Source organism: Nilaparvata lugens, chromosome 5 (genome assembly GCF_014356525.2).
Source record: "Nilaparvata lugens isolate BPH chromosome 5, ASM1435652v1, whole genome shotgun sequence".
Lineage (NCBI taxonomy): Eukaryota > Metazoa > Arthropoda > Insecta > Hemiptera > Delphacidae > Nilaparvata > Nilaparvata lugens.
Window position 1 is genome coordinate 52,258,257 of NC_052508.1, and position 265,998 is coordinate 52,524,254.

General features: G+C 33.6%; 13 protein-coding genes and 4 long non-coding RNA genes across 26 annotated transcripts; 5 read left to right on the plus strand and 12 right to left on the minus strand.

Annotated features, from left to right (window-relative positions):
• Positions 1-3,361: 3,361 nt before the first annotated feature.
• LOC120351413 lies at positions 3,362-6,326 on the minus strand. Its single transcript, XM_039428680.1, has 2 exons — positions 5,790-6,326; positions 3,362-4,174 (listed from the first exon to the last, which is right to left on the minus strand). The coding sequence occupies exons 1-2, from the start codon at positions 5,851-5,853 to the stop codon at positions 3,885-3,887; spliced, it is 354 nt and encodes a 117-aa protein (XP_039284614.1). The 5' UTR covers positions 5,854-6,326; the 3' UTR covers positions 3,362-3,884.
• A 5,811-nt stretch (positions 6,327-12,137) lies between these two features.
• LOC120351410 (zinc finger protein 335-like) lies at positions 12,138-18,638 on the minus strand. The gene is made up of 2 exons (XM_039428671.1): positions 17,163-18,638; positions 12,138-16,084 (listed from the first exon to the last, which is right to left on the minus strand). Exons 1-2 carry the CDS (start codon positions 17,673-17,675, stop codon positions 15,356-15,358), a joined length of 1,242 nt encoding a protein of 413 aa, XP_039284605.1. The 5' UTR covers positions 17,676-18,638; the 3' UTR covers positions 12,138-15,355.
• Positions 18,639-19,755: 1,117 nt separating this feature from the next.
• Positions 19,756-25,439, minus strand: LOC111045276 (zinc finger protein 790). Its single transcript, XM_039429534.1, has 3 exons — positions 25,418-25,439; positions 24,520-24,729; positions 19,756-22,350 (listed from the first exon to the last, which is right to left on the minus strand). Exons 1-3 carry the CDS (start codon positions 25,437-25,439, stop codon positions 22,022-22,024), a joined length of 561 nt encoding a protein of 186 aa, XP_039285468.1. The 3' UTR covers positions 19,756-22,021.
• A 355-nt stretch (positions 25,440-25,794) lies between these two features.
• Positions 25,795-29,123, minus strand: LOC111045287 (transcriptional repressor CTCFL-like). Its single transcript, XM_022330658.2, has 2 exons — positions 28,985-29,123; positions 25,795-27,836 (listed from the first exon to the last, which is right to left on the minus strand). Exons 1-2 carry the CDS (start codon positions 29,052-29,054, stop codon positions 27,460-27,462), a joined length of 447 nt encoding a protein of 148 aa, XP_022186350.2. The 5' UTR covers positions 29,055-29,123; the 3' UTR covers positions 25,795-27,459.
• A 22,969-nt stretch (positions 29,124-52,092) lies between these two features.
• LOC111045279 (zinc finger protein 2-like) lies at positions 52,093-68,531 on the minus strand. 2 transcript variants are annotated; one of them, XM_039428673.1, is made up of 4 exons: positions 66,030-68,531; positions 60,012-60,384; positions 58,509-58,754; positions 52,093-57,303 (listed from the first exon to the last, which is right to left on the minus strand). In XM_039428673.1, the coding sequence occupies exons 3-4, from the start codon at positions 58,744-58,746 to the stop codon at positions 56,552-56,554; spliced, it is 990 nt and encodes a 329-aa protein (XP_039284607.1). In that variant the 5' UTR covers positions 58,747-58,754; positions 60,012-60,384; positions 66,030-68,531; the 3' UTR covers positions 52,093-56,551. The 2 variants fall into 2 exon arrangements, with proteins under 2 accessions (XP_039284607.1, XP_039284608.1); XM_039428674.1 differs by lacking the exon at positions 66,030-68,531 and having other exon boundaries at positions 60,012-61,714.
• A 461-nt stretch (positions 68,532-68,992) lies between these two features.
• On the minus strand, positions 68,993-180,946 carry LOC111045285 (longitudinals lacking protein, isoforms A/B/D/L). 5 transcript variants are annotated; one of them, XM_039428658.1, is made up of 5 exons: positions 180,519-180,946; positions 178,251-179,022; positions 169,004-169,045; positions 90,972-91,424; positions 68,993-69,676 (listed from the first exon to the last, which is right to left on the minus strand). In XM_039428658.1, the coding sequence occupies exons 1-5, from the start codon at positions 180,687-180,689 to the stop codon at positions 69,384-69,386; spliced, it is 1,731 nt and encodes a 576-aa protein (XP_039284592.1). In that variant the 5' UTR covers positions 180,690-180,946; the 3' UTR covers positions 68,993-69,383. The 5 variants fall into 5 exon arrangements, with proteins under 5 accessions (XP_039284592.1, XP_022186348.2, XP_039284594.1 ...); XM_022330656.2 differs by lacking the exon at positions 68,993-69,676 and adding an exon at positions 85,095-88,573; XM_022330657.2 differs by lacking the exons at positions 68,993-69,676; positions 90,972-91,424 and adding exons at positions 95,245-95,939; positions 97,017-97,442.
• LOC120351421 lies at positions 80,084-84,364 on the plus strand. Its single transcript, XR_005571388.1, has 2 exons — positions 80,084-80,179; positions 83,798-84,364. It is a non-coding gene; the product is annotated as an uncharacterized LOC120351421 (long non-coding RNA).
• On the minus strand, positions 127,899-131,041 carry LOC120351419. Its single transcript, XR_005571386.1, has 2 exons — positions 129,377-131,041; positions 127,899-128,556 (listed from the first exon to the last, which is right to left on the minus strand). It is a non-coding gene; the product is annotated as an uncharacterized LOC120351419 (long non-coding RNA).
• Positions 133,196-136,982, minus strand: LOC120351418. The gene is made up of 2 exons (XR_005571385.1): positions 135,434-136,982; positions 133,196-133,416 (listed from the first exon to the last, which is right to left on the minus strand). It is a non-coding gene; the product is annotated as an uncharacterized LOC120351418 (long non-coding RNA).
• On the minus strand, positions 154,348-154,791 carry LOC120351412 (40S ribosomal protein S17). The gene has a single exon (XM_039428679.1). The coding sequence runs from the start codon at positions 154,751-154,753 to the stop codon at positions 154,367-154,369; it is 387 nt and encodes a 128-aa protein (XP_039284613.1). The 5' UTR covers positions 154,754-154,791; the 3' UTR covers positions 154,348-154,366.
• Positions 157,354-163,972, minus strand: LOC120351417. The gene is made up of 2 exons (XR_005571384.1): positions 163,848-163,972; positions 157,354-160,932 (listed from the first exon to the last, which is right to left on the minus strand). It is a non-coding gene; the product is annotated as an uncharacterized LOC120351417 (long non-coding RNA).
• Positions 180,947-183,588: 2,642 nt separating the features above from the next.
• LOC111045282 lies at positions 183,589-202,468 on the minus strand. Of its 4 annotated transcripts, none has more exons than XM_039428695.1 (2): positions 202,335-202,468; positions 183,589-184,833 (listed from the first exon to the last, which is right to left on the minus strand). In XM_039428695.1, the coding sequence occupies exon 2, from the start codon at positions 184,831-184,833 to the stop codon at positions 184,192-184,194; it is 642 nt and encodes a 213-aa protein (XP_039284629.1). In that variant the 5' UTR covers positions 202,335-202,468; the 3' UTR covers positions 183,589-184,191. The 4 variants fall into 4 exon arrangements, with proteins under 4 accessions (XP_039284629.1, XP_039284628.1, XP_022186345.2 ...); XM_039428694.1 differs by lacking the exon at positions 202,335-202,468 and adding an exon at positions 201,272-201,362 and having other exon boundaries at positions 183,589-184,836; XM_022330653.2 differs by lacking the exon at positions 202,335-202,468 and adding an exon at positions 192,967-193,127.
• LOC111045283 (39S ribosomal protein L36, mitochondrial) lies at positions 201,464-207,003 on the plus strand. Of its 2 annotated transcripts, none has more exons than XM_039428696.1 (2): positions 201,464-201,679; positions 206,571-207,003. In XM_039428696.1, exon 2 carries the CDS (start codon positions 206,575-206,577, stop codon positions 206,941-206,943), a length of 369 nt encoding a protein of 122 aa, XP_039284630.1. In that variant the 5' UTR covers positions 201,464-201,679; positions 206,571-206,574; the 3' UTR covers positions 206,944-207,003. The 2 variants fall into 2 exon arrangements, with proteins under 2 accessions (XP_039284630.1, XP_022186346.2); XM_022330654.2 differs by having other exon boundaries at positions 201,518-201,592.
• A 4,061-nt stretch (positions 207,004-211,064) lies between these two features.
• Positions 211,065-212,690, minus strand: LOC111045293 (poly(A) RNA polymerase, mitochondrial). Its single transcript, XM_022330669.2, has one exon. The coding sequence runs from the start codon at positions 212,538-212,540 to the stop codon at positions 211,374-211,376; it is 1,167 nt and encodes a 388-aa protein (XP_022186361.2). The 5' UTR covers positions 212,541-212,690; the 3' UTR covers positions 211,065-211,373.
• Positions 212,691-221,156: 8,466 nt separating this feature from the next.
• Positions 221,157-230,423, plus strand: LOC111045281 (transmembrane protein 170A). Its single transcript, XM_039428697.1, has 4 exons — positions 221,157-221,481; positions 221,694-221,898; positions 222,785-222,890; positions 225,810-230,423. Exons 2-4 carry the CDS (start codon positions 221,811-221,813, stop codon positions 226,003-226,005), a joined length of 390 nt encoding a protein of 129 aa, XP_039284631.1. The 5' UTR covers positions 221,157-221,481; positions 221,694-221,810; the 3' UTR covers positions 226,006-230,423.
• Positions 230,424-236,524: 6,101 nt separating this feature from the next.
• On the plus strand, positions 236,525-262,408 carry LOC111045294 (probable 2-oxoglutarate dehydrogenase E1 component DHKTD1 homolog, mitochondrial). The gene is made up of 19 exons (XM_022330670.2): positions 236,525-236,867; positions 238,156-238,276; positions 238,889-239,060; positions 240,079-240,298; positions 241,396-241,557; positions 242,606-242,679; positions 243,116-243,220; positions 243,669-243,890; positions 247,745-247,902; positions 248,959-249,094; positions 250,166-250,297; positions 252,346-252,466; positions 253,047-253,186; positions 255,122-255,278; positions 256,019-256,221; positions 258,633-258,753; positions 259,391-259,585; positions 261,320-261,405; positions 262,202-262,408. Exons 1-19 carry the CDS (start codon positions 236,744-236,746, stop codon positions 262,304-262,306), a joined length of 2,754 nt encoding a protein of 917 aa, XP_022186362.2. The 5' UTR covers positions 236,525-236,743; the 3' UTR covers positions 262,307-262,408.
• Positions 245,038-247,883, plus strand: LOC111045295 (phosphatidylinositol 4-phosphate 5-kinase type-1 alpha-like). Its single transcript, XM_039428698.1, has 2 exons — positions 245,038-247,210; positions 247,745-247,883. Exon 1 carries the CDS (start codon positions 245,471-245,473, stop codon positions 246,950-246,952), a length of 1,482 nt encoding a protein of 493 aa, XP_039284632.1. The 5' UTR covers positions 245,038-245,470; the 3' UTR covers positions 246,953-247,210; positions 247,745-247,883.
• Positions 262,409-265,998: the final 3,590 nt, after the last annotated feature.

Consider the following 265,998-nt stretch of genomic DNA (forward strand, 5'->3'; position numbering starts at 1 on the left):
CACTTCCTTCTTTGGAGGATACCTGATACCGGTTTATTTGATGCAACATTAACTGATAATTTTTGTTCAGAAGCATATCTTGTATGTTGAGAGGGGAGGTATTAATGCCAACTAAATGTGTTTTGTAAATCATTATTTGTTGCATTCGTTGTATTTGGCAATAAAACGTTCTATCAAATATTGTTTATAATTTTTTCGAGTCTGATTTTCTCAGAGCTGGAGCAAATAATATTTTTCAAAGAGTTTATGTGGAATACAATATTTTTTGCGATTTATTATTCAGTCAGCTGGAGAATTCATTGCATGCAATTACTACAGTTTTTCCACTCATAACATCAGCTGAGGCTATTTGGGAACTATCACACAGACAGTCTGCGCTGACACGTGATTCCAGCTGGTTAATATACAACATAATTTACAGCTTTTACATTAATAAACTGATACGGGTTGAGATAGCAATGTGCGGATTTCGTCATTCATTTTCTATGTATCGAAATCATGTATCACATGATCACCTCCTCATTTGCAAAAAGAATTTGGATTCATGTGAGGGTTAAAGATGTTGAAGCGATAGAGTAATTTTTCATTTCAAATAGGAACCCCAATAAATCCTACTTGAATTCAAGTCAAATTATTCTTGTAAAAAAATATTTAGCTCTTCCCATAATTTTCTCCAACTCTGTATAATTAAAAGTTGTGGGTTTCAAAGATTACAATACAACAACAGTTCATGAGCGAGTTCTACAACCCAGGGGTCACTAGTTTAAAGTTTATTTCAATAAATAATGAAGTTTATCATAATGGTGAGAAATCTTTTACGACGTAAGAGTATTGTGTTTCATTCCAATTATATTGGCTGCCTTCGCAGACAACATTTCAACTTACTTCAGACTGTAAAAAGAGTCATGAAACGAAAGAATATAGCATAATTATGAAGGCCTAGCAGCCGCTTTTTTCTTCTGCGCATTGAGGTACTCCCACTTGAACTTGGCCCAATCGGGTGGATGGTTGTGTTGAGCATCTTTGATGACCAACTGACCAGCAGTCTCCACATTGGCCGAGCAGTTGAACTTCAAAAACCTGTTGCACCTCCATACTGTGACGTCACCCCTGATACGACGCAAGTTGAAGGCGTAGCCTTTCAACATCAACTTCAAACTGCCGCGGTTTGACTCACAGAAAAGCGGTTTGTTGCGTTCACTTTCGGGGATTTTAGACAAATCTATCTGAATCTGATTCACGATTTGTGGTTGATGGTTCCAGCGACGTGTGCTGGGCATGGGCATTCCTGTTTCATTCGATCGATGGTTTCCTAGTTGAACGTTCATGAAGTCGCTCCTCAATAACGCATAATCTGCAATGCAATCCGAACGCAATTAAATCAACGCTCAAAATTTAATTGAAACTACATTACTCTGAAGGGAAGAGAACAGTAAATATTTTTTTTTCATTTCATTTTTAGTAACAGTCACAAATCATAATATACTAGATGATCGGACCACAGGCAAATGATATGAAATACGTCGATTGACACACAATACATAGATGTATATACAATAGATGAGACAAACATAGTTGACAAGGAAGAGCTAATAGCATAGTTGTATTATCATCACGATTAATAAAAAATACTTAGATTAGTGGTAGGTAATTTATATGGGAGGAAAGAAGACAAGTTTCATATAGGAATCCGTTATTATTGTTTAGCCTATAATTACTATTGTTAGATTATAAATGATCATGTAAGTTTTACATATTTCAGTCCAAGATGTTTAAATATATTATTTTCACATAGTTTTGAGAGCTGAACCAATATAAACCATTTAGTTTAACATCGTGATATTATTTGCTGATAAATTCCTGTATGTATTAAATTGATATTGATTTGAAAAAAATATTTTATATGCATTATATTTTAGAGTACAATAATAAATTAGCTACAGTATAAATTAATAAAGAAATGTGAACTTTGCTTTGCTTGTATGCATAACTTTACATTGAATATATATCTCTATAATTTAAAAAGATTTCAAATTATTGGTTTACGTTAAGCTGAAGATGTATATTCGGCCATTATTCAGCCTTCAACTGAAATAATAGTTGAATGATAATAGTTGAACGTTTAATAAGTAAATAATGAATAATGAGGTGAATGATAGAAAATAAAGTGAATAAAAGTAAATAATAATATTAAAGTAAATAAAATTGAATGGGTGAGTAATAAGTGATAATAAGAAAAATAAAGTTGCTCAATGGATGAATAGTTTAGTTTAACGTATAATGAGTAAAGTACTTATTATTAAACTTGGAAAGTTTCTACTTGTGCAAGTTGTAATCTTGATTGAGAATGTCCCAGTTTGGTTCATGTGTGTGCATACCAATCTCTTTCTCAAGTTCTCGGCCAGCATTGGTCACCACTTGAGCAGGACAGCTGTTCTTACCAAACTTGTCACATCTCCACACAATGCTCCCGTTTTCCCTGGTTCTACGTAGATTAAAGCCAAAACCTTTCAAAAACAGCTTGAGGCTTCCTCTGCTTGACGTGCAGAACTGTGGCCGATCTTGAGCGCTAACTGCTATTGAGCCTGTACGAACAATTCACAATGATTAGTTGGAAACGTTGTCCTAACGTCAGATTTTTTATCAGTACTTATTTTATTCGAATTCTTTATAGAAATAGCTCAAAATTCGCTTTTCCCCCTATTTCTCTCTATCTTTTCTCTCAGATTTTTTATCAATACTCAGTTTATTCGAATTCGTTATAGAAATAGCTCAAAATTCGCTTTTCCCCCTATTTCTCTATCTTTTAATACATTTTTCTCCCTATTCTCCATCCCTATTTCTCATTAATCACATTAATCATTAATCACAATCATAAGAGTCTGTACAATTATTAAGAATACATACAACAACTTCAAGGTTTACTGGAAAGTCTTTGCAGTTTTCCAAAAAATGTTTGTCTTTTCATTCCTATCAATAATTTATTATATTTGTCGATGACACTATAATGACGAAATTGTTCGTAAATTGGAGTTCACCTTGGGTTGACTAGTAGACGTTGAAACTTTGATCGTTGACACGTTGAATTAAAGCTTACAAGAATGTTAGTGTTAAGAAGAGGAGTTTGTTTAGGGTTAAATGGAGTTGAAATATTTTGAATTAAGAGAACAGAAAAAACAATGTTCCTTATTCACGTCTGTGATATAGAAATAACTGATAAATGAATTTCAAAATGATTGCATACACTTTCCAGAATTATTGAGAAATAACATTTTTTTAAGAAGCTTTCTAAATTAATTGTTGCCTCCATATTTCCATGAATATTTTTACACCTGGAGGAAGTGAATGAAGAGATTGTTCATTTTTTCAAGAACCAAAATACATGTATTTTTATTTACTTCAACTATGTTTGAAAATGATGTCATAATTTATTTATATTTGAGCAATCAATGCTCAATTTATGATTAATCAAGATTCTATTTCTTTGTACTAATACACTCAATATTTGTCAACAGAATAACATGGATCGGATAGAATAAGTATAAGACAGCAAATTGTAAATAATCTAAATTGAAGAATTACTTGGAATAGCTTTGTAAGCACGTTTGTAAAATTGAAATCGATACAACAGAACATTATTTACAATCGACCAAGTTCAAGGCAGATATTATATTCTTACATTCGACTGTTCACATTAATTCAATTTTCTATTGAGAATATCACAAAATTTTTCAAAATACAGTTGAATTTGATCACAAACACCTATTCATTCATGAATGAATTACATGAACTGAATATCTAGCTACTGAATAATTGCTTATTTAGAGACAAATAACCAAGAAATTTGTGACAAGAAACTCATTTAGGCCTATCCTAGATAACGCCTACACAAGTTGATTAGAATTCTGGAACTCGTACTCCCGAAGGAAACACTCCCAGTCCGGTGCATGATTGTGATAACCCACTTCTTCACTGACTTTCTTCTGAGCGGTTGTCACCAGTTTAGCATAGCAGTTTCGCAGGGCAAACTTGTCACATCTCCAAACCGAGGTCACATCGTTCTTGCGGGTGCTACGCAACACATATCCGAAGCCTTTGAACATCACTTTCATGCAATTTCGTTTCGAGAGACAGAAAATCGGCTGGTTAGCAGCGCTTTCAGGGATGGAGCCCACTGAAAAATACGAGAACATTAGAAAGCCAAATTCACCTAAATAGCAAAACTGTTGAGCAACATCATAGAATAAGAATGAAGAATTGGTACCTGAAGGGTCTGTGAAAAAGATTGAGGATAAGAAATGTATTAATCATAAAGCAGAATAAAGCAATATCCACAAATTAGAACCACGAAATAAGAATACAAGATGTTCATTACTCCGTGGTAAGACCCTTGGGCATCCATTCGGCGTTGACAGCGATTTTTGCATTGTTCAAAGGCTCTGAGCGGAATGCTGTTGAGGGTGCTCATCAACACCTTCTGTCTACTTTAATTGAGTCGAATCGCTTCCCCTTAAGGTGTCTCTTTGCTTGGGGGAAAATAAAAAAGTTGGAAGGAGCCAAGTCAGGGTTGTAAGGTGGATGCGGCAGCATTGCCATGTTCAACTTGGCCAAATTGTCAGTGGCAACGTGCAACGTGTGAACGGGCGCTTTTCGTGTTCAAATTTTCAATCACAATCCTGAACATTGTCATGTGATCGAGTCCCAGTTTATCGCCAATTAACATTTTTGTCCATTTGACTGATTGATGGTTTCCCAGAATGGTCTTCATCTTTAACGTTGTGGCAGCAATCTTTAAACCGTTTGTGATAATTGAAAACCGCTGCACGTGACATGGCTTCATCCTTGAATCACAAGCAACGTCCCCGAGGTGGTTTTTTTCAGTGTTCAGTCTCAAAAAGAACGATTGCGACCGAATCCATTTCGATTCTCCACTCGCTCGCTCTGCTAACTCCAGAGTCTGCCTCAGCTGTCGTATGTTAGTTGAACTAAATAAACGAAAAACACAAAACAGTAACAATAATTTATCTGAAATAAAGAATAACATCAATCAGCGAGTCTAGAACATAAATAAATAAGTTGATGGTTAAAAAATAATCCAATGGTACCCTTTAAATTTTTTTAAATAATAATATATAAATACAAAAACTACTGGTTTTGAATGTTCAATCCATTCTCAAGTTTTCTTATAGTAAACTATCATAACTAAAATAAACTAAAAAAGGGTAGGCTACTATGGAATTAGTTTTTAACTATCAAATCAAGTAGCTCTAAAGAAATACGTTATTAGAAAATAAGTTGATATTCGATAATAAATTAAACTTGAGGTCAAGTTTTACAACAAAAGAATTTATCTATGGATAATATATAAGGTCTAGAATAAAAATACCGTATTCTGTATAATAAATTGAGTAGGCTCGATTTTTCAACTGAATTGTTCAAAGAACATTTTTTATTTTATGATGGTGGTTCTCACCCAAGACATAGAACAAACAATCTAGTATAGAAGTTTTCTCTGCCCAAGGCTAGTAAACAAATAGCCCATAAAAATATCCTTGGTTCTCACCAAAATTATGATGGGGATTGATTGTGATAGTACTTGTATTCGACCGAAAACCTTCCCCAATCCGGTTCATGGTTATGTTTGGTACATTTTGTCACATTACTGGCGATAGTTTGAGTCCTTGCCATACATTTCAACTTGGTGAACTTGTCACACCGCCAATATGTAGACGTTCTACCCTGCCTCAACATATTATAACCATATCCCCTGTAGGCCATTTTGCACTTGCCCCGTCTTGAGAGAGTGTAGAAAGGCGAACGGAGAGCCCCCTCTGGTACATCGAATTTCTCCATTATCTCACGCTCATCAAGGTTGCATTCGAACTCGTCTATAAGACGTCCAATGTTTGATTCCTGGTTGTTCCCTGGTCAATATACAAGTCAAGCAGTTAGACGAGAACTGAACAGCGATCAAGTTTCTACTCCATACTCTTGTGTGGTAGTGAAGATGATATTGTGTTTATAGAAAAAGCCCAGGTCACACTTATGCCACTCCGATCCGATCATAAATGATCAGTGATATCAACGGTCTGGAATGGTGCATGCCACACGTGCCCGTCATGTGATCTGTCCCACCACCATCCCTCCACCCAACGCAAATATCGGCCATGATTAGGATGGAACGCAGCATGATAAGTGTGAACTGGGCTTCAGCTAAAATTGTTGTGTAGTAGTAGCCTACCACAACATATTTATCTGTGACAGTTATCTATATTGAATTGAAATTATTCCAAGTATGGGAGAGAAATATTGAAGGATTCTCCTGTTTTCCTCATCCCAATATCATTTAATAAATTGATGTTGTGCAAAGAAATAAAAGAAAAGTCTTGAGAATTACGAGGTTCAAGTTTCGGTTGTTACACCATTGTCAGTTTAATAAACTAAAACTCAAGTACAGAGAGGCAGAATGTGTAAGAAATGAGCAAGATATATTATTGGTTATTCATCTACCAATCTCATCGCTGCTCATCAATACAGGCATTATTATTATGCTGCTCTGTACATTGGTTTCAGTTCAATTCTTCCAACTATGCATTATTCTGTTATTCTTATGATAGTTGATTTTCAAAAAATTCGTCATGTTTTATTTTAAAAATCCGAGATTTCTTATTATATTTAAATTGGCAAGATTTGTAAGCTAGTTGTGAATATGTAGAAAATTGTTACTCCAACCACCTTGTTATAAATATACAATAATTTACAAACTAGGACAACAATATAGCTATTTCAAACAATATTTTCTAATGGGAACTGTATTACAGAATAATGAAAATTGATTTATTAAACATAAATTAATAAACGTTTTATTGCACTCTTCAATCAAAACAAAAGACAACAATGATTATGAGAACTTACAGTCTTCTTAGATAAAAACACAATTATTGATATTTGAAGGCACTAAATGGTTATTAGCTATACTAACTAGTACAAAATATACTTTGGTAGAAGTTACATTTGTAGAGTTTCCTATCGGTTAGCGAAGACTAGAAATATTTTCAAAAATATTTTGATACATCACAATTATTTTATTTTATTTATCAATAGTATATAAAAAAAGTTGAATAGATTCTAATCTAATAAATTTGGATGTGACAAAAATAAAACTATGCTTTAAAATAATAGTATATCAACTATGAGTAATCAAACTCAAATTAGTGTGATAATTCTATTTGGCTATTCAAATTCAGATGATGACCAAAGATATATCACCTAGAGAATCAATCAATTATTGATGGATTATATTAAACATTTTTCCCTGACAAGTCGGGAATATCAGTTATTCCAATATCTTTCGAAAAACAAAATAAACAATAGCACCTATGAATTCATATTCAATTTCAAAATCATCAATTGATTAAGAATTTCCAAGTTAAATGGAAAATAGTGGTCCTTTGTTATTCATTCTGTAATTTCCTATTATTAAGTGACTCCAAAACAATTATGTGACTAGAAAATGTTTGACACAGCAAAACTTCTACAAATAATGTAGAAGTAACTGAAAAACTAGCCTATGTAGTAGTACCTGAGAGGAACATTCCGAGTGAGTAGAAATATTTGGCACTTTGATAACGTTCTTTGAATCAATATCAATATAAATTGAGAGATATATGGATGACAATATTTCTTTCCCAATTTTTCCTTTAGTCTTCTTGACTCCAAAAAATAACGAATCCATAACATGAACATTTATTCTGCACTATTACTAAACATTAAGTACGGTACCTATATAACTTCAAGTAGTATAACAAAACCTTACTTCTAAAATTGATAAAAATATATTAGAGAGAACTCACTCTTATAATGGCACAATTTATGATTCATTGGCACAGACAAATAATACCTCTGAACGAATTATAACAGAGAATATTAGTAGTAACATTATTTTCTTAATCGATTTGGAGAATTGAAAATTTCACTTTCTTCTCAATCAAAATAATCTAGCTTCAAGTGAAAAAACTAAATGATTCTTTTTGTTGATCAAAATTTCCATTTAAGGGAAATTATATCAATATGATTGCTTTATACAGCATGAACAAAATGCAGACTAAATTGCTATAACAGAAATGAACAATCTCATTGGCAATAACCATTAGGAATGAAATAAAAACACATAGATGTTGTCAGTTTTCTACACTTTAATTTGGTACACGACCATGGTTTCGTGACCACACAGGTCACATTTTCAAGCTGACTAAAACTAAAACGGACATATTGGGCTGTTCAAAATAATACATGGTAGCCAACTTAACCTAAAGAAATAAAATAGCCTACTAAATAATTTGATGCATTGAGACAATAATAAATGGTGAGTTTCATAATCTAATAATGTTTAAAAATTCCAAAATATATTTTAGTAGAATTGAATAAATATATTAATCTATGAAACTAATCAAAAAGAAAGAATAATCATGTAGCCTAAGTAAGTTTGAAAGTTGGGAAACAGCTGAGAGGAGTGAATGTAGTCTGTTTACCATTCCAATCAAAATTGTAAATATAACCTATTTCTATGAATTTAGGATCGAAGTTAAAGAATTCCCACAGTTAGATTAATGGAAAACACAAAGAACTTGAAAATTAAAAGAACTAACCCTATAAATAATTAAGTAGAATTGAATAAATATATAATCTATGAAACTAATCAGAAAGAATAATCATGTAGCCTAAGTAAGTTGGAAGTTAGGGAACAGCTGAGAGGGGTGAATGTTGTCTGTAGTCTGAATGTAGTCTGTTTAGGTAAACAGACTACATTCACCCCTCTCAGCTGTTCCCTAACTTCCAACTTACTTAGGCTACATGATTATTCTTTCTGATTAGTTTCATAGATTAATATATTTATTCAATTCTACTTAATTATTTATAGGGTTAGTTCTTTTAATTTTCAAGTTCTTTGTGTTTTCCATTAATCTAACTGTGGGAATTCTTTAACTTCGATCCTAAATTCATAGAAATAGGTTATATTTACAATTTTGATTGGAATGGTAAACAGACTACATTCACTCCTCTCAGCTGTTTCCCAACTTTCAAACTTACTTAGGCTACATGATTATTCTTTCTTTTTGATTAGTTTCATAGATTAATATATTTATTCAATTCTACTAAAATATATTTTGGAATTTTTAAACATTATTAGATTATGAAACTCACCATTTATTATTGTCTCAATGCATCAAATTATTTAGTAGGCTATTTTATTTCTTTAGGTTAAGTTGGCTACCATGTATTATTTTGAACAGCCCAATATGTCCGTTTTAGTTTTAGTCAGCTTGAAAATGTGACCTGTGTGGTCACGAAACCATGGTCGTGTACCAAATTAAAGTGTAGAAAACTGACAACATCTATGTGTTTTTATTTCATCATGGAACGTTTCTACAACATCGACCACAACTCAGTTGAACCATTAGGAACTTGAAAACAAATGAAAAAACCGGGAATCAAAAAATAGAACTTACAATCTTCTAGTTGGCCATAAATGAACAGTTGATGGAATCTATTCTCATAATTCTCTGCTTCAAAGCAAAGAACCCTAAACATATTGTTCCAACATCCTCTTTGGGGCTAGAGAACGTTCTCAGCCAAGCACGCTCTGGTTGCCTGGTAATCAATGGATGTAATGTGGAATGTGGCAAATTATTTGTCATAATAATTTTCACAATCTGAAAGAGCCTTATCGTGTAAAACATAGGAAAATGTTGTCAACGGTTGAAACTCCTGACAAATATAGAACTGGACTGACAAAATGTGTGCCTCATATGGCAGTCGGCTACTAGGATGGAACATAGAGACATCTACTGCAGTTGAAAGGCCGGGCTCAACCCCACTGTGTTGAGGCTAAATTTCACAGAACATTCTGTCCAATGAGTAATGGAAAACAATTCTACAGCGAGAATCATTTGCAACTATCAGCATTCCTGCTATACTACATAATACATTCCCATCCAACCAAAGCCAACAGTTTCAAGTGAAACTGTATTAGGTATATAAACTGTATTATAAAAACTATATTAAGGCTGTGCGGAGGCTAAAAATAAACTTCCTACTGGTGATATTTTTCGATTTGTATATCATCAAGCTATCAAAATGAAACAGTTTTCTCATGAAAACTTTTTTTTTTTTTGTTCTTTACTTTTTGAGATATGAGCGCCTAAAGTTTAGTTTTTGGGACAAAACATTTCAAATTCGGTAAGAGATAAATCCATGAGATTTAGAGGATAAATTCTTCATGGTATTGTTGATTAAATAAATCATAAGTCTATTAAAAATATCAATTTTTTAGAAAGTTATTTAATTTACCAAGAATGGCCAGAGATAACTCAACTAAAAGTTATTTTTAGAAGATTGAACAACTTTCTCAAAAAATGGACATTTTTGAAAGATTTTTGTTTTGTTTAATCAACAATACCATGAAGAATTAATCCTCTAAATTTCATGGATTTATCTCTTACCGAATTTATGTTCTGTCGCAAAAATTTAAACTTTAGGCGCTCATATCTCAAAAATTAATGATCAGAAAAAATTGTTTTCCTGAAAAAACTTTTTCATTTTGATAGCTTGATGATATACAAATCGAAAAAGTTTGAAAAATAAATCGAAAAAGTTTGAAAAATATCACCAGTAGAAAGTTTATTTTTAGCCTTTGCACAGCCTTCACTGGTTGCTAGACAATCAAAGCATCCTTGGTTGAAATCATTCTTATGATAAGAGGATGTTGAAATACGGTACCGTATACATTTTCGGCTACATTTTTAATTTATGTTGAAATAGTTGTGATAGATACGGCACTTGTATAGTGAGATTCTAAACTGCCAACACTTCTTAAATATAATATCAACACTTCCTATTCCAATGTTGACAGTTTGAAGTTGATCTTGCTATAGGATTATTGAAACACGTCAACAAAAATATCAACGATGCGTAAAAATGAACAAAATCGTGAATAAACACGATTTAGAATTATTGATATGTTGGACTAATAATATCAACGTTTATGCTTCAACAAATGTACTTTCAAGTTATCCTTCCTCTTGCTTTTGAAATGGCATTCGGGGCATTTGAACTGGGGCAGCTTGCCGCACTCGTATTTGCGATGCTTCCACAGGCTGGTCTGGTGCCTGTACAGTCTGAGACACTCGGTGCACTGGTACTTGGTTTGCTGGTGGGGAGGGGGACTGTCCAACATTGAGTATTCGTCTTCTAGCAGCAGTGAAGCCAGCATCGATTGCTTATCATCCGGGTCTGTTGGATGGCAAAAGCAAGCTAAATCAGTGACAAAGTTGCTTGTAAATGTGGAAAATGAAGATAGCTTGTAATAAAAATGTAAAACAAAAGAGCTTGAATAAATTGAGAGAGAAAATAAGAAACTTAAATGCGCATAAGAAACTCCACAAGAATTTAATGGGGGCTGTTTGATAACATTGAAACCATTAAGTAGCATTGATGTAATTTATTACAGTATTGTGTTTGAACTTTTGATGTAACTGTAATGAAAATGTAAAACAAAAGGACTTGAATAAATTAAGTGAAAATTTAAAAACTTGAATGCGCATGAAAAACTCCACAACAATTTACTGATGACGGTTTAGTAGCATTGAATTCTTAAAGTAGAATCGATGTAATTTATTACATTTATCTATTTGGACTTTTGATGTGTAAGAAGTTTGGAACAGGTCGTTTTGTAGTTTTTGTGAGTTTGATATAGCAAGATTTAATGAATTTTGAAAGCTCTGATACATAAGTAAACGATTTTTTCTAAAAAAACCGTCCAAACTTTCTGGGCGATTTTTATATAAATTAAATTTTTACAATACTTTGAAAACCCTATCACTTCCCTTTAGAAATCACTATATACATATCATAGTTTGAGCTAAATTTTAGTGTTTTGACTATTGTTGCAGCTGAATCTCGAACTATCATGAATTTTGTACTCACTTTTCTCATTATTCCAATAGAGGTTCAAGATTTATTTGAATGAGTATATGAAACGTTGGAATTGGTACTCCACGATGTAAGTGGTAGCTTTTGATCTCATGCAATTTATTGGTTTTATAATTTTTGGAAAATAAGAAAAAAACGAGCCCAAATCTTATATCTTTATTTTATTTTCTGAAACAAACCAACAATGTATCTTTTCAAAGTAAGATGGATTTTTATAAAACGTAAATAATTTTATACACTTGCATATTATGGGAAGCTATCCAATTGAAGCTTGATATCCCCATAGATATTTCAATAAGAAAGTTGTCGAATCACCCTCAAGTCCAAAACTCACACACATAGTTTATAAAAAAAATTCATATACTTTCTGTGTTTCATTTATTTGAGAATCATAGTAACTTTACATGATAAATAGTAAAGGTCATAAAAAAACTTTGGTGGTAGCCTATACATAGTAAGACACATTCTCAATCAATGATAATTCTAATAATTACTTTTAATTTTTCTACTTGTTTTAGTGATCGTCAATCATGTATTAAAAAAACTACTATTCCTTATACAACTTCAAACAAACATTCAATTGCTATAATTTTTTGTGTAAAAATAAGAATGAAGAAGTGCTTGTAAAAAACTATTGATCATAATTTGCTATTAACGAAATATCAATAGTTGGACCCTATATGGGACAGAGATTGAGTAGACAAGTTTGAAAATATAAAATTTAACAATATTCTCATTGTAAACTGAAATCAAGTTATTCAAAAAAGCAGCAGTTGTCTGGAAATAATCTCCAAATCTATTAGGAATGAGCGAATCATTCTTCACATGAAACATTTTTAACGGATTTCCGAATTATATTTTAGTAGAATAATTTTATAAATCTTCTAAATATTTTGAAATGAAGTCGAAACTGTATAACGGAATGGACCATACAACAGACTACTTTCAAAGGCAGTCTATATTATCCGAGATCATTCATTAAAAATAACACTTCTAATCTATTCCCAAAATATGAACACACTTGTATCTAATAATTTCAAACTAAATCTAGAACTAAAAATGACAGAAATTCAAAACTGAGAATAATGAAACCTAGAAATGAAAAACTTATTTAGGGAGAACTGGGTGGTGATTATTTAGATATAATATGTAATTCATCTAAAATTCAGAGTTTCACACTGAACTCTGACTTCAATGGAGCATGAATTATGGACATTGTTGAAATATTTTCAAGAAATACTGTTTACTTCTACTAAAACTCATTTAATTATTTTCAGAGATCCAGTGAAATATTGAATACTACGATACAGCATCACATTCAACGTGAATTACAATATCCTTAAAATAGTATCTTTCAAATATTCCATTAAAATTATAGATTTATCAAAGATGGTAACCTAACAAAGCCGGGTTTAGTAAAAAGCTACGAAATCTAAATAAAATTGAAATAAATGAAACAAATATCATTCAACAATAATAAAATATCCATAGCATTATTAAAAATGGTTTATAGATGGAATAACCATGCACACCCTTACAATAATGGCAATGAATAACAAATGCATTATTCAATATTCTAAAGATATCTTATTTAATATAGTAATAATAAGGCAGCTTTTTGTTAGGTTTGAAAGCCACACTAGATAAGCCACATAATTGAATACATGGTTTTAACTATAATCTCATCTTCATCTGAAGGCACTTGCAAGCTATCATCCTTTTTCAACTTTGTCAAACATCCTTGGGGAATACAAACATATTATTACTAATATAACTCCTTACATTACATTTCCAATATAACTCCTTACATTTCCAATATAACTCCTTACATTACATTTCCAATATAACTCCTTACATTACATTTCAAAAACTACACTATGGCTACCTACTGACACATTTTCAAGGCTTATGTCTCGAAGCTCAGCTTACATTCTCTTTTACAACAGTATCGTGAGAATCACATATGTACTTCAAAATGATTATAAATTTTCCATTATTAAATGATTAATCAGTATTTTTAATAAAACTTCTTGAACTAAATTATTTGAAGATAATGTGGAGAGATATTTGTACTACTTTATCACACTGTGTTTTACATAAGAAAACAGAAGAATGTCTGTGAAAGTATATAATACAATAAATTATTTCTTATAATCCATCAGAAGCATTATATATATTATGCTTCTGATGAATTATGTATAATGTTTGAAATTATATTCTATAATATTTTAAAAACAAAACTGTGATAGTAGGCTAGTAATTGGAATGAGTAATTGACCTTTGCAGGCACTTGTATGACTCAGAGAGACACTGAATGGTATTTTTACTAATGACAGTAATATGGAACGACCAGTAAATTTTATATTTCATGCAGTGGAGTTGAAAAATTATAAAACATTTAATTATGTATACTCATTTAGATTTTACAGAAGTAAATTATACTTTTATAAATAATGTGTTTTAAACATAATCAATCAATTTAATTAGTAGTTTCAGATTTTTTTTATTCGAATGATTTTTTAATTATTTACCTGTTTATAAATTCTATTCTACACCCTACATATAGCTATCAATTGAAAATTTATCAAGTTCATATTATTAAATAATTGGTATTCAACAATAAATAATTATTCATACACATATTACTTTTTTTGATATCCCTATCTATAAAAATGTGTATTTCAATTCATTTTATGCTCATAATATTTATTTTCATATTAATGATGCTGATTTATGATGAAACATTATTAAAACGACTAGTTTATGAAAGTTTATAAAATTCACATTACGGTAATTAATACTTTTCCATCATTCTGTCAATAAGTATAAAAGTACCCTGTAATAGCAATCTATATTTTGTGACAGCAAGACACCAGTTATTGGGTTCAAACTATTCATGTTTTCTTCTGAATTTACTCATTGCTGCTTGACAAATGTAATCAAATCGAATGATATCCTTATTAGAAAATTGATACACAATAGCTATTATCTTCTACAAGCTTCCCAAATCATTACCCTATGTTTCACTATAGGCTACTCAATCATGAAATTGTCCTTCAATCTTCCTGAATCATTCTCCAATAGTTTTTCATATTCAATCATCAATCCAAGATAGTTCTACAATCTTCCTAAATCGTCATCCAATAATAATTTTGCAAATTCAATAATAATTGCACATCATTTATTCTACAATCGTCATAATCATCCCCCAACAGTTTTCCAAATTCACTGAAGATTCAACATTACTTGTAGAATCAACACAAGTCGTATGAAATAATTTTTCATAAACAATAAAATTAATCCCCAAAACCTTTTGACTACAAATTTATATAATCCACAACTTTTTCAACCATCACATCAATATTCATTCAGAGCCCGGACCTGCCATTGTCTGACATGTTGAAGCCTTATTATTATTATTATTGTTGATAGTATCTACTTCTCCGGTACACTTTGGTGGTGTGGTCACCATTCCAACCGGCGAAAGCTGCTGCGTTACTTGACTTTCAGCCGCAGCAGCATCAACAGAAGACCTATCAGCAGTTGTAGCAACTGCAATAGATGATAGTTGACTTCCAGCCATAACTGCAACAGTAGCTGCATCAGCAGTTGTAACAACCATATTAGGTGCTACCAGACTTCCAGCCATAACTGCAACAGTAGCAGCGTCAACAGTAGACATATCAGCAATTGTAGCAACCGCTGTAGGTGTTGCTGGGCTTTCAGCCGAAACTGCAGCAGTAGTCATATCAGCAGCTGTACCAACTGCAGTAGATGTTACTGGCCTTTCAGCTGTCACAGCAGACTGCAGCGTTGTTTGACTTCTAGCTGCAGCGGCGGCGGTTGCAGCAATGAAAGCAGGCCGCTGCAGCTGTACGAACGAGGCAGACAGCTGGTTGTGCACTTTCTCCTCGTGCATGCGCATCTGAGCCTTCTGATTGGTGCGGTATGTGCACAGCGCACACACGAATCGCGGCGGTCGGCCGCACTCTCTTCGCAGATGGTAGTCGAGCTGTCGGGCCTCTTTGAACGTGCGTCGGCACTGCCCACACGGCAGGCGAACTTGGTCCGTTTTCGGCTTTCTGCCTCGTGGCTGCAACACAATTACCACAGGTTATAGTTTTCTCTTGAAAACTTACACATTTTTGTATAGTAGTGGAGGTGATATAAATTGTGGTTATCCAAATTCGGTTTTTTACCTGTTTGTCTCCACATGTTGCTGTATGTAAATGACTGGATAAATAAATTGTTTACCAGAGATCGACAATGGTAACCGAAACCAGTATCTCATTACCTTAATGGACTTGTGGTTGAAAAATTTCGAATCTTTTTAATCAATATTTTGTTTAACTGGGTACCACACTACCAAACTATCACCTTCACTAAAACTAAACAGAAGTTAATAATAATGTAATGGAACGGATAACAATCTATGAAAAGTAAATCAAAAATACAATCTAAATACTGTACAATTGATGAGGAAAACAAGCTATTGTTGTTTCTTGTTTCCAATTTGGTTAATCCAAATTTCCAACACAGATTTTGTAACTCTCCTTTTCATTCTCAGAAGTATGCACATAGATCCACTGATTTCTTCAACAGGTTTTATTCTTCAGATTGATCTTTTTTCAGAACATGCAAGTATTGCATGTTAATGTCTGTACAACATTGTTACTTCTGGAGTTTTCATTCACATAGTTGGGCTACAAATGCCATAGCATGTAAAAGAATAATTGCTGTCATAAGAAGTGTTAGCATAAGTTAATTAAAAAGTGTTGTCATACGTGAAAGCATTGCATTTAAATGTGACACATCAACTCTTGTAAACCTATATATTTATCCAGTTCTGTATTCTTGTTACACTTTTTTCTGTTCCTTTTTCTTCATTTAATGAGTGAATTCTTAAAAAAAAAACTATGAGTTCAATAAATATATACGGTAAATGAGTTGTTAATTTACATTATTATTCATAAAAAAATAAATTCACTTGGAAACTAAAATTATTATATTTTTTAATAATAAATATGAACAACAAAACAAGTAATTTTGTGACCTATCACATTTATTTGGGAAAACCTATATAAAATTATATAGGTGAATGAAATTCAACAAAAAAACTGTAGGAAACTAGGAATCTATTATTATATAATAATGAATAAAGCAATAAATACCTTTACAGTCTTTTGGACAGCCTTGACAACATGCTCCTCTTCATGATGTCTCTCCAGCACCTCCTTGTCTCTAGTCTTGAACTCGCACTGGCAACACTTGAGAGCAGCGGCGCCTGCGCACACGTACAAATGCATCACATACTCCGTCTGCGTGCCGAATATATGCTTGCACCTGAAGCACTGCGTCCACGTTTCGCTGACGTCAGCACTGGGCAACGGCACGCCGCCATCTTCCACGCTAAAGCCGTCAAACTCCGACTCTGACGAGTTCAGTGAACTCAGTGACGTCACTGACGACTCCTCGTCATCCAGCTCTTCCTCGGAGCTCGAACAAGGCTCCGACTTAACAGCAAAATTGTTGCAAACGTCGCTGAAGTTCTCTGGCACATCGCTACAGGTTTCTGGTACATATCTACAGATTTCTGGTTTATTGTCGAAGTGTTGAGCGCCTGTAAACCAACCAATGTTGTTAATATGCAATAAAATAGAACAGTATTTATTTTCACACTGCATTAAATAGTTTAAAAACGTTACTACAAATACTATGAAATATTGATAATAACAAATGAATGAATCACTATCATGATCTCTGCATATTGGGAAATGTTAGCATCAGAGTTGTATAGTGTAGGTAACAAAATTTGAACAGTGTAACGTCTTAACAGATGTGAATATAATAAATTACAGACTAAATAAACACCATCGCTATCTCTCAATATTGAGAAATGTATACAGCGTGAAACAATAATAGTAAGAGTACATTCAAAAACATGCCAAGAAATTAGGATCCACAAAAAGATGAATTTAGTGATGTTGTACAACAAACTAGTAAGCTATGCATATTAATATTGACAAGAGACATGAAGCATCATCCACTTATTCTACCATGTTTTATTGGAAGAGTGTTAACTTATGGTTAAAAAGACAAGACATACATTTTCAAATTAAATATGTGTTGTAACACATTCTTCAATTATCATCTACTGAGAAGTGTTAACAGATTAACTCCGTTCTATTCTTTTTTTATGATGGGAAATGGAACAACGTTTGGGTCTCTCCACCAAAAGAAGAATACAATGAATTAACTCTCCATTCTTCACAACTTAACAGGAGAGCAGAATATCTGAATGATTTATCATAGGCAATGTAACTGGTCTACTGTAGCATGAAGTTGAAAGAAACTTGACTTACAAAAACTATCACTACATGATAACCTTCTTCTGATCAACTTTAAACTGCGTTTCATGATCCAAATCCTTGAAAGTCGGAAATAGATTCATAGTAAGCTATTAGAAGATGGTATGCTTGTTAGGAATTACAACAATACTACTGATTGAATTGTTGTGTGTATTTGATACAACTAATGAATTAATGTTCTTGAACATCACATACAGTGCATACAATTGAACAATACGAGTTTTACTCTTTAAAACTACAAATTTACATTTAGATTCCTAGTATGTGGGTTAAGTGGAAGAGGGGGCTCTTATTGCCGCAATTCCACCCACATCACTTTTTATATTGTAAAGTTTAAAAAAAAGGCATTAATCTATCTAATACATTTTAATAGATATCTATTGGAGAGCTGGAATACAGTAGTATAGTAAGTAGTGTATAGTATTGAGTATTAGCTAAAACCTGAAGCAAGTTTGAAAAGGTTAATTAAAGCAAAATTATAAAAAATATGCTATGGATATTGTGCTGAAGCGAAGCAAATATTCACGCACATGAGAAAATAGGTGAAATTCAAAGATATGAACAACTGGTATTTGTGATATCTGTAGACAGAAAATTATTAAATGTATTATCTTCAATAGAATATAATAAAAATTATAGAAATATGAAAACCTAATATTTTTAAATGATATTAATTTGAGGAAATATAGTGATTTTTGTGATGCTTTACTGTGCATCTAATTCATTGAGTTCAATTTTTCCACAAATTAGCTAGTGTTGTGTTAGATAGAAAACATAACTAAGTCTTTATTCAGGGAATAAAAACATATTATGAGCCTAATCATAAAGCAGAATCGACAACAGAAGCACATATAAGATGCAAGAAATATTGAAAGTGCATAGTGCAAAGTACAACCCGTGTTACAATTCGGCTACTAGGCAATGGAAAACTATTATTATCATTATTTGATAGATATACTTATGTACAATATTGAAATAATTAAAGACAAATGAAAATACTTAATTACTCTTTCACACTATTCAAGCAAACATTTAGAAAGAATGAATTATACATACATACCTGTAATTGTATAAGGATTTACTAAAATCACGTTGGTTAAACCATATTAAGCAACATAATCTATATAAAACAGTATTTAGCCCACTTTCAAACAATAAACATAGAGTTTCCACATAAACTTATGGAAAATACACTTAAATCCAGAATTAAAATCCTATTTCAAAAATCTAGTTTTTTAATTCAAGATTATTAAAAGAAGTAATCTTTCTCATGTTGAGAATTGGAATCATATTTCATTTTCAGCTAGAAGAAATGAGATTTTTCGTTTCTGCCAATATTATGAGATTACAAGTTTGTGTATTGACTATATACTGGGTGAAATAAGTAAACGTATTATTCGGTTGATTCGTTTATTGAGACACATCTTGTTTTTTCATTTCCAACATATTTTTAGCTTATGAGAACTGAGTGTAAACGTAAGCCTACCTCAAAAATGTCATGTGTGGGTCTTTGGGTTGCTTTTTACATTCGAATTCAAATTTATTCACTAGAAAATACATGGAATGTATGATATATTCAAAATGATGTTGAACAAAGCATCTGAGAGTGGTTGGTATACAAACACAAAATAAATTTATTTCATTTTTTATCATCTTAAATAAGTTTCAATATTAATTTTCCTATTGGAACAATAACTCCTCTTATTAATCAACATAATCATTTATTGTTTTGTAGAAATACAAGAATCGACAATTTTTAATCAACCTTATAGTACATGGGCCTCTTAAAATTCAATACATCTCAAGAGCTGAGAATGTTCTCAATTACTCAGTTGCGCCCGATTGGTGACTGCAATAAATGGTATAATAAACTATCTATTAAATACGTTCATGAATTACTGTCATTGGGCATAAGCGCCTCAAAACCAACTATTAAACTAACGAAATCTGAGAGTGTTTATTGATGACATGCAGTTTCAGACTGTGTTTGCTGGAGGAGCTATAAGCACAGTAGGCACATTGGCGAGTGATGCCACATTCGTGTCGCTTGTGATAGTTCAGATATTTGCGCTTTTTGAATTTTTTGTTACATCCATCGCAATATAAAAATCCGTCTTGAAGACTATCACTACCCTGCTGAATGCGAGGAAGTCTCTCAACAAGATTGTAAAGTTCAGTATCTGCAAATAAATATGTTTCATTAGAAGATTTTAGCTAGTGGCAAGTTTTACAAAAGTCAAGTCTTAGATAACATGTAAAATCATTGCTACGGTATATTCCAAGATTTTTGGAAATTAGGGCCCCATGTGATCATTGAATGAGAAGTTCATTTCAAAAATGATCCAATCAATCAAATTTTCATTTTCAATCGACCAATTAAAACCTCATGCAAATGAATTGAATCCAGGTAGTCTTCTTCTTTCCCATTTTAAGAGCTTCGAATTGGAAGGAATTTTAAAATTATTTTAAAACAATGTTGTCTTTGGATTTTCCATCGTCTGCAGGCACACCTCTAAAAGCAAACGCACACAGCAGCAGATAGACAGAGAAATAATAAAACTGTGTACATGTAGACGTTAAAATTTTTCTCCGTCTGTCTGTATACTTCTGTTTGCTGCTGTGTACTTTCGCCTGTACTACTGTTTTCTCAATCACCTCAGCTTGAAAAGAGTTTAAAATGAGTTGTACACTCTTTCATACATGTATGAAACATACAATAGTGTAATTGTAGTAGTATAGATGAAACTTGTGTAACTTGAGGTATATATTCCAGAATTTTGATTGTTAATTTCAGTTATAGTCTTTCAGTTCAATCCATCAGAGTTGGCTAATAAGATTGATGATTCAATATATGGATCAATTTACTGTGTTTACAGTGCCAACTGAGACTGCTTAGCGATCGAGCGATAGCAACGCAACAGAAACTGTAGTAACCCCTTATTAGTTTCCACGTCTTTCGTTAGTGCGAATCGATATTCCACCAAGAACTACAACATTCAACAGTACTAGTTTTGAGAGAGCAACCCAGAACTCAAATTCCATAGCGTAGCTATCACTTAACTGTATAAGTACGCAGTATAAGATACAACAACAAAAAATTGATACTATATTGTAAATTTTTTACTAGTCACAATACTATCACCTCACTATAAACAGCACAAACTCAACATGCTTCACTAAAGTTTCTATCGCATCGCTATCACCCAGTTTCACTCTGTAAAAGTGAGAGTCAGCAGACTAAGGTACAACAAGAAAATGAAGTTAGATGTACGCAATCTTCCAGAATCATCTTTTATTAAAAAAGAAACGTTTTGAGATTTAGTCCCTACTATAGTATGGATATGGATTGACATCGAACTTCCAGTATCACCCCCCTCCCTTATAGAAATGAAATGCATGCTCCCTATGCAACCAATGCTGGCAGTATTGAGGAAATCTCACTACACTTGTTATGCACACTTTCAGTATAATTTCATTGAAAAATACAATCTGACAAATGAAAATTCGAGATTTATCTTCACATCAAACTGACAGAGTTTCATTCCTTATACCAATGCTGAGCGATTCTCACTACAGTTGTGCACACTTTCAGAACATTGGAAAATGCATTCTTAAAAATGTAAATTTGAGATTTGTTGTACTTGAATTTGGGGTTGATTGTACTAATTGCGTTGCCTGTTGTAATTGGTAGCGCCATGGCCATGTTTGAGGAACATGTGCACCTTCATGTTGCTTCCGTGATGCGAGCGGTGTGGACACAGCGGACATTTGAAACGTGGCTCGATGCCGCACTCGTATTGGATGTGTCGCATCAGGTGGCCTCTGTTCTTGTAGGATCGCGAACACCGTTCGCATGCGAATCGTTCCTCCCCATCCACATCTCCTCCTCCTCCTCCTCCTTCTCCTACTCTTCCACCTTCTCCACCCCCTCTTGCCCGGCGACTTTTACCAGCGGACAGAAGACCCAATTTTCCCAAATATGAGACGAAACCTGACAAACATGACACAAACAATCATTTTCTAATAGAATATTATTGCAGTTAACTATACTTGAAACAAAATGTAAACTGTTGATTAGTTCGTGGTAGTTGTATTAGAGAAAAAAAAGTGAAATTTCAAAGTGCGATTGTTGAGAAAAGAGTACAAGTAATGATATTAGCATCATATTATAGCATTGTCGAACAAACGATAACTGTGTTGAAATGGGTTATAATCTGTTAATAAATCCGTTGTACTGGTATCAGAAGAGTAAACTACTGGTATGAATACAGAACAAAAATTTAAGTGTAATGAAGAAAAAATTAATGATATTAGCATCATATAGCAAACCAGCCTTCCCCACTACACTCATATAAAAATATTCTTGTACGGGGATTCCAATAATGCTGTAATGCGTTTCTAATGATAATAATAAAATTATTGTGTAGGATTGATTGTTTTTTTTTTTTTTTTTTGAGAAAAATAAATAATTTAGATTACTAGTTAAACAGAAAATAACATGAGTAGGTGTTGAAATAGGTTAATTAACGTTGAATTATCTACGTTGAATTCCTGGTTTAAGAAGAATAGAAAAACGGAAAAAGTAATGGAGTGAGACCAATGATTTTGAAAAAATATATAGTAATCAACTGCTAATAAGCAACTGAAATATTTTAGTAAGATAAAATTAAAAAAAAGTGTGTTATAATTTCATCATTCAGGTTTTGTATTGATTGGCCTAAATTTCATATGTCTTCTAAAGAGATTAAACTATTTATATTAAGTTGTGATATCAAGAAAATAGGAGCTAGTGAACTTAGACACTTTTCTGAGAAAAACTATCAAAATAAAATTCGTAGGTGCAGGCCATTTGTATTCAAAAACTTGTTGAGAGAATAGTGGGTTTGGATGTTAACATTTCAAAAACATTTATCTCTTGATCAATTTCTTAGACTACTTTGATTAACTTGAGTATTATTCTAATCTTACAATAGACGTAGTGTAGTTGGACTATTCAGAGGTATTTATTCATCCAACAGTATCGTTGTACAACTTGGCAATCAATTGTCTCATTCTCCCAAACTACGGAGTGATTAGGAAAATATCAATCGTTCCACATGCGAATGACCAACCTTATTCAGAAAATACGTTTAATTAAATAAATAATAACAACCATAAAACTCTATTATAAATAGGCACATTTCAACAAGCAGAAAATAAAATTTTCTTATTAAATCACACAAGAAGAATAATTATTTTCTTTCAATCTCTTAAAAATGATTCTGCTATTCCATGATAGTTCAGTCTTTTGTAACACATCAAAAAAATTAGCGTTGATACTATACATTCCGAAGTTTCTAAATTTAGACCTTAATGAAATTATACCAAAGTTCTCAAGACACATGACTTTGATGGCAACAGACCGAGTTGCACATCAAAATTGGTCAGAACCGTAGATTTTCAATATTCCAGACAGATAAGATAGCTTCAGATACATAATTATTTATAACAATTCAAGTTACATATTAATTTATATAAAATTTTACACTATATCAAACAACCACATAATCAGAACCCAACATACAGAGTACCCACCCGGTACTTGTATCAATAATGGTCATTGAGCTTTGAGATAAAATGTTCCAAGTTTTGTTTCGATTAATATCTTAGAATTTCGATAATATCTTTAGCCAGTACATCGATTTATGGACGTCCGATTTTACAGCGTCCTTATGAAATCTACCAGATTAAACGGAACTTGACAAACATATGAATACATCATATGCCAAGTTATGTTAAATCTGAAAGAATTTATAAGGACGGCAGAAAATTGTACATGCAAAAATCGACGTGTGTGTAACTTACTAGACTTGAGTTTTGATAAAGGGGTTTCAACTTAGATTACTTTCCAAGATCCTACATGTCAACTGGTCTACAGTACAGATATGTAAAAGATACGGATGCAAGTATAAAATACAGTTCATTTCGATACCTGGCAACGATCAGCATAACGTATTAGGACACGCAACACCCTGCTTCAGTATCTTTATCACATCATGCTCTGCATTCTGTATTTGACAACGCTCTGAGCTCAGATTCGCACCACGCATCACCCTGCGTCTCCTGTATCACGCCGAATTAAAGTGCTTGAGATACATGTGCGTTTTGAGCGTGGACTTGCGCTTCGTGCGAAAATCGCAGCGTTGGCAGCGGAACTGCGGCGCGACTCCGCACTCGCTCTTCAGATGACGCGTCAAGTCCGACCGATACTTGTAGCTCTTGAAGCAGCGGTTACACTTGAACCGGATGACGTCACCGTGGGCCGACGTCGTGATCAGCGACAGGAACTCCTCCTCCAGACCTTCGTCATCCAGAACACTCGCTGCGAAATCTGTCCAACCAGACAAATGATACGTCAGTGTCAGCAATGTCCGAAAAAGCTCCAAATAAGATAGCTACACTTATTATAGTCAGAGAGTAGAGAGTGTAATAATAATGTTATTACATTCTATACTCCCCTGAATATAGTATTTGGGAAAAAAGGTTTATACCCGAGATCTACAATAAAAACAAATCAGTTCCAAGCAAACAAATCAGACAGAAAATTTTCTATATGCTGAATTAAGTTACGTAGCATTATTGAATATCACTAATTTCCGGCATGGCAGTTTCCCCAGAAGGACAAATACTATGCGATTTATGTCTATGAAGGTATAAATAAAGCTATAGTGGGTGCTCTTGTGTAGTTCAGTTAATTTACCTACATGCGTTGTTAGACATAGGTTGTCCTGAGCAAGAGAAGAAAGATTTGTGGAGTTAAATTTTGTTTAATTTGTTTTGTCAGTACCGTACCCAAATTTGGCATTTGGAATACTAGACGTGACTTTCTCACTCACACTCATTCATTGTCTTCCCTAACTCTATCATTGTTCAACAGGTGTTAAGCGTGTAGCCTACTCACGCCTTGAATCAAATACTGTAATTTATATTCCAATCCATTGCATTTTACTCACTTCAGAAGAGTAATTACCCTGATATTAAAAGCAGTGAAGAATATTGATCAAAAAATTATGACTCACCCTTTAAAAATGTATTTTCCATTACGAAATTCTTGAAGCATCCTGCATATGTATAACTTTGTATGAGCTGTGGCTGATGGAAAAACTTCATTCTCCAATCTTCGACCAGCCGAGAATTTAACAAGCATAATTTATAACTTATAGAATTTATAATTTAAGAATTTTATCTTAAATGTATAATTTAAGAATTTATAGCGAGTAGAATACTTCTATGGCGAAAATTTATAATTTTACCAGCTATAATAAAACACTTGTAATCATAAAATAATATCGATAAGGCTGAATGAACTGAATAGCCTATTGTTGAAATCATTTTTTTTCCTAAAAAAATGTCAATAAGGAAAAAGGATAAAAAATATGAAAACAAAAGTATCAACTTATTTAAAAAATATAATTCTGAATATATGATTATCAATAATAATGAAAATCAATACAATAATTATCTTTCAATACTCAATAATTGAATATTGTTTCTCAAACAAGAAGAATCAAATCAGTCAATGTCTTTAAATAGGAACAATATAATATCTCATGAGTATACATTGAAATAGTCATTTAGTTGAAGATTTGCTGGGATACTCACTATACATGCTTTTATATTGGACCATTCAAAAGGTTTTTGAAAGCTTCAGATGAATTAAAATGGCTCTACAAGACATGGTTATTATGGTTATTAATTACATGCCTCAAGTGTAATGAAACATTGTATGAAATAAATAAATACATAAAACACGTAAAACATAAATGATAAGAAAAGTGATATCAGCCAATAAAAATCACAAAACTATAAATTTACAATAGATCATATAAAATATTTTAGTATTGTAAACAAAACTTTCAATTCAAAATTTAACAGAAATTCTCACAAATTGAAAATTTAAAAATGAACTAATTCAGGGTTAGAAATTTGGAGGAAGAAATACTGTCACAGGCAACTCACAATGTCATATTACTTACAATCCTCAATTTTTGTGGAGAGTTCTTGATAATTTTAGAAAATATTTGCTGAAGCATTCTGATAAATTATTACAAGTGTCACATGAGGAATTAGAAGAATTTCATAATACACTCTGACTCTGGTATTAGAAATATATTTTAAGAAATAGTAATAGTAGTTAGCATCAATAGTTAAGAGTTGTTTTGATTATATTATTGCACGATTATTCTACGTAATTAGAGTTGAAACATTTTGATGAGTTTATTGGAAAATAATATTTAATCCGTATCAATACTAAAGGTATATTCGATTTGAAAGTGTTTAGTTTGTTTTGTAAGCTTCTATGAAGTTGAAACAAACAAACAATAATTCAGTATTGCCTTCAATAGACTAATTTAATAGTTAATTTTAAAATCTAATTTTCTTAAAAATGAATTGGGAGAAATGTCTAACTGAAAAGAATGAGTAAGAAGAAAAGTCGACATTTAAAGATTCATTAACCAAAGAATAGTTTTCTATTGATCACAATACTTGGATATAATCTATCGATCTGAGACACCAATAATATTGAATACAATCCTCTAATTTTAAATAATATTTCAGTTTTTCTTTCAAACTATATATTGAGCTCCTTCAAACAACTTTAATTCCGTTTCTCAATTAACTAAATGCCCTAGCACCTTAAATATGTGAAAACAATCCAACAATACTATAGTTTTGAGAACAATAATTGAAATTCCTTCAATTAAAAATAATACACAAAGTGTTTATAGAATTTAAAAAATAGAAAAGTATATCACAATGAGAAAGTGAATCATTTAGTCTAGTTACACATATTTCGATCTTTTGAACGTACAATTTTCTCTGTCCTTATGAATTCTATTATATTAAACATGACTTGGGGAAGAGAAGATGTGTTCACGTGTTTACTGAATTCCGTTAAATCTGGTAGATTCCATAGGGACGGTATAAAATCGAACAATCAAGAATCGAGTAACTGGCTTAAAGTTGTTACGGCCTTTGCAAACCAAATATTTATCAATAACAAATAATGTTCTAGTAATGATAGTTATCGATGTGGGAGTCATGATATTCGCAATTTAGTTTATAAATTAGAAATAAATAGATCGGAATTGGGAGAGTCGCTCTGTAGAGCTGCCACAGCCTTAGCATGAACACCGAAAATGTGAATCTTGAGGTTGCTCTTGCGTTTGGCCTTGTAGTTGCACAGCGGACAGCTGAAGCTCTCGACTCCCTCGGTGTGCATGTCGAGGATGTGCCTCTTCAGGTGCGTCTTCTGCTTGCAGCGCTTGCCGCAGATGCGACACTGGAACTGGGGGTCGATGCCGCATTCATAGTTGACGTGTCTCTTCAGAGATGACAGCGCCTTATAGCTTTTGGCGCATTTGGGGCAGCTGAACACCTGGTCTGCAGATGAGATAGGAGGGGCGCTTGATTGGGTGTCGTCCTGGAAGATGTAATCTGTAAAGTGCAAGTAATAATGATGTGTCAGACAAAGATATAATACAATAGAAGTGTAGTACAGAGATATATTATAATAGTGTTAAACGAAAATACAAATTTGCATTTTCTTTACATCTATATCCTATCCAATGAATTATTTCTAATTCACTGGGCAGAAAGAGAACACCATTGATTCATCGGGGAGAATACAAAAATGTTAAATCTGCCAATGTGTGTAAACTCATTTAATCAATAGTATTCTTAAACCATACAATTGGGTGTGATTGGAGTAACCACACATTCAGAGTCTTCCAATGTGCAAACACTCCCTTGATAATAATGCAGTAATGATAATAATAATAGGACTCTCATTGATACCAATGGAATTCTTTCTTCGCCCAGAAGAGCAGAAATTCATTAAAGTGATGGGCTTGGAAAACATAAATGTAATTAGAGCTTGAAGATATCTTCTTATTGACTATTGTATTTTACAAAAAAAAATTGATATAATAATATACAGATGGTTATTGATTTTTGTAACTTTTTATAGTAATAGTCAATGAAGCTTTTTCCCCATTGAAACTATCCTACGACAAAACTCTAATTATCCTAATCAATTCGGATCGGACCCCATTTGGTTGATCACATATTCAGATAATTTAAATTTTTGCAAAATAAAAATTTGAAATGTAAAAAAATGCAGCCATTAAATAATAAATTATCCGGTGCTATAATTTACTTTAATTGTAACCGGTTAAATACTCTACTGAATAAGATAAACTTTGCTAAAATAGTGTTAATGCTTTTTGTAAATATCTTAAATTCGCGGAGATTTCTTCTATAAAAATGATTCAGATAATCAGAGTTTGGATAATTGGTGTTCTACTGTAGTATAGGAAAGAATATCTCCTCCATAAAAGAACATGCTCAATACCATATCCAGTATTTTCATAAACACAATACCAGTAATGTCATTCAATTTGATATATGATTAAATTACAAAAGAGGAAGGAAAATTAACTTTTTTCAAATAGATAGCTTGGAAGAGAATTTTTCATGCAACCAGAATATTGATTCAAACAGGACAACTTCCCCAAAGTATATCGACATATTTATATGATTATTTAATAAAAGAAAAGTAATAGAGTACGGTATGGTTTACCTACCAGTTGGAAGAAGACAAATGAAGGTGATAGCCAAATCACAGCTAAGAAGACATGCTAGGCAAACAAGCATGGTCTGATCTCTTATCTGTTAACATATTTGTTATGCTTCAGCAAAGCATGTCTTCTGACCGAGTCTTGGCGAGAGAAACATGAGTGACAATCGGCACACTGGTAAGGCAGCTGTTTCAGTCCACAAGAGGTCCTAGAATGCCTCAGAAGGTTGCGTCGATGTTTGAAACATTTTTGACAATATTCGCAAACATAGTCATCTTTCGTGCCATATGTTAGGTCATCCAGATTCCCATCAAGTTCTGAAAAATAGTTTAGGCTATGCTCAACTCTCATATCTTATAATCATCCGTCTCATTGCACACGAACAAGCTTGTGCATCATCCTAAGTAAAAAATATAAGAAGCCCAACATGAGAATGTAGCAGAAGCGAGTGAATAAATTAATAAGATCTACTGTACTTGTGATAAAAATTGAAAGTTGTGAAAAGTGAACACTACAGAAAGATCAAAAATATATTACGATAGAATGAAGTACAACTCTTCTTGTGATACAATATTGACTACAATACATGAAAATTCAATGTAATAAATGGAATAAGAGAAGTTAAGCTTACAAAAGAATTGCTTGATCTATGTCAAGAAAGAACTTTCCTGTTTAAATGGTGTAATTTGGTAAACTGTTTGATTAGTTTAAAATGAACTCATTAGAAATCTTACATGAAATGCATCTATTCTGCAGATCAGTACTGAGTTCCTTGTGCTAAGTATTTTGGGGCATTGTTGATTAACGACATGAAATACTGGTTAAAACACTGGTCACTGGTAGGCCTACAGAGCAGTAGTATTTTACAAAACTGAGGTTAATGTAGCCTACAAATCGTGATACACATTTTTATGAGAAAATTTATACTCATCTTGAGTATAGGTTTGATTGATCTAATTTTGCCATTGATTGAGCTATTTTGCCATATCGTATTATCAATAGAATATATTGGAAAAAACAAATTTAATAATAAGGATCTACTTTCATCAACATTATCCATGTCGATAGTTTAATATCAATAACAATCAATAGTATAAATAACATAATTATCACTCATTTCAACAACAAATAACATTTAGCCTACACATAAGATATCATAACTACAAATCATATTTCTTATCAAACAAGGGTTGTAAAATAATCAATTATCTAAATGTGTCTAGAAGCATATGATAAGCCTTGTATAGACTTAAGATGTACGGTTGAGTGTAAGAAACAGGTAGATAAATTGAGTAGTTTGAACAACATAATCGTAAGTCGTGATCCGAGAATCACACATTTTCTGAGTTAGTGACATTTATCATCAAGTTAATATTTGTTCTCACTTTTTCAATCTGAAAGCTGGATTCTCACATTAGAGTTTAAGTCTAGTTCAGTGAAAATATACTTCCCATTAGGTTTTAATGGGAACTTTCTTATGTAGTTATGATACTCGCTCGGGCGGGATGAGCGGGAATATTCTCATTAGAGCTCATGGGAATAATAACACCACTGTAGCCTACCAGACAGGGACAATATAACTATTTACCAACCAACTCTTATTTCTATAATTATAAAGTAACAGGTTCATACTAACAATTATGTTTTGAATGATTGAATGGATTTCTTGCATTTTGCACCAAATATTCGTCTTACGATTCATACAATTGAAGACGACAATGTTTACGAGTTCCGTAGTTCTCAATGCATTACCAGAGTACGGTATTATGAATGTTCAAGATAATTGAATTTTTAACTTAAAAATAACTTTTATTACCTTAATGATGAAGTTGTAGACCAATATATATTACAGTAACATATGTACCGTACTATCAACAATATTCAAGACAAACAGCACATTTTACAAATTAAAATAGACATAATTTATTGTCTGTATACCTGTGACAACATAATCACAATCTATGAAGTTGAAGATAATTTTTAAGAAATTAAAAAATATATATACATACAATAATAATTTTCTGGATTCCTGTAATCAGTCACTTATAATATTTTCAACTTCGTTTTCATGTTGCTGACTCATGTTGCTGGCCGTGTTTAAGTGAGATATGCAAGCGCAGATTGGACTTTCGTTTGGTCTTGTGTTGGCAGTGCGGACAATTGAAGAATCGGCCGAAACTGCACTCAAATCGCGAATGATAGCTGAGATTACGCTGATGCTTGTAACATCGCCCACAAGCTTTGCACGGAAATGCGCCCTGGCTATTGGCTGACGCTTCACCAAGAGAAGGCGTGGCCTCGTCCGGAGTATCCTCGGCCAATAGCTCAAATGGCGATGGCAGATTGGCCTGTGAAAGCCACGATGCAGACAACAGGCATTCCACTTCTGAAAACAATACATTTTTGATAAAAAGGAAGATCCAAGTGGATCGCCAATACCACCGCAGTGATCAATTTGATCCTTTTGGTCTGTTTCACTCGACCAGGTCGAGTGGTGGTGGGGTGGGGACGTCCACCAGTATTATTCCATTCTGGTACCTAAGATGGCAAAAACTGTTCTCAGTTACGATTATTTTAACATTCGCTTTGAACTATATCATGGTTTTCTGTAGTCTATTCTGTCCACTTCTGCTTAAGGCTGAGTAAAGGCTAAAAATAAACTTTCTGCTGATGATATTTTTCTGAGTTTTTCGATTTGTATATCATCAAACTATCAAAATAAAAAAGTTGATCATTACTTTTCGAGATATGAGCGCCTAAAGTTTAAATTTTTGGGAAAGAAAATTTAAAATTCGGTAAGAGATAAATACATGAGATTTATTTTTCGTGGTATTGTTGAACGAATAAAACAAAAACTATCTGAAAATATCAATTTTTAAGAAAGTTATTCAATTTACTAAAAATGACAAAAAAAACTTTTAGTTGAGTTATTTTTGGTAAATTGAATAACTTTCTCAAAAATTGATATTTTTGTTTTGTTTAATCAACAATACCATGAAGAATTAATCCTCTAAATTTCATGGATTTATCTCCTACCGAATTTTAAATGTTCTGTCCCAAAAATTTAAACTGAAGGAGCTCATATCTCACAAAGTAATGATCGGGAAAAAATGTTTTTCTGAGAAAACTTTTTATTTTGATTGCTTGATGATATACAAATCGAAAAACTTGGAAAAATATCACCAGTAGAAAGTTTATTTCTAGCCTTTGCACAGCCTTAATGTCAGTGCATCATTCAATCCAAACCATGACGAAAGAAACGCCAATCTATCATTCAAAATCTATTTCTTCAGGTTTCCTTGTTTATTAAGCAAGGTATGTCTAGTTCAATTGGCCAACTCTATTTATTTCAATTCCAAATCGTGTTAAATAGTGTACCCTATCTTATACGTGTTACACAAATTCAAAAGTTACAAGAATTGGATTGGAGTATTGTAGGCCTACTAGACATACCGTGACGCTCGTTCAATAAACAAGGAAATATGAAGAAATCGATTGGGGTTTCTTTCGCTATATGGTTTTGATTGATTGATGCAATGACATGAAGCAAAAGAGGACAAAGTAGGCTAGATTATGTAGTTGTTGGGGAAGCGCGAATGCCGGAACATTACAGGTATCAGGTAGATCGTTTAAATAGAGCTATTGCTTTGAAGTTTTATGAGGCCTGTCATCAGCTTGTACAAGTTTTTAGTACAAGTTAATATCTATTACTTATTTACAAGTAATTTTAATTGGGAAATAATAATATTTGAATTAATGTTCAATTACCTGGAATAAATCATACCTAGATCCTAGATCCCCATCAAGATCAGTAAGTACCGTAAGGTTATACTGGTTGGAACAAAACGAAATAATTTTTAAAATACAAAAGATTTCATAAAATAATTATATTGACACACAAAATAAATTAACATTATACAAAATAAAAACTAATATTTTGTAACAACAAACTATAACAATATTCTCAGAGTGTAAAGTACATATTTTTGAACATTCTATTCCATAAAAATTCATAGATATCAACAGTCATTGGATTTCTTGATCGTTCGTGAGCTCTTCGGAGTGTTTGAGCATGTAATGCGTTTTCAGGTAGCATTTCTGCTTGAACCTTTGATGGCAAATATCGCAAGCAAACTGAGCGGGCTTGTTGCATTCATACTGCACGTGTCTGTGCAAATGCGTCCTGCGTTTGTAGCTTTTCGGGCAGGTGGCACACTTGAACCGAAATCCATCTGTAACCACACAACACTCAACCGTTAAAACAAATTCATGTATCCCTAGGTTTCCGAGAGAATAAAATTCAAGTAGCGTTAGTATTACTTCTTCAAATCAAGTGATGTGAACTTGAGCTCTAATTAAAATAAGTTGAGACTAGAGCTACCAGTTGACCTAATATTCATAAAAATTAATACCAAGCCTTGAATAATATTAAGAAGTCAGAATGTGAGCAGTTGCTACTTTCTCATGGATGAACATGAGACTGAATTTAGTCAACGTGGCAATGCTGCATCGGCTATCATCAGCAATGTTAGCACATTGAATTCACATTGGAAACTCATTGTGAAACTCATTCACATGGCCTTGCATGGGAGTCTCAATTCGGCAACGTCGCCGATTATTGGTTTAAGCTACTAATGTAGTCTCAACTTATTTTATTCAGTTCATAGTAGAAGTGTGTTAGAATAAATTAGTATTGTTGTGAGAGTGCGAAATTAGTTGAAAAATATTATTTCAGGCTACCTAGATGATTTCAGATACTGCATGAATAATGATGTCATTTATAACTGTAACTGGAATAGTTCACGGTGTAACTATTGGTAACTGAAATGTTCAAATAACTCTATTATAAATATGATTATACGAAATAAACAAGATTATTCTAAAATAACACAATATTCACAACAATGTATTTAAGCTGGATTCACAATGTTTATCCAAGGCGATAACAGAGAAATTAAGAAGATTTTTAAAATCATTAATGACTGATTTCTAATATTTCAGTCATTATTGACTGAGATATTCTCATTATATTTGGCAATTGAAACAGAAATTTATTCCAGAGTTACATTCAATTAGTATAACTTTGGCGAGTTTTCTCTGAAGAATAGAATAATATTAACAACAACAAAAATAATAAGAATATCTACTGCGTAACGATTAATATTTTACTAATAATGGACAGCAATAATTCCTACTCGGAATTATTAGATAACTTGCTATAAAAGTTAGGACTATTAAATTTTTTATAATGTTGGTCAATTGACAATTTGAAAATAGAAAGAGTAATGAGAGATTTCGTTGGTTCCTTCGTTTAACTTTCAGGTTATAAACTAAGGGAACAGCAGGATAGACGGCATAATATTATGTAATTGATTATGATTGTGATGTTCTTGAAACATTCCCAATAATATATTATATTTGACGACTGTATTGTTTACTCTATCCAAAAAATAAATAAATATTATACATAATGAAAAACGTATGTTTCATTGTTTAGTTCAATGTAAAAAACAAGATTGATTGATTCTATGATAACTTTTCAACTAAGCGTTAGAAGAGGAATGATAGCAGGAAACAGAAAATAACAAATACAAAGCTGCTGCGTTAAATGTTCGTTTTATTTCATCAAAAAACTCGTCATGATTGATGAAATTATTACCACGATTCATAAATGATTTGGAACAAAGCGAGTTCTTGAGATCATTATAAATTGAAGAAAGATATCAGACCGATGAATAATATAACAGACACAGTTTTGTAGCATATCTGCAGTACAATATAATATGAGGATATCAGTTCAAAATTCACTTTCTTCATTGTGGTAATAGTTGAGAATGTTTTATGAGAATATGTGTCTTGAGGTTGCTGTTGCGGTGGGACCTGTAAGCACAGTGAGGACAACCATATCTGGGAAGGTGTTCACACTCATGACGTAGATGGGAAGTTAGGTGCTGTTTGTGCTTGTAGGACTTGGAGCACTGATGACAAATAAAGTTTCTTCTCTCGAATCTCACTGCAATTTTTCAAATCAAATCAAGTTTTTAAAATGATAAAACATCGAATTACAAAATATTATACAATATCATTGTTTATAAAATTCCAATTTGTTGACCCATAACAAGAATATATGAGCTACTAATGAAATGAAAAAACCTGATTGTTTCCATACTTTGAAAAATAGATGAAAAACGAATGGATGAACAAATAGATACAAAATTTATAAATGAATAAAAAAAAATAATTCAATGAATAATTACTGAGGTCGATTCTAGATTCAAGATGGGAAACATGACATTATCTTCTTCGGGAGATAGGTTTTTTCTATTTTAATGCCTAATTCTCTTCACATTTTGAATATTTTTGTAATTTTCCCCTTCTTTTTTTGTGCTGAATGATGCTTACAAGCTCATTTGAGAAAAAAAATCTATAATTCAAATTAGTACGGTATATCTTGTTGAATGAGCATAATGTACATTGAAATGTTCAAAAAGCCTTCAATCGCAAAATTTTTAATACACCCTACTTGATAAATTTTATTTCATTCTATATCTAATTTAATTGTATCTCTGGTAACATTAGCAGAGAGAAAATAAAAACTAACATTGAAGAAAAACAGGAATGTTTACGACAGTAATATTTGTTAAGTTTATTAATGATTATTATTGACTTCAATAATAAAGAATTTGATATTCAATAGATGTGGATTTGTCACAGCCTTAATGCCGGACACATAAAATAGAAGGAAAAAATTAGAATTCTTTACTCAAACTTTTTCATGACCTAGATCATTAAGTACAACATTAATTTGATAAAGGTTCTGTATAGATTATCATATCAAGTTTGTGATATACTCATACTGTGCATCTATCTGTTTTTTGTTCTGTACAGTAGGCTATGCATATATTTTAAAAATAAATGACATTTCATGAGTTCAAGTAACTAGATTTTCAAAAGAATGTGACTTTTTGTGAGGAGTTGTACTATATGAGAAATACTATACTATTTATTATCTCCATAGCTTCAATAAAAAATACTTCTACTATATGATCTTCATAGCCTCAATAAAGAAAACAATTTTAAAATGATCATTGCACTTCACACTTGAAGAGATAGAGTTGGATATTGAGGATTCAAGTCTGTGAGATAAAAGTAATTGGAAAGAATATGTATAGCTATGTAGAGAAATTTGCATATGATTATTAAATCTGTTCAACAATATTTCAGAGTCCACATATTTTTAGCCATGAATCTTAAATTGAATCAATATAATTAATTTCAACCCTGAAGTTGAAGTGTGAAGTGTGCCTATGAGTGAAATCACCAACGCCCCAACTGGTCTTTATGCTTCATGAGAATGTGCACCCTGAGATCGCGCTTGCGCTTAGATCGATGCTGACAGTGTGGGCAGGGGAACTTGGGCTCGACTCCACACTCATAGCGAAGGTGTTCGACCAGATGGTTCTTGTGCTTGTAGCACTTGGTGCATCGCAGACATTGGTACCTGCCGTCCTCCAGGCCTATGCCGGCCGACTCCAGCAGTGTGTGCACATCAATCGCCTCCTCACAGCCTGTCAAATACAAGCACATTCACTCAATCAGATAAACAACTAGCTGAAGGTGGCACTGATTGCAGAAGCAGCGGTCCGGCTCAAATTTTACTCGAACTGATATTTTTTTGAAGCTGAACTCCCACTGAATCAGTAGCGTTCAGAATTTATTCATTTCATTCCACCATCACAATATCAAATTGACGATTGGGAGAGAATCAACAGGATGAACCCAAAACTGTTTCTCTCCCAAATTTTGATAAAAATGGTCCAAATGAGGTTATCTAAACACTATAGAATGTTCTGAAGAATGCTTTTAGAATGCTTAAGAAGGTTATCTAAACGATTATTCAATTGTTCAGGTATACACCTTCCAGAAAAGTATCACAGGCATAAGTCCAAAACGGTTCCAATTCTAATTTATACAACAGTCCAAAATGTATTCATGTATCAGTGAACGTATTGGTACGGTGACAGTGAAAATATTATTCCTATGAGTTCTAATGAAACTATTGCCACTCAGCTCAGCCAAATCAGTATGAATTCCATTAGATCTAACGGAAATAATATTTTCACGGTATTGTACCAATATATGTTCACTGATACATCTCAATAGGACCTCATCTCATCTCTCATCATAGCAGCTTTAGGCTGTTCGGTACACTTTTTTTTAATTGGATAATCTTTCTCAATATCATTGTTAAGATCACTAGAGTGAGAAAAAGTGGTAACTCAAATTTTTAAGTGGTCTAACAAGCGAGTTATGGGTTGTTGAAAGTGCTAACTCCGTTTTCTAGAATTTTACATTGGAGTTTTTTTTAATACATTCAGTAAATCATTGACTTTGTTCTAATATGCGTTTTTTCGCGATTTATGCCAAAATAAACAAGTTATCGAATTTACAAAAAATGTTACTTTTTTATTTATGAACGATATGTGGAATAAAATGTTTTAGTTTGGAAAGATACAATTTTTGAATTTTCAAGAGAAGTTTTGTTAATATAGTCGAAACCGTTTATGATCTGGAAAGAAAACGGAATCTGAAAAATTGACACTTCAACAAACCATAACTCGCTTATGAGACCACTTAAAAATTTCAGTAGCCACTTTTTCTCACTCTTATAATGATCTTAACAATTATTTTGAAAAAGATTATCCAATTTGAATAAAAAAATGTATACTGAACAGCCTTAAAAGCGGATTCCCACATATCAATATCAGAGTCAGTGAACGAGTCCAGTTCAGTGAGTATATAATTCCCATTAATTCAAATTGGAATATTCCCACTCATCCCATCCAGCGAGCGTTAGCTATGTATGATTAGTAGCATTGGAACTTATGGGAATAATATTCTCACTGAAACTGATATGTGGGGATCCACCTTTATGTAGCACAGGCTTGGACTGTTATCACAACCATCTCTTGTTGAGAATCATATACAATGAGCTTTCAACTCAATAAAAGGCCTGCTGTGTAGATTCATCTGAATTGATTTATGACCAAAATTAATTGATTTCTTTCAAGTTTAGATTGCTTTCACTACTTAGGCCACAATTCACCAAAAACGAAAACTAGGTTTGAGTGGCAGTTGGTTCTAAGTCAGATGATTTTGAATTGGTTTTGTAATATGATTTTTTGTTCATTTAGAATCAACTGACGCTCAAACCAAGTTTTCGTTCTGGTGAATTCGGTCCTTAAGATGACCAGTTTACTGAACCTAATTATGTCACTTAGCCATTCTACCTTCACTTTATTTTAGTGAGACAATGTTGTTGGAACCGTAAAATGTGAAATTAATCACATAAAAGGGCGATAAGCTGAAAAAATCAATGGTTTTTGAGAAAAGTATCGAATTTCGATGACTACTCATATCGATACTTTTCTCTCGATACTCAGGCGTTATCGATAATTTTGTTTCGATCCTACACAAGTACTGGTATCGATACTTTTGTGGCATCGGAACAGCCTTACCTGGGCCGGGCCTTCCAACTAGAGAAGGCTGTAGGTCTACCTCAACCCTTACCTCATAACCAACCTGATAAAATTAGAAAGAAACTAATATGGTGGTAGTCTTGACTAATAACTTCTACACTGTATTTTCTTTTTTAGTACCAGTTACCGCCACTGCTTCCTACTATAATTCTATAGTCTGAATCAAGTTAGCTGATTAGGATCAAAGTTTAATTTATTGTAACATTTTTCGGATTGGCAAAAAGTTTTTGGATAGTTATAACATTGTCATGACATTTTTTTAAATTCAACATAATAATTTACTGGACTTTGAATTTCATTACTGATTGACAGTGGAAACACCATTAATAAAATGATTATGACCAAATAATATTAAGTTAATAGTTCCATTTTTATTACACATCTTACTCACCAAGCTGAATCCCAAGGTAACTGAGCTAGCCATGGGTAAAATATGATTTTACTTAAAGCAATACCTGCATTAGTGTTTCTTCCAATGGTAATGATAAAATGATGAATCCATGATAATGATAAAACCATATTATTGTGATGTATTTCATGATTATTTCTATAGGTGCGTACAGATATACGCGCCTCGCACTCGCTCCGCAATCGCTCTGATCATGAATGTTACGGGAGATGTTAGCTCTTCTCGCGTTCCACTCTTGCTCTCGAACATCAATCGATCTGCTCGAGTGACGTTCGATTGCTGAGCAGAGCGAAAGTGTGTACGCACTTTAATAGTGCTGGATAATATTTTCTAACCATAATATGAAAAACTAGGTAGCCTACTAATAATATTGAAATTGCAGTTCAATGCTCAAGTAGAAACTAATTTGAGCAATGTTTTCATCAATAAACATTATCATCATCCTATTTCCGTGAAGTATAAGAAGTGAGCTTGTCGTAAAACCTCTATAGTGTGGTATCTCTATAGTGTGGAAACTATTTTCGAATTTTTCAATCCGGTGTCTCATGGTAATCTCAGCCTAGTATCGCTGCACGTGATCGTGGGTCGAATCCAGCCAACATTATGGTTGTTTCAATACCCACGCACAAGCAAAAACTAATGTGTGCATCATTAATACAGTTGCTACACCAGTATACATCTCTAGTAGATGTATTCACTAGGATTTCGTTTGCATTATACAAAACAAGCGGTTTTGACGATTTCAATTATTTTTATTTGATACGGTACCACTACTGCGCTAAAATGCATTAAACACTACAATCAAATTGAGTAATTTTAAATTATAAATTGATTTATTCTATGTGCCATGACTTCTAAATCTAATAGCTATTGAGTATTCAATTATTGAGTTTCATTTCAAGTTTTGAGAACTTGAGATAATATTATGAAAAAAAATTTTGGCATATTGCTCTTCTCTTATCAGAAATTTGAAAAATTCTCTTTCAGATTGAAGTTGCTTCTCTTCAAGCTACATGTTTTCAAGTTTTAGAAAACATTACATAGCAAACGTGAATTAAGGATAACGAACAGGATAAATATATGTAGGAAGGATACAAATAGACCTTTTATTGTCCATCAAGTAAATTTTACAAAATGTATATCAAACACGGTAGGTTCTAGTATCACTCTAGATACTCTAGATACTCTAGTATCTGAATGAAATACAGATAACCTACATGAATCGAATATGAGCTAATGAATTTAAATTCCATCAATATAATTTCAGTCAATACAACATAAAAAATAAGATACAGAATGACTAAATCATTTCATTTTAAATTTCCAACATGGAAAGAGCTACATAGTATATTACATCTAATAAACAGCACATACAGCACATAGTATATTACATTGATTACTGAGAATTACATACACTCCAACAATTATTGTTATATGCTTTTCACGATTATTCAGACAAACAGTACAAAAAACACTCATTTGGTAAAATAGATTTTTTTAATAATTCATTAAGAAAATTACTGCATTACCTACAGTAGAAGCTATTAATAGCTACTAGTAATAGTAATAGCTATTTTGTGTTTCCTACTTAATAGGAACCAAGATTGCAACCTTGCAGTCATCCGATAATTTGAATAATTATATTTTAAATCATGCAAAATCACTTACATAAGCGGTACTAGGCCTAATGATGGTAGAGTAAAGCATTAACTTAAATATTTCAACTGTAAAACGTATTCCATTTTTGTCCACTTCTATTTAATTGAAAAACAATTATTATTACTGTTAATAAATGGATAAGTGAAAATCACAAAAAAAGTGTTTTCTCAATTATGGAGAAGTTTCACAACATCAAAACATAATTAGTAAATTTCAACTGTTATTGGTTATATTATTAATATAACGCATATAAATCAAGATTGCAGTCTTGCATTTTACCAATAACAGTAATTGGAATAATTTTATATCAAATCGTGCAAAATATTTACAAACGGTAATGAGCCCACTACTGATGGTATGGAACTAAAAATTACAAAAAAATGAATTCAGATTGGTTACAGTAATTAAAATAACGCATATGAACCGTGATTGCAACTTTGCATTTCTCCAATAATAATAATAATTGGAATAATTCTATTTTCAACCCTGAATAACTCGCGGGAATTTACATTTATTATTATTCCCGCGGGGTCAATATACGATTCTGAGTACATTTTAGCATTTCTGAAATATTTCTTTTCGCATATAAGTTTATAATAGTTTATTATAGGATGGATTTGCAAAATATAATACAGTGTTATTATTGTAATACAATTATTCCAATCCAGAATAAATGTATCTCTCTGGGGTACATGAGTAATAATAATAAGAAATTATTGAAACACTTGAAAATTCAAACTAGCAAAATTAGTCGAAACACTACCTTCTCAATAAGTAGTTCCTTCAGATATAGACCTACTGTATCTTAATGTTTCAACTACAGAAGCAGTACACTACTAAATTTGCCCACTATATTTACCCCGAGCGAGTAATGCAGGGTTAATTATGCAAAATGATACATAAACGGAAATAGGCATATTGTTTGAATATTCAAGAATTAATATATATATATATATTATATATATATATATATATATATATATATATATATATATATATATATAGGTATTAGAAGAATTATTGGATACAATGGAAAAATTCTTGATACATAAGGTCCTTGCAACGAGACATTCCAAGCTCTTGTCCCAAATAGGAAACCAAAGCCAAAGAAAACAACATTCTATTGTGATTGCTTACAACTATAATTGACTGATACAATAATTAACCGAGGTAGCTATGTTCCTTTTTGAATTGCGCGTCGAGGTATATATATATCCCTATACTGTATACATAAGGTTTTAAGAAATTTTGCATTTTAAGGAAAATGTAAAAGGAAATGAATTTCTTCCATAGTCCAATATCACTGTGAAAAACAGACTATGTATGAAATTCATGATTAATCAGCTGTCGAGTGGATTATTAATTGCATGCAATTTTAATAACAGCTCAAAGTAACAACGTATTTTCTCTCAACTTTTCTCTGCTTCCAATGGCTGACCAGTTGACAGTATATCTTTTAGGAAATTAGCTTTCGTGATATTACAGTTGTTTACAACAAATGATTAGCTTTGTCTATACGCCAACCCGATGCACATTGTCGATCAGCCATTGCATGTTTTACCACCGGTTTTCACACCGATATCTCGCCGACACAGCAAGACTGAATTTATTCTGATGGACAAGGAGACACTGGTTTTTAACTGCACAAGGTCTACTGTTCACAGAACTACTAGTTAATGAAACAGGATCAAATTCTTGACACATAACTCCTAGCAAAAAACCAACCCAAACATTTGTATTGAATGAAGAACCTGATCTCGTAATAGAATGTAATTAGCCTAGAGATGAATTAAGAAAAAAATTATGTGCATTCCTAAGGCTATGCAACAGGCTAAAAAGCTTTTAACTGGTGATATTTTCTCAAGTTTTTAGATTCATACTATCAAGTTATCAATATAAAAACACATTTCTAAGGCAATTTTTTCCCAATTTTTACTCTTGAGAAATAAGAACCTGAAGTTAAAATAAACAGATCAAATCAGATTCGATAAGAGGTCAATTTTGAAGATTTTGCCGACCGGGTTGGTTTAGTGGTAAAGAAAGTTACAAATTTCGGTCTGTAGCACCGCCTGGTTCATGGTTCGATTCACAAATGACATGGATATTTGATCATCTCATCAATTCACCCACGCAAAAGCAAAAAATCTCATGTCTTCAAAATCCACGATTAAAAAAAGATTCATTCTTCATGGTATTGTTGATGAGATAGAGAATTTGTTTCTGATCATACATTTTTGAGTAAGATTTTAAGGATTAAAATTATTATTTTGCTCAAATTTATATTATGTATTATTATTTTCATTATGGCGGAATAAAATTTGATTTGATTTTTCAATTTTCAAAAATTACTCAAAAAAAACTTAATTTCAGTTGTTTTTGAAAGTTGAATAACTTTCTCTTACTTACTATATTTTGGGGTTGATTTTCTAATTAATAATACCGTGAATACTGTTGATAATCTTATGAAATTTGACATGATCTGTTCCAAAAATTTTAACTTTGGGCGCACTTATCTCAAAAAGTAGTAATCAGAAAAAAAATTCATGAAAAAATGTTCCAAATAGAAAACTCAGAAAATATCACAAGTAGAAAGTTAGCCAGTTAGGCTTGTTTCACACATATAAGGTTTCGTTCGGTTTGGTTTGTTTTCTGTTCGTTGCTAAAAACGAATAAGACTTTCACGCATACAAGGTTGTCACACGGTTCTTATTTGGTTTGTATTTTCTTTTCTAATACAAGCTGTGTTGAGATTTTCATAAATTCTTGCTAGTATTCAAATATAACAGCTGGTGTTCAAATAATAAGATGTGATTTTTGGAATCCAAGATTTCCAAGTTGATTCAAAATTGTGAACTTTTTAAATAGTTTTTTTTTTATTATGTTAATTTTGGACATTCAGAAAGATTATTTTTTTTAATTGAAAATTTGTATCTTGTTTTGTTTTGGACTTTGAAAATATGACACCTAGTACATAACCTTCATATCTTCTTTCCATTCATTCTAAATGAAGACGATTGAAATTCATCCCCTCACCTAAGCATAAAATACTTTGCCTAGAAATTTGCCTTTGTAAATAAAGAATGCTACCTGAATTTTGATGTATCCTTATAGGATTTTTCCACGGCACTTATCCTCAAGTTTCAATTACAGCACTTATTGCACTGCAGAAATAAGTCGATCCATATAATATAATCTGGCAAACTATTCACTGGAAAAAATGCTTCAGTAAACGAACTGAAATGAACTGAACATATGATTGGAAAATTTTGAAAGAGATCACTCACTATCAGGTTAAAATAGGAACCAAACACCGAGCGTTTGTGAAAGACTTTGTTTTTGTTTGCTGTTCCCGAGCATTCGAAAATGATGAAATCGGTTCGTGTCGAGTGATATGTGGTTTCTATTTCACCAAAATCAAACCAAATCATGGTTTCACACTTATCGGATTCGTCCGAATACGAACCGAACCGAGCAGAACCGTATGTGTGTGAAACTAGCCTTACGCAGCCTTCATATACAAAAAGTACGGGCAGGTCACAGATTAGCTTTCAGTTTCGATCGATGGCACTAATCAGCTGGCAAAGATGAAACATTTGGATGAAAAGCGACCAAGACTTGACAGTTCTGTTCGCTCCCATCTTCCATGCTTTACAACGTGTTTGTGTGAAGCTGCGTACATACTTTTGCGCCCCAAACACGCGCATTTCGCTTTTCATCAGCTGTTTATAACTGCATTTGTACAGAAACGGAAAGGTACAGATATGATAAGCTTAGCAGCAGCTGATGAGAAGTGAAATGCTCTTCTGCAGATGGAAATTAGACTTCTAGCAGAAGTCTTCTATTTAAGCTCTGTGATTCCATTGGAATTCAAATTTGAAAAGCAAGTATCTTCAATTAATCAGTTTTAACACTTGTTTCATCATTGCTATCATTTGATTTGCATTCTTTCATTAGTATATGACGATTGAGGACCCACCGGGCGGTGAATGTCGATTTGCACTTAGCACAAGTATGTCTGAATCGCCTATTTTTACTACTTGTCTGCAATGTTTCATTTTCATTTTTCCTTAAGCTGCTGCTAGGTTCTGATGCAATGCCTTGATCGACCACAACATTGTCTTCAGCATTTGTTTCTTGCTCGTTGGCTTCTTCATTTTTCACGGAAATGTGAGGTTCCACTTGATTGGACTTTGGTTGCTTGGGGCATTGTGAACGTTTGAGGTGACGCAGGGCAGTATAGATTGTTGAAAATCGCCTATGACAATATTTACATACATTCTTACCAGATCGGGGGCGTTTAATATTAGTATGGTTGGATGAACTTCCAGAGTTTAAATCTACCTTCAAGGGTTCTTTATCGTTGGTTTGAGGCTTCAAACTATTTGAGCCTTCAACTTGCTCTAGTTTCAAACTATTCTCATCTTTATTTTGCTTTCCTACAGATTCAAGGGGCCGAAGTATGCCAATTTTCTTTTCACATGTTGCTCGCTGAATATGGCGTCTGTAACTCCTTCTCGTAGCATACCTTGATTTACATTTCGTACAATAGAAAACTCTATCTGAGCCACTTCCATGCACAATCAATGGCCCCACCAGTTTCCTAGGCCTACCCCTTTTTCGCGGAGGAATCCCATTCACCATAACAGGCTTACTCACACTCTTTACAACTACTTTTTCAACCGGTTTTTCTTCCACACTTTCTTTGAGACACTTGTGGCTTCCCAAGATGCGTCTTGATTGGAAGCGTTGATTGCACTTGACACATTTGAACAGACTTTTATTAGAATTATCAGACAGTATTTCTACTTCACATTCAACACCAACTACATGATTTGACTCATCATTCGTATCCGATGACAATTCAAGTTTAACATGGCTTGCTTTGGGTGATGGGCAATAATTGCTGGGGAAATTCATTGAATTTTGTGGACTATCATCATCATCATGATCTATGTTGATGTTTGAAGCGCGGCGTCGGAGATTTCTTGATGGACGAGAATTATTGGGATTCGCAAGACCCTGGAGTTGAGGTGAGTGACGGTGATTCAAGAATCCAAATGAACTATGCTGACTATCATAATCATCATCATCGTCATCCATATCTATAATGATGTTTGAAGCACGGCGTTTATGTCTTCTCGATGAACGAGAATTTCCAACACGCCATGAATCGGGCATTCCAACATGCTGTGTTTGAGGCGGTTGGCGATATCTGAAGATTTCCATTGAGCCGTGCCGACTATGATCATCATATGTGGGAATGTTTGAACGCGGGCGCATGCGATTACTCCTAGACCGAATATTATTAGTTGGAAAATAGTTAACTGTGTGTGGATCCTCATGCATTGGTGTTGAAAATGTGCCAATCTTTCGCAAGCGTTTCAGAGCTGCTTCAACATCTACGGAGTCTGTGTTGTGAGGTCTCTGGATGTTTTGAGATCGATATTTGGAGGAATAAAAGTCACATTGTGGATAGTATTCATCCAAAGATTCGTCGCCATTTTCTAGTATGGGATGGGAGACCACTTCATTCTGTCTCAACCATTCTAGAGCTGCTTCTACATCAAAAGGTAACTGTGAACAAAGAATACGTACAAATTTAAAAAAAAATACTTTCTTGAACTTTTTTCATATTATTGGAGAATATAAATACCAACTCCCATATGTACAGAAAATCCAAACCATGATTCCATCCAAAAAATATTATTATATAATTTTCATACATGGAGATTATAAAGTTTGGAAATGATATGCAGTTCTTATATTTTATCAATTTCTTTATTATTTTTAAGTGTGGCAGTAGCAGTCAACCATATTGAAATGAAGTCCCATAAGATAGATGTAAAAAATCTGGTGTGGCGCACTCACACAACTTTCCTTGCCGTTATGAAAATTGATTAACTGACGCTAGTGTACACGCGCATATCAAGTCTACTATCCTAAGATCTGAGCCAGCTGGTGACAGGACAATAACGCTGGAGACACATGAAGTCTGCTATATCTTCATAGTGAATAAAAATAATAATAATATTATTATTATAGTGAATGATTTAATAGAATCAAGACTTGCCAACAGTTTGCAAATTGAATAATCTTATTTTCTCGAACTTCGAGCTTATTTTCAATTTTAGGTGGAAATGATACTGAACATTAATTGTAGAGATTTTTATGCTCAATCTTTTCCACTTGAAATTTTTTGTTTAAATTGTATCTGAAGCCTGATAATTGGGAATCTATAATCAAACTTTGCATAGATGGGGCGGAGCTCCTGAAATTTTTACAGATATGGGACTTGTAGCAGTTGATAGAGCTTATCAATGACTTTTTAGGCATGAATTTGATCAAAATCATTGGAGCCGTTTTTTGAGAAAATCGCGAAAAACCCTGTTTTTGACAACATTTTCGCCATTTTAGCCGCCATCTTGAATTGCATTTGATCGAAATTGTTCGTGTCGGATCCTTATAGGGGAAGGACCTTAAGTTCCAAATTTCAAGTAATTCCGTTAATTGGGAGATGAGATATCGTGTACACAGACACTCATACACACAGACCAATACCCAAAACCACTTTTTTGGACTCGAGGGACCTTGAAACGTATAGAAATTTGGAAATTGGGGTAACTTAATTTTTTTCGGAAAGCAATACTTTCCTTACCTATTGTAATAGGGCAAGGAAAGTAAAAAGTCAAATCATGGATAGGTACTTATTGGAACACATCACACCTACAGTTTACATCGGATCTTTAAGAAAAATCATTGCATTGTAAAGGAAATATGCATTGTAGCAGGGCAATAACTTTCTCAAAATTGAAAATTCCCTTCAAAAAAACGTTTAAAAAATGTTTGAGCTCGAAGTAGTTTATTTTTGCTTCAATTATTACTTTTTGCTTCAATTATTATTTTTTTTAATAAGAAAATTAAAAGACAAATGCCTTGAAGAATTTAAATATATTTACAACTGCACATAGAACTTGAATTTCTGTCCGTAAATGAGAACGCTGTGTTTCAAAAGACTACAGTGATCTTATAGGACGACTGCTACCGCCCACTCTTAATCACGCCACCGCGACGTAACTTTTGTAAGGGGATCAGTAGTGACAATTTCCCCAATAGAGAAAGAATACTTTACACCCCTGATGCACACAACTTTTCTATTAGGAGATCTGTGAATCGAAATATTGATTTCATTAATCCGATATTTATCAAAATTACAATATGAGAAGATCAGTGCAAAAACAATAGATCATGAGAACCAATTCATACTATTTGATAAATATCAAGTTATTATTTGTTGATAATCTCAATTACCTTTTTGTTTGGAGGATCGTAACCAACAAAATTTCCATTTTCCACCCCATTCAGTGAAAATACATCGCTTATGACAATTCCACAGCCTAGAAAAATAGAAACAATTGTTAGTGAGGAATAGCATCATCACCACAGAATAGAATTTCATCTGTAAAAATCAAGTAAAAATATTCATCTAGCTGTAAAAAAATTAAGCTCAGTATGATTTTAGATATCAAGCAAAAAGCAGGCCACAAGCATTCACAAATAACGTAATGTAGTGATAGATAACACATAAAAAGGTTCCTATTGACCTAGTACTACTGGTATCCTGCAACTTATTTTGAAGAATGAAAGTTAGGACACTTCAAACAGCACAAAACACATGAAATTCAGGTATTAACACATTCAACATGAGGCTTGGCAAGAAAATTGAGTTTAATGAATGCATATCATATACCGAATATCAATGACCCGCTTTGATTCATAAAAAACTTATAAAAAAAGAAAACTCTTGTTACTGTAACCAATGTATACATTAATCAGAGAAGTACATTTTTGTAATAAAATATATAGCTAACTGGCAACGATAATAATGATATATTAAAAAGCAGGTGCAAAACAATCTTTCAATCGATAATAAATGAGAACTCACATAACTTAGGAAACCTTCTGGTAAAAATGAACTTTAGGAAACTTTCTGGTGAAAATAAACTAATACTAAATAAACTAATACTAATACTAGTGAAACAATCGTGAAAATTATAAACAAATAGAACTAAACACTGCTTGCAAGAAGAATGAAACTGTGATGATGGTAGTACATGTAGGCCTACTATTGAAGTAAGGAGTTTCTTTGATTTATATTGTCAATTGTTTTCCTTAATCTATCAGAAACATTTTTCTCATGTGAAAAACAAACTTCCACTATTCTAAAGGCGGTTCTGAAGGCACAAAAACCCTTGAAGATTCTTTCATGAAACGTTGAGGTTTGCCTTGAGGCAGGCCTTCGGTTGTGTGTGAAGCCGACCAATAGGCCTACTATTCACGCTACCTCACTATTCAAGTGAGCTTTTTCAAGTAAGCTTCTACGAGCTTAGCTCTCAAAATCCTTCTCTCACACGTTTGCTGTATAATGTGACGTTGATAAGCATCCATTGATGGGTAGTTGATTTGACACCTTTTGCAAAAATACTTTCCGCATTTTACATCTTCATTTTTATCGACTAATGATTCCGGTTCCTTCACTCTCTGCTGATTTTTGGTGGAATTAACTAACTGAATGTATCTAGCATTCTTGTTCGGCTTCTCATAAATGTTCAGTCGGTTTTCCGTAGTCGATTGTCGCTTGTCGACTTCGTTATGAACCACAATCAACCTTCTGTAGTTTGGCTGTTCTGGTTTAGCTCGAGAATGTTCCGTGTCTCTAAGTGAAACCACATCGCCTATCACAAATCCAAAACCTAGAAAACCAAAAGATTATTTTAACAATAATGAATAAGTTGATTAGGAATAGAAAATAATACACGAAAGGAAATAATACATGAAAATAATCTTGAAAGGAAAGCGAAAAAACCAAATTGATTAAGAATGGATAAAGAATAAATTGAGAAGTTGATTGATTATGAAAAATAATGCTTTCAATCTTGGAAAGAAAATTAAGGAACCAAATGGATTGAGAACGGATTAACAATAATGAATAACTTGATTAATAATAGAAACATAATAATTGAAATCGCTGGGGAAAAAATAAATTGAGTAAAGCCAGTTACACACACATCGATTTTTGGACGTACGATTTTTTGCCGTCCTTATGATTTCCATCAGATTAAACGGAACTTGATAAACATCATCTGTTTAATTTGATAGAATTTAGAACTGGAGAACCTACTTTTGAGACATAATTATATGGATTTTATTATTTCAGTGATGATTTTTGGAATCACAAGGAAAACATTTACCAGAACCAGAATTAACATTATTTTAAGAAAATTTCAAAAGAGGAATCAAACAATATTTTTATCTATTCATGTTATATAAAAATAATTATCTAATATTAAGTGAAAGCTCCTAAAGTTTAGTATTAATTTTGGTTAGGGTATTATATTGGTTAGGTATTAATTTTTTGTTAAATCAAACAATATTCTTATCTATTCATGTTATATAAAAAATATTATAAAAAGTAATATTAAGTGAAAGCTCCTAAAGTTTAGTATTAATTTTGGTTAGGGGGTTTACTCTTGTGAAATTTTCCTATTACCTAGAGAAATTTAGTCACGTCATTAGTTATTTTATAATTGGTTGTAAACTCAAATAATCTTTTCGGTGAACTTCAAAATCAATAACCAGGAAGTATAAACTATTGATTTGAGAACAAAAACTCATAGACTGTAATGGTCTATGAATAAATCTAGGAATTTATTTGATATGCTCATGATTCTCGAACGAATAATCTTCTACTTGTTTTTGGTTTATATATTACTAGCCGTCAGGCTCGCTTTGCTCGCCATATCCGTCTAGCCAGGGGGCTCCGCCCCCTGGACCCCCGACTGGATCATCCAAAAATGAGATCAGCGGGCTCGCTTCGCTCACCTGCATGTAGACCTCAGCGGAACCTCTGTACCGAATTCTAGACCCCCGACTGGATTGTCCAAAAATAAGATCAGCGGGCTCGCTTCGCTCGCCTGCATGTAGACCTCAGCGGAGCCTCTGTACCGAATTTGAACGTATTATGTCAATTTTGATCTCGAAAAACACCTGTTACTATATTGGCGTATCTTTGGCGAACAAAATTCTTCCACCTCAGCTAAACCTGTGTACTGAATTTTTAAATAAATAATTGAAAAAGGTGAGTAAACGCAGAAAAGCTGAGAAAACGCTAATTTTGGGCGTATCTTTGGCGTTATTTCAAATTCCTTCTAACACAACATTATTGCACCCCAGCTGAGCTTCTGTAGTAAATTTGAACATTTTCTGTTTATTTGTTCTCAAAAAAGCTGAGAAAACGCTAAAAACGCAGATTTTGGGTGTATCTTTGGAAATTTTTCCAAATCCGTTCTTATTGCGCCTCTAAAGGGCCAACTGAACACACCTACCAAATTTGAAATGTTACGTCATATTTTTATCATATGTTAGGACGATCCAGTCGGGGGTCCAGACTAAACGTCTGTCTGAACGGATATGGCGAGCGATGCGAGCCTGACTGCTAGTAATATAATATTCCCAGGAATAGCTCTGATTGAAGTAGCAGTACCCAATCAATTTTCCCGCGATGAATCAGGACCTCCTAAATAGGTATTTAGTAGGTACTGGATAAATTGGTATTTAGGAGGTCCTGAATAAATGTATTTCAATCTTCAACTTGGTGCCAACCTAACAAAGTCAACTCAACTTAATGCCAACCTGACAAAATTTTTAATTTAGTTACCAGAACAACTGTTTCGAAGAGGTACTCTCTCTAGATTATAGTTCTATATTAACATATGGTATGGACATTTCAATTATAATTTTAAGATATTGGAATAAGAAGAATATACATGCTAGAAGACGAACTTTAAACCCTTAAAAACCACCCTTAGAGTTAAAATATCGCCAAAAGATTTCTTAGTGCGCCTCTAAAGGGCCAACTGAACATACCTACCAAATTTGAACGTTTTTGGTCCGGTAGATTTTTAGTTCTGCGAGTGAGTGAGTGAGTGAGTCAGTCAGTGAGTGCCATTTCGCTTTTATACATATAGATTACCATGGTATTATGTAAAAGACCTTGCACCAAAACAAAAAATATTAAAATTATTCCGAATAGAATTTTAAATAACGTCGATTCTATCACAGCTGGACATGTATTTTTGCATTTTCAAATTCATGAAAAGTGAAATCACTTCGCTTATATGAGCTACTTGATTCAAATAAAAACAATATAAAACTTTTAGTACCCTTTTATTAAAAAGTTTAAAATATTTTAACGACTAGTTTCGACCATAGGTCATTTTCAAGTTAACATTTGAAATAAATTTTTAATTTGAAAAAGACCTATATGGTCGTTAAAATATTTAAAAGTTTTTAATAGAAGGGTACCCACTAAAAGTTTTCATATTTTTTTTATTCCTGAAAAGTACTATGTCAAATGCTTCATGATATCTCAAAAGCACAGAAATCAGCAAATAAAATAATTAAATAGCATAAGAGAATCAAATAATCAAAAACAATTAAAGAGCCACAGATAGATTGAAAAAATCCGAAATAATATTTATTGACTGAGTTTTTCATATGCATTTAATGTTTAACAATACATACTGCATATTACATTATTTTATCGTCTTTTATCTTTAGAGCTACTTTTTAAAAGTAAAATAATTTTAAAAAGTACTCAGATTTATATTTGTATTCATACATTTTTTTTAGTAGCATCAAAAATCACGCTTAATTTGAATTTTTAAACAGAATGTGAATGGTTCACTTGATAGAGGACTATAACAACATCTTTACACAAATAACAATAATACTATTGAATACTAGACTATATTTATGACTAGAAAAAATATTCCTACAATAAATTTATAATTTCAGTGATTTAATAATATTTAGTTGTAAAAAGCTTACCATCGAACATTCATATGATATTTATTTACATAATACATTTTTATGAACCATGTATTTTATGTTTTCTATTGTGATTATTATTCATACTTGTACACAAAGATAGAAAAGCATTGTTAAAACCTGGTTAAATTCATCAGTGAATTCATATCAAGTTATTTATTTGGTAAACTTGTTGGTCTGGTACGGAACATTGATGATTTCTTTCTGCAAGTTTGAACAATATCCTAAACTTGAAACTTGAAATCGCCAATTTCACTGTTGAGAAGCCAAATCCGTCCTCAAATTGCTCAAGTCCTATTTGAACAAACTGTAAATTATTCCCAATGTAAAGGCCCCAAATAGAAACATGCTCCATCAAGGTCCTGTGGAAATGTATCTCTATAGACATTATGCTCCATCAACAGTAAAATAATTTCATTGGCTACTTTCATTGGAAGTTGAGTTTTCAATGAAGTTATCAACTGATTTAATAGGAAGTTTTTGCTTATTTCAATAGAGTTCTCAGCTAATTTCAGTCGAGTTGTTAGATGACTACAGTTGGGTTTCTGCCGATTTCAGTTAATCTTGCCACCGCTAACCATCATTTCGGCAGCTGGTACCTCAGCTAAAGTGAGAATCACTTTATAATGACAGTGGAGAGATATGGGAGAACAGGGATGCCGAATCTCTGCCTTCTATGAAGTATAGCTGATAATGGTGAATATGATGTAATATGAACTGTACATTCTTGTTTAAAATGATCAATCAAGTTTGATTCATTAATAAAATATATATTGTTCAATGATTTAGGGCCATTTGCACAGTCAAAGCATTAACTGAATTTGATCAGCTGGTGACTTTAACTCAAAATGAGCCACATTAAATGGAACGATTCGTGGTATGGTTTTAATCCTGTTGAAAATGAAATTTAGTTTAAACTGCCACTGTGCAAACGGCACTCAATAAATTTTCATGATTGAGTTTGAATATTTTGTTAATTAATTATGTATCTAAATTGTTGAGAAACGATTCGACAACGTTGCGGAGCTAGAAAAGGATATTACTGTCAGCCTAGCAACACCAATATTGATCCATTATAAGGTGGAGCTCACTATAGCATCCCTCCGGGGTCACGCGAATCCGTGGCGCACCGCCTGATGCACGAGCAGGCGGTCGTGACGCTTGGCGCGGTAGGTGCACTGCGAGCACTTGAACTGGGGCGCCACGCCGCACTCGAGTCGCATGTGCCGCGACAGCGTCTTCTTGTAGCGGTAGACGCGCAGGCAGCGGGCGCACCAGTAACCCAGCACCTTGCCTGCAACCAGACCAGTGTTAGTAGGCCACACCCACCCAAGCCCGACCGCTCAAATAATTAGTAGCTGGAAGGTGTGATCAGTGGCAATAAGTAGTTATCAACTTGATTGGATTTGTTTTTGATCAAGTGAACAAAATTAAAAGTCGATAGGCAAGATTGATAGAACACATGTCTAAAATTATAAACGGAGTTATCAAGGGAAATACGTAGTTGAGAGGTTTTCAGAAACCTAGAGATAGGAAGGAACGCGTAGAAAATTAAATATGAAGTTATCCAGTGAAATAGTTAGTTATTGAAAGGTAGGATCGTGAAAGTATAAAGAAAACTGGATGAATAAATAAAATGAATTGTACAAATTTGATGAGATTATTTCAATATAATTCATTTTTTATTTATGCATTGTTTGTTTTTCAATGTGTGAAATAAATGAGTTGTTTGACATTGGGATCGAAAGAAGGTATAAAAACTAGATCAGCATATCAAGTGAATAAAATACAACTGTTAAAATTAGTTGGTAGCTTTCGACGTGCACAGAATACATAATAACTAGATAGGCTTGCCAATATAAGATTCAACTGGTAAAATTAGTTATTGACAATAAAATTAGTTATTAGTTATTGACAGGTCTGATTGACAAGTAATGAATGGTGAAAGAACTAAATGAAAACATCAAGTGAATTGAAAATAAATCTGTAATAAAGCTCCTATATTTGTAAATAGTAATATAGCTTCTAATAAGCTCCTTATTTGTAATGAGTTGTTGGGAATATTTTTAATCAACATGGAATGCTTAGAAACTACATAAACATATTAAGATATATAACTAAGTCTGATCAGAGTCAGACACTACCTCAAAGATCGAGCAGTAGTGTCAGCCATCTATTCCTTGATAGTGTTACTATACTTCATTGTGTCAGTTCTTTCCGTTTCAATTCGAGAATTTATGACATGAAGGACCTAGAATACACTCAAACAATAAATCATTATCATTCGATTCAGAAAATAAGGTATTTGAAGAGGTAGGCTACAATGATAGAAAAACATTAAAACATTCAAATTTATTATCAACCACATTAAATAAATAACAAATAACATAAGAAAAGAAATCACCCCTGAAAACCCCGAAGATCCCACAATAATTTATTTAGACATCGATAGAAACAATTCTAGTTCACCATGATCGATATGAGAGGTTGGCATTCATTTCAAACAATAAATCAATAATTGAACAAACACTAAACTAACCATGAAAATAAACTTAAAATCATTTTTGATCATCTTGAAGAAGGTATAATAGATAAAATGTATGAGTTTTCTTGATAATTTTAGAAAAAGTTTCATTTTTAAATGCCACAAACTAATAAAAAACTAATCAGAAATGATAGAAATAGTATTTTATGAATCACTTGAAGCACTTTTACAACGACATAGCACTCATGGGAACTAGTTGTGTTTTCATTGTAAAAGTGATTTGAGTGCAGTTCTTCAACTAGCAGTCTGTTCTGAATTTTTATTGATATTGTAGAAAATATTCTATTCTAATAAAATATCAAATATTCAATAACGTTATCAACATTATTCTAATAGGTATTATGAGGAATAAACTTCATTGATAAGTTGCAACATTTTCAAATAGAGATAGTCAAAAAACTAAGAAGCATTTTAACAATTCCAATGATCAGATAAAATATTACTAAATAGGTAATTTGACATCAAATGCAACACAAATTTGGCACATGCATAGGTAACTCTCATTTGAGTTGAGCAGAAATAATTTCTTAATTCATATAAATTCAACAAAATATATAATGTATACAATAAATTATCATGTTAATACATAGAATAAATTATGACTGATTTGGAACTAATATGTCCAATATTTTCATATCGTTCGTACACAGTACAATTATTGTCATAGTTATTAAAAGCATCAGAAAGATAAATATAGGATTTTATAAGTCAACTTGGTAGCTTTAATATCCGATTTTAGAAAGTGATAATCAATATTCATAAAAGATAGAATGAATTCTTATTTTGTCAGTGAAAATATCGGTTAGTTGGAGAATCACATCAAATAATTTTTCGTATTTAACAATGATTCTCTAATTTCAATAAGAATAAATTATAATGAATATCAGACTAGATTGTTGACCAGGGGTGAATGAGATTCATTGGATTCCATGGCAATTGAGTATCATTTTTTATCTACTGTCAGAGGCTGAGAATGAGGAATACATAGTGCAGAGCAAACAATAAAATAGAATATTGAGAATCATACATCACTATCAGTACCAATTTCATTCGAGTTGGTTAGAAATTATATTTTCTACAGGAAAAGTATAATAGAATAGAAAAATATAACAAGCTTCATTAGATGAAATTATTCTAAGAACAATGTAGCGTGTAGCCTACAAATGAAATACATTATATTTATATCCCAATATGGATGATCCCAGTTTACTATTTTAAAACCCCTTTATAAACAATCAAAATTTCAATCGAATCACATAAAAGAAAATTGATATTGAATCACAAAAATGCCAATCTGTCAAAAATTGAAATTCTTCAAACAACCTATCACACAATTTTTGAAGAGATTTAGGACTCTGATAACCGAAAGATTTACAAACTATTTTACCATGGAATTGATGATAATTGAATTTCAAATAAACTGTAATTATAAAATAAGAATGAGAGAAAGCTCTTCAAAATAGGTCAAGAGAGAAAAATTCAGTTTCATCAGATAGTACGGTACATTCAATTCAGTTTATTGAAATAACAATCCATCAATCCTGTTGTTGACCAGATATTTTCTTGTTTATTAAATCATTCGTGCCATGTTCACCAGGATCAATACAGTTCAACCTTCCATCAGACGTGTTTTCCTGACCAGCGCCTCCCAGCTGATTCCTACTATTTATGTTATCGCAGCTTGATGTTTGCTCAGCCTCGCTTCGCTGACTGGCAATCGCCACCCGGTTTCCACTGTTATTGTTGCCATCATTGCTCCTCGGTTGCTGCACGATGATCTGCGGCTGCGTGCTAAGGCAGGCCGCATGGAAAGACAGAAAGTGTCGCTGCAGACTGGTCTTGTGTTTGGCCTGGAACTTGCACTGCGAACACGAGTAAACCGGGTCTTTGCCGCACTCATGCTTCAGGTGCCGCTCGAGACTCTGCCGCCATTTGTACGAGCGTCCACAGAAATTGCACTGCGGCTGCGTGCTAAGGCAGGCCGCATGGAAAGACTCAAAGTGTCGCTGCAGACTGGTCTTGTGTTTGGCCTGGAACTTGCACTGCAAACACGAGTAAACCGGGTCTTTGCCGCACTCATGCTTCAGGTGCCGCTCGAGACTCTGCCGCCATTTGTACGAGCGTCCACAGGAATTGCACTGGAATTTTTCCATTTCGGGCAGGAATTGGTGGCGGCGATCCACTGGTTTCGCCTGTTTTGGCTTGTCGGGGTAAATGACTCTGGAAGGCGGATCGCAGCTCAGTAACAACATCTTGCTCAATTCATCATTGTCCTTTGGGAGGATAACTGTGAATAAAGAATGTCATAATCAAGCACAACATATTAAACAGATAAGTTACTACACAAATCAATCAAGATAAAACGACCTTGGAATCTATCTAAAATACTAATGAATTTAAAGAGTACGACCACAGAATCTTTAGTTATCGATTGATACTTAAATTCTGGAGATATTCATGAATTTGTGAGGAAAAACTTTATTCTTTTGAAATTCGAGAAGGAAAACGTTTTGGATGAATGATGCCTTCATTATTGATGATTGAATGAATCTAATGGATAAGTTATGTATTTCTAATTTTACAGCAGTAACTTTATAATTAATATAATTATGATAAATTTTAATTGGATAAATGTGATAATTGCAATGACAAGACACAACAACAACAACAACATACCAGTGATGAAAGAATCATTATCAGTTGATGAGAACCTCTGAAAATCTGAGATGATGTTAAGACTAATATGGGGGTAGTATTTCTCTTCAAAATTATAATTAAAAGGTGTGGTAAGTACAATTTTAATAAGATGAACACTCTCAACATTTATTAATAGTATATTACCTTTTTCCACAAATTTCAATGAGAATGAAAAATGAATGAGTATCGTTTCTCAGGCAACTTTAAAAATAAATTATAACTTGAAGTTTCAAGAACAAGAAAATAAATAAAAAATATCACTGATTGCTTGGCTAGGCTTCTCAGGCTACTTAAAAAAATACAACATAAAAGTGTCAAGTAAAAAAGTATATTATGAGTGCTTGGCTAGGGTGTATTAATTAAAAATTTACTAATATAGATAAATAGAAAATGATAAAAATCCCTTGATAAGTAGATATTTTATGTTGGTAGACGGTGGTTGCATTTTCGAAACTACTGTAGGCCTGGTAACTTCTAGAGCTCTAGTACTTTATTGGAGTTTTATGAAGCAGGCCCTTCAATTCAATTGCGAATAATTTGTGAAACTTCTATTGGTGATCAGTGACCTTGTAGTAACCTCATAAGTTAGTTACATAAATATCAATCACAATTTGATTGCTAAACATTGTTGAAAGATTAACATTATAGATCAGTTTCATCTCCGGTTACAATCATTAATCGCAGAACGAACTTCGAAACACAACATTTGTGTAACTAAAAACTATCAATTTTTTCAATAATAAATAACTTTAAAAATATTATTGATAGTTTGAGCACTAGCACTCCCACTCCCGCCTTCCATAGGAAACAAGTTGAGATCGCGATGCACCAATCTTATATGCTGTAGACATTTATCCCTGTAATAGAACTTGTGCCTGCAGATTGGACAAGAGTAGTTGGGCTCTTTTCCGCACTCCACCGTCATGTGCCTTTTCATAGTGCCTTTCGATTTGTACTCTTTGCCGCACTTTTCACAAAAATACATTCCACATGATGAGTCGCTTTCACTCCTTGCTAATAATTGTTTTTTCATGTTGCGTACTGTAAAAAACAAAGTAAACATTTCAAACTACGATTTTCAATTATGAGAATTAATTAAAAAAATACATTGTTGAATATCATAGAAAAAAATACAGTATGTTTGATACTGTAAATAATCTGAATTCTGTGGAAAAGAAAATCAATAGTAGTTCATACTATAGGTTTACTGTATCCTTCATTAGAAACGTTAATTTAAAAAAATTAATCAAAATTCTGATGTGATGTGTTGAAATTTCAAGTAGGCCTACAATAAATTGATCGAAAGGTATTATTAATGTTACAAGGTAGTCAACAGGCAGACCGAAGGGGAGTAGAATGAAATCATCCATAGCTTAGAACTTCCGTTCAATAAAATTAATGCTTCATCTTTACAATGACAGCTTCTAGGCATGTATCCAGTATAATAGAATTGATTTCACAATAATATGATGGATGAATAGTATCTATAGCTGTTAGCCAAGGACTATCAAATGAAAACTCCAAATAATTATAACAATTTATAAAACCAATCTTGCCACACAGTGCATAATATTACAACAATTCATTAAAATATTGAACACAACTCAATCGATAACTAATTAATAATATTTCCAAAAAAGATTAAAACAAAGCATAAAATGAAAGTGTTATTCTCATAACAATAAACTCTATAATAAAATAACATTGGATTAAACCCATTTCTAAAGCTATAATACTCAAGTTAACCATTGATTCAAGAAACGTTTACTATGCGATATTATTGCAAAATTTTAACTTGAGGTAGTCCCATTGTAAAATCCTATTTCTATACTAGGTTCAAAATCTACAACTAATTAACAGCAACAGCACTCATAAAAGTCGAAACATTCAGCTTAGAATATCATTATTTTGAAAAACGGCAGTCGATGTTTGATCTTCAATAAAAATGATCAAAACTTGAGGTCTTGAGAAAGATCAACACTAAAAACGCCTTTCTTGATTGAGAAACTCACCAAAATTCCACTCAATTAAATTGAATGTGTTTGTAAAATATCACCAGATTATAGATTAATAAATCTAATCAATTTTCTAAAAATCAAGAATCATTTTCCTCATAATATAAACAGAAATATTTTATAACATCAACAATCTAATTTTGTAATTACGAAAAACCAAATCATGGAAACTATGGATTTGTTTTAGAAAAGTAGTGTAATGTAAGAGAAAGGCTAGCTCACATGGACGTGGCTAGTACAACGAACGAACTATGGTGAGATCAACTTCAAACTGCCAGCGTACCTTATCGATAACAACCATGCTATGCTTCTCATCAAACTAATTCTCACAGTTTGATGTAAATCTCACTATAGTCTGTATGATCATATTTCCATCATATCAGGACTATGTTCTATGAACAAATTAACACTATATTGAATAAACACATTTTGCTAGCTCCTTATTTTCATTTGCTATGGAGAAGGCGTGGGGCCAAGGAGAGCAGATCGCAAAATGGAGTAATGCATGTCACATCTGTCCAGTTGGTGCTTCATCAAAGCCAGTCGAGTCTCAAAGTTCAGTCCACAGTCTCCGCAGTTGTACAGGAATGCCCCACCACCACCACTGTCCTCGTTCAACCATATTGTTTCAGTTTCATACACATTCCAATCTTCGGCTGCAAAAGATAAGCAGATGTTGTAAAGCACTACAGTTACATTAACTTTGAATTGGATGCATTAATCTTACAGTATTTATAAAAAAACGCTGATGGTGAACCTCACTACAGAAACCAACACTATCTAGAGCATTTTATGAAGCATCATTTGTTTAAAAATTCCGGTGTATAGGAGATGAGATTTAGGAGAATCTACATTAGGAAGATTAAGGACAGTGTAATTAACTATTTCAAGAACTGTTTCACCAAGCAAACCAAGTTCAGAGAACCAATCAGTACGATTCTGATACAAGGTTCAACTGTTTAACGATTCTGATATTTGATAATTATCAGCCTATTAAACGGAAACCCAAATTAAATGCTGTAAATCACCCCGAAGACTTCTGCTACTGCAAATATTGACAACAGGGTTAACAGCTAGATTGAAATTCTATGGAAGCTACTATCCAAAAATTAATTTCCAGTCCGGGAATCGAACCCGGTACCTCCTAATTGCTAGTCAGATATGCTTACCCTTACACTAAACTGACAATCTCTGGGTTGCCATTGTCATTTTATATGAAGCCATAGCGGCCAGCCAATCTACAGATGAAAATTAAATGAGAAATTGCATTTATTCAAATGTTAATTAATGAATAATTATTATTAAATTAAAATCCATATTAATTATGGAATTTGAATCGAAGCCTGGGGTTCGATTCCCGGGCTGGCAAATAATTTTTGGATAGTAGCTCTCATCGAATTTTCATCTAGATGTTAACCCGGTTGTCAATATTTGCAGTAGCAGATGTCCTCGGGGTGATTTACAGCATTTAATCTGGATTTTTGTTTAATAATAATTATTTATTAATTAGCAATTATTCATTAATTAGCATTATAAATGCAACTTCTCATTAATTTCCATCGATTCTGATATTGTTTATCGATGGTTTCGCTCATGCATTATTGAGAATAATATGGTGATACTTCACTTGTCAAGTCATTGAATAGAATTTTATTTGACAGCTTGAAGATTGATGATAAATTAATGTGTATAAATAATAAATAAATGGTGAGTAACCTTTGTTGTATTAGCCTATAATAGCTTTTCAAAAAACATTTCTATGTATAGTATATCGTTTTGAATCTTTTTTTTTTTTTTGCTGAAGGTGATGCCCACATGAGCTCTGAGCTTGTGCGTGGCTAATGAGGCGGATGATAATAGGTGGGTTCCGAAACACCGGGTAGCGATTTTTCAACTTGAAATAAGTAAACTCTTCATTTGTAGAGCTTTAATCAAATAAAATTGAACATGACTTTCTACTAGTAACGGATCAACAACATTTGATATTTATGAATGAATCAATGACAACGAAAACATATGGTTTATCATATCATTCTACCCGGCTAGATTTTCGTGTTATCTTAGGGGCAAGATGACGGAGCGACACAGTGGACTCTTGTCCATCAGGGCGACGAATGTGAGCATACTCTGGGTTTGCCTCAATCAATTCAACTTCTTCTACTGATGAATCTTGCTTTGAATTTCGGTTCATTTTCTTCAGCCAAACTGGTCCTGGGCTCATTAGCCAAGATGGTAGTGACTGTCCATTTGTTGAGGATCTCATGTGTAGGAACATTCGTTCATGAGGGGTGCAATTTGTTGTAGTACACAAAAGAGATCGAATAGAGTGAAGTGCATCAGGCAACACTTCCTCCCATCGATTTGAATCAAGTCCTCGTGATCTTAGAGCTAGTGTTATTGCTTTCCATATAATTCCATTATATCGCTCTACTTGACCATTCCCTCTCGGATTGTAAGGCGTTGATCTACTAGTTGCTATCCCTTTTGAGCCAAGAAAGCTCTTCAACTCAGTTGACATGAAGGATGTTCCTCTGTCTGTGTGAATATAGCTTGGAAGGCCAAACATTGATATTAATGAGACCAGGCAATTTATGACTGTTCTCGCAGTCATGTCTGGACAAGGAAATACAAAAGGGAATCTTGAGTACTCATCAACCATCACCAGTAGGTATTTATTTCTTGTTTTTGATTGTACGGGTCCTTTGAAGTCCATATTAATTCGTTCAAAAGGTTTTGTTGCCTTTATGAGATTTCCTTTTGTCTTCATATACTGTGGTTTTATTTCAAAGCAATTGCACAATTGGAGCAAATTTTCCTTACATCATCTACAGTATAGGGGAGATTTTTCATTCTGAGCCAGTGGTAGAAACGAGTTACACCAGGGTGACAAAGTTCATCATGGTATTTTGCCAAAGCTGAGTTCAATGTTGAACAACCAGCTGTAATACATATACGAGAGAGTGCATCAGCTGGTGCATTTTCTTTTCCAGGTCTGTAGACTATGTTGAATTTGTATTCAGATAATTCTAGGCGCCACCTTTGTATCTTTTCATTTTTTATTTTTCTATTGTGTTGAGTGCCAAACATGAATGTGACTGATTTTTGGTCAGTGATCAAAGTGAATTGTTTTCGTAGTAAATAGTGTCTCCATTTTCTTATAGACTCCACAATGGCATAGGCTTCTTTCTCAACAGCTGAATGCCTGGTTTCACTTTGGGACAAAGTTCGTGAGAAAAAGGCTACTGGTCGAGAATTTTGTGTTAATGTTGCACCAATTGCAAAATCTGATGCATCTGTCTCAATTATGAATGGTAAAATAGCATTTTCATCAACAAAGAGCAGTACCGCGGAAGCAATTTCATTTTTCAACAATTCCAAAGTTTCCATCTGATCTTGAGATAGAGGGAATTTCTGTATGTGGACAAGGGGGTGAATCTTTTGAGAAAAGTTTTTAATCCATCGGGAGTAATGAGCCAGTAATCCCATGAGTCGTTTCATTTCTTTAGCATTTCTTGGGGGTGGAAAGTTCATGAGTGGTGCAAGGCGTTCTGGGTCAGGTTTAATTTCTCCATGTTTTATCTCATACCCAAGGAACTTCAATGATTTTTTTGAAAATTTACATTTTTCTTCATTTATAGTCAAGCCATACAATTCAATTACTTGTTGAAATTTCTTAAGATTTCTGTCATGTTCTTCTTGATCTGAACCGCAAATGACAACATCATCCAAATAGGCAAAGCAGTCGTTCAAATTCTCTCTTTCTATAAGTCCGTTTATTGTACGTTGGAAGGCAGCTACTCCATTGGTTACTCCGAATGGTATTCGTTTGAACTGATAAAGTTTTCGGCCTACTTCAAAGGCAGTGTAATGTCGTTCATTCTCAAGAATCGGTATTTGATGGTAAGCTGACTTTAAATCTACAGTACTAAAAAAGTTGTACTTGGCAATTGTGTTAACAAGATCTTCGATCAATGGGAGAGGGTATGCGTCTAAATTTGTGAATTTATTAATAGTCTGTGAATAGTCTATGACCATTCGTTTCTTCTGTCCATTGGTTACAATGAAAGGCTGGGCACGCCAACTGGACTGGCTTTCCTCAATTATTCCTTCTGTAAGGAGGCGATTGACCTCATTCTTCATGAATTCATAGTCATCTTGTGGGTGTCTTGTGGATCGGGTAGTTATTGGGTGGCAATCGGGAGTCAAGTCATTGAAAAGGGAACATGGTTTTATCATGGCCTCCACCAAGAGGCAATCTTTCAAGGGTGGTGTGGTTGTAGAATTATTATCTATTACAAGAGGCTGTTTATAACCATTGAATGCTAAACTTATTGTAGAGTGATTCATCAAAAAACCGTGACCAAGTATCACATTGCAACAGCATTCTTTTAATACCAAGAGTTTAATATTGTTGTATTCATTTCCTTTGTACACAATATTGCTATAAACACATGCTTTTGTAGCGGTGTTATGTTGAACAGATGCAAATCTTATAAAACAAGAATCTGATGCAGTTTTAAATTTATTTGTTTTTGCAAATTTTTCATCAATAAAACTGGCAACACTTCCGGTATCAATAAGAGCTGGTGTATTTATTCCATTCACCGAAACAATAATTGTAGCTTTAGAAAGATTACTGGCTATACCAGCTGCAGTAATAGTTGACGTAGTTAGTTTTTCTTTGAGCGTTTTACTTTTACACACATGGGAAAAGTGTCCAATTCGGGAACATTTATGACAAGTCTTTCCTATTGCAGGACATTCTTGAGAATTTGAGTGTTTTTTATATCCGCAACGTTGGCATTGAACGGATTTCTCTACAATTGCCTGTCGATTTTGGGTTACAGCATTAACATCTGAGAAAGATTCACTCAAGCTTATGTTTTTATTTTCTTCAACAGAGTTTGTATAACAAGTACTTTTAAAGGAGTCGGCATATGTTTTTGCGGATTCAAGAACACGTGCTTGGGAAACGGTTTCTTGTAGACTCAAATCTCCTTGTTGAAAAAGTTTCTCTTTAATTTCAATAGAACATAACCCTGAAACAAGAGCATCTCTAATATGCTCGTTTTTGTTTTCTTCGGCTGACACTCTAGTGAAGTTACATGATAAGCTTAATCTTTTTAGTTCAGAATAGTAGTGATCAATGGACTCACCTATTTGTTGTTTTGCATTAGCAAGGCAGTATCGTGCATAAATTTCGTTCTTCGGTTTAACGAACATATCTTCCAACATGGATATAGTTTCTTCATATGAAGTATAGCTTTCCACAATTTCGTATAAAGCAGGTGATAAGAAGTTTACCAATATTTTCATTTTGTCTTTGGTTGTCGTTCCTTCTAAGAAATTTTCGAACGTCTTTTTCCAATGTTTCCACTCTCTCTCTGCCGTAGGCGAATCTGGGTCGATAGATAATTCCTTTGGCTTGAGAAACTTGTCAATATGTGATTCCATCTTATCTTCTTCGTAGTTACGGTTTTCAATCGTTTTTGTCTTTTTCTTTGTCGGCATTTTTATTTGATTAAATTGAAATAAGTAAACTCTTCATTTGTAGAGCTTTAATCAAATAAAATTGAACATGACTTTCTACTAGTAACGGATCAACAACATTTGATATTTATGAATGAATCAATGACAACGAAAACATATGGTTTATCATATCACAACTCATGAGTCATATTCAGAGGAATTGTATCGAATGGTCACCCTTCCAACGTGCGTAACAGGCGAATGATTCTTAACTTATCCAAGTGATAGCTTACCAGCGGACCACTGAGTCAGACCGCTTATCTCTTATCTTATCCGTTCACTTATCCTTATCACTTTCCGTAACTTATCCGTTACATTAAGTACATTTGCATACGGATAGTCCAGAATCTAGGTGATCAAGTTCAAAATAAATATTTATATTTTATGATATTAATTAAGATTGAACTCAAAAGAAATCATGGTACTAATTGTATTGAACAATTCATTAAACACTCTATTCATTAAACTACATTATTATAGTTTGTTACTTTGAATTTTAATTCAAAGCAATTACATTTACAACTTTATTTTCGATGAGGAATAGAAAAAAACATAAAATGTGAAGTTAATCTCAATAGTAAGTAGAAGTAATAAGATTCTTTGAATAATATAATTTTATTATAGAATGAAATCAGTGCAACGATTGATTTTTCTCCATCTGTCTGCGGCAGTGTGCTTTCGCCTTCAATCTACAAACCTAGAGTGTTCAGTTAGAAATTGAATATAGCTAAACCTAAATAGAAAAAGACAAACAGAAATGTGATGTGCTTACCTTTGGCTTTGTTAAGAAGAACTTGATGAATTACGCAGACTAATAGTCAAGACACTGAAACTTTCATGGAATCAATTCTGTTTCATTTGGTCATTCTAGTTTAAACAGAACATAAGTTAATTTTACAGAATGAATGTATGCCTATACTGAGTAATGTATACATAGCATAGAATTTCATAAATGAATAACAATGTATTGTTCAATCCTCTTTTAATCACCATAAATTCTTCAAAAATAATTTCTAAAAACAAATTGAACAATATTGTAGCGGTGATTCAATCAATCGAAAACAGTATAAAAATATACATCAACTATACAAGTGATTTCTAACAATGAAGAAATCCAATAATTTTAAAATTATACAATAAAACAATTCATATTGTCATACTTAAACGTTATATCTAGTATATATTATTATCAGTTATACACCATGCTATAAAATTTCAAGTTTACAATTTTATACACACATAAGTCACAATTAAAAAAATGATCATAGTGGAAAGATTTAACATTCAAAAAACCATGTCACTTCATTATTTTCCAAACACTAATGATTAAATTAAGTAATGAGTTTTATTAATAAAACTCAGTGAATAAGATAATGAGCGTTTAAATCGAATAGGAAAATAATAATTTCCAATATTAGATATTTTACAAATAAACTATCAAAACTATTTTCTTTGAAACTTCATGAACTGTTAGCAATTTCATTGAGGTAGATAAGGAAGATACTAAATTTTATCAGTATTTGATTATTTTTTAGTTAGAGTTTCTCATAATTTTCTTTCTTTGCAAAGTGTTTATTAAAAACTTCTAAGTTGTATTATCAAGACTGTATGAAGCTCACGAATAAAGATATTATTACCTATGACCAGGAGATTATCAAATCTATAAAACACATTGTTTCATCATTACAATTAATTGGATTATCTATTATCTTCGATTTGTAAATGATATTATTACTGCATCATGAATGATAAGGAACTTTTCTATAAATAAATTATATTATTACTGTATCATGAATGATAAGGAACTTTTCTATAAATAAATGATAGGTAGGCCTAATTACATAAATACCTGAGAACATTGACAATATTCTAAGTCATAATTGTATTACATACTAATTAGCCCGAACATTAAAAATTATATTTAGAAGACATGTCAACATAAATATTATAATACTTAACCTTAGCAAAATTAAAGACTAATTTACAGTTCAAATGTAAAAAGTATCAGTAAAAAGGACAAAAATATTATTCTAGACTAAAATTATGCCCTTAAAATGAGTATAAATTCTACTTTAAATATAAATGAATAATAATAATATATGGTGAATGGGTATATGGTACAGTTCCATTGTTGCATTTTGTACTGGGCAAGTCTGAGCACAGGCTACGGTAGACTAAACGTAAAACGACTAAAAGTAGAGAGCAATTGGAACTAAAGAATATGACTGTTTCCTATTGAATTTTCTTGTAAGCTTTTTGGGATGACCCTTGAATTAAGTAATAGAGTATATAAATTATAAGTAGTATGAATCAAAACTACTGAGTTTGTGCAATTGGGGATGAGAGTCTTGAAAAAGAGCAAAGAAATTTTTCTAAATAAGGAGCATGGATGACTTATTAATTGCTTTGACAAAAGTTTCATGGTTTTCCATTCACTGATCAATATCCTATTCAACTTCACGTTGAAATATGTATATTACGAGATACAATAAATGCATATTCAAAAAGGGGAAGGATAGTGACACTGTTTCTTCATGAAAACTCATAAGTTCTCTTCTAAGAGATGAGTTCCCTTCCAAAATACAACAGTTTTCCTGAGAAGTATGCAAGGAAAGCTGAAAATTTCATTTTCCAATGCTAATAATTGGTGAAACCTAATTGATCATTAATTGTGGAATTTTTGCTTAGCTGATCTAATAAGGGTTAACTAATTGATATTAGACATCTATTTAATAATGTTACTCTGTTGCTGAACTCAAGTTTTTCTTTTTATTGATGACACGAGGATTGCCTTAAAATTTAATTAATAATCATCAGTATAATTTGTAACATAAATAAATAGATGTAAGAAGTGATGTATTAGTTTACTTCATTGTTAATTCTTCGTATTTACAATAACTATTCGCGTTTATTATTTGTGTTCATAAGTTTTTATTATTCTGTCACGAAGAATAATATTATTTGAACACAACTATAAGAAAGCACCATTAAATCTACACCCAATCAAAAATAACAAAACAATTATTATGAGACAAAAGTTACGACGTGAACTAAGACAAAACTAATACTTGTTTATTATGAATATTTCAAGAAATTTTTAAAAATTCTAATTACGAAATAGAAGAAGTTTGGGCAATGAACTGTTTTCCATTTTCTGAATATTTTAATTGTTGACCGAGCGAAGTGAGGTCTAAGATTCAAGTCGACGGTTTGGCATTTCTCTTAATGTTTAAATGTTTGAATGTTTAAATGTTTATATGTTGCGCATTTACGGCGAAACGCGGTAATAGATTTTCATGAAATTTGACAGGTATGTTCCTTTTTTAATTGCGCGTCGACGTATATACAAGGTTTTTGGAAATTTTGCATTTCAAGGATAATATAGAAGTCGACGGTTTGGCATTTCTCTTAATGTTTAAATGTTTGAATGTTTAAATGTTTATATGTTGCGCATTTACGGCGATACGCGGTAATAGATTTTCATGAAATTTGACAGGTGTGTTCCTTTTTTAATTGCGCGTCGACGTATATACAAGGTTTTTGGAAATTTTGCATTTCAAGGATAATATAAAAGGAAAAAGGAGCCTCCTTCATACACCAATATTAGAGTAGGAATCGGACTATAGAATTATTCATCATAAATCAGCTGACAAGTGATTACACAGATGTGTGGAGAAGCCAGTCTATTGCTGTATTTCCATAAGGTCTATAGTTTCAATCAGGTACTTGTGGATGAGAATACTGCGTGAGGTCTACTGTTCACAGAACTACTAGTTTGCTTCATTCAAGAGATTAATAAAGTAATCTTTATATTTTTGTTCTAAGAGTTAAAGTTCTTGTGTTGGACAAAGTAAATGAACTAAGACAAAACTAAAGAGGGCAGTCCTTATTACTATAATTATTTTCAAGTTTCTTGTATCGGACAATTTGGGTGCTTAATCTAAGACAAACCGAACGCAACTAGTTGTTTAAACTACGTTCATTTCCACTTCATTTGAGACAAACTACGTGTATGTTCATTTCCAGTTTTCTTGTTTCGGAAACTAAGACAAACCTAAGGCGATCAGTACTGTATTTAGAACTATGTTCTAGTTCTAACTATTAAACTTACTCAACTATTTAAAGCTTATTTAGCAGTTTCGTAAGGCGACCAGTTCATTTCACTATGCTTGTTTTTGACATGCATGTGCAAACTCTTCTTCCACTTGGTCTTGTGCGGACAGAACGGACAGCAGATGGTCGGCTGCACACCACAGCTGTTCTGCAAGTGCACCTTCAAGTTCCACTTCCACTTGAAGATGCGGCCACACTGGTCGCAGGGGTAGCAGCCAGGCTGGCGTGAGGCCGGCTGCAGGCTGTACTTCTCCAACCACTCCTGATCCGACGGTCGAGCGCCGCCGCCCATCCACAAGTGCTTGTCTGAAATCATAGGCGGTAGGCGACGATTAGCCAAACTATGCATGAATAACTAACTACTTAACACTATACATACTACTTTGCACCCACATCTCGAAATTGTGTAGTGTATGTTATGTAGGCTACAGGTGGCCCAAAGTCGCACTACCCAAGAGGCGAATTCACCTCAACGTTAGTAGACAGAAGGTTGATCACTCACAGATGTAAGATTCAGAGTGCTGGGGGAACGCCAGCGTGACGTCATGTGTAGTAAAGAAGTGATGAGTAACCACACTGAGCATACAGTTTATTCACTGTAGCTTCAACTGAATCTTCGTTAAATCCCCTTAAGATTGACCTAGAACTTAAAAATTATCTGTACTTATAGCAAATGAATCACCGATTATGATGATGTTGTTAAATATACCAATTTTATACCAATACGAATAAAATGAAGTTGATAGTTTTTCAAGAATCTAAAAACATAACGTGAATGTTAATAAGCTGGAAAAGCGTTAGTAGACATCGTTATACTATTATAATTTCAGATTAATCCATAAAACAATCTTGATAAACCAATGCATTGCAATAAACCGATCCCGATAAATCCGTTGCAATCTCTATACTTATAAAAGGCTAAGCCCTGACAGACTGAAATCACACCACAGCCCAAACTACTGAGCCTAAAAACTTGAAATTTCGCACGATTGTTTATGGAAGCCTGAAAACATCCACTAAGAGAGGATTTTCAGAAATTTGCCCCCCTGAGGGAGCTAGGCCCCCCCCCAAAATTTTGTACTTTTTAACCGCTCATTGCACAGCAAAGTCATGAGGAACTTTTTTGTTTAGCTACGAAAAAAAATTAGATCTATGCAGAAAAATTTCGATCAGGAGCACTGGGGGTCCAGGAGAGGGCATTTTTCGAAAATTTTGATGTAAAATCACACTACAGCTCAAACTAATTGTCTACAGACTTGAAACTTTGCACAAATATTCTTCAAACATGCTAGACGCGCACTAAGAACGGATTTTGAGATATATTGCCTCTAAGGGTTTCAAAGGATGAAAAAGGATCCTATTAAGTAAGGTTATGAACATGGTAAGGTGAGTGCCATAAGGAAATGAAATAATTTATTTATTGACATGTGATATTCTAACATATGTTGTAATCATTGGAAATAACAAAATAATATGATAGAAATTCAAAAAAGAACATCTGTTCTGTTATTGCTTTCTACCTGATTCCACTCAACCTCAATAATATTGTTCTGATAGTTGATAAATATGTTTGATATTATTATTAATTTAATAAAAGTATTGTTTTGATAATCAATATTTTTTCACAAACTCTGTATAATAATATGGCGAATGTGAAACAGCTGCATCAAAGAAATTATGACAACAACATAATATGTTTACGAAAACCATAGTTTTGAACTTCATTTTCCTGATGCAATGTATAGGCCCAATGTATGGATTATTAATTTTTTAGCTAGAACAGTTTTTGAGACTGCTAAATAAACGTCTACAGTTTTATCAATGCTGTATCGGCAATACAAAAACGCATGCAGTTAATATGTCTTTAAATAAAGGTGTTGACATTCACATGAATTAATTATTCTCTACCATTTTTATTTTATTACAATTTCAAAATTATTCGAGCCATGGTAGAATTATTGACTCACTGTAGAGTCTGTCGAAAATGAAAAATGAGATTTGTGGGTTGTCAAAACTCCCCCTGAAAGGGAAACTATTCAACTTATCCTATCGTTTAGTAAATTAACAATGATTTCTGCGTTGAATAACATGTTTCTTGCCAACAAGAATCGAACTCTCTGAATGGAGGTAGAATGATAGGTTGACAACTTTCAGTTCTGTTGTTTTAACATTTTTTTAAATCACTTTCAAAAAGTTCATGTAGTACCTACTATTGTGTTCGAGAAACTTCTGGGGCTATCATAGTTTCACAACTATTCTGTTCCACACTCCTATCTCTTGCAGTCGTTAACCATATCTATAATAAAATAAAGAGTTGGCTTATACACGTACGGGATAGGAAAATTATGTTTGACGCATTATCACGTCTGAACTACTAGACTAATCAACTTGAAATTTTGCATATAGGCTAGATTCTTAATTAACCAAGGATGGTTATAGGTCTATTTTCAACTCTTCAAAATTTCATTACGTCAAGTTATCAGATTATCAATTTTGAAAATAGATCCTTGCGAAGCACGGGTTCCTGCTAGTGCATTCATATAAATGCAGCGGAAACATGCTGGTATCGAGCATATGTTCTACAACTGTACTACGAAAATAAAAATATCTCATTCCCGAAATTCACAAGCTGACGTATGGTGAAACTAAAATATAAACACGACCTAGAAGATGATGAAACCTTAAGGGTTTGAAATGTTGGGTTAGAAGGTTAGGTTTTTGCTTTTAAATGGCAAAACATTTGAATTATTCAATGTTTTAATAATTATCGTAAAGCAGAAACAGAAAGATTGCATGTTAGAACATGTTTTTGTTATATAATTTTACTATACCCAGTATGATTTTCAAGAATGCGATATTTTGCCTACTTTGTACTACAGCCTACGTCACGGCTGCAGTTCCCCGACTCCAGTTGCATGTCAACTTAAATACAACAGCCCCCTGTGGGCTGGGGGAGCTTTGAATCAAACATCGGAATCAAGAATCTGTTGAAACCAGAATTCACCCACATCGTAGGAGGCGACTAAAAGGGGCCCCTTTCCAAAGCCCTTCTTCCAAAACCCTTCTACTCCTTCTTAGCATGCTTTGGAACTGTTTCATTTCTAGAAATGAAAATTTCACCCCCTACATTGAAGCTGCTATAACAATGAAAGGAAAACATGGAATAGTGAAATAATAAATCATTTCAAAGAGAATTCAATGCTCTACAAATCTACAGTAAGCATCAGTTTTTATGATGCATTGTTGGAGAATTATAAGCCCTGAAAGAGCAAAACATTGGAAAAAACCTGTTATTTCAACAATTACACATCTTCAAGAGCGAATATCTCGGGAACTGTTGGGAATATCACAAAATTCCACTGGACATAAAGAGTAGAGAATTTATCAAGCTTCATTTTTGAATTGTTAGTTATGTCGGTTGAACGCATTGTTCTCAAGATATGAGCGTGGAAACAAAACGCTGAGAAATGCAACTTTTAAACCACCCTCATCCCCTTAGCACATGAGTTAGGAATGGAGACTTTTGATATGTTCTCCTCCTAACTAGTCTCAACAGAGCTGCAAAGTCAAGAATTTTGTTTAAAATATTCCCTATGTCAATTGGTCTATTGTTGCAAAAATGGAGATTTCACACTCAACACTAAAGCTGTTGCAAAAGGTGTAGGGAAATTCGTAAAAGCGTGAAATTATACATCAGATTGAAGAGAATTTAATGCCTTCTAAGCTCATGATCAGCATGAATTTTTCTCGTCGATTTTTAAAAAGTTATAAGAAAAAAATAGAAATACAAAAATAGGAAAAAAATTAGTGGCATACGTGTTTTTTCAAAAATGTCACACCTTCAAGAGCGGATATCTCGGAAAGTAGAGGAGATATAAAAAAAGTTGTAAAATGAATATTGTAAGAAATTATGTAAGCTTCAATTTGTTATATTACAGTCAAGTCCTTAGGATACATAGTTTTTGAGTTTTATGCGAGAAACCAAAAAATGGTACCTTCAAACCACCCTCACGACCTTATCACAGGGGTGGGGACTTTTGATATGTTTACCTCCTTACTACCCGAAACAGAAATGCGGGGTCAAAAATTGTATTCCCAACTTTTCCCTCTATACCCTTTTTTGAGCATTCATTGCCTCGACTAATAGATGAGTGACTAACCTTCTGTCTAGCAACTTTAGATTCACCTCAGTTTCACCATAGAGTAGAGTACTATCCCATCGTTCATGTTCCTATTTTCTAAGTTAACTCAAACTGATAGTCCCAGTAGTTCTTTTTCGTAAAGATATGTGACGCTGGTAGTCTCTCATACTGTGTCGTTCTTACACTCTCGCCCGACCAAAACAGTAGTCGACAGAAATCGGCTCAAGTTGACAAAAAATCGGCTTGAAATTTGACACATAAACGACCTACACATTAGATTTCTTCTTGTGCTATCCTTTCTCTATGGTGAAACTGATATGAATCTACCTCTTGGGTAGTGTGACTCTGGACCACCTGTACATAACATACATTAGAAAAAAATTGTTAGAATGCAGAGATAAAAGAGCAAAGTGCAAAGATTTTGCTATATTTTCTATATGGTTTCGCCTTGTTTGTATTATCAAGGTGAATTTACCACAAAATATTACAAATGAAAAGGTACTTCAATAAAAAGTTCAGCTTACACCAATATTTATTTAGTATAACTTGTTCAGGGAGCCGAGATACGATGTTACCGCCTGTGAGAGTGGATCTTGAAGCACAAGACCGAGTCACAGTACTTGGAGAGTAGGAAATTAATATTAAACTGAATAGTCAAAGCACATGATTCAGAGTGAATGAAGGCACTGTGAAATGGTATTTTCGAGTCCAACAACCAACTGATGATATGAATCATCATTTTTATACTGACACAAGCTTGATGTTAATTTTAATTGTTCTCTCCTTTCAATGAGTAAACTATAGTCTTGTTTCACATAACAATACATTTGAACCTTTGTAAAAGCTGTACGACGGACTTTGTTCTATTCTATTAGTGGGTAGTGACTTCTGAGTCATGCTGTATATTGAGATTGGAGTTAAAATGATAGCAATCGACTTGACCTCGATCAACCGTCACTCTCTGTTATCTGATTTTCATGAACACTCTCTAATGAATAGAACTTCAAAATTATATCCATCAAAATTCGGGGGAAGAGGAGTTTTTGGATGTGCTCGTTCCTTCCCCAATCATTTTTAAAAATTGTATATTTTTGAATCAATGACACAGTTATTATTATTGCATATATGACTCAATAAATATCAATAAAAATCAAGAAATGTAAAATGAATTCATTCAAATTTTGAATAGATAATAATAAGCTCATGATTTGGAAATTGGTGAAATTTTTCCGTGATGAGATCTTGTGATTTAGATGATTGAATAATTTTCTAGAAAATTAGAAAGTATATTGAATTTTCAAGTGTATGTCTATATAACTAACTATTATTCCGGCTTTCAAATTCACATCCATAAATATAAATTTATGTTGAAATTGATTAATTTTTATCGTGATAGTAGTAGAATATTACTTTGACGTTTATAATTTCAATTCATTCCATTTCAATCAGTATTTATTGATTTAGAATTCGAATTTATATGGCATAAAATATAAATGAAATATAGAATATTTCATAATATACTATACTATATAAATTTAAGAGGAATTGATTGATTATCGAAATGCCAGTAAGAATATGTTACTCTTAATTGACAATCTCAATATTATTGTATTGTGAAGTTGAAAGATAAATGAGAACAGGAAAATACTCACTATGAGGACAGAAGTTAATGTTTGTTTCCCTCCTCACAACGTTGGGTACGGTATGGTATGAAAAAGTAGAAATAATATTATTAGACTTGCTTTCCATTCATACACTGAAATAATAAATTGCTTTAGAATATATAAAGCCATCGAAGAGAGAGGCTAAATGATAAATGCATTCACTTACAGAACTCAAAAATAATTAATTTATTTGGCACATACATTTTATTGATGGAGAGCTAGAGGAAAATTGATTTTGAAAAATAACAGTAAAATACAGAACAATAAGCTATCTTTTATACAAATGTTTATACTGATCTAAATAGAAAATATAAAGGTCTATGCTTCTACTGATCGGATTAGAAGATATAAGAATAATGGAATAAACAAGTATATTATTATATTTACAATATCGTGAATATGTTAAAAATACCCTATTCTGAAATAAATATGTCTTCATGTAATAATATTAATTTAAAATGATAAATTATTGAATTTGAAATAAACTAATTGATATTCATTATGGTATTCTAATTTTCCAATTTAGAATTTCAGTATCGCACATAAATATCCAGTATTCAATATAATAATAGAATTGCCGCTATCCATTATTAGCCTACTATATATCTGCGGATCAAAAAATCGGTACAGTTTTTCGTGGGGGTTTTCCCAGTAAATATACTGTTTTTGAATTCCTTAAATTATTATTTAAACTTTTTATGTAGATAGAATAAATAATTAAAGTTGGATTCCCATATATTAGTATCATTGAACATGATAGACAGACAAAATATATTTATTATTAAAAAATGCACTTTAAAAAGTAGAAATCTTATGTACTCATGATCGGCATAGTTAAAATATAAATCGTATTTGTCATTGGTGGAATATTGCCACTCATCCAAGTCGAGCGAGTATGATTAGCCCAATTGGAACATATTAGAATAATATTCTCACTGTCCAGGACAGTTTCACTGACAGCTCCAATAAGGAACTTGGAAAAATAAAATTTCAATTGAATTAAAATTGCTAAAATTTTGAAATCGAATCAAATCATAACAAATTGAAAAGAAGTTCGAAATAGAGAAAAAATGGTTAGATAACAAAGCATAGAAGCGCATAGAATTATAAGCATGGAAGCACACATTGAAACTTCAGTAATTTGAACTAAATACTAATAATTATTGTATTCGAGCATATAAGTTTCCTGAGACAAGAGTATATTACACTTGAAGATGAATAACAAATATTTCATGTTCTAAGCAGAATTTTTCCCACAATACTGTAAGCTTGAAATCAATGAGACTTGACTTGTAATACGAGTATAACTGTAGAATAAAGACTAAATTTGACTAGAATTGAACTATCTGGTTCAAAGAAGAAGCAAGACAACTAAAAAATTGGGTAACTACTATACAACTGGGGAAAGCTAGATAACATGAATCAAATAGGATAACACTAATAAATAAAGATTGATTACTGGTATGTTAAGGACTAGACAGAGGCAGATTTTTAAATAATGTCACATCAGTAACTAGTACAAACTATGACTACACATTTGTGTTTTTCTTACACCAATAAAAATAGCTTTCAAGTTAAATACTAGAAAATTAATGTAAAACCGTTTCCGAAATAGCCTGAAACCGGTAACTGATACACATTATTTATAGCATACGAGATTGATATTTCTAGAATGTAAGTGCAAAATTTAGAGATCTAAATCATTCCCGTTTTTCCGGTATGCAATCCACAAGTTGACATGTTTTGATGCGAACAAACGAACACACGAACAAACACAACCCTACTCTCTCTTATTATATGGATTAGTATTTCTGTATTGTGTACACATTTAGTATTCATGTTTTTATTTAGTAGGACAGGAATAGTGTCCTCATTTGGTATTTGTGTAGGCTGCACATTTAGTATTTGGGTAAATACGAGTTTCATTTTTTCCAACCCCCGATTGAACTTAAATAAAAGACGAATGTATATAAAAGAATATTTTTTTCACCAAAAGTCACTTACACTTATGATTATTCTTCAACATAATTACCGTGAAGGTTGAGGATATTTCATATCACTGAACCAGCCTACCAAAATCCTCTTCATAAAATGCTGCCGCCAAATGAGTGGCCAATGACATTGTTTTGGTGCTACTTGTTAGTATGGAAGCTCTACCCTCAAAGACATGTCTTGAGTTTGAGGAAAAGTTTCAAGTCATTAGTGGCCAAGTCAGGTTTGTATGCTGAGTTATCGAAGTTATCCAATTTGATTTGCTGAAGAAGACGTTGCACCAGCACTGTGAGTCCGAGTTGTCATGCATCACGACGATTTCGGAAGTCATTTCAACTGACGTCTTTCATTTTTCGATACAATTCACGCACAACATCATCACTGATAACGTTTTCTGCGTAAATTTGAATCATTCTTCGTTAGATTTATGCTGAACTATTTACAGGCGATTTATGACTTTTGCTTGCAAAAACGAATAGCGGTACGTAATTAGAACTTGGCGGCAGACTCGATTGAGGCAGTCATGTTAGTAGGTCAACAAATTACGATCTGTCCGCAAATATCACAGGGCGTTTGGTGGGAATTATAAGGTTTTCAGCTCAGTGAAAGTCACCTACCGCTTGTCTGTGTCTAATGACATGTGATCAGAGGTTGAAAAAAATTACCCTCGTATTTGGTTTGTGTGTACGAATTGTTATTAAAAGACAGTATTGTGCATGTTCTTAATATGCGCGTTGATGTTGCTCTTTCGTTTGGACATCTGGTCGCAGTAGGGGCACTTGAAAGAAGGACTTTTGCCGCATTCGTAGAGATGATGGTTGTGCAAAGTCCGTCTCCATTTGTAGACTTTGCCGCAGTCTTTGCACGGGAACGAACCGGGGCCTTCGAACAGCTTTGTACGGCCCACACAGCTCTGTTCCTTCGATGCGGCATCCAATGGGAAAAAATCGTCACTGTTCTTCGCTGACCAACTCTGATTGGAGTCGTAGCCCAATTTATGAAACCTGCCTGTAAAATAAATTTCGGTTAGAAGAAGTCCCACAACAGAGTAGTTATATAAAGTCCTAGTGAAGCAAGAATATAGAGAATGCACTTTCAGAATCAGCATTTCATGTCAATCAGATGAACAATGTTCTAGATCAAGATGAATATAGATAAAATGCGAAGATTTGAATAGTTCATCCAATAAGAACTACCCCGATGATCCCGTACGTTCAAGACCTATTACAATTTATCTAACGGCTTGATAAACGTTCTTAGCAAAGCACGATTTGGGGCCGGCTTCCGAACTCGGGATTTAGCTAAGTTCAAGACTTTAAACAACTGGAGTCAGAAAATTGGCTTTCCAAAGCGGGGCGTAGTCGCAGTTTTCATTTCCTCATTTCAATAATTGGAAACGTTTTTCCATGACGAAATTAAACATTCCTAAATAATTCTAAATATAACTTAAGCTTTACACTATTTTCTCTTTATTTCATTTTGAGTTCAATTTTCTGGGTATTCCGAAATTTGAATTCAAACGTGACTATGACAATGACTACGACTACGCCCCGTTTTGGAAAGCAAATTTTCTGACTCCAGCTGTTTAAAGTCTAGAACTTGGCCAAATCCCGAGCTCGGAAACCGGCCCTTATGAACCAAACTAAACTCTTTTATTAGCCAGTTCAATAATTCTGATTGATTACTACTATTTGTTGCTAGGCAACCAAAACGATCTTAGCTACGAATTTCTGAAGGATCATTTATGAAAACTGTCTATAATGTCAAGATCATATTAATTTATCTTTAGAATTTCATATTGAGTTGACAGATGTCCAGATCTATAGTCCGTGCAAACCTCACTTTGCAGCACGGTACTTTATGGTCAATGTTAATTCAATATGATAATAGGAGCACACTGTTGCCGTTTCTATGCTGATTCTATCAAAAAGGGCTTTCTGGATTCTGGATTGAGTGGAATCCGGCAGCACTGTACTCCATCAGAGCAATGCTGCAATATAAGGTTTGCACAGACTACAGTACATTCAAAGTATTGATTTCGAAGTAGACAATATAACTTACTATTATTCTACTGTGGTCTGGTCGTCATAAATTTGCTGGTTGAAGAAGTATTTCAAACTGAAATTTACAATTTACACTACAAAGTGTAGAGTTATTCATTGGATTTTATTGAATAATGCACCTTCCTGAAACAGAAAACTCACCAATAGGGCGATAGTGAATAATAATTGTCACGAAACTATGATCAAAGCTGGAAAATCACTTGAATATCAAAATATATTTTTTCGATCTCCATTAACAAAATAAAACAAAAAATGTTCAACAGTTGAACAACTGTCATTTGTAAAAAAACAGAGGAACATTTCATACAATAGTTTCTTTTACTGTAATTGAACATTAGAAAATATATTTAAATCTCCGTTAACTACAAAACAAAAATAAAACTATTCAGTATATCTATAAAATGTTCATAAATGCTTGAATGATTCAATTTATGAAAACCAAAAATCCAATGTTCCAAACTTAAAAGTATGAACGATTTCATCTGTGAAAATCAAAGAAGCACTTCATACAATAGTGTTTTTTGCAAGCTGCACATTTAAACTTGGTCTGTTTAGCTCTTCTCGTAGCTGATTCTCTTCCCTCAGCATTCACCATTTTTTTATAGCATTTGACGCAACGTCCTCTTTTTTTCGAACCATGGTCTACAAGGTAGTGACGGTTAATGTCTACGGAAAAATCAGAAAAAATAATGAGAAATTAAATCAAATAGGTACTTCTTAGCATTGTTGGGGGAGATTATGACGTGGAAAAATCCATAATGAATCAGATAAAACTCCAATCTTTCATAACCACGTATTTATTGAAGGAATCGAGAAAACTTAGTATATTAAACTGAAACAACACGAATTAACAGTTGATATGGATATCATATCATCACACAATATTCTCCTCAACCACATTATTACAATACTATGTACTGGCCTATTGAAAATGGTAACGTCGCCAATGTAGGTTTAGTTTACTTAACAGCCCTAGTTCGAAGCAGTGAAGAGCTAGGAAAGGTTGAAATGCATTCAATTACGACGCATCACATACACCATTGCATACGGCAATCGACAGTAGATTCTGAACCTACGTTTACAGTGTTGCAGACTTGAGATTTATTTGAGGTGGGATTTTATAGAGGACCGTATTAACAATTTCTTCTAACAATGGTTCCGTATAATTTGGTATGTTGATAGTGAGTTGAGGATGATCTCTATACAAGTTTAAAGTTCCGTCCATCTTTGTTAGATTGATAGAATTTTAATATACATAAATAATTAAAACCCTCCTGAACAAAAAATGTAGACTATAGTAACGCTAGTTCCTCAATCAGATTCATCTCCTAATTATTCAGGAGAGCTGAAAAAAAAATATTCAATTTCGGCTATCATTTTTCCAAATATCGAAAAGAAAACGTGGATGAATTTCAATCAAGCTAACGTACTTCCAGCTGATATTTTATCACAACATAAATAATACATGTATATTAATGTCATCAATACAATACATAAAATCAAAAATTTTCTTCACTTCACTCCTAGTCTGGTTGAATAAACAAGTTTCGGTTGCAACTGCACCATAAATTTCTAGTGAATTAATAAGAACATGTAGCAGCAGAAATCTGTAAATGTAGCCATATGATTGGTGGATGTCCATTTATCTACCCCCTATCTATTTGATATTAAGAATTTGTGTAACATTTTTAGTATGTTCTCACGAACAAATTTTCGAAATGACCCATCCATGTGAAAAGGCTATCATTGGTCAAGACGACTCTCAGCTACAGTATGAGAGCTCTGTACAAAATGGGCGTGTCTTGTCTCGGCAAATAACAAAGCATTTCACCTTGATAGGTCATAGGTCAGTTTATTATGTATTCTTATTAATCTATGAATTATATTAGAGATTGATAACGAGATAAAATATTGCAATAAAATAATACAAACTTTTCTTCTCGGATTAGTTATTCTCCATTTAGTTTTATTCAATGCCAACAAGTACTGAAGTTACTCTTTTCGCCAAACTGTGCGCCGCGGCGCCCGTGTGCCGCCGTTGTCTATCAGAGTCACACTACAAAACAGTGCGGATCAGTCTGAGCGTGCGCCGTGCGGCTCAGGCTCTGCGGCTAGGCAACGAAATTACCTTCTGACAGTTTTATTTCAGAGAATGATATCAACTGGGAAGACTGTTGGGGTGTGTACTGATGGAGGCCGGTCAATGTCGGGCCACTACCAAGGACTGCAATCTCTCATTCGGTCAAAAGCCCCAAACGCTCTTTGGACACACTGTATTTACACCGAGAAGCACTGGCAGCAGCAAAGTTCAGACCAGAGTTAAGTGCAGTTATAAAAACAGTGATAGAAGTAATTAGTTTTATCAAAACCAGACCAATGAAGGCCCGATTTGTTTCTAATCTATGTGATGACACAGGTGCTCAACACTCATCGCTTTTGTACTATAGCAGTGCGCGATGGCTATCTCTGGGCAATTCTCTGCTAAGAGTATTTCAACTGAAGCAAGAAATCCACATACTTCTGAGTGAAGACAATAATTTTCTTACTGACATACTCATTGATGAAAGTTTTCTCCTTAAACTGGCGTTCCTAACAGATATTTTTCAATGTTTGAACATTCTAAAAAAGTCTTTGCAGGGGAACAAAACGGATATTTTTCAATTGACTAGTAAAGATGAAGCATTCAAGAAGACTTATGCTTGGGGAAAAAAATTTGAAGAATGAACTCCAGGTACAATGAACTTATAAAGTCAAACAAGTGCATCCCTCCCATTAAATCAGACTTTGCTCATGACTGCTGCCATAAACTTTGCTAATCTAAGTGTTACATTTTTCAAGTAAGCACTTCATTCATATTTATATAATAAAATTTATATAGAAGTATATTAAGAATATAAGACTAGAAAATGTATTATTATAAATAATGCAATGCAAAATAAATAAATACTAGGTGCGCCGCCAAGCCATGTCTGTACTCAAAGGGAGCCGTAGGTCAAAAAAGTTTGGCAACCTCTGGCCTAAGACATTCTAAAGAATCATTCTAAGAAGACAACATTTGAAAAAAACCTCGTGATACATAAATAATAAATCATATGGGCGATTACAGTATTATTACTTAATAAAATTGTTAAGGTGATCTAATACTGTTATATTATTATACTGCTATAATTTTGTTGGATCGTCAAATTATTGAAATATTATTACAGTAATTGCATACAAAACACATATTTTTACTTTCCTTGCCCTACTACCATAGGTAAGGAAAGTATTGCTTTCCAAAAAAAATTAAGGTACCCCAATTTCAAGTTTTCTATACGTTTCAAGGTCCCCTGAGTCCAAAAACATGATTTTTGGGTATTGGTCTGTGTATGTGTATGTGTGTGTGTGTGTGTGTGTGTGTGTGTGTGTGTGTGTGTGTGTATGTGTGTGTGTGTGTGTGTGTATGTGTGTATGTCTGTGAACACGATAACTCCATTCCTAATAAACCGATTGACTTGAAATTTTAAACTTATACCATGAGGACCCGACAATAAGAAATTCAATAAAATTCAATTCAAGATGGCGGAAAAAATGGCGGATAATTACTAAAAAACCATGTTTTTCACGGTTTTCTCGAAAACGGCTCCAACGATTTTCTTCAAATTTATACCATAGATAGCTATTCATAAGCCCTATCAACTGACATGAGTCTCATTTCTGGGAAAATTTCAGGAGCTCCGTAATATTCTTGAGAAAAATGGCGGATAATGACTAAAAAGCCATGTTTTTCACGGTTTTCTCGAAAACGGCTCTAACGATTTTCTTCAAATTTATACCATGGATAGCTATTTATAAGCTCTATCAACTGACATGAGTCTCATTTCTGTGAAAATTGCAGGAGCTCCGTAATATTCTTGAGAAAAATGACAGTTACTAAAAAACCATGTTTTTCACGATTTTCTCAAAAACGGCTCTAACGATTTTTTTCAAATCCATACCCTGTATAGTTATTTATTAGCTCTATCAACTGACATGAGTCTTTTTCCTGGGGTACTAATGGGGGGTCCACCCAATCCTTGAGAAATGGACTTTGTAACCTCCTTCTCGTGCATGAGGTAGGTAGGAACACGGTTTTTACTTTTTCTTCTTCCATATACCGTGGGTAGGTAGAGCAGTTTATAAAAAGAACACAGTCATAGTCAAGATATTTCATCTGTAGAACAGCTGTTTTGACGAATTTCAAAAAAAAACATCGAATTTCACAATATTTAAATAAAGGAAAAAGTACTCTGAAAACAATTGTATATACACATAATATTAAAATTTTAAGGTAGGGTTATAAAAAGGGCACTTTCTTCCGTGGATGTTTTTTTACAAGAGAAATATTTGATCAAAATAAGGGGAAAGGTTTTTAAGCGAAAATAGATGTAACATTTTAAATAGTTCAATGAGCAAGGAAAGTTGTGTGAGTGTACCACACCAGATTTTTCTTTCTGGTTTCCATTGGTGAAGAGAACCTCAGGTTAGTCCTTGCTTTCTTTACTGTTGGAGAAAGATATCCAGGATCCAGGTGAATTCTGAACCAAGGAATCTTTGGAAACACTGATGAGCCACTCGTGTGAATAATAAACGAAGGTCGAAGGATAAGGTCATAGAAATGGAATTTATGTCGATAAGTTTGTATAATTCATGTCATCATACACAGTTGTACATGAAAGCAAACAGTGTTGTGGAGTAAATATAATAGAATATAATGGAGTATAAATAGATTTCAATTAAAACAAATATTCAACTGATATCAAGAAAATAGTCCCTGGTTTTTAAACAAAATAAACAATATTCTATCATCATGAAGAAAATATCATTACAACTTTGGTGGAGGGATCAATTAATTATAATGCGACTAATTATAATGCCGCTAAAATTGTCAGTCTTTTACAGAAGTTCAAGAAAATATACAAAGCCGCATCCTTAATATTAGAACTCTACCTGATGAATTAGTAGAAAATTTATGTTGATAGCAAACCTTATAAGACATTAAAAACTTACTCCCCTTACAACACATTATTCCTGCTAAATTAATAGCCTGCTAATCGAAGAAACTCAGTGACTAGTGCACTGTAGAAAAAATGAAATTATAATGATGAATTAATAGAAAGAATAATAAATTATTAAGGCCTTTGCTATGAATGTAAATTCTTTTTTTTTTCTTTGATACCGTGTCCTGAAATTATCTTAAGGTTCCAATTTCAATTTATTTTCTTATACTTACAATAAATTAATTCATAAAATTGGTACCTTCTTGATCTCTATTTTGTACTACAACATTAAATTAATGATGGCAGTGAACTTTTAAAGGAATATTTTTCAAGTGAGGTCCACGTTGTAATAGCAGTGGAGATAGATAGAACAGCGTTGCCGATTCTCTGCCATTCCACTGCCTTCTAGAGGATAGCTGGTACCGGTATATGATGTAATAGTAACTGTTCATTGTTATTTAAAATGATCAATAATTTTTCATGCGTCAAGAAAATATATTTTTCAATTATTAAATAATAATTTTTCTTGATTGAGATTTAATATTTTGACAATTAAACATTTTGATAATGTTTTTACATTGTTAAAACACGATCTGGCAACGTTGCGCAGCTAGAAACGGATAGCGCTATCTGTTTTGTCGAATGATATACAAAGATAGCAACACCAATGTTAATCAAATACTGCCATTATAACGAGGACCTCGCTATAGTATCTTAGCTTTCATTGTTGAAAGTCTTAACTGGTGTCCTATTTAAACGTAAGTAGGAGAAAGATGTATAAGTTTCTTTGATCAAGTTGCAGCGTCTCATATTTGTAATACACATTGTAAATAGATTAACAGAAGAAAACTTCTAATCTAGGTTTATTTTTTTAACAGCGCTACATAGTGATAAATGTCTCCGTAATTTAGCAGGTACTTAATTCTAGAGATTATAGATTATCATCACCACAGCTGAGTGTATAATTTCTCAAAATACATCTTTTTACAAGAATATAAGTATCACAATAATTTATCATTCTAAAATACTATTTAAGCTAGAGTTTATCATGTTTAATTCTAAGATGGAAGAACGCTCACTTGTATACAATATGTGTATGAAAATTACCGTACCATTAATAATTTCTGCACATTGGTTGAAATAGCTAAAACAGCCAATAGGCAACGATAAAATAATATAATAAGAATAGGTAGGTAATAGATCATTTCTTCTCGATCAGGATGAATCATCAATCTATCATCCGGAGAAAATAATGAATTTGCATTATTTGTTAGTGGAGGAAAGTTATGTCACTAAGTGCCGGTTGCACAAAAGCCGGTTAATTTTAACCATGATTAATTCCACGAGAGCCTATCAGAGAAGTCGTCTTTTCAAAAACGCCGTCTCTGAATGGTTCTCGTAAAGTTAATCACAGTTAAAATTTAACCGGCTTTTGTGCAACCGGGCCTCAGTAAATTATTTTAACTAAGTTACATGGAATGTATTAATAATGAGATCATTACTTGTTTACAGTACACGAGAATCAGGGTTGACTAGCAAAAATACTGTGCACTTTCAAATAATGACATGAATTCATTCCACTGCTACTTGACATTTGACAAGAAAATAATAAGAATACCAAAAACTGTCATTTTAAATGCCAAAACATTTCCCAGAACTGAATTGTTTACTAAAATGAAGATAAAATCAATATACATTGAAATAGTAGTACCTAGATTAATTAATTGATCAATCGATTGTTCTAATAGTTGAATAATACCATAATTCTCCAAATCACTAATTATTATCATTATTAATTATTGTTATCTACGCAAATCACAAGTCCCAAAAATATAGTACTTAAATACATTTATCTTGAATAATTATATTTTAAATTATTTATTGGATAATATCATGGACAAAGACAGCATAACAAAATATGTATATTTCATATCAAAAATAAATTCATATCATACATCAATAATATCCAGAAAAGTGATATCAATGTCGCTAATAATTAGTAGCTGATTCTGTATTTACAAAAACAACAAAAATGTCTTTAAAATATCATCATACCCACTGAGTACAGAAACGTACGAACATTTTTTTTTACCAAAATAGTCTATTATTGAATCTATCAATGATAATAATTCAATGTTTGTGATTGATGATAATGAAATATTTCATTGGAAGTTTTCCACAATATCAATGATATAAAATATAGAAAAAGCTAAGGCACAATATTTTTTGAAATACAGTAAATAATTTTTATAGATCAATAATAATGATTGATTTAGTCAATCAAATTTGTAGAAAAAAGAAGCATTAAAAAAGGAATATTACAGTTGTGTTATGTACGACGTCGAGGTATTTTTCCATAATTAAAAACATAAATAGTAATTGTAAACCACGTCTTATTGTGTATTTATAACAGAACCTGGTTTCGTGGCTTCATCAGCCACAAGAACATGTTTTTCTTTGTGGCTTGATCCACGAAACCAGCTTTTGTTATAGGTATATGATAATAAAAAGTGGTTGGCAATTTCTATTTGTGTTGATCAATATCAAATTAATGATCTTTCTTATAAATTCTCCTATCTAGTGGGTCAGAATCTTTTCATTAAAATCTATTATTTTCAAATCTATGAATAACAACCAAATCTGGTTCACTACCAGAGGAATATAAATGTTTCTGAATTAAAATTATTTGATTTAGTAAACCCTCAATAACTAAATAATTTCATCTAGACCTATAACTTGACACAACATTGTCTTTCAATCATCATTCAGTTTGAAAGCGAGGAGTTTACAACATTTTAAAACTGTTGAATATCATGTATACTAGAAATAATAATTATTAGCACTAGAGTGTATTGAAGACTAACATACACTTAAGTGCCATCAATGTGGGATAAAGAGTCGGTATGCTGCAAATATCAATACTGTGGCCTACAAAAAATGAGAAAAACGTTTGTTCTAGATTATAACATCGCCTTTTATGCGCCTCAGAAATAAGTAGAGTTAAAATGGAGTAATCCAACTATGGATACTACAAGTTGAATGTTTCAACTAAAAATAGGTAGCCTACATTGAAGTTTTTAAGTTACATCTAGTAAATCAATAATATTCAATGACAATGGTCTTTATTTCCATTGTCTATTTTTTTATTCAATAAAATTTATTCAGTTAAAAACGTAAGAGAATTGAAGCATGGCTTTCAAGCGTTTCAAGTTAAAAGAAATGTTAATTTCTCTATAATACCTCGAGACCCTACTTCAAATATAAACATCTTGCATCTTTTATAAGATTTTTTAATTATAGTAAACACCAAAAACTAACAAAAACAAAGAAAGCCTTAACAGTTTCAAGCTTACCGACAAAAAATTTACGATAAAATTATCATGGATTGAATTGAAAGTTACAAAATACTGTGAAGAATAATTTGATAGTAATTGATGATCACTGAAAATTTTATAAGTGGACATTTTTCCCTATACTAATTTTAGAGAGAGGTTCTTGATAGTTATACTATACTGGAACGATCTCAATTGTATTATGATTATTTTTATGATGCATGTTGACAATAAGTGTATGTAAATAATAAACAAATAATATCAATTTCCTCATTGCGATAAAGTTCTTAACAAGTTGGAATTGAATGATTTCAAACTTGTGAATGAAAAGCATCACTATAGATTGTTCGAGTACATTATATTTTTGTCATAAATGCTGTCAATAGAAAAAATAAAAGATTAATTTCGTCGCTGAAGTTATGTAATGAGCTTCTAAAAAAGTTTAGATTGTATGATTCCAAACTTGTAAATGAAAAGTATCACTATCGAATTAATTAATTTTTGTAATAAATGTTGTCGATGGATAATTAAAAGATTATCTCCTCGTTGTAGTTATGTAATAAAATTCTAAACAAAGTTGAAATTGAACTATTTCTAACACATGAAAAATATCAATAAATTTTCAGTTGAACAGTTTTATGTTTCAAACTTCTACCCAGCAACCAGCCACTCGCGTTTTAGAGTCCAAAGGAGGATGAATTTCAGACAAAATGTATGAACTCATTGGAGCAATATTGATCGGCAGACTAGATGTCAAACAGGTGGTTGACGGTGAACGAACGTAATGTGGCGATTGAGATGAACCTTCTGGTAGGCACCGTAAGTGCAGTAGGGACAATTGAAACTATGTTCCTTTCCACACTCGTAAGTGCTGTGTCGGTACAATGATGACTTCCTTGAGTAGGCTTTATCACAATTATCGCAGCTGAACATTTTTCCGTCACTAGTGTTCATGCTATTACTCATACCACCAGTCATCTTCTTCTTAGCACCTGCAAGATAATACATTGAATACATTCAACAAGAAATCTATTTGGGTGGTGCCTATATTCGGGATATCTATTAATTTCAGTTATATCAATATAAATGAGTCTGATATAAGACTAAGGAACCGAAAATGCAAATGAATAACTTATGTGCTTGCCTTATTGTCGAACAATAAAATCTCAAAATTAGACAAAAATCATGAATTGTAAACATAACCTATTTTTGGACAATTTCTATCTAAATTTTGGAAAAGGAACAGTTTTGGGCTTTGAGCCTGTTATTCCTTTCCCAATCATTCATAGTTGAGAATGATATTGTATGTATTAATGTATAAATAAATAAATAAACAATGGAAAGAGCAACCGTAGCTTACATTATTTTTTAGTTAGTGTACACATCAATATTAATCATGAACTTCAAGAACTGTATACTAATAATGCTTCTCATGTGATGATAAAGTATGGTGAATAATCAATCATCTTAGTGGTTGTCAGAGATTGAAACTATAAATTATTATTGAATTTAAATTAAGTAGACCCTCAGGGGAAAATATTGTTATGCATTTTATAACACAGTAATAGGCAAATACTACCAAACTGACAACGCCTTTCTATGTAAAAATCATGACAGGGAGTTTTGATAACTAGCTTCATAATCATACTTCCTGTTGCTGGAAATGTATTTTATTTTTTATTGAAAATCAAAAGAAATAATAAATATTGATATTCATTCGAGAATGCAAAGTCAGAGTGAAAATTCTTCCATGAGGAAGAAAATAGTATTAATTGCTTGAAACAGTTGAAGCTTAAATCTAAAGAACATTTTCAAGAGTTGATGACTACAGTGCATGATTATATTTCAATATTCATCACATACACAGCAATATTTTAATCTTCCAACCACCTTTTTCAGGATACCTATGCCTATGATTGCCAATCTATCTCCTGGTTCCACAAATATATATTTGTATTATATAGACAGTGATTAGATAACGGTCGAATGCCACGAGAGCCAATCAAAGGAGCGGTAGACGTCTTCAAAGTCAACAATTCGGTCAAAAGTTAAGCAATCAGCAATGTTATGTTATGTTTGAAGGGACGGATTCAAGGATCCAAAGGTTCAAAGAACCCCACAAGTCAACCGAAGCTTATTGTGTTGACAAGTACATTAGTTAGGCAAACCAATACCTTTGTCCTTTACAAGATCCAGGAGTTTTTCCCTATACTAACATCCCATTCATCACCTGGTTGCTTGCAACCAAACAGAGCCTTTCTCCTTGCCCCTGGTCTCTCGCAATCCAGCGTGATATGCTTGGCTGTCTCTTCAGAATGATTGATCCTGAGACCAACGTGAGTTCCACTCCTGGCCTTTTTTGTAGGATCTTCCGCTGAGGGAGGGGTCGCCGAATTGCCTCTTGGGCACCTGGCCACATTTAAGCCTGGAGTTTCACCCATGTCTGGTCTCTTGGGTTTTTCCTTTTTGCCCCTCCAAAACTTTGCAGGGTCGAAAGCCTCACCTCTCCCAAGAATTTTTGCCCTTCTTTGAGCAGTAGTGAGGTTTGGTCTCTCCTCCAGCTCCGTTGTTCTATTGCAACCTCAGGCATTTCTCCTGAATCTTGCTTTTCTGGACTTCTGAGAAACTCATCCTCTCTCTTGTAGTTGAGATGATATGTTCGAGCTTATGTCATTCATGTCGTGATCAGTTCAGATTTCAGATTGAGGAACCTGCCCTGATGGGGCAGATCCCGATGGGTTTGAAGGCAAGGCCTTATACTCTGGGGATACTCTGGAGTTGCCTTGGGTTTTGGTTTGTTTATGTGGTTCCCACGAACAGCTAGGGAAGTGGAGTCAACCCACACAGAGACCCGCATGCCCAGGCAAGGCTAAATACTACAGGAGGGCGCCTGATATCCTGCAGGCACCGTTAGAGACACCATATAAAAGTATCACCCATCAGCACGGTCCACATAACAACTTGGGTTGGCCCAAGAAGAAGTAAGAATATGGCCAACGAAGGCCTAGAGATAGAAAAAGAAAGAAAGAATGGTACAGAGCTAAGTCAATGGAAAATGTTCCGTTCTAGAAATGAAAAGTTCCAAAACATATTAAAATGGAGAAGAAGGGCTTTGGAAAGGGGGTCCCTTTTAGTTGCCTACTACAACAAGCAGGGATACTGTGGGTGTATTTTCAACAAATTCTAGAGTACGATGTTGGACTCAAAGCTCCCCCAACCCACAATGTCGACATGAATGGATTCAGATTTGAGCATAAAATTACATAAAACAGTACCATTCATAACATCGTCCTCAATCTAAACCACACCAATATTGTCAATAAAAAATCGTCATCTACACAAAAACAATGGATATTACACAAGAAAAACAGAATGTGAACAATAATTTACCTTTTTTATCGATAGGCGTGGACGATTTTTTCAGAGCAGCTTTCAGTTTGGCTTTCTCAGCTTTGGGCTTCAAAGCAGCAACCGCTACCACTTTAACCCCAATATTCTCTTTGGTATCATTTGTTACGCCATTTGTTTCAGCACTTTTCGGTTCTTTTTTCACTCTTGTCACTTTCTTCTTAGCAGCTTGCAGTTTGTAGTTGATGATTTTCTTCCTGATCACTGTGGCAATTTTGTTTTTGTTGCTGGTAGCTGCAGTTTTGAATTTGATCTGGTGCTGGATTTTGTGAACGGCGGTTGGTTTGGTGGTGCCCGTGGCTATTAGCTGCTTCCGTTTACGCAGTTTGCGTTTGTGTGATGCTGGATTAGCGCCTGGGGAGCCCAATTTTCGGGCATTTTTAGGCTCTAGTGCCAAGTACTCGAGGAATTCCTTAATCTTCCGTCCGCCACCTCCTGTGAACGTACACCTTGGATCAGTTGATATCATTTATACACTTCTACTTTAGCCTAATATCATTTTCATAATATGGACGCAAGATCTAAAGGTATTTACAGATTCACGCGCTGCAAACATGAGCACAACACTTTTCATCAGCTGATTATATCATTATTTGTACAGAAACGGTAAGATGGAGAAATAAAAAGTTAAGCATCAGCTGATTAATAGTGAATTGCTTGTGTTTGCAGCGCGTAAATATGTACGCACCTTTATATATCTGAAAAATCAAGTTTTCAATAAATAAATCAATCAGTTTTTTACTATCACAAAACACGAATTACAATGTTATAAACAATCACCATAATCAATAAAACAACAAATGCTATTGGGAAATGTAAAAAAATATGACACAATGAGCGCAATAAACCTATTACAAAGCAAAGAGATTTATAGATTCTACTATGATCTATCATTTTATAAGATTGATGCACATCAAAACAATATGATGGAAACTAAAAAATATTCATCAGATCAACGTGCATCAAACTCTATTTATTTACAGGCTGAAGTTTTAAAACTACTGTACAAGAATTTGTCATAACAGTTTTTCAGCAATTCATAGACAAAAATACACTGTGGGTCAAAGCAACTTTGCAAAATACTGCTTCAATCCCTAATCTAATCATACAATTTATTTGTGAAAGGCTGGTTTGAGCTAATTCTTTGAATTGCAATTCAAGGAATCTTCATATTCCATTATTATATACATCTTATTCGATGAATATGAATGAATTGCATAGTTGTTATAGGTTCCAAAATAAATGAAAGACAGAGCCGATTTACAAAGCTAGAATTTATTATTTACAATACTTTGAAGATAAGATAGATACATAGATGGGTAGATTGATACAAAATTGTTTGCCAATGGTTTTCTCCTATTAAAACAAACAGTAACAACTTTGTACACATAAAATTAACATACAAGTAATAACTCTGAACACATGAATTAACTTAATGACAATACTACAAAAAAGTTAAAAAACTAAAAACCATAAAATTGTACATGAACATAATTACCTATATGAATCACATTGTTAAAATGATTAAGGCTGGCAGATAACGGAAGGACATGCATGATAAACATGCATGTTTCGCAATCAACAAGAGGCTTCTAACATAAAATTAATGAACCACTTGAAAATTATAGACTGGAAAATAATTTTTATGATGAAAAAATAATTAATTAAATCTAAAATATAGAAATATCTTTTCAAGTTTTAATAATGAATTTTCATAAATAATCTGGGAGTTCATTATACATGTATTTCTATATAGCCTGCAAACAATTTGGCGACAGGGTAGGCTAGTAAATTGTAGCAATTTTTTCAAGCTTAAAATCAGTAGATGATTGAAATCTGGTTGCTCTACAAGTTTTGATCTGATTTCATAAATCAATGGAGCATCGACCTTCGACATCCTTCAAACCAATGCAGCCCAGTGCATAAAAAACGGAGTGAATTTATACAAATGTACAATTATCCTCAATGAATTGAATAACAAAATTGATTCAGTAGAAGTATGTCCCTAACTCCCTATACATAAGCAATCAACATGGATAAATTCCATCCTAAACTACATGATTAGAAATCTATCTCTGTACATGAACCACTGCCATAGAAAAAGAAAAATGAAAATAAAAAAAAGAAAGATGAGTTACCTTTTTTATTGACAGGCGTTGGTGATTTTTTCAGAGTAGCTTTCAGTTTGTCAATTTTGAGTTTTGGCTTCAAAGCAGTCACCTTCGCCACTCTAAGTTGTATGTTCTCTTTGGTGTCATTTGTTTTAGCACTTTTCCTTTCTGGTTTTTTCAGAGTAGCTAGCAGATTGTCAATTTCGATTTTTGAATTCAAAGCAGTGACCTTCATCACTCTAAGGTCTATGTTCTCTTTGGTGTCATTTGTTTTAGCACATTTCTTTTCTGGTTTTTCTTCGATTCTTTTGATAGCGGTGTGCCGATTGTGGTTTATGAATCTTTTTCGTATCACAACAGCAGCTTTGTTTTTTGCACCTGCATTTTTGAATTTGATCGGGTGTTGATTTTTGCACATTTTACGATTGGCTTGTGGTTTGGCTGACAGTTGCTTCCGCTTCCGTAGTTTTCGTAAGATTAAATCGGTGTAAGGAGCGCCTACTTTTGGGGCGGTATTTGGCTTCAATCCCAGGCACCCCAGGAATTCCTCAGTTTCTCGTCTTCCAACTCCTGTAACCAACACACTAAATCAGTTTATTTTACCCTCTTCCTCAAATAAGTCGAATAATACTTTTGAAAAACAGGTGCACATCAAAACAAACCTTATTAATAATCAAATTACAAATATAAACAGGCAAAATCAATCATTAAAACCTTAACCTACTATCCTGATGTCCATAGATTAATTACATTCACTCACTGTATCGTGTGTTGTGGAGATGGAAATCGGAATTGGATTGAATCGACATAAATAGATAATATTAATCTAATTCTATACTCAACTACATAGGAAATGTTCAATCTAAAAATCGTTCTAACCACATGAACAATAAGTATTTGAATGAAGAATAGGTCAAGTTTTTTTTAAAGATTTTTCTGACTTTTTGGGAGTGGCATTCAGTCTAGCTTTTTATTTTGGATTCAAAACAGACTAAATGAGGAATTCACTTATTTCTCGTCCTATTTCTGTGATGTACACATTGAATCTGTCTTCTAAAGATCTCACATACTTCTTCAATAGTCTAATATTTTTATAAGATGGATTCCCGTCAAAACAATTCTAGTTATACCTATATCAATCAATGCTAGATACCAGAAACATTCAACTAGCAAAAAAACCTTGAGAACAGTTTCCTCACAAATATACAGGCATTATCTTCCAAGGCCTACAATCCTGATGGTTTTGAAATGCTGAAAAAAGCGACATGATTATATGTAAACATTCATTCATACATACATACATTCATTCATTCATTCATTGCGGACGCTCAGATATCCTGTGCTCTGTTGCTCTGCCACTGCCACTCTGAAGATCAAAATAGGTTGGTGTGAATAAGGCTATAGACAATAGAAGTGATTAGATACTACAGGCTTTTGCCCAAGACTGTTTCAAAACCTGATTCATTGATACACAATCGTACATTCCATCCATTTAAGAGTCAATGATCTACGATGAACAGCTTCATAAATAACTGTACAAAATATTACTTTCAATATCATTCATTCATTCATTTATGAACTAGTGTTTTTAAACATTGAAGATGAATAACTTTGTGTAAACAATTGATTACTGTAAGTTATAAGTAAGAAGAACCAGATTAAATTTGTAAACTCTAACCAATCTAAGAAGATGTAGAATCATCTTCTTGTCTTCCAATGTTTCCAGATGCATCCATTTACCAATTCCTCAATCATTAATACGTAATGTCACTCTTTTTTCAATATAGTGTAGTTTAAGATCCTTTTGTTCTAGAAACTCTTTAGTTTCTTCTTCTGAATAATTAAGTAGAATCCTTTTGTTTTTTGCTTGCTTTATTTCTCAAAAGCGATATTGGAGTTGTTTATATTGTTGATGAAAAGATGAAGAAATTAATAGAAGACTGCTTGAATCAAGCATTTGGGTTCACATGACAATCATAGGACTAATAAATGAGAATATATAAAACAACGAACATTAAGAATTTATTCATTATTTTTAATTTCATAAACAAATCAAAACTTCCCATTGACGGATCAAATTTAATCCTAGAATAACAAAAAATACAAAGCTTTGTATGAAGTACATAGAACTTTTACTATTATGTTGAAGTTGAATTAAGTCATACATAATATAAATAGAAATAATAAATAAATAAGACTGAATTTTGTTTCTATTCCAATTTATACACTAATTTAACAATACTTAAGTATAGTATAATAAGTTAAGTATTACTATAATTTAATAATTATTCAAGTATAGCCTAGGTTAAGAGTCACATAAATATTTCTCAAGAGCACTTAAATCAGAACTTGAAATGACATAAGATACCTGTATTTATTTGTCATCCACTGTCTTCATTTATTTTCTATAATAGAAAAAAAACATTGGTACTAACCAATGAGTACTAAAAAGTATGGCCTAGTTTCTGAGAAATTTATTAAATCTATAGGTTAAATGGTTCATAATATTTGATAAGTGTCATAGAAACCGGGCCTGTAGGTACTAGTTTATCTTTTCTCATTCTGTGCAATTTTATTGACATGAATGAGTTCAACGGAGTCCTATTTCGGCCAATTATCATTGAAAACTCAATTGAATTAGTATTTTGCAGGCTCTAAGGCACGCCCCTGTGTATCAGAATAAAGTGACGCTTCATGTTGCCTTTCTGGTGGAATTTCTTGGAGCACTGTGGACACTCATACCGTGGAGGACGTCCGCATTCATTCTTCTGGTGAAACAACAAGGTGGCTCTTGAACAGTACACCTTTCCACATCGATCACAAGTGAATCCTTTCTCACCTACAAAGTAGAAAAATCACTATTAATACTGAATTAGGAATAACTATTCAAAACCATTATTGATGATCCATCTCTAAATACCAGCAATGATTTTGAGAATCGTTTGCCGGTGGTTTGTAATCTGACTAAAACTGTAGGTCCACTCATCCCTTATCAATATCATTACCCATGCACAAGCCTGGAGCTCATGTGGGCATCATCCACATGATAATAAAAACAAGCATGAAACAAAAAGAAAATAACTTGTAGGTTGAACGTCATTTCAAGTTGAAACGCTTGAAAACATGAAGACTAACTTTAAGAACAGGAGAGGTTTGGGCTAACACTTTTTCTCATTATAATATTGTGAAAATAAATATTTTGTAATTCTATGAATAAATAGATGAATAGATAAATGAAAAAATACGACTTTTGAGCAGTAAATCACAAAGAACAGTCAGCATAGGCTGAAAAGGAAAATGAGTCAACATGATTGAATGATGAATCTAATAATACTATCTTAAACTCCATTGAGAGAAATTTCCAATCTTAAAAAACATTCGACTCGAACATCAATTAATATGAACCAACATCTAATATAAAAATGAACAAGAAAGGCGGACTTTCATATATCAGTATCAGAATCAATGACCGGTAGGTACCTGCAGTGAAAATATAATTATATAATATAAAAAATATAATGTTCTCACTGTACCAGACAGTTTCACTAATAAGTGATATGTGGAAGTCCGCCTAAAGGTTCATTTTCGTTTGTGCGTAAATTTCCGCAGTCGACGACGACAAGCATTATTGACATTCATATTGTCCAAATTGCAAGTGTGCTAAAACAGCTGATCAAATAAGTTTTCATTATTTGTGTTTATTATTCGAGAATAAAACATTTCTACTAATATCAACATATTGCCATTTAAAAGTCTAAGAAAGTATAAGCTCAACCTCCCCCATTAAAACATAATTGAACATATTTTTTTAGGTTATATTATTTTAGACAAATTGAAATCCACCCAATGTGAGATCCTCACCCTGTCGTGGTCGACGACAGCATTTACGCACAAACGAGAACCCAGCTTTAGTTACCTTTTTCATCGAGTGATGTCGATTTTTTCAAAGCAGCCTTCAGTTTAACTAATTTCGACTTTGGCATCAAAGCAGCAACTTTCACCAATTTAATGCCCTCTTTGGTATTATCTGCTTCGGAACTTTTTTCTTCAGTTTTCACTTTGGTTGTCTTCTTAGCAGCTTTCAGTTTGTAGTTGACGATTTTCTTCCTGAGCACAGCGGTCATTTTCTTTTTCTTTTTGGCGCTTGCAGTTTTGAACTTGATCTGGTGGTGATTTTTGCACATTTCACAATGGGCATCTGGTTTATGGGCACCCTTGGCTGCAATCTGCCTCCGTTGCCGCCGGATGTGTGGCGTGGAGTTATCGCCAGGGGCGCCTGCGTTTTGGGTGCTCTTTGGTTCCAAAGCCAGGTACCCGAGCAATTCGTTGACCTTTTGTCCTCCTGTAACGTATTAGTCTTGCATCATTTCTTACATGCTTATATTATATGCAACAGCCCGATGGAAGAAAGTTATCATAGAGCATTCAACAAATAAAAACAAGGATGGTGCTCAATCTATTGACAACATAGAATTAGTTAAAAAATGGTTCAGTCACAGAAAAAAGGTTGGCTGCCTTAACACTACTGTAATTACAACCTTTTTTGTGTGACCGAACCATCCAATTCTAATAGCTAAGTTCATTAACTAATGAAAGTCTTCATGGTATGGTTCATTCCATTCATCATAAGTATTATAAGCTACAATCAATGAGTTCATAAACAACCATTGCATTCATTAGCTTACAATGAATTTTCATTACATGTCATTCATTATTACATGGACATCCATGGAGTGAAAGAATTAATTGAACTGAAAATATGAATCAATTTTAGAAGTATTAGATAAAATATCATATATAAAATGATTGATTATAAATTATAATAAATTAATGTTATATTACAATATTAAGTATAGTGTTCAATCATTCCATTCAATCATAACTATTTGAGCAAGAATTCGAAAGTTAATTTTGTGTTAGATTCCAGTCATTCATAAATTACAGACATGCAAATTAAACAGTGCATTTACATAAAATTCCATTCATTTATAAGGCAAGTTATCAACATAATCTGTGACGGAAGTTTATATCAGGACCAATTGTTTCATTCAATTTCATGATACTCAATTCATTCACGAATCGATAAAAATGAAGTTTGTTTCCTGATCAGAATTCTATCAGAACTGATGGAAGTTCTTACATTCTCAATGTTAAACCTGCTCACTCTATCAGGTGACAGAGTGATGATGGAAGATCAGATCAGATCAGTGCTGATGGAAGTTCATACAATCTCAATGTTAATATAATTAATGATCAGAAACCTGCTCACTCTATCATCGGTACAGAAAGTTGTAAAATCGGTGAATATGTGTCAAGCTTGGTTTTTGTATTGGAATATCAACTACATAAAATCTTTGAATAACCAAGAGGAGAGGTATTTAGTTGAAATAATCAGAACGAGTTTTGAAGTATAAAATCATCATTATTGTTTATTCCTGAGACAATTCAAAACATCAGAAGAAATCTAAAAATATAACAGATATACTCAAAAATATAACATAATCCAATGTATACCTAGAACCTAATTTTGTAGTAGAATGACTCACATATATTATAATGTATGTGAAGTTCAAAGAAACACCTACATTCGAAAATGTTTGACTAAAATATGACTAATTTTGAGACTAGTGAATAAATAATTTTAAGAGTATTTAAATGAAACTAATTTTTAGACTAAACCCATATTCTCACCCATAATGCTTTGGCTCAGATTGAAAACAGGGAACATTATTAATATTTTATACAGTTCACTGTTCACTCATTGAAACAATCATTATTTCATAAGTACCTAATTGAAAATCAATCAACAAACCGATGAAGAACGAATATTTACATGACAAGTATTCCATGAACGTAGGCCTATAGGCTATAATGTTCATATAAGCATACTCAAAGGATTTTTTATAAGGCTCATGTACAGTAACTTTCATGAATCTTTCAATAAACTTTTCAATATTTTTTCAGACAAGATACCCAAGAATTAACAGTTATTGTCAATATTTTATTGTTGTTTTTAAAAAAAAAAAACACTACAATAATATTTTAGTATGATAATTGTGAGTGTTTTGACATTTATTGGGCCGAAGGCTGAATATTTATAGATATCTTCATAATAAAAACCAATTAGTATCGTCATATCTACATTCAAACAGACTGTGACACTTGAAAATAATTATGAACAATCTATCATGTCCAATCTTCTAGTTATTGTATTCATCTATTTATTGAATCTCACATAAATCACATAATCAATAGTGTATCATAGTAACTTTGAAGAGATTATTTTGAACTTTCCTATTTGATTTTAAGGAATTAGATATTTATGAAGTTTGAGCACAAAAGTTGTTTTCAAATTAGACCAATTGCAATATGAAACAACAATAAAACAAGGTGAAACAAGGTAACCTGAACACTTATTGACTAAAAACCTATCATAGCTACAAGCTTTATTTTCTGGTATATGGCACGAAATGGGGCAATTACTAGTCGTTGAATTTAATTAAATTTTAAAATATCATCCCAAGTAAAAGGAAGAAACATCTTTGAGTTAATGTGAATGAATCCACCATTTTTTATGACCTAAATTGATTGACTAGATGGAAGACCAAATAATATAATTCGACTTGAATTAAAATAAATTAAACCTTAATATTGTTGGCAAACTCAAATTTCAAAACCAATGACAACGTATATTCTTTCTTCAATGAACTTTTAAAAAGTTTGTTATATAAAACCAAAAAATAACCTCAACAAATAAATCAAAATAACTGCTTGAATTGAAAATATAATAACAAAGAGTTTTTTTTAACTAACTAGTACCCTTAGTCTAGTTACACACATATATCGATTTTTGAACGTACGATTTTTGCTGTCCTCTATTACATTAAACAGATGATGTCAAACAGATCGTGTCAAGTTCCGTTTGATCGAGTAGAATTCATGAGGACGGCAAAAAATTGAAAGTCAAAAAATGATGTGTATGTAACTACTGGCTTAAGGTTAGGTTCCAAATGGTAACTGTTCTCACATAACATAGAATGGGATCTAGCCTAGCACGAGAAGTTGACAAAATGTCCACCTTAGGATCAGTAGCTATAGTAAGATTACTTTTGACATGAGTAGATAGATTTTGCCACTTCTGGCACAAGGTCAAAGGTCAAGGTTAAAAAAAACTTGGGAAAAAATTTCAAAAACTAAAAAAAAGCTGAAAAAATTATTAAAAAATATTAAATCTATCTACTGACATGTAAGCATCGAACCAATGAGGTGCATTGATGTTTCTTTAAAAGAAATGCTGACTGTTTACTTTCACAGTGGGTACTATTTGTGCCTATTAGAACTGGATAGCCACATATGAGGGTGAGTAAAGGTGACCGGTAGAATGAGAAAGTATTAGCCTACCAGTCGGACTATTCATACTCGCTCGACTGTGATGAGTGGGGTTAGTCCAATCCCACCTATGTGGGATCCCAATGAATGGAAATGATATTTCACTGTGCTGGTCACCTTCACTGATGCTGATATGTAAGAATTTATTTTTTACTATACTTGAAACTCACTTTCAACTTTCAAGAATCCAGCTTTATGCTTCAAGTTCTATCTTCTTTGAACTGTCAGCATTCATTGAATGGAAAGCATTAATGCTATTTATAAGGGATTCTGACTGTTTGAAGGTTATCTCACTCTAGTTATGATTTTTGCTAAGGGTTCCTCTTCTATGGGCTCAAAAATGTTTTTGGTGAAGTGAGTAGGTAGTTAAATTATCATATATCCTTATTATGAACAGTATAAATGTGAGCCTTGAGATTGCCCTTGTACTGGCATCTTTTATTGCAGAAGGGACACTTGAATTGTGGCTCCTTGCCGCAGCCGAACTGAGTGTGAAGTCGCAGCCCCTGGCGATACTTGTAGCCTCTGCCGCACTGCGCGCATTTCCATCTCAAGCTTTCATCATTTGTTGGGTTGGCACTATCACACACATTGATAGAATTCTTGTTCATGGCAGTGGTGAGTCTATGCTTCAATGAGAGCAACCATTCTGTACCTGTGCCAATATAATTTTGTCAATAAAATTGCACAAAAACTTGGTGAATAAAACGAAATGTAATCAGTAGATACATTTATTCATTTGGACATCAAATCACAGTAACAATAGTGGAATTAAAACAAGGAGACACTGGTTCAAATCTTCTGTTCTTGAATCTAGTCCAATGAAATGTCAATTCATTCAACTGAATACTCAGAGAATGTAACTGATTAATAGGTAGATAATTCACCAAGCAGGAAATATAACTGGATAGAAAGAAAATGCAACTGAATAATCATCAGAAAATCAAAAACATAATAAATAACTAAATAACTCTGGAAGTTACATGAATAGATAAATCTTCAAAGGAAAAGTCAACTGGAATTATTAATTAAAGCAAACGAAATTATTGCCAATTTACGTATCAACAAATAAATATTATATTTATTGGAAGTAATTTCATTCACGGATATATTTATAAGATAATAATTATAAATGATCATGTTAATATTTCCACACTACTGGGAATCATTAGTTGATGAACTAATAAGGAGCTTGGTAAATAGAATTAAATTGCAATAAATACTGAAATATATTTAATAAAGGAATTGAGACAAGGATTATACAAAGTGCGCCAGAGAAACTTACTTATTTGAAAGGTCAATAAAAACAAAAGTACTTAAGTTATTGTTTTAATATTTTTTCCATTTGAGAATACAATATTCCGATTTTTTTCATGCAGTCTTGAAAATGACATCAGATCAATGTCAACCCCCATTGCGCATATACTGATGAAGTCGATTTTTGAAATGTATTGTATCCACTCGTTGCAGTATATCAATCGGTATATTGGCAATGGCGTCGCAAATGTTATTCTTGAGGATTACTAGGAGTCTGTGGTCGATCGACATAAACCAGGGATTTCAAATAACCCCACAAAAAAAATCGTATTGAGGAACCGCATGTGGAAATGAGCCTCGTCACTGAAAAAAATGACCGCGTCTTCAGGCAGATTGTCAATCAGCATATCACATTTTGATGGGTAACAAAATCGCGTTCATTCAATTCTTAAACAACGTCCAATTTATAGGGATCAAATTGAAGGCCTTCATGGAAAATTCGACGCACAACTGACTGCCAACTCTTTCGATATTTTCTGGAGTTCTGATGGTTCATTGAAGTCCATTTCTGGGTTAGCGACACTTCCACACTCCCGAAATGAGTTAACCCACAACAGAATCGAATTACGGCCAGGAAAGAGTCTGTGAGGAGGAATTTCAAATCGAGCGCGGAAGGCATGTTGCGTCGCAAGAACAAGTGATCAACCATTAGAAAAAGATGCGCCTCCTCTACACGAACATTCACCTCACAGTAATTTTTTCAAATAAGTGAGTTTCTCTGGCGCAGCTTATAGAATATGTTTGATTAAAAGGTTATGTTTACATAAGATGCATTGTAGAAAGGTTTTATACTATAATAAAAAATAAGAGCTATCCAAAACCATGAATGAAATTGTAAAGTAGTCACTAATTTAATATTGTACTACTTGACAATATAAATTGAGAAAAGGGAAGCAAAAATGTTATAACAATGATTGAATTTAATTCAAGTAAAATTCAAAATTATCCAGCCTCTACTGGATAATTCTAAAGAGCTTTGAATGTATCAATATCCATATCATTCATGTGCATTGAGATTATATGCCTTTTGAGTGCTCCTTTAAGACTACATCGCTTTTCACAGTAAGGACACTGGAATTGGGGTTCTTTTCCACATTCGTAACGCTGGTGAGACGCCAAACCATTCTTATACTTGTAGACTTTGCCACAACCACTGCAGATAAACTCTTCACCACGGTTAAACACTGACAACAGAAAAAAATTGAATGAATAAAATTTCAAACAAATAGAAAGTATTTGTTCTTAAAATGAAACGAAGCCTTTTCAATTAATAGCTGTTTAATTAAATTTTGACCCATATAGCATTGATAATATTAGAGCCAACCAGGTTCCTGATCCCTAATTAGAGATTATTTAATCTCTTCTAGGAAAGAAGGAAATTGATTAAAAGTTACAAAATATAAATAATCATTTTATTTGGGTTGAATACAAATAATGATATTAATCTAAATGCAATACAAACAGACTTATGATTCTTCAACTTTTGGAAAAAATCAATGCAATAAAAGTTTATAAGACTCTCCATTTCAATTCATTCCATGAGTTCTACTGGCTGAAAATAGTTTATTCATCCACTGGATTATATAGGCTGCAATGAACAAAACAATCAATCATTCAATCAATCAATCAAGTTTTATTGAACAGAATATTTACATCGGAGGTCCCACTAAACCAGAAGGTTTTTCAGTAGGTGCCTATATAAGTATACATAGTAAATTATAGAATCGTACATTACAAAGGAACAAAATTAACAAATTTGATAAGAGGATGAGAAAAAAACTTTTTTGCATGCAAAGGGAAGTTGGGAAGTAAGAAGAGGATGTAAAGGAAGGATGGTGGTGAAGAAGGTAAACTTATCTAGGAACTAGAATAATAAAATTTATGAAAAGAAATTAGATAAACTACTCAAGTAAGACAAAAATATCAATCAAATCAAATCATAAATCATGAAAAATGAGTATTCACTATTGATGAGAACAAAAATTATAATAAACATACATGGATGAAAAAAATTAAGTAATTAAATTTGAATTTCAAGAAATAATTATAAGTGGTCGCTCTAGCTGGCGGCAGTGACTCAATAAATTAATGTACCAGCAAAATCTCTGCTAGATGTTTCTTTATATGAGATTATTGTTATTATTTATTACATAGCTAAGAACATCACTTTTTGAATAATCTCGAATATTCAGAGGCAATTTATAAAATAATTTAGAAAGTATATAGAGTACGTAGTGTTACAATTTAACTATGTTTTAATTCTTCTTCACTATTTCTCACAATTCAATGGTTTCTCAAAGCCTATGTGCTACTTATTACGGTATTATGCTTATTACTTTTAAAGATACGTAATTGAGATCCATGAAAGTATTGAAAGTCTTCTTAATGATGAATTTAGTGCATACTGGTCCTACATATACGGTTGTAATACTGTACTACATGGAAAAATATTTCGATGTTTCGTGAAATTTTCATTTCATCTGAAACTGCAATAGTGTTACACAATATTTAAAATGTACACTACAGCTGTTACATTTAAAAGGACACAATCTTATGTTACATGTCCTACTCTTGTTACATGCATATGATGTATTTTAAAAATTTATCTTTGGGATAAGTGGTAAAATTGAAGAATAATTTATCTTGTTACATTCATCTTGTATGCATATGATGTATCTTAAAAGATATTTTTGGAATTGGTGGTAGAATAACTCAATAATTCTACATAAATGAGAGTAGTCTTGAAGACTCAAACCCATACATTTTATTAAACCGTGAATAATCCACCACAAATTACATCTTGTAATGTGTGAACTGTGACCACATGCCTTTTAAGTGCTCCTTTGAGACGAAATCGCTTTTCACAGTGTGGACATTGAAACTGAGGTTCTTTGCCACATTCAAAGCGCTGGTGAGCTGTCAAACCATGCTTATACTTGTATCCTCTGCCACAATCACCACACATGAACCCGTGGCACACTGACAACAAAGTAAACAATAATGAATCTCGTATCATCGCTTTTCACATAAATATATTGTAAATTACACTCTAGGAGTCAGTCCCATTTCTTCTAAATGCCTGGTATACATATGCGACTTCATGGCTTGTTTTTGATGGCACCGCTTCTCACAGTAGGGACACTGGAACTGGGGTTCTTTGCCACATTCATAGCGTTGGTGAGAGACCAAACCATTCTTATACTTGTAGCTTTTTCCACAGTCACTGCATACAAACAGTCCATTCTGTTTGAAAGGTACTGGCAACAGGAAAAATAATAGCAATATAGAAGTGCATTATAATGTCAGAGAATATCCATCTAGATTGGTTATTTTAAGATATTGTTTAAAATATTAAAGTGTACCTTATCATACTAATAATTATTGCTGAAGAAACCCAGTATTAAAGTAATATCATATTAATGTAAGCAATGTGGTTGAGTCGAACCTGTAAGTTATTAAAAGCTTTTCAAGTGAATAACATTTTTCTGCTTTAATAACAACAAAATATAGAAGAAAAATTCAATTTACATATACATTACAATTCAGGATTCAAGATTCAAAGACACTTTAATAATAGTAAATAATAATAACATATATTATTATCATAATTTCAAATTATTTAATACAGGTGATTCTGAGTACAGACCTCAGTATAGCGTACTTAAGAAAATCCTCTACATATGAATTAAATGAAGACCTGTTTTCAATTTTTTATGTTGCTGAATGGGATAACTTAATACTGTAATTGGATAAACTAAACGAGAAAATTTATAAAGAACATAAGACCAATATTATTATTGCTCAAGGAATGTTGCATTTGTAAAGAGCAAAAGTCTTACAGAGATACAGATTATGAATCAAACTGGGAAAACATTAAAAATCACAATTTTTAGACAAATTACAATCGTTAGATTAGGAATAATTAGATAGGAATCGTTAGATAGGAATAATTTCAACAGGGATAAAAAGTAAATGAACTTTATTAATCGTATAGGATAGAAGTGCTGTTTTTTTAAATACAGTATTTATGCGAATAATTTCCATCGTAATATCCATAACATCCGGTGGGATACTTATTATAAATAAGCAAAGTTTTACGAGATTGAAACATTCAAGTAAACCAACGTTTCTATGGAAGATTGAATTGTGTTTTTTCCATCAATGTGTTCAATGTGGAAATGTGGTGTTTTATGTAGATGTGCGACTTTAGAGCTCCCTTCTGGTGAGATTTTTTATCACAGTAGGGACACTGGAATTGAGGTTCTTTGCCACATTCATAACGCTGGTGACTTTTCATATTCGACTTGTATTTGTAGCCTTTTCCACAACCACTGCATATGAACTGTCCATCCTGATTCCGCACTGATAAAAAAAGGTTTTCTTTAATTAATTTTATCACGTGATAAATATTCATATTATTTAATAATTTAAAATGAATTTAAAATGTTAAATTCGTGTCAAACAAATAACGTATTGCAAGATCAAGCTCAATACTTCCATATCTTAGTATTCATGCATAACTGTTACATCAATGGGTAAATTTAGCGAGGTTCATAGATATATTAAGGCTGTTCATTACACCTTTTTTTATTCAATCTTTTTCAATGTAATTGTTAAAATCATTATAAGAGTGAGAAAAAGTGGCAACTGAAATTTTCAAGTGGTCTAATAAGCGAATTATGGGTACTTGAAGTGCTAACTCTGTTTTCTTTCCAGATCATAAACGGTTTCGAATTTTCCATTGGAGTTTTTTTAATACATTCAGTATATTAGCGTTTGGCTTTGTTCGCGTTTATTCGTTTATTCGCGATTAATGCCAATATAAACAAGTTATCGAATTTACAAAAAATGTTACTTTTTTATTCATGAACGATATGAGGAATAAAATATTTTAGTTTGGAAAGATACATTTTTGAATTTTCAAGAGAAGTTCTGTTTATATAGTCGAAACCGTTTATGATCTGGAAAGAAAACGGAGTTGGCACTTCAACAACCCATAACTCTCGCTTATTGGACCATTTAGAAATTTCAGTTGCCACTTTTTCTCACTCTTATAATGACCTTAACAATTATATTGAAAAAGATTAACAAATTAAAAAAAAGGGTATCGACCGGCATTAAAGATGTGCATGAACATTTTCATTGAATGAAGAATTCATGCTTACACAAATTTTATCTATTCGTGTTATTGAGGAAAGTAATTTACACAAGGTGTACAAGTAACTAGAATGAATTACATTATGCATTAGTGTACTGAAATAATTTTGTTTATTGTACATATATTTGGTACAGTACAAAATACTCAACTGAGATACTTGATTCTACAAAACTAAACAAATAAAAACAAGATTTAAATCTAGTAATGCTGAAAGGAAAATACTTCAATGACACTCACGGAACAAGATGCCTCTTTTTGAGAAAAATCTATCCTTTTTTGGGTTTATATATTTTTGTAATCTGAGCTCATTATACAAAATCAGCATTTTCATCAAATGAGAAAGGTGAAAATGAACAGTTTTAATCAACAGTAAATGAATAATCGAATAATATTACTGTATTTTTTATATAGCCTAGATGGAAGAGCTTCAAATCTAGTTCGATTCTTGGCAAATATAAGACAAAATTTGAAGCAATCGATCTGAAGGACTTAGATAGCATACATTAGACATTAGATATCAGAGGAAAGTAAATTGAAGATATTTTGAACAGTATTTTACAAAGGTTAAACAGAGAAATCTGCAAATTTAAAAACTCGTCTAAAAATATTTTTTATCAAATGAAAGTATTTTTTCATAAGAGTAAATACTATGAGTTAATGTGGATTTTAAGAATAGAGTAAAATTTATTAAAATATTTCGCAAAATCATTGAATTTAAATATTCAATGATTATTGCACGAATATTGAATATATAAGTAAGAACGTACAATGAGTATGGCAAATTGTCTTTAATCCCACGAAACACTTCAAAGATTAGTCAAGACTACGGGAATCCTCTTAAATGAACTTTTGAAAAAAAATTAATTTAAAAAAAGAAAAAATCAATTTGAAATCGACCACAACCACTTATTGAATGAGAAAATTTCTAATAAAAGCTAGATATTTTACTATAAATTGTAGATAACTAGGCTTAAAAATTACTGCAATCATAGGGTATTACTAGACGATAGTAAAAAGCAATTGAGAACAAAATAAGTATGAAAAACCCATCAACTTCAAGTGTTTGACGAACATAAGCGGATCAATTTCTTACCAACTAAACAACTGACCTAACGACTGGCTTCTTAAAAAATTAATGTCTTTTGAAAAAACAATGACATTTATATTGTTAGACCCATCAACTGCGAATGTTTGAGGAACATATGCGATTTCAGAGACTGTTTTTGATGAGTACGTTTCTCACAGTATGGACACTGGAACTGGGGATCTTTGCCACATTCGTACAGCTGATGAGACTTCATATTACGCTTATACTTGTAGCACTTGCCGCAAACACTGCATATAAACTGGCCATTCTCATTATCTAGAGGTACTGACAACAAAAGAAAACTCTTCTTAAATCAACGAAATAATTAGATTAGAAATTCTCGATGAAATTAAATTAGATGAAACTCTTCTAAAATAAGATAAATGATTATCAAGACATATAATTGCCATGACAGCCATCAATTAAAAAATCATTGAATGTTAATAACTAATATTGTTATTTACACATGTACATAAACTAAACAAAACCTTGAATAAGAATAATATTAAATTGTCACGATTCATTAATACATTTTTAAGAGACTAACTTCGCTTCAAGTGATGCGTTAGTAATCCATGTTAAGACGTTCTATAATCCACATTGAGTAATTGTTACAACTTTTTATAATTAACAAATTTCACTATCAATCTTTACTGAGCTCTAGAGTTGAACTAGTTTCGCTTTCAAAACGATTCATTATTAATTTATCCATTGATACAAATAAACATAAAAATCATAGATGACTGAGCAAGAGTACATGCCTAGCCTAAAACTACTCTACTCCCACATTTTATTAGAGAACTCTAATTACTCAGAAATTACTAGAGAGTATCAAATGAAATTAGTCGCTGGAAACTTTGTGATCAAATAAATTCAGTAGTCACAATTACATTGACGTTGAAACAAAGTATAATTATTGAAGAGAGAACTATATTCACAATAATCAGTCAAAATTAAATTTGATGTAGTGAGATTTAATTAAAACTGTCAGCATTTCTTACAAATAACATCAGTGCTCTCCATTCCAACCATGCTGACAGTTTGAAGTGAATCTCTCTAGTAACTAGAATCATTCTGAATAGAAGCCTACTTTTAATTTTAGAAGCAAGGGGCTAAAATAGTATTAAGAAAGTCAATTTGGCAAAATATTCATTTTTTCGAAATGCCTAGTATACATGTGTGTTTTCAACGATCCTTTCTGATGGCACCGCTTCTCACAGAATGGACACTGGAACTGCGGTTGCTTGCCACATTCATAGCGCTGGTGAGACACCAAACCATGTTTATACTTGTAACGCTTGCCACAAACGCTGCATACAAACTGATGTTCCTGGTATATTGTCGCTGGCAATAGAAAAACAATTAATTAGCATATCTGTTGATAAATTGAACACTGTATTCAGAGATGTTGTAAAGAAGACTACATAAGTTGAGTTGTTATTCTGTTAAATATTAATATTAAAGCAAAAACGGTTTACCTATCTTCTATCTATATGTATATAAAAGCGAAATGGCACTCACTCACTGACTGACTGACTGACTGACTCACTCACTCGCAGACCTAAAAATCTACCGGACCAGAAACATTCAAATTTGGTAGGTATGTTCAGTTGGCCCTTTAGAGGCGCACTAAGAAATCTTTTGGCGATATTTTAACTCTAAGGGTGGTTTTTAAGGGTTTAAAGTTTCGTATTTTAGCATGTATATTCTTCTTATTCCAATATCTTAAAATAATTATAATTGAAATGTCCATACCTTATGTTAATATAGAACTATAATCTTGAGAGAGTACCTTTTCGAAACAGTTGTTCTGGAAACTAAATTAAAAATTTTGTCAGGTTGGCATTAAGTTGAGTTGACTTTGTTAGGTTGGCACCAAGTTGAAGATTGAAATGCATTTATCGCGGAAAAATTGATTGGGCACTGCTACTTTGATCAGAGCTATTGCTGGAAATATTATATTACTAGCAGTCAGGCTCGCTTCGCTCGCCATATCCGTTTAGCCAGACGTTTAGTCTGGACCCCCGACTGGATCGTCCTAACATATGATAAAAATGCTCAAATGAAGAATGCAGGCGAGCGAAGGAGGACGACCCAGTCGGGGGCCAGGGGGCGGAGCCCCCTGGCTAGACGGATATGGCGAGCGAAGCGAGCCTGACGGCTAGTATGAAATGAAATCAATAATGTGAATTAAGATATTTGAAATGTAAACATATTTGGGTTTCATCGAAATTTGGAAATCACATGAACATCAGTTTGGAAGCTTAGCACTAGACAAGTATATCACGGTGAGCAACTGAAAAGATAATGGATTTCTAATTTTCTGTATTTGAAGTGTGAACATTGTTGATGAAGAGTGACACACACCATAACATACATTAGGATTAGACTATACAGTAGTATGAATTGGAAGAGGGATAGTTTTCGGCTTGAGCCTGTTATGGCTTCAAGTATAGTAATTCATTATACAGGATGTAATAAACAAACTAGTGTATGAGCATCTTACAATCAAATCAATCTTCGATATAGTTAAATTTTGAATAAAAAATACTGGATGAGATACAGAAATTGCTGCAACACATTATTGAGTTTAATACTCTGGCTTCAAACTTATAATTTACATGGAGTATATCATAATTGGAGCTTATACCAGCGTATACCAGTTACAAGTACCTACATCTGATAATAATAAATAATTATCTTTTTTGTTTTTAGATTCTGCAGTTATATAGAAATGAAGTACAGTATTTTTTCAAATTACACCATAACTGAAACTGATTAATATATTTATAAGATAAAGTTGTATTACTAACATTAACTTGAATAACATAACGTTATCAATATTGTTACAGGAAAGTGTAAGTGGGCAAATAAAAAAGTAAATTCGTATGGCTTATGTTGGTGGGGAGTCCCTTGCGGGAAGGTTCCACCTCGCCTCAATATATAATTTAAGCAGTCAATGAGCCTTACGACTGTCACACTTCAGCCGGGACCGATAGTTTAACGTGCCCATCCGATGGCACGGGAAATGATTAGTGTGCAAATGATTTCTTATTGTTATGGATGGTAGTACAGTAGTTATTGTAGTAATGATTAATACAGTCCAATTATTAAACTAATTCTAAAACAAAATATAGCTGAGAACGTCTTTTTTGAGAAGCATACAAGATCATAGTGTCACATACTAGATGATGAATTTCCTAATAGCAATCACGTCGTAGAATTAAACATTCCTTTACAACCAATGCTGGCAATTTAAAGCTAATCTTGCCATTTTTTCTTTACCATTTCACAACTTACAAAATAACGACTTTCTGATAAAAATCACTGGATAAAATTCTGTATAATAATAACTAAGAAAAATTAATTTTCGACTTCAACTAAATGATTGAATAAATGAGAATTATTGTTAAATGTAAATTAATTGTTGGCCTTCAAGCATATGCCTATGCCTACGAAGAACATGCCTTTTGTGTGTTTCCTTCTGGTGACTTCTTTGGTGACAGTAAGGGCACTTGAATCGAGGTTCTTGTTGGCATTCGTATCGTTGATGTCGTCGTAAAGTTTTCTTGTACTTGTAGGCTTTCGAACAAATCTCGCACACAAACCTGTTGTAGTCTGCTACTGCTAACATAAGAACAATTTCTTCAATTACCGTCTTTTATTCAAACTCCGTCTATCAGTGCCGTTTCAGATTAGTGAAGTAGGTGAATTTCCTAATAAATCACACAGCATTCTCAACATACACAACAATCACTGCTCACACATTTTACATTTGGAATTAATATCAATAATTAATACTGATGGCAATAAAGATTAAACAAAAAAAGGATAATTTTTTCAGGTATTAGATAAATCAGAAGATCTTAAAAAAACACTCATGGAATTTTAAAACTGAAATTCCAGAGTTACGAAAGAGTACATTTTATTACACTCATTAGGAAAAGAATTTCACTACCTACTATTGAATTTTAAATGAATCTCACTGATAAGAAGCTCAATAAATTCTTGCTATTCATATTCATGTCACCAAATTTCCCCACACATAAACATACAGGGTGGGTGAAAAGTCCGAGAACGGCTCAATATCTCATACACAAAGTTAATTTGACGATGGGTGTATAATTGGGGATCCTACTCAAACTGAAAACACTACTTTACTATGACTTTAAGAATCTGATCTGCCATCTTGGATCCGCGATACATGATTTCGATACGAAATTTCAAGAAAAAATTAATGGCGAAAATCGCACATGAATATCTCTAACCGTTCCGAAGATAATTCACATTATTAATCAATACCACTTATGTATTTCATTTCTGATTTGCATGGTATTGATTAATAATGTGAATATCTTCCAAACGGTTTGTGATATTGATGTGCGGTTTTCGCCATTCATTTTGTTGAAATTCCGTATCCAAACCACGTATCTCATGACCACCTTCCTATTAAAAAAAGTTGCATTTAAAATGGCGAATCCAAGATGACGGGCCAGATTTTCAAAGTCATAGTAAAGTAGTATTTACAATTTTAGTGGGACCCCCAATCACACCCACCTTGGAATCACGTTTATTTATGAAATACTAAACCGTTCTCATATTTTTCTCTCATTTCTGCTTTGAATAGTATTTATTGATAATGTTAATATGCGAAACGGTTTGAGATATCGATATGTGGTTCCCGCCATTCATTTTTTCTTGAAATTCCGTATCGAAATCATGTATCGCATGACCACCTTCATATTTAAAAAAATGTTGCATTCAAAATGGCGGATCCAAGATGGTGGATCAGATTTTTGAAGTCATGGTACAGTAGTATTTTCATTTTGAGTAGGATCTCCAATCACACCCACCGTCCACCGTCCAATTACCTTTGTGTATGAGAAGTGCATTGAGCCGTTCTCGGACTTTTCACCCACTTTGTATAATAATAAGAGGATATCAGGCAAAAATTCACTATCACCATCTTTCCAAGCATGGACATTTTCGCATACACTTGACAATCAATATCAGGCGAAAATACACTTTCACATTAAATATTTTCGGGCTTAGTTCTTCTACAGTTTGATTTTTGCATCCTTGAGCATATCCATATGTCGGGCGATCATGTGGGTTTTGAGTTGGCCTTTCCTGTAGCTCCGCTTCCCGCAGTAGGGACATTCGAACTGTGGCTGTTTGCCGCACTCGTAACGCTGGTGGTTTCTCATATTCGACTTGTACTTGTAGCCTTTGAAACAATTGTCGCACACAAACTCATCCTTCTCATTCTTCAACACTGGCAACAATAGAAAAATGTTCAAATGAGGTATGAAATCTGAATAACTATAAAATCATGATATTTTCTCTGAAATTCGTATAAGATCATGCTATTTTATCTGAAATATGTGAGCTTCGTGTAGAAATGAACTGATAGTTAACATCGTATGCTCTTCGCTCTATTGTCAAAACTTTGCTCTTTAGACATTAATCTACTCTATCTAGATTAAGTTATTTTATCAAGTTTCTACTAATCTACCCGATCAGAGAGAAAAATTAAACTGACAAAAACAGGAAAAAGATCAAATAAGGTTTGTAATCTTGAAAAACAGCTGAACGTTGGATTATTAATTTTCATTATCTCCATTTCTTCAAAAATTAAATTTGCAAACCGTAACAGGTAGCAAATCAGTGTAGTAAAGGAAAATAATTGAAGTAAGATAACTGGAATGATAAGGAAAAATACAATACTTGAAATGTTATTTGAACTTGACTAAATTTTATTTACATCAATATTGATCTAATCTATACATTTGTCGTAAAACCTCAAGACAAACCAAACATCTCACCAAACCGATTGTTTTGTTAATTATGTGCGATAGTGACAGTGATGTAAATATGGGAATCTGCAACTTGCGCCCAGCGGTCAGAATGTGTTTGGGCACTCACAGATTGAACGTAACAAAGTGAACGTCCGTGACGTCATCACGAGTGATACCATTTCGCTCTCACTAGCAGCCGACATTACGTTCCCCGACTGAAGGAGCGAAATTCAAATTCACTAAAGTATCCTAAGGATGCTTCAAGCAAAATACTACAATACGTTGTATTATGACAAATTAAGTTACGAAAAGTTAGTTTTTCAAGAACTTAGAAGTCTGGTAACGTATGTATTACTTGTGTTGTATTATGACAACGTATTAGCCTACTTAATGAGATACAGATTTCTAACTTGTAATTCCATTCCAATTGATAAGAGATTGGGCTAGAACCATGATTGTACGATCAATCAATCATTAAGAATCATCTTCAATGAATGATCACTGTCAAAATGGTTGTAGCAACATATTGTCTAAATCATTCATTATATTTTTTTTGATTTTTCATTTCTGAATTTGTTTTTATGACATAGAGAATTTGGGTGATAGATATAGAATTTCAAATGTGATAACTCTCCCAACATATCTATGTTGAATATTTGTGTTCTTTAGATCCTATGGCTCAATCTATAAATTATTCCATTCATAATTAGAAAAGTTCCGTGACAAAACCATTTATATTCAACGCTAATATTCCCAATAATAGGATGATTACATTTGATGATTGATGATGAATACATTGATGAAAACAAGAGTTGTTATTTTTAATATGTGGTTCAAACAATGACTTTTCACTATAAGTTCTGATGGATGAATCCACAGTTCAATGTATTGTTATTCCACATCAGACATACCGTGTATGAATTTAAAATAAATTCTTTCAGTGCCATGCAAGAGCTAATACAACAATACAGTTATACAGCTATACATCAATACAATACAGCAGATGGTTATCGAAAAGGATGTATACCCTTATGTCTTCGACAGAGAGAGAGAGAGTGAGTTAGAGCGGGACAAATAATGGGACTGGCAGTGATGACGTCACTACGCGAACAGTGTACTTGTGTAAGGGAGCCATGTATCACTCTCATTTGACAGCTGGGCGCAACTTGTGTATGTCCGTAAATATAACTGTGTCACGTTTTGAGAAGTCATGCGAACCCTTCTAATGAGTTTTCAGTCACTTTTTCACTAATCACACAAATTCATTCTTCTCTAAAGCATTCTTATCCATTAATTAGAACATTTTTGTTTATTTTCATAGTATTTATAGATATTAAGAAGTATTTAGAAGTCTGTCTGGTAAGGTAAAATTACACTCTCGGAGTCATTCCCATTATTTTCAAATGCTTTGTATACATGTGTGTTTTGAGATGGCCTTTCTGGTGAGTTCTCTTCTCACAGTAGGGACACTGGAACTGCGGCTGTTTGCCACACTCATAGCGCTGGTGAGACACCAAACCATGCTTATACTTGTAGCCTTTTCCACAGTCACTGCATACAAACAATCCATTTTGTTTAGAAGGCACTGGCAACAAAAGATAATATCAATGTAGCATTGCATTAACGCAACACAATCATGTAGATTACTCGATCGCAACAAAATATTCCGAATGTGTCTCATCATTAAAATAGAAATAATGCTTTATACCTCAGCAATCATATAATTTTCAACTAATAGTCTACAACTAGTGACCCCCTGAGTTGGAGAACTCGCTCATTAACTGTTGTTGAACGAGCGTTAGAGAGTTCTTATTTTTGACTTACCAAAGGCCAAATTCGTTGTCCGTCTATTTGTATGTTGTATATTTACAATATTTTTTCTTATGCACCGAATGTTATTATTTTGTAATATCCTGAAAAAGGACAAAGGAGTCTGTAAATTTGGTTGTCCAACGAGCTTGATCTGTAAAAGAGATCCAAGAATATGTGTCAAAAATTTGAAGCAAAATGATCAAATCTTTCAAAAGTTATTGTCAACATACACAAAGACGGCAACCACTTTGGCCTTGAGTTAAAAGTAGGAACTCGATATCGTTCGTTCAAATATAGTAACTTGAAGTTTTCATTTTTGAGGAGCAAATTCTGTGAAATATTGAATTTATTCTTGTTTGTACATGTGTATATTGTGATATTTCAGAATCCTATATTCACAATCACTCAAGCAGTAACGTAACAATAACACAGTTCAATATCAGACGAATAAGAATAAGAATAATTTTATTCCTTCAATGCATAACAATGCTATCGGAAACGTCAATTTTATAATAATACCGTACATAACTTCAGGTTTCAATTTTACAATAGTAAAAAGTACATAATAATAATAATTCATCTATACAAGGTATCTTTCAATAGAATAAAGAATATAACATCAAATATGATTAAGTCATATAACATAATAGAATATAGTCATTAATTGATAAAATAAAGAATACATCAAAAACATAATAATACAAATATTGAGAACACTTATACTTAGAGATATATTCTTCCTTGCTTCAATTAAAATAGTTGTCAAATGGTAGATTAGAGAAATCTGAAAGTGATTACATTGGATTTTCCAATAGGAGGCGCTCTATGTTCTGTTTATAAGTTTTAGTTGGTAGATTCCTGGCTAGTATGGGCAATTTATTGAATAATTTCAATGATATATGATACGGGCTGGTTGCTATGTTATTCAATCTAGTAGGCCTATATGGTACATCTATTTTTGATTTGTTCCTAGTGTTATGACTGTGAATGTCGGTTCTGCAGCTATATGAGCCTAAATTCTTTTTTATTTGTAGGAGAAGTTTGAAAGCGACCATACTGTAAACTGTCATGATTTTCTGTTTTATAAATAAGGCTTGCAATGTTCCAGATAAGCAACATCGCATATAATTCTTAAAGCCTTCTTCTGGAGCAAGAATACTTTTTGAGCCTCTGGGGCGCAGCCCCACAAGACTAAACCATACATATAAGTGCTTTGGAAAAAGGCGAAGTAGCACATTCTCAAATAATTGGAAGGCAAACAGTCCTTAAGACTACGAAGTAGATATATAACCCTACTTAATATTGAGCAGACACTTTCAATTTGGGGTATCCATGTGAGATTCTTACTGAAGGAAGTTTATTTCCAAACAGAAGGATGATGAGAAACAGTTTCATCACAGCTATAATCATGACATTGTATTCAAATACACAAAGTAGAAACTTACGACTTTTGTAAAACTACATGGAGTATGTATTCGAATTTACATCGTAAGATCCATAACAATATGAGGTAAAATACTTAATTCAAATGAGCAAGTAAGTTTCACAAGATGAGTATGATATTGTAAATTACACTCTAGGAGTCAGTCCCATTTCTTTTGAATGCTTGGTACGCATATGCGACTTCATGGCTTGTTTTTGATGAGTTCGCTTATCACAGTAAGGACACTGTAGGCGAGGTTCCTTGCCACATTCATTATGCTGGTGAAACACCAAGCCATGCTTATCCTTGTAGCCTTTTCCACAGTCACTGCATACAAACATTCCATTCTGTTTAGGAGGCCCTGGAAACAAAAGATAATATCAATGTAGCATTGCATTAACGCAACACATGTAGATTTATTGATCGCAACATAATAATTCGATTGTGTCTTATCATAAAAATAGAGAAAATGCTTTATATCTCAGTAATCATATAATTTTCAACAGTTACAACTGGTGACCCCCTGGGTTGGAGAACTCGCTCATGAACTGTTGTTGAACGAGCATGAGCGAGTTCTGATTTTTGACATTTCTAATTATTGTTCCTCCAAAATGAAAAATTTAAGTTACTATATTTGAACGAGATTTAGCAGATTTTTACTTTCACAGATCATGTTCTTTGGACAACAAAATAGAGTCACTCTTTCGTCGTTTTTCAGGATATCAAAATAGCATTGAAGGTGCAGGAGAAAAAAAATTGTTGTGATTTATCATTTATTCGGCTGAAAAATTCATTGCATGCTTCCATTCATTCATTCATTAATTCATAACATCAGCTGAGGCTATTTAGAAGCTATCACACAAACAGCCCTTCATGTGCTGACCCACGATTTCAGCTGGTTAATGTACAACATAGTTTACAACTAAAACATCAATAAACTGATACTGATTAAGATATCAATGTGAGTTTCTCGCTATTCATTTTCTCTTGGAACTCTGTATCGAAATCATGTATCACATGACCATCTTCTCATTTGAAAAAATGAATTCAAATTTCAAATTTACTTTGTCAATCAAAACAATTACAATTTCAAAGAAAATAGTATACATCACAGAAAATATAATCAATCAATATATTTGACTACCTGAGATTGCTTTCAATTTCGATTCATATGAGGGTCAAAAATGTGGAAGCGACAAAGTATTTTTTCATTTTTAATAGGATCCCCAATGAAACCTACTGTCAAATTATTCTTGTGAAAGAAATATTTAGCCATTTCCATAATTTTAACCAACTCTGTATGATCAAAATTTACGGGTTCACAGTTCATGAGCGAGTTCTCCAACCCAGAGGGTCACTAGTATTGTAATATTTGAAGTCCCCACAAAAATTTTCTATCAAACAATGTTGGTGAAAATTATGGAAACAGCTGAATATTTATTTTACAATAATAATAATAATTTGACAGTAGGTTTTTCGGTTTTTAGGTTACTACGCTGTCGGTTCAAGATATTTTTCCCCCTTATGAATCCAAATTAATTTTTTTTTCAATGAGAAGGTGGCCATGGATACATGATTCAGTAGCCTATAGAGTTCCAAAATAAAATGAATGACGAAAACCGCACATTAAAATTTATAAATTATACCAGCTGAAATCATCTGTCAGCGTATGAAGGACTCTCTGTGTGATAGCTCACATATAGTCTTAGCTGAAGTAATGAATGAATGAATCGAGAACTGTGGTAATTACATGCAATCATCAACTGCATGTATCAGCTGACTAGATTTTTTTCTTATGCAATTTTTTTATAATGCACTTTACATGATTGTTACTTAATATATCCTGGAAAAAGACAAAGGAGTCGGTAAATTTTGTTGTCCAACGAACTTGAAAAGAGATCCAAGAATATTTGTTGAAAATTTGAAGCAAATTGATCAAATCTTTCAAAAGTTATTGTTAACATACACACAGACTGCAACGACTTTAGCCTTGAGTTGAAAGTAAGAAATCGCTAACGCTCATCAAATATAGTAACTTCATTTTTGAGAAACAAAAATTATGATTCTTCTGTGAAATATTGAATTTATTCTTGTTTGTACATGTGTATATTGTGTTATTTCAGGTTCCTATATTCACAATCACTCAAGCAGTAATGTAACCATAACCCAGTTCAATATCAGACGAAGTTTATTTCCAAACAGAAGGATGATGAGAAACAGTTTCATCACAGCTATAATCATGACATTGTATTCAATAATACACAACGCAGAAACTTTTGTAAAACTATATGGAGTATTTATTCGAATTTACATCGTAAGATCCATAACAATATACGGTGTAATACTCATTTCAAATGAGCAAGTAAGTTTTACAAACTGAGTAAGATATTGTAAATTACACTCTAGGAATCAGTCCCATTTCTTCAGAATGCCTGGTACACATATGCGACTTCATGGCTTGTTTTTGATGGCATCGTTTATCACAGTATGGACACTGGAACTGAGGTTCTTTGCCACATTCATAGCGCTGGTGAGAAACCAAACCTTGCTTATACTTGTAGCCTTTTCCACAGTCACTGCATACAAACAGTCCATTCTGCTTGAAAGGTACTGGCAACAAAAGATAATATCAATGTCGACTCGATCGCATCATAATATTTTCATGTGTCTTATACTAAAAATTGCCACGTAATAAGAAATTATGCTTTATACCTCAGAAATCATCCAATTTTCAAATAACAACCTAAAACAAATAGAGATTAAATTTTTTTATTTCTGGAGAAACAAAAATTATGGAATAATCAGGCTACTGTGAAATATTAAATTCATCCTTGTTTGTACATGTAAATTTTATAATTTGAGAATCCTATATTCACAATCACTCTAACAGTAACCATAACACAGTTCAATATCAAACGAAGTCTATTTCCAAGCAGAAGGATGATGAGAAAACAGTTTTATCACAACCATAATAATGAGTATGGTATTGTATTCACATTTATACACAACGTAGAAACTTATGACTTTGTAAAACTAGATGGATGAGTATGATTTCGTGAACTACACTCTAGGAATCAGTCCCACCTCTTCTTTTCTTTCTTGGATATTCTTTATTCATTTTATTTGAACAAACAACTAGTGAGTTACAAAGATATACATTATAACAATTTGTTTTTGTACGGTTATCTAGTGCAACAGAACAGCTTGAAAATTGCCTTCATTTGTATGCCTTTATTAGTATGCTGCACACGGATTCATTCATACAATAAGTACATCATCAAAAATGATAGGGAGATAAAAAATAAGGTTATCTTTTGTTATTCCTCTCCCAAATTCAGATGAGGTTAAACATAGTCCGATATAGGTTGTCTTGTGGTTGTTGACTTCACACAAATTTCAGTTCTTAATTATTTTCACAAAGTAGATTTTTAAATTCAGATGCTTCAGAAACAAACATAGAAGAAAAATTTCACACTCTAGATTTTATCACTAGAAAAGGGAATATTCATCAATAATTAAAGTAATTGACTCTGAAAGCCAATTTTCTGACTCCAGAGTTTAAAGCTGGTTGAAGTCTAGAACCTAGCTACACATCGAACTCGGAAACCGGCCATTAGTTTTACAAGATAAGTATGATATTGTAGATTACACTCTAGGAATCAGTCCCATTTCTTCAGAATGCCTAGTATACATGTGTGTTTTCAACGATCCTTTCTGGTGAGTTCTCTTCTCACAGTAGGGACACTGGAACTGAGGTTCTTTGCCACATTCATAGCGTTGGTGAGAGACCAAACCATTCTTATACTTGTAGCTTTTTCCACAGTCACTGCATACAAACAGTCCATTCTGTTTGAAAGGTACTGGCAACAGGAAAAGTAATAGAAATATAGAAGTGCTGTCAGAGAATATCCATCTAGATTGGTTATTCTAAGATATTGTTTAAAATATTAAAGTGCACCTTATCATACTAATAATTATTGCTAAAGAAATCCAGTATTAAAGTAATATCATATTAATGAAAGCAATGTGGTTGAGTCGAACCTGTAAGTTATTAAAAGGTTTTCAAGTGAATAAAATTTCACTGCTTTAATAATAAAATATAGAAAAACAATTCAATTTACATTTACAATTCAGGTAAAAATAACAAGATTCAAAGACACTTAAATAATAGTATATAATAATAACATATGTTATTATCATTTTTTAAAATTATTAAATATGTAGCTTTTTATATGTAGCTTATGTGCGAGCTGCTTTTTCCTGCACTACAGGTGATTCTGAGTACAAGCCTCAGTATAACTTACTAAAGAACAACATCCTCTACATATGAATAAATGAAGACGTGTTTTCAATTTTTTTTGTTGTTGAATGGTATAACTAAATAGTTGGATAAACAAGACGAGAAAATTTATAAACAACATAAGACCAATTATTATGCTCAAGGAATGTAGCATTTGTAGAGAGCCAAAGCCAGAGATACAGATTATGAATGAAACAGGAAAAACATTAAAAATCACAAGTTTTAGACAAATTACAATCTTTAGATCCATTACAATGTGCGATGAAGCACTAGCCTACTGTAATTTCATAAAAAGGGATAATTTCAACAGGGATAACAAGTAAATAAATTGTATTAATCATGTAAGATAGAGGTGTTGTTTTTTAACATATGAAGTATTTATGCGAATAATTTCCATCTTAAGATCCATAACAATACAATATCCGGTGGAATACTTTTTTCAGATAAGCAAATAAGTTTTACAAGATTGAAGCATTCATGTAAACCAATGTTTCTAAGGAAGATTGAATTGTTTTTTATCCATCAATGTGTTCAATGTAGACATGTGGTGTTTTATGTAGATATGCGATTTTAGTGCTCCCTTCTGATGAGATTTTTTATCACAGTAGGGACACTGGAATTGAGGTTCTTTGCCACATTCGTAGCGCTGGTGAGTTTTCAACGTAGACTTGTACTTGTAGGTTTTGCCACAATTGTTGCACACAAACTCTCCATCCTCATTAATTATCGACTCTGGTAACAGAAGTACACGAAATCATGGTAAGTCTTTGTCATAAAGAATTTATTATTGTATCTCTATATCTATTCCACATTCCTGTTGTTCATTGAAGAAGTTTGTAATGAAATATCCTTTCTACAAGCTGGCATGCTCAAAAAAAGTTAAACAGCGGTCGTTAGAGGTTGTCAAGAAAAACCTCTGAAATAACTAATTTAGTTATACTTAGTAAACTTGAAGGAAGAATATTGAAGTTCTGATTCAACACTATGGTAAAATCTGTAAAAATGCTCATTTATTGTTGTGATTTATCCAAAGAATATGGGATTGAGGTCGTGATTCAACACTTGAGAAAAAGTAGTTCGAGCTATCTTAAATAGAACTCAATTGTCAAATTTATTCCACTGGTCCCAACATAGAAATGGTCATGACTGAGACAAAACATCTGAGGTTGAACCGTCGAATAAATGCAGTGAAAAACAGATGGGTAAAAAAATGTTAAATGCTATATACATGAATTTATTACTAGAAATATACAAAATATATACCGAGCTGATTATGTACAATTGATTTTTTACTTCATAATCAAAAACAAAATCACCAACAAATCAAATGAAGACATATCAAACAATTAAATAACTTCAATAAAATTATTAATGGTTAATAGTGCTTTTTGTTGCATTTGTTAATAATTGGAGCGTTACTCCTGACTCATGAATTTTGAAAAATTGATAAGCATGAAATTGATGTTAATCAGTTATCAACAGATTTTGATTTCCGGAGATGTACTCTCCTTTGATTAATATTTAGTGGTATTATAAAATTATTAATTTTATAACAAATTGTTTAATTCCTTTGGAAATAAGTGCTGGTGGTAATTGAAACAAACCTTTTGTGATAAAAATTATCATAATTATGGCAGATTTGATGAAAATTAATTTTAAAGCAATATTGATTTCAAATTGAGATAAATTGTTTTCAAATAGAGATAAATTTATTATGATGGCAGACTTGATGAAATTTTATTTTATAGTCTACCAATATTGTTTTCATTCCGATGGAATTGTGCACTGTTGATGAGTATTGACACAAAACGTCTGTGATTCAAATTGAATATTACGGTGAAATTTGTCTATTAGATATATTTTTGATGCAGTTGTTTTCATAGCTATGGAACAATGTACTGCTGATCGAGCATATTTTGCCGATGTATGGTGAACATATGCCTTTTCAGAGCTCCCTTCTGATGAGTCTTCTTTTCGCAGAATGGACACTGGAACTGTGGCTCCTTGCCGCACTGGTAACGCTGGTGGAATGTCATATTCGACTTGTACTTGTAGCCTTTGCCACAAGTGCTGCACACATACTTTTTATCAGGATTCCACAACTCTGATAACAAAGGGAAGAGAATTTGTTAGACTTTATCAGACAATTCTACCAAGACTACAAAAGAATTCTACATGAATAAAAAAAAAGTATAAGAAATATGTTCGGCATTTCTGCCATAAATTGACTGGCAAACTAATCGATAGAGTAAAGTAATATTCGAAAAAATAATTAATTTATAGAAATTGATTGATATTCCAATAAGTTTCAATTCAAAGCTTGTAGTTAGCTTAACAAGCACAAAAAAAATGAAACAATATATTACTGTCATTTCAAAAAATACTTACATAATAATAAAAATGATTACAAAATAAAATATAGAGAAACGCCTGAAATATGAGCCTGAACACAGATGTGACTTATTAAATGAATAAATGCACTGAACATTGTTCAAAACTCGAAAAGTTGCAGGTTTAATAAATAAAGGCAATGTAGTAATGTGAAAAGTAGTGAAAGTAACAATGAGGAAAGAATGCTCCTCTTGTGTGCTGCATTGAGATTAATAATCACCATTACAAGTAGGTGTGATCAGATGCTTTCAACATGCGTGATACCGGTTGCGGTTGGTTGGTTTTTTCATCACTTGAAATTTATAAGAAAGAAGTGCACATGATAGGTCCTTAATACAGAAACAGTCTAATTTAATTTCACTTGAATAACAACACACCATAGACAATTTGTAAAAGAGTTTATTATATAAAAAAATGTAATATTTTTGAAGTGATGTAAAAAATGATAGTGTTTGGAGAATAAGTACTTATTACTCTACCATAAGTAAACTTCATAACATACGATCAACATAGTAATCATCTATCATATTAAATTAATGTATACTTTTCAAATACTGACTGATAAAAATACAATTAAATTGATGGGTTTATTCAAGACACACTTACAGAGATGTAATAGAAAATTTTGTAGAAAAATGTACAATAAATCATGTTTAACAACAGAAATATAGTTTTAAAATGGTTGTTAGTGAGAATAGTGGAATTGTTTTACATGACAAACCAGAGTTCCTGATACCGCACACAGATTCCAAGAGGTCAGCGTTATTTAATCATGTTTCACAGTTAAAAACATGGAATACATATAATGAATAAAATCCATGTTCTTCGAAGTACTGAACAGTGAACAGATTCATAGACTTAATTTGGTCTCTCTCAGCAACTCCATATGTTTTATAAAAACATGTTTCTTTAGTGATCCTTTCTGATGACATCGTTTATCGCAGAACGGGCACTGAAACTGAGGTTCCTTGCCTCCACACTCCAATCGCTGGTGCTTTGTCATATTAAACTTGTACTTGTAAGATTTACCACAATGACAGGTGTACATTATATCCTCATTCATTGATCCTGCTGATAAAATAACAAATAGAAATAGTTAAGTGCTTCTAACAAAATGAACAAAGCAAAATTCAGTTGAACCTATGAGTAACAAAGTTGGTTATTCTGAGAAAATATTTGCTGTACAGAGAACTACAGTTGAACCTCAAGGTAACGAAGAATTACCCTGGTTAAACCTACCTATACTGAAAAAATATTAAACTAATAAATCAACATCGATGGTGTTAGTCCCATATCTACATAAAAATATAAATAAATTAATTCACTGAGTAATACATAAAAAATCAATACGGTAGCAGGAGATTTAACCAAAAATTAAAAATTTATCATGTTTATCATACTTTATTCCAAGTGTATCATCTGTAATTGAATACAATTAACCAATTTTATACTTTCAAAAATACATTAGAATTGAAAGATCATATGGATGACGATAAATATAATAATTATTCCTATGTTGTTTTTGGTGGAGGGTTCCTTAGTGATCACATTAATTCTACTAAGAAGTACCTGTTCAGCGATATTGTTTTGGTTTTAAAACTGTCAAATAGGGATGTGTCATACGTGATATCAAAACCCATTCAATTTTATTGAAATATTATTTGGTGAGTTCTGGGAAATCTGGTCGCGGATTTAATTTATTGAATGTAATTGATAAAGCGAGGAGATCCCCAATGTACAAAGATGAAATGTGTGTTTTATCACGTTTCGTGAAGGCAATATTATGATTTTTAGTTCCATGCTATACAAACAAGAGTGAGTCGACTTTTGGTCTGTGAATCAAGGCTGCATGTTTTTTTCACATAAATAGATTTTGAATTTTTTCTTTCGAGGCCCATATATTTTAAACCGTTTATGAAGTATAGTTGTTGAGTTAAAGGCTTTGGTTACCTGAACGATTCTGTCTTGAGGATTCAATTATAGGCTGTCACAGTTCAGGCAGTTTAAACCTGCATAATTATTGTGTTTTCAGGATTTGAATCTTGTAGGGAAAGCTGGTGCTTTGATTCAATCAGCTGGCAAAAGTTTTTTTTTATATATTTATTTAAAGTCGGAAGTAGTTTAACCAGACCTTTGAGGATCAGGCCAAGGGACAATTTTCAAGGTCAAGTAAGATCATTGTACATTTTTTTTCTTTTCAGACCCATAATTATTCTAAATAATAATTTGCTTTTATTTTCAAAAACCTGAACGACCACAGATCAGCAAGCGAGTAGCCCTTATTATCTGATTATTATAATCAGAAATCTTGATCTGTTGGTTATAGTTGTAATCTTTCCTTTTTCTCAATTACATAATTATTATATTTTCCGTTTCGCACAGTTTCATATTTGAATATTCGTATTAAAAAAATATTTTTTTTGTAATTAAAAACCGGAACGACCATTTTCTTTTCTTTTCCCACAATCACATATTTGATGAAGGCATTTAGCTTACATAGTTGTTGAAGGCGTTTCATCTTGCTTACATATTTGGTGGAGGCGTCTTTCCCCACCGTTCCTCATCTACTTGCTTACAGATTAGGCCTATATAAAAAGATGTACAAAAAGCTTTTTTGCTTATTCTGGTGTGGAGTTTCTCGTGGCCAACTTCAATTTCAACAGGTATTCAGCATTATCTAATATTCTTGTGCCACATCTTTTAACAAGGAATACATCGATATAATGACGACAAAAATCTATGTTCTTTGAAGTGCTGAACAGTGTCAAATATTCATAGACTTAATTTGGCCTCTCTCATCAACTCCAAGTGTTTTATAAAAACATGTTTCTTAAGTGATCCTTTCTGATGACATCGTTTATTGCAGAACGGGCACTGAAACTGAGGTTCCTTGCCTCCACACTCCAATCGCTGGTGCTTTGTCATATTGGACTTGTACTTGTAAGATTTTCCACAATGACAGGTATACATAAGCTCCTCAATCAGTGATCCTGCTGATGAAATAACAAATAGTTAAATGCTTCCAACAAAATAACAAAGCAAAATACAGTAGAACGAAACTCAGTAACGAAATTGGCTATTCTGAGAAAAGATTTGCAGTAGAGAGAATTAACTGAGTAACAGAGAGAGAAACAGAGAGAAATACAGTTGAACCTCAAGGTAACGATGATGATTACCCCGGGAAAAACCTATCTATACTAACAAAATCTGGTGTGGCGCACTCACACAACTTTCCTTGCCGTTATGAAAATTGATCACCTGACGCTAGTGTTCCCGCGCATCTCAATTCAAAGATTTGAGCCAGCTGGTGACAGGGCAATAACGCTGGAGACACACATGAGGTCTGCTATCTCTTCATAGTGAATGATTTAATAGAATCAACAATAATTTGCAACTGAATAATCACATTTTCTCGAATTTAAAGCTTATTTTCAATTTTAGGTGAAAATGTTACTGAACATAAACTGTAGAGATTTTCATGCTGAATCTTTTCCACTTATTTTTTTTAGTTTAAATTGTATCTGAAGACTGATAATTGGGAATCTAAAATCAAACTTTGCATAGATGGGGCGGTGCTCCTGAAATTTTTACAGATATGGGACTTGTGGCAGTCGATAGAGTTTATCAATGACTTTTTTAGGTATGAACTTGATCAAAATCGTTGGAGCCGTTTTCGAGAAAATCGCGAAAAACCCTCTTTTTGACAATATTTTCGCCATTTTAGGCACCATCTTGAATTGCATCTGATCGAAATTGTTCGTGTCGGATCCTTATAGTGTAAGGACCTTAAATTCCAAATTTCAAGTCATTCCATTGATTGGGAGATGAGATATCGTGTACACAGACGCACATACACTCATACACACACACACACACACACACACACACACACACACACATACAGACCAATACCCAAAAACCACTTTTTTGGACTCAGGGGACCTTGAAACGTATAGAAATTTAGAAATTGGAGTACCTTAATTTTTTTCGGAAAGCAATACTTTCCTTACCTATGGTAATAGGGCAAGGAAAGTAAAAATATTAAACTAATACTAATAGATCAACATCGACGGTATGTAGTCCCACATGTACATAAGAGTATAGGATAAATGAATTCACCGAGTGATTTTTTATGTAAAATTTTATTTTTGACAAAAAATTAAAAGTTGGAAATTCCAAGTGTAACATCTGTAAATGAATACAATTCACAAATTTTATACTTTCAAGAATACATAAGAATTTGATCACATGAGTGACAATAAACAGAATAATTCCTATGTTGTTTTGGTGGAGAATCCCTTAGTGGTCACATTAATATTATAAGAAGTGTCTGTTCAACGATATTGTTTGGGTTCTGAAACTGTCAAAAAGGGATAATATAAAAGATTTACAAAAAAAACTTTTTAGCTAATACTGGTGTGGAGTCCCTTGTGACCCACTTCAATTTCAACCGTATTCAGCTTTATATAATATTCTTGTGCCAATCTTTTGAACAAGGAATACATCGATATAATGACGGAAAAATCTATGTTCTTCGAAGTGCTGAACAACGTCAAAGGTTCACAGACTTAGTTTGGCCTCTCTCATCAACTCCAAGTGCTTTATAAAAACATGTTTCTTTAGTGATCCTTTCTGATGACATCGCTTATTGCAGAACGGGCACTGAAACTGAGGTTCCTTGCCTCCGCACTCCAGTCGCTGGTGCTTTGTCATACTAGACTTGTGCTTGTAAGATTTTCCACAATGGCATGTGTACATTAGCTCCTCAATCAGTGATCCTGCTGACAAATTAACAAATAAATATATTTGATTGTTGTCAACAAAAAAGAACAGAGAAATTTAGTTGAACCTCTACGTAACGAAGATAATTAAGTAACCCTGAGAAAAACGTTTCTGTTTCAACAATATATACTCATGTTTCTAACAGAATATAGAGATTCTAGTGTAGTTGAATGTTTCTAACAATATAAGAAAGAGGGATAAAAGAGATGTTGCTCACAAAAATTGAGGTTCTACTGTAATTGAATTCTTATAACAAAATGACAACAATTTATCTTATAACAAAGATAAATAGATAGTTATTGCTAACAAAATATAGTGGTTTTACTGTAGTTGGATGTTTCTAACATAATAAGAGTGAGAAAAAGATAGATGTTACTAACAAAATATACAGGTTCTACAGGAGTTGGATGTTTCTAAGTCATAAATAGCAGTGAGAAATAGTTCGATTTTTAATAAATTCAACATTCAATATATTCATTCACTGTTAAAACTCCTCAGACCTTTGGATGATATTTGAAAAATTTCTAGATTATAGATTGTACTGGTACCAACATCACTCAATTATTACATCGAACACAATCTTACTAAAAATACACATATGAGTCATTTAATTATTACTTAACAATATATTCAAGTTTATAAGTTTATAACAGGATTGAAAACGGCATCCTTGACCGATTTAGAATGTGTGAGGTGTACATGTTTCTTCAAGGAGCTCTCCTGATAACTTCGGTTATCACAATATGGACATTTATACTGCGGCTCTTTGCCACATTCATAGTGCTGATGAAGTAACAAAGTTTTCTCATGCAAGTAGACCTTTCCACAACTCCTGCAGGGAAACTGACACTCCTTTTTTCCGTTTCCTTTTCTTTCGTTTCCTTCACTTTCTTCTGGTTGTTCTGCGTCCGGTTGTTTTGCTTCATCTGCAAGTTTTGCTTCTTCTGAGAGACCCTGGCTACAGAGAAACTAAACTATATTGAAGATTTCCACTGATAACAATGTTAGCTTGAAGGGCCATGCTTGTTAATATTTTCACTTGAGCCTAAACTATAATATTCACAGACATGGATAAAAGTTGCTTGCTGAGCATCTTGAAAAACCTTGGATGCAGATTTACACATAGGAGGTTGAATGCAGAGAAAGGTTGGATGTAGAAGATTGATAATTCTGACAAAACAGATCCCTTCAAAATATAACAAATGGTAAATCTTGTAAAGATGTATCAAGATTATAACACCTTCACCAATGAAATTATTCAAATATGAGGTTAAAAATGGTAAAGCTGTATAAAGAGTATAACACCTTCACTAATGAAATTATGCAAATATGAGGTTTGGAATTCTCATTTCGAATGAATTGGATTGATTGTCATTTTCGTTTCTTAAGCCCTCTTTTCAAATGATGTTCTGCTCTGCTGGACAGAAGAAGAGAATACCTTTTGCACTCATTGGAGAGTTCATATATTTGTAATCTGCCAATGAGTGAAGATTACCATGAGAGCCAATAGTATTCTTCTTCAAACCAGCATAACTGAAATCAATCGGAAAGCAGTGATTAAGGCTGATCACATAGAAACAAACATCCGCTGAACTGTTTCGAATTGCTGTCAACAGAATTAGACTTTGCATGCTGGACACAAACATCCGAAACTGACAGCGCACAAAAGAGGAAGAAGACATACAAAGAGCAACTGAGAGACAGAAAACAAAACAAAGACTGCACAACACTCTATAATTTGTTTCCAGGTTTTTCGCTAGTCGTTTTTTGCTATACCAGAAAGTATTAATCTTTATTCAACACTCTCTTTCCAAAGGAGCAACACAATTCAAATTTGTATGTTTTAAGAGAGCAACTTGAGTTAGCCGCTCTGATATCACACAGTTGCTCTCTGTATTTAAGCAACCTCAGAGCTGAGCTATTCAGATTATATTACAGAAATTTTAATGTATATCTATAGTCCGTACAAAATTACTTTTGACTTGGGAGGGACATGCGCATCAGAGAAGGCGTAGAGTGGTAGGGATACAGAGGCCGTTCTGAACCGGCCAGCGTTCTCTAGTAACTGATCATATGCTCATGCTAAACATGCGAAGTTTCCTGTCTGAAAGCAGTCAGACGCTGAGTCTAATCGACAAATTGGCAACTGCGCTTCTAATTATGACTCTATTCATCACTGTAATTGACTGATCTCGCTCCATTTCTCTGCGCCGCATTTTCCTCCGAGTCAAAAGAAATTCTGTATGGACTATAGTTATACCAGTTTATTATTGCTTCATGACATTGTATCACAAGGATTCCTGTAAAGCAGGAGCTGACTTCAAGCTGCTCACACCATAGACAAGCCAAAAGCACAGCAAAGCTCACACTGCAAAAGCTAGTCTAGCGTTGAATCCTTGAATTCAGTAATTTCAAGTTGCTTTATTCAACATGTAAGTGGATTTCGACTTTTTAAAAAACATGCCACTGGTAAGGGAGTGGGCAAGGAGTTTTCAACAACACGGTCAATGAATTACAGCAGTAAATCGATTATTCATTTAATGGTACAATTTATAATTTTCGAATGTTTTGAGATCAAGTGCGGTTTGAGAGTTGTCCTTCGATGACAGCGATAAGAGCAGTATGGACACTGGAAACAGGGCTCTTTGCCACACTCGAAGCGCGTGTGAGTGGACAGCGAACTTTTATATTTGTAAACTTTTCCACATCCATTGCATTCAAACCTTCCTGATTGTGAAAGCACTGGCAAAGAGAAAAACACATTTAAGTTTATAAGTTTATAACAGGATTGAAAACGGCATCCTTGACCGATTTAGAATGTGTGAGGTGTACATGTTTCTTCAAGGAGCTCTCCTGATAACTTCGGTTATCACAATATGGACATTTATACTGCGGCTCTTTACCACATTCATAGTGCTGATGAAGTAACAAAGTTTTCTCATGCAAGTAGACCTTTCCACAACTCTTGCAGGGAAACTGACACTCCTTTTTTTCCGTTTCCTTTTCTTTCGTTTCCTTCACTTTCTTCTGGTTGTTCTGCGTCCGGTTGTTTTGCTTCATCTGCCTGTTTTGATTCTTCTGAGAGACCCTGGCTACAGAAAAACTAAACTATAATTATTGAAGATTTCCACTGATAACAAGGTTAGCTTGAAGGGTCATGCTTGTTAATATTTTCACTTGAACCTAAACTATAATATTCACAGACATGGATAAAAGTTGCTTGCTGAGCATCTTGAAAAACCTTGGATGCAGATCTACACATAGAAGGTTGGATGTAGAAGATTGATAATTCTGACAAAGCAGATCCCTTCAAAATATAACAAATGGTAAATATTGTAAAGATGTATTAAGATTATAACACCTTCACCAATTAAATTATTCAAATATGAGGTTAGAAATGGTAAAGCTGTATGAAGAGTATAACACCTTCACTAATGAAATTATGCAAATATGAGGTTTGGAATTCTCATTTCGAATGAATTGGATTGATTGTCATTTTCGTTTCTTAAGCCCTCTTTTCAAATGATGTTCTGCTCTGCTGGACAGAAGAAGAGAATACCTTTTGCACTCATTGGAGAGTTCATATATTTGTAATCTGCCAATGAGTGAAGGTTACCATGAGAGCCAATAGTATTCTTCTTCAAACCAGCATAACTGAAATCAATCGGAAAGCAGTGATTAAGGCTGATCACATAGAAACATCCGCTGAACTGTTTCGAATTGCTGTCAACAGAATTAGACTTTGCATGCTGGACACAAACATCCGAAACTGACAGCGCACAAAAGAGGAAGAAGACATACAAAGAGCAACTGAGAGACAGAAAACAAAACAAAGACTGCACAACACTCTATAATTTGTTTCCAGGTTTTTCGCTAGTCGTTTTTTGCTATACCAGAAAGTATTAATCTTTATTCAACACTCTCTTTCCAAAGGAGCAACACAATTCAAATTTGTATGTTTTAAGAGAGCAACTTGAGTTAGCCGCTCTGATATCACACAGTTGCTCTCTGTATTTAAGCAACCTCAGAGCTGAGCTATTCAGATTATATTACAGAAATTTTAATGTATATCTATAGTCCGTACAAAATTACTTTTGACTTGGGAGGGACATGCGCATCAGAGAAGGCGTAGAGTGGTAGGGATACAGAGGCCGTTCTGAACCGGCCAGCGTTCTCTAGTAACTGATCATATGCTCATGCTAAACATGCGAAGTTTCCTGTCTGAAAGCAGTCAGACGCTGAGTCTAATCGACAAATTGGCAACTGCGCTTCTAATTATGACTCTATTCATCACTGTAATTGACTGATCTCGCTCCATTTCTCTGCGCCGCATTTTCCTCCGAGTCAAAAGAAATTCTGTATGGACTATAGTTATACCAGTTTATTATTGCTTCATGACATTGTATCACAAGGATTCCTGTAAAGCAGGAGCTGACTTCAAGCTGCTCACACCATAGACAAGCCAAAAGCACAGCAAAGCTCACACTGCAAAAGCTAGTCTAGCGTTGAATCCTTGAATTCAGTAATTTCAAGTTGCTTTATTCAACATGTAAGTGGATTTCGACTTTTTAAAAAACATGCCACTGGTAAGGGAGTGGGCAAGGAGTTTTCAACAACACGGTCAATGAATTACAGCAGTAAATCGATTATTCATTTAATGGTACAATTTATAATTTTCGAATGTTTTGAGATCAAGTGCGGTTTGAGAGTTGTCCTTCGATGACAGCGATAAGAGCAGTATGGACACTGGAAACAGGGCTCTTTGCCACACTCGAAGCGCGTGTGAGTGGACAGCGAACTTTTATATTTGTAAACTTTTCCACATCCATTGCATTCAAACCTTCCTGATTGTGAAAGCACTGGCAAAGAGAAAAACACAAAATAAATAAATTGGAATTGGATAGAGCCGAAGAACTGACAAAATCACAAGATAATTTCATAATCGTCCATCACTGCAACCACCATATACAGTCACTACACCATAAAACACATTCACTTATACACAGACCATTACTTGAATTTCGGACTGTTTTCGTAAGAAACCTGCAGTCTTTACTCATAAAGGTAATGTAGAGTTTTCTACCTCCAGTTTTTACTTTCCTTGCCCTATTACCATAGATAAGGGAAGTATTGCTTTCCGAAAAAAAATTAAGGTACCCCAATTTCTAAATTTCTATACGTTTCAAGGTCCCCTGAGACCAAAAAAGTGGTTTTTGGGTATTGGTCTGTATGTGTGTGTGTGTGTGTGTGTGTGTGTGTGTACACGATATCTCATCTCCCCATTAACGGAATGACTTGATATTTGGAACTTAAGGTTGGAATATAAGGATCCGACCGAACAATTTCGATTAAATGCAATTCAAGATGGCGGCTAAAATGAAGAAAATGTTGTCAAAAACAGGGGTTTTCTCGAAAACGAATCCAACGATTTTGATTAAAGTTATACCTAAAATAGTCATCGATAAGCTCTATCAACTGCCACAAGTCCTATATCTGTAAAAATTTCAGGAGCTCCGCCCCATCTATGCAAAGTTTGATTTTGGATTCTCAATTATCAGGCTTCAGATACAATTCCAACAAACAATTTCGAGTGGAAAAGATTGAGCATGAGAATCTCTACAATTAATGCTGAGTAACATTTTCACCTAAAATTAAAAATAAGCTCGAAATTCGAGATAATGTGATTATCCATTAAATTGCAAACTGTTGGCAACTGTTGATTTTATTAAATCATTCACTATGAAGAGATACAGGTGATCAATTTTCATAACGGCAAGGAAAGTTGTGTGAGTGCGCCACACCAGATTTTTTACACATGAAGTAATTGCTATAGTTGATATATTGGCGATCAAATACAATATTTTTTATGAAATACCCTCCAAGTCCTCATCTGAGGGATTAATGAAGAGTTTCGAAAGGGGGTCATGTGTGGAGCTTTATTAAAATATTTTGAGTCTAGTGAAAAGCAGAGCATGAAAGTGATTGTGGTATCCAGCTATATAGCACAATCATAAGAGTGCTCAACTGCGATAACATTTCTATGAGAAAAAATGTTTAATCTACATAGAATATAGTCCAGGCATGCTCGAAAAATGGTGTGGAGGGTAACGTTTGGGAAAAAATATTTTACATTTTGCAGCTCTGTTTAGGATAGTGAGACAATGAACACATCAAAGTCAAAAGTTGTGATCCATATCTGAATAATCTATTGTTGCAAAAGTGAAAATTTAACACTCAACACAGTTGGCACTCAACACTGTTTTAACAAACTGAGAGAAATTTATAAAACATATGATACATATTATTGAAGATAATTAAAACTCTATATGCCTATAATCAGCTCAAATTTTTGGCTCAACGTTTAAGAGTTTTATGGTTCAAAAGTACAAAAATATTTGAGAGCTAAACGGGGATTTCCAAAAATTCGACACTTTCAAGAGCGATTATCTCGAAAAGTATGGTACTTCCAAAGTATTGAACATTTGATCAGTATTTTAGGTCTGAAAAAGTTGCTCATCAGCTTCAAGACTGGATAGCAATACTTCAATATTGAAAAATATACACACAAGGATATTGTAATAATTGAGGGAAATGAATGTTCAATACAGTAATATCATAATGAATGAGTTTGGCCCGGTTTCACGTAAGTCGATTAATTATCAACTGTGATAAATCGCTGATCAAATTTGTCTTTAGCTTCTCTCGTGGCATTTAAATTATCACGGTCGAAATCAATAGACGTAAGTGCAACCGTGCAACCGAACCTTTCACTTTATTAATGTATAAAAAAATAATAATAAACAACAGAACCATATTAAAAATGAAATTAGAATGGATAAGTAATAAATAATAATTAATTAAAAGTAATTAAATTACATTTAGTTCATTAGAAATTTGCTATGTCTGGAGACAAAATGTGGTTTGAGCGATGCTTTGCGATGACAGCGATAAGAACAGTAGCGACACTGGAATTGAGGCTGTTTGCCGCACTCATAGCGTGTATGGGTCCAAAGTGTTGATTTGTATTTGTAACATTTGCCACAGCCTTCGCAAGTAAACTTTCCTGGGATTGAAGACACTGGCAAACAGAAAACACAGAATGAATAACGAGAACTACAGAATACAGGAAACAGTAATGCTATGTTTCTGTATTGTATAGAGTTTCTGTTCATACAGAGAACAGTGCTAATATTTTCAACAGTTTATTTTTGAAATTTATGTTGATATAATTGTTCTATTTTGTATTATTTCTATTGATACAGTAATGAGTGCCAATATTATTATACAACTCATTTGGAGAAATTCTGTTCCACTAATTTGAGTGAAAGGAGTGAAATCGACAATGTATAACGATATAAATTAATGTCTATGAAAAAATATTATTTTCAAGTGAAGATAACACATAGTATCATGAATGAGTTGAAATGGTGAGAATGAATTGAGTAGAGTTGAATTGGCCTAGAGAAGAGATTTGAGTAGAATATAAGTTAATAGATTGTAACAGTTTAAAATGTATAATTGAAACAAAAAGCTAGATACAACCGGAATTTAATATGAGGATCATATGAGATGAAAACCTGAATATGGTCTCCTATCTTCCACATATTCGGCGGTCATGAATATACAGAGTGAGTCATAAGTATGGGGGAACCCTTCAATAAGTTGAAGACTCTTGTAGATATAATACTGTAACTTTCAGAATAATTTATTGGTCGAATACTCCACCTTTCGAGGCAGAGCCGCCTTTTTACATGTTGAGGCAGAGTGCGTCTTCAATTGAGCTTCATGACGAATTTCCAATGAAAAATAGTTATTTATGAATGAATAATATTATAAAAAAATATATTGCCTTGATTGCCTTCATTTGAATAGATCGAAAAAGCCTTGCAGATCGATTAAAAAGCCGATTATTAAAAGCCTTGTCAAACCGACTTTGCTACCGACCACTAGGCTTAGTTTTTCCCTTTCCGATTGTGATAACTATTATTATAGATCATTGTACATTGTAATAATTATTATTGTATTGATGAATAAATAAAATTAATGAATAAATGATAAGCATAGCATCAGCTGATGAGAAACGTACAGCATGTGTTCATGACGCTACAAGCCAAGGACACAAGTGTCATGCAGCGTCCGATCTCGCTTCAATCCAATCACACATAATCAGTGATATCAACGGCCTGGCATACGACGCATACCACACATGTCCGTCATGTTCCACCACCACTCCAAAGGAATATCGGAAAAGAGTGGGATCGGAACACTTGGATTAAAGCCCGGTCCACACTCATCATGTAGCGATCCGATCCTACTTATGTCCTATGTTTCTGTGGGATGGAAGGGTGAATAACGAACATGTGCGGCATGCACCATTCCAGGCTCTTGTCATCACTGATCATATGTGATTGGATCGGAACACTGCATGAAACACTAATGCTATGTTTCTGTATTGTATAGAGTTTCTGTTCATACAGAGAACAGTGCTAATATTTTCAACAGTTTATTTTTGAAATTTATGTTGATATAATTGTTCTATTTTGTATTATTTCTATTGATACAGTAATGAGTGCCAATATTATTATACAACTCATTTGGAGAAATTCTGTTCCACTAATTTGAGTGAAAGGAGTGAAATCGACAATATATAACGATATAAATGTCTATGAAAAAATATTATTTTCAAGTGAAGATAACACATAGTATCATGAATGTGTTGAAATGGTGAGAATGAATTGAGTAGAGTTGGCATAGAGAAGAGATTTGAGTAGAATATAAGTTAATAGATTGTAACAGTTTAAAATGTATAATTGAAACAAAAAGCTAGATACAACCGGAATTTAATATGAGGATCATATGAGATGAGAACCTGAATATGGTCTCCTATCTTCCACATATTCGGCGGTCATGAATATACAGAGTGAGTCATAAGTATGGGGGAACCCTTCAATAAGTTGAAGACTCTTGTAGATATAATACTGTAACTTTCAGAATAAGTTATTGGTCGAATACTCCACCTTTCGAGGCAGAGCCGCCTTTTTACATGTTGAGGCAGAGTGAGTCTTCAATTGAGCTTCATGACGAATTTCCAATGAAAAATAGTTATTTATGAATGAATAATATTATAAAAAATTATATTGCCTTGATTGCCTTTATTTGAATAGATCGAAAAAGCCTTGCAGATCGATTAAAAAGCCGATTATTAAAAGCCTTGTCAAACCGACTTTGCTACCGACCACTAGGCTTAGTTTTTCCCTTTCCGATTGTGATAACTATTATTATAGATCATTGTACATTGTAATAATTATTATTGTATTGATGAATAAATAAAATTAATGAATAAATGATAAGCATAGCATCAGCTGATGAGAAACGTACAGCATGTGTTCATGACGCTTCAAGCCAAGGACACAAGTGTCATGCAGCGTCCGATCTCGCTTCAATCCAATCACACATATAATCAGTGATATATCAACGGCCTGGCATACGACGCATACCACACATGTCCGTCATGTTCCACCACCACTCCAAAGGAATATCGGAAAAGAGTGGGATCGGAACACTTGGATTAAAGCCCGGTCCACACTCATCATGTAGCGATCCGATCCTACTTATGTCCTATGTTTCTGTGGGATGGAAGGGTGAATAACGAACATGTGCGGCATGCACCATTCCAGGCTCTTGTCATCACTGATCATATGTGATTGGATCGGAACACTGCATGAAACACTGCATGAACATGCCTGTATGTACAACGGAGTTTTTTAAGGTATTTCAAACAAGAAATTTATTTTAAATTGAAAATAATTTTAGTTTTAATTATAGAAAATAATATGGTATTGTACTTTGTGACTGTCTATTATAATATGAGTAAATAAAGTGCTTTGAAAGCAAGCCTCAAGATCGATAAACATGCAAAATGTTTATGTGGCGTTTCAAGTGACTTTTCTGGTAGAATCTTCTGGAACAGTACTCGCAAGAAAATTGAGGCGGTTGCCCGCACTCCAGCTTCTGATGAGCTGTCAAATTGTACTTGTACTTGTAAACCTTCCCACATCTGTCACAAGTGAACCTAGGCAACAGGTCAACTGAAACACAAAGCAATATGTGTTATTAGAAGTGAAACATGTCAATAAACAAATAAGATATATTCAAAATCGTTTCATAAATCATGAAATCATAGAAATAAAAATCTCAGTACCCTTTTTTGAATAAAAATAATCCAAAAAAGGGTACTGAGATTTTTATTTCTATATATATTACAGGTAATATCCCTATTCTATTTATAGCCCTAAACAGAAAAGAGACAATAATAATGTTGTATAACTATGCTTTAAGAGTATTCTTTCTTCCATGCGATAGATGAATGTAAGTAACTAGATCTGGAATAATTATTCCACAGTTAATGCTTCTACCGTATCAACAACGATAATATTATGAAGTCATATTGAAATGCTATTCCTCTGAGGTATACTCATACTCATACTTCTTGATCAATGATATTCATCAAAATCTGTACTTTTTGATCAATGTTTATGAACTGGCTATTCTCAACTGTTTAATATCTTAAATCTGTTTAGAACTTTCAGTGATGACTAATAAATGTTCAAATCATCTTCATTTCTATTTTTAATCGGAAATCAAGATACAAGGAAGGGAATTTAGAAGAACTTACCTTTGAAGTTGAAGTGGGTTGCTAATCCAATTATCAGAAGAGAAAATAATTATCATTAGCCTCACCGCGAAGCGTCCCTCCCTCTTCAATAAAACAAATTTAATTGTAAAATTTATTTCAAGTTGAGTTAAAAATTGTAGGATATTTGTTTCAATTTGATCTTAATTGTGATCCAAGATGGTAGAAAAGTGGAAAATGGAACAGAGCCATAATAAAATTGACTTTTGTGTGACTAGGGAAGTCATCATTTTGATTTCAGTCAGTAATTCAATCAACCAATCAGAGAGACGAATGTTATTCACGGACCGCCCATCTTAAACTTTTTGAGGACACCGATTTCAGCAACAACTGCGGTCTATCATGTCAAACAACTGGGAGAGATAATTTGAGGAATTGAGTGGAAGAAAATAAATCTGAAGAATCGAATGAAGGAAGAAATCATGAAAAAAAGATGACATTGAAATGGAAGTGGGAAAGTACACGAATACTCTACAATAAAATTATTAGAATAGAATAAAAATAGATTGATTATTAAATTCGAAATTAGTCGATTTATGCTTGTGGTTTGAATGGTATTATTGGTCAATCTTACAAAGTTGAATAATTATCATGAATAACTGAATAATACCATAATTAAAGACAATGAATAAGACAATAAATTATTCATTCTCCTATCAATTGCCAAAAGCACATTTGCAATTTTTTCGATATCAATCCATATTATAAACCAATAAATATCTTCAAACATTAATTATATATATTAATTTTATGGGTTACTATGACGATGATAGCATCAAAAATTAAATTTGTGCACCTCACGTTTGAAAACTTTTTACTTGTGTCATTTTTTGTTATAGGCTTCTAGGTTTAGGAAGTTACCAAATGGTAATATAGGGCCAACATTTTTTTACATAATATATTTTCTGAGATTGTAAATCTCATGACTTCTCAGAGTATTGAATCTAAGGAAAAGTATTAGATTATGGAAAAAAATAACCCAATTTGGATTATTTTTTAAAACTCTTCATATTTTTGAACACCTAGAGCCCGTATTTATGGACAAAAAATCATGATCTATTTGTCATTGGAAAAATAATTTTATTATTCAAGGCAACTGATTTTTACTATTTTTAATTTTTAAAAAAATTCTAAAATAAACTACTCCAAGTTCAAACATATTTTTTTCTACGGAATATTTAAAATTTGAGAAAGTTTGTTCTGCTAAATTGAATATTTCGTCCAATAATTTTTTTTCAAGAAGATCGATGTAAACTGTAGGCGTTCGTTATGTGTTCCAAAAGGAATGCATGATTTGACTGGTTAACATTGATTTTATGGAGCTGAATTGACTGCTTTGGCCGACTTCTACTGCACACTCTCAATAAACTGATCAGAATTAAGATGCATTTCATAGTAAGCATTTCACTTCATACTCTGTGGAAAGGTTTTCCAATTGTAGATGGTATTCATCCTAAATCACAATCAAGAAAAGTCAGTTTCATTCAATCTATTTTATTCATTCAAACATATATAACACAATTCTTTTAGCTAGAATAACCTACCAGTCTTACATAACGGGTATATTCAAAATGGTATATAAGAATATACGGTACATAAATAGTTTTGGTTGATCGGGCTGAGAATTAAGACGCTTTATAGTATACGAATCGAAGGTTTATGAATTTGATTATTTTCCCAACCCAAATTTAATTATCTTTATAAAATAAAATTCTAAAACTAGAATAAAGTATCTCTTCCATAGAACAGAAAAATACTTGACTAGAAAATCAAATCCAGTGATTGTTAATACTTTTTGGACTTAGCAGCTTATTAAATTTACAAAAATTATTACGCTATTTCATATTTATATACTTTTGCAATTTTCTATTTCAGTCACAGCACAATATCAATAAGTATTCCGTTATTTTACATCAATATAATACAATATTTTGACGAGAATTCTATTTACATATTATACCAATAATCACAGAGGTTAATATGTACAATAAGGGAATAATCAATAACAGCTTTCTTCAATAATTACAGTACCAAGCACCATCTATAATATCTGAACTATTTGTAAAATACAAAATTCCTGAATATGAGATTCTCTTATTATGACAACAATACAAAATTTACATATATGAATATTCAAAGAGTTCTCTCAAAACAAGTATTATCATTGAGAGACTGATTTGATTATTCGAATCTCAATTTTGACAGTTTACCACTGACAGTGAAGCGTCTTGTGAGCCAAATCTCCTCATTACTGTACTGACACTGACAGTATGAAGCGAGATCATCTCCTTGACGGAACCACATCAAGTCGTAACCTTGGTGATGATATCTCTGTGCCTGGCAAATATGTGGGTCTTGAGCGAGCTCTTCTGCGACAGTGCCTTTTCGCAGTAGGGGCACTGGAACTGGGGACTTTTGCCGCACTCGAACCGCTGGTGGGACACCAGTGTGCCCTTGTTCTTATAGGAGCGGCTGCACTGACTGCACACATAGCGCTGCTGCAGCTGATCCATCAATAATCGCGCTGCAACAAGGGAGGCTTTCACTCTACATTCATCATTAGGTTCAAATTCAATAAATTTCTAATCCTATTTTCAGTCTGCATCAAGGTTCACTGTCACCCTTCCAATTCAATTTTCTTATATAAGGTATCTCTATTTAATAGTTATCAGTAGAGCCTCGATAATTTGGTTCTCCAAAGATCGTAATCCTCTATAATTCGTGGTGGAAATTCGGTGTCTTGGAAATCCTTTATAATTCATAGTTGAGCAATGTATTTCGGTCCCCTCGATAATTCTCAGTAGAAATGCGCTCTGCTCATCTTTGACCTCTATAATTCGTATTTTGTCTGCGACCACTCTCTATAATTTGTATTTTTCACCTACACTATTATGGAAGGGGAACATATTTATAGTGTACTATGCTATTGCTAATTCTCAAGACATGAGGTCATAAACCGGAAATTAAAAATACTGCCAAACAAAATTATTGTCTATTGACAACATTTTTTCCAAAAATGTACAGAATAACAATTACATAACACTTGAAGTTCTTCGGCTGTATTATATGCATAAAATAAATTAATGGAAAAGAGGAATGATAGAAAAAATAATTTTGGTACCTACACAGTATTGGATGGCTGCGTAATAGTATATTTCGCACCTAGGGCCGAAAATTTGTTTACTGGCTCGAAATTGGTTTCGGACTAGAAAATATTTAAGAGCCGGTAGCACATTTTTGCCCATGGTGCGAACGCTATTTTTCGCCACACCAAAAAATAAAACAAAATATAATATGAGAATAATTGTTTATTAGGCACTTCCGAAAGCAAAACTGAAAGGTCGTAGCTCTAGCAAATCTAAGCTCTTGTAATAAGCTCTATCTAATCTAAATATCAGAAAACTGTCCAAGTAGTTCCAAAATTATCCACAAGGTTCAGTGGTAAAAGCAGTACCAAGACTGGAAACAATAATACTCTTTGTTTCTTAGATGTTAGAAGCTCTATTATACTCTGAAAATTGAATTTGAATAGTTTAATATCTTATTTGTATTTCATCTATCCAAATGAATTGATAGAATCTTATTGCAGAAAACTTTATTCAATTCTAGAAGCATAAACTGATTCCGTTTCATAAACTATTCACATGTAAAAACGTTCACATCAAAGTCATCAAATCAGAATCAGCTGACATTCAAGGTTATTTTACAGCCCTGGGGCTGTAATAGTATCTTACCTCACATGGACGGGAAGGTTCCGTTCACAGGGCAAGAATGATGTTTCTAGTCGAGGCATTAGCCAAGACTAGAATATCATTTGAGCCCTGCAAGAGACATTCACGTCCAAGTAATGTACACACAATTTTTTGTCATAATAATCTAAAGAGGAAGAATTGAGAAATACAAAACATTACTTGCTCGTGGAAGTTACTACATGCATTCTATAAACATAACCTAGTTTACTAATTCTGAATCAGGAATTTCTTGATTGAAGTTGACAAAACTCCCTCCTAGAATGCTGAAGGTGGTTTTTGTAGCAGTTTTGCTGTTCCTATTTTGGAACTAGGAAACATAGTTGACTGTAAAGAAAACATATGGTTTCATTACAGTGGAGTATGCTGTAATGAGAATCATTATATTATTTGTTCTGCAAAACAGCTGTTTACCGGCTTGATTTCATGCATGGAAAACAGCTGAGGTTGGATGACTATGACAATTTTTTTTTGTCCTAGTCATTCAATTTCAGCTGTTTTACATGCATGAAATCAAGCCGGTAAATAGCTGCTTGTAGAACTAATAGACATATGAGAATCATATGTAGATTGTAGAACAAATAAACATATGAGAATCATATGTTCATTTTTTCTGCAACAGCTGTTCATCGGCTTGATTTCATCCATGTAAAACAGCTGAAATTGAATGACTAGGACAATAAAAATGTGTCTAAGTCATTCAACCTAATAGCTGATTGTAGAACAAATAAACATATGATTCTCATTACAGCATACTATACTGTAATAAAATCATATGTTTTCTCTGCAGTCGAGTATGTTTCTTAGTTCCAAAATAGGAACAGCAAAACTGCTACAAAAAACCACCTTCAGCATTCTAGGAGGAAGTTTTGTCAACTTCAATCAACAAATTCCTGATTCAGAATTAGTAAACTAGGTTATGTTTATAGAATGCATGTAGTAACTTCCACGAGCAAGTAATGTTTTGTATTTCTCAATTCTTCCTCTTTAGATTATTATGACAAAAAATAGTGTGTACATTACTTGGACGTGAATGTCTCTTGCAGGGCTCAAATGATATTCTAGTCTTGGCTAATACCTCGACTAGAAACATCATTCTTGCCCGGTGAACGGAACCTTCCCGTCCATGTGAGGTAAAATACTATACCGACCTGGTCAGAAAAGATCACTTTCGGCTTCCATAGGACCAGCTCATTACATCCAAGTGTGGCGAAAAATTCGTTCATCAGTTTGAATGTAAGTTATGAGTCGTCTTGTGCGCTAGTCTATCGGAAATTAATCCCATGCATTCAGAAATTTCAAATTCAACAGGAAAAATTGAGTCAATTGGATATTTAAAAATCTGTCAATTCTAAACATTTTACATTGAGAGTTTAAGAAATTTGTTGTTACTTTTTGAAAATTAAATTATATCATCAGTGTTGAATTGTAAATTTTACAATTCAACACTGATGATATAACTATTCCCATATTATTTTCCATTTTTACTCATAATATTATGTATGATTGCTCATTGAATATTTAGCATTCTATATAATCTGCACCCTCCATAATTCGTAGGAAAGCTTGGTACCGTTAACTACGAATTATAGAGGTTCTTCTGTATCTGTACTTCTAGGGAGCTAAGAAGGGGTTTTCCCGCCTGAAAACGTTAGGAGCTCGCGGTGAAGCCAAGGAAGACAATTTCCCCGAGCGAGAAAAAGCACTTTTTTCTTGTAATGTACACAAAATGTTTGCTCCACCTACATTTTTAAAATATATTTCAAACAAAACTAATTCAAAATTCAAACATAACACAACTCAATGTAGAGTTGTGTCTGAATATGGTGCTTATTTATAGTTCCTGCAATATGGGAACCTCTGACTACGAACTACTCTGAAAACACCAATCATTACTCAGCAAGCCTAGGTAGTTTGACCAAATAAGGTAGTTTGTAAAAATAGTGGTCAGATGTTACACTGGAGACCTGTTCACCCTCTACTTTGTGCATTTAGAGTTTTCAAATCCTACAAAGCAGAAAAATTCTCCCGAATTCATATTCTTATGACTAATATTCTTGAATGATTCACCCAATCCAGCTCTCAATTTAAGGAGCATGGAATTTACTTTTTTAGAACGAACTCATTCAAAATATGAGATTTTGATAAAAGGGCATGGAACAGCTAACAGCTATCAATGATGTCATGGATTATACATTCATTTCCTCTGGAATTCATTAGTATCAACAGTCAGCTCAAGTCATGGTCTTGTTTGGTAATCATCAGCAATGAATTATTCTCGTACGTAAAAAACAGCTAATGCAACGTACAAATGAAAATCGAAGTATTGGAGTATGAAATAATTATTTTTTATTTTCCTTAAACATAAAAATTGACAAAAATCTGTAATATAACAGGTCCTGAGTAGTCTACAACCAAAATCCTGAGTGATTATGCTTGGGAAGAAGTGCCGTGAATGAACAGTATATGCCTTTTGCAGGCATTTTTGTAACGAAATTTTCTGGAACAGTGCAGACATTGAAACTTGGGAAGCTGTCCGCACCCATATTTTTGGTGATTGTACATACTCGCCCTGTGCAAGTAAATTTTTCCACATTGGTCGCAAAAGAATTTTCTCTCCGTATCTCCATTAGCAGAATTCTCATTATAATTTCCGTCTGTAAGTCAATACAACAAAATTAGAAATGGGCTGATTTTTCATTAAAAATCGGGAACAAAATAACAAAGGATAAATAATCATTCTTTGATTATGTAAATTATTATATTCTTTGATTATTCAACATTAGAAATGAGCTGATTTTTCATTAAAAATCGGGAACAAAATAACCAAGGATAAATAATCATTCTTTGATTATGTGTATATGCTATATTGATGAATGAATACAATAAACAAAATACAAAACATTTAAAAACCAGGATCACTTGAATCAAACCCTGTTCTATGTTCTCTAATTTTTATGGAAAAAAGACAAAAATTTTCTTAGATGCTGTATAGTAAATCTTTAAATGTAATATTCAATAATAGTAATGAATAATATACGGCAATTATTTATGAAAATTCAAATTAAACACTATTAACTGCCCTGTTGCAGTCGCAGAAGTCTACAGAGTAGTTGATCGTAATTAATTTTAATTTCTTCCAATAAATTATTATAAGTCTTGTGTCGATTTTGGGAACAATATCCAGCTGCTTGCACTACTACATGATAACGATTACATGACAATGATTTATGATTGATGAGCATGATCTATAGTATAATGTCGGGGGACCGACACTATACAAAAGCATAGAAATTTTTCAACAAAAGAGGAAATTATAATATATTTATCGTTTATAAAATGATATACTATGTTTGCTACAATGTTTGTTAATATACCATTCTAAACTAAAGCTGCGCTTACACCAAACTTATTGCTATCAGATTGAACATGAACTTATCATACACATGATGTGCATATGTGTTTGTCAAGCTCCGTTTAATCTAATAGAATCTATAAGGACGGAAAAATAAACATTTTGTTAATAACTTTGGTGTAAACGCAGATTTATAGCATCTAGTTACTATTTTGGACTTTTTAGAGTAAAGATGTAGTCCAACTATATTCACAACTATATATAAATGAAGTTTTCACTTCAGAATACTTCCAATTCTACTAAGTAAAAAGGACTGTTATTCATACCCTATGAACACTGAATGGTCATTGCTAATACTATGTCCCATCACTTTTTAAACAAAGTACTAAAAATGCAAAGCTAAGAGCCCCCAGCAGCTTAGTGCATCAGCTAAAAAAAGTTTTAGGGTTGAAAGATTAAAAGGAAATTCAACTTTTTTGATGAATTTGGAAACATTGCGAAAATATTTTTTTACTTTAAATATGATTATTATTCTTGATTAATTACAAATAATTTTACCTTTCAAACCTTATTAAGGTTTCTTTATCTTTCAGGTCGTGTTTATATTTTACAGCTGGCTATACGTCAGCTTATGAATTTCGGGGATGAGATATTTTGTTTTTCCACAGACGCACTCTCTCACTCACTTCCATTATGCACAGACGACGAAAGTCTCAGCTGTTTTCCCAAGGATGAATTATCATTTTAATGTCGTTCAGCGAGTTTTCCTAGGGATGAGACCTAGTGCAATCGAATTTTTATATCATAAACCTACTATATTGCAAATTTCATCAAAATCGTTAGAGCCGTTTACGAGATCTGTGGAACATAAATACATACCCATATAACCATATAAATATATAAATACAGTAATTCTCGCTTAATACTGTGCGTTCGGAAAGTCCCTGTGCACCAAGTGACATGACGGGAATAGTTTCACGGTTAGGTTGGTAGCGCTGTGCTGTTGCCGAACACAGCGAGACCTGTTAGTCGTCGAGTTGAGGTTATACGTGTTTCACTTATTGAAGTTCTGTTGTACATTTTTTGTTGTTGGGCGCGATGGTTCTTTCGGGGCAACAGCACATACATCTAACATCTCAATGGCTTTCCTGCGCAACGAGTTTGGTGAACGAATAATTTGAAAGAATTTGTGGCCTGCAAGATCTCCTGATCTGACTCCCCCCGATTTCTTTTTATGGGGTGCGGCAAAACAAACCGTGTATCGCAACAGACCACACACGATTGACCAACTTAAAGCCGCAATAACGGCATACATTAGCGAAATCACTGTTCTTCAGCTGCGTAAGGTGTTTGCAAACAAAATGAAACGAGTCCAATGCTGTATTGATGTCAACGGAGGTCATTTCGAACACCTTTTATAAACAATGTAATCATGTATTAAGGTATGGTTTAAAAACGTTATTAAGGTATTGAATAAATTTTTTTTGAAATGCTTAGTCATTTCTTTATACATATTTTCATTTTTCCCTAGTCACAATTCCACTGCACAGCGACTTTCCGAACGCACTGTATAATAGGATTTGCTTGGCAAACATGATTGATGCTGCATCAGAATAATTTATTCTTTATAAGAAAAATTATTAATGCTTGATGAGTATGATTCACACTTCTTAAATATATTATATTTCATGTTATATCAGCATGATTAAGGCCCACCGCAAAGTAGACCCACGCTAATCCACGAAAAGCAATGGGATGTTTTGTAAACCAGTGCTAGGCTTCTCTGGACATCTGTGTACAATGAATAATCCACTTGTCAGCTGATTGATCATGAATAATTCTATAGCAATGGTTTACACATCCCACGGCGTGGGTTGCTTTTCGTGGATTAACGTGGGTCTTTGGCCCACCGCAAAGTAGACCCACGCTAACCCACGCCACTCCAAATGTTTTGTAAACCATTGCTATAGAATTATTCATAATCAATCAGCTGACAAGTGGATAATTCATTGCATGCATTACACAGATGTCTGGAAAAGCCTAGCAATGGTTTACAAAACATCCCACGTTGAAGTGGCGTGGATTAGCGTGGGTCTACTTTGCGGCGGGTCTAAAGCTTGATTAACATTTTTAATGATTAATCTTGTGGTGAATAAGCAAGATATGTCGCTGGCATACTCCCTTGCGATGGAACTTTTTATAACAGTGTGGGCATTCAAACTTGGGCAGTTGTCCACATTCGTAGTTTTGGTGGTTGAATACACTGCTTTTGTGCGAATACGCTTTGCCGCATCTATCACAGTGAAAGGGTTTCTTGCTGTCGCCAATTGATTGCACTGCAAATTAAAACAGAGCGACTTTAGATGATTTCCAACAACTCATTGCTAGGGAATCATACTATATTGAAACTAGAAAGCCAGATAAAGAAAAATAAAATCTCTGGGTGGACCTTGAACTGTTTGCACCCAGCAATAACCATACCCATAATTAGACAGACTTGGATTATGATTATTAATATTGTTGGTATAGTATTAATATATTTATAGTTAGTATTAATATTATTGGGCACGATATTGGATTTTGAAATTCCTACCACATTGTGCAAACCAATCCAAATACTTCACATTTCCAAAGTCATATATTCAGTTATCCGTCTCAAAGTGGCTGTTGACAGAGGCTCCACCCTCCTAGTAATACCACTGTAGTGGCTGCACTAGATGTGGCCACTGTAGTAGTACTCATAATAGAACAAATCCAACACAATAATCTTAGATCAAGAAATCACAAATCAAAAAAACGATTGATAAAAGTTGTATTCCTATACTAAATTAGGTAGTGAAAGCTATAGAAATAAAATTCAAACTATCTTCAAGTGAAGTGCACTGTGAAAAAGACAGGCCTGTCTTCCCGGCAACAGAATTCATCAAATTTCGCACCTCAACCTCCTGATCAATTCTTTTCGAATATTCAGAGTTGAAAAATATGCCAAGGCTAATAATGTTCAATTAGAGAAAGAGTGGTATCCCACTTTCATTGAGTTATCAAGAATTAGATAATGAATAAGTTATGCATTCCAAATGACTCAGGAAATACAGCAGATAGCAATAATTTGTAAAGGGTTTTCTTCAAGTTAGTTTCATATTATTTAAACTAGCCAATAATTATTAATCTAATAAATGAATAGACAAATGGATGGAAAAATATGTAATATAAAACTAGTTTTTTGGGTTTATAATATTGAATGAATGACAGTGAAAATAACGGTAAGAGACTAATAAACTTTCTTGGTGCAAATTTTTGTGGTTTCCTTCCATTTTTTAAATCTGATACAAGCTTGATTAAATAGTCAATTGAGTTGAATAATTAAAAAACAAATAAAATATAAATTTTCGACTTGGAATGACATTAAAGGTGATAGAACAAAGTCAATTGGATGATCAGGGTGGTGGAAACGTTCTGTGAACAAGTATCATGTGCCTTTTGCAGGTGCCTCTATGATGGAACCTTCTCGAACAGTGAGGACATTCGAACATTGGCTCCTGACCACACTCGTACTTCTGATGTGAGAAAAGGCCGCTTTTGTAAATATAACCTTTACCACATCTACCACACACGAATTCTCTCGCATTATCAACAACTGCAAAAACAATAACATTGACATTAGATAGAATTCTACTCTAGAGGGATGAACATTTCATAAAATTCTGTTTGTGAATATTGGCATTATTGTCCATTCCACTATATTGATTGTTTTGAATTTCAGGACTATGGTTTCGTGTTAAAACGAACACCACACATGTTTTTTCACCAAAGATAGAATTTAATGTAATTAGAATTTTAAGAATGGAGCAGAATAAATAAAATATAATAATTATCGTATTTGAAAGAACACCAATAGAGTTAAGTCATAAGAGCGTGATGATTGAATCTTTAGTTATTTCAACTTGAATTATTTTTCATTTTATAATATTATGAGTTTTTATCATAGTTGAATCAATAAATAAATAAGATCGTTTGTAGAGGTCATTCAAGCTCCATGCGCCTGATACTCTCGTAAGGGTGACAATTTTTCAAGCCGATCTTCCCTAAATACCATTTATGAGTTTACAAATCGCTTTCCGGTGGTTCTGAACCCATCTACTGTTAAACAGTGAGTCCACTCATCTCAAGAATAGTATATAGATAGAATGCTATATACTATCTTTGCACTCATCATCACCCACGCACAAGCCTAGTACTCATGTGGGCATCATATTCAGAAAGAAGAGAAGAGATTTCTATTGATCAAAGTAGTTATAATTATCAATTAATGAATACGTGAAATTCTACTTTTATGAACAACAGTCTTTATTATCATCAATCAGATCGTTGAGAAAAATGGGATTTCCATTGGTTTCAGCATATTCCGTTTCAGATTTCTACTAATTCGGGGTTAACAATATAATTATTAGTCCATAGCTGTTGGATTCATTGAATGCTCATGCTGCGCGAAGTAAGTTGTGGTATCAACATCGTGGTGCTTGAAGATAATGTGCCTTTTCCAGGCACCTTTCTGGTGGAACATTCTGGAACACTGTGGACACTGGAACTGCGGTTGCTGTCCACACTCATACCTCTGGTGGTTCCATCTACTACGTCTATGTAGATACACTTTACCACAACCATCACAAGCGAATCTCTCTCTCACTGCAAAACAGATCAACATTAGATAAAACAAATAGAATAGAATAGAATAGCTGCCTTTATTTTTTACCTAGGAGGGCGGAGTCAGGGCGCAGCCGGCCCTCTCTTACACTCAACCCTCAACCCTCAAATGTGAGATAAACTAATCTTGTTAGTTCACCATCACTGAAATTAGTGTAATTTACGGTTTAGACTTCAATTTCACCACTTGTCCCTGACAATATGATTAACTCATGAACAAAACAACATTTTTATTCACAATACAAACAAATGAGGGTCCTGCCAAACCAGAAGATTTTTCCGCGGGTGCCCAGTTACAAAAAAATACGAGTTACAAAGATAAATGAACTTAGACAAAATAAATATTGAACTTTAAAGATTTTAAAAGTATAAGATGAAAGAAAACAAATACAAATTGCAAATAGAAAATGATAAATATACATCAGATTTTGATAGAGAATTAAAAAAAAAAAAGGGAAAATAACGAAAATTTATTAGAAAGGAATGAAATAAAAAGTAAAAGGGAAAAATTGTTCTACACAACAGTAAAAATACATTTTTATCGTTGAGGCAGGCGGCAGTGACAATAAGATTTTTTTTAAACTTCAGCCAGAAAAATTCCAATCATTTATTTAACTTGACGTTTCTTAAATTATGTGTACGTTTTTAATATTATTAGTTATATAAATTGATTGTACTGCAAAAGCAAACGGATCAACTTTTGATAAGACAATTATAGTGATCTACAATAATATATAATGAATGAAAGAATCTGTTTGTACACGTAGGGGATATAAACTTCACGAATGACGCATCATCACGTCTGAACAACAGTACTGATTAACTTGAAATTTTGCATATGGATTCTTATTTCAACGAGGATGGTTATAGGCCTATTTAAATTCTTCAAGATTTCAGTAGGTGAAGTTTTCAGTTTGTCAAGTTTTTAATTGACCGAGCGAAGATAGGTCTAAGATTCAAGTCGACGGTTTGGCATTTCTCTTAATGTTTAAATGTTTCAATGTTTATATGTTGCGCATTTACGGCGAAACGCGTTAATAGATTTTCATGGAATTTGACAGGTATGTTCCTTTTTTAATTGCGCGTCGACGTATATACAAGGTTTTTGGAAATTTTGCATTTCAAGGATAATATAAAAGGAAAAAGGAGCCTCCTTCATACGCCAATAACATTAGAGTAAAAATCAGACTATAGAATTATTCATAATAAATTAGCTGACAAGTGATTACACAGATGTGTATAGAAGCCAGTCTATTGCATAAGGTCTACTGTTCACAGAACTTCTAGTATTGTTAGACCCTAACGGAGCACGGTTTACCTGCTAGTATTAATAATAAAACAAAAGAATATTGTCTAAAAATATCATGAATCTATTAAAAAGTTACAAACATGTTTCAACACCCGCTGTGGTGTCATCTTCAGTGAGACAATTCAAAACTAAAGCCGTGCCCACACTAAACAAATGTTCGACAAACATGTTTGTTGAAACAGTTTGAACAAATTTTCAAAATTTGGACAAAATAAGAATCTTCCAGTAGTATTTATTTATTTACGTCATATCACTTGAAAATGGCATAAATGTCCGAAACATGTTGTGATAAAATATTTTAAAAAAAGGGTACTGAGATTTTTATTTTCTTTATATTTAAATTTTATTATGTTTGTCTAACAATGTTTGCCCGTGGCCAGTGTGGACGCGTCACCAAACAAAATATGTGTAAGTGGGGAGAACAGGTTTTATGTTTTACAGCTGTAAACACTGAAAATGTTTGGAAAAACAGGTAATTTTTTGTTTGACAAACAATGATTGTCCAAACTTTTTAAAATGTTTGTCACTGAGCTCCTCAACAAACATGTTGCCGAATATGTATGACGAACATTTTTTCAGTGTGGACACGGCTTTAAACTTACAATATATTCACATGTTAACAAAACTCAACATGTTTGTTACTTTTTAATAAATCCGTGATATTATTAGACAATATTCTAGTGTTTTATTATTGATAAATATCACTATATCTCATCAAAAACAGTATCTGAAGTAATGTTAATGGTGAAGTATTACCTTGCCACCACTGAAATGATCGTTATCACACTTACCGACTGTCGGCCGACACTCAAAATTATCCTATGATTAACTGGGAATCAGCTATTGGTGAGAACTAGCCAATCCGAGGACATTTCTGAATATTGCCCGACAATAGGTAAGTAAGTGTAAAATCAGACATTAGTGTAATTCACTTGGACCCAAGAAGATGAAGATCAGAATTGTTTCAAATGCCAGCTAGAAGCTATCTACAACTATAAATTGAAATTCACTTTAAACTATCAGCGTTCCATGTAGTATCAATGCTCCTGTTCTAGCTTCAATCTATGCTGACAGTTTGAAGTTATCTCGCAGCAGAAAGTAGTCAAATTGAGTTGTGAATCATTGAATTTTCTTTTTTATTCCTTCATTTATATAATTATTTCTAGGTAGATAGCATAATTAGTTTTGATGCACTACATGTTATTACAACCAACACATTGTACAATAATGTATCATGTACTGCCAAGTAGATGTGTACATTTTTCTACTACGTGGTATCTGAGTACTGTAAGCGGCTTATAGATGGGGAAAGAAAGGACAGCAAGGTACTGGCGGCCAGTGTTTTCCATCAAGTAATTTTTCATTGATTGAAATTACATAATGGAAAGCACTGGACGCCAGTATCTTGCCGGTTTGTACTTCCTCCATCTACAAGCTGTTATACTCTTGTATACTGTGAGTATCTTTGTAATTTACTTTCCTCATGTAAGTTTGCATCCTGTTCATAATTTTTTTTAATAAATACTGCATCTACAAATTGCTAATATCTATTGAATCTAGTTGAAGATCCAATAAACTAATTCAATTAATTAAAAACTATTTAATCGTATATTCATATATTTATCCAAATAGATATCTGAGCATGACATTACTATTTTATAGTATAAGCAAAATTAGATTATCAAAGTTATGCATGAATTCAGTTTATAGCATTTTCCCTGGAATACAAATGTCTGCTTCTAACAATAAAATCACCTGAATTTTTATGTAACAGGAACTGATTAAAATTGACTAGTGTCTTGGACCAGATTTTCCAGAATTGAAATTTCTTGCTATGAGAAAATCTTCGTAATATTCATATAAAAATCTCAGAGCTATGGAACAAACATGAAAATAAAGTTTATTCATTGGTAGCCCGTAGGTATTAATTAGTACTACAGTATACGATTCTCCTTCCGTCAATACTGCCTTTCAGTGAAAAAAAATAACAGTGAAAAACCTATGGACGTCTGCCAAACTGTGTCTGTGTCAGCTGAAGCCCATTGATGTTTTGGAAATCCATCATCTTCAACATGTCCTTGGTCTCCGCGTCCACTTCGATGACATCCTGCTCGAGAGCCGACACCTCTGGCACGTAGTTGTCTCTGCGCTCTCTCTCTTCCTCCTGCAGCTTGATCGAGATGCCGCGTACCTGCGAGTGACGGAGGCGCTTCATCAGGTGGGTCACGAACCCAGCGATCTTATTCCTCAGTGGTTTGGTAGGTATAATTGCGATTTCTTCACATATTCTCTTGTTGGTATCAAAATCCAAAGTCAGCTTTGTGTAGTATTTTTCAATGATCATGCGAGCTGCTTTCTTGACGGTTTTCGTCCTGACGCGACCCATGATGACAGCTTAACAGCACGGCGTTCTTTCATGAGAAGAGACTTGTTCCATAGAAATTGTGAGTCATTTAACAAAGCAAGAAGAGTCCTACTCACTCAACGTGCATAGCACGCAAGTGTGTGATAACTGAAGACGTCTATAGTAAGGTCCACGTTATAATGGCAGTGGATAAAGATAGAAGAACAGCGTTGCCGATTCTCTGTCTTAATTAATTATATTTCTACACTGTCAAAAACAGATTTGGCATCGTTGCGGAGCTAGAAAAGGATAGTACTACCTGCTTTGTCGAATGATAGCAACATCAAAGTTTATCAAATACTGTCATTATAACGTGGACCTCACTATAGTGAATAGCCCTCCCTTTACTTTCATGACTATAATTTTTTTGAAACAAGCCCAGTTTTAATATAGATTTATACGACTTCTCCGATCAAATGTACGATAAACATTTTGTATTCATCGTTAGAGAAAATATCAACATCAGTTCAATTGGTTCTGTTCCATTCAGACATTTTTCGAATTATTCATGACTAAGTCATTTTTACGAATTACTGTAGTTTGAGATAATTTTAACATATAATATTCCAATGAAGAGCAAACAAGATTTTAGAATAGAATGCCAATTTCAGTAGATGTGATCAGTAAGGTCTATAAAATACAGGTCATGACACAGTCCCGTGATGCATTGCAAAATCGCCATTTTATGGGGTTCTAGTTCACCAATTATCAAATTTATCATTATAGATTGAACAACACGATGTGTTATTTTGTTATATTGTTCAAGAAATATTGCTTGGCTTTGAATTGTAAAATAAATTATTCCCACAGAATAATAATATTTAGATTCCAACCAGGAACTGAATTTTTGATTTTCAGATTGGGAACTTCAAACTCTTTTTGAGGTTAGCCTTTTGTCCCAATGCCTTATGAATCTAGAAGTTACAAGAATAAGAACAATTTTTAATGATAAAAAATGAATTATTGAAATTTCATTATTAAAAAATCGAAAACCTGAATTTACATATTATCTGAACCAGAATATTGTTTTTAAAAAGCATAATATATGATTTTGTTATAAGTAGATTGGAATATTTCAAATGTACCGCCATAAAGATCCCACATAATGGCCGCTCCATAAGGAACACGAGTGTCATGACCTGTATTTATAGACCTTGGTGATCAGTTAAGCATCAACTGCGATCTACTGGGCAATGATGAAACTACGTCCAACAGCTCTACTCGTCCATAGCTAAAGCACACCTCTCATTGGCGATAACTTAACGATAAGGCATTGCAGCCATTTTGTAGAGCCTAACAATTAAACGGTGTACACACGTACGTTTGCCTCGGGTGAGCATACGTGTATGGGCTTGCATTCGCACATGTGGACACTGTTCGCTGAGGCATGTGGGCGAACCGGAACTCTGTCGGTATTTTGGCGTGCTCAAAGGCGCCTCGGGCGAGCATTGAATGTACGTGTGGACGCGATTTTGCCATACGGGTGAGGCAAAACGTAAACATTGAAGGCGTCATAACCTAATTCCAATGAATTAGGTTAATGAATGACAAATCAAATTGTGATCCAATAACTAATTGTAAATTGTAGGATATGTGGATTGTCAAATATTTAAATAGAAACATGCATGGAGTATATAATTCGTATCATGATTAACAAATTTAGAACTGCATAATTTAAGTGAAAAAAGCTTCTCTACAGGGTTCCTACAAGGAAGTATAGCTCAAATATTATTTTACTGTGGCTATCAAATCATCTTGTGTTTGTTTCATGTTATCAATCAGAGTTGTTAATTAAAATTGTAATCTTCAATATGATATTATACGTTTTAGATAGCTAGGCTATCTATAGAGAGATTTATACAAACTTTGAACTAGTATTCCCTTGAAGGTAAATCTTGAATGTAATCTTTTGGAGAATCTTGTTTTGTCATGTGTATGAGCATAGTTAGTTTAAAATGGGCAGCAATTTAGTATTTGATTCAATTTATGGCTAATTTTCTTAAAGAAGACTGTCAATTTTGTGAGACAGTGTTAAGTGCTTTGATTAGGTCATCAAAACTTCTGGAATTATTGTAGATTTTTCTTTTTTTGAGATTCTGAATAGATATTGGAAACCAACAAATGAATCGCCTAATGCCAAGAATCTCAAAGTTAGAGCCAATCGTTCTTGTGGAGTTATAACTCCCCTCATGATGATATCATTTTTTGTTTGATAAAATATAATAATTGATTTATTTTAAACGAGAATGAACAGTTATATTACATCAATAAACCGGTATCAGTTACCCTCCATAGAAGACATTGACAAGACAGAGGATCGGCAACGTTGTTCTCCTATCTTTCTCCACTGACATTATAACGTGGACCGTCACTATATCAACCAGTGTGGCATACGAAACAATCAACCAGCTTTACTCCTACCATAAGTATGCAAAATGAGTTTGTACGGTACTAACTCAAATTATTGAAAACTTTATCTTTTCCTGACAAGGGCTTGAAAATTCAATTATATATTATTTCGAAAAATCTAACTTTGGATCTAAAGGACAATGGAATGTATTTGAATAAATTGAACGAATGAATACTTTTTGAATAACAATTGATTTATTCCTCTCAGTCATGAAACATTTCAATAAAAATCATTTCAACTTTCAATTTCACAGCTCTATTTCAGAAATTTAATTTCACATCGAAATAACAAAAATTTGACCGTTCGAAATAGTTGAAAATTAAGCAAACTTCTAAACAGAGGAGTAATTTGAATTGAAGTAGCTTTGATACAATTTTCTAACAAATCAGGATATCTGATAACATATCAGGTATGCTCCGGCATTCACCTTCACGACTTGGGGAAAACCAAGATAATTTGGAAAACCCAAATCAGAGCAAAATAAATTAGTAAATCACTTGATGAATATTTTGAGTCTCAAATTTGCAACTAGAGCTAATACAATAAAATGGTTTATATTGATGTGAAACCTATGAATTACAAAAAACTAGAACTATTTGACATTATTAGAATAAAATATTACTTGTACAATCAATGGTCAATACTTTCATTTAATTTTTACACTAGTAGACGACTCATATAAAATTATTTCAAAAATATTAGAAGTTGATAAAAGGTTATCAACAAGGTAAGAAGTAATTATTCAGGCAATGCTATTACAAATTATTGAATTACAAAAATACTTAACGGTACAATTTTTCATAAACGAAACATTTTCTCTGTCAACATGACAGAGAATATTCAACAACCGTATCAACAACACAACAATAATAGACTCGTATAAGTGAAGTGTCACTTTATAGTTTCAAATACTCTCAATTTGTATAAAATACTGTACATGAATAATACTGTTTTTCAAGTTCAGGATTTTCAATAGATTCACACGCAAAAAACTATAGAATATATCATATCTATGAAAATTAGTAAATCTTCTTAGAATGTTCAAATACGTTACAATAAAGTTCAAATTTTTAACACCAACAAATTTAATAAAATTTAAAAACAATAATACTAGTTTAATACAATATTCTAACACAGGCTGTCAAAACTTATAACTAAAACAAAACCATCAAGATCCCATAATATAATGTGAAAGTGGGAAATCCTTGAATAAAATAAGATTTACAAGAAATGAAAATTAATATTCTCGAATACTGAATTTTCTGCGAAAGGTGAAGTGGAAGACTTATGGTTCAATACTGTAGGGGAAGGGAAATTATTATTTGAATAAAAAATATCCAACAATAATTGAAATGTAAAATTATAGTTTGACAAGAAAATCATTGACAAAATGTGACTTATTCGAAATAACGCGTCTGAAGGTGCGTACAGATTTACGCGCCGCGAACATGATCAATTCACTTTTAATCAGCTGATGCCAAGCTTTTTATATCTATATCTTTTACCGTTTCTGTAAAAATACAGATATAGTCAGCTGATTAAAAGTGAATTGCTCATGTTCGCGGCGCATATATCTGTACGCACCTTAACATATTTTTATGGGAACTTGAATTGAACACTTAACGCTAATCAGGCTGTCATTAACTTAAACTAAACTATTCTAATCTTTGGCAAGGCTATTCCAAAGCCAATAAGGCTAATAATTATGACTAAAAAACCAGGTTGATAAACATTTGACTGAAAGAATCTAGGAAACCTACTGAAACCTCCAAAATTTAATAGTAATATAAAAATACATTATATTAAAATTAATTTGAGGAGTGAACAGGAATTTCTAGAGCTTCCAGCCATAGAATAAATTCTTGACTAATACAAATTTTTAGAAGGCAATAATTTTCGTTGTAGAATAATTAGTTATATTAATCAATAATTCGTTTTTGTGATATGTTTACTCCCTGTAGTTTAACTGATTCTCTTCTGGGTAGTAGTAAAGATGATAATGTGACAGATTTCATATTGAATAATTACATAGAAAACCTACCAATTGTCACAAACCACTTGTTTATAACGAAAATGAGAAAATGATTTCAATTGTTACACTAGTATCAATCTCTCTAGACTACTCGTAGATCTCTAGTAAAATTAGAGAACTAGTTATAAGAGATCAATACGTGTGTAAGAAATGAAACTAGTTTCTCGTTACTTAATAAATAAATTGTTGTGTCAATTGCGAATCTTATTCAATATATACCGCAATACCACCTTCACTACTACACATTAAGTCCTTTCATACCAAATGAACTACAGTATTTATGATAAATAATATTAATAACAAATCAATACGATAATATATTCATTACATGACAAAAAATATGTCTATACTAGAATTGATAGAACTTTTGCATGGGAACTATTGAAAGAGTAGTTTCTTGAGGTGGTTCAACAGGCAACAGAATGTCTGCACAAGGCGTCCGATCTCAAGGAAAACTTCAAAGTGTGGAAGAAGAAATCTGTGAAACCTCCACACATTTCTCCATCCACCCGTTCACATTTTCTCGATGCCGGAAGACTACGAATTTTCCATTGAATGTGGAGCCACCTCAAGAAAATGATCCTTCAACATACTATTCCAACACTAAAGATTCATTAATTCTAATTTAATATGCAATTGATTAAACAAATCTCAACTCAAAAACAAAATCTTAATTAAACAATTTTTGTAATTGATTATACATCATTTCAACACTTGAAAAAATAGAGCCTGTACTCTGAAGAATAAATTGAGACTTGAGCTTCCAGTTAGTCAAATATCGACTTTCACTGATTGTTTGAAATCGCGACTTTCTCATACAAACATAAGAGACTGAATATAGTCAATGTGACAATGCTGCATCGACGGTGTTGTCACATTGAATTCATTCAGTCCTACAGGCTTGCATCCGAAAGTCACGATTTGATGCAATCAGATTGAATACAACCAATATGACAACACTGTATCGTCTATGTTGTCACATTGAATATAGTATTAACTCTATAATCTTGCATCAGAAAGTCTCAAATCGACGATATTTGACCGAATGGAAGCACAAGTCTCTACTTCTTTTATACAGAGTTTAGGTTCCATTTTTGCATGTAGAAATTATATATAATCAACTATTTCAGTTAAGAATCTGGTTTTATAATTCGAAATATGTTTAATCAATTACTGGAAAGACTACGATTCAAAGAGAAGAGACATAAATAACAAACCAATATAACAACAATTTCGTTATACGATAAAACATCACTATTTGACTTATTGATTTCCACACATAAAAATAGAGCCTAATTAAAGATATAACAATGAAATAACAGTTTCGATGACTAACAATTAATTGATTACAGTAATATTTATGAAAATAGAGCCTAATTCAAAGATAATCGTCACGTCGCGCGGTTTGGCTAGTGGAAGGCGAGAGCGAAGGCGTCGTTTCCTTGGCGTGACAATTTCGCATATGGACACGCATCGAGTCGGCGCGACTGAACGGCCTGAAGCACTTGCGACAGAAGAACTGCTTGACGACGCCGCACTCGTACTTCCTGTGTCGGTCCAGCGTATAGGAGACGGCATAGTGACGGCCACATCGCTCACATACGTAGGGTCGTGTAGCGCCGCGACTCTCACCGCTGCGACTGGCGTCAAACGCAGCGATCGCTCGCAGCGCGGCTGAGCTTCGCGACAGTGCTATGGCAGCCGCTAGCGAGCCCACATCTACAAACGGAAACAGCTGTTAGAGCGCGAAAACCCCTCTAAAGCAGAATTAAACAACCTCCGACTTCGAGTGATATGCGGAGCAGAAAAATGGAGGGAGATCAACCATTTACAGTTATGAATAGTCATAGAAAGAAGGGCAGTTGCCAAGTTCACTATCTGACTCAGTCGATGCAGTGCTTTTAGTGAGGAAACTAGGTAGGCGTATCATGAGGTGTTGGACACTTATTAAAGTCTACAGAACGTTGTTCAGCTTTAGCACGGCAAGATTGCCGCCGCTGTATCCTTACTTTAGGGTTGTGTGGCAGAGGGCCTCGAGTTCCTTGTCCGCCCTTAATAAAGGCAATTATTCCATTATCATTTCATTCCTCTGCTCCGCATATCCCTCCAAGTCGGAAGTAGTTTTAAATGGACTATAGTAAGATTCACTTCAACTTGTCAGCATTGTTTGAATGATAAGCGGTGGTGATATCTGTAATGGATGCAGACAGATTAAAAGGAATCTCACTACCGTACACCATTAAGGGCCGTTTACACAGTCAAAGCTTTAACTGAATTTAATCAGCTGGTGGCTTAAACTCAAAATGTAACACATTATAACAAACGAGACTTGATACGGATTTAATCCAGTTTAAAATGAAATTTGGTTTAAACTGTTACTGTGCAAACGGCCCTTAATATAGAACACTAAAATCAGTTCTCTATACTCTGAATAATACAAGGTGAGACTTGGGCAGAAAATCCGCGTTGCCAAATTATCGGAAATTGTGACCTCATGCAAGCCGAACGTTGAATATATTAATTCTGACAACACAGTCGATACAGAGTTGTCTCATTGAATATATTCAGTCATAAAGGATTGCATGAAAAGGTCGTGAAATCGTACAATTTGGCAACGCGGTTATTTTGCCCAAGTCGCAACTTATTTTATTCAGCATATAAAACAAGGGTAGAAACAAGCTTGAAAAATGGAATGTTGAATACTAATCATCTGATTTGGCCAAAATGATATGGAAGATCGACCCTCATATATCGCCACATAGTCCGATCTCAGTCTCATAAGTTCTCCTGCTTTCTAATGTTTGATTTTTCGTTGCTGAGCAGAAATGGAATACAGAGAAATAAATTATAGAATATAGAAATGGAATGAGCCGAATGGTTATTATGGGAGTGTTTACAAATTTCAATCTGCCAATGTGTTAAAACCTCTGTAAGATGATGGTGAACTTTTTGAGTGAAGCAGAGAGGAAATTCATTTGAAAGCAGGGCTTATTATATGTGTCCTATTGAGGAGACATATATTTAATCTAATAAAAGTAAAATGTAAAAAAGATCGAAGTTTGACTCCATTACGTCATCAAGTGTAGTCACATTGACATAAAAAATACAGTTTATGAATATCTAGAAATCTTGTGAAATTCAATCAAATAAGTTAGGTTTTAGAAAAAGGGGACCTCAAAACACATTTGGCAATTACTGCGGTAGAGAGAATGTGTAAGAATGTAACCAACATAATATCCCAATACTCAAGCCATCAAACGTGCAAAGAACCGATAAGATAACCAACCAATTTACACTCTCCTCAAACACCACATGTGTTCTCCAAGTAACAAATATCCAGAATTTGTGGCCTTCAACAATGCTCTAGATATTTATTAATCAGAGAAGCACAATGTATTATTATGTTTGAACTGGATAGTCGTTGGCCAAATTAATCAGTTCTAACTTGAACGTTGCGGAGTGAGTGAGAGATTATTACTGTACTTGCTTAAATCATTTGATAAGGAATTGAGGAATCTTTTGAAAAAATTGTGTTTGTTTTGAGATGAAAATAATATGAATTTGCAATTAGTATTCATTTCACTCAACCCACGTAAATAATCAAAATTCATTGATATCAGTTTGTACATAACTGACCTGGGTCTAATAGAAGTGTTGGTTGACTCACTATTTACGAATGAGTTAACTATTCATCAATTTTGCAACTTACTAAAATGTATTTTAAATTTTTCGTTAGTAGAAGAGATTCCTACAAATTCTCGTTTGTTACGAATAGTTGAACTAACCATCAACTCAACTCTTAACTATCAAGTTAATAGTTAACTTGATTGTTCAGCAAACAGTTAATTAGGCCCTTGCTATTCACTGGATGGTATCTGATACTATAGTACTATATTTTGTTGATAAAAGCCTACCAGTTGCGCATTAAAATAATTATCAGACAACGACGTTCTAAGTATATGTTATAAGAACTCAATTATATGACAATCTTTTCACTGTTTTCAGAACTTTACTTTGAAGAATGAAAATTTATGAACTTATCGCTATAATACCATGGATCAGAACAAATGTGTTGGAACTTCTATGTTGAAACTTTTGTGTTGGAACACAGACTAAAATATTGTTGATAAAAAGAGATATTACGAAAGTTTTAATAAAGGAAGTATGCAAAATTTGTACATCCTAATCTCCTTATCCAATGATAATAATAATAAAAATGAAGAACATGTCTTTACAATTTTCAGAACAATGACAATATAGTCTAGATGAAGTTTGGTTGCAAAAATTGATCAATTTAATAGATTCTAATCAATATTTTTATGATATTAGTAAACTATTCTGGTGCAACAATCATAAAGCTTCTCATGTCAGTCAAATTACATTGGAAAGATTCATCAATCACTGTTGGATGAAAAAATATTTTGAACTATGGAGGAATCTAGATATTGAAATTTCTATTCAAGAGCATTACAACTTGACCATCATTTGAAAAGTTATTAACGATTCTAGTGACTCGCAAGCTATTCAAGTTCAGATTTTCTAAATAGAAACGCTGGTGCCGTTCCAAAACATTTGCTCCGCCTCATCTACGTTCAATTACTTTAAATTACATAATCTAGAAGAATTCAACTCACCAAAATCAATTGACAATTGCAGGAATCATGAATCACTAACAAGCGATCTCATTTACCTTCCTGTAGAAGGAATGCACTGTTTCAGACCTTCTTCTTTCTCTCTCTCGCATGGTGGTTGTTCTCCAACCACCTGAGCCGTAATTTCCAGAGCTTCCAGAGTAGGAATAGAGGAGCTTTCAATATACATCAGCGATGCAATGTATATCAAAAGCTCCAATTCACGTTTCATGGACTTTCAGTATACAATACAAATGAAATGTACATTGAAAGCTCAATTACACAACATTGTTTTGGAATGATGGGGTTTTCAATAGGAACATTACTGATGTAATGTTGACTACAGTAAACCATTCAATATCCCAAAAAATGTAAGAGACATAAAACTTTCTATTCACATTGATTTGCAAAGTATATTGAAAGCTTAAAGATGGAAGCTTTATCAGTAACAGAATACTGGTTATTATTGTAAAGTCCAAAATATATATTTCAATGGAATATTCAGAAAAGAATCTGGTTTATTCCGTTTAAAAACGGATGAATGATGCATTCATGACTTGAAAAATTAGAAATAAATATTTCAAATTTGAGGTTTGATGTTCAGTTGAAAATTATTTTAATGTACTCCTTTTCGTAATACATGTTTACTCATAGTAATACTTGTGAATATTTGATCGTATTAAGTGAAAAATCTTCAAAATTGGATTTAACTTGTATTGACAGTCGCTTCTTGCTTGGGTGCTTCATACAGCGAGTGATCGATCGTATTATTGTTCTCAAATTTACTCAACTTGAAACTTAAATATGTAGTAAGCCTACATTGATCAGAAAATTAATTGAAAAAATTCAATTTTTGATAAACATCGATTCGAGAATTTAGAATGTGTAGTACGGTACATATGATGAAAAATATTCAAGAAAATTTGAAAAAGCAGCCTGGAAACTATCGGCTGGTTAGTTTGGAATTTTAAAATCTAAATTTAAAAATTTTGTTTACAATTATTCTGAGTATTTAACATTACTCTAATAAATTTGAGTGGAGTAGACAGGAAAAAATTACATTGAAAAATTACTATTCAAGGCTGAAATGAATAGGGTACATTTATACAACTGACAATGTTCAACATTAGGAATGATTGAACATTCAAAATGAAGACAATAACAACATGAATCACATTTGAAAAAACAATTTAAATTCATCAATAAATCATTTTAAAATTGTAAATATTAGAATGAGGCCAATCGATTTGCGAGTAAAGCTCTAGAATGTGAAACAGAAAAATTGAATATTGAAAAATACAACATGAATAGAATAAATTTTTCAAATGAAAATAATTATTTTTATCGCAAATAATCTAGTATTACAAGAATCATTTTTTGAAAAGCCACATTCCTGAAATAGAACACCAGGTTTACAATACTAGAGCTAAACTTCAACAAATCTCGAAGCCTTCAAAAATTTCTAAAACTAAATTTTCAAGAAGAAAAATTATTTTTAAAATAATATGGTTAAGCTCTAATTATGAAATTAAATCTTTGAAATAGATTGTCAAAATAATTTTCATTAATCAAGAGAAACTGAAACGTTTCAATCAAATTCAATATTAGCTATTTCTTAAATTAGTTAGCAAAAATGGAAAATCAATATTCACCTGTTAAAATGTTGAGTAAGGTACCTTGTAGTTAATCATGTTTAAGAAGTCTTCACATCCGGTCAACCAATGAGAAAATATCTCAGAAAAATAGCCAGCAGAATTCACGAGCACGATGAAAAACTCTCCAATATGTCTCGAAAAATTAAGTATATGTCACGAAAGATCAGAATTCCCGTTCACGAAAAACGCGAAAATGAAACTTAGAAAATAAAATAGCATGCAATGTGCATCCAAAGTCCCATTGTACAAAAAATTTCCAAAGTATTTATCAGCAAAATCAATTTCAGGATTTATACGAGAAAAACATGAAAAATTTTCAACTAATTGATTAATCTAATTATCTCACAAAAATGAACGAAAATTCAAGATTTATTCATTGAAAAATAAATTCCAGTTTTGAACAACTTTCAAAGGAGAAAAAGACATTAAATCATGTTTGTCTATTTTATACATAATCTTTGAAATCTCTTTCCAATTTCATTCTCTGATCATTCTACTATATCTAGTAGAATATACCCTTCATAGTTGAGACAAATGAGAACAAACTTTCTGGAGAACTTACAAGTAGCAACTGGGAACAAATGAAAGCAAAACTGAAGACGACGATCCCGGATGCTAAATTTAAAAAAAAATGAAACCGGAATAATTATTTATCTACCACGGCGATGTAGAGATTAACGAAAATTTTGCTTTCACATGTTCCTAATTGAAGTAGGCAAATTTTACAACAAAATTGAGTTGGTCAAAAAATACTTTGGAAACGATGAACAAAACCACCTGCTGTTGATAATTGAATCCTACTTCAAAAACTTACCTTGTTATGAAAATGTCTGAAGTTGAAGATCTAAGGCTGGGGATAATAGTTTTTCTAAATAGAAATTGGATACTTTTGAATTCGTAAAATGATTGTAATACTGTTGATAATATTCTATATTGATAAATACTATCCCATAATGATACCCTATGATAACATTGATAAGAAGAAATGTTCAGGATATATTCGTATAATCTTTCCCTACTAGAAATTGCTCTATGATAAGACAATATGCATAAATCACTGAACGGTATGTTGATACTTGAAAGTATATTCCAAAGATTCTGGTGGAAAAATGCCATAGGTAAAGAGCTTCTTCTTGTCTTGCCTTTAAACGGATTTCAATGATCAACGTTTCTATTAGCTGATTGAAAAACTAATGTTGCTGTTGAGTTGAGTAATACGAGAAGTATCATCATATTATCTATGGAAGACTCTCAGAGCTAATTCAATATTTGTCCTCGTTGGAATTATTAATGAATGGTTATCATTCATCTAATCCATTTTATTCCCTGCAGAATTCAAAATATGGTCATAATTCAAAATATGTGGTATTTCAAAGGGATCAACATCCCAACTATCCACAACATTTTCATTAATTGTTTTATTTAAAGGTTTCAATCTAAATCTGCAAAATTGACAAAAAAACTCTGGTTTTCAGAGATGTTCAACTGAACATTGCAATAGGTAGTTTCCATTTCCAGTGGAATATCATAAGTTTCATAAAAATGTGAACCTACAAAAGCTATAATTTGTGGGTTCTTTTGGATAATTTCTCTCTATTTGCAGTATGAAAATCTGCTTGAATGAAGAATACATTTTAAATATGCGGATAGAATAGTGATAAATGACAGTGAATAATTAAAATGTAACGAAAAAATATTATGATATCTTTTAGTTAAGTCCTTATAATTTGCATTGTGCAAACCGAGATGAATAAAACTAATTTGAGATACAAGCTATGATGCTGTATTTCGATAGTGATTTCTTTCTACTAATGACTAATAATATATCTACATAATTACTCAAAATTTGCAATATCAATCAATAGAGTTGAGAAAATTAAGATACAGTACATCCTTTATAATTTAGTGATGTCTCTTTACTAATGATGAAAAACAAAATCTTTCAACTGAATTTTCTAGAAAGGTTTAAAACTAAGCCAGCCCAGAGTTGTCTTGAAGTCTTGAAGATCTCAATCGACCTGTATTAAGAAAACAAAAGCAAAAAATAAAAGCAACCAAAATAAGAATAGACAGTCAGGTGGCGGGACAATGGACGCTGATATGATCAGTCAAAACCAAAGTGAGAGTCCTTCAAGATTATTTAAATTTTGATAAGAAATAAAAGGATATATTTAATGAATATCTATTGATATTTGATTGAAATATCATCGATGTTATTGAACTATGTTAATGATAGGAACTAGTAGTTTACAAAAACTAGTTAACTTTCACATTTTGAACTTTTTAATTTAAAAATTTAATAGATTTATTCAAACTGGTTATTTGAAAAATAAATTGGTGATACCAACAATTTCCTCTAAATATTCAACATTACCGCACTGAACCAACTATAAGTGATGATTCCACAGCCACAGACTCACTATACACCACAACACTTTTCACAATTTAAATATTTTTCCTACATTAACGATGATTCGCCAAATCACACAACACAACACAATAGAATTATAATTGTAATTCAATCTTTCCCACATAGTGCAATAACCTCATTTTGATTAAATTACAATCGAATAATTATTGCCAAGGAACCTGTAAAGCAGGATTCGATAGCATGAAGATATTTTAAATTGATTACTTTCAATTTCAAGTTAGTTTCGGAAACAAATTTGATGGAATTTTGCAAAACCTGAAGTGACGCAAGAATTTAGAAAAATAGAAAAAGGACAGCTCAAAGTTAACCAAATTATGAGGATTATTCAGAGGACAAAATCATAAAAATTCAACATTTCGCCTGAAAATGCGTGGAAATTGAATTCAATTAATGCTCAAGGGACAATATTTAGTACTCTAATTTGAAGTTACAGTAGGCTAATTGAAGAGTGCCCAACAGTTTAACAGTGCGTTTTGTACACACAATAATCGTTTTTACAGGTCCATCAACGTAACGTAACGAAATTACTCAATAACGTTACAATCTACTAAGAACCACGTATTTTTCATATCTTCAAGATTTATTGGTTATTAATTTTACTGATTAATACATTAAAAGGACTAATGTACAAACAAATGAGGTTATTGACTAGGAAAACCAAGAATCGCGTAGGCAATACGTAACTAGAGAATTTGAAACCGATAACTGCGAAAACACATCCCATCCCATCCACGATGACTCACACATCTCATTCACGAAGAGTCGCACATTTCACTTTAAAAATCACTCATCGAACAACGACGCACTTTCCACGTTGTTTTTTTCTCAATACAAATTCCGGATTTCCGACTGTCTTCTAACAATTTCTAGTATTTTTATTCAAAGTTTTCAAATAAGTTTAGATCCTTTATATTCACGGTTGCAGTTCACTCACATAGACTATAAAACCTGTGTCGAAATTTAGAGGAAATACAATGGATGCTTGAATAATAATTGATGTCCGAAGACAATGAAAGGACTCTGACCAAGTTTTGACTGCCATATCAAGAGATAAATGAGAAAGACGGTCCTACCTTTAGCTGCCTCTGGATCCTCGCCCTCTGGGGCTTTCCACCCTGTAACAAATAAACAAAAACAATAAGTTAAACATATTGTAACGTTATTTTTGATGGGATAACGCTTTGCCTCCTGCTTGGCGTCAATCGGTAGAGCATGAGAATTAATAACTATAAAATCTGGTCGTGGTTTTCTAGGATATAATTTCACTAAGATCCTAATATGCTCATACAGGAGCTTTCGCAATAGTTTAATACTGATTATTAACAAATATATATAAGATTTATACTCTATGGTATAGGGGAATAAAAATGAATGGTACACCATAAGAAATTTGATACATATATTAAATGAATAATTTTTGAAGATCAGGTCAATATAGAAAATATATAGAGCAACAAAATATACAATGAAACAAGAACGAAATCAAATAAAATATCACAGATCAGTACTATAGCACGAAACATTACCATGTGCTTTTTGATTCATTGATAGTATGTATTTATTTGCATGTAGCTTAGTATCGACTTGCTGCTGCATTTAAAGGTTCAAATAGTTCGTGCCAATCTATTAAATTATTACTTATGTCACCCATCTGATATTTTATCGGTCTTCGGGCCATATCCAATACATAAACTGAACAACAATAATTCATAAACTCTTATCATTTATAGAAATATATACAAATACATTTGAATCGGCTCACTATTACCGCCCATCGATTGCTACCATTTGATTGGTTCATACAAATTTGTTACAGTATATATGCGCCTACGAACCTCCTACTTCCTTAATACATTAATTTATTTTTATCTTGGGTTATTAGTACATTTTTTACATGCAATGCAATTTTCTAATGTTTATAGGTTGTTTCTCACTTTATAACAATTAGCCATGTGCTTTTTTGGTTCCTCTAGTTGCATACCATTTAGTTACAATAAATTTCTGCCAAGGTGTCTGGCTAGATTTTACGTTATGCGACTCAATCGATCATTATGTCGCCGATCAATAGATATTTTACACCTAACCTCAAATTTTCAATACTTTATTTAATATTATATAAGTGGCAAATTATTTCTAGTTCTATTCGGCTGTTCTAAATTTAGCCATGATACCTGATATTATCTAATCTTTCAAAAACGTTATCGCTTTTGGCGATACTAGACTATTATTCCACATTAGACCTACAAATTTCTTTCAAGTAGGGATTTTATTTACCCATCAGATTTTGATACGTTACAATATAAATAAGTTAATACACAAATGAAGAAGTATATAACACAAATGAAGAAGTATATAAATTGATTTAATTCAATATACGAGGGCAAATCAAATATAAACGGGATTTTATTTTGAAATGAAAATTATTTATTGATAAATGAATGACAAATATAAATTACTTTTCTACATAGTCTCCTGCTTTAAAAATACATTTTTCCCAGCGAGCGGGAAGGTTTTTTATCCCAGCATCGTAGAAGGAAGCTGATTGCGTCACGAGCCAATTGCGCACGAACTCCTTCACGCCCTCGTCATCTTCAAATCGTTGCCCTCCTAGAGCTTCTTTAAGCGGCCCAAACAAATGAAAATCGCAGGGCGATAGGTCTGGACTGTAGGGAGGATGTTCCAGTTGAGTCCAGTGCATTTCTTCCAGTTTTGAGACGGTTAGAGCTGCAGTATGGGGCCTTGCGAATCGATTGGTCTCGTCTTTTGCGACGATATGCATCCCTCACCTTGGTCAGCAGCTCGCAGTAGTAAGCAGCATTAATTCTGCGTCACTCGTGCAAAAAATCAATGAGCAAAATGCCTCGCTGGTCGAAGAAGATGGTTGAAAGGACCTTGCCAGCTGACAGTCGAGTCTTGACTTTCACAGGGGCTGCCTCCCCTTTCCTCCGCCACTCCATACTGGCTTGTTTTGACTCCGGAGTGTAGTGGTGGACCCACGTCTCGTCACAGGTGACGATCCGACTCAGAAATGTCTCCCCTTCTTCCGTGAACCTTGCTGCATGTCTCTGACAGATCTTTGAAAAATTTCCGTCGCTGGAACACCTTCACAAGCAAGAAATTTTATAATAATACGTTGCGCAGTGGAAGGGTGCACTTGTTGCTCCGACATCGTGATTGTAACTGAAAAACTGGCTGGAAGTGTGGGACGACTGGCTCTCCCCACTCCTAGTGACCCCACCCAAGCGTACTAGCAGCGCGGTCCCAGTCCTACCATAGGTAGACGCTCAGGAACAAAAATCCCGTTTATATTTGATTTGCCTGATATTACAAACCATAAAGTAAAGATTAAGTATTCTAGGAAAGTAACATTCAATAATAAGAATAACTTGGAAAATACAGCTTTCAGATCTTTCACATCATTCACACAAGTTTTTCACCAATCGATTTTCTCTATCATATTAATACTCCGCACCACATAATTTCAATGTATTCACTCTCACTAGTATCAGTTATTCATTATACACAGAGAACGTGGAGAAGTGTATGGTGGAATTTACTTTTAACTGACATTGATTTAAATGGAAATGAATTATATTAAAGTATTTATGAAGTATGCTGATATTTTGAAGTGAATTTATCTGTAGAAGCTGGGAAGCTCTACTATAAATTCAACCTGAATTTCTTTAACTGGAATAAGCTCGCTTGTATTGATTAGCCTATTAGTGGAAGAGAGAAATCAAACAGAAGAGTACAAGAAGCTCTACATATTACCATAGATAAAGGATACGCATAAGTATATTTACTATAAACTATATTTCTTGTCTCTGATATTACTTATACTATAGAGAAAAGAAGCTATGATGGTTTCTATCTTTTCTCTATGCTAATGCTTCTACCCTCTACCCTTTCCATTAGTAGTGTTATGGGTTCTCTATTACAAAGGCTGGCAAACACTTTAAAATACAATTATCACTTAACTGATATCCACCATAGGACCAAAGCTACTGGCAATTGAATATCACAATATTATAACAGGGATTACCACAATCCAATGTAATTCATATTATATAATCAGTATTCTACATTCAATATTCAATTACATTCACACAGATACCATGAGAAATCACTCCAATGATAAATGCCAAGTCTATCAGGATGGTTATTCACTAACTATTCTTTCTCTTTACTATTATTCACTAACTATTCCATGAGCAAGCATGCTCATGCCTTTACACCTGTGAACCTAGCTATAATCTCATAATACAATTACTATCACTATGATCACTATATATTTATATTACACACTAAGTTAATGTTCTATTTGCAATATCTATTCCAATATCATTGTTACCACAAACGGTTACCACTGTCCGAAAACAATCACTTCACAAAGTAGGACCAATAGTTTTCCATGATTTATTATGAAATGTCAATGTACTGAGCAATTATACTTCAAGTTGAGTGATACATGGTAGAGTCAAATCTGAACAAAAAGTCAGATGAAAAAGGGTCTCATTTATACATTGAATATTCAAAGTCTAGACGATTCTTTAATAAGGTAGAAGATTTGAGAAACAGCCAATTCATCCAATGACTCGAAGAGCTGTCAAATTATCTCTCTCAAGGTACCAAAACCTTATAGAATGTCCAAAACACTAGCTCAATACTATATTGATATTTACTCAAAACTGACAGAACTTCTTATAAATAACATCAATGATTCGCATTCAACCAATGTTGACAGTTTGAAGTGAGACACACGTCTCAATATAGTGAGACTCCAGGGCAGAATACATTTTGTTAGGGATATAATTTTATAAGTTAGGTGAGCGCAGCCTAACAGTTATTTTGTTGGAAGGGTGGCAACTTAAGAGTTGCAACTGGCTCCGCTAACAAACTACTGTGATTACAAGCCTGAAAATCACCTCTTGTTAGTTCAGAAATCAACTAGAAAAAATGTGATACCATTACCCATAAAATGACTGCAACTTATGTGTGTATCAACAAAAACTTGACATGTATTCCACCTAACAAATATTTGAGGCTCAACTATTACAATAGATTTATGAAGGAATAGGAAATCTATTGAAGCTAGGCTACGTGTGAATTGATCCAACTAACTTCAATTGATCGGCGGTGAGTTCAACAGTTTTGAAATAGGAGAAATGTTAGTGCTCAAACAGAGACGTGAGGAAACATCAATAAAAGCTCATTTATTTCATGAGTTGGATAACAACAACGTCATAATAAAATAATATATAATTATCCTATCACAGTTTTCCAAGATGAATAAATATAAAATCTCTATATAATCTATATATATATATATATAAAAAAGCGAAATGGCACTCACTGACTGACTGACTGACTGACTGACTGACTCACTCGCTGAACTAAAAATCTACCGGAACGAAAACGTTCAAATTTGGTAGGTATGTTCAGTTGGCCCTTTAGAGGCGCACTAAGAAATCTTTTGGCAATATTTTAACTCTAAGGGTGGTTTTTAAGGGTTTAAAGTTCGTCTTTTAGCATGTATATTCTTCTTATTCTCTTAATTATAATTGAAAAATGTCCATACCATATGTTAATATAGAACTATAATCTAGAGAGAGTACCTCTTCGAAAAAGTTGTTAACTGGTAACTAAATTAATAATTTTGTCAGGTTGGCATTAAGTTGAGTTGACTCTGTTAGTTTGGCAGCAAGTTGAAGATTGTAATACATTTAACGCGGAAAAATTGATTGGGCACTACTTCAATCAGAGCTATTCCTGGGAATATTATATTACTAGCCGTCAGGCTAGCTTCGCTCGCCATATCCGTTTAGCCAGACGTTTAGTCTGGACCCCCGACTGGATCGTCCTAAAATATGATAAAAATGCTCAAATGAAAAATGCAGGCGAGCGAAGCGAGCCTGCTGATCTCATTCTTGGACGATCCAGTCGGGGTCCAGGGGGCGCAGCCCCCTGGCTAGACGGATATGGCGAGCGAAGTGAGCCTGACGGCTAGTACGTTATATAGATATAACAAATGATTCAAATTATATTTATCACATCACAGTTTCTTCAATATTAGGCCTATTGAGTCTACTTGCAATACAAATGCTGTGATGGAAAAAAATCAAATGAAAATCGAAAATTAATTATCAGGTTCTTTGCTCAACAATTACAGAGGGGTAAAAAATGCATGCACTCTTTAAATATCTTGATAACACTCTAGAATTTGTTAGTTTGCATTCGGACTACTCATGCTACGAGACATCGATATTTGACAAGACATCGAAGTACACTACAATACCAAAATTAAGGCCCAAAAACGGACGTCCACCAGGTCACTTTCTCGCCCGAGCCACGTCTCTTCACCGTACCCCGTGACGTACAAGCATGGGCACGCCACTTGTTCAAAATGAGAACGGACAAAAAACTGTTCAATTGAATAATATCATAGAGAAACAATAGAAATAAATGTTTCTCTATGATAATATCGATTAAAATAGCACTAACTCACCCGTCTGGTGATGCAATGCGCCACGTCTCTGCCCGACGTCAGTTGTGTGAATTGGGTCTTATTTTTAGTAAGTTATTGTAGTTGGATGTCTCGTCAACAGGACAACAGGTAGTGTGCCATGAGTAGTATGCAAACTGTAACAACTGCCAGTGTGTTACGGAGATTCACTGTCAAAGAGTGAATACATTATTTTTTGGACCCCTCTGCGTAATTAATTTTACTCATATTTACTCGTGTTTCGCAACGGAACTCCTTTGTTGTATTAGCAGAACAGAATGGGCATAGCTACTTGTTTTAGTCTGTGTTATAGCCTCCTACAAATTCAAGCTCAATTTTTGGGAATATCTTTTATTTTTCTCCCAACATCTCTTGCCTGCTGGTTTGTAAATGAGAACTTCTGCATGGATGCTGACGTTTGGCATTTTGTCAATCTGCTGTTTATATTCAATTCGAGATTTTTAATCACCCTATTTTACCATCAACCATAAGCTCTTCTCTCAAGTGTCCTCATCTCGGAGTAGATCCAATTTTGTGCATTTATTTACTAGAAAAAGATGAACACGATGTCATTTTATAGAATAGATTGCCCTATGGGGTGGTAGCTAGTGGAGGAACCTACTTGTTCATTAATAAAATCCACTTACCACTTACTGTTGGAAAAAACATGTTATCAGAGAAAAATAGAAAAAGTTTTTTAATGATGATTGTCTTCAAGTATATTAAGATGATAGAACCTGCCAAGCTTTACATCATTCTAAAATGCTGGAGATTAACATGTATCAGACTTTTGAAATAGGCTTCATTTAGTCTATTGTTCCAAGTCTAGTACAAAAGCTCAAAGGAAAATTACAAAACTATCATTGATTTTATTAAGCATCTTTCATTCTTCCTCATTGTCACTAATGCAAGACTACTGAATAAATTGCTAATGAGTTTCAAACATAAAAAAAATTGTTCATTTGATTTTTCAACTTTCCATAACAATCATGTGCATTCAGTGCATAACTGATGCATAAACGGGCCCTCGGCCCGCCGCAAAGTAGACCCACGCTAATCCACGCCACTTGAACCCACGCCGTGGGATGTTTTGTAAACCATTGCTATAGAAGTATTCATAATCAATCAGCAGACGAGTGGATTATTCATTGCATGCATTACACAGATGTATGGAGAAGCCTAGCAATGGTTTACAAAACATCCCACGGCGTGGCGTGGATTAGCATGGGTCTACTTTGCGGCGGGCCTTAGGCCAGCAACTAAGACGATTTCGTGGTTTTGTACAGTTCATGTTCATGTGAATGTCAGAAAATTCCTGTCTATTATGAATTCCTATTTATGAATAATTGATTTTTTGAGAACTAAGGAGACCGCCTTCCTTGACGTTATGGATTCTCTAATGATCAGGATCATTTGAATCAATAAATACAAGCTCAGCGTAGTCAATTTCATTCATTATTTTTCTTAATGAGAATAAAGTTTAAAGTTACATAGTGTTGGAAGACTTCAGTCACGTCCATTCATGGAATTGTTATTATGTAATTCCAGTTCTCTGCTTTCATCTGGAATTCTGAAAATTATAATAGCCTAGGCTACTGCCAGCGAGTATAGAATAATCTTCATAGTTTTATTTTCTTCTGATCCGTAAACATCCTAGAATAAAAAATAAATCTGTGGCCTCGATCCGGGCCCTCTAGGGCCCCGGGCCCGGGGAATAGAGGTTCCATATCCCCCTCCCCCATGTAGGGCCATGAACATACACTTTTAAATCAACTCTTGGTGGTTCAGAGTTCTCCTAAAACTATATCCACCACTCATCATTAACTTATCTGCTAATAACCCAAACAGCACGAGTTTATCTAGACAATTTTCATTATTGTTTATCTAGACAGCGTTTCTCTGTCTTGTCACTGCCTTCTATAGAGGAAAGCTAATACCGGAATATCTGATGTAATATCAATTATTCACTCTTGTACAAAATAATTGATATATTGATATTGGAATATTTGTATAGGAAATACATTTTCAATGATTAAATAAATAGCCTAATGAATTTTAATAATTGAGATTGAATATTTTGTTAATAATAATATTGTTATATTGTTAAAAAACGACCTGGTAACGTTGTGGAGCTAGAGAAGGATAGCGCTATCTGCTTTGTCGACTGCTAGACAATGATAGCAACACTAATGTAAATCTAACACTGCCATCATAACGTGGACCTCACTACAGTGCCAGTACCAATGACAAAACCATCAAAGTAATCACAACACCTCAATCTAGAAGGAATTGCCACAGACTAACTGAAATCATCACTCGATTGGGGAATTGAATGTAAACTCTATTAGGAGATCAAGTACCTCTGTACCACAAGTACAAATAATGATGCTCGAGAATCATCAGAGATGATTGAGTCTAATTTATGCTATTACACATTGACGAATGTGCATTAATTTCTAATATTAGAGACCTATCTAGATGTCTTGGTGTAATACGTCCCTAAGGCCCGTCGTATTACATTAGGTCGCCAATGAGACACTAAGGGTCCAAGTGAGTCACGGGTCACTTGTCACTTGAATTAGTTTTCATCATGTTCATTACACTAGAGACACCAACCTTTACACCATATTTTGGCGGCCTACTGGTATCTCTCTCGGGTCGAAAGCTTGACCACCGCTGGAACACCAGCATTTTAAGGTTGGTTTAGACATATGGGACTGTGCTGCGGTGCGGTTGCGATGGGACTGCGGTCGTGTTGAGTCACTATCATTCACACATAGGGGACTGTGCTGCGGCCGTGATGTTGCTGTTTTGCTCTGTAATACTAATTACGTCATTCCAGTGCAATCACTTCATTACTTCAGTCACAGAGATGGATTCGGACAAAGAAGATGTCATTATAGCGGTTGGTGCATTTATTGTATTGAAAGAACAAGAAAGAAGAACAAATAAAGAAAAAGGCGAAAACATTGGATGCACCAGCTGTGGAGAGCAAGAGATGAAAAGGGAACTTGCTACCGAAGTTCGAGAACCTTTTGAAAATACTTGAGAATGAATTGACGATTATAATATTCTTAATATACAAGCCAGAACAGCCGACAGGTGTAAACGAAGATGCCCGAGGCTCTTCGGAAACAGCCGAAGCCGCTTCGGCGACCCACAGGGCATGAGACCGCGTGGCCTTGAAGAGCTCTTTGAAAGAGCTCTCAAACGACACGGTCGCAACACCAACGCAGCACGACAACAGCACAGTCCCCTAAGTGTGAATGACTGTAGGCTCTAGCCATGAATTTCAAATTGAGAGACCGTTTTGGTGAATGCATCTAAAATCGACCGGCCGCAGTCCCATCGCAAACGCAACGCAGCACAGTCCCATATGCTTCACACACGGTTACCACTGGTGGCTCTCTATCTTCCACTGGCGACCCAGCCTGGTATCATAATGTAATATGCAATTGTTTAGATCTACTACCTATCTAGAGACCGCAGTACGTGTGAAATACCTCAAGTATCGAGTCAGTTTTGTATCACTCATCGTCGGTAGCGTGTGTGAGCTCGTGTCTGTACAGGTGTGTCGGAAGAGGAATACCTGTTACGGTTAAACTTCTCTGGTGAACCTCAACGAGAATTGAATGAGAAAACCTTTAACTCCAAATGTAGAAAATGTTATATTCATTAGGAATGTAGTGAAGATCGAAAGTGGGATAGTTTTGGGCATGAGCCTTTTGTGTATTTCCTCAAGTGATAGTAGTTATTGCACATAAGAAGTTAATTTCAAATTAATAGGCATAAGAAAGTGAATGATATGAAGAGCTCACCATCGGCAACAGCTCCTCCAGAGGGTCCCGGTTGCTCCTCCTCTTTGACTCCACCTCCTCCTCTTGCAGCCGCATTCTCCTCATCGACGACAAGCATGTCCGAGTCGTAGCTGTCATCACTGTACTCCTCCACCTTGATGTTGTGCGCGGTGAACTCGGTGATCATCGGATCCACGCCAAACATGAAACCACTAGCAGTCGTCGCCGTCGCCAACCTAGCGTCATCCACTTCATTCATCGCACATTCACTGGCACTTTCCACCGACCCAATTTTCACATCACTTTTCACAATATCACCACTATGGGGAACTTTCTTGCGCTTGGGGGACACACTTGCGTCCTTGCTGTCCACGGGACTAATCGGGGGTATATCAATGACGAGCTTAGAGGGTAACAACGATTCAACCGGACTAGCACTGGGGGTTGAACGGGAGAAAGCGACAACCACTTTCTCCTTCTTCCTGGCCGCCTCAGCGGAATTAGGCGGCTTGGCTACACTCGCGGTGTTACCTACACTCGCGGAGTTTTTTTCGTTGTTGATTACGGCACTAAACTTTGTCGACACAATTTGCGCGCTTGCTGCGCCCGATCTGTTCTCGCTTAGGCCTTTCACCTGCAGCATCTCGGCCGCTTTCAAGAAATGTCCCAGCTGTTCTTGGGTGACATTCACTTGGCCGCGGTACATATACTCCAAAATCGATTGCAGCTCCTCGAACTTCACATCTTTCAAAATCACTATGGGGTGCTGGTTGTAGTGTTCACTCAAAAGGGCCTGCAACAAAAACAACAAGCATTTATTATTCAAATTTCAAGAAAGTAACTTACTTATAGAGGTTGGATATCAATAATCTATGATATAATAAAGGGAAGAATTCACGAATGGGGCATCATCACGTCGGAACTACTGGACTCATTAGCTTGAAATTCTCCATTTAAATTACTCATTTACCGATAATGGTTATAGGCCTATTTTCAATTCTTCAAGATTTCATCAGGTCAAGTTTCCAATCAGACCCTTGCGGAGCACGGGTTACCTGCTAAGAAACTCTCTAGGTAAGTATGTAAATAGATAAATCAATCAACTTTCCAGATTTATAACAATAACAATATCATTGTTATTTTAATCAAATTTCCAGGTTTGATGTGGCGACACACATACCATGCTATAGATTGTTTATGTTCCAAATTTCTAGTCGATTTTTGTCAACCGAAGGCGATTACTGTCTATTATTACTGTTTTGGTCGGGTGAGAGTGAAAACAGCACAGTATGAGAGACTACCAAGGTTACATAGCTGCACGAAGCATGAGCATGAAGCAAATAGCATGAATTAACATTGGAATTTGGACCATAAACGCCCTATATCATGGGATAGAGCCTATTATAACGCCCTTAACTTTCTAAATGCCGTATTTGTAGAGCAGGATACTGAAATACACCACTATAGTGTATGCTAGTGTGTTTTAAATTGTAACAGACATGTTAAATTAGATAACCTATATAGTAAAACACATATAGCCTAGCCTATCATAGTTCAAATAGTTAATATTATAGAATTTCACAAGCTGAGTTCATGTACAAATCATAATACCCATCAAAAAATACATTTAAACCCTGTAAAATATCGTAAATCTCTTTACACACCAGTGAAAAATCTAAACAAAAGTCAATAACCTAATACATAATTTAATAGCCTAGCACAATCTATATAGGTACTGAGTATTTATTTAAGTTGCCATTAACAAAATAAACGTTTCAAGATTAAACATATTACATTTGAAAATATTAAATCAATTAGGCTACCATGAGTTTCTTAAACAAGCCAAACATTCAAACCTAACCTTAAAAGTTTGTAATAGCCTAGGCAACACTTATCATTAATAGATAACATAGGAATAAGTAGCAAATAGATATTCTTTTATGGCCTGAACAATTATACAAATAATATTGCATTTTTTAGAAACAAAAAACTGAGGTAAGAACAATCAATAATTGGAATCATAACAATAGCGCCCAGCCATCATGTGATTGATAAAAATATAGCTCAATGTCCCGCGCAAATTTCGATTCAGGTATTATTTTATTGGATTTGTGTAAAATCAGAATCTGAATGCAAAATATGCAATTAACAGCTAATAAAAATTGAAAATATTACATAAATTTAAATTTGGATAGAAGTCAAAACAAGCTATAAACGGTTTGTCAAGGTTAGGCATGTTGGGTATAAAGTTATCTGTTTATGTTGAAATTTGCAAAAATATATATTTACCTCCAAATACGGGCTGCAGGCACACAAAACAACTTTATGAGCTTTTATATACTGTCCATCAGCAGCTAAAGTGCAATCAACAAGAGTTCCACTTTCAAAAAGTCCATCAAAAACCGAAATCAAAGTGCTTTGATGGTTATTCCATTTCAAACAAAACTGTTCGGCAGTCATGTTTACGGAAAATGAAAAACCTTTTAAAGTTTAAAACACACAGAATCACGTAACTGCTAAAAGACGAACAATAAAATAATTTTGATAAGGAAAACAACGGTTTCCGAAACGCACTCAACAAAACGACCACGCCGCCATATTCTACTACTCTCTCACTTTTTCATGTACACACTACACATTCACTTGCTTCTTTGCATGCAAGCGCTTGTCTGGTATTCAACAAGGTTATGTGAATAGTTATTAAAATGCCCAATTTAATTATAATCTCATAGCTTAATTTACAACTCAAACGTAATATTATTTCTCAATTCTCATATGTATTCATATCAGATGTACCGATAATAATAGAGATTTATACCTTTATATAAATGATTAAGTAGTACCAACTAAGGTTGATTATTCAGTGTAGCCCGCCAAGTTTGAACTACTCTTATCTTGATTCTTACCAAGCCTCACCTTATTAATAATTTCATCAATGATTCTTTTATTATTTTAACCAATGGTTGCAAAGATAGCCTTATTATTGAGTTCTTCAGAAGAGTTTTGAAATTGAAACTTCATTTTCAAAAAAAAAACAAAGCACAAAAACACTGCTTAGGCGTATTTATGATTTAAAAATCTGGTGTGGCGCACTCACAACCTTCCTTGCCGTTATGAAAATTGATCACCTGACGCTAGTGTTCCCGCGCATCTCAAGTCTACTTATAAACAAAGATCTGAGCCAGCTGGTGACAGGACAATAACGCTGGATACACACGAGATCTGCTATCTCTTCATAGTGAATGATTCAATAGAATCAACAGTTGCCAACAGTCTGCAATTGAATAATCACATTTTCTCAAATTTCAAGCTAATTATCAATTCTAGGTGAATATGTTACTAGCCAGATTGAAGAAATTTTCATGCTCAATCTTTTTCAATCGAAATTTTTCGTTTAAATCATTTCTGAGACCTGATAATTGGAAATCTAAAATCAAACTTTGCATGGATGGGGCAGAGCTCCTGAAATTTTTACAGATATGGGACTTGTGGCAGTTGAAAAAGCTTATCAATGACTATTTTTGGTATGAATTTGATCAAAATCGTTGGAATCGTTTCGAGAAAATCGCGAAAACCCCTGTTTCTGACAACATTTTCGCCATTTTAGCCGCCATCTTGCATTGCATTTGATCGAAATTGTTCGTGTCGGATCCTTATAGTGTAAGGACCTTAAGTTCCAAATTTCAAGTCATTACGTTAATTGGGAGATGAGATATCGTGTACACAGACGCACATACACACACACACACACACACACACACACACAGAGAGAGACCAATACCCAAAACCAAAAACCACTTTTTTGGACTCAGGGGACCTTGAAACGTATAGAAATGTAGAAATTGGGGTACCTTATTTTTTTCGGAAAGCAATACTTTCCTTACCTATGGTAATAGGGCAAGGAAAGTAAAAAATTGCATTACCGTACCGGTACCTACTCCAATGAATTATTGTAGATTAAGTGCCGGTTGCACAAAAGCCGGTTAAATTGTAATTATCGTGGTTAATTACATGAGAAGCAGTCAGAGAAGCCGTCCTTTCAAAGAAGCCTTCTTTGATAGGTCCTCGTGGAATTGATCATGGTTCAAATTAAACCGGCTTTTGTGCAACCAGACCTGATTCCATACATTTGAGATGAAAACTATTTGTTTGAATAATCTACAAAATATAATATTTATTCTCAAAAAGATTAGGATATAATTCTCTTCCATTTGCTAATTATATTAAAAAATAGAGCTAATTCAATTTTATTTAATATTTCCAATGACCAAAATTCAGCTTCCGCTATATTGGGAACCACCCCCCTCCCCAAGAAATGTGCTTTTTAGCACATGAATTTCGAGAACACAGTTTGCGTCTCATTCCTTCTCCCCATGTAGGCACCCCTGCTTACCAAAATTATAGCAAAATAGATCTATCATAAATATTTTCTTCACAGCTATAATATAATATTTTTGTGATGAAAATTGTCGAGGAATTCATGAGCAAAGTGAATTATTATTGCATGGGTTAATAAACCTGCTATGAATTTCATTTCAAAAATTGCATTACGGTACCTACTCTAAAAAATAATTGTAGATTAAGTGCCGGTTGCACAAAAGCCGGTTAAAATTTCAACTGTGATTCCACGAGAACCAATCAGAGAAGCCGTCTCATCAAAAAGACCTTATTCTCTCTGATTGGTTCTCGTGAAATTAATCACGGTTCAAATTTAATCGGCTTTTGTGCGGCAATAAATTTGAAATGCAGTAGCAGCAATTCTTGCCACTCAACCAATACTGTCGGTTAGAAGTTAATAAAATTTTAGTGCAGAATTTTACAGCTAATATATTTAGAAAATGTATGCTATGTTCTCATAATGGTTGACTTGACTCATGCCTACCTAAGGCTATTAAGTGCACCTGTGCAAATTTTTCCACAAAGCCGAATATTTTTTAGCACAATGGGAATGTTCTGTGTTATTTTATCTCTAGAGTTGTATTCATATTGGTTTAAAAAACGTCGTCTGATTTGGAAAAATAATATTTGGAAAATAAATTTTATTGAAAACTATGAACCACTAGCCTACATAAATGAATTATAATCTTTGAAAATAAAATAATTCACTAGATAATAAATTAATTCTAGTAATAAGACGTACACTATCTTCTTCACTACATTATCGCAATTTTTGGTTGGTTAATATAATTATAACAATCTATTCAACAGAGAGAAACTATGTAACGAATTCAATCTGTACGAATCACAATATGAGTACAGTAATCAATAATGAAGTGTTTTGAGCTTTGGAGGTTCAATTTTTTTCAAACTTCTGTTTGCGGCAGCTTTTTCTTGAGTGAGAAGAAAAACAAGAGGAATGCTAGTTTAAAGTGTTTTAATATTATTTTCTCAAATACCCATCTTTATTTGTATTATTAGTCAGTCATTTGACCGTCTCCATTTCCATTGCGGGTTGGGGAAGGGTTATTCATAATCGGTGATGTTCCTTATTCGCACTAGGAACTCCACAGAAAATAACATTATTGATGAGAAAATCACAGTTTATTCTCGTAATGGATAATTTATTTCACCTTTTGAAGATTTTTCATGCACGTACCCTAATCATATTATTATTTTCATAAAAACACTTCACTTACATGGGCTACTTTTGAACAAGTTAATAAAAACAATATAAATATATTCTTGGGTACTACAAGATTTTTATATTGGTTTTATTAATTTATTATTTTCATTTTATTGATTGTAACACAAGATAAACAAGAAAAAAATGTAACAATGCTAGAAAGTGAGTATGTTAATTTTAATATTCACTGTGGAACAAAAACTGTAGAATCTGTAATATAACACAATTAAAATTAATTAAACAGAATACAATATTATATTACAAGCTATTATGATTCCAAAAAGGTGATTTTTATTGATTCATCTCAAAATAGTTCTTACGCAATTTTTATTGATAGGCCTAATAATCATCATCTTGCAAATTGGCAAATAAGTCGTCCAATTGACCACTCTCGAAATAGCTGGCCATCTTTGCAAACAGCATTCTCTTGTAAACTGGGAGCACCGTGTACAAATACTCCAAGCTGAATTTCTGATTTATGACCGTGATGAGTTTTTGAACCTCATCCTCGTCCAATTTCACGTTTCTTTCTGCCAAAGTGGCCTCAAGCACTTGTTTTGCAACAGAATAAACACATTCTGTTGTCGGATCTGCGGTACCCGTCTTTGAATTTGCAACCTGTTCAACACCGAGAATAGCATTTCGGTTCTGCTGCCGCCATAACCCCACAGCATGTTCGAATAGCGGCCTGTGGCTGGGAAACTTATTTAGGTGGCCAGCAATGCCTGTTTCGACTCCAACCACTACTGTGAACTCCCAGTTGAAATATTTGTCAGTTTTTAACACATTAACAGGGAACAAGTCACTGATCAGTTGACTTTTCAGAGCCTTTTGCGGCAATTCATGAAGAATGGAGGCTTCATAATAAATCCCTAGTGTTAACATGTAATCTGAGAACGGATTGTAGGTCATTTCAGAAAGTGGCGTGAAGCTTTCGTCTAGAGTCTCACCATCTGAGCATAAAACCGTGGTAGCGCTCATCTGAAAAATACGATATAAATTATTATATTTCCAGTTTATAATCAGAAAAGTTCAAATCACCTTCAATCACATAACCAATATTTAAATATCTAATCAAATTAATATCTAATCTATGCTAAAGCTGTTTTTAATTTATTCGAATTAAAATTACATTCACATAGAATTTTCAAGCCTTTGCATGGAAATCAGAGTTTTGTTTCAAGTGCATGCTAGCTGAATTAAGTTATCCTTTATGCATTTACCCGATTTCTCAAATTGGCTATTGGATTTCTTCAAGTAAAATTGCTCTCAATTATTCAAAGTTGAATAGCAGTATTCTTGACTCTCTTTTAAATGATAAAAATAACAATAAACGGTATGATATTCAATTATTACATATCATAAATTAATATGGTAATACATATCACTTCACATTTATTTTTTTAAACTAATTAAAACACAATACCGTATAAAAAACATAAAGTACCCTTTTGAAATATTTTTAATAAATGGTGTCAAGGCCCGGTTGCACAACAGCCGGTTAAACTTTAACCGTGATTAATTTCACGAGAACCAATCAGAGAAGGCGTTTTTTAAAAGAAGGCTTCTCTATAATCTGTTCTTGTGGAATTAATCACGGTTAAAATTTAGCCGGCTGTTGTGAAACCGGCACTTGTTTTTTTACATAATTATGATGTATTTTCCAGGGATTCTCAATAGCTTCTTAAAATAACACTTGGAAATTACATGAAAGCCGAAACATGACGTTTTTTTAAAGAAAACCAAAGGGTCAGGGTTTGTTTCATAAAAAAGTTATACTGGATTACATTAAAACATCACAAACAAGGACAAACTATCTATAATCACTATAGTTGGCAGTTGTATAGGCTAAGTAAATTCCATTTATTGGCTCAATAAGTAAGCCTTTACACACTAAGTAAGGATTGTAATTGTAAGCGATGCTGATATTGAAAAGCTCAAATAGGGTTACCGTGGGAGTTGATAATGATTATTCACCTGTGTGAGTACGTATCTTCTTTAAATTGTTCATTTTGATATTTTATTGCATTCTTCGTGATATTTATTTGCTAATTTGAGCATTTTTATTTTCCATTTTTGACATGCAGGAAAACAGCGATTATTTGCACTTACTGAATAGTACTTTTTTGAAGGAGATTCAGATAAAAATAAAGTGTTTTTCTAGTTCATTCTTATATAAGAAGTATGCGTCGAAATTTCAGTAATTTTATGTTGGATTATCACAAATAGAACACCTAGTCACCTTTATAGTTCTAAGTGAAGTATAGATTAACTCTGATGAATTGAATCTATACAACATTCCAAATTACAATATGTTTGCTCACTGTAATGAAACTTATAGATCAGGAGGAGTAATTTGCCAGGCTCTATAAATTCTGTCTGTGTTATTGAGGATAATTGCATGAGAACAGTTGATACCGTACTCTGCTATTTAATTGTAACATATTAATAAATAAGGTACTACTCTAACTCATATTATTCTGTGTTTATAGATTGCAAGAGTTTACAGAGAAAACTTTCATAACTGAGCTTGAGCAAAGTGAGTAGTAGATTTGTTATAGATAAATGTTGCCTGTTGCCGCCATGAATAAAATTATTTATTTATTATTTATCCATTTATTTATTTATTAACTGTTTTTTTCATAACTGAGCTTGAGCAAAGTTGAGTAGTAGATTTGTTATAGATAAATATTGCCTGTTGCCTCCATGAATAAAATTATTTATTTATAAAACAACTAGGTTCACAAAAAAACTCATTGGCCATATATTCATCAAACACAGACAGATGAATAGTTTTAAACATGCTATATTTTATGTGAACATTACAGATCATTGTCTGTTAGGATTAAAACTAGATGAGGTTAAAATCGATAGAGAAGAAATAGCCTTATCTGTTAACAAGCAATGGGTTGATATCGATAAGGTTTGCGAATGCCTGAAGTCTAGGAATTTGAGTGAATGTTATCAGATAGAAGATGTAAATCTAAGTTTCGAAAGGTTTCATGCCATACTAATAGAGATAGTAAACAAATGTTCAAAGACTATCACTACTAATAGGGGATTAGAAAAAGCAAATTAAAATAATAGGGCAGCCCTTGGATGACCCATCATTATTATGGAAAATGGACAAGAGAAAAATTACACGTATAAGTTAAAAAAGGCCATATGATACATCGTTAGGAAACAATTATAATAGTTATTATGATACTGTAGTTTAAAAAAAGAAATAGGTACCGGTATAAAGAAATGTTGATGGTTTCTTGGTCCATTCCAAGCTGCGATGTATTAACACACTTTTTACTATGTATTTCACACGACATGCAGTCAAATATTTGAGTAAATAATCAAAAACTTTTACTTACTGACAAGTATGTGTAAGAAGCTGGTTGCTCTACATTCACGCTTCTTCTTTCTAATCATATGAACCATATGACTTGTTAATAATTTACTATAATGTTGTTTATCAAACTAATAGCAGAGCTGATGAGAGAATGATTGAATGTTCATATTTGTACAGTTTAAGATTTATTGAGGTTTATATTATAATTGACATTAAAATCGATTTTCTTAAGTAAATGAAAATCTTTCGTCAATTATTCATTTCAAGTAATATGTGCGAAGTAAGATCATTATAAATCGATTTTTTTGTTCAACATGCCGAAAAAAGGTAAGAGTGAATTTTCAATTGATATTGATAGGAATTTGTTTTGGAAAAATTCTCGGGGAAAATTGGACAAAATGCAAAATTCTGGCTGGAAGATTTTGAGAAAGAATGTATCCGTTACAATATCCACAACGATGAAGAAAAAATAACATGTTTAAGACTATTTTTAGAAGGGAGTTCTGAAGATTGGTATACTTCCAACAAATATAAATTAGGATTGAAAAATTGGAATTTGTGGTCAAAAACATTTCTCCAAACTTTTTCTAATAAAGGCTGGTCAAATGTGAGATATGCATATTCATTCAAATACATTGAAAATTTTGGATCTATGCTTGATTATGCTTTGAAGAAGGAACGATTATTGCTTGAATGTGAGAGAACTATGACAGATGAATCTAGAATCTTACATATTGTTGTGGGACTACCAGTTCATATTCAGAATAGATTAGATAAGGAAAATATCGAGACCACAGAAGATCTGATGAATGAGATTCAAAAATATGATTCATTCACAAACTCAAACGGACATAGTCATATAAATAGCCAGAAAAAAGACTCAACCAAGATGGAAGAGATAAGAAGAAAGAAGACTCCTTGTTCTGTATGTACAGCCTTGGGAAAACCAAATCGCTTTCATCCTGCAGAGATCTGTAGGAATAAAAATAAAACAGTGAATTTCACAACCTGTGAGGAAAATACACTCGATGTTGATAACTCAAAAAACTGAATAAGCCGGCGTGTAAGTTCATTCCATTGATTACAGTTAATGTACTAGTTGATAAAAAGAAGATTGTAAAAGGGGTTTATGACAGTGGCTCAAATATCACTCTAATAAATCAGAAAATTGTTGATGAGCTGAAGACAAAACTTATGAACGACCATAACCTTTTTCGAACTATTAGTGGTGTGAATTTTACAAATCGCAGGGCCAAAATTCCAATGAAAATCAATAAAATTGAAGAAATATTAGATGTATATGTTGTGAAGAACAATAATTTCTCTTATGACTTACTTCTTGGATTGGATGCAATAAAAAAGTTCAAATTGATACAGAATGAAAATTTAGAAATTTTACAGAAGGTTGATGACAAAACAGATGTTGAAAGATTGAATTATGAGTCATCTGTCTTTTCTGTAAATATGGAAAGCAATCTGAATTATCTTGATACTGAAAAGAGACAAACAATAACAAGGCTGATTGAAGGTTATGAATCACTATTTGCAAAACACAAATATGATGTAGGTGAGGTAAAACATGCAGAGGCAGAAATCAAACTTTCAGAAGATAGATATATTATTAAGAAGCCATACAGAACGTGTACCCCAGATAAAAAAGAAATAGAACAACAAATTTCAAAACTTTTAGAGGCAGGATTGATTGAATATTCAACTTCACCATTTGCATCTCCTGTTACACTTGCCTTCAAACGAGAAGAAAAAAAAAATCACGGCTATGTATTGACTTCCGGGAACTGAACAAAATTGTAATACCAGAGCCACAACCATTCCCAAGAATAGAAGATATAACAGTGAAGGCTGGTAATTGTAAATGGTACACAGTACTTGATGTTAATTCAGCATTCTGGACAATACCAATAAAAAAAGAAGACAGAATGAAAACTGCATTTGTGACCCACGAAGGCCATTATCAATGGTTACGGATACCATTTGGTTTGAAGACCGCGCCTGCAATTTTTCAAAGAATATTGGGTAACACTTTACAAAAAAATAAGTTGACTGATTTTTGTACTTGCTACATTGATGATATTTTAATATTTTCAAAGACATTTGAGGAACACTTGAAACATATAAACCTCGTACTTGATGCGGTTTATAAAGAAGGGTTCAAGCTGAAATTGGAAAAATGTAACTTTGCAAGGAGTTCAATTAAATATTTGGGACACATAATTGAAAATAACTCAGTCCGTCCACTCACTGACAATCTCAAAGCAATTGAAAATTTCCTACAACCAAAAACCAAGAAGAATGTACGCCAGTTTTTGGGGAAAATAAATTTCTATTATAAATACATAGAGAATGCAGTGAAAGTTCTAGAACCTTTACACAATCTACTGAGGAAGGACATACCTTTTATCTGGTCAGAGACATGTGATAAAGCTTTCCAAAACGTGAAGAAATACTTATGTTCTAGTCCCGTATTACAAATTTATGATTTTGAAAAACCAGTATTCATTTTCACCGATGCCAGTGGAGAGGGATTTGGAGCTGTACTGAAACAACCAAAAGAAAATAATGAGCTTCATCCAGTAGCATATTTTTCAAAAAAACTGAGCCCTGCTCAAAAGAAGAAAAAAGCTATTTATCTGGAATGTATGGCTATAAAAGAGACAATTATGTATTGGCAATATTGGTTGATAGGACGGAAGTTTACAGTGATCACAGACCACAAACCATTGGAGAATCTCAGAGTGAAAGCACGAACCGATGAAGAATTGGGAGATCTTGTATACTACCTATCGCAATATGATTTCACATTGATATATAGCCCAGGAAAAGGAAATGTTGAAGCAGATACTTTATCAAGAAATCCAGTTTTAGAGCACTTTGAAGGAAATGAAGACATTTTAACAGTTGTGAATTTGATATATATACAAGAAATAAAAGACGATCAAGAAAAAAACAAAGAAGCAATAATGAATAATAGGAATGTTGAATATAAAGAGGAAATATTCTACAAATGTATGAAAGGAAACAAAAGAATCTTCCTTTCTCAAGAAAAGGGTAAAGAATTGATTGAGAAAATTCATTTTCAACTAGGACATATCGGAACTCACCACACACTATTACACATACGTCCACATATTACTACTTTTCCAACATGGATGAAATGGTCAAGCGCTATTGTGATTCGTGTCATATATGTAAGAAGAATAAAACAAGAAGAGGTCGCTCAATAGGATTACTTTCACAATTGGGTCCAGCTAGTGAACCGTATGAGATCATGTCGATAGATACTGTTGGAGGGTTTGGTGGAAACAACTCAACAAAACGATACCTACACATATTGGTCGATCACTTCTCTAGATATGCATTCACTTCAAGCTCTAGCGGTCAAACTACTAAAGAATACATTCGTTTGCTAGATCCTATCTTACAAAACCATTCTGTCAAGATCCTATTAGCTGATCAATATATGCGTCTATCAAATCAAAAAAGTTTAGAGATTACCTACTCGAAAAAGGTGTTACAATGGTGTTCACATCGGTAGATTGCCCACAATCAAATGGTCTTAATGAGCGGCTAAACCAGACATTGGTGAATCGTATATTAGATGCAAAGTGAATAGTCCAGAAGGAAGAACGCAGACGTGGTCGAAAATAGCGGAAAGTTGCACATCAGAATACAACAAGACAATCCATAGCACTACTAAATTTACACCAAGATATCTGCTATTGGGAGAGGATTTGGAAATAATACCATCACAACTGAGGAAAAAACGAAACTTACAAATAGACAGAGAAGAAGCAATAAAAAATTCCAATTTAAACCACAAACGGAACAAACTGAGATGTGATAAGAACAGAAGAATATATGGTTTCAAGGAAAAAGAACTAGTGTATATAGAAAAAGGGAACAAGTTGAATAGAAATAAATTAGATGAAGTTAGAAGTGGACCGTTCCCCATTATAAGAAGAATATCAAACTCAATGTATGAAGTGGCCTGCGGAATCAATGGGAGTGAACCAATCATCTGTCACTCAAGCAAATTGACACCTTTGAGGAAGTTTCTCGTTCAAGGGGGGGAGATGTAAGAAACTGGTTGCTTGTTAATAATTTACTAATGTTGTTTATCAAACTAATAGCAGAGCTGATGAGAGAATGATTGAATGTTCATATTTGTACAGTTTAAGATTTATTGAGGTTTATATTATAATTGACATTAAAATCGATTTTCTAAAGTAAATGAAAATCTTTCGTCAATTATTCATTTCAAGTAATATGTGCGAAGTAAGATCATTATATATGTTCAACAGTGTGTTGTTGAAAATGATCGCGAGACGGTCGAAAGTACTACAGTCAATAAGTAAAAGATGTTGATTATTCACTTAAATATTTGACTGCATGTCGTGTGAAATACATAGGAAAAAGTGTGCTAATGAAATGTTATTATTCAAACAATATTCGAGGTGCAAATGGATACCCAGCCAGGCAGTGTAAGATTATTGATAATCTAATAATAAGTGGCGAAAGCCGTAATTATAGCTTTGATAACATAGAATTAGGAGACAGTACTATAGAGTGCGATCCTCAAAACAAAGCTGAGAAAGTTAATCGTTTTCTGGTTGATCGCTGTTGAGTCTGACTGCAACGCACCTTCGGCTGCCTGCCTGGGTCTTTATCATCACTGCCGATCCTTTTTTATAGAGCCAACAACAGATACGGTACCGTAACCAAATATTGAAAACTATATCTAGTCTCAGAAACAAAAAATCCTTTGACTTTGACAAATTTAATGTCATGTTGATAAAAAAGATTGCTCCGTATTATTGCTCCCGTTTCGACTAATATATTCAACTAGCCGTCAGGCTCGCTTCGCTCGCCATATCCGTCTAGCCAGGGGGCTCCGCCCCCTGGACCCCTGACTGGATCATCAAAAAATGAGATCAGCGTGCTCGCTTCGCTCGCCTGCATTTTTCATTTCAGCATGCTTCATTCCATCAGAAAGTCGAAGTACTGAGAAAACGCAGAAAAGCTGAGAAAAACGTTGGAAAAACGCAGATTTTGGGCGTATCTTTGGCGTTATTCCAAATTCCTTCTAACTCATCATTATTACACCCTAGCTTAGCTTCTGTACTAAATTTGAACAATTTGTGTTCATTTGTTCTCGATAAATCCGAGAAAAAGCAAAAAACCGCTGGACAAACGCTAATTTTGGGCGTATCTTTGACTTTATTGCGAATTCCTTCTAACACAACATTATTACACCCTAGCTGAGCTTCTGTACTAAATTTGAACATTTTCTGTTCATTTGTTCTCGATAAAGCTGAGGAAACGCTAAAAAACCCCTGGAAAAACGCAGATTTTGGGCGTATCTTTGGAAATTTTTTTCAAATCCGTTCTTAGTGCGCCTCTAAAGGGCCAACTGAACATACCTACCAAATTTGAACGTTTTTGGTCCGGTAGATTTTTAGTTCTGCGAGTGAATGAGTCAGTCAGTCAGTCAGTCAGTGAGTGCCATTTCGCTTTTTTATATATATATATAGATTTGAGCTTTAGTGAAGGTATTTTCCCAGAAACTCTGAAATTAAGTACAGTTATTCCGATTTTTCAAAAGAAAAATTGAGTTAATTAGAATAATATTGGACCAATCAGTTTGCTGATTAAAAATTAGTTTAACTCTTCTTAAAAATGTTGAAATATTATGGACTAATGATTTATGATAGAAGAATCTCTGCCATGAAGAAGAGGAAACAGAATCAATAACTCACTAGTGACATGGTGATGAAGCCAGTCAAGAAAACGCATGATTTCCACGAAAAACATCCAAAAGTATTCAGCATTTTGGATCTTTTTTTGAAGTTGTAAATGAAGGATTCTGATAGGCCTAACTACTACTGCCAATAGATGATGAGTGTAATGGAAATGTTTTACCTTTTTGCGTCAGTCAGAATATTGATCATTATAAACCGGCTTGATACAAGTGTTCATTTTTCAATAGAAAATACACGTTACTCCGTCATAATCAAATATTGTACAGCTAATAGACTACCTATCTACTAAAAACATATATCTACTACCTACAATACTACCTACGATTGACATTTGCAAAAATGATTGTTTTTGGTTCACATGAAGAATATTCAAATCCTGTTTATCTTGGATAGTTTGTAAATTGCATGTGAAACCTTTTCCCAAAAGATAATAGATTTCTTTAAGAATCTGATCCTCTTTTGAAGTGAAAAAGTATGATGATTTATCTACCTATAGAAATTATTATATAGGCTATATATATAAGTTTTTACTATTTATGATTTATCTATAGAAATTATTATATAGGCTATATATATATATATATATATATATATATATATATATATATATATATATATAAGTTTTTACTCTTAAATTTGATACTTTTAATTTGATATATTCTACTTGGTAGAATGTTTAAAGATGTAACAATCATAGTAGAAAACTAATTGCTAGTGGTTTATGCTTGAAAACTGAACATGAGGCGATAAGGACAAAACTGTACCTAATGAAAAACTGGAAAGATACTTGGAATAAACTAAAACTTGATTTATAGGATGACATTATATGACTGCGGATGATGATGTATGGAATATGAGTTTAGATGTATAACTTATATTTTATCATAGAACATTAATAATTTATACTAGGTTATTGAACTATTTTTTCTTCCTCTTCTTCTTCTTCTTCTTCTTCTGATGATGATGATAAAGGGAACATAAGAAAAAGGGGACGAAAAAAGGAGATGAAGGAGAAGAAAATAATATGATTAACAATAAAAAGAGAAAAATAAAGAAGAAGAAGAAGAAGTTTTGGACCAACGTCTGTTTTTTCTCTCCTTTCAATGTATTATTTTAATGAAATAAATAAAGTGACAATTAAAAATCCCAGGTGATGGTCACCTCTGCTCTCCTCCTCTATATTTTTCCTGTTTTTTTTTTCAGAATCATTGACCATCAGTATCAGTATTAATATTTATTAAATATTGTTTAAAAAAACATGTTCAAATGAGCCTAATGTATGGTTTGGAATATTAATACCATACCTTTTGTTTCAGCATGCCACGAAAGTACATTCCACTTAATAAACACAAGAAGCATACAGGTGAAGATATCAACAAAGCTCTTCAGTTGATCAAGGATGGGATGAGCCTAAGGGTTGCAGCAGACTGTTCTGGAATTCATTACAGTGTCTTGTACAGACATATGAAGAAGGGAGGAGAAATAAAGAAGAAAGGGGGCCAAACTGCGCTGTCTACAGAAGAAGAAAAAATATTAGTGGATAGGATAATGATTTGCAGTGAATGGGGTTACCCAATTGATTCAGTGACATTGAGGCTTTTAGTTAAGGAATACCTTGATAGGAGTGGTAGGAAAGTGAAGAAGTTCAAAGACAATTTGCCCGGAAAAGACTTTGTTTATTCTTTTTTAGAAAGGTACAAATCTTGCTTATCATTCAGGATGTGTCAGAACATTAAAAGATCACGAGCAGGCATAACACCTGAAGTAATCAATGAGTATTTTGCCAATCTAGAGAAAGAACTAAAAGATGTCCCTCGATCCAATATTGTGAACTATGATGAGACAAACTTATGTGATGACCCAGGCAAGAAAAAGGTAATAACAAGGAGAGGCTGCAAATATCCTGAAAGAGTTATGAACTCAACGAAGGCATCCACTTCAGTGATGTTTGCTGCAGCTGGTGATGGGAGTATATTACCCCCTTACGTGGTGTACAAGGCCCAACATCTGTATGACAGCTGGAGAGAGGGAGGACCTGCTAACTCACGCTATAACAGGACCAAAAGTGGCTGGTTCGATAGTTTTTGCTTTACAGATTGGGTGGAAACGGTGGCTTTGCCTTACTTCAGGAGATTGGATGGTGTAAAATTCTTGATTGGAGACAATTTGTCAAGCCACCTATCAGTAGAAGTGATAAAAAAATGCAACGAGAGTAATGTGAAATTTATCTTTTTGCCAAGTAATTCAACACATCTTACCCAACCCCTTGATGTGGCGTTTTTTCGTCCCCTTAAAATGAATTGGCGTGCTGTGTTGGGAGACTGGAAGAATGGACCAGGGAAGTATGAGGCAACAGTCCCAAAGGATAAATTTCCTAGCCTTCTCAAGAAGGTTTTTGATTCCTGCAAAGCTGAGAATGTTGTAGCAGGTTTCAAGAAATGCGGTATCATACCAGTTGATCGTCAAAAGGTGCTGGATATGCTTCCAGGTAGTACTGGTAATACCACTTCCACTATCACTGGAATGCCCACTGTCACAATTGATGATTGTTTGAAAGACCTTCTTCAACAGATGAGGGAAGGTGACACTCCTCAACCAAGGAAGAGAAGGGTGAGAGTTTCGGTAGCTGCAGGTAAAAGTGTTGAAGTCAAGGACTTTGAAGATGAACATGTAGATGGCCCCACCCATGAAAAGAAAACAAAAAGTACTACCAAGAAGACAGACCATTCATCATCATCATCTGACTCATCATCATCATCATCAAGCATCTCAGACTTAGACAGTGAAACTCGATCAGAAGAAGAAGAATCAGACAAGGAACCACCTAACCCAGAACTGAAATTTTTGCCTGGAGAGTTTGCCGTTTCAAAAGTGTTTGGTAAAACCAAAGATAAGTTTAGAATGTATGTGTGTAAAATTGTGGACTATGAAGAAGGAGGCTATGTTTGCCAATTCTACAAAAAAGTTCCACTGGTGAAAAAGTTTACTGCTACTGATGAAGAATCATTTGTGAGCAAAGAAGATGTCATCAAAAAACTGAATTCTCCAGTAGCAGCTGCCTCTTCTTCTCGTTTTAAGGACACCATCACTTTTGATGATGACCTAACTGGGCTGCCAATATATTAATTTAACGTTTCAAGATAATTCCACAAGAATTTTTGGATTTTTAAAGATTTTAAATGTATGAGTCTAAGATTTTCCCACATTAAACATGTCAAAAAAATTTTACCACAATTTTTTACATTTTTTACACTCAGTGTCACTAAAATGAAGTGTTTCCATTCATACAATTGATTGGTAATAGAAATAATCAAAGAAAATAAGAGCTGTTTCTATTCACCCCTCCCCATGGGGTGAATAGAAACAACAACATTTCTTTTTTTTTAATTTCTTCTATGATATAAAAAAATAATATGACCTTACTGCTTGATAGAGGAAGGGTAGACCGGGAAGCTGAGGTATGTAGCATCCATATATCAGTAAATTTGATAACTGTTTTATAGCTTCAAAGTTGAAAATTGTTGCTATTCACCCCATTTTACGGTATTTGCTTTTGAAAATTTATGAGAACTGATAACTGATTTTGAAAACTGATAAGATTAAAATACCATACTCTCTGCTCTTGTTCGAAAAAGATCACTGAAAGAGGCCATACCACAAGCTGCGAACAAACTTCATGACTCCTACCCTAATGACATTAGAAGTGATTTTGAAAATGAATGTTTGCACTTCAAAATGTATGGAGAACAAGAAGAACTTGGTGGAATCTATGTCGCGTTTGAATAAATCATAGAATATGAATTGAAGTTCTCTTTCTCAAATCTTGAAGTAGCTGTTAGAATATTTTTCTAAGCAGTAGAGCAGTCACCAACTGCTCTAAGAATGTTAAGAAGTCTACAGTTTTCTGTTTGAAAAGACGTGATCTTGTTATACCGTGTTATTCACTTCATAAGATATAAGTGACATCAATTATTTGCTTTTACATCCTATTACATTAAGCGAGCAATTTGTATATATATGTTTATATTTTTATATCTGGTTATTTATGTTCAACGGATCTCGAAAACGGCTCTAACGATTTTCACGAAATTTGAAACATAGTAGGTTATCATATAAAAGTTCGATTGCACTGAGTCTCATCTAGGGAAAACTCGCTGAAGGACATAAAAAGGATAACAATTATTCATCCTTGGAAGAACCGATGATAATTTCGTCATCTGTCGAAACAGAAGATGCGTGTGTGGTAGAGAGACAGAATTATTTCCAGCTGTGTAATCAATCAGCGAGAAATATTATCTAGAAATTTTAATCGATTTGATAAGAATAATCTGATTTGTTGACATTACATGATCGATAATCATTCTAAACTAGAGTATATAATAATTTTCAAAGTTATTCATTATTTGAAAATTTCAAGTGATTAGTGAGTGTTATTTTGTTATTCAATTTGGTTTGTAAATAATCTATAAATTAGAACTTTTTTGTTTTTAAATGTTTGGACTGAAAATTGAACCTGAAATCAAGTGTATGGAACATAACCAACTTTCTGGACTATTTCTAATGTAAAAATCAAAATTCGGGGAAGAAACAGTTTCGGGCTGTGTCTGTTAGTCCTTCCCAAATAATTTTAAAGAATTGTGTTCAGTTTATCAATAGTTTATAAATAAATAACAAACGAAGCTTGGTGCCCCGATATCCTATTATATTAAGCGAGCAATTTCTGTATATATATATTTATATGGTTATGTGGTTATCTGGTTATGTGGTTATGGTTAACCTATATGGGTATATATTTATGTTCAGTATTTAGTATTTAATAGCTCAACGGATCTCAAAATCGGCTCTAACGATTCTCACGACATTTGGAACGAAGTAGATTTATGATATGAAGATTCGATTGCACTAGGTCTCAACCCTTGGATAACTCGCTGAAGGACATTAAAAGGATAAATACGTCCGTGGAAAAACAGCTGGAAATTTTGTCGTCTGTCGATACCGTAATGGAAGAGAGTGAACGAGTGCATGTGTGTGGGATCATCCAGCTGATCTCACGAGAAGAAAAATTCAGCAAGAGAAACTTATTTTCGTTTATTTCTCTTTTTTTTTAGAAAACATGTTTACTTCAGAAAGTCCGAAATAATAACTAGATGCTGTTAGTAGTGATACATAGTATATTAACAAATATTGTAGCAAACATAGTATATAATTCTAAATCGAATTTATAGTACCGTATATCTATTTGTAATTGATGATGTGTTTGTTTTTTGAAGTGTGAATAAATTGTTATTTTGATGAGTGATAGTATAGCTTAACCTAGATTTTGATTTGGACTGTAGTATAAATTTGAAAAGGGGCTGTTTTGGGCATAAGTCTGTTGTGCCTCCTCATGTAACTGTAAAAATAATTGTACGACTGAGAAAATAAATAAATATAAACTATAAATTCAATCTTTCGTAACAAATTTTCTATGCTTTTATACTCCAGAGCTCGGTCCCCCGATATTCCTATTATATTGAGCGAGCAATTTCTGTATATATATATATATATATATATATATATATATTATATATATATATATATATATATATATATATATGGCTGTAGGGTTATCTGGTTATGTGGTTATATATGGGAATATATTTATGTTCAACGGATCTCGAAAACGGCTTTAAAGATTTTCACGAAATTTGGAACATAGTAGGTTTATGATATAAAAATTCGATTACACTAGGTCTCATCCCTGGGAAAACTCTCTGAACGACATTAAAAGGATAATTCATCCTTGGCTGAAATAGCTGAGACTTTGATCGTCTGTGGATAGTACAGTAAAAAGTGAGCAAGTGATTCTGTGGAAAATCAAAATCTCGCATCCCCGAAATTCATAAGCTGACGTATAGCCAGCTGTAAAATATAAAAACGATCATTTTAGAGAATTGTGTTCTGTTTATCAATAAATGAAAATAACGAGCGAAGCTCGGTGCCCCGATATATAGTAATAAGGGGAACGCCAGTAGAACATTTGCCCAGTAGTCCAGTCACACTATATACATTGGTGCATGCAATTTATATTGTAGTTTTGATTTTTCAATATATTATTTGGGTACATAAGAGAAGTCCAGAACAAATTTCTTCATATGCAAAATTTCCTTGTGCTAGATACAGAGTGGCCCAAAAACCTCGTATTTTCGGCTCATTTTGCAGTTTTCATCTATTTCTGCCAAATCTCGTAATCGGACAGAAAAATTTTCTCTCGCCTTTTTTTTAGATTATAAAATTCTGAATGAAATGAGATCATTCGGATCTCTCTATCTTTAATGAGTACTGAGTTATGATTTTTCAAAAAATGAGTGAAATTTGAAGAAAAATCAATTTTGATGAATAGTTAGTTTTTGATCAACAATATCTTCCGATTGTTACCATTTAGATGTGTAATTCGGAATCCATCTGGGCGTATTTTTGTGCTCTACAATCTGAGATCAGGTAGAGCGCTTTATCTTATAAAGATTTCCAGGTAGGTACATCTGACAACAATGCTCCTTGTACTGTGAAAAACACCTCATTTTCAGCTTCAATCATCATCACCAACTACATTGTCCTCACATTGATATTTCGCACAACGTCATAAGTTCATGAGATTATGTTCTATGAGAATCACCCGTTAGATGCACTTCATTTCAGTATTTCCTAGTGGAGAGACAAGAAGAATGAAGTGTAGTACGATGAAATCTGAGCACTGTGTCAAAAGTTATGAGTGTTTGAAATTTTGATCCTTGAGGTATCCTTGAGCGCGCCTCTCCACTAGGAAATACTGAAATGAAGTGCATCTAACGGGTGATTCTCATAGAACATAATCGGGGGGTGTCTTTTTTATTTCTATATTGACTGGACTACAGGTGCCATTCACCTAAGCCCGGGGGCTGCTTTAAAGGGATCGGTGAGCTGAAAATTTTCACATTTTAACTTATGATTTGTTGATCAGCTGTTTTGAAACAAAAATTATATTTTTCATTATTTATTCACAGAGAGAGATGGGAGGATAAAATAAATAGGAAGAGAGAGAGAGTGTGTGAGAGAGAGAGTGTGTGAGAGAGAGAGAGTGAGAGAGAGCGAGAGAAGGAGAATAAGTGGAAGAAGAAAAAGAAGGAAGAGGAGAAGAAGACTTAGGAGATGGAGAGTGAGGAGAAGAAAAAGGGAAAGAAGGAGAAGTCGGAGAAGAAGTGGAAGAAGAAGAAAAAGAGGAAGAAAAAGAAGAATAGGAAGAAGATGAAGAAGGAAAAAATAAGAAGAAAAAGGAGTAGAAGAATAAAGAGAAAAAGAAAAGGAAAAAAGAAATAATGATGCGATCCGGGATTACCTACTATAAATTAATGTTCTAGGATAAAATATAAGTTACACTTCTAAAACCATATTCCATACATCATCATCAAAATTTATCAAATTATAGAGTCTAAACGTATATATACAGGTATATAATAACTGTATAATTTTTTTTTTTTTTTAAGATTACGTCCTAAAGACTCCAGTCATGGAGTATAAGACAAGTCATGTTATTACATAATAATTCTAACACTAAGTAGTTCAACAACATAATAACTATTATAGATAAATCATCATAATTTTCACTTCAAAAGATGATCAGATTCTTAAAGAAACCTATTATCTTTTGGGAAAAGCTTTACATACAATTTACAAACTATTCGAGGTAGACAGAATTTGAATATTTTTCCTGTGAACCAATAATAATAATTTTTGCAAATGTCAATCTTAGGTAGGTAGTAAAGATATGTTCTTAGTAGGTAGTGTACTCTATTATCTGTAGATAGGTAGGCTACCGTAGTCTCTTGTAATCATGAAAATAAAATGGAAATTGGCGTTTCTTGCAATGAATCTAAAGAGATTGAAAATCGGAGTACCTACCTAATTATATTGCTCTGATATGTAACCTATACAGATACAAATACAAATATGGCTGTTACTGAAATGTCATGTTAATTGCTCTACAAGAGAAATAATAATGGATTTTTCATTATCAAATCAATCTCGCTAGGGGTTTCTATAAAATGAACAAACATTTTTTATCTATGAGTCTACTATGGATTTTCATGTATCGGTGTCTTAAAGATAGTTCTTAATTAATACGGTACCGGTTCTGTAATAATTCAAGTATTTTTTAAAGGACACATCAGGTATTTCATTTATTCAGTGCCTCGTATACCGTCATTCCCTTCCCCAAAATAACATCTGAAATATTTTAATCACAGTGTGAATAATTTATTATAATGTAAATAACAATAAGCATAGTTATTTTATTGGTGATGAAAAATCTTTCAGTAGTGGCAAGGAAAGTAGTATTCTCTAGGTACCTATATTGAGTAGTATGGTCACACGGTAGGTAATTTTTCCATGGAAAATGGAAAATCGGGAAATTGTTTTTGATGTTTCACAAGAGAAACAGCCCTGCTTCTGCTTGACCAATCACAGCACACAGCGTGACTTTATTTTTGAAAGTCTCGTCGCTAGAGTGCACTAGAATCAAAAACAGCTGTCAAACAGCTGTCCGACACCGACAGTCAGAGGAATGGCGAATGGACGAATCTTTTCTTGCATAGGATTAGGATTTGAGGTTATATTGTATTTTGATATTGCATACTGACTTATTTTATAAATTTATGTCTGTCAATTGAAATTACGGTATTCCCTGTTTATTAAGGTATGTATATATTTAGTGGTATAAAAATTGTATTAATATTGCGGACATTAGCCTACCTACTTGTGCAACAGTAACGAATTTCAATATCGGTAGTATCAAAATAAAGCTAAAAGACCTACCGTATTATACCTATAAAATGTTACTTCACACTAGATATAAAACTAAAATAAGCAATTAATAACTAAATGATATAGTCAAGTAGTAACTAGTCTAGTAGTAGTCTGAAATAAATAAACTAGAACTCACTACGTTACTACATTTCAATATTATTGATATAGGCTAGCTTAGACTACCTGTACCTAAAGTATTCAATGGTGAATGGTGCTCACAAAGTAAAGTCTAGACTATTCTAAAATGTTACTTCACACTAGATATAAAACTAAAATAAGCAATTAATAACTAAATGATATAGTCAAGTAGTAACTAGTCTAGTAGTAGTCTGAAATAAATAAACTAGAACTCACTACGTTACTACATTTCAATATTATTGATATAGGCTAGCTTAGACTACCTGTACCTAAAGTATTCAATGGTGAATGGTGCTCACAAAGTAAAGTCTAGACTTAATATCTCTTGCCAAGATTGTCAATCTTAAGTTTAGCTCGATTGTCAATTGTAAGTTTATAACCTTATAAAGTAATTGAATACTGCCTACCTTTGATCAAAGTTAGCCTAGTATAGTTTTGGCATTCCGGTTAATGAATTCTGTTGCCCCTAACTGGTTGTACCCTATATGTAGAGATATCTCATAGGCCTATTATTTATTTCGAATATTGTTGGGGGCCAGTCAAGCAGGGAATGATAACATTGCATGGATATGTGCAAGTGCACGTCAGTTCATGCATGAACCAAGAAACAACATTAATTTGGAAAGAGTCATTGAAATCACGTTATGACTAGCTGCTCTAGCTCATTCTGACGCAACCAGCATGTGCATAAGTTCAGTGAGAGTTTTTCCATTGCTCTTTCCAAATTTATTTTCTCATCTGCGCACATGTCATGCATGAGCACGAGTGCACTTACACATATACGCATCTAATGAGATTATAGCATTAGTATAAAGCACCCTCATGATAGGAAACCCGAGAACACTATCATGACTTATTAGGCTATTCCAGGGTGTCCAAATCATTCCCTGGCCATCTCTACCTTATTGTACTCCCCCTCCCTTCCCCGGATTTCTACTCCCAAATAATAAAAAGATCATTCTTTGATGTTGGCTATTATATCACATCTTACAGATTCGAATGAGTTCTACCTCTATTGGAAGCCTCTTGTAGATTATAAAATACATGCAGTAGTTGATTCTTCAGAAAAAGTATAGCTTTTTTTGATAGTCTTTTTTCAAACGTAATTGTAGATCTCTAAACATTATCATATTACTTGATACTCACTTACTTGATACTTGTAGATATCCCACTAGTAGCGCGACAGCGCCGTGGTCGTCATTAGTTGGCCCTGCGGAACATACTGTCATCATAGAATTCCTGCAGGCTATAGTATGGCCTTTGTTGTAGGTGTCTCTTCAGTAGGTCCTTGAAGGCGCCTATGCTTTCAATATTTTTTATTTCTTCTGGGAGATGGTTGTAAATCCTGCTGCATAAGTATCTGGGCCCCTTTTGCGCCAGTCCAGTTCTCACTGCCAGTATATGGGTGTCATTATGTCGTCTTGTGTTGTATCGATGTATATGTTGGTTCCGTTGGAAATAGTACGGTCTTCTTTTAACCATTAGAGCTGATTCAAAGATAAGGAGGGCTGGGAGTGTTAGTATTCCGGTCTCAATAAACAAAGGTTTGCAATGTGTCAGGTAGTTTTCATTGCATATAATTCTTACAATCTTCTTCTGCAGGATAAGCACTCGTATTTATTTTATTTATTTATTTATTATTTTACAAAGGCGACTTTCTAGAAGTATTTTAAGCCTAGGTGATGATGATGAGATGAATGATAATACAATGAAGGTAGAGTTATGAATGAATAAAAATTATAGGTTATGCTATCCACTTGAATAGATTCGAGTCCACTTTTCAGTCCAGAACTAAACTAGAAATTTTAAATTGCGCTATGGCTACATTTCGTAGTTGTAAACAATCTTAAAGTTTGGAACTCCAGTTTCATTCTATTCGTCATCATTCTAACTGAGTGGAACTCCAGTTTCATTCTATTCGTCATCATTCTAACTGAGGGGTGACCCCCTGAACTCCCTGACACAGTCTATCCGGTTCTCCCGGTCAAGGACGAAGAATTCAAGTATTCAAGTAAGTACTCAAGTCAACGCCCTGAAGAACGTTCTTATACGAACAAATTCTTTCTGAGCATTGTGTGCAGGATGAATATTGTATAATGTTTTTCAATTTCAGAATAGGCTACTTCTGTTTATTCTTACATAGATTAAATAGCTCACCCATTTCTCATGATTTAAAAAATTGAATTCATTCAACACAAAATTTCGGGACTTTTAAACGTCTCAAAATCTTTTTTGCGACACTGTGACTTTTAGTAAAAAAAGGGGTTTCTGGACACCCTAGCGCTAGCCGCATATTGACTTCCATGGCATACAATTTCTAGATCGTTGGCCAGGATATTCCTTGGTTGATCGTCTCATTTTCATGTTAACATGAACAATTATGACAGGAAATGTGTAAAAACTCTTCATAAAAATGGTCAATAGACCACCCACTAACATAATCATATTATGGTAGTGTAGAGATCATGAGAATTCTCATTAAAGAAATCGTCCATTTCATAAGATTTCTGTCACTAGCCCCCTTGACAATCGTATTGAAATCACTGACTGGGCGCTCCCTCACTCTTGTCAGACGACAGCGCGGCACATCCAAATTTGTCCTCCTCCTTCGTGCGTTGCGTTGTAGTGGTGTACTTGCTCCCTCCTCTGCAGTGTTGATACGTTGTTCTTTACATATAGCGGAGAAGCCAAAATGTAGTGACCACAGACTGTGTAAATGCCCAATCTGCGGAAGATGGGCTGGCAATGAGGATAATGCTTACTATAATATGTAATAACACGTAGTACCCACTTCTGCAGCAACAGAACGTCCTTGGCATGTGGTGAATGGTCCCAGATTATGATACCATACAGGATGCGACTTGCAAAAACTGCATGGTAGCCTATATCAACAAGTGTTCCATTCTCAAAAGCCTTCTCAGTTTCCTGAAGAGATATATCACCCATGATAACTTCTTACATACTCCAATAATGTGTGGCTTCCCTGTCAACGTAGGCTCATTTCCAAATTCAAGGAGGGTAACTGGAAATTGATTGTGATTTGTGCTGCCAAATGTGCACTTCAATTCTTGGGGTTTCCCTTCATTGAGAAGCAGATTGTTTTTAATAAACCAATCTCTTGCTTCTGAGAAGAGTTGCTGTGCTCTTGCCCTTGCTTCTATGCGGCCACTACCTTTACCAAATGTGGTATCGTCAGTTAACAGCAGGCTTGAATTCTTTAATATAAAATAATCTATCATTATCAGGAAGATCAAAGGCCCAAGCATCGATCCTTGTGGAACACTATCAGGCACTTGCTTCTCTTTTGAATTTGGCTCCCATCAAAGAAACAATCAGCATGCGGAAAAGTAGAGGGTGCTGGATGTGATTGTTGGGTGGTATTTTTAAATTGTGCTCTGTTTCGTCAAAAAGTGTGTTGGATGAGAAATTTATTTGATTATTCAGGATGCTGTTGGGTGAACTGTTCTGTGTGATTGTGGATTTCATATTGTTTCAGTACACTTAGTTTTCTGATTTTTCGTGTAATGTGGAGGACTTTAAGATTAGTGGCTGTTTCAGTGTATATGTGGTCTGTTCTTATGATATGGTCAGCAAAGTTAGAATGGCTATTTAGTTTATTTATGACTCTAATTGATCAAATAAATTTACAATTATTTTATAAAATAGAGCACAATTAAAAAATACTGCCCAACTAGCACATCCACCAACTTATCATCTCCACCAACACCTCTACCTATACTCCCTATCATTTTTTGTGTTTTTCTACTTCAAACTTGTTTTCATTCAATTAAATGTTGGATTAATAGTGAAAAGAATGGGTACACAATACAACACGATAAATCAAGTGAAATGAATTGGAACACTGCAATCAGAGCTTTTGTATTTTTTATAATGAAATAAAACACAATCAGTTGTCTTTTTCACATAAATACACAGTACGCTATACTAGTAGTTCTCTGAACAGTAGACCTCACGCAGTATTCTCATCCACAAGTACCTGATTGAAACTATAGACCTTATCAAAGACCTTAAAGAGTTATGCATCTTTAAGGTCTTTGGACCTTATGGAAATATAGCAATAAACTGGATTCTCCACACATCTGTGTAATCACTTGTCAGCTGATTTATGATGAATAATTCTATAGTCTGATTTTTACTCTAATATTGGCGTATGAAGGAGGCTCCTTTTTCCTTTTATATTACCCTTGAAATGCAAAATTTCAAAAAACCTTGTTTATATGTCGACGCGCAATTAAAAAAGGAACATACCTGTCAAATTTCATGAAAATCTATTACCGCGTTCGCCGTAAATGCGCAACATATAAACATTAAAACATATAAACATTTAAACATTAAGAGAAATGCCAAACCGTCGAATCTCACTTCGCTCGGTCAATAAATATACATTACGCTATTGTTTTTCTATGGTATTATACAGTAGTAAGTAGTAGTATTCACACAAAACTAACTCAAGTTTCGATGCTAATGGTCTAAATTTAATATTAAGTATTTCATGATGATACCATGAGTATATAAGTTACCATTTTAGAATAAAAGTTAGTTATGTTTGAATTAAAATATAAAAAATTACGTGTTTTTATCTACTCAAGTTCAATAATTCATTTATTTTGTCTTACTTTCAGGAAAATGAATACAATATTCAAACTTGTTCAGCAAAAGTTGGCTCCATCCATTTCTCGAGTGGGAACTTATCAGAAGATTGTTGAGCGGTCGTTCCATGCTTTCTCGCAACCTGTGACACAGATCGCAGTCAAACCAGTTGACCGACCCCTGCTATCAGCTGGCCAACAAATCTACCTTATTCCTTGTTGCGGATTCAAATACAAGGATGTGCTCAAAAAAAGGTGCAGAGACTGTTTTGTAGTTGTGAAAGACAGGCAAGCCATGGTTTTGTGCAACACTCATCCCAGACACAAGATGAAGCGAATAATGCCCAAAGAGAAAGACACGTGGATTGTAACTCATCACACTACTGGCAAATTTAGGGAATGGTGATAGGTTCTAGATTTTGTAATAGCTATTTGTAGATATTAAAAGGGCACGTGTTTGCTAAAATGTTTATTAATTATTTTAAAGATACTATCTTAATATGTGGGGGGAAGTTTAATTCTTCTCTTACAGATTATCAAAACCAAAACCCCTCTTTAGAGAATAGTTGATTCATTTTCTTATAAAAAATCTAAACTGGTGTCAGACTTGCTAAACCTCAGACACCGTTGAAACTTGGTATTGCATATTGAATTTTATGACTTCCTCAGAGTCTTTTGAGAAGACAGTGTCCTTGAATTATTCACTTTGCTTAGTGAATAATCAAGGAACTACCATATTTCTGAGTCGAATTTTTCTGAAAGTAGAGGAAATTAACCAATTACTAATTATGATCCTAAATTATTACAATTCATTATTACAATTTTTGATATTAGCTATTATTTATGTCCAATAAAGTATCCATTTATTTTTCTATCTAATAATAATATCTAGTGACCTGGCTGGCTCAGGTCTGGTGTCAGAGTTTTCAGGTCGCCACTGATCAATTTCAGGGCCTCTGACATGACCTAACGACTGCTTTTTAGGCAGCCGGGACCGACGGCTTGACGTGTCCATCCGTAACACGGGAGTGGCCCGAGATAAATATCTTGCCCGGGCCGGGATTTGAACCCGGGCCTCTGAATCATGAAGCCAGCATCTGATCCACTCGACTACGGCCACTTCTATCTAATGATCTGAAGATTGCCGTTTTCATGCTATAAATAAAATTATCTATCGAACCTCTTAATTCATAAGATAGAAGAAGAATATCAAAGTGAGCCTCTTCAGCATTCAAGAGTTGGCTCAGAAATATAAATTTTAATTCAATGATATTGAATTAGTTGTAAGAAATTAAACAGTCAATTCATAGTTGTTTGGAATAGAGAATGTTAAGGTGCAAGTACAATTATTAGTCATTTGCATTCGTTTTATAATCAATAAATCCGTTCTCATAACTGATAACATAGAAGATAGTTACAAAACTGTTATTTTTCATTGAATTTCCAAAAATACCGTATGGAGTACTTGCCACTTGAGTGAATCATGAGTCGGCTACCTGATGTGAATTATGAATAGGTTCTTCCAAAAATCAATTTATTTTTTGAACACATCAATAATATTGTTTTCAACCTTACAAAATTATATTTAACTTTCTTAACCACTGTGATTTCTAATATTTGGAAGTTTTTCAAGACAAAACTATTTGTCTCCTCAAATAATAATTCATTTCGAATTGAACACTAACGGTTTCTTCTAAACTTACCATCATGAATTGAATGGTTGGTCGATAATTGGTTTAGTTTTACTTTGAACAGTGCAGTACTTACATGCAAATTCAATACAAAAAGGATAATTAATCACTTATGATGTTCATTTTCACCAAGCTCGGTATTAATCACTTATGATGCCCATTTTCATTAAGCTCGGTCAAGACATATTTTAACATTGTTAAATCAGTTACGGTTTACGAGGGCACTGGAATATATTATTTCTATGACAATAGTTACAATCGATAATTCCAGTTTACGCGTATAATACGTAACCGGCTTGACCATGTTCAAATGTCCTGACTGTGCTTGTTGAACCAGTGCTCCATGAGAATAAAATAAAAACTTTACATTGAAGACTCTTCAACTCACTTTATTATGTCACTTCTATGGTGTTATTGCCAATTTAGATTCCAGCATTGTTACCACTTTTAGTTGAGGACAAAAAATTTCCAAGCATAGTACTTGATTTTTTTTGTAATTAGAAATTTCATGTGTTTTTTTTTCTAAATAATTAATTTATCCAGTTTTGAACTCGCGTCTCGGTAGGAGCTCCGCCCCCTGCAAACCCTTGGTTGTCCTGTCTGGTATTAAGATCATAACGCTCACTTCGCTCGCCCATCCGATCGGTTTTTCCAATTTTGGGCGTTTTTCATCTTATTTTTCCTCCTTAGCTCTCCAGGGGTAGTTTTATAGTTTCGCCTTGACATATTTTGTTCATAATATCATGCTAGGCCTATATATGATAATCTCTTAAAATTTTAAAAATTCCAAAATTTGAAATACTTTTGGAGAAACACCATTTTGAATTTTTCTTAAGATATTAACATCTTTAATAGGGTTGATTTTCAAGAAAAACATTTTCGATATGAAAATAAAATCGTTATTAGTTTTTACAGTAAGTCAAGCAAATTCAACAAATTTGTAGATAATAAATATGTATTGAGTAATTTATTTATAGCGATATAGTCACAGCTTATAGGTCCTCACTATACGGGCGTCTTACGCGCTGAATTTATTTCGCGCGTCTTCAGGAAATGCGTGTCTCTTATGGGGATCGTCTATTTCGCTCGTATAGTTTATCTCATATAAAAGACAACGCATCCGACTAGCGGAAAAAATCAGCGCATCTGAGACGCCCTTATAGTTGGGTCCTTAAACAAGCTTGGTTTCCACAACAAACATTAGACTTAGGGTCTAAACTTGATGGAGCGGCGAAGTAGAGTGAATCAGTGAAGGTAGCTGAGTGATTGAATAATGCATGTACGTATCTAAATGTCTCCTCTTTCTTCACCCTATTTATACCTTACGTTTGCCACTCCAATATGTTCTGACACATTTGAAATAAATACATGCATTATTCTCATCACTCTCAACTACCTACACAAACACACAATGTTTTGACCCTTGGACAGTCCCTTCAGGCACGACCAGAAGCACGTGACTTGAACCATTTGAACAGGTTAAACTCAACATGGTTCAAGTTGCAGGCTACTGGTAACCTGTCTCCGCCATCCAGTAACTAAAACATCTACTGGAATAGTAAAAACCAGACCAGATTTTTTTTATTATAGGCCTTGGTAGAATAGCAGCTTTCATTTTTAACTGCTGGTTCAATCGCCTGGTGAGCTAGAGTCAATCCTAGATTACAGTGTCGCCAGGTCGTTAGACAAGATATAAAACTAGAGATGGATGAATTTTTGATATCATGAACAATTAACAATCAAATAATATTTTAGGACTTTAAACGAGAAGCTGCTTGACAAGGATGAAGTGGGATCAAACATCTATGAAGAGTAACATTTTTGGATGTTTCTTGATAACAGCGACTCACTCTCACATAATTTCCATTTAAGACTTTGTTTGAAAACAGAACCAATTTCTTTAAAAATTGATTTTAAATTTATTTTCTGTATTTAATTGATTTTTTCAAAGTTTTATTTTTACATAATATTTCAACAGATTACGGATGTAAGCACACAGTTCCCTCTGTGAACGTTTTGTGTAGGTACCCTAATAGTGGAGGTGACATTGTGCTAATCATAATGAATGAGAAATACTTATTATAAAAATAATCTATATATTATTATATAAAAGCGAAATGGCACTCACTCACTGACTCAACTCACTCGCAGAACTAATAATCTACCGGACCAAAAACGTTCAAATTTGGTAGACGTATGTTCAGTTGGCCCTTTAGAGGCGCACTAAGAAATCTTTTGTCAATATTTTAACTCTAAGGGTGGTTTTTAAGGGTTTAAAGTTCGTCTTGTAGCTTGTATATTTTTCTTATTCTTTTAATTATAATTGGAAAATGTCCATACCATATGTTAATATAGAACTATAATCTAGAGAGAGTACCTCTTCGAAACAGTTGTTAACTGGTAACTAAATTAATAATTTTGTCAGGTTGGCATTAAATTGAGATTGAGTTGACTTTGTTAGGTTGGCACCAAGTTGAAGATTGGAATGCATTTATCGCAGAAAAATTGATTGGGCACTGCTACTTCAATCAGAGCTATTCCTGGGAATATTATATTACTAGCCGTCAGGCTCGCTTCGCCCGCCATATCCGTTTAGCCAGACGTTTATTCTGTATAAATTGATCTGTTCTATATAAATTGAAGAAGGCTTTTAATCATAATGAATTAGAATAGGTCTACTTATAATAAAAATAATTATAACAACTAATTGATTATATAAAATCAAGTAAATATTTAATCATAAATGAGAATAGATATGTTTATGGAGTGATAATTATGAGCAAAGAGCAAGAGCATGCACAGGAAACAATTGGTTCAAATCAGCAAAAAAGTTCAACAGTTTTTTAAACAAATTCTGTATTGAATCTCTGTACAAAAGTGAAATACAGTTAATTAATTTCTTCTTTAAAAATGTCGGTTACAGCTATCAGCCTATTACTATTTTTTCGACTACTCCTTGTATTTTTACTTTTTACTGCCAAATTGAATAAGTGTAGCAACCCCCATACATCTCCATTTTCTTTCTCATAAATATGATTATCTGCTCTTAGATAGAGAAGTGCATTAACACACTCTTCCTTGATTTTTTCAAGTTCTTGTAAGCTAACATTTTTACTAACATTCAGGTGTGTTTCAAGGGGATTAACTAAATGAAGAGCACTAGAAGAGTCAAGGAAAAGTTTGTTATCCAGGGACCAGGAGATGAACTAGTAAGATTCAATGACTTGGCCCAGAATCTTACTGTGAATACTAACGGTCTAACTCGCCAATCAAATGAGCCATAAATGTACAACAGTTCCGACATATACACTGATGACATGTTTGTTACCGAAATGTCACATTCGGTGCCGGTCAGTTCTTGTTTGTAGCGCAGAATTGGTACACGGGCGTTTAAAATTTTCCGCACATGATTGCAGCCGGGCAGCAGGAGTTGAACGAGATCTCCCAGCATATCAACTGAGCGCTGCTGTTGAGCTCGACTTGTAGCTAATGTCGATTTGGCGTGGAAAATCAAATGTCCATTGCAGTCTTCCTCTGTTGATTGATCGAGCTGAACGTGAATATCCAAATCACAGCCTTTCTTCCCATAACTATTCACAGTTGAACCATAAGGTACAGCTACTGCTGCTGGAAATAAACCAGTCAGAGATCTTTGAATTTGTTGAGCTGTGAGAAACCTCATACGTATTCCTATCTCATCCAAACATAACGCATCAAACAGCTTTATCATCTGGTCAGGAATATCGTTAGATGAGTTCAACATTGCGTAGATATGTTTTGGATCTGGTGGTAGCACTTCTTGAGAAATGGTCAGGGGTAGATTCTCTAAACTCTTTGGGGAGGGATTCCTGTTTTTCTTCTCTTTGAGGTTTTCCTTGAACCATAGAAACTGTGATCGCACAGGAATAATTTGGTGTTTATCAAAGTGAGTTGAACGAGCTATCAATTCGTCAACTGAATTCTCACGCTCAAATTCAACAATTATGAAGTTATTCATGTTGGGAAGTTGATAATGAAATAAATTGAGAATTTGGCCATAAGTTGAACAATAATCAGTCAACTGAATACATGACAATTTCGAATGCACCTGAACTAAAATGCTCCGTTTTGCTTCACATTGTCTTTTTTCTAATACTTTACCAAATTGAATGAATGGCTCAGAGTTGAAATTGGAGATATTAGATGTAGTTTTTGAGGCATAAGATCTGAAACACTGTTTTTCAATTCCATAAGACCGTCGTGCACGATTGGAAACACTGCTATTACTTCTTAAAATCGTCCGAAAAATCTTTGATGATTTAGTAAGAACCATTTTTAGTTTTCAATACTATCAGTCAAGTTTGCAGAAATGACATTTTAACAGAATACCTACAGTTTTCAACTAAATACAGCATTGAATTTATTGTACCTCCACTAGGTTAACTTTTTCATGGCAACGGAACATAACCTCTAAACTAAATAGTAGCCGATCTAAAATTGAATAGCTGCGTACCGATGGGCGCACAGATTTGTGTGTTTTGGGCGAATCAATTTGCGTCTTCCAACACGCATCCCACACATGCCTCAGCATTCAAGAAGCTCTGAGTGAGATAGCCGTTTTCATACTTTTTGCTCTCCTTTCTGCTTTGAATAGTATTGATTAATAATGTGAATATCTTCTGAAAGGTTTGAGATATCGATATCGATATATATGTGCGGTTTTCACGATTTATTTTTGACGTGATAACGTCTTATAAATTGGTTTGCCGGGAGACATTTCAAGAAACTGCGTTACGTTCCCACGTTATGCGCTCACAATGAGAGCGAGTGAGAGCGTTCGTTTCGGTTCACGGTCGTCTGGAAAGAGCACGAATAGGAGCAGTGGCGAGCAACGCTCGCAGCAGCCGAAGGCATTCACCTGGAGAGAGAGTGAAACGGAGCAGTCAACCTGCGCAGGCGCCGCAAGCAATCTCCTGCGACTGCGCCACTAATTCAAAATGTCAAGTCAATGGTTGTCTCTCTCGCTCTTAGGTGGGCGCGGGCTAACCATGCCTGAGTGGAAGGGACGCGTGCCTCTCACTCACTCTCATTGTGAGTTATATCATCCTTCTTCCTACTATACGAATGAATATTCACATTAAAATTATTTTACCACTCAAAGTCGTTGTCACGTAAAACTTTCGCCCGTATACCGACTTTACAGGCAACCATGCAATTTTTCTTCAAATTTCGTATCGGAATCATGTATTGCATGACCAACTTCCGATGTAAGGTGTAATTGTGACCAATAGGCGATGTAAGTGATGACGTAAGCCGTTGCTACGCCGCCATTTTGGTATCTAAACAAACCGTTGCTATGGAGAGAGAGCATGTTATTCAAATGGGACTAAAACATCACTTCACATTTACGAGTATATCAATGAAATAGTAGATTTCTAAGAGTTGAGAATATTTTTTTCAAGCTCTACACACTCAAATCATCAACTCTCAGTATTTATTCAGATCAAATAAATTTTTTTGGGACAGCCAAAGCAGAAAGTCTCAGGAAGTAGAGCTTATAGTACCATGTCTGTAGTCTGCTATGGAAAACCTACCTGTAGAGAAAGTTGAAGTGCACTTTGAATTATCACCAAGAATTTCATTAGATTGTTATGAAGTTGTAATTTGAAAATTCATATTAATATATTCTGTTTTCCTATTGTTTAGTGTAACTGTTAGAGTAGACTAAAGCTTAAATATATAGGTTAGGTGTCTTGGTTTAGCCTAGGTACTTATGGTACTTATAAGTTTGGTGTTGAGGTTTTCTGAAGTATATAATTGTTTCCAATTTACATGGAATAGTAAGATATTGAATGAACTCAACACAGTAAAAATTGCATGGTTGCCTGTAAAGTCGGTATACAGGTGTAAGTTTTATGTGACAATGACTTTGAGTGGTAAAATAATTTTAATGTGAATATTCATTCGTATAGTACAAAGAACATTGCCAGCCTGGGAAGTAGTGGCGCAGTCGCAGGAGATTGCTTGCAGCGCCTGGGCAGGTTGACTGCTCCGTTTCACTCTCTCTCCAGGTGAATGCCTTCGAGTTGCTGCTGCGTTGCTCGCCACTGCTCCTATTCGTGCTCTTTCCAGACGACCATGAACCGAAAAAAAAAAGCTCTCACTCGCTCTCATTGTGAGCGCATAACACAGTTTCTTGAAGTGTCACCCTGCAAACCAATTTATAAGACGTTGTCACATCAAAAAGATGTAGATACTGTGACCACCAATCATGTTGTATACTTCCTACATTCTAACTAAACGGAGATGATGTTTACAAGAATTTAAAAGGGGTAAGTGAACATGTAAAGTAAAGCAAATAATTATGTATTTTATGTGCGACATTCACTGTAAACATAATTGTATTTGAATTATTGTATTAATAATTTCACTAATGTAGTTATTCTAGATAAATTTTATTTTTATTAACAATAACATAACCTAAAAATGTAGTACAGAGGCGAGCTAGATCTTGGGATTTTCAGGAAGTCTAAAAAAAAAATGGTATGTAGCCTGCCTTTTCACTGTAATGTTTACAGTCAGGAGCAAAGAAAATGTTTGTTTGCTTCAAACCATTTTCATTTGTCATCAAAATCAGACTGTATACATTTTTTCATGAGAAATTGAAAGACACAAACGTTCATAAAATTTACACAAACTAATAAGTTGGCATGTCAAATAGACAAATAAAACGAGTGATCTCCTCTTCACTCAAGAAATAGAGTGGAAGTTTGAGGAGTTTATCTCGAAGTAAATTTTTAAATTGTTTATCTTCCAATCCATGGACACACAATGGGAGCCTGTTGAATATTTTCAGGGTGCGATTTGGGAAACTTGTGTGTGATCTGGTCAATTGCAATTCCACATCATCACGTCTTCTATAGTGAGGTCCATGTTAGAATGGCAGTGGATGAAGATAAGAGAACAGCGTTGTCGGCTCTCTGCCTTAATTAATTATATTTCTGCATTGTCAAAAACAGATTTGGCATCGTTGCGGAGTTAGAAAAGGATAGTATTACTTGCTTTGTCAAATGATAGACGAGGATAGCAGCATCAAAGTTAATCAAATACTGTCATTATAGCGTGGACCTCACTATAGTATAATATTCATGAACCTGGCCTCTCACTTGAAATTTACATAGCTGTTCTTTTAGAAGCACTAATGAGGTGAGCAGGTACTGACTGAGCACTGTGAGGATCTGCTGTTCTTTGAACAGTGGCCGGCAATTTTCCAGGTATGGTGAGAATGTAATGATGAGGATCACCCTCATTTGAAGAAGCAGAACCCTCTCACAACAAACCAAATGTCCCCAAAGCACAATGGCTTACCATATGAACAAAGCATAGTATGCAGTCACCAGGCAGCTTCTTGGCACAATATTTTCCTCAACTTGCACATCAGGCATATCACCTTGGAGAGCCAATTACAGACCATGTTGATGTGCTGGTCCCTTGACAGTGAGGCATCTATCATAAAACTAACTAGCTTAACTTCAGGCTCACCAAAGGAAGGCAGTCTCAGAGTGCATAGCATGTTCTGCATCTTGGTCTGGTTCATGCAAAGTCTATTTGCTCCAAACCATGGAAAGTCAAGATGGCAGTGGATGAATTAGTGAACTCATTGTGTGGTCTCTGTGAAAAAGCTATTAAGTCAAATTCAGAAGCTATTTTTTGTGATTTGTTTTGTGAAAGATGGTATCACTCAAAATGTGCTAAAGTCTCGAAAGACAATTATGAGAAAATTCAATCACTTGGTGATGTGGTTAAGTGGCATTGCTGTGTCTGTAATGATAGGTTATCTACAGTGAAAACCCTTAGTATTGACGAAATTTTATCCTTATCTAAGAAGGTAGGTGAAATGGATATTAAATTGGAGGCTATGAACTCTTTTAATAATGATTTTTTTCTGAAACTTGATAATTTACTTGACATAAAGTTCAGGGAATTCCATGACGTAAACAATGACAAACTAAAACATGTTGGTCAATCAGACTGTTTGAATTTGAATTTACGCGCAGGCCAACACCAGTCTACCAACTCAAACAAACAAAATAGATCGACTGCTCGAAGAAAGTCGATTGTAAAGATTGACTTAGTAAACATCGGACATTCAACAATCGACACATCGACATTGGTTGACAAGTCGACAAATAAACTGGACACATCATCGACTGCAGCTGTCAAGCACAATGAAAGTGAAAATAAAAACAAGTATCATTCGGATTCGGACGTACTTTCAGTTGTTAGAGACAAATCTGCTTCTGACTCACAAAAACATTCCTCTTGGACATTGAATAAAGATCTTGACAAAGGGAACTTTCCATCTCATCCTTCTTCCTTCCCTGCTTTACCTAACTTCATTGCAAATGAGGAAAATCTGAATGAAACTGAACTCAATACGTGTGATGGTTTTAAGGATGTAATAAATAAACGTAAGCGGAAAAATTATGCAAAAGCGGTTGGTTCGTCAGCTAAACCGACGAATTTGTTGCAGGATGACAAAGAAACGAGAACTAGGCGCCTAAATATCGACAAGGGACTTCGTAAGGTTGTGATTGGTGCTGGAAGTGACAGTACTATTTTGACTGGTACTAAGAGGGCCTGGTTTCATCTGGGTAAAATACAGAGTGGAACAACTGTTGATGCAGTCAAGGAATTTGTGCAAAACACTTTTGCTGATACAAACTGTGTTGTTGAAAAACTGGAGACAAAGGGTTCAAGTGACAGCTTCAAGATTGGTATTGACTTTGAAAAGAGGAAATCTTTCCTGGATGGTGAACTTTGGCCTCGAAATGTAACAATTAAACGTTTTTTATTCAAGAGAACCTTGGGGCAGCTAATCACATAGCGTCTGATCCAATTAGGAAGTCAAGTACCAGTATAGGCCCTGTGGCATCTGAGATTAATTTCAAAATTCTCTTCAGTAATGTGCAGTGTCTCAACTTGGCGAAGAAACTTGATATTGAATTGGCAATATGTGGGGTTGATTACAAGATATTGTGCCTTGTGGAGCACTGGCTATGTGATGATCAACTGAAAATGGTAAATTTTGATGACTATTTACTGGTTAGTTCATTCAGTCGAATCACCCATATACATGGAGGAGTAGCAATCTTTGTATCCAAGGATGTACTTGGCCAAAATAAAGCAAGAAATGTAGATTTGAATATCTATCACCATTGTAAGGAGCTTGATTTTGAGTTTGCTTGTATTACATTGTTGGAGCCCAAGATAATAATTGTAAATGTGTACCGTTCACCCAATGGTGACCCAAATTATTTCATAGAACATCTGGAACAGGTTATTCTCCAACTAGTGAAGAAAATGCCAAATCATCATATTGTTATAGGTGGTGACTTTAATTTCAATTTTCTTGATGTTGCATCCACAAATACTGCAACTTTTGTTAATCTGATGAGGTCCCTGAATTTGTACTGCACTGTGAGACAACCCACAAGAAAGGAAGCCTGTCTAGACAATGTGGTAACGAACTTGCCACAGTGTTTGTACAGAGTGGCAGTGATGAGTTATGCTTTGAGTGACCATGAATCTATCTGTTTCTCTGTGGATGAAAGGAGCTCTGATCTTTTTGAGAATGATCCTCCTGAGGAAATTATGGTGCGCCCAATAGCTAAGAGTCAGTTGAACCACTTCTCACACCTCCTGTCACTGGTGAACTGGAATGAAATAGTAACACCTGGCCCTGCAGAGGAAAATTTCAACAAATTCTTCAGTCGATTTAAGTATCTCTTCGACAACGTTTTCCCTGTCAAAATACAAAAACGAGATCAAAAACCCAACCATAGAAATAAGCCCTGTTGGATGAACCAAGAATTGGTTGTACTCAAGAACTGGGTCATTGTGGCCTATGATCGGTACAGAAATCTCAAGACAAATGATGCCAAGCAAATGTACTTAATGCTCAAGAAAGATTACAAAGAAGAACTTCTAAGAGCTAAACAAAATGCAAATGCACAGCATATAAACTCTTCACAAAATAAGTGCTCAGCTGCATGGAGAGTCATAAGAAGAGAAATAGGGACTCCAGGAAGAACCACGAGGATCAAGCCAGACGTTTTCAACTCCTACTTTGTGGACTCAGTTAAGGCAGTTCGTGATTCTATAGGCACTCCAGAAGTATCAGCCCTGCAGTTTCTGAATGCTGTGCCCAAGCCTGAGGCAGCTTTCTCACTTCGACCAGTTTCATGTGAGGAGGTGTTGGAAATTGTAGGTGAATTGAAGAGTTCAAATAGTAGAGACTTTTTTGGCATGTCAGTGAATCTGATCAAGAGTGTCATTATGCAAATCCTTATACCCCTGACCTCCTGCCTGAATGCATGCATCACAGAGGGTGTCTTCCCTACTGTTCTGAAGATCGCTAAGACCATTCCAGTGCATAAGAAGGGATCATTCGATATGCCTGGTAATTTTAGGCCTATCTCTATCCTGCCAGTCTTCTCAAAAATTCTAGAATCCATCATTAAGAAGCAGTTATGCTGGTACTTCGAGAGCACTGGTTTGTTTGTAGATGCTCAGTTTGGTTTTAGAGTTGGCAGAACTACAGCCCAGGCAGTTGGAAGGCTGATAAGCACCATTCTAGAGGGTTTTGAGAGCCATGTTTTCACCGGATTGACATTGTGTGATCTGAGCCGTGCTTTCGACACTGTCGACCACCAAACTCTTCTGTTCAAGCTGGATTATTATGGAGTCACAGAGGGGACATTGAAGCTCATCAAGTCTTATCTGTCGGATCGTAGCCAGGCAGTTCAGGTGAATGGAAGGTTATCTGGATTGGAAGCGATTCTTCATGGGGTTCCCCAAGGATCCATATTGGGCCCCCTACTTTTCATTATCATGATGAATGATCTTCCATCAGTGTTGGGTAACAGGTTGGTTGCATATGCAGATGACACCACATTGTATGATGTCAATAAATCAGTGGACAATCTGAACGTAGAGATGGGTCAGTCTCTGAGTGCCGTCTCAGCTTGGTTTGAGTCCAACTATCTCAAACTAAATGAGGAAAAGACTCAACGGATAATATTTGGCTTGAGAAATGTCACAGATCAGGCAAGGAGTGTTGGACTTCTGGGTTTTCATCTGGATTCAAAGTTGACATGGAACCCTCATATTGACTACATGTGTACAAAGCTCTCCAGAGTAATCTACCTACTTAGGCAGCTGATGCTGTGTGTACCTAAAAGCTATGTGAGGACTGCATATATCTCATTCTTCCAAGGAATAGTGATGTATGGATTGGAACACTGGGGTGCAGCCAGCGGCATTGATAGAGTTCTCCTACTGCAGAAGAGGGCCATCAGGATCATCACAGGCTCTGGCATAATTGATCATTGTCGCCCACTTTTTTGTGCAGAATCGGTCATGACTGTCATCTGCCTTTACATCTTCATATCCCTTAAACAAATCAAGGGCACCCTGGAATGTTTGAGTCTGAGGAGTGACTTTCATGACCACAACACAAGAGGCAGAAGCCAACTCAACCTGCCTTTCACAAGGCTGAGTAGGATACAAAATAGCCCAGGTAGCCTCAGCATGAGGCTTTTCAACCGGCTGCCAGCATCAGCGAGGACTCTTACAACACGGCAGTTCAACAAATGCACCTATGCATTCCTCGTGAAAACCCCTCTGTATTCAATAAGAGAGTTTTTCAGTATTCCGGATGTTACCATCAAAGAATTTTATACATGAACTTTATGGGATACTGTTTTTCTTCATGTGAAATCTGCGGGATTTTACTGTAAATTCCAGGACCTAAATATTGTACAGATCTCTGACCAGAACCTGTGTTCATTCTGGGAATGAGAAGAAAATTCTGATTTGTAATTCTGGTGTTGTGGCTATGGAAAATTGAATCAGTGAAATTTGTATTCTTCTTAATATGAATTACTAAAACTAATACATATTTTATACTTGTCTGACACTGAGAACTCTACTTTTGGTGAACAATTCACTTGTTGGAAAATGGTTGTTAATGTTTTTCATATCCTTAAGAAAACATTTCTGAGCTTTAAAAATTGATTATATTAATTTTAATTTGCTGGGCCCCAAACCAACAATCCATATCTCAGAAGTGACTCTACAAGTGGGAAATAATACTATTTTAATCATAATTTTACTAATCATATGACGAAACTGGTAGAACTTATAAATGAACTCTCTTATTTTCTTAGTTGTGTATGATATATGCTCATCCAATTTCAATCGATCATCTACAATTATACCTCATCAGAGCGCTTAATGAGAGGACAATCACAGTTTCGATTCTCCCCTTTACAATAATGCAGCTTCATTGATGACTTTATTGTTTTGGTGCTATCAGTTATAGAAAAGGTTAAGAAATTTGTTTTCCCAGCATTTAATGTTAGTAGGTTGTTCCCCATCCATTTGGTGACCTTGAAGAGTTCTGTTTCTGCGGTTTGAAATACCTCATCCCAGTTTCTACCCTGGAAAAGCAGGGCCGTGTCATCTGGAAATGCTATTACCCTACCTCTGATCCCAATGGAGCACAACTAATTATTTGTTCTATCAATTTCAATATTCTGGTTATAGTTCTTCTTACACATCCATAACTACATATTTGCTGTTCCACTAAGCAACGCAGCGTTTCATCCATAACAATGTAGACCTCACTATAGAAACATAGTTGAGATCTAGCTGAAGAGAAATCTATGCTATTCAGTGAATGAATTGTTATCATGCACGCAAGGACAGTATAGTATGACATAAAATGGTGTCATTTTGTGTTTTTCTACTTCATCCATCTAGTAAACTGGTTATGGATGTAGAAGGAGGAATTAAGGAATTTACAAAATACCAACAGGGCTTTGACTCACCCACATGCCTCGGCAAAGAGCATATTGAAGGGAGAACGCACACCCATGCCTCACCCGAGGTACCCTCGAAAGTACGCTGCTTTATCCGAACGATGAAATCTAGTTTTCCTGTACATAACCTCGAAACCTCAAAAAGTGGGTTTTTGATCAAGAAAGCATTGACTCTTATCAAAATGAAGTTTGCTATCATCTGATTAGGTTGTAAATCTAGTGGTGATGTCAAGAGTTTCTAAATGAAAATTAATTATAATTAAGCAATACAAGTCTTAAAAATAATTTAAATCAATCTAAAATAATTTCAAAATATGATAGCTGTAAATAAAATGATAGAATTGCGTGTTTCATTTGAGAACTGTCATTAATGGCCTGTTGCATTCATAGGTGAGTTTTTTAAACATGAATAACTTGAGTGAATCACAATATACAAATTAAGTATTTGAATCTTTGGGGTTGAATTAAGTACATAAAATTAAAAATTGTTGCTTCCTTCCTATTTCAATTTAATTCTAAGTATAATATTGTCCATTGAGATATAGGTTAGTTTTTGAAATTTGCTCTGTATTATCATAACAATGTTTTGTTTTTTTTTACAGATGTGATCACGAGGCCGCAATCGCACAGTCCAGGTGTCATGTTCTGGAGACTAATGCAATCACGTTCTATTCTTTATAAACAGAACTATCATTGTTATTATTTATAATTTTTGAAGAATGTCCTATGATGATAAAGATGAAAGATTGCCTACTATTGACAAAGTTCTTGGCTTTGCATCAAAAACACCTTTGACATCATTCCCAGGTTAGTGTTTTCGAAATGAATAATTTCAAATGAATGCATGGTTGAGAAAATTAGTTATGAAAAGTCAAGTTGTAAGGTTTAGTAAGTTAAAAATCCAATATAGAAATTTATTCTTATTAGGCAGGTTTCTGAGCTCGGGATTTAGGTAAGTTCTGGACTTTAAACAGCTGGAGTCAAAACATTGTCTTTGGAGTCAGAAAACGGGGCGTAGTGGCAGTAAATAGTTGCCACAAAATAAATATTTATTTTCTCATTTCTATAATTTGAAACGTTTTTCTTGACGAAATGAAACATTCCTAAATAACTCAAAATAGATAAAACTTAACACTATTTTCTTTTTATTTTCTTTTGTGTTCAATTTTCTAGTTTTTTCAAAATTTAATTTAAACATGACTTTGCTTATGACTACGACTATGCCCCGTTTGGGAAAGCCATTTTTCTGACTCAAGCTGTTTAAAGTCTAGAACTTACCTCTAAGTTATAAAATCAATGCCGGTAGCTTAAGAATACCGACATTTATTTTTTAAATGCTTATAAACATTCAATTGAAAATCTATGTGATCACGGCCATACCGAGCTTACTATCATGGGGGAAGAGCATTTCGGTGGGCGTCCAAAAAATCGCTTGGCAAGTGGGACTGGAAAGTCCACCTCAGTACTCCCTCCAAGGGAGAAAGCTCGAGCGTGTGGACTGGTCCCATTTGATTAGCCGGTTAGAGATTTTAAAAACTGTGCTAACTAACAGGTACTAGCAAGGTGTGGAATGGCCTTAAGCTAATCACAAGCTTAGAAAAAAAAAATACAACAATAGTTTACTGCAACTAAAAAAATCCAATTAATGTTTTTCCATACATTGTTCATAATCATATTCTTGTTTTTTTTGCAGAGATGTGGTACCAAATATTCCTATGGGCATTTTTCTCATCAATTTTTGTGCATATAATTGCTGCCATGATTGCCTTTGCAACTTTAAGAAAGCACCACTTCGGAAAGTAAGTCTTCTGTTTTATTTTTAACTTTATTACTTTATTTTTTGTTAAGTTCTATACATATGCCTTTTTACGAGCAGATCTCGATCTTCATTATTTACATTCAATCTTCTATTTAACTTATTGTTGTTTTTTTCTAGAGAAGTTTTTGCCGGCCAGGCTGGTTGAGCGATTTCTTTCATGTCAGTACCAGTGTACGTGTCAGTCACAGTGAAAATTTAATTCCTATTAGTTCTAATGACACTACTCTCACTCATCCATGCCGTGCGAGTATAAATAAACTTGTGGGAATAATATTGTTGTAGTACCGGACACGTGGCTCTGATATGTAGTAGTCCGCCTCAAGGTGTTACACCCTTCAGTCTATCTGAGCTAACTGGCTATCTGAACTTGCAAAACTGGTCACTAACAAGTGTTCCAAACGGCGTGTTGTGGCGCGATGTCGCAACAGGCTGTGGATATAATGTGTGGGCTAATTCGATATCATTCCATTCTATGTCACTTCAATACTCATCAATGTTTGTTTCCATTACGAACTGCTTGTTAATAATCACTGAGTGTTAATAGAGTGTTGATGAAGGGCCTAGTGTCCGAAAGCGCTCCACAAATGTGAGTAGAAGCTAATAGCTTTTATTCATAAATACCTGACTGCTATGTCGTAATTTAGTTGTTCAAAAGTGATCACTTCAATAATAGAGGGATATACTACGTTATCAAAGTTTAATTATTCAAATTTAATGTTACAACTTACAAAACAAATTCAAAACAGCAGAGAGCAGCAACAGCTTCCTTGTCTTTCCATGTCAATAGTCCGACACGCAGTGAGAAAATAAAACTAAGAGGATTCCTTATTGAAAATCGCTTAGTCATTTCACGTTCATGCGGATTCCCTATTCACGAGGAGTTGAAGTGATGAAGGTTTGGCATGGATTGATTGATTTTCACCCGATTAGAATTCTATCGAGTGTTGCCACTCCACCAATATAACAAGTGGTTTTACCATTCACAACGTTCCAATAGAACGGTACTGTGCTATTCGGCTTGTTGGAACGCTCGTTAGTGGTCAGCTTAAGAGCTCTGATTCATTTCTATAAATCTAACTAATCCTTTATTATGTGTATTTATCAATACGAATCGCCATTATTATAATACTAGGGATGATGATCTTTAATTCAGGGCGTGCGCACACAAAGTGTGGTCAGGTGTCCCGAGTTATTCGGCCCACGTTCTTTCTATGGACAAAATGGCGGTGATTTAATAAAATCAATCCAGTTAAATTTCTCAATTGAATAAATACAGACAAAGAGTAGCTTCAAATTTGATCTGTAGCTTCAAATTTAATATTATGATAAACGTATTGGTTCGTTAATTAACTTCAGTTTCCATTTATTCAGTTTCCAAGAACACGGAACTCTGACCTTTCTCTGTGTGCACATTCTCTTAGTGGTCCCCGTTGTCTTCTTCCATAGTAAAATATAGAAGTGAACATAGTAAAAAATAACAGTAACCTTCTGATTCTTTAAACTTCCATACTACTTACTCATGCTGTTTACTGTTGATACAGTTCTCGCTTGAAATACATAAGACTGACCTATAGTTATCAGTATAATATAAAATATTGAAATAATTGTTAAATTTGGAAATAACAAAACTTTTCAAAAACAAAACACAAACAAACGAGCTGAATAGAGATTTCTATATTTGGGTAACATTTAGAGGTCATAGTATTTATCTAAGAGTGTTTTTCAAAGAAAGATTATTAGGAGAATTTATGAGGATATCAATGACAATGGAGTGTGGAGGAGACGGTCAAATGATAAATTGAATGACAATCTAAAAGGTGAACATGTAGTACATTACATGAAGTCTAGAAGACTGCGCTGGGCTGTCCAAAAACAATTTATAAGGCCAGGTTGGAGGGTAGGAGACGCCAGAGGAGACCACGCAACCGATGGAGATATGAAGTGGAGGATGATATCGGGAGGGTGGGAGTGATGGCATGGAGAAGAAAGGCATGTGACCGTGATGTGTGGAGGGCTCTTGTGCGAGAGGCTGAAGCTCACTAACACCGAGCTGCATTGCCAAAAGAACAGAAGGAAATATTTACTAATTAATTTTTTTCAACAAACCAATAAAATAATTACAAACAAGTATGCTACTTGAGTGGAATCAGTGTGGGTTAAGTGGAAGAGGGAGCTCTTATTGCCTCACCGTCGCCCACAGTCGGTTTCCGAGCTCAGGATTTAGCCAAGTTATAGATTTTAACCCTTAACTGGTATGGCTAGGTCATTTTTGACCCAACTAACTAAATTTTCTTTCTTACATGATGTATTTTTTTATTTTTTCAAAATAGTATTGAACATTGTTGACAAGTTTCATATTTTTCAAACAGCAATTTTATATTGTAAATGGTGTTGGAACAAGTAGACTATGTTGTTATTTGAGTTAGAATATAAAGATTTAATTATACATCTAGGTGTATTTTTTAATTTTTTGAAATTTTGGGTCACTTTTGACCCATTCATATCTTGAGTGTGACCCCTAATACACCATTCCAGTTGAGGGTTAAACAACTGGAGTCAGAAGATTGACTTTCAAAACTTCCTTGACGAAATTAAACATTTCTAAATAATTCAAAATAGCTGAAACTTTACACTATTTTCTGTTTGTTTTATTTTGTGTTCAATTTTCTAGTTTTTCGAAATTTAATCCAAACGTGACTTTGACAATGACTACGACTACGCCCCGTTTCGGAAAGTCAATTTTCTGACTCCAGCTGTTTAAAGTCTAGAACTTAGCTAAATCCCGAGCTCGGAAAGCAGCCCTTAACGTTGTAAAGTGCAAATTAAAATGAATCTATCTAATTCATTTTTTTGGTTATTTACTCATCAACAGCATTAATTTGTGAGTGTTGTGTTGCAGGTTCTTCCCAGTGCTGATTCTGTTGATGGGAGTGGTCCAGCCGATCAGCTCTGGCGTAGTTAGCAGCGCCGCCATAGCGTCGGTCTATCGGGCGTCCATGATTCAGATGGCGCCGGTCTACGCGCTGCTCTGGGGGGTCGGTCAGACCGTGCTAGCCGCTGCCGTCGGGTTCACGCGCATACTTGCCACCTTATAACACACGCTCCTCACTGCTCAACGGTCTGTGGGACCGCTACTTCATCCATATCGTTTGTTCCATTGGTCTATGAGACCGTTACTTTATCTATCCACTCCATATCGTTTGTTCCATCGGTCTGTAGGACCATCATTTCATCTGTGTACTCTATATCGTTTGTTTCATCGGTCTGTGGTACCACCATTCCATCTATTGACTATATCCTTCCATCTTTCCATGGGACCTCTATTACATCAGTGTATTCTATATTAGTTCCCCTACGAGTGACTAGTACCAGTTTCTAGGATCATAACTTAATTTCCATTTTCCATATCATCATCAAACTAATATAATGTAATTGAGACCCCATCATCCCTGTACATTCATCATCAGTCGGGTCAATCTGCAGGTTCTCAACTTCACTACCTAAAAACTCATGTATTACTTTTTCAATGAATCAACTAGTACTTTTCGGTTTTCTTTAAAAAAAGAACATCTGTGACTCGTCATGTCTAATAATAAGAAAACCGAAGGGTACTACTACTATATTGTTTCAAAAAACCATTGAGTAGCCCTAAAAAATGTATCAGAAATATGAATTACTTATTTAGGTGATCGTCTTGTATTCAAACCTCGAGACCACAGCTGTGATGCTGCTAATGTTTTCATACTATAAACCTATTTATAACGCCTTAGAAAGTAAAACCATTGTAAGGTTGTTAATAATTGCATGTATATAAAGATGCAAATCCACAAATCCCATTGATTTTGAGTGATGAACAATTGGTCAAGGAAACTGCATCGCATGAAAATGGTAGAATTTAGTCTATTATTTTAAAAACATCATAAAAACTTGTAAAAAATTTGTCTTGTTTCAAAAGCAGTGTTGATCTACAATGTTCAGACACAGTGCTCAACCAAGCGCTAAAAACCACATAATTATAAGTGTGATTTCACTCCAAATATTTGACCCGAAAAATATTTTCTAACCGCATTAAAATTGACCTAATAAATAGGATATACTTTTGATTGTTTTGCGAAGTCATTTTTCAAGCTAAACATAAATCTTTCATGAGTGTTGAAATTACAGAATCGATAATTAAAAATTAACCACTGCCGTTTTTAATCTGTTTGATAACTATTTTTAATGATTTTAAGCACATGAAAAGGGTAGTTAACTTATGTTTACTGTGCGTGAATGCTGTTTTTTGTAATTAAAAAAAAATCATGTGAAACAGGTCCTCAACCAACTGTTGAAAACTCCTTTAAATTTATTTCTGAATCTTTTTAGAAAATCTATTTCATTTCTCTCATTCATCTATAATCAATTACAATGTGAAACTTTGTTGACTAGCTAATGCTAATATTATCTCCATATCCTGCTCACAGAAAAGATTAATCAAAATATCAATGTTTTTCTGGGATGTATCTTACATCTAATGGAACTAAGTGTATCCAATAACACCCTTATAATGCAGCTAAAATATGTAGGCTACTTTTGTATCACCCTATTTCCCACCATATCTATTATCACTAGCTTAATCTATAACCTCTATTTTTCATTATAGCTCTTGCACCTATTATTGCCCTGAAGATATTATTATAATTCACGATTTTTCCTATATTTTTGAGTAATTTCAAATTGTTATACTCATCTATCTAATAGTGTTAATATTACATTATTATTACATGAAACCCATAATGAGTGAGAACACGTTTAGTACTCATGCTCTTGCTAATAAAAATAGTCTAAAATTCAATTTTTAACTTCATTTCTACACTTTTCTTGTACATACTATAGTGAGATTCTCCAAACTGTCAGAATTATTTGAATGGTAAATGTTAGTGTTATTTAGCAAGTAATCCTGACAGTTTTAAGTGAATCCTACTATATCAGCATATAAGGTATATATACTTTTGGAAATAGTATCGATATTTTTTGTATAGATTATTATTTTGTACAGAATACGTCATTAATTGTAGTGTTAATGCCTGTAATCAAACAGTAAGTGTAACGATATGAATACATAATTGGCATAATTATATCAATATCACACACAAAAATACTTCGGGGCAGGCTAGATTAGTCTGCTGAGCTGAGGCAGATCAATCCATTATCAATTATGGGATATTTGTTTTTTGAGATGAGATTAGATGAAAAAGTCTACATTACATTCGATTATTTTTCAAAATTCTCGACGTCTGTGATAATTTTAAAGATGAGTCAGTCTGAGCAGTTCTTGGTAGGTGACTAGTACATTTACATCTATTTTTGCTACGTTTTGCATAGGTAAATTATTTTATAAATTGTTTGACAATGTTTTCAAGATTGGCATAGTTTCAACCCATTAAAACACCATGCTTCTGGTAAGCAATCCAATTTTTTAAACCCACATAACCAATAAAATACAATTTAATGCATTGAATGTAATATTCGACTGGTTCAATTTAATGGTTCTAACTTGGCAAACTTTTAAAACTATGTTTGATTTGCGTAGTGCAAACATTGACTACTGAAAATTAATAAATTTGTTCATTATCGTAGTATTAACGTACTAGTAACATAATGCCTCTTTAGTCTCAATATTATTTCCATCTTGTATATAATATTAAATGTTCAAACTATTTTTCAGGAAAGATTTGTATTTTCAAATATCATTCAAACTAGTAATTTTTGAACATACTTGGCATTTTATTATTGGCTAGACCCCTTGTCAATATTAATACAAACCATTTCTATTTATATTATTATTATTATTACCTATTATGTGGTATCTATTTAAGCTCATGGTTTTTATAAGAAAGTAACAATAACAATATTATCTTGCATGCATCAACATTCGATTTGGAAACCATTGAAAAAATCTCACTCCTTACGGAATTTTGGTTTATTTTGTGGTTTACTTTAATCATCCACTTTGGCATTTGAGGCCAAACTTGTTTTAGTGAGATCACAGGTATGGGTATTTGGGACAAGCTTTAGAAGGTACCTAATCTCCCAACCCACTCACGTACTGGTACAAATAGTATTCATGGACTATACATAGACTGCCGGTAAATATTATATGGTCGATATATTTTTATTTCGGACAATTGATTCAAACTAAATTATCAAACAGCGGTTTTAGGCTAACGCCTGTTTTATCTCAAATGTTGTAATGTTCGATCCATTAAATCAGTGGAAATTATAATAAGTAACACTACTCTATACTAAAGATTGAAGTCTCCAGTTTGAAATATCCTTCAAATTCCGTTTTGCAAAATTTGTTTCCTCTAGTCATTGTAATATTTTTATATGACTTGATGAAATCATAAATGTTATTGCAACTGTTGAACGGTCAAATAAAAATGTTAATAATTGTTTAATCACTCCTTGATGTTTTAATTAGTGTTGTATTGTTTAAAACTTTTTAAATATAAGTATGTGACCCTTCCATTATTCCCTCCTATCTTATATAAGATTTTCTCAATTGCTGGTCTTAGTTTTCATTTGATTATCATATCTGTTAAACTTTTCCATTCTACTAAACTCTTCTATTAAACTTATCAAAACTTGAACTTGCCTTATAAATATTTAATTGTTAGGTAGTATTATATTACTGTACTTTGGTAATAGTGTATGTTTTTGAGATTTCGAATAAAATTTGCTTCCATAAAGTTGTAAATACAATAGAAAATAAACTTGTCGATATTTTTGAGACAGTTTTTCTAGTTGAAACAGTTCCCCTCTAAAAATAACGAATCATTGATTAGTATGAATAGAATCTGTATCAATATTTGATGTAAAATAGAATGTAAAAATCATCGATTTGTTGAAAATAGAACGGGATTGTGCACTTACCGAATGAAAATAAATTATAAATTGAAGTGATTTGAATTGTAATACTTTTTGTATAAAATAGTCGACTGATGTTTTATATTGGATTCATTGTAAATAGTAGGGGAGTCAGCTATAGTTGAGTAATAGATCAAGGTAATTAGAGAAGATGAAAAACCTAATAATTAATCATTACAAAATAACTCTTTTTTAATTACCTTGGTGCAAACAAACGGATAAAAATTCGTTTATTTGTGACGATAGTTATAATAATGGAGAAACAATCTGCACTGTAATAGTTTTTCGAATAATGTAACTCTCAAAGCAACATAATATTATTGTAACACTTAACTACAGTATATCTTTGTTACATTGGGTGTGGCTCTCTGTTGAATTAAAACTATCATACTATTCATTTCTTATTAATTAGAAACAAGTACAATTTAAGGAATCAATATGCAATCGATCTGTCTATGAAACATTTGAACTACAAAATTAATTTTAAAGTGTGTCTGATTTAGACCAAACTTGCGTATTAAAGATTGTTAAAAATCTATCAACTCGCTCATTTCTTGTGGAATAATTATAAATTTGGAATAAATTTTATTTGAAATACTTCAAATTTGATTATTTTCTTACTTCCCAGTTTCAACCAATACCGTGTAGTGAGATTCACTTTTTATAGTCAGTGGATCTCATAGGAGGGAATATTGTAGGCACGTTTCTTTCTCCGCAACCTTCTATAATAGATTCAACTTTCTATAATAATAATAATATTAGTGTATTTTTTATTAATTATAAAGAAACAAGTACAATAAGAAATCAATATGCAATCGACTTTCTACAATGTCTATCAAACATTTGAACTACAAAATTAATTTCTCGAAACAATTCTTCGTGGTCTTGATTCATGAAATACACAGGATACCAGGTATCCTGATCTTATATATTGTCAATTCTTTTGTCGATAATGGACAATTCTAACTCCAAATGACAATGGATGACATGGACAATTCAAATTCCTATTATATTCACAAAAAAATCATTATTTAATAATGTATTCTCATAATTGAGATTAAAATGTTTTGGTTGTTTGTTCATTGAATTTTTACAAAGCCTACAATTTGTTAAGGGTACGGTGTTAGAAAAGTATTGAGTTGTCTGCTTTTTCTAATGACAGAAAAGGATATAGCACTTTTAAACGTGAATTTCACTTTACTAGACAACAGTGTAGTAGAGTCACAGATGAGTTTTTCATCATCGATTAGTTCACAACGTACCTATTTCTTTCCATTTTTCTACAATGTTATTTGTTTTCTCTGTAGTCCCTCATGAAAGCTCATACACGCACTTGTGATACGAGGTTACTTACACAATTGAAAATATTTTGTTTTTATTTTTCTGATAGAGGAGGATTTTTTTCTCTTTTGCAGGTTTCGCAATATTTTAGTACAATCATCACTATCTGAGCAATGCATATCTGATAACATACTGTGAAAATGAGAAACTGGATTGGAACTTGAGATGAGGAGAAAATTGATCAGGTGTAGCTCATAATTGAAAATTATTCATTAATGTTATTAATAATTGCATGAGGAAATGAATCTCTCTCTGAATTTGAATTGAATTAAAAATACATTTTTTAAGAATAAAAGGATACTAGCCCTTTAAAACTAAATAAAAATGTCCTTATTTACGTTTGGAGGGGATTCACTAATTATACGATTACAGAACTCGTACAATACTTTTTATGAAAATACATTTTTTTACTTTCCTTGCCCTATTACCATAGGTAAGGAAAGTATTGCTTTCCGAAAAAAATTAAGGTACCCCAATTTCTAAATTTCTATACGTTTCAAGGTCCCCTGAGACCAAAAAAGTGGTTTTTGGGTATTGGTCTGTATGTGTGTGTGTGTGTGTGTGTATGAGTGTATGTGCGTCTGTGTACACGATATCTCATCTCCCAATTAACGGAATGACTTGAAATTTGAAACTTAAGGTCCTTACACTATAAGTATCCGACACGAACAATTTCGATCCAATGCGATTCAAGATGGCGGCTAAAATGGCGAAAATGTTGTCAAAAACAGGGTTTTTCGTGATTTTCTCGGAAACGGCTCCAACGATTTTGATCAAATTCATACTTAAAATAGTCATCGATAAGCTCTATCAACTGCCACAAGTCCCATATCTGTAAAATTTTCAGGAGCTCCGCCCCATCAATGCAGATATATAGATTCCCAATTCTCAGGCTTCAGATACAATTACGTTATATTACGGTTATCTTTTTCCTTTCCTCAAGTATGGCATAACCCTTTGGGGAAGATCAAAATTCTTCATCCAAGTATTTAGATCTCAGAAAAAAGCATTAAGAGTTATTTTTGGTAAGCCCCCCCAATATCCCTGTCGAGAACTATTCCTGAGTAGCAGGATACTTACACTGCCGTCACTTTATATCTTGGAGATCTGTTCATACGTTCACGAAAACCTACCAAACTTCACCCGCAATAATGAAATCCACAGTTACAATACAAGGCACTCAGCCTCCCTATCAGTGGCTGCTCATAGAACCGCCATGTTTGAAAAATCTCCGCAATATATGGGCCCAAAAATATATAATAGATTACCTCAGGATATTAGAGACATGGCGGACTTACGAAGATTCAGAGGAATGTTAAAGAGGCTGTTACTTGAAAGGCCATACTATTCTGTGGATGAGTTTCTGCAGGAGTGATATATTATTGTTCCTTGTCTTTGATTCTTCCCAGGTCCTTGTACATAGGTAATCTTGACTAACTGCGTTTTTATATATACTGTATATATATATTTATTAATATTTCATGTGACTATTGTATAATTACAGTATTTTAATGTATTATGATATGTGTTGAGAACCTCCTTTAGGTTGCTCTTTTTGACTTATCCCCAGTCTGATTATTCGGATGTTTGGGATGCAATAAAAATAATAATAATAATAATAATAATTGAAACAAAAAAAATCAAGTGGAGTAGATTGAGCATGAAAATCTCTACAATTAATGTTCAGTAACATTTTCACCTAAAATTGAAAATAAGCTTTAAATTCGAGAAAAAGTCAATTGCAAATTATTGTTGATTCTATTGAATCATTCACTATGAAGAGATAGCAGACCTCATGTGTGTCTCCAGCGTTATTGCCCTGTCACCAGCTGGCTCAAATATTTGAATAGTAGACTTGAGATGCGCGGGAACACTAGCGTCAGTGATCAATTTTCATAACGGCAAGGGAAGTTGTGTGAGTGCGCCACACCAGATTTTTCTAGTTCTCTTCCCTCTTTCTTAAAAATATGTCTTTGCTAGCGAGTGTGTGCACCACATGTTCCAAACTTCATCTATAGTGAGACTCACTCCAAACTGCCAACATTGATTTAATGGAAAGCATCTTTATGTTATTTATGAGGAATTCTGACAGTTTAAAGTGAATCTCACTTTAAATCTTGACAGCTTGGTTTAACGCTCCACCCACCACCATCACCATCTATATTGTCCTCACAGTGATATTTCGCACAATGATATAAGCTCATGAGATCATGTTCTATGAGAATCAATCGTTAGTTGCACTTCATTTCAGTATTTCCTAGTGGAGAGGCGCGCGAGGACACGATCAAGGATCGCTTAAGGATCAAGCTATCAAAATGAAAAAGTTTTCTTTTTTCAATCATTACTTTCTGAGACATGAGCGCCTAAAGTTTAAAATTTTGGGACAGAAAATTTCAAATTCGGTACGAGATGAATCCATAAAATTCAAAGGATAAATTCTTCATGGTATTTTTGATTTAATAAAACAAAAATTTTCTGAAAATATCAATTTTTGAGAAAGTTTTCCAATTTACTAAAAATGACCAAAAATAGTGTTGAGTTTTTTTTTTTGTAAATTGAATAACTTTTTCAAAAATTGATATTTTCAGAAAATGTTTCAAAATTTTCTTGTTTTATTCAATCAACAATACCATGAAGAATTTATCTCTTACCGAATTTGAAATGTCCTGTCCCAAAAATTTAAACTTTAGCCGTTCATATCTCAAAAAGTAATGATTGGAAGAAAATGTTTTCCTAAGAAAACTTTTTCATTTTGATATATACCGGTACAAATCGAAAAACTTTGAAAAATATCACCAGTACAAGAAAGTTTATTTTTAGCCTTTGCACAGCCTTAAGACGTACACTGCAACATAGTATTAGGCCTACTTAACTTGCTAAGTAATTAGAACTACAATTTCTACAAGTTTGTTTAACACACCTGTTCAATTAAGTAGAACTCGTCTGACCTTTGCAATTCCTTCACCAATTCTTCAAGATCTGGGGACTGAACTATTTTATGTTCGCTAGACCACTCAGACGTTCCTGGGACATTGTTGATCTTAGAAAAGTCTTCATTAGCTCGAGGTTGAAAAACTTCTTATATAATTTTACCATTCACATTTGAAATTATGAATTTATTATTTATTTGTATTATAAAATTTTCCGTTCCTTTAAATTTGCCGCCCCCAAAACCTGCCGCCCTGTGCGGCCGCCCGGTCCGCCCACCCCTGGGGCCGGGCCTGCTTTTGTCAATAATGGACAATTCTATCTCAAATTCCTATCATATTCACAAAAAAAATTATTTAATAATGCATTCTCATAATTGAGATTAAATTAATGTTCTGGTAGTTTGAGTTTGTTCATTGAATTTTTACATAGCCTACAATTTGTTAAGGGTACGGTGTTAGAAAAGTATTGAGTTGTCTGCTTTGTTTAATGACAGAAAAGGATATAGCACTTTTAAACGTGAATTTCACTTTACTAGACAACAGTGTAGTAGAGTCACACATGAATTTTTCATCATCGATTAGTTCACAACGTACCTATTTCTTTCCATTTTTCTACAATGTTATTTGTTTTCTCTGTAGTCCTTCATGAAAGCTCATACACGCACTTGTGATACGAGGCTACTTACACAATTGAAAATATTTTGTTTTTATTTTTCTGATAGAGGAGGATTTTTTTCTCTTTTGCAGGTTTAGCAATATTTTTGTACAATCATCACTATCTGAGCAATGCATATCTGATAACATACTGTGAAAATGAGAAACTGGATTGTAACTTAAGATGGGGAGAAAATTGATCAGGTGTAGCTCATAATTGAAAATTATTCATTAATGTTATTAATAATTGCATGAGGAAATGAATCTCTCTCTGAATTTGAATTGAATTAAAAATACATTTTTTAAGAATAAAAGGATACTAGCCCTTTAAAACTAAATAAAAATGTCCTTATTTACGTTTGGAGGGGATTCACTAATATTATACGATTACAGAGCTCGTACAATACTTTTTATGAAAATACATTTTTTTACTTTCCTTGCCCTATTACCATAGGTAAGGAAAGTATTGCTTTCCGAAAAAAATTAAGGTACCCCAATTTCTAAATTTCTATACGTTTCAAGGTCCCCTGAGACCAAAAAAGTGGTTTTTGGGTATTGGTCTGTATGTGTGTGTGTGTGTGTGTGTGTGTGTGTGTGTGTGTGTGTGTGTGTGTGTGTGTGTGTGTATGAGTGTATGTGCGTCTGTGTACACGATATCTCATCTCCCAATTAACGGAATGACTTGAAATTTGAAACTTAAGGTCCTTACACTATAAGTATCCGACACGAACAATTTCGATCCAATGCGATTCAAGATGGCGGCTAAAATGGCGAAAATTTTGTCAAAAACAGGGTTTTTCGTGATTTTCTCGGAAACGGCTCCAACGATTTTGATCAAATTCATACTTAAAATAGTCATCGATAAGCTCTATCAACTGCCACAAGTCCCATATCTGTAAAATTTTCAGGAGCTCCGCCCCATCAATGCAGATATATAGATTCTCAATTCTCAGGCTTCAGATACAATTGAAACAAAAAAAAATCAAGTGGAGTAGATTGAGCATGAAAATCTCTAAAATTAATGTTCAGTAACATTTTCACCTAAAATTGAAATAAGCTTTAAATTCGAGAAAAAGTCAATTGCAAATTATTGTTGATTCTATTAAATCATTCACTATGAAGAGATAGCAGACCTCATGTGTGTCTCCAGCGTTATTGCCCTGTCACCAGCTGGCTCAAATATTTGAATAGTAGACTTGAGATGCGCGGGAACACTAGCGTCAGTGATCAATTTTCATAACGGCAAGGGAAGTTGTGTGAGTGCGCCACACCAGATTTTTTCTAGTTCTCTTCCCTCTTTCTTAAAAAGATGTCTTTGCTAGCGAATGTGTGCACCACATGTTCCAAACTTCATCTATAGTGAGACTCACTCCAAACTGCCAACATTGATTTAATGGAAAGCATCTTTACGTTATTTATGAGGAATTCTGACAGTTTAAAGTGAATCTCACTGTAAATCTTGACAGCTTGGTTCAACGCACGACCACCATATCCACTCCTCACTCTCAGATATTAATTTGATTAAGATGCCTCTCACCATCCAAAAGCTGCAAGTATCTTTCAGCCCCTCCTCGAATCATTTCAGATGCTACTATCAAAGAAACTCAATTGACGCATGCGTAGAGGAGTATACAGCACTTGGTATACAGTGAGATTCACTTTAAACTGTCAGCATTGATTGAATAACATTTATGCTTCCCGTTTCACATACATAATACTGACAGTTCGAGTTTAATCTCACTAGGAATTGAGAAAGAGAGAGACTTGTTGAGGAAGAGGTAACATTTATTTGTAAAAAAACTATTGAACATCTTGAAAGCAACATATTGAACTGGCAACAATAACTTTTAGAGATCAAGGCGCTCTCAGTTCTGAGTTTTGTAAGGTCAAATCTCTTATCAGAGATGAACGTTATAAAAAATGGCATTACGATTTATTGGTGTTTCATAATAGATTTCCTTCATCTTTCTAATGTGTGAGTGTAACTGTGTAACTAATTATGCCTCTGACAAGCAGGTTTTGTAGGTTATGTTCCAATGAATCCATTAACTATAGTCGGAGATATTATTTTTTCAAAACGAGTGAATATGGATATAAACCAAGACAAACTTCTCTCAAAAGAGGTAAGTTCTGTCAGGTATGATGATAAATTCTCAGCATGTGTTCCAATGTCAGTAGGTAAACTCACATTTATGAATTGCTCCTTAGTTATTCTGGCGTTCAATGTACATTTTTTACTGTTTGAATGCAATATACAACTTTATTGAGGTACCGCAATTGGATTGGAAGAGTATAACGCACAGTGCGTGTGACAATCGATCGTATCGCCTTGATATATGTAAAGGCATCATCACAGATTGACATCATTAGAAGTCAGATACAAAAATGTGTTCGATTATTATGGTTGCATTTTGAATAAGATGCAAAAAAAATGGTTATAGACTAGATTGAAGACAAACCCATAAATCAGAAGATCTCATAAGATCAGAACTGATAGATTCTAATAAAATGTAAGGGTAGGCCTATACCTTCAACGCATCATGGTAACACAATGTAGAATTATTCAAACTCACAAGTTGGACAATCATTTACATTCTTGATGTGAGTCATTTCAAAATGATTGAATAAATCACAACAGAATTAATATGCAATCTCCAAAATTGAAAATTGCAAGCTGAGATTAGTATACTTATCCATATATTGGAAAGTATTACATAAAATGAAATTGTATATATTTCACAGAGTTTTTGTAGAGACGACAAATAATTGTTTCCTCTCATTTATGAGAATCAAATCATGATTAAATTTCAAAAATAATAATATTATAACGGTATAATTTCATGCCGGAAAACTCCAATGATAAACAAAAAATAATTAGCCTAATAAAAACTTGTAGTATCCTTTATTATTAAAAACTTTAAAATATTTTAATGACTAATTTCGACCATAGGTCATTTTGAATTTGTACAAAATTAGCCCATATTAGTGAAGTGTTTTTAAATAATAATTATTATATTTTCTTTGATATATGAAATATCAACTGTAATCTGGAAAATATTATTATATTGTCATAATCTGAAGTACGGTACGTTAGGTACCCTTTATAAGTTGATGAATATTTAATTTTTTTATAAAGTTATAGTAGTGCTTTATTGTTAGTGTTAAAAATAAATAAATTAACGTACCGCCACCCCGCTACTTTTTGGTTATTTTTTAAAGTCCTATAGAGCGTCTATTCAAGTTTCCATTAGTCAATATTATTCAATTGTATTATTTGACCATAGACTAGCGATGTACAGCCTCTTCTAATTATTAGAGAGGTGGCTGTGCTACCGTTAGTGCTTCATTCATTGCAATACTATCATGGTCAATAAAGCATGTTTAATTGAGCCTTTTTTTCTATTTTTTTAGTTGACAATGAGCTACTACAGATTCGCAAGAAAAACAATAAGATTTTTCAGCTGATAAGTGCTTACAGAGAACATGGACACAGAATAGCCAAAACCAATCCATTTTCTCTTGATCAATCAAGGTGAGATTATAAAATTATTATATTTTCATCTATGGTAGGCTACTGTTAAGTTATTGCCAATTGATATAATTATTATATAAGAGATATTGGTAATTAAATATTGATCAGTATTTTAGTCTAAACACCACTTATTTCATAATATGGCATCTTATCTTTCAAAGTAAAATAATAAGTTATTCACCTACAGAGAATTAGGATTAACAGCTTTTTTTAAATGAATATTTCAAATTTTTTCTCAGTTCTTGAATACAGTCGTTAAATAGCCATAAGGTGTCATAATTGAGGCATCACTCCTATCAATTGAAACATACAAGCATCATCCAACTCCACATTTTCAAATAAGTATTTAAAAAATAATCGATATTTGCTAGAAATAAGGTACCGGTACTGTTCTTGATTCTACTCGTCACTTCCAGAGTTCCAGATTTTTAATTCTCATTACATTCTTGATTCTTCTACACTAGATCGACCCTTGATTCACTTCCGAACTCTTTCAATTATGGGTTGTCAATAATATCACCAAGAGTTGTTCATTTTCTTCTATCCTGAAAGTAGAATAATTCGTTTATTGTTTCTGTTTTGGAAATGGTTTTCATGTAGTTTTTGTTGAAGTTCTGTTCCAGAGCTTGAAATCGACCGATATTCTTTGAGCCCGTCTGATAAATTCGAATTGAATGGGATTTTGACAGTGGATAATGACACAGAAAATTCAGTGGATCAAATTATTGAGCTGCTGAAGAAAATCTACTGTTCATCTATCAGTGTTGAATTCACATATCTGCAAGTAAGATAATTATTTTTATCAGCGAAAAGTTATCCTTTTACTTACTGGTAAAAGTAAGATAAGAACCATTTTTGGCTTTAAATTTTGCAAAAATAGTTATTTTGACGATTTAAATCCATTTTTGATAGGTATTCTATTTCGCAGAAATTGATTGATAGCCTAGTAATAGAGGAATGGTTGTTCAACTGAGTTGCCTAGAATACGTCAATAATTCATTACCGGTACCTAGATACTGTACAGTAGTTCAATCACAAGAAGAAATACCTTCCTATATAGCTTGAAATTGCAACGACTTTATGGTTACGGGAAACGCTATCAATCAATTTCTGCGAAATAGAATACCTATCAAAAATGGATTTAAATCGTCAAAATAACTATAATAATAATAATTAGTCTATAACCTAAGTAGTACAAAGACAATATATTATAACTTCCCTTACTCGATGGAAAAACATTGTTTTGTAACTAAATGATAGAGCTAGGGAAATGCAGCGATTAAAGAGATTGATCAAAACACTCCAATTATACTACCTATATAAAAAACTCATGGATTACAAGAAAATATCTTGAATTTATTTATGCACTGTTTTTGGTTGGATAATAATAATATTCATTCATAATAAAACACTAGAATATTCTCTTAAAATATCAAATTTTTCATTGTCACACTGTTGATGTTGAAACATGTTTGTAACTTTTCAATAAATTCGTGATATCTTTAGATAATATTCTAGTGTTTCATTATTTATCTATTTGATGGAGCGAACAAATACAATATTCAGAGAAGTTGAACAGGCTTTAGCTCAAAACGTTTTCTATTTCTCAAGTTAATGTCTGTATAAGTTATCAGATGGAAATTACTGAGATATTGGATTTATTCAAATGCTGATAAATTAATAATTACCTATTACTAAACGAAATTATTAATTTGGATTTTAGTTTAATAATAATCATTCTGTATAAGTTAATAATCATTGTATTTGTGAGGCCTGATGCTATACGACGACTCTTGTTGCAGGATGAAACAGAGAGAGAATGGTTTGCCAGCAACTTTGAGAGGCTGTCCGATCAAAAACTGGACCCTGTCATTGAGAAGCGGGCAGCCATTGAAATGCTCAAATCGCAGGCTTTCGACAGATTCCTGGCCACCAAGTTTGTGACGCTGAAACGGTACGGAGCTGAGGGCGCCGAGAGTATGTTCGCCTTCTATGTCGAGTTCTTCAGAGCTCTCAGTGAAGGTAGATAGATTATTTCAGAGAAATCCTTGAGGTTTGTAGACCACATTATATGAGAAAATTATTGAGAAATAGGGAATTCAATGATACAATATGGTTTTATTGATTCATTCACTTTCTTTAATGTAAAATACTATAGTACACAATTGATTAAACATAGTAGAAAATGTTTACTCCCTCTACTAGTGGATGACGACCGTTTTATTGCGAGGAGAATTCCAGCACAACATAGCAAAATAGTCGTATGTGATACTTCTGATAGAAACTTTCAACTGCAAAGTTTTTATTAATTGTGCATCATAATAATTTCCTTCAAATTATCTAGCATACCATCTTACCATATGTAATATATCTACGTAAATTAAAATTATTCATGTAATCGTCATAAAGGGTATACCTATCATATCATAACCCTGCATGAACTGCGGTGTGTGCCAGGAATACAAAAAAATGATTGAAAAGAGAGATATAAAATGAGTTCATGAAGCTTGCATAAACTTTAATAATGAAGTTAGTAAATAAATTGCTTCTTAAATCTGAATAATTGACTGTATGATGGTATCGTAAGGTATGTGAAAAATATACATGTAGACCATAAATTGTATATTTATCTAAATATACATTATGCTTATTGTATACATGATACAAAAGCTGGAAATAAGCTTCGAAAGAAAAAAAATGATTTTCAGCTCTTAGAGTAAATAAATTGTTTCTTACAATTTAAATAATTGACTGCATGACGGTAGGCTATAGACTCTATAGAGTAAAGAGATCGTGTGAGAAATATAGCCTAAATAAGTACAATATTGTAAATGTTATATATTTTATATTATACAATTTACATAATCTAAGCTGGCAGTACAAGGCTGAAAATAGTTGGTTAGTACAAAACGTACAAAGAGAAAATAGTAGGTTATATGATTGTAGGTCTATCAGGCCTATTTTTTTCTTCCAATCTTATTCAAAATCCAAGAATTCCTGTGAAAAATTCAGGAGTTGTTCATGTTGATTTTATCTTCATTTTCCATTTTTCATGATACTCTACTGAGAAGATTGATTCTCTCCTATAATCCAACATAAATGTTGCCTTTTGATTTCAGCAAAGGTTGACGAAGTGGTGATTGGAATGGCTCATCGAGGGAGACTTAATCTTTTGACAGGATTGTTACAGCTTCCTCCAGCAAAGCTGTTCCATAAACTGGCCGGCAACTCAGAGTTTCCAAGCAGCGCCAAGGCTTATGGAGATGTCATCAGTCATTTGAGTAGGTCTAGTATTCAACTCGAAGACTGTCTTTTTGATGATTCAAAAAAGTTTATTTGTTGACTATTTGATATACCATTAGAGTTTCAAAGTGTAAGAAATATTTGAAAGTCACTTAAGAGAAACTGTGTGTTAAGCAAATAGTAGCCTTATGTAGCCAATTTGCTGAACAAAGGTCTTAACAAGATTCTCACTTCTCACTAGACTCTTATCTGCAGAGCTACACAATTCTACAAAAGTGTATTTTTAAAAAACAAATGTTGAATTAATAGTGTATAAGAATTGATACGCAACACAGCTATGCTATTAACTTATTAATGGTATTTGCTGCTATGATAGTAATTATTCTACTCAGCTCTTCCCAAATGGAATAATACGATAAATTCCATCCTACCTACTAAATGTTCTATCAATAAGTGGAAATACATGAACTACAAAATGATTTTTTTAAAAGAAAAACACACATGAGACTACTTACTTACTTACTTAATCTGGCTCTACAGTCCTGGGTGGACCTTGGCCTCCTCTACATGACGCCTCCATACATCCCGCTCTTGTGCTCCCTGCCGCCAGTTTGCCACACCTAGCACACGGAGATCTTCTACCACATCGCTGATCCATCTTCTTCTTGGCCTTCCTCTTTTTCGGATGCCCATCATCCTTTCATCAAGCAGCTTTTGTGGTACTCTTTCATCACTCATTCTTACCACGTGACCCAGCCATTCTATTATTTTTGCTTTGATACACCTTATAATATTTCTTTCGCCAATTGCTTCATCAATCTCATTGTTGGATCTGGCTCTCCAGTTTCCTTCAACGCAGACCGGTCCCCATATCCTCCTGTACATCTTACACACATGAGACTGTCAACTCAATTTCTCATCTTACGCTTTCTATTAAACCACTGAACCAGTGATTAATTCCCCAGATGATAGCCCTTGTTCATGTTATAATAATGCAATAATTAAATTAACAATCTAGATGGTGAGTGTACGGTACAACATTTCTTGACCTATAAATATCTAATTGATTTTCTTGTTTGATTTCAGCCACATCTATAGATATAAAAGAAGGAGGACATAAAATACATGTCACAAGTCTCTTTAACCCTTCACATCTTGAGGTATGTATTTTTGATAGGTTTTACATATTCTATTTTAACAATATAATTTAGTAAATATTGAAGAAACTCCAATATTAGAGATACAACACTACTAAGTCAGATAAAAGTGGAATCACTCATTATTCAATCTCCATTAATTTCATTGATTGAGAGTAATCTGAGCTGAATTGAGTTTCAATGTGGATAATAAATAATAATAAATTATTGTAATTGTAATAAATAGTTATCAATTAGATAAAAATTTCTCACGTACCCTTTTGAAATGATTCATCCAACCACCATAACATGTCTCAACAATTCAATCACTTTTAGTAGCAGCACTATAAGGAAAAATGTGTAGCATCAATCAATAGATTCGACCAGTGTACATTTTGCTGTTATTCGACTAAGTCTATCTTCATCTATTTGAATTAATTTGATCAAATTCCAATTCTAGGCAGTCAATCCTGTATCAATGGGAAAAACCAGAGCAAAATATATGGCCAAACAACAAGGTGGATACGGTGACGGAATATGGGGAGAGCGCATTATAAATTTGCAAGTAAAAAAAATGAAATACTTTTTTTAAAACAACAGGTTTTTACTTTAGAAATGTTAATATAATTTATTTATGAATGAAAACATTGATATTTGTTCAATAATGCTATGCATTTAGCTGATATTTCAAATTTAATCAATTGATTCTCTTTAGTGTAATAATTTAAATCTCTACTAAAATAAATTATCAAATTGCAGTATTCTTTCACACATATATTAAATTAGGCAGTAATTTTTCCATCAAGATCAATACTATTTTTATATTGTACCTAGAAGATCATGTAAATTATGCATTGTCAAACACATATATTTTATCTGTATATGATATATTTTTGATGATTCCTGTACATTATTTATTCGAAGAAGATATTTCAGATGATGTATTAGGAAATTGGTAAAGAATGTAAATTAATTTTATGTATTATTTCATTATTTTATTTGTAACATGTAAGGTACATGGTGATGGTGCACTCATGGGTCAAGGAGTCAACCAGGAAACATTTCTAATGAGCCAGCTACCGTTCTTCGAGGTTGGAGGAAGCATTCACCTTGTAATTAATAACCAGTTGGCATTCACAACGCCTCCTTACTGTGGCAGGGGGACGCATTATGCTACCGATATTGCAAAAATAATATCTGCGCCTGTCATTCATGTGGATGGAAGTAAACCAGAGGTATTTGAGGGATTGGCATGAGTAACATTATAATGTATAAATAATATACCGTAAATAAAAATATAAATCTCAGTACCCTTTTAAATTATTTTGTCACAACATGTTTCGGACATTAATGCCATTTTCAATGTATAAATAATGTATATGGTACGGTAGGGTATAAAGTGAATTGTTTCAACTTCTGAAATGAAAACACAATATATGTTGTCTATCCTACTGAAATGTCAGCCTTCTAATGCTAATAATAATAATAATAATAATAATAATATCGAGTGACCTGGCTGGCTCAGGTCTGGTGTCAGAGTTTTCAGGTCGCAACTGATCAATTTCAGGGCCTCTGACATGACCTAACGACTGGTTTTTAGGCAGCCGGGACCGACGGCTTAACATGTCCATCCGAAACACGGGAGTGGCTCGAGATAAATATCATAGCCTTCTAATGCTATGTGCCCAATATTAACTACCCACCTATGTTGATATTCTAGGCTACTGTAAACATTCATTCTTCTCTGTTAAAAATAGTATATAAATGATTACGGTATAGAATTTTTTCTGTATGTTATCGAATCACTTCAATTACGGTAAGATTATATTTTGTTCGTAGTAGGTAATTATTCAAATTACACTACCTATATTAACTACCTACAAATAATTATTCTGGTTCAATGAGTTTTTGTTTTTATTTGATTGTGTGTGGCTACAACTTTTGTACCTTTAATGTAGCTACAACACTTAAATTTGCTAAAATAAAGATAAATAAATAAATTTCAACTTGCTGCGGTTAGCTACAATAGCCTAGGTTCTATAGGGTATATTGAATTATCGTAACATTACTTACTTACAAAGTAAGTGAAAATTTTATCGTGAGAGCTTATAAAGTATAATAATAATTATTATTATCTGTTATAAATGTACCGTACGTATACCAATGTAGGTAGGCTACCTAGAATAGGTATTCGTAAAATCATTGCAAATAAAAATAAATTTACATGATTGATAAAGGAATATCTATTTATAAAGAATTTTCATATTTTTATATTTGCATGGAGATACGGTATAGTGAATGAAAACACTATTTTAGATGAAAGAATCACTATTTATAAAACAAAAACAATCTTAATCGACAAGCGTAATAATTTTGACTTTTGAATATTTTACCGCCTGAGTTGGAAATGGTTGCAATGCCTTCTAGATCTATCACTTGCAGAAGCGTTTGCAAAAGGATTTTAGGTTATGTTTCCTTTTTCAATTTTCAAGTGGTTTGGGTCTGGGCGTCAGGGCCTGGGAAATTTTCTCATATTGCGAAACGTCAGCAGGTCAGCTGATGGAAAAGCAGGAAAATATCTTTGAAAACCCTGTTAGGTTATAGTTGAGCTCTGTGTTACTTAAATATTTAATATAGTTTAATTTTTTAATAACGGCCTCAAGTATTGTTCAAATTACGTGTTTTTTACTACTCAAGAAACCCCGTCGTTAATTAATTAATATTTTGTGATAATTGGTATTTTAGGGTTTGTGAAAATAGGGTAGTGGGTATCTAGCTCGAAAAGTGTGGGAGTAAATCAGAAATTTCATTGAATATGGCGATAAGTGCTAGTGTAAAAGTGGATTTGGGAGAGAATTCCAAACTGAAAACAGCTAAATTAGAGGATATATCTGTTTGGATTGTGGAAGACCGTGATACCGATGATCAAGTGTTTGAATCAAAGGATGATGACAACTTAGCAAAGCCAGGCTCTTCAGCAGATCAAGTTGAATATGTTTTCCATTCAAAAGGATCCAAGATGGAAAAAGAGAGGAAAATTGGTCATCGTCGTGTTGGAGTAGGAGGTGAGGTAACGTACAAGCGAATTCAAACAACACAAATCATGGGCTCAATTCAACTTGGTATACAACACACCGTGGGAGGATTGGTTTCCAAGCCAGAGCGTGACATATTAATGCAAGATTTTATGACTGTAGAGATAATAAGCTTCAACCCTAAAGGCTCAAATAACACTCCTGCTCATCCATATCAGGAGTTTGTTTTCAAAACTTACGGACCAAATGCATTTAGATATTTTCGTGATTTATTCGGAATCCGGCCTGATGATTTTCTAGTATCGTTTTGTAGCTCAGTACTGCGAGAATTGTCTAATCCGGGAGCAAGTGGTTCAATATTTTACATGACTGCAGACGACAAATTCATATTGAAAACTATCCAGAATAAAGAAGGAAAATTCCTACAAAAATTGCTTCCAGGATATTATATGAATCTCAATCAGAATCCCAGAACATTGTTACCCAAATTCTTCGGCCTATATTGTTATCAATGTAAAACTAAAAACATAAGAATGGTTGCAATGAACAATCTTCTTCCATCATCTGTTGTTCTTCATCAAAAGTATGATTTGAAAGGTTCAACGTATAAGAGAAAAGCTTCCAAAAGCGAAAGACAGAAAAAAATTCCAACCTACAAAGACCTTGACTTTATGGAGCATCATTCTGAGGGCATATTTTTGGATGCAGAAATCTACAACAGTTTGTTCAAAACTATACAGAGGGATTGCCGGGTACTGGAGAGCTTTCATATAATGGATTACAGCCTTTTGATTGGTGTTCATAATTTGGATGAGGCTGAGAAAGAGAAGGATGTGAAGGAACATACGAGGAAGAAGACGGACAGTGGAGATGATACTGATGATGATAAATCTGAAAAGTCGAGTTTGACGGGGAGTGTCGTACATCAGAGGCTGTCGTACGTTGCATCATCAGGCAGCAAACACCCTAGCATGGATGACGAACTTCTTCCAGGTGGTATACCTGCCAAAAATGCCAAAGGAGAAAGACTGATTCTTTTTATAGGTATCATCGATATTTTACAAAGCTATCATCTGAAGAAAAAACTGGAACATGCATGGAAATCGCTCATACAAGATGGAGATACGGTTTCTGTAGTGAGACCAAATTTCTATTCTCAACGTTTCCAGGATTTCATGTCCAAAAAAGTTTTCAAAAAAGGTGTTCCAACGCCTAAAAATTCACCACCTCCAAGGCGCCGAGCTAATGTCAACTGCCCTTGAATCTCGTCTGTCAGGAGAAATATCCAAACATAGAAAATGTTGTCACTCCGTACTTGGATATTTCTCACTAAATAGGAAAAAACTGTGAAATCCACAAGACACTTGAGTGTTGAGTGTTGTGCGCGTCCATATTAAAATTCGATGTTACCAAATTCCACCCAATTTTTTTTATTCGCTGTTGATAAACTTTTAAACTGATTGATTTATAAAGCTTGAATCAATATCCACTTAGTTAGAACCAGTTATTTGAACAGATACGTAAGTTGATTACCGTACTTAATATTTATATGTGTTTATTGAGACTATTTGAAAGTAATCTACAGATACGTTATGAGTTATGAATGTTCATGGATATATTATATTGCTCCTTCTATTTTTATTGCATCTTTTACGTTATCATGTATCAACGTATCCAAACACAGATATACTTCATGGATGTATTCCTTATGGAATAAAAATTTGGTACTTAATTTTGTGCTATCGTAGAAGATAACTGAGAATTATTTATCATTGTATATTTTAATAAATAACGCCCATAAAATAATTGCAATTTCAGTTAAATTATTTTGACTCTGAAAAGGTAAATGCCTACACAAAGCTCAGTCTTGGAACCATAAAGTGAGATCTAAATTTAGCTATACAATGGAAAAGAAAGTTTAACATGTAATTCCTACTTTGAACCATAATAATAAAATTATTCAAGATTTCTTGGGAATTGTTTCAGTTTCAAGTGCAACAAAAATTGATGTTTGTTTTATAAACAATAATATCCTAATTATTTTTATTTTTCAGTTAGTCATAAAAGCAGCTAGACTGGCTGTAGATTATCAAAGAAAATTCCGGAAAGACATTTTCATTGATCTCAATTGCTATCGTCGATGGGGACACAATGAATTGGACGATCCCACTTTTACAAATCCAATGCTCTATAAAATCATTAAAGACTACAGGTGGGTTGCACAATCACTCTTATTGAAAACAAATTGTTTTTTTTCTTGTTAGAAATAATAAATTATTTTCTCATTAGTCTCAACATAATCAATTTAAATTATACTTTTATAAGGCAGCGGTTACCTTCGTGGTCGCGCAGTTTGGCTCTCTTTTAGATAGATTCATGTGTCTGATATCATTTACGAATTAAAAATCGTTTCCTGGGTTCGGAACCCACCTAAAGCTGTGGGTCCACTCATATCACAACATCATCCTTCTCATCACCCACGCATAAGTCTGGAGCTCATGTGTGCATCACCCTTAGCAACAAGTCTAAACTTTTTACCATTTTATTAGCTATCAGTTATTACCATAAATTTTTTTGTGTAGTTGAGAAGTTGATATTGTGGTAATTATTCATAGTGAATGAAAAAGACTAAGAAATTGTCAAAAAACACTGATTTATTGATAATTAGAAAGACCGGTTTCGGATATTACACCATTGTCAATCTCTGATAAACTGAGATTGATTGAGTTTATCAGAGATTGACAATGGTTTAATAACCGAAACCGGTCTTTCTAATTATCAATAAATCAGTGGTTTTTTGACAATTTCTTAGTCTTTTTCATTCACCATTACAATAAATTATGATTACGGTACTCCATTTGTGAGATTTTCCAAGTAAAGTCACCTTTACTTCTGTAATTTCTTTTGAAGATCATATATTGAGGAGGGAGTGCAAGACAAGTATAAATGTATTAAATGAACTATGTAGGCTATGAATGGTCACACCCATAGCCACTACATTTCTCTTCAAAATGTCGTTTGTTCTCCCCCACAGAGTTGATTTTTCCATCCAATTCTTAACTGAAGGAGGTAGCCTATCTATTTCCAACTTCTAGATTGTTTTTATGTAACAAATCCTGTATTATACAGGAAAAATTTCCACTGTGATTTAGATATTTTGCTCGTATTGTTTTTTAACATTAATTCAAAATCGATTCAAATTATTGTTAGATTTCTTGTATCAGTCATTTGAAATGTAGCTAATATTTGAATTCATTCGAATTGACAGAAGTATTCCTGATCAGTACGCTGATGCTCTTTTGGAAAGGGGAAAGATGACCAAACGAGAGATTGATAGTACAATAACCGAGCACACAGCATGGCTGGGAGAGGAACTGAAGAAGGCTGAAAGCTTTGAACCAGAGGTATTTCTTTTCATTTCAGTTCATCATCATTACTTGATTCAAACTCATAAAGTTGTTTGGTTGATCTAATTATACATAAAATTATCCTCTCAGATCAATACGGGTACGCGACTAGGTGCCACCCCGACTACTTGTCCCCTTTTAAAACCGGTTTTTAGGGGACAAGTAGACGTGAGCTTTACCCGTGTACTTGTCTCCTTTCTGTGGTGGTGGCAACTAGTCGGGGGGACACCCTGTCGCGAGGGTGCGAGGTGTCATTGTCGTTTACGGTCATGACTAGTTGGCACCTCCGGTCCAGTAGGTGTCAAGTAGTCGGGGTGACAACTTGACGGCAATGGTATATTTTAACGAGGGTACAAGTAGTCGTCTACGGTCACGGCAACCTATCCCCTCGACTCCACTCCACAATAAATCACCATTCCAGCTGGCCCTTCATTTGAAAGTTGGAAAATGAAGCCTACCTATCATGTTCTATATGAAAAGGCATTAAGATTCCCAATTTTGATATAATAAGATATTTTCAACATCATGTCTTTGTGAGTGAGCCTTTTCAACCATGGTGCAATCAAGAATAAGTATAGAGACAGACTGTATAGAAACAAGTGTATATAAATAATTATTTATCCTCATATTAATTACCAGACTTCATGTAATACCTCAGTTGATAACCAGACTAATAGCTTCATCTGCCATATCATTGATGGATGAAAATTTGACTGTCCTAGCATTAGGCTCAATTTACTCGTAAACGGTGCGTCTGACGGGAAAATATAACTGAACAAAATGTGTTTAGAATTGTGTTCTACATCTGGTTCAGTCATCAAAAGGGCTTATTATTCATTTTCTTCTGTTTTCAAAAGTTTCCTGCACACCTGTTAAGCATGGTGATTCCAGTTCAACCTCCTGTCCATCCAGAAACTCTGCTCATTGTACAATAATCATCATATACCGTTGTTTTTCTATCGTTGCTTATGTCTCTTCAAAGCTGTCTTATCATTTATGATATTTTCCTTCTTTATTTATTTCCTGTATTTTTTATTTTATTATTCCATATTTTTCTATTGTCTTCAGGAAGAGTATTTCAAGGGACGGTGGCAGGGATTCTCGCAAGCTGAGTCAGCAATAACTGTGTGGGATACGGGCGTTCACCTCAACCTGCTGCATCATGTTGGAAAGAAATCTGTCAGCTACCCAGAAGGCTTTGTGAGTTGACAGTTCTCTTCATTGTGAAACCCACTTCAAACTTTAAATATTGATTAAAATGGGAAGACTTAAGAGGAATGCTGAACTTTGAAGACCATCTCACTAGAGAACCTCTGTTCAACTATTAACTATTGTACGCGTCCCGTAGCTTTGCCTCCGTCACTTTGAAACGGCATATAAATGCAAGGTATGGTTCGCGGGGTGATATTCCTACTTTTAAAAAAACATACTCTCCAGAGTACCTAGATTCCTAGATGGAGGAAGCTCCCTACAGACGTTAGATGTTTTTGAACGGGTAGTAGGCCTATTGTAGTCTAGTGGCTCTCTGACGATAGGCAAAGCTACAGGACCCGGACTGTGACTTGGTAGAATATTTTTCCAAGGGGTAAATCTCAGTTCAAACAGAGGTAGATCAGCTGGTGGTTTAAAATCAGAATTAACCTTACTGCAATACATGTGGCTTTATCTGCATGTAATCCTAGAACGAACTGGATCTGTATAATGGTTCAAAGAAAATGTATTAAAAATTTGAAGTTTATTGATGGAAGCGATCTTTAGTAATCGTCGAACAAACCCACAAACGGGCAACTTCTCGAGACTACAGTCATCAGCAAGAACTCACTAATCTCGTTCAATCTTTGACAAGTTATATATTTGTTGAAGCAATTATAGACATTTGAATGAATTGAGTTATCTCTTCCAGTATACTTACAAATTTCAGTCGTGGATCATGATTTCGTGTTGATACTACATACATTACATATTTGATTTACTGTTGGCAATATATTGCTACACAACATATTGCAAAAGTGATATCAAACATATTTCTGTCTTTACTGTTGGTAACACCCTATTGTTGAACATTCTATTGAACTTTTATTCTAATGTGATCATCAATTTTGGAATCGTGGAGATTCATTTGAATAAAGTAGTTTTCAATTGTAAGTTTTATTAGAAATGCATGAGATCAAGGAACTCAATTGTAAGATTAACTTTAAATTGTCAACAATAGTGGGATTTATTTTTAAAATTCAGGAACTTTGTAAGCAGTGTAATTCATGAACAGCATTATACTATTATACAGAGAGTCATATGCATGGGAACCCTTCAATAAATTGGAGACTGTTGTAGATATAATACTGTAACTTTCAGGATAAGTTATTGGTCAAATACTCTACCTTTTGACGTACAACTGAATTTCAACCTCTCATAAGGGGGTGACTTAGGGGTTGTAACTCGAATATTTCAAATGTAAACACCCATTGTGTGGTACATCATTTTAAAGGCCTTTTTAAAACAAGAAAGATGACATCGATAAAAATGTTCTGTGATACTTGTATCCAAAATGGCGGCTGATTGAAGTTTTAGTTTTTAAGGAAATGAGGCGTTTTAACTCAAATATTTTAAATTTTAACACCCATTGTGTGGTACATCATTTTCGAGGCCTTTCTAATACAAGAAAGATAACATCAATAAAATATTCTATGATACTTTTATCAAAAATGGCGGCTGATTGAAGTTTGAGTTTTTAAAAACATAATTGATGAATTCTAATCAGCCGCCATTTTGAATAAAAGTATCATAGAACATTTTTATTGAGGTCATTTCTCTCCTTTTGAGAATTTTTTAAAATGATGTATTATACAATGGGTGTTAACATTTAAAATATTTGAGTTACAACCACTCATTTCCTTAAAAAATAAAACTTCAAACAGCCGCCATTTTGGATACAAGTATCATAGAATATTTTTATCGATGCCATCTTTCTTGTTTCAGATAGGCCTTTAAAGTGATGTACCATACAATGGGTGTTTACATTAAAAATATTCGAGTTACAACACCTAAGTCACCCCCTTATGAGAGGTTGGAATTCAGTTGTACGTCAAAAGGTAGGGTATTTGATTAATTACTTATCCTGAAGGTTACAGTATTATATCTACAACAGTCTCCAATTTATTGAAGGGTTCCCATACGTATGACTCACTCTGTATATATGTACATTCATAGATTCATCGAATCTCTCTAATCGTTTTATCACTCTGTTACAGAACATTCATTCTAATGTGCTAAGAAGTCATGTGCAAACAAGGCTGAAGAAAGTTGCTGAACAATTGAGTCTTGACTGGGCAACTGCTGAAGCTCTTGCATTTGGATCGTTGCTTTATCAAGGTATGCTTTCATTACCTTCATTCAATTTTATTGAATTGGGATAATAAAATAGTAGTCCAGAACTCTTTTACTGTATAACTCTTGACTTTGTTACTTATGACTTGAAACTCTTGATTGCAGTTGATTATACGTTCATATTATCACTGATATAGTGAGAATTGAATTCAGATTGCTAACGAAATCAAATGATATTTCGATCTTCCAACTTCAAAACTGTTTACAAGAGAATAGAATATGAACAATTTTTAGTTTTGGTTTTGAAGATATTATTGGTATAATAATATTTGCAAATAAATTTTACTGTAGTATGCTGGTAATAGTACTTTTATTACCAGTCTTCTTGTATTCTTGATATTATCAGGTTTTTATAAAGTTTTATGAATTTATGTACACACTTCACAGGTGTTGATCACAGTTTTGTATAATAGTATCAGTACGCGTAACAAACATTTACTGTGGTATTCTGTTACTAGTACTTAGCTTACCAGCCTAGCTGTATTAATATTAATCAAATGCTGAATTGTAAATAATTAATTAAAAATTTTTTGTGCGTATTGTTGATTCGGTTACTTTTTTGTAGGATACACCATTCGTCTGAGCGGCCAAGATGTGGGCAGGGGAACGTTCTCACAGAGACATGCAATGCTTGTGGATCAGGATACTGGATTAGTGCATATTCCTCTTAACAATATGATAGAAGACCAGAAACACAAACTAGAGGTTAGCTATCTTTATTACATACTAGTAGGTAACCCGTGCTCCGCAAGGGTGCAATTTCTAACTTGACAGACTGAAAACTTGAATTTATGAAATCTAGACGAATTTAAAGTAGGCCTATAACCATCCTCGGTAAATAAAGAATCTATATGCAAAATTTCAAGTTAATCTGTCCAGTAGTTCAGACTTGATGATGCGTCATTTGTGAATTTCCCATCCAGTGCGTGTATAAGCCAGTTCTTTCCTTTATTATAATATATAGATAATATGTGTGATAAGTCTCTCCCTATTTTTATACAGCTATAATTTCTTTATTTATGAACCAATTTTGTTAGAACTACATTTGTTAGATAGAGCACTCTTTAAGTTTGTGTTTAACACCAATTTTCATTTGTCTCAATTTAAAAACGCCCCCTCTCTTGACTGTGGAAGAACGAGCCAAAATAGCTCCTCGTTATGAGTTCTGGTGATCTGTGGTGCGAGTACAAAGGTGGTGGAGGGCTGAATGAGGGATCCATGCAATACTGGATGCAGAAACACTGAGATATTTCTGAAGAATCGTTGGAACAGAGTAACATGAATGACTACTTTCACGAGATCCTTGACGCAGTGCTTAGGGCTCCTCATGAACATCTCACGAACTCTGTCAACATTCTCTGCTGTCCTTGACGTTGATGGTCTTGCATCTGCGACACTCCCTGTTGTTAGTAATTTGGAATGGAAATTTTCAACAGTTTTTGAATGGATTCCTCGCTCAGTCCTCCGCCATCTTTGTACTCGCACCACAGATCATCAGACCACATACGAGCTGCTATTTCGGCTCGTTCTTCCACAGTCAAGAGAGGGGGAATTTTTAAACTGAAACAAATGAAAATTGGCGTTGAACACAACCTCAAGGGAGTGAGGTTGACAAATGTGGTTCTTACAAAAATGGTTCATAAATAAAGAAATGAAAGCTGTATAAAAATAGGGAGTGACTTATCACACACTCTGTAGATTATATATGATCACTATTCTTCTACTTTGCTTAAGCTATCTCTATTGAACAAGTACTATCCTATTTGCTATCCTATTATCTCGTTAAATCCTCTAATAGTTGAAGAACTAATGTGATTGTCCAAGAATATTTTGAAACGACATAACTACTATTATAGAAGCACACCCTAGAAATTCCTTGGTTAGCTTTGAATAGGCTGTACTTTCTCTTGGTGTGCCGACCTTAGCATTGTACTTAAATGCATATAGCATTTGCATTGTATTCAATTAATTGCATAATGCAATCGCATTGCATTTCACTCGAATTTGCATGAAAAATAGACGATGAAGCTCTTCATAAACCTCGAGTAGGCCTATACTTTTTCTCTCAAATCATTCACTATCATCAAATTATGCAGTAGCTCTTTATAATTTAACAGGTTACAGATCGAGTCATTCAGTATATTTTTCTTACAAAGTCAGTTCACTTGAAAGCAACGTTCTCAATTTAATCAATCTATCGAGATTGAAAAGTATCAAATATGATTATTGAAATAAAAGTACACTACATCAATGAATGAACCAGAAGCCATAGATAAATTGAAAACAAATACCTTATGGTAAAATCAATCAATAAATTTTTTATCAATACAATTATTACAATGATCTATAATAATAGATATACCATAATCTGAAATTGGAAAAGTAAGCTTAGCTTGTACTATTCCTCTTTCAAATTTTAATGCTAATGAAGTCCAAAAAATAAATTTGAAGATTTCATCCCTGGCTCGGTTGCATAAACTATTTTTGAAATGTAAATGCTGATTAAAGACGTCAACCGCTTCTCTACTTGTTTCTCTTTCAACATTTCACTGTCATTTAGTCACAGATAAATTTAATAGATTTTTGTGCAACCGGCAGTCTGATCATATTCTTTTTTATGTTCAACTAATTATTTTCCAGATTGTTAATAGTTTACTTTCGGAAGAAGCCGTTCTAGGCTTCGAGTACGGAGTAAGCATCGAAAATCCGAGAAATCTGGTTATTTGGGAGGCTCAGTTTGGGGATTTTTTCAATGGCGCTCAAATTCAAATTGATGCTTTCGTCACTTCTGGTGAAGGTTCGTATCATTTGCTCTTCATTCAACTTGAAATTTATTCTATTTTCAGAAAAAAGCTTATACAATAAATTTATTTGAAAATGACACATCTAATATCGAACAAGTCTTTTATTTTTAGGGTATGGCCCTTATGACAAATAAAGTTTATTTATTTATTTAATATCGAACAAGTCCTTGTTCAAATAAGGAGTTGATAATAAAAAAATACTTTTTTTGAACACATTACAGTGAATTACCAATATGTATTGGAATATGACAGTTGTCACAAGTTTTGTTACACTCTGTCCATGTCAGGAATTTTTGAGAAATCACTGAACATAGCACATTGATTGACCCTTTTATGGATCGAGACATTTCAGAATAAATATCGTGTGGTCTAGCTGACTCAGTTCTGGTGTCAGAGTTTTCAGGTCGAAACTGATCAATTTCAGGGCCTATCGACTGTTTTCAGGCAGCCGGGACCGACTTTACGTGTCCATCCGAAATACGGGAGTGACCCGATAGAAATATCTTGCCCGGGCCTGGATTCGAATCGGGGGCTCTGAATTAAAAGGCAAGACTAAAGCGCCTCATAGCTTGAAGTATCAGAAATAACTACATGGATAGTCTAATCCTACACGTCTCGTAACTCATACAAAATCCGATTTGTGTAAATTCCTCTAAGCTATCACTTACTTAGAAATAGACTGATTCCGTCGAAAAAGAGTTGAAATTCATTACTTTTGTGGGTTTTCTTCTAGCGAAATGGATGCAGTGCAGTGGCTTGGTGATGGTTTTGCCGCATGGCTACGATGGGGCCGGACCAGAGCACAGCTCGTGTCGACTGGAGAGGTTCCTGCAGCTGACAGACTCCAGTGAGACCCTGCCCGACGGAGAGGATGTCAACTTCCATGTCGCCAACCCCACCACGCCTGCCCAGTATTTCCATCTTTTGAGGAGACAGGTTGGCGTTCTCAATATTATTTTATCAATTTGAACGCTTGTATAATTATATAGTAGTCTTATTATAAGTAAATAATAAGGAAAAACTGTCTTCTCACCTTGTCTTGGTGCAGTGTTGAAGATTAATTAACGTCCTCCCCACCACCTGAGTGATAAGTTGTCAATATTATCAATTAATAAAGTATTTCCATAGGGCTACTTGCATTATTTAATTATTATAGAAATAACTAAATTATGAAGGTTTTATATGAAAATTGCATGATTGCTGAAACTAGTAGTGTCTATGTAAAACAGTTTAAAAGGGTACTAGTTATCTCTATAATACAATGATAATACCGGGTGAGCATAAATTATTGAACACATTTCATAGGTGAATAAAAAAATATCAAATAATAGTAGCGCGCCTATTTTTGTGGCAAACGTTGGTGTACCTGCTATAATTTGTGATGACCTTCATCGAAACACAGTCGGCTCAATGGTGGGGTGACAGAGCCTCAGTTGAGCAATGGCTACCGTGCAGGAGAAAGCTATGTGCGTTCTGTGGTTTCACGAAAGCAAATCGGTTATTACTGTTCAAAGACGTTTTCGTTTAGAGTATGGCCGTGATCCTCCTTCTAACAACTCCATTAAACGTTGGTATCAACAATTTAAAGACACAGGAAATGTTTTGCACATGGAAGGTGCTGGCAGGCCTACTGTATCCGAGGAAGTAGTCGATCGAGTAAGGGAAGCATTTCTGAGAAGCCCAAGTAAATCGACTCGTCGTGCGAGTTTAGAACTTGGCATACCGCAGTCGACAATTGTGAAAGTGCTACACAAACGCCTAAAATTGCATGCGTACAAAATTCAATTGTTGCATAACATTAAAGAAGACGATAAACCACGCCGGTACAATTTCGCTGTCGAAATTCTGAACAAAGTTGAAGAAGATAATGATTTTTTAAGAAAGGTTATCTTCTCTGACGAAGCTACCTTCCATGTCAACGGTGTTGTTAACCGTCATAATTGTCGGATTTGGGGTAGCGAAAACCCTCATGTTGTTCAAGAGATTGAACGTGATAGCCCCAAGGTTAATGTTTGGTGTGCGTTGGCTGCATATGGCGTTATCGGCCCGTTCTTTTTCGCCGAGCCTACCGTGACTTCGTATATTGACATGCTACAAGAGTATGCAGTACCACAAATCGAATATCGACAGCCAAATGTTTACTACCAACAAGATGGGGCACCTTCACATTGGGGTCTACATGTTCGATATTACCTGGATGAACAATTTCCTGAACGTTGGATTGGCCGCGATGGACCGATTTCCTAGCCTCCTCGATCCCCTGATATTACACCACTCGATTTCTTCCTTTGGGGATTTGTCAAAAATAAGGTGTATGCAACGAAGCTACGTAATATTGACGAACTAAAACGAAGAATTGTAGCCGTAATTCAGGACATCACTCCAGAATTAATCGACAATGTATGGCGTGAAATTGAATATCGTCTAGATATTTTACGTGCAACAAAAGGTGCTCATGTAGAAATTTGTTGAACTTTTCATGTGTTCTAAATAAAACTATTTGAAATTGGCTTTTCAATAAATCAATATTCATGTAAGTACACTCATTTGTTATTTTTTTATTCACCTATGAAATATGTTCAATAATTTATGCTCACCCGGTATTATTATTATTATTTACTTTCAATTTAAACTGCTATGTCATTTTATTCAGATAGATTCTTTAACTAGCAGCTGCTGCTAATGAAAAGTAAAGCTAGGTATTTAACTTTTTAGATTGGAATCAACATTTTTGCTACGATTGTTAATTTCCGTCAATTAAAAATTTAAAAACTCTCTGGCATCATCATTCCTATCTATTAAATAATTTTACCACTAAAGTGAAGTATTTTCACCTTCTGCGAAGGCAGTTTTACATTTAAAAACGTTTTTGCTGTGTTTCAAGATTTTTTCCATTTAAATTTTTCTGAATCTAACAGCCGTAAAATGAAGTAATCTTATTCTCGTCTGATATCTTGATAGGTTCTCCTGGCATTGTTACCGTTAGATGACGTTATTTTCAGCAGTTAATTTTAAAATAGAAATACCTGCAACCAGGTATCAATATTTCTACCATTTATTCAAATCATCTACTCTGATATTGTTTCCATGTAATATGTTCAGGGTTTCTCATTTTGAAACACACATTTGTGATTCTGAATAGAGATAAAAGTCTGTAACTTGATCATCTTTATGGATACATTATTAAAATTTTGTAAATAATTTTCTGCTATCGTAGAAGATAGCTGAGCATATTTATTATATCTTCCAATAAATAATGCCTATGAAGTAATTGCAATTTCAGTTGAATTATTCTTAGATTAGACTCTGAACTTAATAATAGATCTTGAATATTGTAATTGTTGCAGATGTTGAGAAACTACAGAAAACCATTGGTCATTGTGGGTCCTAAAATATTGTTGAGACTTCCTGAAGCAACATCACCTCTGTCTGCCATGGAACCCGGTACACATTTCCAACCAGTTATTGGTAAGATTTAATTCCAATTTACTCATTCATTAAAATATTAAAAACACATATTTTTATATATCAATACGATATGAATTCGAATGTTATTTTGAAAAAAGTTCTGCCGTAGCTAAAGATTTCTCATGACTCCATTACATTAAGTTTTTCAACTGGATAACTCCCGGCAAATTTCCAGTATAAGTCTTTCAGTCTAAATTTTTTTCAATTTTTCAGTGTAATATTCAAGTTTGGTTCAGTATCTAATCTACCTAAATTCGAAATTTCCAGTATTCATAATTCTTTAGTAGAAATTTGACTTGGATCGTAAAAGTGTGATAATTTTTGGATTACAATATTAATTTTAAAATTTAAATTAGAGAGAGAAACAAGTTTGTGGTCTAGCTCTTGTTTCTCTCCTAATAATATTTTCATGATGGTCCACCCTCTGCCCGAGAGATGTTGTTACTAAGCGTGGCTGGAGAGTCCTAATTCGACCAGTATTATAAGGTACTGACTGTTAAAAAACTCAGTCAGATATGTAAGTTTATATTAAAAGATTCTTAGCTAGGTTACTGTAAGACTCATTCTTCAACTCATTAACTTTACTTACTTCATTTACATTAGTTATTCATTTGTTTGTTTATTAATATTGTTCTAGATGACGATGATTGGAGCTTAGATAAAAGCAAAGTGTCCAGAGTTATTCTGACGAGTGGGAAGCACTACTACGCTATCAAAAAGCACATGAAAGAGAACAAAATCAAAGAAACGGCCATTGTTCGCGTCGAAGAGCTGTGTCCGTTTCCTACGTGGCACTTGCAACGAGAATTGACCCGCTATTCAAGAGCTAAAGGTTGGTTATTTAATTTTTAGAATTTCCGAATATTTATTTTGACATAATCTTCTAATCTTCCTACTTTTTCTGCATTTTCATTTGTTATCAGTGTTGCCAACGGTCAGTTCTGAAGATAGATTTCACCATTCTTTGAATCTATTCTTGTTTGAAATTCATGTCATTTGCTCAACATGATCTTGTTTAAGTAATTCTTGTGATGTATGCATATTATAACATTCATTTTACAGAGGGACACAAAAAGTATACACTAATTGACAGAGAACGTTATCAGAGAAAGATAACGTACAGCTATGAATCTTACTTGGTATTGTAACTCGATGTTTTTTCTTTAAAGTACCTTACTCTGTCCATGAGTGGCCCACATGGAAACTGTAAGGCCGTTACAGACCTCCGTAAATTTTAGGCCGTTTCAGACCTCTGTAGCGTAGCTTGAGCTACATTCAGTTAATGTACTGTATTTACGCTAGCTATAAAAATCTCACACCATACGATATTTTTTTCATTCTTTTTGTATTTGATCTCGGTTTTAGAATAGCTCAGAGAATATTTGCTGCCCGAGATTCGAAGAGACACCTGTGTTTGAAACAATAGCAGTGACGACACGTATTATGTAGCGTCAGCGACACGCCGCGATGCTACGCCGGTTTAAAATAGACGGATTGATCAGCATTGGGAGATTCTTCTTTTAAAAGCGTGGCTCAAGCTACGTACGGCGGTCTGAAACAATCTGCCAGTGTGTTAACCAAGATATTCACTGAAAGGGTGTACTCATTTTTTGGACCTCTCTGTATTTCATGTTGATATAGGCCTATAATTGTCAGTTTGATTAAAACACGTTATCTTTTGACTGACTGCATTATATATTTTTTTCATTTGTCATTGTTTTTTTTTAAATTTATACTTTGTTACTATTAAAATTTAATGAATCTCCATTTTCTGCATCAAAATTATATGCTCATAATTTATTGATTCAGTGTTGTGCATATTTATAGCAAAAAAATGGTATTTGGAAACAATATTGAAAAATATCATTCGTTTGCTATGAACACAGCAGTGAAACAATAAATTATGAGCATAAAACAACCAAAATTCCTAATAATTTCCTGAACAATAACCTTAATAATTTCCGAAATAATAAACACAGAAAAAGAGCCATAGAGGCATGGCTGAACTTGAATTATTTCCAATCGTTGACTTTTATACAATAATCAACTTCATATTATAAATTATATTTTGGAACACTTCATACGCTAGATTCAAGTTTATATATTACATCCCTGATTAAGCTGATTTACGACTCACACTGGCGCACAAGGAATCTTCCTTTTGCCGGTGTTTTTGCCTCACCTACTGTACTTATGCATGTGAACATAAATTGAATCTTCATTATTTATAATATAAAGGATATCATTTCGTTATTATATCTAATTAAATAAATGTATGTATCTTGGTTTAAGTGCAGTAGCATATACTTATATATATTTTTTGTAAAGCTTTTTTGTATTTTGATTTTGGCAAATAAAATTCATTCATTCATCCATTCAAAAAAATTTTTTTTTCTCAGTTATGGCATGAGTATTGGAGCTACAGGAATCTCTTGAAGTGTTAAGAATGCAATCTTTATACTGAAAAATCATTATGAATAGGAATTAAGAATAAGAATGTTTGATTACTTGATTTATGATCATTCTTGTCATATCCTTCTCCTGATCATTTGCCGTCTTGTTCTAGTTTTCATATGGAGCCAAGAAGAGCCTCAAAATATGGGAGCTTGGACTTTTGTTAAACCAAGATTCGAAAATCTTGTTGGCAGAAAGGTAATTACAAGTTTTTATGGATTAAAAAATTGAATTTCAATTCACATAGCATGAAATAGGTTTAAAATTGATTATAACCTAACGTTATATTAATAAATTTAAAATTGACAAACTAATGGGATAACTTAAGCTTTTTGAGTCTAATACTAGACTTGCTAAAAAAACTCTATCGTCTTTAGATTCAATAACAAAGATATAAATGAACATTTATATTTTGTGTTATCTGTTATCGATTACTATCCATTACTTATCCATACTAACTATAGGACTATTGCCTAACGATTCCTAAGATAAAATTTTGTTTTTTACGTCCATTTACTTAATATCTTTTGTATTATGTATTATACTTTTCCTTATGGTTAACATCAATTATGCTTCTACTGCTACAATGGGAATTGAGATGTGATTTGGTTTTGTGGTCGCGCTGATGAGCTATCGATAAGACAAGTGAGCTTCATATGCCCGTTGTTAGGATGACCACACCTCTAAAAGCCATGAATGAGCTTGAAATTGCTTCCCGGTGGTTCGGAATCTACCTAAAGCCGTAGGTCCACTTATCTCATTACTCACGCACAAGCCTAGAGCTCATGTTCGTATCATCCTCAGAAAAAACTGTCTATATTCCATAGTATTCCTTTCTTGCTTTCTGTCATTAATATTTTTTTTCTGTCAATTACTCTCTAGTTCATCTGTTTCTCTTGTACAGTATATATTGTGAATCTTATGGCTACCTTATAAGATAATTGTATTTCCTTTTCAATATATAGTTCACTTTATCCTATTAAACCATTTACAGATTGTCTATGCAGGAAGAAAGCCGTTACCAGTTCCAGCTGTTGGAATCGGGAAATTGTACAGAGAAGAAGCTGAATTTGTTGTGAGACAACCCTTCCTAATCTAATCCTTTCCTGTCTGTTACCTCTATTATTTATTGTATGGAAATTTTACGAATTGTCTATTTATTATGTGTAGTAAATGTATTATAATAAAGATTTACAGAAAACTCTGATCGATTAATTTTTGAAGCCTTATCCAGTTCGGAACGATGATGATGGAGTTTGGAGTTTGTGTTTCAATCAAAAAATTAATGATAGGCTTAACAAGAGGTTTTTGGTAATCAGTGTTCAATCAATTTCGAAACATTTCTTTTACTTTTGAATCAGTTATGTTGTGAAAGCTACTTAAAGTCAGTCAAGAATGATTTATGTTCAAATAAAAACACAGTACGGTATGTTGTATTTTCTACTCATCAACTCAAAACTTAAGTTTCAATGCTCATGGCATCATTGTCAGTCGTAGGTTTAGAGGTCAACTTTAGTAGAGTAGAAAAACATTATTATTGGGTTTTTATATCCATTGATGCATTCTGAAACAATCTGCAACATCTCTGTAACAAAGATTCTTGCAAAACTCTATGAATAAATATTCAAAATCATTGAATAATGAGAGATCATTAAAGACCTGTATGATAATACATTCAATGTATGTGCAGATTAATCTTCCAGATTAGACATAATATACACGTGGAATGAAGTAAATACTCTACTTGCTTAAAGATCAATTATTTTATTATTTAGATGAAATCAAGATACAACATAGTAATTGATAAACAGCATTATAATATAGGATAATATTGAAAAACTATTGGAGCACATAGTCCATTTGTATCATAACATTTTTTGTAAGCTGAAAGATGAGTGAATATTTTGATGAAACACTCTTGAAATTCCATTCGAGTATTGAACAGACCACTCACTGTGAGAGTGAGCACTGCTATACTTTTTCTCGCTACTTTTTACAAGAAGTTGGTGAACGAGTCGTGATCTGCTAATTATACAATTCTTCCAAAAATAGAAAATGAGTCTCAAGTTGGTGAACGAACATTCAATTATTTTCTAATTTTACAATTCTTCCAAAAATATAAAAGCAAATCTCAAGTTGTGTACAAGTTTTGAAATATTTGAAATTTTGCACCAGGTGAATCCGAACATTATTATAGAAGTCAAGAATACCACTAGTGCCTAACTAGTATTCTAGAATATTTCAATAATTCACATACTGCTCCTAATAAATTATTTGCTAATATTCAGATTTCCATATTTTCAATCTCAATTTACATAAATTGGGTACCGTATTATTTTTTCGAGTTTAGTTTTCTCATTCTAGTATCAGTAGCTATAGTATTTGATGTTGGATTAGATCGGTTAAAAAGCATTCAAACCCGATGAAGTTTTGAAAAAAATACATTATTTATACAATTTAATGTGTTTTCTTCATGTTCTCACTACATAATTATATGAAGTAGTATACCACTTATGATTATTCTATGTAGAGTTACACTTCTGATTATTTCAGAATGATAAATCTTAGTATTTTTAGATGTATAAATGTTTTTGCACAATTCTGTGTGAGATCTATTTTCTTGAAAATAATGGAAAAAATACTATTTGTACATAATTCAATTAATCAAATTCATAACCATTAAGATGTTAAAAGTAAGAGTACAAATAATAAATTATGAGCATAAAACAACCAAAATTCCTAATAATTTCCTGAACAATAACCTTAATAATTTCCGAAATAATAAACACAGAAAAGAGCCATAGAGGCATGGCTGAACTTGAATTATTTCCAATCGTTGACTTTTATACAATAATCAACTTCATATTATAAATTATATTTTGGAACACTTCATACGCTAGATTCAAGTTTATATATTACATCCCTGATTAAGCTGATTTACGACTCACACTGGCGCACAAGGAATCTTCCTTTTGCCGGTGTTTTTGCCTCACCTACTGTACTTATGCATGTGAACATAAATTGAATCTTCATTATTTATAATATAAAGGATATCATTTCGTTATTATATCTAATTAAATAAATGTATGTATCTTGGTTTAAGTGCAGTAGCATATACTTATATATTTTTTGTAAAGCTTTTTTGTATTTTGATTTTGGCAAATAAAATTCATTCATTCATCCATTCAAAAAAATTTTTTTTTCTCAGTTATGGCATGAGTATTGGAGCTACAGGAATCTCTTGAAGTGTTAAGAATGCAATCTTTATACTGAAAAATCATTATGAATAGGAATTAAGAATAAGAATGTTTGATTACTTGATTTATGATCATTCTTGTCATATCCTTCTCCTGATCATTTGCCATCTTGTTCTAGTTTTCATATGGAGCCAAGAAGAGCCTCAAAATATGGGAGCTTGGACTTTTGTTAAACCAAGATTCGAAAATCTTGTTGGCAGAAAGGTAATTACAAGTTTTTCTGGATTAAAAAATTGAATTTCAATTCACATAGCATGAAATAGGTTTAAAATTGATTATAACCTAACGTTATATTAATAAATTTAAAATTGACAAACTAATGGGATAACTGAAGCTTTTTGAGTCTAATACTAGACTTGCTAAAAAAACTCTATCGTCTTTAGATTCAATAACAAAGATATAAATGAACATTTATATTTTGTGTTATCTGTTATCGATTACTATCCATTACTTATCCATACTAACTATAGGACTATTGCCTAACGATTCCTAAGATAAAATTTTGTTTTTTACGTCCATTTACTTAATATCTTTTGTATTTCCTTATGGTTAACATCAATTTATGCTTCTACTGCTACAATGGGAATTGAGATGTGATTTGGTTTTGTGGTCGCGCTGATGAGCTATCGATAAGACAAGTTGAGCTTCATATGCCCGTTGTTAGGATGACCACACCTCTAAAAGCCATGAATGAGCTTGAAAATTGCTTCCCGGTGGTTCGGAATCTACCTAAAGCCGTAGGTCCACTTATCTCATTACTCACGCACAAGCCTAGAGCTCATGTTCGTATCATCCTCAGAAAAAACTGTCTATATTCCATAGTATTCCTTTCTTGCTTTCTGTCATTAATATTTTTTTTCTGTCAATTACTCTCTAGTTCATCTGTTTCTCTTGTACAGTATATATTGTGAATCTTATGGCTACCTTATAAGATAATTGTATTTCCTTTTCAATATATAGTTCACTTTATCCTATTAAACCATTTTACAGATTGTCTATGCAGGAAGAAAGCCGTTACCAGTTCCAGCTGTTGGAATCGGGAAATTGTACAGAGAAGAAGCTGAATTTGTTGTGAGACAACCCTTCCTAATCTAATCCTTTCCTGTCTGTTACCTCTATTATTTATTGTATGGAAATTTTACGAATTGTCTATTTATTATGTGTAGTAAATGTATTATAATAAAGATTTACAGAAAACTCTGATCGATTAATTTTTGAAGCCTTATCCAGTTCGGAACGATGATGATGGAGTTTGGAGTTTGTGTTTCAATCAAAAAATTAATGATAGGCTTAACAAGAGGTTTTTGGTAATCAGTGTTCAATCAATTTCGAAACATTTCTTTTACTTTTGAATCAGTTATGTTGTGAAAGCTACTTAAAGTCAGTCAAGAATGATTTATGTTCAAATAAAAACACAGTACGGTATGTTGTATTTTCTACTCATCAACTCAAAACTTAAGTTTCAATGCTCATGGCATCATTGTCAGTCGTAGGTTTAGAGGTCAACTTTAGTAGAGTAGAAAAACATTATTAT

Bases quoted from the DNA above. Each gene is read 5' to 3' on its own strand.
- LOC120351413 (XM_039428680.1), bottom strand. From the start codon at position 5,853: ATGGAGAAATTCGATGTACCAGAGGGGGCTCTCCGTTCGCCTTTCTAC. The intron at 4,175-5,789 runs GCAAGTGCAAAA...CGTATTTTTCAG, and splicing joins CTACACTCTCTCAAGACGGG to TGGGCTCCATCCCTGAAAGC.
- LOC120351410 (XM_039428671.1), bottom strand. From the start codon at position 17,675: ATGCAGTGTGAAAATAAATACTGTTCTATTTTATTGCATATTAACAAC. The intron at 16,085-17,162 runs GTATTTATTGCT...ATTGTGTTGCAG, and splicing joins CTGTCCAAAAGACTGTAAAG to CCACGAGGCAGAAAGCCGAA.
- LOC111045276 (XM_039429534.1), bottom strand. From the start codon at position 25,439: ATGGAAAATACATTTTTAAAGG. The intron at 24,730-25,417 runs GTGAGTCATAAT...CTGGTTGGACAG, and splicing joins GGAAAATACATTTTTAAAGG to ATTTCGCAGCGAGTGTTCTG. The intron at 22,351-24,519 runs GCAAGTCCACGC...CATGTTTGTCAG, and splicing joins CTGCGATTTTCGCACGAAGC to GTTTCGTCTCATATTTGGGA.
- LOC111045287 (XM_022330658.2), bottom strand. From the start codon at position 29,054: ATGCTTGTTTGCCTAGCATGTCTTCTTAGCTGTGATTTGGCTATCACC. The intron at 27,837-28,984 runs GTAGGTAAACCA...TGCACTTTACAG, and splicing joins CATTTGTCTTCTTCCAACTG to ATTACATCTTCCAGGACGAC.
- LOC111045279 (XM_039428673.1), bottom strand. From the start codon at position 58,746: ATGAAAAAACAATTATTAGCAAGGAGTGAAAGCGACTCATCATGTGGA. The intron at 57,304-58,508 runs GCGGGAGTGGGA...CTTTATTCACAG, and splicing joins CAACTTGTTTCCTATGGAAG to TTATCCTCCCAAAGGACAAT.
- LOC120351412 (XM_039428679.1), bottom strand. From the start codon at position 154,753: ATGGGTCGCGTCAGGACGAAAACCGTCAAGAAAGCAGCTCGCATGATC.
- LOC111045285 (XM_039428658.1), bottom strand. From the start codon at position 180,689: ATGACTGCCGAACAGTTTTGTTTGAAATGGAATAACCATCAAAGCACT. The intron at 169,046-178,250 runs GTGAGCTCTTCA...TATTTGTTACAG, and splicing joins TGGAGGAGCTGTTGCCGATG to GGTGGAAAGCCCCAGAGGGC. The intron at 91,425-169,003 runs GTAGGACCGTCT...GTACGTTCACAG, and splicing joins GGATCCAGAGGCAGCTAAAG to GAGGTGGCGGACGGAAGATT.
- LOC111045282 (XM_022330653.2), bottom strand. From the start codon at position 193,038: ATGCTGAATACTTTTGGATGTTTTTCGTGGAAATCATGCGTTTTCTTG. The intron at 184,834-192,966 runs GTGAGTTATTGA...CGTATTTTTCAG, and splicing joins GCTTCATCACCATGTCACTA to ATGAGCGCTACCACGGTTTT.
- LOC111045283 (XM_039428696.1), top strand. From the start codon at position 206,575: ATGAATACAATATTCAAACTTGTTCAGCAAAAGTTGGCTCCATCCATT.
- LOC111045293 (XM_022330669.2), bottom strand. From the start codon at position 212,540: ATGGTTCTTACTAAATCATCAAAGATTTTTCGGACGATTTTAAGAAGT.
- LOC111045281 (XM_039428697.1), top strand. From the start codon at position 221,811: ATGTCCTATGATGATAAAGATGAAAGATTGCCTACTATTGACAAAGTT. The intron at 221,899-222,784 runs GTTAGTGTTTTC...TTTTTTTTGCAG, and splicing joins ACCTTTGACATCATTCCCAG to AGATGTGGTACCAAATATTC. The intron at 222,891-225,809 runs GTAAGTCTTCTG...GTTGTGTTGCAG, and splicing joins AGAAAGCACCACTTCGGAAA to GTTCTTCCCAGTGCTGATTC.
- LOC111045294 (XM_022330670.2), top strand. From the start codon at position 236,744: ATGCCTCTGACAAGCAGGTTTTGTAGGTTATGTTCCAATGAATCCATT. The intron at 242,680-243,115 runs GTATGTATTTTT...TTCCAATTCTAG, and splicing joins TTAACCCTTCACATCTTGAG to GCAGTCAATCCTGTATCAAT. The intron at 256,222-258,632 runs GTTGGCGTTCTC...TAATTGTTGCAG, and splicing joins TCCATCTTTTGAGGAGACAG to ATGTTGAGAAACTACAGAAA.
- LOC111045295 (XM_039428698.1), top strand. From the start codon at position 245,471: ATGGCGATAAGTGCTAGTGTAAAAGTGGATTTGGGAGAGAATTCCAAA.